Source organism: Strigops habroptila, chromosome Z (genome assembly GCF_004027225.2).
Source record: "Strigops habroptila isolate Jane chromosome Z, bStrHab1.2.pri, whole genome shotgun sequence".
Lineage (NCBI taxonomy): Eukaryota > Metazoa > Chordata > Aves > Psittaciformes > Psittacidae > Strigops > Strigops habroptila.
The window spans coordinates 51,558,579-51,846,936 of NC_044302.2; the positions used below are offsets into that span (position 1 = coordinate 51,558,579).

General features: G+C 41.3%; 5 protein-coding genes, 1 long non-coding RNA gene and 1 pseudogene across 12 annotated transcripts; 6 read left to right on the forward strand and 1 right to left on the reverse strand.

Moving 5' to 3' along the window:
• Positions 1 to 69,431: 69,431 nt before the first annotated feature.
• On the forward strand, positions 69,432 to 139,420 carry SLC44A1 (solute carrier family 44 member 1). 3 transcript variants are annotated; one of them, XM_030469982.1, is made up of 16 exons: positions 69,432 to 69,687; positions 88,111 to 88,200; positions 90,623 to 90,765; positions 98,416 to 98,552; positions 109,535 to 109,628; positions 113,947 to 114,116; positions 116,010 to 116,099; positions 118,212 to 118,339; positions 119,228 to 119,414; positions 122,262 to 122,427; positions 125,443 to 125,599; positions 126,059 to 126,142; positions 127,166 to 127,303; positions 128,674 to 128,910; positions 130,519 to 130,599; positions 132,794 to 139,420. In XM_030469982.1, exons 1-16 carry the CDS (start codon positions 69,661 to 69,663, stop codon positions 132,815 to 132,817), a joined length of 1,953 nt encoding a protein of 650 aa, XP_030325842.1. In that variant the 5' UTR covers positions 69,432 to 69,660; the 3' UTR covers positions 132,818 to 139,420. The 3 variants fall into 3 exon arrangements, with proteins under 3 accessions (XP_030325842.1, XP_030325841.1, XP_030325843.1); XM_030469981.1 differs by having other exon boundaries at positions 130,519 to 139,420; XM_030469983.1 differs by lacking the exons at positions 69,432 to 69,687; positions 113,947 to 114,116 and having other exon boundaries at positions 87,808 to 88,200; positions 130,519 to 139,420.
• An 18,801-nt stretch (positions 139,421 to 158,221) lies between these two features.
• FSD1L (fibronectin type III and SPRY domain containing 1 like) lies at positions 158,222 to 189,631 on the forward strand. 3 transcript variants are annotated; one of them, XM_030512836.1, is made up of 14 exons: positions 158,222 to 158,370; positions 162,650 to 162,745; positions 163,706 to 163,837; positions 167,146 to 167,247; positions 171,569 to 171,591; positions 173,612 to 173,733; positions 177,101 to 177,310; positions 177,637 to 177,735; positions 179,518 to 179,644; positions 182,118 to 182,150; positions 185,702 to 185,793; positions 186,235 to 186,486; positions 186,812 to 186,900; positions 188,702 to 189,631. In XM_030512836.1, exons 1-14 carry the CDS (start codon positions 158,356 to 158,358, stop codon positions 188,822 to 188,824), a joined length of 1,515 nt encoding a protein of 504 aa, XP_030368696.1. In that variant the 5' UTR covers positions 158,222 to 158,355; the 3' UTR covers positions 188,825 to 189,631. The 3 variants fall into 3 exon arrangements, with proteins under 3 accessions (XP_030368696.1, XP_030368697.1, XP_030368698.1); XM_030512837.1 differs by lacking the exon at positions 182,118 to 182,150; XM_030512838.1 differs by lacking the exon at positions 182,118 to 182,150 and having other exon boundaries at positions 185,705 to 185,793.
• A 3,726-nt stretch (positions 189,632 to 193,357) lies between these two features.
• Positions 193,358 to 211,714, forward strand: FKTN (fukutin). 2 transcript variants are annotated; one of them, XM_030512840.1, is made up of 10 exons: positions 193,358 to 193,744; positions 195,031 to 195,090; positions 198,445 to 198,648; positions 200,061 to 200,338; positions 201,774 to 201,906; positions 203,126 to 203,255; positions 204,350 to 204,483; positions 205,370 to 205,497; positions 208,573 to 208,808; positions 208,910 to 211,714. In XM_030512840.1, the coding sequence occupies exons 1-9, from the start codon at positions 193,640 to 193,642 to the stop codon at positions 208,784 to 208,786; spliced, it is 1,386 nt and encodes a 461-aa protein (XP_030368700.1). In that variant the 5' UTR covers positions 193,358 to 193,639; the 3' UTR covers positions 208,787 to 208,808; positions 208,910 to 211,714. The 2 variants fall into 2 exon arrangements, with proteins under 2 accessions (XP_030368700.1, XP_030368699.1); XM_030512839.1 differs by having other exon boundaries at positions 208,573 to 211,714.
• A 16,079-nt stretch (positions 211,715 to 227,793) lies between these two features.
• On the forward strand, positions 227,794 to 237,840 carry TAL2 (TAL bHLH transcription factor 2). Of its 2 annotated transcripts, none has more exons than XM_030512841.1 (2): positions 227,794 to 228,150; positions 236,653 to 237,840. In XM_030512841.1, the coding sequence occupies exon 2, from the start codon at positions 236,663 to 236,665 to the stop codon at positions 237,014 to 237,016; it is 354 nt and encodes a 117-aa protein (XP_030368701.1). In that variant the 5' UTR covers positions 227,794 to 228,150; positions 236,653 to 236,662; the 3' UTR covers positions 237,017 to 237,840. The 2 variants fall into 2 exon arrangements, with proteins under 2 accessions (XP_030368701.1, XP_030368702.1); XM_030512842.1 differs by lacking the exon at positions 227,794 to 228,150 and adding an exon at positions 235,492 to 235,544.
• A 5,848-nt stretch (positions 237,841 to 243,688) lies between these two features.
• LOC115600897 lies at positions 243,689 to 246,289 on the forward strand. The gene is made up of 3 exons (XR_003989194.1): positions 243,689 to 243,830; positions 244,839 to 244,912; positions 246,228 to 246,289. It is a non-coding gene; the product is annotated as an uncharacterized LOC115600897 (long non-coding RNA).
• Positions 246,290 to 254,216: 7,927 nt separating this feature from the next.
• On the forward strand, positions 254,217 to 274,774 carry TMEM38B (transmembrane protein 38B). The gene is made up of 6 exons (XM_030470351.1): positions 254,217 to 254,434; positions 260,920 to 261,076; positions 264,398 to 264,582; positions 266,823 to 266,910; positions 268,887 to 269,004; positions 270,614 to 274,774. Exons 1-6 carry the CDS (start codon positions 254,329 to 254,331, stop codon positions 270,818 to 270,820), a joined length of 861 nt encoding a protein of 286 aa, XP_030326211.1. The 5' UTR covers positions 254,217 to 254,328; the 3' UTR covers positions 270,821 to 274,774.
• A 3,980-nt stretch (positions 274,775 to 278,754) lies between these two features.
• Positions 278,755 to 278,933, reverse strand: LOC115601421 (annotated as a pseudogene).
• Positions 278,934 to 288,358: the final 9,425 nt, after the last annotated feature.

The window sequence follows — 288,358 nt, forward strand, 5'->3', positions numbered from 1 at the left end:
CTGAAACAGGGCTACAAAGCAAGCTACTCAGAGAAGGTGACCATTTCGAGGCATGCCAGCATACTCTGAAAATACCCTCTTGCAGTTGTAACTGTTACAGAGGAGTTTTCATTCTTACCCAGAGAAATGCACACAATGATAAGCCATGAATATGTTGATTTAACGTAAACTTTGGCATCACTTGTTTGGCCACGGCATACCCATCACAAGTGAATGGTCTAGGTTCCATGCCTAGCTAAGCTAACTGAGATGGTCAACCTGAAATAGGTAAAAGCCATTTATAGTTACATTAATCCTATTTTATACATATATATATGGGTCTCAATTACTACTTTTTAAAATAGAAGTTTGGAATCATGAGGACAATTGTCTGACAGCTTCAGAGTATGTAGACTCAGATTTCATAAACACATTGCACATGGGCCTGCCTTTCTAAGTGATCTGTAAGCAATAAAAGATACAGTTTGAACTCCCTTGCCAACACTAGCCTGTGACTAGTACAAATTCTTAAAGAGTCTCATGCTGAGCTCCTGTGATTTGGGGATTTTCAGGTGCATTTAGTTGCAAGACAGAAGAAACTGTCTGGTATAAATTACTATGAACATGTGACTTCTGCCAGGAAAGCCATGTACAGGTTGAGCTCCATGCATAGTGCTGATCCCTCAACGCTATGTAAAAGATGGCAGGTTTAGGCCTTTCCTTTACAAAGACCCTTACTCCTCTACACCCTTACTCTAGACCAAAAACACTCCGCCCAGCCTAAACAAAGAAAATAATGTGAAGACAAACTTCCAAATAACTTCTGGGAAGAAACGAAAGGACATATTTCCCTTTTACTTAATCTGCACATCCACTTTTAAGCCTTGGGCAAAGCCACTGTTTCTGAAGGTGAAGGAGATGCAGTTAAGAGTTTGGAGCTGTATGTCCATTTCACTTTGTCACAAGGATTTCATGTGCTGTTACACTACAATACCAATACCCCAAAGAGCAGCAGAGGCTCCACCATCCCAGGCAGTCGAAGACATTTTGGATCCTGCTGTTCTTGGATGGGATTTTTTTGGTTATTTTTAACAGTCTTTGTTGTTGTTGTTATTCTGACAGTGCCTGAGCAGAAATGAGTTGAATTCTCCCTAGGATGAGTAGAGACAATGCAAAGCAAAGTGAGTTAATTGGTTTTGTTTGGTGTATATATGGAACAAAAAATGTGGAGCTGCAAAATGCAAGTGCCACCAAAGGTTTGGGCATCACTTCATTCAAGATGCCCCTGTGGCATAAAACTGAAGAGAACTTCTCTTTCAAAGTGTGCATGGCTACTATCGAAACAGAAATAAAACCCTCTGGCAGTGAAAAATCATCCTGACAGATAACCGTGGTAACCAGGATTACCCATATCCCCAACCAGAAGTCAATATCCTTCTTTTTATGCAGGAATCGCAGAACAAGCATGAGTTTCCTCTTGCAGGCATGTGCAGATGAGGCACGTTTTACTCACCAAAAGACATCCACAAAACCCTTCCCTTTTTAGTCTTTTCAAGAAAAGGATTTTGCCCTGATTCTGCAACTTTCCAGGTGACCCTGAGGGGGACACAATTGTGAAAGCTGCTTGTGTACTTTACTGTAACTCTTCTTAGCATGTTAGAGGGCAGTTCAGAGAACTGCTTAGGTAATAAGTCAAGAATGCCAAAAGTTACTAATGATTAGAGCATCTCTACATTGCTGATTAAACAGGACCATGAGTGTGTGCAGTTCAGCTGCCAAACCCAGACTTCTTCTATCCATTGGCATTGGGGTTCAGATCTTCATTATTGTTAATATCAGGTTTGGAAAAATGTATATACTGCACCTTTCTTTTGATGGCATTGACATTACAATATAAAACAGTACTCCTAACCAAGACCCATGTCCTGCATTTGAACTATACCAGGCACCACACTCAGGACTCATATGCTGTACAATGAGGTAAGGTAAAGGCAAGAACAATGTGTATTTCCCCTCTACCCTATGACAAGAGTTGTGGAGAAAGAAAAAGAAGAAGGATAAAGTAAAACCCATAAATCTTAAAAATTCAAATGGTGTTTCTGTGGCATGGGCATTCTACCTCCATTTCACCTATCCAGTATTTCCTTTAGGGATAGCGGAACTAATACAACTGCTAGCAAGATATGACAAGCTGTGGTGACTTCACACCAGTACCGAAATGACTGAAATCAGGAAAACAAATGGAAGGGTTGAGACTGCTCAATTCTGTCTCTATTGTATTGCAGGCTCTGGGATGAATTCAAAGAACAGGGATTCAAACATACGATGAAGAGTTTTATTCAGTTCAACCCTAAAATGTCTAATCTATAATTTTTTAATGGCAATCAGAAGAATTATCCAGACACTATTATCCTTATAGGAAAGAAAATTCCCAGGTGTATCCCAAGTGTTTCTAACTCCCAGTTAGCTGCACTTACTGTCTGTGTACTAATCAATCTCTTCAACTAGCTGGCGTTGTAAAACCAGGTCTCAGACCCAGGTGGAGGCTTTAAGTTGTTGCTAACAGGTAATTACATATAAAAATAGGACAGTGCTTCTTTTACACAGAAAGAATTGTTATTTACATAGTGCCCTGAGCATGCTACAGGCTCTGAAGGGAAAATTAAATAACTAGCATACGATGTAAAGCAATAATCGTACTCTTACTGTAATAAAAACAAACGTGCTTGCTTCCCTAGGAAGAGGGCTGGGCTCCCCATTTGTTTCAATACTGAACGAACTATGTGGTTTTAAATTGCCATGCTGCAGATATTTTTTTGTTTTCTTTCAGTATTAAACCTCTCAGTTCCTCAGCTATAGAACAGGAAGAGATTATTGAGTTCAGCACAATTCTGGAAGTCAAAGAGAGTTACTTTTCCAATAGGAAGGCTTTTGTTCAGAACACAGGGCTGTTTAGACACAGTGTAGATCTGTAAGCTGTCAGGAACAGTTAATGCCAGAGAATTTAGCTTGTTCATTGTGCTCATCAGTGTGTGTTACCATTATGGCATGAAAAAGAAAAGCTGCACAGAATTATTAAAAAGGTAACTGAACTTTTTCATAGCCAAGCTTACACAGTCCACTGTTGTCTCAGACCTGTACAGTGCCCATGACCGTGCTGGCAAACCCCAAACAGTATCTGCACAGAACCACAACAGACTGTTTGAAAGCTCGGCTCTTGCAATCAGATGTAAGCTGATGGATGCTTGTCAGTCTCTCAGCCTGCAGCACCTATTTGTACACTCTGAACATTTAACTAACATTTAAATGGAGCTCAGCTGAGAAGAATGCCCAGATTTCTCACACATCCAGAGAAATATTCACCACTTAGTTTAATCATATGTTGGACATCTGTTCGAAAACAAAGAAACCAAGAACTCAATTTTTCCTGGAAAGCTTATGGTACAACAACAAACTTCCACCTACCTTCTTTCTGACTTTGCATTCCTAATGATATTTTGCTTTATGATTTTACCTCCAACTGATGCAAAAGCATTTATTATCATTATCGTTTATTACGCATGATAAAACCCACAATAAATTTTATTGTTTGTACTTCCGTAACGCACAAGGCTTCCAGCTAGTAATCAGATGTAAACACCAAATAAGAAGACAGCATGTAAACTTTTTTCATGCACCTGGAGCACTGTATTTGCAGACTGTGAACTTCTTATTAAAAAAAAATAAGACCCTTTAGTCCATACCTGGCCTCATTTATCACAAATACGATTTCATTAAATCATTTTAGAAACCTGCTTTAGAAATCCCAGTTACATGACAAAAATCTTTACCCAGGCCTATGGAGGCTAACGATGTTCTTGCTAATGAGGAAACAAATCTGACCAAAAAACTCCCACGTTTGAGATGAGAGTGTCATTCTAGTTCCTAATTCTAAATTCCAGATTCTAAAAGGGAAGCTGAAAATGAACACTTACAAAATCCTAACTGCTGTCTTTACCATCCAGGACTTTTGAGGGTGTCCCAACATGAGGTATAATTGGAGTTCTTGTGTTTGTAGGCCAGATAATGAATATTCCATTAAACAAGGTTCCAATTACACTTCCAAGGAAACTGAATTGGAAATCTGTGCTATTTTTAAAGACAATCCAGTTTACAATAAAATTCCAGCTTAACTGGCTTAGTTTCCAAGCAGGGCAGACATACCCAGTCTTGTTAGAACACAGCAGAAGCATGAGCTTTATATCCTTGGGTAAATACCCTTTTTAAGAACAGCTCTGTTACAATTTAAGCTGTCTAGATTAGAACATAAAACCATCTTAAAATACAGCAGGACAGGAATGCTGCTTGAAAATGCTGTATATGTGTCCATCTGCTTTTCAAACAGAATCGCTTTTGAGACCGATGAGGAAAGGTGCTCTCTCCTGAAGCACAGCATTTGCTGCTGCTGCAGTCTGAGACATCTGGCTGCCACTCTGAGACGCCATTAAAGTGACACAAGGAGGAACAAATGCCCAAAGAGCAAGGCCAGGTGACAAGGAAGAAGGCAAAGACAGCTCAGAAAGTGCAAGCACTCACAAGAACAGATCCAGAAGACAATCCATGGAAGGCAGGATCTTCCGGAAAGGACTGCAATACCAGCTCTGGTATGGTACTCTTCAAAACATTGTTTTATCTGGACTCATTTCAGCTCATAATTCTGTCCCCCTCAAGCATGCTGACACTTCTTTTATCTTCAAAGTATAAAACCCATTTCTTCACTGATATGTATGCAAGTCCAAAGCTACAACAATTCAGGAGACAATTAAATTGTGCAGATAAATGTAAATAAGATATTCTCCCTATCCCACTGAAGAAACAAAAATTACAGTTTTGGTAAACTTTGTTATTCATGAGGAAGTCAGAGGATTCACTGGTATGTGTAATGGGCCCCTAGACAGCTCTGTAATTAGTAAACAGTAATTGTGCAGTTTCCCTTAAATATCCCTGAAGTGAAAGATAACACATGCAGATGGAAAATCTCTATCAACAGGTGTGGGCAATGCAACAAGGGTGGTGATAGTGAAAGAACTTCAAAGGCTGACAAAGTGATGAAATGGGTTGTTTCCTACCACCCCCACCCCCATTTCCCATAGCAAATCCAAGTATTTCCCCTCAATTTATCTGTGTGTTTGTACAGCACTGGGATGACCAGTGAACAACTTCACTCAGCAACCTGGTACCAATAGAGCACTGAGATAGAAACCAATGGGTGCTTTGTAAGCAGAGAGAAGAAAGTCTGGAAGGGGGAAACGGGTGGGACTCCAGGGCAAAAAACACAAGGGAGAGGGAAAACAATGGGAACATTTAACTCTACAGCAAACCGCAAAGCTGCTTCTACAAAGATTCTTCCTAAATCCTTTACTGCTTAAGTTTACATGGCTGTGCAATATGGTGCAATTTGTGCAAGTGGATGCTACAGCTTAAGTAGCTAAATAGGAGCAATCTGTATCTCCTGAAAGAACAAAACGACAAAAGAAATCGTTCATCTCTTTTGTAGCTATTTAATGACAGTTCAGCTGTACTGCAGTTGCTTTTATGGAGCGGTACACAAAAACGGAGAGTGTGTATCACGTTTCAAATTCTTGCAGCATTAAATTTCCTTCGATTTTGGCCTCCTCTAGGCCATGGGAGGACTGCTTTGCTGTGCTTTGAGAGCATATCCTGCTGTTAAGGCAGTTAAAAAGAAAAAAGTGATTACAGTGTCAGGAAGATCTACAAACATTCCTGAGTTAAAAAAAAAAACATCCCAAAGATAATCCAAGCCTTGAGTTCACTGGCCGGTTAGGGTCATCTTCACCGTTCTTTACAGCCTTGTCCTTGAAACACAGGAACAGTGGTGCTATGGCTGTGTTGAACACCAAGGGACAAAATCCTCACACGATCTTCCTGGCTAAAGACCACAGGGCAAACTGCTGTAACAAATACAAGGGGCCAAATTGAGACAGGGTAAATAGCACCTACGTATTTAACCCCTCCAAGAACAGAATTCAACCCGGCTGCACGATTCATGTGTCTGGTCTGAGTAAACACATCTACAACATACTTACTTCAGCTGTTTTAAAAAGTGCTATGCATGCCTCACCACTGTGGTTTTAACACTGCAGAGATAGCCAGCTCTTCCGGAGTGAGCATTTCAGCTTGCTCCTGAAAGAGACTGCAGAAAACAGGGGGGTTTTCACTCTTCACCGCCACAACCACCAGCTCAGAAAGAACAGTGCGGTGTTGGTCTAGAGGTTTCTTAAGTCTCTTTTGAGCACTTATGTTTGATTCATGATCAAAATTATCACTAGAATCGTAGAATCATAGAATGGTTTGGGTTGGAAAGGACATTAAGATCATCTAGTTCCAACCCCCCTGCCATGGGCAGGGACACCTTTCACGCTGAAGCACTGTCGGAGCAAGCTTTGTGGGCAAGACAAGCCTCACCCGCGCAGCGCAGCGCTGGTGCTGCCGCACGTTACTTTGCGAGGTGCCCGTGCAGCAGCACGGGGCTGTGCGGCCGTTGTGCCGGCAGCGTTTGAAGGCGCAGCGCGAAGGACCGGGACCGAGGTCCCCCCGCCAAGTCCGCGGCGGGAGCGCGGCGACCGGCAATAACCCCGCGGGCAGCCGCGCTGCGCTGGGAGCGAAAACACGCTCCTTGCCTGCCAGCGCTGGGGATGAGCAAGCACTGGGGTATCCGGCAAGCGCATAACCTTTCGGCTGCAAAACGAGTGCTGGTGGGAGGGGAGGGCAGGGGGAGCGGGGTGGTAACTTTAGCACGCACCGGCGGGCGTTCGCGGCCCCGCGAAGTGACACGGCCACGTACCCGTCCCCGACTGCGGGACGGCGGGGGCTGCACTCGGGGGCTGGGAGGGGGGGCACTCGGGGAGCAGGCAGGCTTGTGGTCCGGTGCCTGTGTCAGCGGAGGGCGCCGCCAGCAGCTCCATCCCTGCTGCCGACCGCGGGTGCCGCCGCTTGACCGAGAGTAACCCCGCCGGGCCGCGCGGCGGCGAAGTGGGTGAAAAGTAACTCGGTGTCAGCGACCTCGGGAAACGCGACCGAGCGCGTGCGCGGGAAGCGTTCTCCCTCCCCCCTCCCGCTGCCTGCCCCAGGGCGGGGGGGGGAGGGCAGGAGGTGTAGGCAGGGAGGGGTGCGGGGCGGCGGGACGGGGTCGGTGCGTCCCCCCCCCTCGGCTGAATTTCACCCCCCCCCCCGCCCCGAAACGGCTCCGAAGTGGTTGGTGTCGTCCCCCCCGGTCCGCAGCTCATCCCGCACCCCCCCGTCCCTCCCCCCCCGCTGCGGTCCTTCCGCCCGACACGCCGGTTGTGCCGCGCGGCTGCGGCACCCGCCCTGCGGCAGCGCAAACCGAGCTGGGGCTGCGGCTGCAGGTCCCCCAAAACCCGGCCCGCCCGCTGCCGCCCGTGTACGAGTTCGTGTTTGTAGGCATTTATTGCTAGTAGTAAGGTTGTATTTAGTCGTTTTCACAGATGGATTTTAACAAGTTTTTCTTCTCGGAGGTGGGAGTGGGAAGAAGACAAATGGCTTTACTTTCCTTTTTATCTGTTTACGATCTCGTTTAAGGAGTTTGGGTAATTCACGCTGGTGCTTACCCAGACGGGCTCTGACCTTCGTGCTGTTGTTTCCAGCATGTGAAAAAGAGTCATCAACTCTCACATATATGTGTAATGTGTATTTATATGTGTGTGTATATATATATACACACACATCTAATCAGCATCGTTACGAGCTACAGTTCGTAGTCCTCAGCAGCTTACCGGTGGAGGGGGTTAAGGACCCGCAGCGGCGCTGCGAAGGCATCGGGCGCGCAGGCAGCAGAGGTGTGACTGCCTGACGGGCCGCTGCACCCTGCCCGGGCAGGACCGGAGCTCCGTCTGGGAGCTTCCTCTTCGGTGAGCAGCTGCTCCAGGAACCCGAAGTCTCCCGAGGGGAAGCCAAGAAATCTCGGTGTTCTTTTAGCTTTTTTCCTTGCGCAGCGCTGCAGGGAGCCTTTGTTTGGTGAAACGGGAGGAGGGTGGTTAGTGTCAAGAATGGCCCGGCACGTTTGCTGTAATAGAGGGAGGCTTGCAGCACCTCAGAATCCGCGTTCATCTCCTCTCTGTCCTCCGGAATTTAATTCCTTTAAACCGTGAATAATTCATTGCAGCTCTTGCAGTCTTCAAATTGTACAACAGCTTACAGAGCACCAGTGTATAATATTTTTTGAGCTTTGAGTGTATCCAGAGATAGGGGACAGGCTGCAAGTATATTTCAATAGAGAAGGAAAGATAAAACTGGTATAAACCTTCCAAGTGTGCTGGGAAGAATGTATTCTTTCAAAACCCTCTGTGTTTGTCCAGGCAGTCAGACAATACCATTCCTAAAAGCATACAATTTCTGTTTCACAGCACCCTCAGAAATGCTGCGTACCTCACAGTACAATTTGAAAATAAGTTCTGGCTTAAAGTGTTTACAGTCCGTTTTCCAAACACTGGAGCAGCTGATTCAGTCTGAAGTGGTAAACGACATCTTAGCATTTGATTTCAGGGCACTGATTCATTCAGTGCTGGGTTTGCACAAAAGATGTTCAGTCACTTCTCCAAGTGTTCACCTTTCTTTACTGCCTGAATCCATGGTTAAATTTCACCAAAGTCAGTAGGAGAGGAGTTGATCTGTCCCAAGTTACTGGTGAAAATGTCAAGTATTAGGAACTGAAGTTTACCAGTTGGATGCCAGTATAGTTGCACCCCAAATTTACTGTTTAGGACCTGTTATTCCTGTTACACAGCAAAAGGCTGACCTGGCCTCTCCCGTTAAAGTCAGACTCCTCATTAAATAAGCTTAGTTTAAACAGAGCTTTGTTTCTATGACCTTAGGCTGGATAATGCCTCACTGTAGCTTCTTAAGTGTCGTGCTGCTGGTTTTGCCTTCTGATAAACTTCTTCTTACAGTGGTTTTGCCCCCTTTCCACAAGCATTCAGACAGGGACAAAATTGAGTTAGCACACATCTTCCTCACTGCCTTGAGGGGCTGATGCAAGCAATATATTTGGAGAAATAACCACTTTCTCCGAGACTACATATTGCCATTCATTCTGCCTGCTCTTCATGCCTGAAAGAGGACAACAGGGCAATATCTGCAGTCAGCCATCTGAATCCTTCAAAAACTAGCTTTCCATTTGAGTGCACACACCCCTAGCTAGCCCATCCAGCCTAACCAAAAGAACCTGAAGGCCATTGTTTTCAGACATATCAGCTAATTCTGTGCCATTTCAAATAGGACCAAAGTTGAGGCAGCTGCAGGATGGTTTGCAAAGATTTTGAGCTTCAGCGGCTCTGTTCTTCAGGAGAGAAGCCTTGATCTGTAAGTTAGATCAGAAGCCTGCTCACTTTGGTACCTGGGGGAACTCCTGAAAACACTGGATTCATTAAGCATTATTTTATGTGCTTTTACTAGGCCTGTCATGGGCTGCCCATAGTTGTTGCAAGACCATGTGCCTCACAGGCTGCTAGTTTTTCCTGCTTTCTAGCCACGTAGACAAAGATGATCTGCTCCATTTAACACATCAAACCTGTAGTGCAGTTACCTTTAACAGGCCCTAATACTGCCTCATGCTGCTTCATGTGCACCCAGTGCCTTCAGTCGGAAGCTGTGTGTCTCAGCCTCGGAACATAAAGAATCTTCCACTGCCCTCCTGCTGCTCAGGAAACAGCCCTTCTTGCTTCTTCCTTCCTAGCAGTCAACCTTTCCTGCCAGCTGCAAGCAGCCTTTTGTAGCATCCAGCTAATTAGGCCTCCCAGGTACAGAGGGTCACCAGACTGCCTGTGTATCCTTGAGAGCTTTTCTTTGTCTCCCAATTTGCTCTTTCACAGTGCTTGCAGGTCTGTCATACCACAGGATTTTACTTGCACAAAAGCCTCTTTCCAAGTTCTGGTGCTTGGAAGGCCCCTGGAATATAAAAATTACCTACACCCACGTGCCTGTCCTTCATCTTGACAACTGAGACATGCAGTCACAGAATAATACTTGGAAGAGCGTGAGAAAGGAAGGTAAATGTGTAAGAGAATTCCTAATGGAAATGAAATTCAGGCCTCAGTTCCTACCTGGCAGCTTAAAAGTGCTAGACTTAAGGCATTGATCCTCTTCCCTGTTGAACTCTGCTCACTGCATCTTGAGAAGAGAGAGGAAGTAGAGGAAAGAGGGTGCAGCTCTTTTCATATCCCCCCAACTGTGCAGCTAACTGTTGCTCAGTGGGGATTGAGCTGCCTGGGGAATCTGGCAATTTCATTTCTCCGGAGCTCCTTAGTGCTGAGCTGTTAAAGAAAACTGTCCTACATAATGTAAATGTATTCCACAACACAGCACATTATTCTCGATGAAGTCATATGGATGCTAGGCTGAAAATTTGCCTCTAATTTACTCCGCTCACACAGCCTGCTTTCAAATGTAAGGTGAATGACTTATGGTAACCCCAGATTGGTTTCAACACCAAGTGATTAAGCCACGACATCCAAACCAAGTAAATTAAGGGAAGTGGTTTCACAGAACAGGCTGACACAAGACAGGCACAGAACTAATTCTGTAGCAAAAATGGGGTGAGTCATGCATCTGCTACATGTGCTTTGGTTAAGTTCTTGCAGATCAGTATCTCTTGTACATAGCGCAAACATGAGGAACGGGCTATAATCCCACACCATCCTTGTATATAACTATACTCCCGTAGTAGCATACTCCTTCAAACATTTCTCCCACTTAACCTACCAGATGAAAATTGAGCATCACTCTTACCTCCTCTCTACTGCTGCTCTCTCACCCAATCTCCCTTTTATTTAGGGAACTGTATCTCCAAAGTCATTACAAGTTTGCAGTGGCTCAGCACGCCAACACTTCTCTTCAATGGTCATCTGTCATATCCCAGAACTTACAAGGATTCCTTGTGTTTCACGGTTTCAAAAAATGTGAACCGGGTTCCAAACCCATTCCCTGGTCACCTCAACAGAGCTTATCAATAGTTTTTAGTTTTAACACACATCCCTACTGAACTGCTGGCAAAAGAAGAGAGATAGCCATTCTGGCTATAGTCAGAACCATTAAGTAGCTCAATAGCAATTTATTTAAAAGCAGATAGCATTGGGGGTTTTGCTAAGGGCAGATCAGAAGAGCCCAAGCTAAAGTTAGATGGCAGTGGAGATGGTAAAAAACTGTCTCTGTTGCCTACTCACTTTAGCATTACCCAGGAAAACAAGTAAAGGAAGCAAGCCTCTACCTTATCCCTGAAGTGTTTGTGCCATAATTACAGCTGCTCTGTTAGATTATCTTCAGTTTTTACCAGAAGGTCCTGTCAGACAGTCACAAAATGTGTTACACTAAGGATCACTGCACACTGAGAATTCTCCACTTCCCTGACCTTCATATGCTTGCTGCATTAGAAGCAGCTGTACTTTCATGCTGCTTCTCATCAATCTAACACGCAAGTATCTGCTCTACTGGAACTGCTCCTTGGGTTGTACTTCTCTGATCTTTCCAAGTTCTTCCCAAAAGACTGGGAGCTCTCATTTGCACTGAGAGTGGTTGTTGTTATTGAACTGCTTAGTATTTCCTCATCCTTCCTTAGCAACACCTCCAAATGCTATCTATTTTTAAATAAATTACCATTGAACTACCATTGGTTCTGGCTATAGCCATGGATGGCAGACTGTTACACAAAGCAAGTACTATCGTCATGCACACTTACGCTATTTCTCTTTTTAAACTTATACCTTCTGTTCTCAGGTATCCTCTGTGCTCCGCTGTTAGAACACTTCACCCATGTCAGCCTAGAAGTGGCTGCATTTTGCTGGGCACACTGCATTTGTGTAATGTCTCTGAACCGAAGTAACCCCAATGGAGAACTCTTGTCATTATTACAGGTGCTGGAAGAGGCCACACGGCAGAACCAGATCTTCCTGCCTTGAGTCACAGAAATAGGGAAATGCAAAATTCTGTTTTCAGCATTAGACAAGCACCAAAGGCATCGGGTTTGCAAGGTGATATATGCTAGAGAGACCAAGGGACAGTTGGGCTCTAAAACATGCTGGCATAATTTTGGAGCTCCAATTTAGTTGTTACGTGCAGTGGTAGGGAATTTTCCAGGGATGAAAGGGCCATATTTTAAAAGCTATTTTAGTGTTATGTAAAATCTCACTAAGAACTTACAGCCTCTTCAGTCTCCTAACCACTCTGTGCTTTCAGCTGGAGGCACACATGGTTCTCCAGCCTGGTATGCAGACACGCTGGAGAGCGTGTTCCTGTAGTTCTCCCTACTACATTAGCAGGATCATCTCATGATACACACCTTGAGAGTGCTTTCAGCAAGCTGCAGTGGGACCACTCAAGGAGTTTCGCAGTGGGTGAACCAACAGGACTTTACTGACACAGCCACTTTTAAGTTTTCAACTGCCTCTAAAGGCTGTCAGTATTTTAAAGAGTCTTCTCTATGAAATCCAAAACTAGTTTAGCAGCCCAGGGCTTTTAAAGTGCCTCCTTTGCAGTAGCAACACATTAGGCAGTGTGGAAACAGAGGGGCTTTTAAACCCCTCTGTTTACCTGATCGTGCCTTAGGCAAGATTTTGGCCCTAAATTTACAGCCTACATTTTCTAATAGCAACCGTGATGCAGTCAGAGACCTAACAAATCAAGGTAACAGCTGTTTCCTCTAGAGTTTTTTCTCACTGTGTGATCTTCCAAACAAATCAGAAGGACAGCCTTTTGAAATATAAACAGGATTCATGGACAGAACTGTTTATGGAAGGCTTAGTTGCTTTGCTGGGCAGAGTGATTGCAAAGATTGAAGGCACTTCTCAGAGCACCCTGCAGCCAGCTCCCTGACCCTCCTTTAGATACTAAAAGCTGTGTTCTCCAAGTTCAGGAGCGCCACACTCACAGGCATTGTCCCTTAAATATTTTGAGATTGAGGCTAAACTTTAGATCAAAGATTCTGAACTCAGTGTGGAAAGAGGAGTTAAATTCAAACAGCCATGGCACACCGTCTCCAGAAGCGGGTGAGACTGGTTATACCTGCTAAACTCATATGTGGCATCCCACAGTCACTTGACCTATGTCCTTGTCTCCATCTCAGCCAAACGCTATCCTTCAGGGTTACAAACCCCTTTGCTTTGAATGGTGCAAAAACCGTACCTGGTTGTCCAAACAGCCAAGTGCTTCCCCTAGTGTCTTCACAAAGCTGGCAAATGGCAGAAGGTTAAGAGTCATAAAGCTTTGCATGTATACAAAGGGTGTGTAGTGATGGTGTGTTGATGGAAACACAGCTATGAAGGACTCCCCTGTGCCCTTTGGCTTGTTACTGCAGTTGCATTTATACATCTGGCCATTGTGGCTGTTTTTTTAAATTAAACGAGCAATTGAATCAGTGGTAGGGAATTGGAGGCTGGAACAGAGAGATGGTACAAACACTACTTGTATTGCCTGGATGCTGATATGAGTAATTAGTCTCTTTTTTTATTCCAAACAAAAACTAAAAAAACCTGCTAGCAAAGGTAATGGGGAAGATTTGGCCATTGCTGCAGCTCCTTAATACCTTTCTATTTCACATGTTCATTGTGGGATTACCTGTACATAGTGTAACCTCCTTTTCTCCAATATAACCCTTCACAGCTGCCAGCACAGAAGCATGTCAAAACAGGGCCAGGGCCTCTGGCTGTGTATCAAGGTGGGCAGAAAAACAGTTGCTCAGCCAGAAACTCTGGAGTTCCCATGAGCAACTAGTTCCTATGAATTTGTGTTTTTCTTCTTTTCTATCCCATCATGTCTTGGCTTATTTCACAAGTCTCAAGCATATAAATAGGTTTGTCCTACACACAGGTAAGTCTTGGAATGTCTATGGATACTGAATAAAAACATAGATTATAATAATTTCCTTCTCCTAAATGAGTCAGTCCTCTAAAGCAAATTCCTATCACTCTTCATGTCCAGTTGCATTTAGCAAAATGTAATCCTTTCTCCAAAACAGGCATACCATTATTCAGAGAGTTCTGTTAGAAAAATCTCCATCTGTCAGTGTCAGCACCACTGACCTGGTGTATGTCTGTTGTGGCTCATTAATCATACATTAAGGATATGTGCAGGTGCGGTCAAGTTTAGTCTTGGAATGGGTTCTGCTTCAATGGGTTTGAATGTCACCCATTTCCAAGGGTTTATTGGAACCCTTATTTCCAAGGGAAAGTAACACCGTAGCTTTTCAGGAAATTTTATTATATTTCACATTTTGCCCTTCACTTCATCTAAGTTTCATTCATTCATTCTCCCAAGTACAACCGTGTTTCCCCTGAAGCTAGTTTCCAGTATCAACCAGGGGGAGCACTAGAGAACAGCTCACGCAGCTTTTTTGCTGTGTAACAGTATTGCTTCTGTAGCACTTAACAGGATTACGAACTCAGCTTCTGCACGTTTTCTATCATTAACCCTCAGAAGTCATTTTCATATTTCTAAGTTTTATTCTCCATCTAATGAATATATGGGGTGCATGGCCAAGGATTAATTTGACAAATAATTTATGTTTTCACGTTCATTGGAGTCACATACTGTAACTAAGCAACAAGAACATGTATCTCAGATGTTACATCTGAGTCTAAAACATGATGCACAGGTTTGCATTTATAATATTATAACAGATTCCTGAATTTATACACATACAGAGCATCGAAGAAGTTTGTCCATGTCTATCAGAAGTAAGCAGGCCCATTAATGTTCTATGAGAACGGTCTGGACTGCTTTCATGGTCAAGCTCTTAGTTTTCTGCTGTGGGAAATAAGTGAATCATAGATTTTCCATGTACTCACACTATGGAAATCTAAATATGAGGAAATTTCTGGGAAGTGATGAAAAAAAGGCTGTGAATGTGTTGAAAATTAGTTTTTCTTAGACTTTGAAGATACATTCCTGGAGTTCTCCTTTGGCCTGGCTATTCATTGAGCTCATATTTTAGGAGAAGAGATTTAGGATGGTGGGGTCTCTAAGGTAAGTCAATACATAAAGCACAGAACTGCCCGTCTTGAGAACCCAAAAGCTCCATTGTTATCACTTCAGTGCCTTATCTTTCACCACACATATCTTTGCTATCCAGCTCATCCCCTCTTAGCAGAACCGGGGCTATATTACTATTCTATATAGCAGGTAGCACCGTGAGGGCTTGATTTAATGGGCCTCTAAGTCCAACAGGAATATATATAATTGTACAGACAGTGATTTCCCAGGTTCTGTAGATACTGGTTTTTTACTATTTTTCATCAGCATCAGACTGGAAATACCATAAAGATAAACTTTGTTTAGATGTCCCACAGAAACAAATGCCATTAAGATAAGACCACAAGTATTAAAAGCATCTCTCTATTACTAGTAACCCATAAAGGAAACAGTGATACTCAATCTCTTTTTAGTTGTGTATAAAAACGTATTATAAAAATAAAAATGGAATGTTTAGGGTGACAGACATTTTCATTTTTTCGTATTTCGCATGAAGTGTTTTAGCCACACAACCAACATTAATTTTAATGGCAATCAAAGCACTAAATCCCTGTGTGGTGCTTCAAAAACTCATGCACAAACATGTAGTACCTGAAAAACAGAATTCAGAATTCACGGGCAACTAAATGAAGAACTGTGGAAACTCATATAGGTAGAGTCAGCGCCAAAGAGAAGCATACAGATATGTATTTGCATTCTGATTTGTACTTCATCTGTCACAGGAAGCCCTCCTGCATAAGACTCTATAGGAAAAAAGCTATAGGTGAAATCAGGCACAGTCACATGAGGGGTTACATTGCTATAATTTTGGACCAATGTAAAATTATCTATCTCCTCTGCTGTCACAACACGCAATTCAAAGTTGCATTTGTCAGCCATCAACAGACTGAGGATCTTCCCCTTGTATGTAAGAAGTTTATTTTGGAGTTCCATGCACAGGGAGTCTCTACATGGCTTCTCCTTGCCATGTAGATGAAGTCACCGATGGGTAACTCCAGGCAGAATGTGATAAATTCTGTTAAGCACCCACACTTAAGTCATGCTGTGCTCAAAATCTTATGTGAAAGAAGTAAATACACCTTACATGTAAAGGTAAGGATTTATGAATAGTATAAATGGAATCTTACTAGTCTAATCAAAGAATTACTATGAATCAGATCTAATTATTGCAAAAAGACAAAAAATGTTAAACACACAGTTCTTAGTTTCCAGCCTTTTTTCCTGGGTAGAGAAAATCATCAGCATCCAAATTCCTTTGCCAGGAGGCATCATATGATTTTGATATATCCTTTTGGTTTTTTTTTTTTTTTCTCATACATGTTTTATATTATGCTTTCACACCTTGCTCTTTCTTCAGTGTTCTGCAACTCCATGTTACATCTGAGTTTACTATACATTACTTGTTTTATGTATGTGGAATACTTGTACTTTCACTTTGCTACTCCCACAAAAAGCTTTGTCCACCTCCAGGTCTTTAACTGGTTTCTTTAACTGATCATTGGTGGGATCTTCAGAACCAACTTACGTCTCAGCTTTTATCATTCTGTGCCCATACCCCTCCACACTGCATCCTGTTTACCCCCTTCTCAAGGCCTCTGCTATCATACAAGGCCTGCTATTCCTCTATGTTAGATCACTATATAGAGGTTAGATCTTGCTTTGCACACAACAGCTATTTGTTAGTGCTACCAGTACTGAAACCATGGTTGCCCCACACAGTGATAAGCAAAACAAAACAAAAAATAATTAGACGTAGCTGTATGGTCATTAGAAAGATTGCTGTTACAGCTAAATAAAGTAAAAAACAAACTCCAGTCAGGTCAAGGAAATTTCCAGCAAAGCAACCCTGACGAGCTTCAGTCCTGAGGCCTTGCAAACTCTGTACAAAAACTGTGATGTGTTACTAGCAGTGGCACTACTGCATTATGTAATATATGAGCTTCCCCGCACCCAAGACATACTATATTTGGGTCTTCTTACAATTAAATCCAAGTTTTTAGCATGTCTTGAACTCTTCGTAGGGATGAGTCTGTCTTGAGAAGGTTGTTTGGGAAAATCCTGTAAGTTTAATCATTCCTCCTTGTGCCATTTTAAAAGTTGAGCTAATTTTACTTTGGTAGCTTGGTAAGAAGGAGAAAACCTGGGTCCCTCCTACACACAAAGCCTTTAAGCAAGGGGTGACCAACCTAAGCCCATGAAGAGATTGCATATTCTAGGTGCAGTTCTGGCACCACAGATCATAATATACTGCACAGGTGGGGACTGCTGGGTCCAAACAACAGTGCACATAACTCTGCACCACGTGAGCTGAAAGGCAGGAGCTAGATGCAGCTGGTCAGGATATACAGCCAAGAACTCTTCCCATTATCAACTGACTTGACACTTCATCAAGCTTATCTTAGTACCGAACTTGAGCAGTAACCTCAAATGCTTTTGTAATAAAGCCAGTGTAAAACCAAGGTATGTATTGTGCTGTAGCATCAGCTTGAAGAGGAAGTGAAAGTCTCAGACCACTTGAACTGTATCCTAGATAAGATAATATAAGGTCTTGCCACAATCCTATGCAGGAAAAAAGAAAGGGAACTTGGTCTCCAGTTTCATGCTGAGGCTTGTTTGCTGCAGCAAAGTGAAAGCAATAAGACGCAAAGGGCTTTTCTTATGAGTAACTTTTCTCTTGGTATGGTATTTCTACGTTTATCGAGGTGGTCAGTACTGAGATGCAGACCACAGCTGCTACTGTCAAGGTTTTTAGTATATATTCTCTGAGTCCTGGTAGCTTTTGCGCAGTGTGAAATCACCTAGTGTATTGGTCTGCATTTCTCATATAGAGGCGTAACCTCTTGGCTTCCAGTGACTTAAAATGCAGGGATGTCAGGATTTCTTTACGTTAAAAAAGAGGTAAAAAAAAAAAAAAGGGGGTGGGGAAAAAAGAGAAGAAAAAAAAAAGGGGGCAAAAGAAAAAGGAAAAAGAAAAGAAAAAGGAAAGGAAAAGGAAAAGTTTTAAATTAATGCTCTAAAACCAGAAGATCCTCATTGGCATGATGGCTGAGTTTGAAACCTGCCCAGGACTGTGCTAATTACAGCATACACTGCAGTAATAATTCCTACCAATCTACTTTGGCTCCTACAAGAGAAACTGGGTCTTCTTCTGCAGGATTTATGGATTACAGCTGTTAGCATTGAGAATAAGCTAACCTTGGAATGGAGTTTAGTGTTTACAAAAAGTGTTTGTAAAAGCCTATGTACATGAAGGTGAAAGAGTATGTCAGGTCTCGTTAGAACTAAAGGCCTGGGCTTCATAAAGGCTTTTTATCAGCTCTCTGATGACTCATTTGCAACATGGGAGGATGGTTTATATATGACTGCCTTCCAGGACTCTGGCTTGTGTGTTGGTCTACAATAAGGGGTGTGAAGGACATCTGTATGAAAATGAAAGTCTGGAGAGCCAGACCATGCCCTGAGGGGCAGGGTGACAGGATGAGATGTAACAGGCACAAGCTGCAACTTGAGAAACTCTAATACAGTATGAGGAAAAGCTTCTCACTGTGAGGGTGGTCAGACCCTGGAACAAGGGCCTGGAGAGGCCTGTTAGGGATCTTTATTCTTAAAAACTCAACAGGTAAGACCCTGAGCAACATGATGTAATAGACCTGTTTTAGTGAGCAATGAGACCAGACACCTGCAGAGCTTCTTTTCAACTTTAGTCGTTCTAGGAATCAATGATTCTTTCAAATCTGTGGAAACTTCAGTGGGAAAATGTGGTTCCCTGGAAAGAGAAGAACATTATTCTCTCTAGGTCAAACTAATTTGCATCAAAGACCAGGGGAAAAAATATTATTGCAGTTTGTCTGTGATTTATTTTCAGTTTTTTAAAGGATTATTAGCGAAGTAGCAATTAATAACACCAGCAGAGACACACCCAGGCAGACCGTAGCTATTGATGTGCACTTCATCAGTGCTTTTGGTTTCTGAGATTTTCAATTATATTTAGTTTATAGCTCTAAAGCCTTCTCCATGAGAAGAGTTAGAAATACCTTCAGAAAAAAGAGTGAAAACTCTGACTGCCAGTCACATGAATCCTATTCTACCTTTGATGATAACATGTAATCTAGCTCTCCTACAGTGTTCGTCATCCAGGTGTCTCAAAGCATTTTATGAAAGAGACTGTAAACATTGTTTTCATTTTATAAAAAGAGGCTTCCTTATATATGGAAAGAAGTGTTCAAGGTCACACTGAAAAGTACCGTCAGATGTAGGAACTGAGCCTGTCTCTCCTATGTCAGAGAAAACAAATGGTGAACTTTTTATTTGATGATCACACCAAAAAGGTGTGGAAATAGTCACTCTGGTTCAACCCCAACCAAAAGACATGTTGGTTATCAAATTAGTGGTGAAATGCAAAGTACAAGTTACAACATTTCCCATTGTTTTTCTACCTAAAACATTTCCTTGAACTCAATCCAGATTTGGAACCATTTTCCATTTTCTACTTAGTGACTGTAATGATTTGTATCAGTACTAGGTGAGAGCTCCAGGTCAGAGTTACTTGGCCACATACATCCCAAGCACAATACAAGTCGAACATCAGAGATAGATGCTTTTAGCACCTGAAGCCTGAACTTCTGTCTCTTTCAAAGGACAACCAGTAAAAAATTCTAGGTATTAAAATAGCCTGGTAAACAGAGCATTGTTTCCTTTTGCCTGGAATAGTTACAGAGGTACAAAGAGGAAGTGAACTAGCTCTTCCATCTGTGCAGCTTTCCTGGAAAGGTTAGAAGAACACGAAAGGTGCCAAAAGAGCACAATGCATTCAAAGGTGTCTAAAGAAACCATAATGAAAACAGCACCACTACAAGAGATGTAAGATGTCAACAAGAATCCAACTCTGTTGTATTAACATCTAGGTAATGATGTTACAAATATGATGTTACAAATATGAGATGTCCATTGATCCAGTATCTTGTCTCAGACAATAGCCAAAGACAAGGTTTTAGGGGTGGGGTGGGGGGGAAAGAATAAGATGATCATATAGAAATATTTTTGCTGATATACTGTCATTTTTCAGTAGTCTGAGGTTTAGGCAAAAGCTGTATCCTCACCTTTGTGTTTATTATCCCATGATGGACTTCCATTGATTCATCTGATGAAATTTAAACTAATTGCCATCAGTACTTAGAGGTGATAGACCTTGACGATCATGTGCAGCACACACTGCACTGGCAAGCATTCATATGGAGGAGGGCTAACACTACTATAACCCCATGTAAATCTGGACCTGGTGCTAGACACACCTTTACAAATAAAGGCATCAACCATTTTGCTGATAATGTTCCAAAGCTGGGCTTTGTCTGGTTGCCCTTGTTTTGGAAACAACTCACCAACACAGTGACTTACCTTTGTGACCTATGTTTTGAGTAACACATGAAGAGTATTGAAGGAGTATTATCATAAGGGGTGTTGGAAGCTACAGATCTGGCCTACAGCCTTTTACTTCGAATAGTTCCTCTCCCTCCTGCCCCCAGCCTGTCCCAGCAGAAGATGGCTGTCATCTCCTCAGTTCAACTGGGAAGACTAAATTATCACTACCCTTTGATGTGGGTGCTGCTTTAGTCATCTCTGGTGTTGAATCCATGCATTTACAATGAAGCTTCTACAGAAGGAAGAACAACCACCACCACCCCTCCCCAATTAAAGCAAGGAACAAATACTTACCATCTCAGTAATTCACTTCCATACAGTCAACATCTGCCCTGTCTACAATTGCAGGGACACTCACCTGTCCTTGGGCTATGCAAATGTTGGAAGAAAAGATTAGTCCAATCTCCTGTACACGAGACTCTTTTTTAATCCAGGATGTGGCTGATACCATTCACATTGAATTTACATAATACTGGAAACAAAGGATGAGCAAACCCAGCTGCTGTGTGTGCTTTCTCTCTCTTTCTTGTACCTAAATTATTACATGAGGTGACTGACAAAATTTTCAAACGCTTTAAAGGCCTTTAGGTGCCTGCTTTTTTTTTGTTATTGTTATGATTTTTAAGTGTAGGAGATTTCAAACAGCAAACGTTTTCACACAAATTGCACATGTTCCTAACTCTCCAACTTTGGATATTTTATTGGAGGTGAGGAGGAGGAAGAGGGAAGGATTTCAGCTGGATATACCACAAAGTTTAGATGCTGCTGACCCAGATATGATATTCAAAGTCACTGAAGGTTGCATGAACATATCTGATTTGTGTGCTTAAGGGCATGAATGTAGTGTAAAAAGAAAGTCTTTTTTAAAACTACAATTGTAGGACAGGTTTCCAGAGCTGATGATCACATGTAGCTGTCACTAGCCTCCTTGGGAAATGTACATACTCAGCATCTGAAATCAGGCTACTTCTGTTAATTATTTCAGCTTCAGGTCCCGCACACTTGAGTTTTGCTCATTGTTCTATATGTGTGAGGAACACAGAATGGTAAAGCTAAGAAAGAGAAAATAAACCAAAAAGCCAAGCTATCACTGTGGGTTTGGTTTTGTTTTTTAAACTCGAATAATTTCTCGTCAATCATTAAGTCCTTTTTATTTTTTTTTTGTTCAGCTTTAGTAACATCAGCTCTTAAATTTCCACAAAAACACAAAAAAATCTGTGTTAATTGAAATGTACCCAAATGAATTTGCCTCTTGCTGTCAAGAAGTACTTAATTAAAGTAAGAAAGCTGAGATTTTGAACAACATATTCATTATGATGAAAGGGACTGACATCCTGAAGGGGTGGAACGACACCAGAAAGAAGGCGTCTCTTTTGTCTGACAATTATTTGTTCAAAACAGGATGACTCAGGGCATGAGCCACAATAAAAGCTGACAATACAGAGGAAGATGTTCTGCTTCCTTATTGGCTACTGAGTTAATCTTTCAGTGCCTAGAAAAGGATGGAGCTTTTATCCTGTGCTACTTGCTGTTTTATCAATGTTGTCTTTGGAGAATGACTTACCACTGTCTATTACTGTTCCAGTCCCTGTAAAAACTCCATCCCACAATCAAAACGACCAGCAGCAATACTTGTTTCTTCCCTGCCAGCTAATTAACAAGCAGGTCTGAGTCAGCCTAACTTTGGACATAAACATCCATTTGGCATTCAATACTTTGTATTCAAAAATCAAGGTCAAGGGCTCTGTGCAAACTAGCAGCAGATATATGTTATACAAGGCTTGTCTTTCTCCTGTTGTGGATGAGATATGGGAGTTGTGCAGTCAGAGCTGTGTACCTGTGGTGGATCCTGCTTACCATGGTTAAACAGGGCTACCATCGGGCTGGGGTTGGTGGCTGTGGCCATATTCTGATTGTTGCTAATACTACAAGCCATAAGCACCTGTTGAACTGCAGTTCTGAAGCAGTTTGAACAAACCAAGAGGGAAATCCTGGCTCTTTCCAAGCAAAGAAAGGGAAGGAGGCCCTTTGGAACCTCTGGTATACAACCACAGCTTAATCTGTGTATTACAAGTTGGCACGTCTCAGCCGGGTATCCCATTGAATAATTTATATCTGCAGACATGACTCTTGAAGAAAGTTCTCCGCATCACTCTGCTCTCACCTAGCACCAACATACAATGTCCTCACAGAAGGTTTCTTCCGACAACCATCCAATTTCTGCTTGCAGACAGAGGTAATGTATAGGTTGCCTTTACTGCTACTTGTGGTCACTTTCCTTCTAGCCTTAGTCAAAGCTTGTCCACTCCATTTATAATTGGGTTTTGCTGCTGGAGTAGTTTTCTCTTTTTCTAATGAGCAAAGGCAGTTCATAAAAGATGTGTGGCTGCTTGTGTCAGCACAAGGGGAAACTGCAGGAGTGTGCAGTCAGCAGTAGGAAGAGGAAAGATGAGAAAGGGAAGTAATACTCCACTGTATTATTACCTACGTTTTCTAGAACTTTCTACTCTCCCCTAGTATTGCTCACCTTAAATAATACTGTTTAACTCAGCCGGTTTTGCTGCTTTAATGAGAAAGGGACTTTTATATTGTAACTAGTAACCAATTTTAATCCTTCTCAATGCTTTCTCAGCCTGTGGATTTCAGCCCTTTCTTAACAGCTTCTAACAAGGCAGGTAAAAAAAGCTGTTTCGAAAACTTCATTTCTTTATCGTGAATGGTTTATTTCATCCCTCCTTAGCCTATGCAGCTCAGCCTTACACCACTGAAACCAGGGACTCTGCTGTTTTATATCAGTTGGGAGCCTAGCAGCCAAGAATCTGCTTCACTAGTCTTGCTAAGAAATTTACTTCAGAAGCATGATTTGTAGAGGCAGGACTATTTCAACCCCTATTATACTGTTCATATCACAATGCTGTGTAATTCCATCTTCAATGATTTGCTTCAGAATATTTTCTTCTAACAGTTTTTCCTAGCAGAGTAGTATAACATGGGTGAGTCTCCAGCCAAGCAGCTGTTCTGAATGATAAAGAGCATAACTTTTGTCAGCAGCATAGTTATTTTATTCCTTGGTTTGTTAGGAACTCCCAGGCAAACGTCATCCAGTCCTGGCAAACACCAGTTCCTACAGGTTTTGTACCACATTTGTTCTTAATGCCTTTCCCTATGACAATGGTCCATCAGCATACAAACATCAGCATATCTTTTCCCTTCTTGTGAAGGCCACAGCAAAATGCTCATTTTGCCACTGCCTTTTGATGTTCTTCCTTTGACTGAAAATGTGTACTTTGGATTATATTTATTTTTCCTCAGAGGACAAAATAAGGAAATAACAAACATAATGTCCAGAGAAAGAGTCCCTCTCCCTGTTTCCATCCTGTGAGGACAGTGCCAAGGAGAGGGGGAACTGCAGCGCTGGCTATGGATATACAACAAATGCCAGCAGTTCAGATTATCATTTAATATCATTTATGATCAGGCAGCCCCTATGTGTTCCCACTCAGAATCAAAGCCTTATTATGCAAGGTGCTGCCAAACAATTAACCAAGAGAAGCAGATGCTTACACAGAGCCTATTCATACCTAGAGAGCTTATGTAATTTCTGGCATTTCCTGTTTCCAGCTGGACTATAAACAATGTTAAACATTTATATCTTCAAAGTTTTAATTGCTCTTGGTAGGAATCCCAATGAGATACGTGCTATACCTATTATTATCCATGTTTATGAGGAGCAGGAGACAGGAATGGTGAGTTGTATAAACACCAGTGAGAAGTTTCTGGCATCTACCCGTAAAAGAGGCCATTAGATCTTCCCTCAACTTATGCTTTCTCCCAGCTGCATCACCTATTCCACCTGAACTGTGAAATGAATGAAGGATGCAATCACATTTTGAGGGTGTAAATATTCATTCCCATGTGCGCTAAAGAGAGACCTTCCACCTACAGATTATCTGGAATCTCATTAGAACCAAATGCATTCAAGACGCCCTTCCCTTTCCTTACATTCTTGCCTGATATCTTTGACAGCATACCTGCTGCATGGGAATAATGACAACTTTGTAAGAAGTTTGCCTGTGGACTGAGTCTGGTGTGCCTGTTATGCTTGGAGATCTATACCTGCAGATATAGCGTTCGACACTGTCCCGCACGACATCCTTGTCTCTAAATTGGAGAGACATCAATTTGATAGATGGACCACTCGGTGGATAAAAAACTGGCTCGATGGCCGCACGCAAAGAGTTGTGGTAAATGGCTTGATGTCCAGTTGGAAACCTGTAACGAGTGGTGTCCCTCAGGGATCGGTGTTGGGACCGGTCCTATTCAACATCTTTGTTGGCGACATGGACAGTGGGATTGAGTGCGCCCTCAGCAAGTTTGCCGACGACACCAAGCTGTGTGGTTTGGTTGATACACTGGAGGGAAGGGATGCCATCCAGAGGGACCTTGGCACGCTTGTGAGGTGGGCCGATGCCAACCTTATGAAGTTTAACCAAGCCAAGTGTAAGGTCCTACACCTGGGTCGGGGCAATCCCAGGCACTGCTACAGGCTGGGCAGAGAAGAGATTCAGAGCAGCCCTGCAGAGAAGGACTTGGGGGTGTTGGTTGACGAGAAGCTTAACATGAGCCAGCTTCAGTGTGCGCTTGCAGGCCAGAAAGCCAACCGTATCCTGGGCTGCATCAAAAGAAGCGTGACCAGCAGGTCGAAGGAGGTGATCCTGCCCGTCTACTCTGCTCTTGTGAGACCTCACTTGGAGTACTGTGTACAGTTCTGGTGTCCTCAACATAAAAAGGACATGGAGCTGTTGGAGCGAGTCCAGAGGAGGGCCACGAGGATGATCAGGGGGCTGGAGCACCTCCCGTATGAAGACAGGCTGAGAGAGTTGGGGCTGTTCAGCCTGGAGAAGGCTGCGTGGTGACCTCATAGCAGCCTTCCAGTATCTGAAGGGGGTCTACAAGGATGCTGGGGAGGGACTCTTCCTTAGGGACTGTAGTGGTAGGACAAGGGGTAATGGGTTCAAACTTAAACAGGGGAAGTTTAGACTAGATATAAGGAAGAAGTTCTTTACAGTGAGGGTGGTGAAGCACTGGAATGGGTTGTCCAGGGAGGTTGTGGATGCTCCATCCCTGGCAGTGTTCAAGGCCAGGTTGGACAGAGCCTTGAACCACGTGGTTTAGGGGAAGGTGTCCCTGCCCATGGCAGGGGGGTTGGAACTAGATGATCTTAAGGTCCTTTCCAACCCTTACAATTCTATGACTCTATTCTATGATTCTATATCAAGCACTCCCAGGAGTTTTCCTTCTAGAAGCAGCAGCAGAGTTGTGACCAGAGAGACTGCAGGCAGGTATGCGAAGTGGTGGGGAAAGGATGGGTGAATTTTAACAACACTTATGTCAAGAGCACACCACTGAAGACAGATCAAAGGCATGGATCTGGGGCCCTGGGACGACAATGAAATCCTGGGCTGAAGTTGGGTGAGTGCCCAAATGCAAAGCATGCTACTTTACAGTAGAAAAGCCTGTTAGCCCATCTTTTGGTCTATGGATCCTGGTGGTGTCCTATGGGAAACCGAGTTCAAGAAGTCACATGCTGCAGATGAGTGTGTTTTCATTAATAACTTCTGAAGCCATAGTCCAATTACAGTCAAATTTGACAGAGAAAGAATTTACAAAGATATAGAGTTCCTTCACATTTTAGGAAAATAGGTGAATGGGTGGCAGAGTGACTCTATTAGCACACTCGCTAAGGGAAAGGCTGCACTAAACATTGATTAACAGCACAGGACACACATGGGACAGAGATACTACTGGTTCCCCAGCCACTGGAAAGCTCTAGGCAGAGCTACACTTTACAGACCAGAAAAACTCACTCTGCAGTTTGTTTACTGGTGTTTAATAAGGAGTGAGTTGGCAAAGCAGTTTTGATACAACTGTTAAAAAAAAAATCAAGCAACTATAAGATATCCATCCAAAGCAACTATAAGCACATCCAAAGAAACCAGGATTTATGAATTCTGCTACTTCTGGAACTAATTTATTTTGATTCAAGAAATAAGATCTAAAGGGGGCAGCAGCACATGTTCACATTATTATACCTGTTCAGAAAACCACCACAATTCAATGTGTACAAGCACAAGTTAACCCATCCTTGTTCACCTTCATATTCTTAAGAATAGGATCTTTAAAAAGACCTAAGCATCTTAGGAGCAGAAGCTACCGGAATGCCCTGAATTTCAGCACTTTTCAATCTTTGGTTTCCTGAGTACACCTAAAGGCATTTTTAAAAGTGTTTGAGACTTACGTGAACATAAAAAGGGCTGTGTTGTGTTCTTTGCATGGGGCCTTGGAAATCAAAGGGCTAAAATAAAATGTTATCCAAACACCATAATGTGACTCCAGAGTCTCTGATGAACTTTTCAGGAGATTATTTTTTTCTGATTATAATGAGACAATTAATGAGAAAAAGTAGTTGGGATTTGTGAGTCAGCACATGTTGGACATTCTAATCCATCCAATTCTGTGAAGCTTTTGCCATCCAACAGCTCTGCAGTATGATGAGAGAGAAAAAATGTGCAGGATAATTCAGGCCTTAAATAAGCTTTCCATATTTAAAGTTTGAGTTCCTAAGAAAACCTAGCTAATACTAAATCATTGGCTATCCATCTGCTTGTTTCTACTGGGATGAAACTCTAAAGATGAGCTGGTGGACTTATGGTCTGAGTCCCTAAATATAAAGTGTACAGAATGGCCTAAGTGGCAAGAAGAATAGTGCAGTCTGCCCATAAAATGTTCACACTGTTTTCTCAAAAAGCACACTTATTTAATACTTACACGTCCACAGTGAGGAAGGAGACGAGTGTGTGTATTCATTTGTCGTGCAGATGCTGACTCTACCAAATTGAAAATAGCTTGTGATGGGCCAGCATGCTGCACTGGAGGTCTTGAGCACCACGGAGGGTTATGGACCGGGTATGCAAGGCAGAGGCAGTGAAAATCGAGGGTCAGGGCTTGAGTGGCTGGCATTTCTGGACCTTCAGACTTACTACCTCAGACACAGGAAACTGCAACATCAGCAAATACATTTGCCTGCCTCTTGTTACACCTGAAGAAAGCCAAAAGGGAGGTGCAAACAAGAAGTCATATTGAGCAATACTTCTGACTCCCTCGAGTGCAGAGATAGCTCCTCTTCCGTAAGAGAACTGTGCTCTCTGACTATAACATGTTTACATTGCTTTTGCATTTCAAAAGTTGAGTTCCAGGCAGCCGAAACCTTCCAGTCTTTTACCAATTTGTGGGTGAGCTTTCCACATGTCAGGCAGGATGTAGTCATGAGGAAGCTGGAGGAGAGGGAGAGAACTTTCTCAGAAAGCTGACTTTTGCACTTTTTAGATTCAGCCTAAGCAGGGGGTGGAGGCTTTATTCTGTGCAGTGATGCTGACACTGCCAAACTGAAAATACCTCATGATAACTTGGCCAAAGTGCTGTCATGGAAGTTCTTGAGCATGATCTCATCCATGGCCTCTTCAGGTTTTTAATTTCCCAATGGAGGCATAAGAGGTATAAAAATATAACTTGTCCTGTGCACATCTAAGTAGTATAAAATTAATCCACAGAGAGAAGAAGCTTTACAAAGGAAGCTCTACAGTCCTAAACAGCCTCATAGGTACTCAATAAAGCATGTTCTCTAGTCTCTGAGCAACCTGAAAAAGTAAAAACTGCCAGCCAAGAGCTGCCAAACATCATCTGCCAGAGCATCAGCGATGGCCTGAACTACAGAGAGGACTAGTGAGGAAACGTTAACCTGTGTATGGGACTAGACAGCTTAGAAGGAGATTTTGCGCTCACTATAATGCTGCAGTTCAGACGCAAAATTTATTTCAGTTTCCTTACTTGGCCCTTAAAATTGACTGTTTAAATTGACTAAATTAACTGTTTAAATTGACTAAATTCTAGTGTGTGGTGTCCCTGCCCATAGCAGAGGGGTTGGAATTAGATAATCTTAAGGTCCTTTCCAACCGTAACCATTCTATGATTCTGTGATTCTAAGATTGCCTTTGGTAAAATACTGTAGTCAGGACTTTGGAGTCACTGGACTCTTCCTTGAATTCCTTCCTGGGATTTATATAGATTGATATGCTGTGTTCATAGAATAGCTTAACACTGGAGAGAATTTTTATCCCAAGACAGCACTGGTGTTAACCTGCTGACATGAGTTTGATTTGATAGTTCTATTACTTTAATCTTGAGTAAGCATTATCAAAAGGCCTGGAAGAAACGTTTTCTTGATTTTATAGTTAATCATTTGCACAAAATTGGTCCTTTTTTAATGTAAGCAATGTGAGTCAAGGCACAATAGGCACTTGTAGAGGACATTAGTGATTTCATGTAAAAGCCTCATCAGCACCCTTGAATAGTCTCAGGATCTTACTTTGTCTTTTAAAAAATGCTAGCTGTATCATTAATGCTTATGATTAAGGGGCAATATAACTCCAAAGAAATGATTTAATGTCTAAGAATAACACCTAGCTGTGCCATGAGATAAAATACACTTCAGCTCCCCGTGATTGCACCATTGGCAAAGGGTGGGGAAAAAAGACATATTCTTCCTAGGCAGATGCAAAGCTTCAAAGCTAATCTCAAGTGGTACCAGAACTGGAATTGCCAGGTAGCACTAAATACTTCCCCAATAACTGTTTTTCCTCAGTAGATATAATACCATTGAAAACACAGAATACCCCACATTAAAAAATAAACCAACCAAAACAATCTACTGCACTATTGTTCAGTACAATGTAAAGTGAACTCCAAGCTTGCCATCTCACTCTTTTACTTATGTTAGTAATTATATTCCACTTTACAGTGAGGACAGTAGGAAGATTATCTGTTAAAGCGTAATGACATCCTTCAGTCAGCATCACTTCATCATAGAATAACAGAAAATTCAGGTTGGAAGGGACCTCAGGAGCTCTTAAGTCCAACCTTGTATTCAGAACAGGGTTAACTAAGAAAGCAAACCAGAATATATGACAACAGGTGGGGAAACTGGCCCAAGTCGCTCTTGAGTTAATCTGCCTTTTAAAGTCAACAGAGCAGTACATTAAGCTGGAGTGATACCTAATAATGAGGCAAAGGGCTTTCTTTAGCTGTAGCAGAAGTATGTAGAAAGAGTTGTACCAGTCTTGTAGCAGCGGGTTACATGTAGAAGGCATCAGGAATGGGAAGTGGAAGAATAAGGAAGTATTCTCCTTCGCTTGATGGAAAGCAAGAGAGTTTGCTGGTTTGCATGGTGTGGCTTGTGAAAGGGCATGCGGTGGTCCAGTAAAACAGGAAGCAGTGAAATTTGCTGAGCTTTGGTTACCAAGGTGGTAAATTACAGAAAACGGGCAAAGAAATTTTGTGCCATTCTTGCCTCAGACTAAGTCAGTAAGAAAAGTTCGCTGAAGAAAGTCATGCTGCGATGAGTTATCCCAAAACCTCTCACGTGGGATATGTTTTTTTACCCAACTGAGAAGTTAAATTCAAGACAACATCTAAATTCTTATTTTTCTCCTCACCTCTTCCCAAAGAAAGATTTACAAAAATATAGCAAGGTTGGTATTAAGACAGGGTGACACAGAGAGTTAAAGTAAAGAGAGTTAAAGTAAAGGCCAAGTTGTTCTAAAAAACCAAACAAGTAGAACTACAGATAAACACAGGTGGGTGAGTCAAGCTGACACTTTTGTGGATGCCACAGTTTCATCATTATCTTCTCTGCCACATCTGTCATATTCCACCCCCACAAAAATTAGTAATGAAACCATGAAAGAAGCTGTCCAAGAATACACCAAATGAACATCTGATCCAGAAGTCAAATATTTGACGTCAACTTCGGTAAACTGTTGCTTTCCATCAGGTTGGATTTAGTGTTATTTATCCCTAGGAACACTCATCATAGAATAGGCTCAAGAAGAGGAGAGAAACCATGTCAGAATCTCAATCTCTGTGATTATTCTTACCATAAATAGAAAAGAAAGTTTAGGAGTAGAGAGCAATAGAGATCATGTGTACAACTTTGCAAACAGGATTTGGTTGGAATCAGAAGCCTTTAATTTATCTCAAAACAATTCCTGTATCAGTGAACCTAAATAATATGTGAACCTAAATACAGATTTTGGGTAAGGCCTCTGCCTTCTATAGAAATGGTGCCTGTGACTTTACGAAACCATCCTCTGGCCCCTATGTTGACAGCCTGTGTTTTATAACAACCAAAAGATGGCCGTTTCACGTGACAGGATGAACAGCCAGATAATCCTGTAAGGCAGAACACCTTCCATCTCACTTGGAAGGCATCCTCTAAATGCAGATAACAGCTATTTATCCTACAATGTTCTCCTGTTCATCTGGCAGCAAAAGCTCCGTGAGAATTGAGTAACCCATGCTTTCTGCAGGCCTTTGCTGAACTCTAGTAACCCTTCTGCCTGCCACTACTCACTTCTCACAGACCATACAGGCAGGTTCAGAAATTCCCTTGCGGGCTGGCATTGCTCAGAGCCACAATTTTGCAAACAGTTGTTGATCTGGGTGTCTTCCATTGCACTAGAATAACCCCAGGATCAGGACAAAAACACCCATTGACAAATGCCTTCCCAGAGAGGCCACATACACAACAATAGCATATGTTCTGCATTTAATTATGATTTTGCAAACATGCATTGGTAGTAAACACATCAGCTAAGCAAGCACAGGCAATGCAGGAGTCTTGTTAAAGAACATCTACTGAAAATTGCACCTACTGACTTAGGGCTTGCTTGCAGCTAATTACTTGCAGGAGATGTTGGGACATGTTAAATCAGTGATTCCTGTTTGTGTTTGGATTTTGGTTTTTGGGGTTTTTTTTTTAATTGCCATTATTCAAATACTATCTAAGTGAAATACCATCCCTTTTTTTTTGGTCAAATATGCAAACTGGGCACAGTGAGAGGCAAGAGGCGCTAACAGTGTAACTCAGATTCAACTCCGATACTTCCCTCAGTATTCCCTCAGTACAATTATAGTAAGAAACGGTTCAGCTAGATCTGCTGTTGAGGTTAGAGCAGCCAATACACCAAGCAGCTGAAAGACTTGTACTAGTGTGACCTTGTTAAAAATATGTAATATTATATGTATGAATATATATATGTATGTTTCTGCATATGTAACTGTGCTTTTGAACACAGAAATATCACCAAAATGTGGTAAAGACAGCCTAAAAGGAATTTTCATGAAAGTCATAGGATCGTGGCATAATCTAGGTTGCAAGTGACCAGCCCAACCTCCTGCTCAAAGACGGGTCAGCATCAGAGATCAGAGAGGGCGCTCAGTGCTTTGTCCAGTCACATTCTGAAATCCCCCAAGGATGGAGACAGCACAATCTCTCTGAACAGCTTGCTCCATTAGCTTGGCTGTGCTCATGGTAGTACAGTTTCTCCTTACATCAATCTAGACTTTTCCTGTTTCCACTTATGCTTGTGTCCCGCCTTTCTGCCATGTATTGCTGTCATCTCATTCAAAGTGCAAAAGTCAACCACTAGGATTCTGACATTAAACCTTTATTAGTTTGCAGACTCTTTTTCCAGTGAAAGTACAGATTTCTGTATGGTAAATTTAAGCCTTGTGAACAGGTAGTGATTTTCTACAGTCTCCTGACAAGTTGCTGAGGACCACGAGCTGGAAAGCAGTCAAGATACATTCACAGTTAGAGGAGCGGAAGGGTAGAGAACCAGTCTAAGTGGAAAAATGAGATTTGGCAGCAGATGTCTAGCACTGGAGAAACCTTAACATAGCCGATGCAGTAATTTTATTTAGCTGAAGAGGAAAAAGATATAGAGAACATCATCTCTATTCACTAATGAGAAAGAGCTGGCACCCAGACTTGCTGTAGATCAGTTGAGCTCCAGTTTATTCAGTGGAGATATGTGCCTCTCACTCCACCTCAGGATTAGGCCTGAAGTATCTTATTCCCTAAAGACTTATTCCTTGTCTCATTCTGTGTATCATCTTCCATGTGCTGGCACATTATACAGCAGCAGGGAGTTGCTTGTTATGTCTTTACAGTGCTGCACTGCATGGTAATTCATTGCTCAATGACATGTCAGAAATTTTTTTAATCATTATGTGTCTCTGTTGCTCCTAAATAGGGTGAAGTCTGAATATTAAGTTTTATTTACATTCAGCATTCATTTAGATCAAGTGGCAAATCCAACATCCTCATAGCATTGCTAAAACTTCTTTTGCCACATTCCTGATGTTTGAACAAAAAATCATTATTCATTTTTCCTTCTTCAGCACAAGTCAAAGGTAGAAAAGTTATTATGAACACAAATAGTTCTGACAAAAAGTTTGTAGGATGCTAGAAGAAGCACCAGCAGTCTACTTGTGCCACTGTTTAGTGAGGTTGAATGCTACGTTAAACAGCTCTTACTTGTCTGCAGAATGGAAGGAAAAAGTGGAAGGATCACGTTCAGGTTTAAAATAAGACCTATCCCAGGTCTTATTCTAAGTCAAGCTGAATTTGCAATCTGGTGCAATTCTGCTATCAGCCACTGAATGAAAGATGATTCCATGATATCGCTTTAGATCTTTAATTACATCCCCTGTCCAGGCAGGTACTTAAATACACGCTAAACTCTCACTTCAACAGGATCACTCACATGCATCCAAATTAAGACAGATGTTTGACGGTGTGTCTTGCTTCATCATAGCAGAGCTTGATTAGTTTCTAAGTCAAACTAAGTAAAGGTTGACACAGATTAAAAGGAATATAGGTGAAATATCCCATGTCAGGGCAGATAAGGCACAAGGGTTAAACAAAAACATGACACAATGTGAGTCACATCATATTGATTTTTAATGAGGCTGTTAGGTAGATCATTCATTGATGTAAATCGGTATAACACCATCAAAACAGACAATAAAATGCTGATATGCAATTGCTCAGATTTACAGCAGAACAGTAGGATGGCAAAGTGAGAAGCACAGAGGGCCAGTATCTCCAGGCTGCACATCAACTCTTAGCTCCGGCACCTCATGCCAATGCACTGCAATTGTAATACAATCTTCAATACTTCAATGACTATTCACAAATCCTGTGCATAACAAATGACAAGGATGAACTACATTTACTGTTGTGCTAGTGCTCCTGGTGTAGCCTTTCCTCATTCATCAGTTTAATATCCGATCAATCTGCTGGATGCAAATGAGATCCAAGTACCTAGTGATGTCTCAGTTAATATAGAGTCAAGGCATGCAATTTACATCTGTATGATCTGGCTAAACCAAACTGGAATTTTTTTTCCATTGAGTCTAATGGATTATCTGCATTTCAGATTTCGGGTTTCCAGTGTCTTCTTTTGAGGTGCTTTAGCCTACTCGTGAAAAAAAAAACCCCCAACTTTTTTTATAAATATAAAAGCTAGGAAGAAAATCTATTGATTGCACCCAGCTGTTTCTGCTCAAATTTCCTAAAATAATTCTCTTTCAAGCAGAGGCCAGGTTCAGAAAACCTCAGCTTTCTTTAAAAAATGAAGCAGTCATAATTTTTTTTTAAAGATCTTTAGATCAGAAACAATTAGCTTTAATTCTAACTCATTTTAGGTTTCAGCCATAACCATTTATAATACTGTAAATGTTAAAGCACTTCCACAGCATTATAAACCATTTGATAAAGCATTATCAACTGTTTTTTCATTATTTTACAACTAATCAAAAGAATGCATAACTAACGTCAATCAATAAAAGTAAGTAATAAATTAATTCCATGCTTACATTATTGGCTTTATCTCAAGTATTCCAATTCCACTGTAATTAGATTTGCAATGTGAAATTTTTTTTGAGGAAGCCAGTATCAAAAGGAAATAAAAATGCTTAGAGAAAATGCTAAGAAAAAAAAAATTAGAATGTTGCTGTAAGTGACAAACCTGATCCTTCTTTTATAAACTCTGTCTCTCCAACACTAAAAAAATATAAACCAGTTATAGGGCCTTGAGATGTATGCGAAACTTATCTGGTGAGCGATGCAAAAAATATATCAGTTTATATCAAGACTAAAAAGGGAAAAGCGAAGTTCATGCTAAAGCTACGTGATACATAGATAATATGCTTTAACCACCCTGCTCTTTTGTTGTAAACCACACTGCAATTGTTGTAAATAGGAGTCATCACTGACTGCAAAAGGAGTACAAAGGCAGGAACAGATAAAAATGCATTTTTAGTACAGCTGATGCTTGGTGCTTACATTCATGAAACATTCATAAAAACAAGGGCTTAAGAAAATCTCCCAGAAGACCATACCTTGACAAACTGGCATAGAGTTGCAAATATTTTAAATTACAAACTATAACCAACAGGAGTTAGGCTCTGAAGAAGGAGGTAATCTCCTGTTAACTCTTGGGTATATGGGCCTCCATACGAATTTTCTTAACTGACCATTCAAAAGAGGAGTTGCCCCAGAGAAGTAGCAAAGAGTCCTGAGTCATCCTAAAGAAGTGAAACCATTTTAACTTTCCTCCTGCTTAATCTGCCTGCTGTTACATCGTGTTCATCTTCCCACATGAACACAGAATCTCCATAGTTTTAACACCAAATTGAAAGCCTAATTGTACGGCATAGTTATTTTTAGGAAACATAAATATGTACAGTTAAACACAAACAAGAAAAGAGCATGTCCCTTGTCTCTAACAAAGGTGAAAAGTGATAGCCCAGTTTTCTTCTCCTTTCCACACCTGGTGTAGGAATTGTTAGAGAATAAACACGCAGTCTACTCTGCAGATTCAGATGAGACAGAAGCAGTTTATTTCTATAGCTATAGGTGAGAATGCAGAGCAACAGAGTTCAGCTTTCTATCTACATGAACTCTGACTTAAAAGAAAGTACTAAGGCTTATATACATATATTACATATATAAATTGCTCCATGAAGCGACATGATATGGCAGAGGAGCATCTGCAGAGAATGGAACTATGTTCAAGCAGAGGTACCCTTGTGGGCCTGATAACTCAGAATCTGCAGCCATGCAGCCTTGACATACCTCTGTTCAGCCAGTCTATCTCTTGCTTGTGATGCTGTTGTGCCGTTCACTAGGTTTCAGGCCTAGCAAGACTTCCATACAATTTATCTGAAAATAACAATGTTTAAAGGGCAAAAAGATATTTAACTTGCTCCTCCAGCTGCCAACTGGTTTATCAAGACTTACCAATAATTCAAGCCTTTCAGATTATTTTCCTGATGTGGTAGCCAAAGAAGTAGAGGATTTATAGCTTCAGATGATATTGATGGAGTACAATAGAACATTGTTCTTTACTAAATCCTACTTTATTTCTCTTCACTGGTTTTGAGTTTATATAAGCTATTCCCCATCTGACCTGCTCCAGAGACCACTCACCCCACTGCCATGAGTCCATAGCTTGGAGGCTAGCACAGTACCATCCTCTAGCACAGTACCATCCTCTTCCCATTTGGCAATAATTTCTGTCATCACCAATTATCTTCTCTCTGAACTGATTTTGTTAAATAACTTGCTAAACTAGCAAAGTTAAACTAAAAAGCACATGATCCTCCAGCCTGATCATCTGCTAAAAATACTTTCTCTGAAAGCAGATAAAAACATAATAAAAACGCTCTTCAGGGAGGCATTTTTTGCATCATTGTTAATTCAAGGTTTGTGGTAGTCTTAAAATATTTGACACTTTTAAATTGAGCTTTGGGGTACTAACAAAGCTTGTCATAATACTTATTGACCTAAAGCCATAATCTGCTCTTGTCTTTTACTTCACAATTAGGCAAAATTTAAAAGCTTCCAGGCCTAAGTCAGGGCTGCTATTCTTCCTGCACCCTGAAAGGACGGTTTAGTTCACAACAGCACCAAGAAAAAAAAGCTGTCAGTCTTTGAAATCACCTCTTTGGCACAGGACTACACTACAGATTTCCTTTCCCCTGTCTGAGCTACATGACATGTCTGTCCCTTTCCCCCCTACCCACTTCACCATGCAACATTCTGTGTTGGGATCCTTGATCTCACTAGATAGCAGCCCCTCTATGGGGCTTGGCTCTACATGAACACAAAAGAAGAACATCACTGAAGAGCTGGGATGGCACATGGGAGACTTTCTTTGCTTGACTCCAGATCAGAGCAGTTCCAAACTTGATAAGGAAACGGGTGAGGGGAAGAGGCAAGGGGACAGTGTTAACCTCACATACTGTTAAGCAAAGCCTGCAGAAGGGCTACATAGCCACCTGAAGTCAAGCTAAGGACTTTGTTTTATGAACTAAATCTGAGCTTGAAGGAAACCTAAAGTTCAGCCCACAAGTATGGTGTGGACAGAACCTAAAACATGCCAAAGCCAGTGGGGGAGGCTGAGCATCAGTGCAGGACTCACTGTCACACATGGATGACTTCACCTTTTAAAAGCATAAAGGTGGCAGTGTCTAGGTATTAAAGCTTGGAATGAAAACGTGTCTGTCAGAAGAAAGTTTCTCCTTGGCAGGCAGGAAACAGAACCAGCATATCCCAAGCAGTTCCCACCATCACACATTCACACGTTCGGATACCCCATTTTAACTTCAATAGCTGAGCAATGCCAGTTGCCTGACAGAGAGCTCAGCAACAACCCAAGGAGCAGCAGCTGGAAAGATGTACCAGTGCCATGCTGATTTACCTGCAAGGCGATGAGAGCAAAGAGTTAAAGATATCTGGCTTTGGGAATTAAAATGACTGTCTTACTGCTTCACCTCAGTGTGTGAAGACCAGCATATTGGGAAGCAGCAGATCCCAGTGAAGGAGGTGCTCAGCAAGCTTCCAGATGACAGCTTGAGCTGCAAACAGAGTAGCTGCAGCTTAGCAAGAGAACCATGCTGTCTTCATCTGCTTTTGGAGGCTACAACATCCTGCTGTATCTACAAAAATAGGAGGCAAACCCTCAACTGAGTTGCACCCTCAACTGGTGCAAATCTGCACAGTGTAAGTAACTCCAAAGCACTAGTGCAAGTTTATATAAAAGGAGTAATCTCAATTTTGGCAGATGCCCATAAAGGTGTTAGGGCAGTGTCAATCACTTTGTCTTCTATTTGTATGACTCTAACCACTATGGTACTTTGGCCTACATGTGGCCCCTAAGCTGCTAGGGCAACTAGTAGCAGTAGTAACAGTTGGTTCTCACAAAACACTACATAATGCCAAAACATGCAAAGGCAAATTAAATGAAAAATTACAGCTTTACCACTCTCTTTGTGCTATAAGACCTACATTACGTACTTCAGAGCAAGGAGTACTGGCAAAGCTACTAATGCTTCAGCCACAAAATGTTATACTGATACATTTACTCAGCTTTTACTTCATGTTACTTTTCCTTCTGCTTTACACCAGATGGCGATGTAGGTTAGATGGCCTCAATTGAGTTTTATGCTCTCTGGACATCTGAGTTCATTTAGAAAACTAAGAAAGATAACCCAGACTCTCTTTTATATGTTTTTAAATCAGCATGCAAAAGGTTAATGATCTCTTGAAATACATGTATGTATATGTGATTTCCATACGTTTTTTTCCTTAACTTTTACCCAGCGCAGATCTCTGATCTATTTAAGACGTTTATGCCAGCACAAGAGAGGGTCAGGCAGGAAACAGAAAACAGAGAGAGGAGGGAGAATACCAGAACTGGGGCCTGGGAAGCGGAAGGAAGCTTGCAGTAGCACAGAAGTCAAACTGCTTATGGAACAGGTTTGGGGCATCTTGCTGTCACCAGTCTCATAGTGTTTGTGCTATCTTAGCCTAAGACCCAGCATACCAAATTCTATACCATAAAAAGCCATCAAAATGCAGAAATACACTGCCATGCACAGAAAATTCTGATATTTCAGAATTATTTTCTTCCCAAATAGCAACAATATTACTAGTCTATTTTCTGGAAAAAAAATCCTTTCTGGAATTACCCATATCTGACCAGGTTGATGTCCTCTGTTTAATCTCCGTTGTCTGACATATTATACATTGCAGCATTGCTGTTAAACAATGTTTGAAATGTCAAAAAGTTAAATGAAAGAGTCTTACATTATCCACACCCCCCTAACATTTCATATCTTTCTGCCAATAACATTGATTAAATGTTTCTGACTTTGCTGAACTGAGACAAAATTGACATTAAAAATTCTCCGAACAAATTTTTATTCTGCTTTGCCTTCTACTTTTCCTAATCATTCTCAAATGCATAAAGGGGTGACAAACAGGTTTTATATGCTCTGAAACTGGAATGGAATAGTTTTATGCACTATTCACCCAGGTGTGAAGGACAGTACAAGGCAGAAGTAGAAGGCCCAGTGAGCCTGTTGTTAGAAGGGTCCAGGAGGCAGTACACTTTTGCAACATGCCTCCACTAAAGCAGCTGAAAATTGAAATGGCACAGTGGTAGAAAAAGCAAACTAGAAACATGCTCATGTACTGCGTTTTGACCCTCTGTTTTCAAGTCTGATTTAATAGAAGTTCGAAGTTTTTCTTGTATCTGGATAGGTTGCACTTACATTTTTAAGACAGGTGTAGAATTTACATTGTTCTGATTCTGAAGAGAGTCTCTCCTGGCAGGTAGGAAACAGAACCAGCACATCTTAAGCAGTTCACAGCTCTTAGCTAGTATTAATACTTGATAGCCTTTGATAGCTAAGGGCACATTTGGGCCTAGTTCTACGAGAAGCATTGTCAGTGCTGCGGACTGGACTCATGAAAAGAAGTGAATTAATTTTGTCATTGATTAAGTTTGTAATGTTACAGAAGTCAAACTGCTTATGCAACAGACTTGATCTGGGATACTTTCTGTGCATCTTTCATTATCATGCTGTTTTCCAAACTGAGTGAGTAGTCCAGCCTTCAGAATTGATGTTCAGCTTTAATTGCTCAGTGCTGTATCTTTTGCCTTATCACAAACAAATATCCCCATATTTCAGCCTTGAATTAGTTCAAGTTTCTTTTCATCTGCTGTTAATTCAAAAGCTTTGTTACAATAGTCACTTTAATTCTCTTTCTCTTTCATCACCTGTTGCTTCCACTGTCTCTCAGTGTCAGTTTTTATCCTATCTCCTAGCTGCAGGAAAAAAGAAAACCAACTTCCTCCATACCAGGGAAGAACACATTTTGCATGACCTACATATTTCCACCTTATCTTGCAATATCTGTTTCTACTGTGACTGTAATGAATACACACACAAATCAAGCAACCTCATTTTTATCACTTTTCTGTTTGCTGGAGGCAATGAATTTTAATGTCTCTGGCTCCAAGAGACCCACAACAACGTCAGGTCGCAGCATAGGATCAGGAGGGATGAATGCTATCCCAGCTTCTCTACTTACTGCAGTCCTTGCTGTACCAGAAGCTGAGCCTCAGAGACTGGAAGCAGTACTGACAAGGATTTGGGTGTTCCCACACATTGAAAGGTTTCAGTCCCAAACTCTGACAGCAGTTTTCTCTGTTATCTTGGGAAGTTACCAAACCTCTCCATGCCTTTGTAATGGGAAATAATATTTCTTGCCTGTCCACTGCAGGATCTTTGAGATGGCAATAATTTTTTATTATTAGTCTCTACAATGCCAAACACAACACAACACTTATCTACATCTGCAGGAATGACCGTATGACAAACACTGGGAATAAATAGGAATAGCCAGTAATACTGTTCGTGTCGTGGCTCATCTCAAGTAGTTTCTGCTACACAAAGATGGACCACATTGGGGTCAGAAAGCAGATATCCAAAGCTGTAAGCACAGCTCACAGCTGTGAGTCAGAAGATAGCTTCACCTAAATTCCTAGTGAGGGTTTTAATTTCTGAAAACATTAAGCATAAACAAAAGACCTGGAGTATGCAAGAGAGTGAGTTTATAGCGCATCCTATGCTTTGCTGTTAACAGTTCTTTGCCTGGAGCCATACCTACACATTGGAAATTAATACAGACAAGAGTGGGACTGTTGATTTACCAGACTAATAATTCTGCTGAGGGCAGCTGTGTAAATCAACTTAGCAGCTATTCAGCTGAGCTAAAGGAGCAAACTTCCCTATTAAAAATCCTGACCAGGTAGGGATGTGAGTCTTTCACAGCCTTGTAGTGTGGAGACAGGCTGTGTAGTGCAGGCTGTAGAGATTAAGAGGAAATTCCTCACTTAATCCCTCACAGCAGCCATCATATCATCAAAGATTAACCAGCAGCCATCTACATCTTCTAGCAGCTGTCTTTCTTTCAGAAGCAAATGACTGACTCAAAAAATTCTCACCAACAGTGGCTGATAGAAATATTGAGGCCTTTAAAGACAATTTAAAGGAAAAAAAAAAGCCAACAAACAAGCAGTCAGAAATACCACAACAGATATTTCATTAAGAGTGGGGGCACTTCCCACATGGAGGATCTAGTTCTTGAACTGCACTCATCCTGAAGTTCATGAAGTTCCAGTGGCAGATTATTAAAAGTGTTGGTCAGTTAATATGCTGGCAACAGCCTCCTTTCATCAATGCTGCATCCTGTGCGAATAAATCTACCACTCAGATCTCTGAAAGTTCAGCTGTCTTGAAAGAGCAGATGGCTCATGTTGGGGAAGACTAAGAAAGCTTGCGTAAGGAAGCACTTTGAATAATTCACCGTTCACCATCTCTTTCCTAGGGGGTTATATGATCTGTTATATGCTAGGGGATTATGTGCTCAGACTGTATATGCAGTCTGCCTGTTCCAGTGAAGCAGTGGCCGCAGACTGTGCCCAGTTTATCAGTTTATCTATCAAATATCAAGAAACAAGTGATTTGCTAATGTCACACAGTAAAGCTGGTACTTAACTAGCTGAATCCTTCCTCTTCCTAGCTATTGCAAAGTGTTCCTATGAGGTGCTCTCCCCTTTTGTTGAACAGCTGAGAGTTGCACTGTTTTTCTCGTTTCCTTACTCAAATGGCCATTCCCTGATGACTACCAAGAGGCCCCACCCATCCTGTCAGTCAGGATGAGCTACGCTGACCTGGCACTTTTGACTGGCAAGTCTAAATAGGATCAACTGTTATGCCTAAGTACAGAACAGATGCCCCTTGAAACAGTCACAGCTGGTTTACTACACAGCAGGCCATCTGCTCATGCAACACAGATGGCTAAGAACAGAACAACTCTGGGCTTTGCTCTTTTCCCTGGCTCCAGGTCAAAATAAGATGACAGTTTCGATCTTAGTATTGTCAGAGAGTTGACCTCTCTCTGACTGAGGAATGCTTCTGCAATGCGTAGGACAGTGTCACGATCAGCACAGAGAACAGGCAGAGCAGCTGCAGAACACTCCAGGGGGCTGCTCCAGCTACCTGGGATGCCCTCCCAGAGGAGATCAAGATGTCCACACAGCACACCATTCCTCTAAGCATACGCACAGATACAGAAACAGAGTGTCTGGGGAACCTAGTATCCATGGATGTAAAGAGAAAGAAGTCTTTTCATGGCCACACTTTACAAAACTGAAACATGCAGCAGTGTCTAAGAGGAGAAAGAGATTTTTTTAAAAAAGCAAGCTGTGGAAATAATAAAAAAAATACTGCTTGAAGGAGAGTGCAGACTAGGCCTAAAGCTAGGACTTACGGCTTTAGAGTCTCATACTTCTAACTCATCTGGAATGTATTTAGCTGACTGTGTTGCACTGTTTTATATTCTGAGGCTCCTATTCAGAAAACTAGAGAGTTTGAGCAAACTTGAAATCCAGTTTCGAGTATACATATAATCCAGCCGAAGTAAAAAAAGATTACTTACGTGCCTAAAGTGAAGTGCATCATAATTGCCTTGCTGAATAGGGATTAAAGTAATCAAGACAACTTCTACTGGTGAAAGATTTGCCACTGATGCAAATGGATAGTGTTCCAGAAGCACCCAGCAACATGTGAATTTTACTTCCAGCTTTCTAGAAAGACAGAAAGTAACAATGATACAGAAAATGGATATAAGCAAGATAACTGTTCAGTAGCTAGAAAAAACAGTGACATATGTGCCACATATTTAGGATTCTCATTTGAAATAACCTCACTGTTGCTGTGAGATAATCAGAGACAAATCTGAATGTGTACACTTCACTGAAATTCCTCCTATTAATGTATGAAGCCTCCTGAGATCCTATAAAGACCAAAAATTCAGGTACAGGCAGGAAAAAATGAGCTGTGTTTAAAAAAATGGTGTCTGACTTAGGCCTCAGTTGTAAATAGTTCCCCAGAGCTCTAGACGAACTGGGATAAAACTGCATGAATGGGAATTTTAAGGGAACAGGAAGAGCAAAGAACTATGCTCCCAATTCCTGTTGTAAATGATTAGCAACTCTGAGATTATTACTCATTTTCACTTGAAATCCATTTCCTATGATGACTTTAGTGTGCTCAAATGTCATTTCACTCAAATTGGTAAAGCAACATAACTTATCAGAAATTAATGACTTCATCGTATGCTTATCCAGAGAGTAAACTTGGAATTCACTCTCCGACACTGAATTCCTAAACCTCAGCCTGAGGCAGGGTTATGAGGCTGCAGACTGAGAGTTTGCCAGTACTTTTCAGGAGAATGTCCTTTCTCGTTCCATTCAGGTGAATCTGGGGCCTGGATTGTTTATTCTCAGCACCCTCCACATTCCACATATCTTCACAAGTGTCCCTCAGCTTACTCTCAATGAACTTTAATTTTCCACAGATGCCTGTCAACTTCTGACCTCAGCTGTAGTAAACCAAACAGTCTGGATTCAAAGCCAAAGCAACACTTCACGTGACTGGAATGAGTAGGAATGGTTCTGCACAGCATACACAGAGACAACTCCATTCCATCCATGAGGTTTTTTGTAGAGCTAGAGGAGCCCACTGCAAAAGCACAAAATGGCACTTCCCATCTCAGCCAAGACAAGAAGCTCCTTGAGAAATGGCTGAAAAAAATCTTCAATCCGGTAGTCTAGAAGGCATCTGCTTCTTTTTGTTACCACAGCACGTGTCCATGCCACTGCTTAGAAGGTGAGCATGGGTTCTGGAAATCGAGAATTTTCCTGGTACATAGGCATTTTGAAGCTTTAAAATCACTTGCAGCACTTTCATGCTTTGGATGATCCTTTCTCTCACTTCCTTGTCTGTTTCTGTGAAACAGATGTAAGTCCCTCCACTCTCTAACCATGCTCACAGGATCAGAGCAGAAAGTCACATGACTCAGGAACAGTGAGATGGACTAGTTGAGTAATCTCACTCCCTAATGGTCAACAAAGATCTTATTATTCATTCTGCACTTATCACACATAGCATTCTTATCAGTGTCAACTTATTCCACATCTAAACTTTCTTGGAAAAATGAATGGAATGTGGAACAGGAAAAGATAGAAAAATTAAGAGTCAAAGCACAGAAAGATTGGAGCCCAAAGGTGTTTACTCTTTTGCCATGGATCCAGTCTGGATTTGCCCCATATAATTAAGGGGAGTGTCTAGACAAATACAACAGAGACTAGAAAAAGTCCCAGCACAAGAAAACAAAAAACCAAAACCAAAAAAACCCCAACCAAAACCAAAACAATTTTAGCCCAATTTTCAAGTAACACTGTATAGTTGTTGCCTGTACACAACTGTAGTTCTAGATTCAACTTGACAGATGCACATGTTCTGTGAAACACTCTCCTGTGAAATTCTCTTATCTAATGAAATTGTCATTATAACGGTGTCCTGGGAACAAGGAGAAGGATAAATGAGATTTACAGTTCCCCAGTGTGATACTTAATAACATGACAAAAAGTTGATTGGCTAGTTGTTACTTTAGTTGCAGCTCTCCGCTGCTGGACATTCATTCTTTGGGCAACTTGGATTCATGGCATTTCCACTCATTGTGGTTTGTTCCATAGCTTGCAGCTCCCGAAAACAAGCTGCTCTCCAGCTTCCTTTGCTTTGGGCCTTTAACTGCATCTGCTTATACTTGCTCAAAGGCAAGAACTGATAAAACTGTGCAGTTGGTGATGCACCTGCCAGCCAGTGTTATATGTGTATAAATGTTGTCAGGTAAATGTTGCTCAGCGCACAAAGGCCCCCGTACAGATAAAACTGCTGGTTTTCAATGGCATTCCTCACTGTAGTCTAAGAATTTTATAGAGACTTCCCACCCAGATTCGTGAATTTGCTCTTCCTTAAAGATACAAATGTGAGTAGGTCTAAGATGATTTTATTTATTTTTTTTTTTTAAATAGGGTCTCAAAAAGGTTTCCTTTGCTGTCTTCTTGAGTTATTGTATATTGTTTTGAATAGGTTTTTTTGGGGGGGAAATTAGTGGAGATTAGTAACATAGTACTATTAGGAAATATTATGGTCCTATGAGAAATGCAGGGACAAGACTATAAGCTGAGTCTCAACTTGAGACAAAACTTCTGTTATATCTCAGATCAGTGACCTAAACAAAAGCAGTGAGATGTAACACTCTGGTGCCTTTCAATTCTGTTCTTCACAGAGGAGACAGTCCCCATTCCTCCTTCTCTGCTCCATGTTTGCTATGGCAAGAGGTAACAGTTGTTGCTGCTGTTGTGCTCTAACTGTTTTAATTGGGTACTCTGGTCCTGAACATACAGCTAATTCCTACTCTGTTAGGATGTTTCTAAAAGACTCTTTCTTCCAAAAGTTCAGAGTACTTCATGTACTAAATTGTTTGCTTCATCCAAATATTTAATGAAATCTCAAAGTTTAGGACATGAAGAAAAAAGTTCACATTCATCTCTAATGTGGTGGAATGAGAAAAAAAACCTATCAGACATTATGCATACAGTAACGTTTGACTAACTACTGACAAGTAGGATTGGCAGAATCCCACGGACATGCACATAGGAGGGAGGATGCATAATTCCAGTGAGCATTCACACTGCCTGAACTGGGACTGGCAAATAATACTGGATAAAATGTGAAACATTCAGTGGCAGACACATATCTGCATGATAAACTGGCAAGTGCTGCTAAAAAAACGTATGTTGTTTGGTTCATTTGAACAGGGCTACCTCCTGAGAATGGCTGCCTGCTGTGCCTGCTTTCCATTTGAGTCTACTGTTGGAAAGTCAAAGCTTTCTGAACAATGCTACATCAAGCGACACAGACAAACTGGGATTCAGAGCAGCCAACACTGCAATGGCTGGATTGCACCTCTGAAGACTACAAAAGAGAAGCTGCGTGTTGCAAGAGCTTGTTGACTGAGTGGGCAAGTGGACATATTTGGCACTAGCAGAAGCTTACAAGTGCTCATCAAAGTTAATTCTGAAGTAGAGTTTTATGTCTACAGCCAAAACTGGGCATAAATGAAAAGATGTAATAACTGTCATTTTCAGGTTATAGAAGAGGTTACAGCGAGGTGCTGTTACATACAAATCCCGACATGTGAGCTTCATAAGGTAGAATGACAGTCACTGTTTTTAAGGCTATGCCTTGCAGATATTACTACTAAATTCATAATGACGATACTTGGTACAGCCAAAGACTGTGGCAGAAGCATGTACAAATACGTAGAAGCAGGTAGAAAAAGGAAAAGTGGAAAGAGCCATCACAGGCATGGACATGTCACTTTTGGCCATCTGGAAAAAATGTTGCTCTCCTACTGTCTATCCAGCCTCCATCAAGCAATTGGTCAACAACAGGCATACATGGCTTTGCGAAAGACTGGGAAAGCAACTGGAGGTGAATGCTTTTAAAAATGAAATGCCTAGGTGGATGCTCTAATCCATTTCTCATACAGGTGTTAGTGGCTGCATTCTGTTCCCAGACACCCAATGTCTAATGGAAACTTTCATGTGCCTTGTTTCTTCACTTTTATGAAAGCACTGGGCAGGAAACAGAAGGCCTTCAGTTGTGTTATGCCACACTAATCTATGCAGAGAGTTACGACCAAGAAGAGCAAAGTAGTCAAGCATGCCTTAAGGAGGGGTGGGGAAGAGGGGGCAGTGTTAAATCTCTTTTTTTTTCTTTTTGTGGTACTTCCACTCTTTCTGCTGTCTGAACCCACAGAGCTAAAAACAATTGTAGCAATTCATATTTTCTTCGGTCTGTTCATCTGATATTGGTCACTCAAACCTAGCTGTTGCTCATACTCATTCCTTGACTTCATGGTGCGTAAGTAATTAATTTGCTACCTACCTGACACCAGAATTATACACTCAAAAGCAAGCCTAATTATAGCTTTAGTATTGCAATCCCAAGTCAAAGCAAATGCGCCTCTAGTGTCTCCTTGGGAATGGTTTGCAGTTCTTTCTTCACAGTGTTATGACAAGCTCTTTACATCTTCCTGTGTTTTTCCTCCTTCAGGTCTGCATGTCAGACTTTTCAGTAAAAGGCTTTACTGGCCTTCTTGTCTCATTGTTTCGGAAAGTATGCAGTGAGCAAGTTATGCTTCCATTTTAATAAAGTGAATATTTGGTCTTGGTCTAAGTGCCAGCAAAGTGAACTAGAGAAACGAACAATAAGCCGAACACCCAGAGACAGTAAAGTTAAAAGTAGGCTGTCACATTCAGATTCTTTGTTGCAGCCTTCTCTTCAAGAAGAACTTGGATCTTAAGCAGGGCAGGGGATGTTTCCAGCATTATTTTCATGGCACTGATGCATTAAGTCATTCAAGATGGGGGAAAGTAAACATTATGATGCTTGGCACTGGATCCTTACAGCTTTGATGTTCTTTGAAGTTTCATACTGCTTTCTAAGCAAGAGGAGTAGTTACTTGTGCTGTTCAGATTACAAAGGCCTGCCAAGAGGGGTGTAGCTCACATACTGGTCTGTCCAGGTCCTGAGTGGCGCTGTCATCTGGAACTGAAGATTCTGCTTCATTTGTTCTCATGCTCACACTAATAAAAAAGCACTATTGACACTTCTGGGATCTAGTTCATCCAGGGATTGCAAAACACTTTGCAAAAGGTCAGTAGAAGTATTGACAACATCCAGAAGTCATCCACAATTTAAAAGGCTTTCTCATAATACTTCAAGATATTCAATGAGCCCACTGAATGCTCATCAGTCAACTGTTATGGGCAATAGATCACTTTTCAATTGTTTCAATAATATGCTGACAGCTAGTTAGAATAGCCTAACTATAAAAATACCACCCTCAAAAAAATAAAAGTGAGTCACAGAATAGCCAGCATGACAATCTGAGACATTGCTATTTCACTCTCACTAGAGCTCTCCAGTGTCTACCGCAAAATTGCTTCTCCTTCTTAGTATTTTGTTGGCTTCTTAGTCCACCAGTGAACTTGCCATCTGTAAGGCAAGTCTTTGATTTGATCAGAGATATATTTATATAGCTAAAGCCATTGTCTGGTACTGAGCAAATCTTTATGGAATAACATATTTAATCGCAGGTGAATATTATGTAAGCAGCATTTCAGTGACAGGAAGGCAAGCTGATAAGATCTTTATCCTCACTGTACAAATGAATGTGGGTGTATGTGTACATACACCCAAATAGAAGAATAAGAAGGGGCTACAAAACCAGGAGAAATAAAGCTGGATTACTTAATAATAATTAATGCTTATTCATCTGAAACAAGCATCATAAAATATTAAGCAACGCTCTCAAAGAAAGTTTTTTAGAGAAAGAGAAAACATCTACCATGAACTGAAATACCACATTGTTGGTAAGAAAACAGCTTATGTGAAGATCTCTCCTAACTCCACACAGTTACCTCTTTAGTGAATCAAACTGAATTACAAGTTTTTGAAATCATAGAATCATAGAATAGTAAGGGTTGGAAAGGACCTTAAGATCATCTAGTTCCAACCCCCCTGCCATGGGCAGGGACACCTTGCCCTAAACCACATGGTTCAAGGCTCTGTCCAACCTGGCCTTGAACACTGCCAGGGATGGAGCATCCACAACCTCCCTGGGCAACCCACTGAGTGCTTCACCACCCTCACTGTAAAGAACTTCTTCCTTATATCTAATCTAAACTTCCCCTGTTTAAGTTTGAACCCATTACCCCTTGTCCTACAACTACAGTCCCTAAGGAAGAGTCCTTCCCCAGCATCCTTATAGACCCCCTTCAGATACTGGAAGGCTGCTATGAGGTCTCCACACAGCCTTCTCTTCTCCAGGCTGAATAGCCCCAACTCTCTCAGCCTGTCTTCATACGGGAGGTGCTCCAGCCCCCTGATCATCCTCGTGGCCCTCCTCCGGACTCGCTCCAACAGCTCCATGTCCTTTTTATGTTGAGGACACCAGAACTGTATGCAGTACTCCAAGTGAGGTCTCACAAGAGCAGAGTAGAGGGGCAGGATCACCTCCTTCGACCTGCTGGTCACGCTTCTTTTGATGCAGCCCAGGATACGGTTGGCTTTCTGGCCTGCAAGCGCACACTGCCGGCTCATGTTAAGCTTCTCGTCAACCAACACCCCCAAGTCCTTCTCTGCAGGGCTGCTCTGAATCTCTTCTCCACCCAACCTGTAGCAGTGCCTGGGATTGCCCCGACCCAGGTGTAGGACCTTACACTTGGCTTGGTTAAACTTCATAAGGTTGGCATCGGCCCACCTTACAAGCGTGCCAAGGTCCCTCTGGATGGCATCCCTTCCCTCCAGCATATCAACCGAACCACACAGCTTGGTGTCGTCGGCAAACTTGCTGAGGGCGCACTCAATCCCACTGTCCATGTCGCCAACAAAGATGTTGAATAGGACCGGTCCCAACACCGAACCCTGAGGGACACCACTCGTTACAGGTTTCCAACTGGACATCGAGCCATTTACCACAACTCTTTGCGTGCGGCCATCGAGCCAGTTTTTTATCCACCGAGTGGTCCATCTATCAAATTGATGTCTCTCCAATTTAGAGACAAGGATGTCGTGCGGGACAGCGTTGAACGCTTTGCACAAGTCCAGGTAGATGACGTCAACTGCTCTGCCCCTGTCCATCAGTTCCGTGGCTCCATCACAGAAGGCCACCAAATTGGTCAGGCAGGATTTCCCCTTAGTGAAGCCATGTTGGCTGTCACCAACCACCTCGTTGTTTTTCATGTGCCTTAGCATGTTTTCCAGGAGAAACTGTTCCAAGATTTTGCCAGGCACAGAGGTGAAACTGGCTGGTCTGTAGTTCCCTGGGTCTTCCATCTTCCCCTTCTTGAAAATGGGGGTTATATTACCCTTCTTCCAGTCATCGGGAACTTCATCTGACTGACATGATTTTTCAAATATGATGGACAGTGGTTTAGCAACTTCATTCGCCAGCTCCTTCAGGACCCGTGGATGGATTTCATCAGGTCCCATGGACTTGTGCACGTTCAGGTCTTAAGATGGTCTCGAACCTGATCCTCTCCTACAGTGGGCCTAAAGTCTTCATTTTCACAGTCCCTGCATTTGCTTTCCAAGACTTTGTGGTGTGGTCAGAGCATTTGCTGGTGAAGATGGAGGCAAAGAAGTCATTAAGAACATCAGCCTTCTCCAAATCCATGGTAGCCAGTTCTCCTGATAGCTTCCGGAGAGGGCCCACATTGTCCCTAGTCTGTCTTTTATTTGCTACATATCTATAGAATCCTTTCCTGTTATCTTTTACATCCCTTGCCAAACTTCATTCTAGCTGGGCCTTAGCTTTCCTACCCTGGTCCCTAGCTTCCCGGGCAATGCTCCTATATTCTTCCCAGGCTGCCTCTCCTCGCTTCCACCTTCTATAAGCCTCTTTTTTCCCTCTAACTTTCCTCAGCAGCTCCTTGTCCATCCACAGAGGTCTCCTGGACCTCCTGCTGCACTTTCTTCTAGTCGGGATGCAACACTCTTGAGCACGTAGCAGGTGATCCTTGAATATCGACCAGCAGTCTTGGGCCCCCCTGCCCTCTAGGACTGTATCCCATGAAACCTTACTAGGGAGGTTCCTGAAGAGGCCAAAGTCTGCTCTCTTGAAGTCCAGGGCAGTGAGCTTGCTGCATGCTCTTCTCACTGTCCTGAGGATCTCAAACTCAGCCATCTCGTGATCACTAGAGCCAATGCTGCCCTGGAGCGTCACATTTCCAACCAGTCCCTCCCTGTTGGTGAGCACGAGGTCAAGCATGGCACCTCTCCTCGTCGGCTCCTCTATTGCTTGAAAGAGGAAGTTGTCTTCCACACAATCGAGGAACCTCCTGGATTGCTTGTGCCGCGCCGTACCGTCCCTCCAACAGATGTCAGGATGGTTGAAGTCCCCCATGAGGACAAGGGCCTGCGAGCGTGAGGCTGCTCCTATCTGTCTGTAGAGCGCTTCATCCACAGAGTCCTCTTGATCAGGCGGCCTGTGCCTGATCAGTGTAGTAATAATGAAGTCAAACCTGACCCACTGAGTTTAACCTTAGCTGTCAACAGTGGAAATAAGAGATTAAAGTATGCAAAAAAATCTCAGAGCTGCTGAAATATATATCTTTCTGTTGCAACTGCCTCTGGACACCCTGTCTGAGCCCCTCAGTGCCAAGCATTATGCAAAAACGTTTCCTTTACTGTAGAGTTAACAATCAAAATCAAGGAAGAAAAAAGATTGGGAATGAAGAGAGGAGAAGTACATTTCTGAACTCCCAATCTTTTTCACAGCCACTATGCAGCAGTATTGTCGTCTTTGTGGATTGCTGTGTGATTACAATCAGATTTATCAGAAGACAGAAAATCCGGTAACAGATCATCTTCAGTCCAAAATAACACTACATGAAAAAGCCACAGTGTTGCCTGAAAGAAGAATCATATCCCCAGTCATCAGCTTTCTCTGATGAAATAATCTCTGACACAAGCTGCCAGAAATAATGGCATCTAATAAACTGAGTAAAAAGACAATGAAAGCTGTTATAATTGGGTCAGCTTAGACAATTTCAGTTTGGTCATTCTACGCAAATGATCCCTACATCCTGATCCACAAAACAAACTCTCCGAATCAGAATCTAAATGCAGTGTTTTGCTGGCAAATTTTCTCACTACTGAGAAAGACCAGTCACATACTGATGGATTGTAAATTGCACTCTGAGAAGTTGCAAGACTCAGGCTCACAGCCAGTGGCTAACCAAAAAAATGAGGAACCTTTTCCCACTTTTGGAATCCTTCCAACAACACCTCAGAGCTGGAAGTTATCACAAGTGCTGTCACAGGCATAGGGGCTGTATCAGCTGAACACACTAGGCAGCTAAGTGAATGGAGGGAGGAGAGAAATTGCCCCAAGCCTCTGTCTCAGTGAATTGTTGTCATAGCCTACAGGAGCACCACAAGCCCACATTTCTGCTCTGCAGAGGAGCACTGACGCTTTCAGAAGAGTACACACTGCCTACAGTATCCCCCACAGAAGGAAATAATGGAAAGATAAGGTGTGTCTGGTGCTCCCCTTTTTCACACAGTCTGCCCTCAATACCTCTCACCATTTCTGGATGAGGTAAATGCTACATGTACTGTGAAACAGGAGAATTGGGCCTAAAAAATGTCTGCAAGTTCTCCACACGACTAGCTACTGACATCAATCTAGCCAGCTCACTTCCAGAGTGACTTTCTCACCACTTCAAAAACAAAGACACAGAGAGTCTGTTGTGTACAGACAACCTGCTTTGTCACAGCATGACAGTATGTTGTCTATAGCCAATAATTTGGTCCATTTTTAATGGGCAGTATATAATCTGGTATCCTAAAATAATTCAAAAGTATGGCTGTAAAAATGGCAAAATTCAGCAAACCTACCGTGAAAGATTGATTTGCCTTTGAAATATGACCTTTCTTTTAAATTTCCCAGCTTTTACTTCTTGCATATTCTTCAGACTTTTTGAACATATTCACATTTGCTTTCAAATGTAACCATTTCCATGCCAAATAATACTTCAAGACAAAAACACAGAGCTTACTAATGGAAGTGGGTTGCAAGGTTAAAGGCAAGGAGGTTACTGTTTCTCCATTATGCTCTGCATAGGTACTTTTATAGTATTTATAATGGGAAGACTTCACAAATAGTCAGTATTTCCAATTCTAAATACAGAAAAATAAACTTGTCTCAAATATCACGACACTTGTAAAATGTTGGTTCTATTCATCTCCCTTGTGGTTTTAAGTTTGTAGGTGTTTTCTTTTTCTCACATTAAGGCCAGAAGTATTTTTACGTTCAAAACAGGTATTCACTCCAGAAAGTAACTTTTTCAACACTTAAGGGGAGCACATCCCAATTCAGAGAGGTTTTGTGAGCAGCAGTCTCCTTGTTTTCCTGGAAACACAGGTTTCAGGAAAGCAAGAAGTTTCCTTGACATTTCTGCTTTTTCTCCTATCTGCTGAGTCCTCTCAGTAGGATTTGGGGGATTATTTAAAAATATTACTGCGTCCTTGCTCTATTCTTAAAACTTCTCCCTAAACTCTGTGTTTTGGCTTATGTTGGAAACATAAACCTAGGTTCAGACAAAATATGACTCTTCTTATGGTCTTATATAGTAGGGCAGGGAGAAAAGAAATGCTGTGGTCCATCTTTGTGAAAAGGCAGACCAGTCACCGGTTTACAATACATACTTTTTGACCCACTTGCGCATATTTGTGTATTCATACAGGGGTATCAAGTGCTGCTTTCTTCTGCCATAATGCCTTGGAGACATATCTGCTTCCTTTAGCACACTGTGATCTCTTTAAATGGTTTGGTGAGTAGCTCAGCAATGCCACCACTGCAGATAAAGAGACTGCTTTGGAGAGAAGAGTCTCTTCATCGCTAACAGCATGCCAGCTCCTTGCCCTTCCAGCACTGCTCCAATTAACCAAACACATGCTAATGGTTTCTGTGTGCTGAGATGCAAAAGCATTGCAAAATGCAGGAAGGAGGGGACAGACAATATTATTTTGCTGACTGGGCAGAGAAGGAAAGCCATCAGTCCTGTCCATGACAGTTACACATGTGTAAAGCTAGTAGTTGTGGCAAATGGATCCCTACAATGCAGTAAAACTGCTCTTACTGAACTGCCCATCTTCCAGTCCTGCCATGTTAATGAGCATTATTTTCAGATAAAATAATGGCCACCAGCAGAAAGCAGGAGTCCTAACAAAGAGTTCAGTGGCTATCTGCCATAGGGTCCTTCCAAGCACAAATAAGCATAAATTCCCTCCTCAAGGAAGGCAGCCTTGAGTTGTCTCTTTCACTGTTATTTCAAGGTTAATACCATTTTTCCAGAGTGGTATCAAGCCTACTCATGCATTCTGAGATTATCTATTTGACAAGGTGCTCCAACTCAAAAAACCCCCATTGGGCCCAGAAGCCTGAGCTAAGAGCTGAGGTCCTTGAAGCACCAGGTCAGTCATGTACCAAGCAGTCAGTTAGCATTACACATATGCTTGAAGTTCATCATCATTCAGCCAAGCATTTAAGCACATGATTGAAATCAACTACCTGTGTAAAGTGTTTTGGTAGACCACATCCTTATATGCACCATGATACGACATTGAGTTCTCCTAGTAAGGTGCCAGGCAGGCCTATAGAAAGGTATAGTGGGAAGCCTTTCTCCTGAAGTTATTTGATTCCATATTAAAGTCTTTCCACCACCTGTGGAAAGAAAAAAAAAACACCCAACAAAAAACCAAACAAACCAAAACAAACCCAAACAACACCCCACATCTATCCCCCCCCCCCCCCCCAAAAAAAAAAGAAAAAAAAACACAAAAAGAAACCAAACCAACAACCAGCCAAACCAGAAAACACAACAGAAGCCTGTGGGCATTGATTTTTGGCAATGATCATCCCTGAAAAGTTGTCATCAAAAGTACTGAAGCATTCTGTTGTCTTCAGAAGCCCAGAAATCAAAAAAACCCCAAGTCTTGTATTACTAGATCCTAAACTGGAAAACTCCATGCCCTGCAAGAAGAGACGAAATATTGGGATATGAAAACTTTGTCATTGCAAAACTATTTTTAATACCGTAGGTAACAACATTTTTGCTGACATCAAAAGATGGATGCTAAAAATACTTTCTCTTCATTCTAGTGCAGAATTTTGGTATGCAAAAAGAAATAGCTGCTGTCTTCCTTGGACACTCAACAGGCCTGATTTCTAAGGCTAAACACTGAAAAGAAGCAGAATCCCAGGGCTGTGAGATTACTCTTTTATTCTCAATTAGATATACAGTTACTGCAGCTGTGTGGCAAATCAGGTCTTTGAACATAGAAAATGGCAAGATGGCCAGCTCACTGCCCTGGCCCCGCTGGCCACACTATTGCTGATACAGGTCAGGATGCTGTTGGCCTTTTTGGCTGCCTGGGCACAAACTGGCTCATGTTCAGCTGTCAGCCAACATGCCTAGATCTTTTTCTGCCAAGCAGCTTTCCAGCCACTCTTCCCCAAGCCTGTAGCATTGCATGGGGTTGTTGTGGCCCAAGTACAGGACCCAGCACTTTGCCTTATTGAACCTCATACGACTGGCATCAGCCCATTGACCCAGCCTGTCCAGATCCCTCTGCAGAGCCTTCCTACACTCCAGCAGATCAATACTCACACCCAACTTGGTGTCATCAGCAAATTTACTGAGAGTGCACTAGGTCCCCTTCTTTAGATCATTGATAAAGATAGCCCCAGTACTGGGTCCTGGGGAACACCACTTTTTGGGCTGCCAAATGGATTTAAGTCCATTCACCACCTCTCTTTGGGCCCAGCCATCCCGCCAGTTTACACCCAGTGAATGGTACACCCATTCAAGCCATGAGCATGCTGTGGGAAATGGTGTCAAAGGCTTTTCTAAAGACTAGGAAGACAACATCCACAGCCTTTCCCTCATTCACTAAGCAGGTCATCTTGTCATAGAAGGAGATCAGGTTGGTCAAGTAGGACCTGCCTTTCATAAGCCCATGCTGACTGGGCTGATCACCTGGTTGTCCTGTACATGCTGTGTGATGCACTCAAAATGATCCTGCTCCATAACCTTCCTCAGCACCAGGCTTAGACTCACAGGCTTGTAGTTCCCTGGATCCTCCTTCTGGACCTTCTTGTAGATGGGTGTCACATTTGCTAACCTCCAGTCAACTGGGACCTTCCTGGTTAGCCAGGACTGCTGATAAATGATGGGAAGTGGCTCTGTGAGCACTTCCACCAGCTCCCTCAGTGGATGCCATCCGGCCCCATAGACACATGTGTGTCTAAGTAGTGTAGCAGGTCACTGATCATTTCCCCTTGGATTACAGAGGCTTCATTCTGCTTCCCATTTCTGTCTTCCAGCTCAGAGGGCTGGGTACCCTAAGAACAACTGGTCTTACTATTAGAGACTGAGGCAATAAAGCCATTAAGTGCCTAAGTATTATACATTAACATATAATAAATCCCCTTTCTTTTTCCTAAGTAAGAAAAAAACCCCAAACTTCACTAGGGAAGAATAGCAACAACACATTTGAGTATCAAGACCCAAAGGAAGCAAAAAGAAAATATAAAATTACTTGAATCATCACAGCAAAACAATTTCCTTCAGAGCCTTCAATACTTCTAGCTAGGGGGAATACAGCTGATGAAGGTTAGGATTATTGAATTGTGCATGCAGAATAATTCCCAGTGGGCTCAAGGAAAGAGTTGGAATTGGGTTTCATGCCTGAAGACACTGAGATCTGGGAACACGGCTCAGAAGATTATGATGCCTGTGAAATGCAAAACTGGAGCTAGGTAGGGCCACAACTTTTTATTGCAATTGAATTCCCCCCAAGGTCTGAAGATTTTGGTTTAAAATCTTGAAATCTCACTCAACCTCTGTGAACACTTGAAAGGAGTTCTCATACTAGCAAGCTCTCCTCAAATGCTGCTACTAGATTGACAACCACTTATTTGGAATGAAATGCAAGGGGACACAGATATTCCTTCATCAATCCATATACTGAAATATCATGCTTCCTTGTGGACAGCCAGAAACTTAATTGAATGAGCAAGTTGCACTCATTCCTCCTCCGTTTTTCTGGGAGAATTACAGAAGAGTGACTCTCTCCAAAGTGTGGACAGCAAAATATGCTAATTACAGGATTAAAGAAGATGGCAAGAGTGTTTCTTTTTGCTGCATGATAGCCCTGGAGCAGAGAAATTCTTTACACTATCCTTCAACCATCCAGGTATTGCCAGATCTACCAGGATAGGAAACAACAGTCTTATTCCTGGAAGATCTTGTTCTCCCCATTTAATGCTCCTTTTGAACAAGACTTGCTATGGCCAAGCACAGAAGATACAGAAACTTTGAGATTAATTTATCAAACTAGAAGCTGATTTGATCTGGAGTTCTTTCATGTATCATTATGTTTATCTTTTTCTGCAACCTATCTAGATTTTGTAAGTTTAAGATCTTTCTGTAAAATCACATTCCTGTTATACATGTTTCCTGGACATTCTCCATTTATGAGAAAGGTGCTTGGAATGAAAAACATTATTTAAATGTCCTTTCTATATTGTGTGGCCCAAAGATTCAAACCAACACAAAACACTTTGGCAAAAAAAGGCTAAAATAAAAAAGCTTTCCACACCTGAATTTTCCAAGTGCTTTAGCTTAGCTCAAAAAATATATCCCCTATGATCCCCTGTGATGTAATGTGAGCTTAAATTTCCACTACCGTTAGCCAAAAGCACTACAGGATATGTCTCAGAGGCAGATTCCTCTTGATGAGAAGTGCAAATATTGTTCGGCAAATAGAAAAGTCCTCCCAGAGTCAGTGTTGAACCTCTGTTGACACCAGACCAGCAAATCAAACCCTGAAAGATTGCATTAACAGGAGAACCTGACATATTTGCCCATGTCTTGAATCCAGCGTAATGAAAAAGACGCATCAGCTGCAGGACAGATCGTATCCTTAAGATGGAGTCCTGCTTATTCCTTTCACACAGCTCCCTCTACCAGGATTTAGCAGTTCAATTACAGGGACAGAGCTGAAGTAGTCTGTAAGCATTGAAAAAAAAAAGATCTTGCATGGTTTAATAACGCCAATTCTGCCACCTAGTGACCAAGGAAAACTCACCTACAGTTTTATGAACGGGGCAAGGGCGGACCGGCACAAACAGCTATAACTGTGCCATAGCTGGCAGATGGGCACTGCCATAACACCATGGGTGCCAGTAGTTCACCCAGGCACTCTGCCTGCATGCTCACAGCGTAAAAGGCAGTGAGCGTCTGCTGCTTAGCAGTGCACGAAAAGGATGACCAAGCCACTATGTAGGAGCCCCATCTCCAAGTTCATCAGCACACACTGGAACTGCTGATGATGCTAGAACTTGTCTTTAGGGAGCTCAGTAAGTAGGTTCAGCTATTGCCTGCACAGAAGCACAACACTGGTAAGAGGTGAAGGCAGCAGACATTGAAGTTCTTTCCCAGTCCTTCGGCTTACTGGACAGTGAGCCTGATTTGGACCCCAAATCTCCAGCGTATGGGTGGTGTTTCAGCAGCACCTTCCTATGTCCAGAATTCACACAGGGAACACTTAGAGTACTCACCCAGAGTGAAGCTTCACTGTTGTCCAGATGAACTGCCAGCAGCCAGCACTCTCCGTCTCTGAAGCTGGCCACAGAGTGATTCAATGCAATTTCCTAAATGACAGATGGAGCCCTCTAACCTGAGCCACACATGAAAAAGACATCACCTGCATTCAGTGCAAATGTATGTGCTCTTTTCTGCCCAGGAACCTATGACCTTATTTCCATTGTCTTGTGCTATTTGCACAGGTTCTAAGAGAAGAGAAAGCAGTTAGGTGGAAAGGTTGCCATGCCTGCTGTTTTGAAGGGAAACAAACAACATGATGCTCAGAAATGTGTTTTCAGAGCAAAATCATGTACGTGAAAACAGCTAGCTTCTACACGTCTGCCTTGGAAGCATTCCTAGGCTAGATAGGCCTGAACTTATTGCTACCTGCTGCATTTCTCAGTGGTTACCTACAGCAAAACACTCTTCAAGCTTTTGTAAAGGGGATGGCAAAGGGATAGAAAACTGCAGTTGAAAGACTAAAGATGCAAAAAGCTGAGCTGCTTACAGGCCTGGATTACTAATTACTAAAGTCTGCAATTAATCATTAAAAACAAGGCCAGAGCTGGAAATAGAATCCAGGTTTGCCATCTCCAACTTCCTTGCTGTAATAATTTGAAAATCCTTTATCCGCAGGTAGTTGTGCATCTGGTTTACATCCTTAGTAACGCTGCTATAAAAACTGGCTACTGGAAGCAAAGCTAGCTACAGGGTTTTGGTTTCAGGTGGCTGGTTTGCTCCTTCTTACACATTTGTAACTCAGAAAATTTTAGCGGAAACTAAACTAGGTGAGAGGAGAGCCCAGTCCAGGGTCTTCATAATCCCGTATCTCATACAGCTATTCAACCTTGTCCAGGAAAATAAAGGTAGCTATTCAGGAAGGCATTTCTATTGCACTTCAGTATACATTTAGCTTTAGCTAGTTTCCTGGTTGAAGCTATAGCATTTAAGTAGAGCTTTTTTGACTGTGAGCTGGAAAAAGAAGGAAAGTAAAACAATAAGTATTTACACTCTCTGAGGAGTGACAGTCTTTGTGTCATGCAGTTATTCCTAAAATCTTTGGAAGGCATTCCCTCCTTTTGTACAGCATGTATTTATTACATGGAGTCAAAGGCACCTGGGATTATCACAGCTATACTGTAAAATACATATAAATCAACAGCCACTTTGTTTCTTTTCTTCTGCATACTGTTAGACAAAATAGAAGTGCTACATTCTTGGTGATTAAACATTGTATTAGAACAACTAAAGACAGCGAGATTCTGGTAGGAGAGAGTAGGATGCCAGATTCTTGTTCCACTGTATACATATTTTACCCTCCAGCTCCATCTGGTTTCTCTGCCTGTTCCGTTTTGTTCAGGGAATAGGAAATTCTAGCTACTATTTGAAAGCAGAATCACTAAGGCAGTGTTTGTTTCAATAACAAATTGGATTCGGAAAATAATGGGGAAAAGTGGAAAGCTACATGGATACAGGGGAGATCCAGAAAATGTTTTTCCTTCTAAGGAACTGAATGGTGCACACATTACTGAAGACAGCAGCTATTTCTTAGGGGCACAGTGAAGCAGGGTACAGAGATCTCTCAAGTGGTCCATCTAAAAGGTTCAACTCAGGTAAGATGTCCTACTATATGTCTCTACTGTTTACTAATATGAATGTGTATGCAGCTTTGGTTTTTAGAACCATACTGCCCTACACATGCAATGGAAGCATCAAAAATTCCACAGTTAGCCTGGATGAATATTCCTGGATCTATATTAGAGATGATCCCTAAATGACTCATGATTTTGATTCTCCATCCTGAGGTGCCATTAAGAGATCTGATTTTCAGAGCTAAAACTAGATCTTGCATGTATGTGCATGGTGGTGGTGGTCATTGAACATTTTAAATAGATGTGAACCAAACCACAGGTTCCCCTAGAAAGCATGCAGTGTCTTGCACACAGATAATCAGGTTGACACTCATTGTGCATCAGTACCACAGTTAAAGCTTTTGTAGCTCTTCACATGTCAGAAGAGTCACTGGGCCACAACTCAGAACTGGGTACAACTTTCTTACTCCATAGCAGTGAGGGACACTAGCATAGACAAAAACAGACATTGAGGAAAAATTATTTCCTCTCAGAATTCCTTTTTTTTTTTTTTCCCAGCTTACAGAAGGGGGTCAAAATACTCCTCTGCAGGTGTCATAGTCAGCTTTGCATAATGTTTCACTGAAACGGTGTCAGTACAAAACAATTATTACCCTAACAAACAAGTAACTGATACTTTATGCCCACCCACAAACTTAGAGAGAGGAACAACTGCTGCAAGAGGCATTCAGACAGACCCAGGAAAAAAACCCCACAAGAACAGTAGGAGCCACAATCCTCACTACTTAGAGTGAAGGTAGCTCACTGCCTATCACACACACAGTTTGACACCACCTTAGTGACTTCCATGGTGACTCACAGAACCAAACCCTCCTCACAACAGAACGAATCAGCACTATAAAATAAACATGGTCCCTCCCTCCTGCAAACTCAGTAGCTCAGGTGGAAGTTATTTATTTCTCCAAGCCTAAGAAGTTGTAGAACTGTAACAGGAAAATACTCCATGGGCAATCCACTACCACAGAACAGTTGTTCTAAAGAAAGAACAAATGCAGTCAGCTCTTCCAATTCTTTCATAGAGTAGCCTCCCCCATTGAAAAAGGTAGATCCACTCAGAGGGGTGGAAGAAGTCCTCTCTTCCCATACCCAGCCACCAGTGCTAAGCAGCAGAACACTTTGGAGATGACGTAGAATTGGTGGCTCTGATCAGAGAAAAGCTTTGCAGTAGGATGACATTTATTCTAGGAAAGTGTTTGAGGTTAAGCTCTTTGGCAAACATGATGAAATAAAAGCTGAAAAGGAGGGCAGGCCTCTTGCTTGTAACTTTGAGTCTTTAAGACTTTTACTTTACCATCACTTTTATTAAAATTCAGTTCTTTTGTTGTTTTAAGAAATATTTTGACTAAGCAGTTCCTCAATGAAAACTGCAAATTCTTTGAAACTGAAACTTCTTGTGGCAATGCATAAATCTTGCCCTAAATCTGTCAGAAATTAATTTTGATACCTGAAGTACAAGGTCTGATCTACACTAAGGGTCTGCCCTTGGTCATTAACCCAAACATAACCAACTGTTCAAGGAGTGAATCATTAACTTCAAAAACCAGAGAACAGAAGCACAATACTTGGAACAGCATCTCCAATATCTTTGTAATTAGCTTATGAACTCAAAAAGCAGCTTTTTTCTTTCTAAAAAAGAAAAAATGTGGAGTTGAATCCTCTTTTTCATACTGCAGAACAAACAGCTACTGAAATCTGGTTTTGTGGGATGGTCACCGTTTACCACTGATATGGAGGTTTTATTGTGTAAAGTCCAATGTCTAACGTAACTTGTCTGAGAGTCAAAGAACCTGTGTTTTCTCTGTCTACTCACAGATCTTCCTGTCTTTCAGTGCTTTCATTCATTAATTGCTCCTATTTTGCAAACACAGACTTGCCACACTCTCAATGTCTCAAATGCACAGTGCATCAGGAAGCACTGTGGCAGGCAGCTGCTCCACAGGGATCTAGCTGGGAGTCCTGTTATGGCTTCTGTGAGCTGTGACCTCAGTGACAAGGAGCTGAAATGCAGAATGCCAAGTGTAGGTCAGGATCAGGGACAGAGACAGTGATGTGTGTCAGACAGACCAGAGGCAAAGCAGTCTGATGTCAAGCCAGGCAGCCCAGCCAGTGGGTCTGGATTGAGGTGAAAACACATCTGCTTACACAGCTGTGACGTGGCATAGCAGTAAAATCTCAGCATAAGATCAGCTCCCAAGGCAAGGGAAGGGCAGGTCCTCTTCTCTACAACAGTTCTTACTAGTGAAGGAGCTCAGGCTTCTTAGCCAGCTAAACTCCTGGAAGGTGGATGAGCTCTGGGCCCTACATAATGATCTGAAGCAAGAAAGGAGAAGTTTTCTCACCCACTTATAAAACTTGCAAGAGGCTTACTGGTAATGAGCCATCACAAGCATCCACCTTGGATAGACTTGGAGGATAGACTCCACCTCTTAAAAGTATACAACATTCCCACAGCACTGTTAACCCTCCTCCCCCTTCTTCCTTATTTAAATGTTTTTCATCTTTCAGCTTGAAAACTGTCTCACCAAGACTTTTAAATTCCAAAGTGACACACTTTTCACTCTTCCCCAATCCCTCCTACCAGAAATTGCTACAAGAGAATCCCTACCAGACTCTGCATCCTGCCCTGGGGTTTTTCCATTGTGCTATGGAAGACGATAAAGCTGTACTCTTTGCACCCAGGATCTGCCAGAGGCTCTGTGGCCAATACCTAGCTACCTGCCTTGGTCACGTTTCTGGAATCTATTCAGGGAGGTAACAGGGACAGTGATAGAATAAAGAAAACCTATTCAGCCAGTACTCATCCCACCTTCCCTCCTTGACCTTGGTCTGCTGCCAGAATCCCTTTACCCCTATGTCTCAGTTTTGTGTCATTAATCACATGCTCATTACTCACGTGTACTCATTAGTCCTGCGACAGAAGTTAAACACTTCTGCTTGTCTGCCACAACTGTGATGATGTCACAGCAAAAGAGCTTTTCCTCAGTGAGACCTGCTCAACAGTGATGTATCTTTTCAGTGAAGCAACATGTTTGGCATGTCAGCCTATTATCTGCAGGCAAACTGTTTCTGCTTTTATTTTGAAAGTATTCTCCTACCTGGGAACTTGAAACAACTGTTGACAGAAGCATTAATAGGAGGAAAAACTGATGCAGGTGATTAGACGCTGGAGTTAGAATGGTGACGGGAAGGAGCAAAGAGCAACCAGAACATTCTACAGTACTGTTAAATTAATGGTTATGGGAAAAGCAGAGAAGCAAAATTCCCACAGACAAATACTGGCTTTCTAAACATTATAAAACAATTTACTTGGTGGATATTATTCTAGTGTTTAGGGGAGTACTTTGCCAAATGAAGCAGATGCAGCCAGAACAAACCAAACCAAACCTAAAAAACCCCATTGGCTGATTGTGTTCGTGTAAATACTTCCAAGTTTGGAAGAACAATCAGAAGCAACTTTATCTCTGCAATTTCTGCAAGTGAGCCATAGCCTCTAGGTACTCAAAGACCTAGTAATCAGAGATAAAGTGCTGAGAAGAAAAAATGCTTGAAGAAATCATAATGACTTGCTCTTCTCAAGAGTACAGTCAGCCAGTGTTTTTCCTTTGATGCTTATACCACAGTGAGCGTCGCAGATGTGCAAGGACTTTTTTTTCTCCACCCAAGCTTTTTGTGGCCTTAGACCCCATAGTTGTTAGTCTGAGGCTGTGTTAGCCAGGTTCAAGGGACACATGCATCCTGGTATCTGGTGCTGCTGAGCAGATGCAATCTACATCTACTGGACCGCAGGCGTTGCTTGCACTACCATCCAGCAGGAGCTTATGGATGCACAGAACTTCCAAAAGTCTCCATCTTTTCTGCAAGCTAGAAAAATTAACATAGCACCAGATTTTCCAACATTCTTATGATCACTGACAGGCTTTCACTAAGCAAAGCACTTGTTTTAAGTTTGAAGTTAAGCATGTCTGTATGTATAAGAAACATGTAAATTGAGATCCTCAATTTCAAATAAATCATGAGGCCTGTTTATATGTATGTGTACATGTACTTATTTTTGTAACTGGAGTGGTGGGCATTGTATAGAATAAAACTGCTTTTCAAATTTTTAATACCTCATTTTAAAGATGAATATGAATGACTCAAAGAACAACCAAAAGTGAGGCTGGGACCTTTAAAGCCCACCACAACCAGTGAAATTCATTGTGAAGTCACTCATATCTTCTCCCGTTAGCTGTCACTGCTGGCTGCATTGGTTGTATGTGTACTGCCAGCTGCAGTATGAAGCTGAATTATGCTGAGCCCTGTGGTAGTGCCATCTCTCTATCCACCTTGCTGGTTTAACTCACCCTCAAAGTTTCAAAAGAGTACTTTCAAGAACTCATGCACAGGATACCCATTAATATTTGGAGTTCCATTGGTGCCTGTTCAGCTACACTGAGTATACGAATGAGGGGTTGTCTGTGATAAATCACTGTCTTAAGCCTGCACCTGAGTTGAATGCCGATTCTGAGCTCACTGTAGGTGTTCTCCACAAACAATGGTCCAGACCTGTGTCAATCTAGCAATCTCTAGTTGGCCATTATTGTAACTAAGCTATAAAATACAAAACAGCCTAAGTCAGCCTCTCGAGAGTGATGTCTTTACTCCTCCTCTCTTGCATACAAAATCCTATACAGAAAGCCACAGCAACTCAACATATTGAATATTGCCATTGTCTTGTCTTACTCCGAGAAAAAGCTGAATCTTCCCTGATGAATGCTTCCTTGCATAACATTAAGGAGTGTAGAATGGAATAGTACCTCCCTCCATAGCCCCTCTGCCATCTTCCCTAAGAAAACAAATGGCAGGTTCCTTTAGCATACTGTTTTTTAGGCAATGACTTTTCTCCAAGAGATTTACTGCAGCAGCCTTACAAGAGATTTGTAGCATGCAGTCCTCCAGCTGTAGTCTTACATCCTCAGTGTGACAGCCATAATTCTCCTGAAGTAAAATGACAGAGGATCATAATGGGTAATCATGTATTATGATTATACTGGAAGGATTGTACTTGGCTTGCATGTCTCCTTGGGGCAATGCACAAGTTTCTGACAAAGCTGAAACAAATTACATTTTTGTGGTTGCTGCTGTGACGCTAGTTAGACACCCCACCCCTCCCACAAACAATGGCACTGACCCAGGTATTTTAAAGAACATTTTCTGAAAAGTGGAGTTTTCAGGGGTTTGGATACTGGATATGGAACATTTCAGATGCAAATTGCTAGCATGATTCTCAGGATACGGCTAAAAATAATGTAAATGTGTGACAGTGATCTATTTATATAGTTCATGCACAGGTGTCCAATATTAGAATGAAGCCCAACAGGTATTAAATGGTGCAAAGCAACATGTTTAAATACAGAAAAGATATCTATTTTACTTTCAATATGGCATGAATGGACTACCATAGGTACAAAGCATAGGCTTAGAAAGCCATTTTGCCAAAATGACAAAATATTATTCTTTTAATAAGCCTTGAACATTTTTGATAACTACCAATGGACCAGACCTCCACTGTACACCTATGTCGTCTCACCAGAAGGTTACATCTCTAAGAGTACACTGGACCAAAAGTTTGATTCAGAATTGCAGAAAGAAGATTTCACCTTCCTGATCAATTCAAAAAGCTCTCTGCTGCTTTCTCTTTCCTTGAAGTCTCCAGTTCTTAAATTGAAACAGACCTAACATGACCCATTTATGGGGCTGCAGTACAAGGTAGAATCGCAGCAGGTTTTCTGACTTTCCCAGTAAGTTCACTGAATTGACCTGTTCCTGTGTGGTCAGACATGCAGCAAGAAGATAATCTTAGCTTTAACTTTTGAGAGCTCGACTTAGTGAGCAATATGCAGCTTTTCTTAGTCAGAGATGAGAAAGTCTGCAAGAATCCTGCCATTCTAATTGCAAAGCAGGATCACTGGGATGCTTTTGTCATGCCTGACTAAAATTCATAACTGACAGGATCTTTGATGTACAAGCTGGAGTTTGTAAGATACAGAGTCAGTTCTCTGCTTTGTGACTGGTGTCCTCTGTGACTTGACATAAGCATCAATGCTGTAGTTCCCCAGCAGTAAAAAAGGTACAATGGCATGGCTGAACAGCTCGCAAAGACAATCAGTTTCATGGGTTCTGAGATATAAGACATATATGGCTCCCAAGACAATGGCGCCACAGTGCTCTCAGCGGGTCAGTGGGCTTTACCCACACATTGCATATAGGGATGGGCTGACAAACTATTTGCCATGTCTTCTGGAATGTCTTGTCGTGTTGTATTTTCATAAGTATTCTGCTGGTATCAGCAGAATCAGCTCCAATCCTGCACTGATAAACGTGTATGAAAGCTAAAAATTTGTTCACTGGACACATTATGGAGGGAATATGTGTGATTCTGCATTTAAATAGATTTCAAACAAACCAAACAACCAACCAACAATAAAACAATAAAACAATAAAACCAAACAGAAATATTGAAGCTAAGTACACAGGGTAGGATTTTAAAAATGCAGAGTGGTTGCCAAGCATTCATAGGTGTGGGTTTATTGGTAGGTGGAAAAAGTCAGCAGAATGATAATGAGCTGAGTTTGTCTATTAGAAGAGGGAGGCAAACACACGGACTGTGAAAATGCCTTGCTGGTGCAATATTCAATTTTTAGTCTGCATGATGCAACTCTTCCCTTTCATTAACACCAGGGCCAGGTTTGGACTGCCTCTTGATTGAACAGTTAGTCCAGTACTAAGCCTGTTTGAAAACTCAATCCCAAACCGTATACATACGAGCATACCCAAATGGTGTGAACTTATCTACTGCCATTTTAAAGGTATTTATCTCATTGATATGGAACAAAAGTTACAGATTGTTTTGCATGTTGGAAAATCCTTCAGTATTTAAATATGGGTGCCTAAATATGGATCAGGATCCTACACCTGGTGAGAAAAGGTAAACGTATCACACAATTTATGCTTTCTGGAATGTTTTCTTATCTTTTCTTATCAGCAGCCTGTGTACAATCTACAATTTAGTCAACTTAAGCACTGAAGCTGTTTTTGTCATTTTAAGGCCTTCTTTCTGTTGTTGTCTCCCTTTCTCACTCTCAGATGACACTTCAAAAACGCTTACCCACCATTCTGAGCCTTGCAATGAAATGAAAATATATATAAAGCTCATCCTTCTTGGCTGATGGGAGAAGGGCAGACTCAAATCTGTCACAGAAAAAAAGCTAGATTCTTACCCAACACTAAATCTGGGCAGTCAGATTTGCAGTTGAGCAGCTTGTGATGTAACCATGCCTTAGATCAGATTACGTTCAGCTTCAGAAAGGAATCTGTAAAGCGCAATTCAAAAAATGCACTTAGGCATATGCTTAATGTTCAACTTCTCTATTACTGAATGAAGATTCAGCACTTACCATTTCAATCCCTTCCAGTTTCTTCATGAAATACTGATCTGAATAAATACAAAAGCAAGCACAATCATGAATAAGCAAGAACCTTTCAACTTTTCCTCTCCTTTGTGTGACTGGCCAAACAAAGCACAGTTAAACTAATAAAGTCAGACATCTCCCTCTGCTGCTATTACTGCATCCCTGTCAAAAACTCAACTAATTTCCTCGAGCCAGAAGCAGAGATAAGGGCAATTACTCTGGTGATTATTTCTAACACTCAGATTCATCCAAATACTTTCTACAGTTGTCACATACTTACACCAAACCCCAGTTACCTATGCTACAGCTGGTATGTCTGTACAAACTTTTCTATAAAGGGTCCCCCAGCCAATGAAGGACTGGCATTTTAAAATCACTATAAAGCTACCTAGCCATTTCTTTTTCTTATTCTTTTTTTTTTTTTTAAAAAAAGAAGTCCACAGATTTGTAGGTGAAGACTGTGTTTTAATCCATTACTATCTTCCAATAATCATGCTGAACGTGCTTAGTTTACATGTAAAAAGTAGCAGGCAGTATTTAATTGCCATGACAACACTTTGAGGTCCTAAATGAAACTATCAAAAATCTTAAATGAAGGACTACTAAAAATAAAATTAAAAAAAAAATTGGTCTATTTAACAGACTGACTAAATCACATCTATGGCACAGACATCATGCTGTTGTTATGCAAGCAAATGAAAAAGACAAACATTGGGTCAAAAGTAAATTTTATAAATGGCAAAACTGATGAACAGACAAATTGAGAGAAAGTGACATGTGGAAAGTTACACAAGAATTGACTATGGATTTCTTGTTATCCTTGTGTCAATCACAAAAGAAACATGCCTCCTGGAGAGTGTTCCCACAAAACAGTTTTTTGATGGTCACACCTTTGAATACAACAGAAATATTTGGATAAAACAAGGTGGAACAATGAGAAATAATGGCAATGTACATGTAAGCAGTAAAAGGGTATTTTAATGAGGTGTTAGAAAATACGAAAATTGTGAGAAGTGATGTTACTTGCCCTTAAACTGAGAAGAGCTAAAAAAAATGTATGATTCACAATTCACCCACATGCCAGTTTTTGTTCTATTTTGGAAGACTAACAAGACTCCTTCTCTAGTCACAAGGCCTCTTTTGCCTCATTTTACCTCTCGAAAGATCATTTTAAACTTAAGTCATTGCAATGTTATTTCTAATCATAGATCTTCTACTATATTGACAGAATTAAACCTACAGAGTTAAGATTCAGCCAGTATTTTAACTTAGACTATTGCCTAATATGTTTAGGCCATGTTCAAACAGAACTGCTCGGCCAGTAAACTTACCTGAAAAGGGACTGCCGGTTTCCAAAGAGAACTCTCTCATTCTGAGAAAAACTGTTGCAAAATCATCTGTTGCCATGAATGACTACAAGATGCAGCTGTGTAGTGACCTGACGGGTTCAGAAGCTCTAAGGCATTTGTTGCTACCTGCATAGCTTAGCAACTTGGTCCAGCCTACGGTTCCGAGACTGAACTTGTACCAGGTAACTACACAGCAAGCATCATCCTGATGTAGTTCATGAAACCAGGTTTTAGCAGTTACTGAGGCATACACGTCAAAAGAATGACACCTGCATTTGTGTCTCTGGGAAGGCTACAAAGCTTGCTGAATCCAAGGGAGATTTAATTTCGTCATTCATTTCACCAGGCTACCATTTCAGATGATTGGGTACTCTGCGCGTTGCACCAATGGTAAGAGTTAGTCTAGAAAATAGGATAAACCACACTAAAGACAGTATAATAGAATCATGGCATCAACCAGATTGGCAAAGACCTTTAAGACCATCAGATCCAACCAGGATTTGACCTTTATGAGCACCAAATCACAGGACTGCCAAGTCCACCACTAAACTATGTCTCTAAGGGCCTCATCTGCACGGATTTTGAACACTTGGAGGATGGAGATTCCACCACTTGCCTGGGAAGCCTGTTCCGATGCCTGACTACCCATAAGACACAGGCCTGCTGGACCGTGGCTTTCTCAAGCATCTCCCAGCAGTAAGCAGAAGCACCTCTCGTACCTGCAAGTACAAGAGGGACGCGCAAGCAGCGCTTTTCTCCCTTGCTGAGCGCATCACCCGCTTGGAAACCACCCTGACGGGAGCCCAGCTTCTCCACACAGCTACTCCCCCACACACTGGGCAGTGCCCCTCCTCGGGGGGCTCCACAGGAACAAGAGGGACGAGCGGCTGGGAGCGTCCGGCTCTGGAAGGGCGGGTGCCAGGACCCCACAGCTTGGTCGCGACGGGCCAGGCCGGGCAGCACGGACGCTGCCCTCACCTCTGCGACCGGGCAAAAGCGGCTCCGGCCCCGGAAGCGTCCCGCGACGCGCGGGGCGGGGCGGGGCGATGCGGGGGGCGTGGCCGCCCGCCCGGGCAGGTACCCCCCGCGCTGCGGTGCCCTGGCCCCGCCCCCCGCAGGCCCCGCCCCTTCCCCTCAGCCGCGGCCGGCGCCGCCGCAGGGGGAGGATGAGGGGGCGCCGCGGCGGGGCTGGTGCCGCAGCCGCGCTCTTCGCCTGAGTATTCCCGGCCGTTCCCCGCGGCCCTCCGCATCGCACCCCGCCGCGCCGCGCCGCCGCCCCGGGGCGGGCCGCCGCGGAGAGTGAATGCCCAGCGCCTGCTTGTCGCCGCCGCCGCCGCCGCCTGGCGTCTAGTGGCCGCCGCCAGTGCAGAGACCCGCGGACGCCATGGGCTGCTGCAGCTCCGCCGCGCAGGTGAGCGGCCCGCGCCCGCCGCCGGACCCAGCTGCCCCTCTGTCGTCCCTTGCTCTCCCGTGTCCTGGCCCTGCTGTTCCGCGCTGCCGGGCTCTCTTACACCCGCAGGCCTGCTGTCCCCCACGGCTGTCCACTTGTCCCCCGTCCCCAGGACTGCCGCTTATGCTGTCCCATTGCCGTGCACCCGGTTCTGCCTCTATAGCCATGCTCTGTGGTGGCCGCGCATCCCGTTTACCCCTCGTAGCCACGCTCTCCCATGGCCGTGCACCACTTTGCTCTCTCCCACTACGGTAGCCCCTACCGTACCTCTCCTATGGCTGTGCATCCCCTTGCTACACCTGTAGCACCGCTCTCCCATGGCTGCGCACTCCTGTGCATCCCCTGTAACCATACTCTCCCCTGGCACTGAACCCGTTGCTTTCCCTTCCCCCTCACGCCCCGCCGTGAGCTCTGCTCTCCCGTGACTGTGGACCGGTTCCTCTCCACTCCTGTAGTTCTGCTCCTTGTGGCTGGCTGTGAGCCCCATGCCTTGGTGCCACGGCACCCCACCCCCCAAGCCTTGGTGCATGTAACTCTGCAGCGTTTTGCTCCCCTCTAAAGCTCTGCTCTTCCACCTTACGCCTATGCACCCCCTGGTTCAGCCCATATAGCCTTGGTCCCACCATGCTACGCACTTCCATCCTCTGCATTGCTCTGCATACTGCTCTGTGCTCTGCTTCCCTTGTGGATCTGCATCATTTTGCCCCTTTTTCCCTCAGCCCTGCTATGGCTTTGCAATCTTTGCCATACCCTGCTCCAATCCCCGGCCATGGCTGCAGCAGCTGCATACCTCTAGTTCTTCCCTGCCATCCCCATACTGCCTTACTACCCTGTCCTGTGCTCCCCACTGCCTCCTCCCCACTGTAGGGAGTGGGGAGCAAAGTCCTCTATGCACCCCCTATATCTCTGCAATTCCTCCCTCCCCCCATTCCTTGCAGCTTTTCCTTTGGGGCCCCTAGAAAGAGGGGCCATCTCATGGGAGGAAACTTGGCACGTCCAGGGCCTCCCCAGTACACTGCCTCTGGAAAGGGAGACAGTTCTAATCCCAACCCCCTTCCCCACTCCATGGCCAAGGGCTCAGGTATCTCCCTGCAACCTTTTTCTTGTGTGTGACCTGCCCCGTGCACATCTCTTATTTCCGAGCTCGGGTTTTCTGTCCTCCCCCTCCCGCACTGCACTACTTTGCCCTTACTGACTCCTCTTTTTTCCCCCAGAGCGGTGCTGCCAAGCAAGGCACAATTGGGAGCTCCACCCAGCGCTCCAGTTTGCGGCTCTGCTTCCTATTTTAACTTTCCTTTTGAACGGCACGACCAGGGCTATTCTGTTTTGGCTCCTTTCTGAAGGCTGTAGGATGAACGATCATGACTAATGCTGTGGCTATGCTTTGCTTGCTTGTAAATGTTAGTTTCTTTTGGCTGTGTCACTTGCGGTGGCTGAATCCAGCTTCCAGCAGACTGCTTATGTGGGAAAGTCCGTCTCTGCTGTCCCAGATGACTCATCACAGAGATGAGTTTTTGTAGCTCATCCGTTCAGGCAGACCCTTTTTTTTTTTTTCTTTTTTATGTAAGGGCTCTGTCCTTCCAATGCAAAACACTGCAGAGCTGTCCAGTTGCAATAGGGAACATCCTTTCCATACAGCAAATTTGCTGCAAAGAGGAAAGCAATCAGCTTTATGGTGCATGAAGAAATGGCTTGAATTTTAGAGAAGGACATATATACCAGATGTTAGGGGAAGATTTAAAAATTGTTTGGTCACTGCAGTAGACTATTGGGAAGATTGTGGAGCCTGTATTGCTTGAGGCTTGCTAAATATATATGTAATATATATATAAATGTTAGATAGGTTTCTGACGGGAATGGCTTAAGGAAAGCTGATACAGACTTGGAGCACTGAGAGTGAAGTTGATGTTTTGAAGTCTTTTCCAACCTTATTTTCTGTGATTCCTATCCACATGGCTTTTCATAACTGTTTAGCAGGCCCTTTGTAGCTCTTCTTTATGAATTTAAGTTGCTGCTCACCATTACATTCTTCCCTTAAATGAAAATGCAGGCACATTTGTGGGTAACATTAGACCAAAAGCAGAAGAAATAGGGGATGGGATGGTTTAAATATCTGGCTTGTTCATAGGTTTCAACTAACTGATTTTGTTGTTCAGTAGAATTTTGTGTTCCCCTGTCAGGGCGTGATGTTAATAGTACGCTACTGAACCTCTTTCATTTGTTTTCCTTAGGTGTGGCAAGATATGGTACAGTGAGCTTTGTATCCTGTGTATGTAACTGAAGTATAAAAAATGGGTGTTTATTTAATTCCCTAACCATAAGCAATTGTGGGTCTCCTCAGGAAATTCAAATCAAAGGCTAGTTGCTGAATATTTTATCAGCAACAGTTTTGTCAGGTATATTGATTGCAGAAACCTTGCTACCAAGAGTACAGCATTATGTGAGAGCCTAATGTCTGTCTTATCCTTCATTTTATCATTAACAATAAATGTTGTGTTCATCTACCATTGTCTTTCTACCTTCCCCTCTGTTATTTCCTCTTAAGGATCCCTTTTCTTGAGCAGGGATCTGTCAGATGTTCTTTCATGCTGCCTCACTTACTTCTTGCTTCTCCCTGCATACCTTCATCTTAGTCTTTGCCATACAGTCTCTCCTCTTATCGTGGACACCTCACCCTCATTCCTTATGACTTTATTTTTCAAGTTGATTTCTCATTAAATTTATTCTTCGGTCTCTGACCTATTTGAGCTTCATCTGCTAATCCCCATTTCTGTTTCTGAGAGAAATTATTACTTTTGTTTTGATTTTGCCAGCCATCTTATCTGATTGCTGCATCTCCATATCCCTTTCTCATGACTGCCACCTCCTCATCTCATTTATGATAATGCACCTACCTATGACTGGTTGTTGAGCATGGCAGATTTCTTTGATGTCTTCTTCCCAACTTGTATTTCATACTCAATAATCGTTTTGGTGTTTGGTTTTTTTTTTTTTTTTGCTTTTTCCCTGAATGCATTTCCCAGTTCCTTTGCTTTGCAGGCTGCCTAGAAATCTGCCTTAGGCTCTTTCCTGTATCTCTTCTGCAGAATCCAAAGGTTTCCAGAGAAAAACTGATTAGAATCGGCATGTTTACCTTTGCTCAGCACTCTTGCCTGCTACTTACAGAGACGGATCCTCATGTTTGCTCTCCGCTTTTATTTCCTTTAGTGGTTTAGTCTGACTTCAAAGCCCCATTCGTTCAATTTTTCTGTTTTAATTCCAAATTTCTGGGTTTTACCTCTTGCTGCCATCTTGCTCCCTTCCTAATTTTATTCTGAGTTATGATCCTCCATCCTTAAAGCTGACAGTTAACTATAGTCTGCTTCCCTTCTTTTCCAAAGTACCAAACTGAATAATTTACATTTGTGGTCATACATTCTCTCCTCTTTCATTGTACTATTCCAGTCCCGGTTCTGTGTGCTGCTGAAATTGCCTTCATTAAGATCTGTACAGGCTCCTTCTGGCCAAGTTGCAAGGATTCCTGTCCTTTCTTGCACTCTTTGATCTGTATTGCTTTCAATACTATCTGTAATCCTCTGCCACTTGATGTCTTATTCTTCCTGGACTTCTGTAGTAGTGTCCTCTTGTTTTTCACTGCCTTCTACTTTCCGATGATTGTTTCTTTTCCTCTACTGCTGTCTATGCTTGTACTTCCACTCTTCCCCCACTTTTGTTAACTTACCTCCTTTCATTACCAGATTTTTCGACTGTTAATTGTTTTGATTTGAACTGTTAAGAGTGATGTTAACTTAATACAACCATATTGGATTTTCTTCCAGGTGTGCACATTCTTTCCTGTTGTTCTGCTGCTTTGTTACTTGTTGAGGTGCTTCAATCTGGAATACTTCTTTCCAGTGTATTTCTTTTTTCCATTTCAGGCTTATTCCATGTTCACATGAAGTACTTCCACTTTTCCTGGTGTAGTATCTTCTGGGATTTGCACTTGTTCTTTATTGTCACAACTAGTGTTCTTGTTTACCTGTTGTTCTTTTTTGATGTTAACAACTGCGTCATTCTCTTTGTTTCTTCAGGGGCTTTTGCTGTTCTCTGCTTACTTAGGAGGACTTAGCTGTATCTTTTTGTGTCTCTGGACTCTCACCATCTTGAACCTTGAGCTTGTTGGGAAAACCATGTGCAATGTCAGCTTCATATTGCAGTTGTTGTTTCAGAGCAGTGTATGTACTCTTCATTAATTACCATGGCCAGATCCTCCTAAAACTTCTTTGAACTGTAGTTTGGCCAAAGTGTGCCGACCTATATGAGATTAAAACCTTGTAAAGGACGGAAGGAAAAAAAACCCCAAACCAACCCAAAACCAAAACCCGAACACCTCTGTGCATCTCCTGTCTTGCAGTGCTGTTGGTTATCAATACCTTCATGTGGTTTCAGTCAACTGTCCTCCCTTGCCATGTCTTTATCATGAGCTTCTCAAGATGGGTGCTTCTGTCTAGGTGCAAATCTTTTACCATGGATCTGCTATGCAACAAAGCTTAGAAAGTTTCTACCTGGTTTTGATACAGGTAGTTTTTTTTGTTGTGCCATTTTGGAAAGGATCTTCCCTTCCTGAGTGTTGGGATCTTTTGAGTGAACGGTGCTGTAGCTTCGAAATGATAGAATAATCAATTTTCTTTCAAATCTTTAGTTTCATTAAAGAAGAAAAATGAAATCTGCAGTTGAGTGGCAGTACTCTCTTCCATTTCTTTTCATTCTTTTCCTTCATCAGTGGTATTTTCTGCTATCACAGCATTAGTCCATTATAAAACTGGATTTGCAGGAGATAACTGTTGGAGTTAATCACTCCGATGTCACCATAAGTATTAGGCTATGCTATAAATCTGTTGGATTGAAGTAATTCATGTAGGGTTTGGGGGTTTTTTGTTGTTGGTTGGTTTGTTTGTTTTTTAAGCAAGCAAACTTACCGTTCAGTGTAACTCGGATTGCTCTACTGATTGAGTTTATAGCACCACTCCATAAATTTCATGTTACTCTATGTGAGGGGACAGAATTTCATAGTTCATGAAGGGGAACAAACTGGGGGGAGGAGTAGACCTTAAATTGCTTTCTGTTAGAGTAATTGTTATACAGAATCCATCCTTCCTTTCTGCTCTTACGCAGTTGAATTCAAGTGGCTGATTGTAGTTAAAAGGCCTTTGCTTTATCAAGATGTTACAGGAAGCAAGGCAACTTAGTGACATCTTTGTGTTGGGACAGTGAAATACTGTGCATGTTTGTTTTATCCTTACAGTTTTGTATGTTTGTGGCTTAATCTGAGATATGTGTGAGGCTTAAAATCTTGATGAAAATTAGAGACATGACTGGGATAAACAAAGCACATGTTCTTCTTGATCGTCTTACAGGTGGCCTTGGTTTTTACAAAACTAAAAGGACTTCCCATTATAAGAGGAGACGAAGACAGATCATCCATTAACTTTCCCTTGAGCGTCTGCTGTCAAAGCAACACAGAATAAATCTGGAATTCCTAACTTTAAAAAACAATTCATAGTTCTGATTAAATGTCTCTTCTGAACTGCTATGGACAATAAAGACCATTAATTGTACTTCAGCAATATCTTCAGTTGTCAGAGGTTCTTGCAGCCAAATGAATATAGGGGGTGTCAAAATATGCCTGTTTCATGGTGGGTGTGGGTATGATCATGTATGAAGAGCAGCTGAGTAATGGTGTTGATGGGCAGAAACAGAATGAGTTGTGAATTCTACTTCCAGGAGCTAGGAAGCTTGATTTCCTTTTCAACACACTGACAGTAGATGAAGCTTCCGTTCTAGCCTCTGGCAAGCAGATAGAGTATGAAGGATGAAGAGTATAAGCAGGATCCAAGAACAGTGTTAATGATTCAGGCATCTCATAAAGTTGTTGAGTACTTTTTGTATTTCTGGCCTGTGAGCTCTATTCATTTCCTGTGAAGCATGAGGTGTCCTTTTACAAATGCTGTCACAAGCAACTGCACAACCTGTGCAAATAATTCCTTTTGATCTTAATGTAGAAAGAAATGTTTCAACTACATAGATGCTTGTAAGTATTCTTTCAAACTCCTTGAGCTTTTCCCACTGAGGACTAGCTTCTTCTGAAGTTCAGGCTATCTTTCAGTTGTGACACATCTTAAAAGGTTTTAAGTAGCACATTATTTCCTTTACTTTGTCAGGTAACTCAAATATTGACTTTTTTTTTTTTTGGTTTGTTTTTTTAAGCACTTCAAGAAGTGGTAGTTTGGATTAAGAACCAACATGTGACATTGCATTCTTACAAGATTTGATTTTGATAAAGTGAGAACAGTTTTGGAAAAAATTGATTCTCTTTCATTGTTAATAGTGAATACTAAATCCAAAGCTTATGTTATTGTTACTGTATTATTATATATTACTGGAACTATTAGCAGCTAGAATGCTGTCAGCCGTCAGACTCTTAGGTTAGTAATTGTGAGAGTATATTCAGTATCATTCACCTGACTGCTCTTATTTTTCATTATGAAGAAATTACGATGGTTGTTACGCAGTGAAGTTGTCAACTGTCTTTATGCTGTTTACTCTAAAGACAAGCTTGCGCTAATTGTGTATGCCTTTTTCTCCTTTGGGCTGACTATTATTTTTGTTCCTTTGAACTTACTTCAGTGGTTTCTTTTGTGAAAATCAAAATTTGCAAACCAACTTGACAGAAACTGGGATTCTGCTTTAATATGATTTCAACACCCAGTGTGTTGTGCACTGCAAGAATAGGAGATGATTGCAGTATATAGGCAAGCTGAGATTCCATACTGCATTTTTACATGCTAGTTTCTATCTGTCGCTGTTTTAACCAGTGATGCTAGAATATGGTCGAACGTTATGTCAAGCAGAACACGGGCACTTGTGCCTGGATATCGTGTCATAATAAAGGTCATGTAGTTAAGCAGCTGCTTACAACAGAAATGAACTCTGGCCTAATGTATCCCCAGATACATTATTTGACTGAGGAAGAGATCTCTGAATGTCGTGTACAGATCTGTAGAAACAAAACAGGAAACCCATTAAAGTATTATGTTCAAGGTCATAATAGCCATCTCCTGGGAATGCTTTGTCAGACTCCCCCTAGCTTGCTATGAAAAACTGCAAAATCATAGAATGGTTAGGGTTGGAAAGGACCTTAAGATCAGCTAGTTCCAATCCCCCTGCCATGGGTTGGAACTAGATGATCTTAAGGTCCAATTGCCTACTTGTAAGAAAGTATGCTTACGTAATAAGCTAAGGGCTTGACACATCATTTACCTTTCCATTCTCCTCCCACCCTTTCTTTCATAAACCAGACAAAGCCTTCTTAGCTTTAGTTCCTCTTAATCTAATACGCTTTCAGGGTACTCAAGCACTGCCCTCTTTTTGTAATCCTGAGTGGTTTTCTTTTCGTGTTATGCCAGAATTTTTAACCTGTAAGTTGGGATTTTATATTTAAGAAGTGATGTAAGCTTTCCTCCTGAATATAAGCTGAAACTTTTCATCTTTGTTAGAGCAAATGGGGGGAAAAGGGTTCTGAGAAGTTTTTGTTGTGCTCATGACATCCTTTTAAATATAACTGAGTATGGCTATTGGCTTCTCAGTTTCCATCACAGCTCTTTTGACTTTTGTACACAGCGATACAGAAGAATGTACGCAGCCGATGAATGCAACAGTTAGTTCATAGTGTTCAGTGTAGTGCCGTAAGGACCATATTTGTGTTGACATGTGCAAATATGAGCCTCAAACCTTGCAGAACCCTCCATCAAATAAGCCTTCCTTTGCCTTTGAAAGGTAGGAACTTCTTCTGCAAGATTGTAGATGCAATAGAAAAAGACACGATTTTATGATTTTCAATTGACAAACCCATTTGAATGTAGGATGCATTGTGAAAGAATACTTAGCAAGCTGCTATGAATATCTCTAGTGTTATTTTTCACAGCAGTACTGTGCAGGCCGCAAGCTCTTAGAGAGCTGTGATGTTTTTGGTCTTGCATTCTGGCTTTAGACACTCGAAAAGGGTGAAAAGTTCTTTTAGAGAAAATTGCTCATCTCACATGAAGAGAGTGCAAAGAACAGGGGCAGCGCTTCCTATGGAATGTCCTTTATGTTTTGTGGAGACCATCAATGTCTTTTGTGGAGACCATCAATGGGTTGTCTTTTTTTTTCTTCTGATAATGTTAGATTGTGATAAAAGCTAATGCGTTTGGAAGCAAAGTGTCTATTGTACTTGGACAATATTTTACCAGTGCAAAGCTTTAAAATATTTTGTAATGTGGGACTTGCAGTCTCTTAGTAAGAATAAAATCTGAGAATCTGTTAAACAGGTTGGTACACAAGTAGAAAATACAGTGTGATAAAGTAACTTGGTAGGTGCAAAATATCTTTAGAAGGGAAATTTTTTTTTCTTTTTCGGTTGGTTTTTTTTCCTTGTTGGTTTTGGGTTTTTTTTTTGTTTGTTTGTTTTTTGTTTTTGTTTTGGGGCTTTTTGTTACCCCCCCTCCCCCGGTTGTTTTTTTTCCTTCCCCTTCCCCCACATGACTGCTTTTTACTAATGATTAAGAACCGTGGAAGTTCCAAACATGCATTGAAATTGGTATTTTAGTCCCCTGAAAAATATTGCTGTGCTATTTGTAGTGTCCTTCTTTACTGCTGCTTTCAGATAAGTACTTAACAATGGGTAATGAGAAAAAGAAACAATAGCTAAATACTTTGAGGGTTAAAAACTGGACTTTTGTGTGCAGATGGCTTTATTTTTAAACTTCAAAACATCAGCAGGTGTGCTGATCATGTCAGCTCTTTATTTAATCAGCTGTGTTATGTTTCAAGATAAATATTTAAGTTGTAGACTGAGGTGGAAGCATGTAATAACGGAGTTTTAAAAGCAATGTTTAAGTTGACTGAAAAGATGAGTAGAAGATGATATACAACACAACATATGTCAGATTCATAAGTGAAGTCTCCACCTCTGAGTTTTCAGGGTAAACATCTTTATATTACACAATCAGTAATGTTTGAAGTGCTGTCTTGTGTGCTCTTGTGTGCTTGTGTGGATAACTTTAAAGCAGCATTACACCATCAGAAAACTTTTCCTAGCAGGAACTCTGAGTTTCATACTTGCAAAGAATAGCTGCATCTTTTCAGTGGACAAGGGGTTGGAGAAATGGTGATGTAGAGCTATTAGGGAAATAAGCATGTGGGTGCTTGGATGTAAAGTGCTGGCATATGGCTTTCAGTAAAATCCAAAAGCGTGACTAATGTCTGCTTTGCAGTAGATTGAAAAATAAAGTGTTTTTGAATGAGATTGAAGCAGAAATTCCACAAAAATGGGTGTTAGACACCACTGTGATTTGCATGTTCTATAATGCAGTCGCTCTTGGAATTGCCCCATTGTTTGGGCTTGTTAACTAGAGGATAATGTCATCATGGAGAGTACTTGCAGGGAACAGTGTGTGATGTTTTCCTTCCTTTCTAGAGATGACTGCCACTTGTAGCTCTAATAGTATTAAAGTGACAAGCTCACTTGCCCCTGGAAGTGGAAGACATAGCTGTGGTTCTGTAAGTCGGGGGGAATTCAAACATCTGCCTCCCAGGAAAATGCTATCATTGGCAAGCTGCATGGGGTAGGAGCTATACTGCTCTTCCCCAGGGGTAGATCCAGGACAAGTGTACTCTAAGAATTTTTATTATGTGTTTATGGAGATAGTTTTATTGATATGGTGTAGTTCATCCTTTCAGTGAACTGGTACAGGTTAGTGAAGTAAAAATCTGGGTTTGCTGGTGTGTTTTCCTCCTCTAGTAATGGAGGCATACCAATAATTTGCTGTATAATAATCAGTTTTATTGTGAATCTGAGAGAATCATCTGAATTCATGATAAACTGCAGTAAGCTGCTGCTTGGTGCTGTGTCTGAACACCTGTATGTCATACACAGGAAGTCTGTAGGTAGTGACGAGCGTTTTAACTAGGGCAACTTTGCACAGTATTCTTAGGCTTCACCATGCTGTAAACTAAGGGTTTTCTATAAAGAATTGTAAGATAGCAGATGAAGTAATTAACTGAACATAGTTTTAACACTTCAGGACTTTGCTTTGTGCCCTTAGAGTGCATTCACCTCATGAAGATTTTATATGGAGAGCTAGTTTGAGTTGCGACTTTTGTCCTCAGAGATGTACTTGTGTGGGGAAGGGAGTGTGGTTTTGAGGGAGGTTTAGATTTTTGGGGCATTTTTTTAGCAACAGTGTCATCCAATCTTCAGAGTAACAGAAGATCCTAGAATAATTAGACTTCATTCTCCTTAGACGTAATAACAGAGATGTTCATGTTGACACTGTCAGGGACTCTAAGACTGTTTATTTGTGAAGGTATTAGAAAATGTGCAAGTATTTTCCCTCCCTCTCAGTGTGCATACTTTTCTGCAGTGTATGTAACACGTTAGAAGTTCCCTAATGCTTTTGTTTGAAAATGTGAACCAACTTGCTAGATTTTAATTGTATCTTCTGATGTTTTACGCACTTTTCAGTCATTACCTATTACGTTGACAGTGTATGCAGAGAAATGCTCTGTATTTCATGAATTAAGTTGCTGATTCATGTTTATAGTGAGACACATTTGAACTATACCTGTAATGGGTATCACGTATGTTTTAACCACTTTGTGGTTAAACCACTTTTTGAACACTTTTGTGGTCAAAATTCTTTTCAGGTGCAATATATTGGTCGTCTTACAATTGTCTGACATCCATAGCAAAAGAAGAGGAATGGCTAATAGCTTCATTTGATGTCAAAATGGTTGCAGCTGCTTATGGAATAGGGGACTTATGTCTTGTTTTTATGTCTTGCTTTGGGTTGGAGCAATCCAAAACCATCCGAAACTATTAGTGCTTGGGGTCAAGATTAATTTCCTCTTCCTCTTTAGGCTTTAGAATTAAGATCTGTTCAGAGGTTGAAGAAGTTTCATTAGGACAATATACAGTTGGTACTAGTGCTTCTCTTAAAACAGCTGAGTGGTATAGAAAGGTGTGCCATGTCTTGGACAGAAAAATGCGATGCTGTCTGGTAAACTGTAGAATTATGTTCTTATGATGGAAGCATTTTGGTAAACTAGTAAATTGTTCCTCTCTTTTATAGGTGGTATGCTTCATGCTAAAGGCTGGCATGTGATTGGGAGTGTTCTTTAGCTTGTAAAGATAGGTTAAATGAGTAAATGACAATTTCTAGAGTGGGTGACTTCTTGGTGACAACCTCTTTAACCTGGCTTTCCTGTTTCCCAAGGAGAACTCAAGAGTGGACCATGCCTTACATGTCATTTTGTGGTGTGCACAGTATGACAAATGGACCCACCAATTCTGAAGCATTGAACTTGCATTGTAGGTGTAAAGTGACTGCAGTATGTACTCACTGTGCTATTAGGATAAACTGAATGCTGTTTCTGCAGTCGAATCTGCACTTTTTCAGAACCAGCCTTCCTTTTAGGAAAGGTAGGTTCTGCAAGAATTCGTGACAGTTTCCAACAAAAGATCCAGTCAGGATGAGTATCCTTTTTTACCTCTAAGGACTGTTTATTAATGCTATGTGCATACTGTAGCTATTTGTCTGCTATGTAGATAGGTAGCTACACAGTCATTTCTGAATTCCTTGATTTACGCATACAAACAGCAGTCATTTCTGTTTACTCTGCAGTATTGAGCTGCCGTCACATATACTCTGAATCTAGATGTTACATCAAGGTGATAAAGGGAAACGAAAGGGAATATAGTTAGATGAATATGGTTCTTAAGATGGGTTTTTGTAAAAAATTATCTTAAACTGAGACATCAGTAGTAATATCCTTGAGGATTTATGAAAGTACAATAAAAACTATCCTTTCATTTAAAAAGAATAAAACCCTGAAATACTTGCAACCCCAAATTTTCTGTATCTTCTCATAATTGTCTCAACTGGTTAGAAATTAGAACAATCAATATTCCAAGTTTTTGTACCATGACTGCAGAGAGAAAAACCCCACCTAAATGAACTAAAGGTAATTGAAAAGTTAACTTACATAATCCTTTTGTAGTAGTTTAAACTACTGGTAATTTATGTTGGTTTTTTGGTGGGGTGTTTTTTTTTTGTTGTTGTTGGTTTTTTTTGTTGTGGTGGTTTTTTTTTTTTTTTTTTAGAAGTCCACCTTTTGCTTCTTCAGGAAACTACTTGTTCCCTTTTCCCAATAACTCTTAAAAATCATTGATCCAACTTAGCTAACTTGGCAGTGATAGCTAAGTCAGCAGTGATAGCTGATTCAAAGATTCAATTGTGTTCCAGTGAGCTTAGTGAAAGATTGAGGTTGAAACACTGTTTCAGAGAAAGGAGGTGTAACAAAGCTGAGTTACTCTTAAATACCAGAAAACCTCAATGAGAAGAAAAAAAAATAAAAATCAGGAATTGTTTCTGCTGCATGAAGGACTGTGATCAGAACTTTCCCTTTGTTAGATCAGAGGAATCTGATTGTACTGTGCAGAAAGACCAAAGGAAATCAATCTTAACTAGTTCCATGGCATTTAGAACTACTGATTTGTTTTCTAGCTGGGTTCTGTGCTTAAAAAACCAAAATAAACCCATATCCCACTGAAAACATTAGTCACAGACACCATTTTGAGGAATAAATGGGAGCACAGATACTCATGCGTAACAGTGTTTAACTGACAGCCTAACAGTAGTTCTGTGAAAGGAAGATGCATCTAAAATTTTCTTCAATTTTGTAGATGATCTTAGGGAGGAAATCTTGTAAAGGGCAAATTGCTGTCGTGATTGAGATATTAAAAACTGGAAAGGTAGATGTAATGTAGAAGGGAGACTAAGGGCTAGAAGCTGTTAAAAATTTGGTGTGTGTTGGTGAGGGGAGAGTAATGAATAGGTTTGTTTGTGAATTTATCCAGTCTTTAAGGAAAGGCCAGGTAACTAATGAAATGTAAATGGTGAAAGCAGTGGTGACGTTTTTGTACATGAGAGCTGTGTCTGGCAGTACTGTAACCCACCAGCTGAGCCAACATAAGTTTCAGAAATCGTAAATGGTCTGAGTCACATCCTTGAGCATGGTATGAGCTGCTAAGGGGGGAATGGGTCAAATGCTGAAGTGCCTGAGTACGCTAAGATCTGAAAAAACTTTGTAAATCTAGGCCTGATTGTTTAGATGGGTGAGTAACAATGCCATGTCTTGTATTCAGTATTCAATAGAAAAAAAGTGGCCATTTCTAAGCGTAGGAAGTACAAAAGCTTTTTCTCAATGTCTGCAAATGGAAAATTGGATATTTTGCAGCATCTTTGTCTTGTGTTAGAACCAGGCTGAAAGAAAAAGAAAACTAAACCAAAAGAACTTACTGCTTTTCAAGAGGGAATGCCAAAATGTGTACATTTCAACTTTCCTGTCGTACTCTGTTATTTTTGACTTGAAGTGGAATGAATTTAAATGAATGCTGAAGTAGAAGAATATTGGGTCACTATGTTTCATCTGCATGTAAGATTTTATCTAGTGTTACTTACAAGTAGAGGTAGTGAACAATTTGTCCTGTATGTGTACCTTCAAGGATTTTGGAGCACCTGCACTTGAAAGCCTTCTCCTGAGCCAGAAGAGCATAGCTCATGTAACTGGTATCTCATGAAGTTTAACTCTGTTTAGCTTTGCTGGCTGTGAATGTTTTTTAAAATGTTGTCTTCTCTGGGCTTTCTTAACAGTATGTCTGGTAGTCCTAGAGTTAGATTAGCAGTTTGCAAGGCTGCTCTTCCTTATGACTAGTGAATCTCCCTATAGGATTTTGATGGGACATACTTCATCATGGGTCTCTTCTGGAACTTGTTTTGGGCTGAAAAAATGTGAGAGTTATATTTGTCTGTTCTGGTTTGGTTTAATTTTTTGTCCTTAACTACCTGAATGAAACTATGACTGTATTCTTATGACTTCTGTGTTCATATGCAAATCATAATAGTCCCATACTCTCCAGTTGCTAGCTTAAACTCACTAGCTGAAATAAAGCCTAGCATCTAACCTCTCCCTGCCTCTCCTTTTCATACAGTGGATGTTATTGAGACCAGTTATTCACTGGGCTGTCCTTAATTAAGCCCATCTGTCTCAGTAGCAGCTTCATTTTCTTCTTCCCAAAGCATACGATCACCACAAGATTTCAGGATTTCTTTCTGCTGCCTTTCTCATGATGTTGCAACATCCTCTGCTGATGGCAAATTCCATCTTATCCTGATCTTACTCACATCTTTGCTACTTACCCACAGCTTGATTGTCCATATGTATGGTACTGCAGATGTTCTTTACTTGGCTTCTTGCTTCAATCACATCACTCCCAAATTTTACATTGCATGAGACATTTTGTGTTTAAAAAAAATTGGCTGTATCTCTTTGTGTCTCTAGTTTCCTGCTCACATGCTGTATTTTTGCACTTTTTTGTGCTCTTATGTGTGTGTTGCACTCTGGCTGGGGCAGGTGAGTGCTTATATGGTAGCATCCAGTACAAATATTACCAGTAACAGTGAAAGTGGTAACCATTGGTTTTGTGCTATGCTGATACCTGTAAAGAAGCATACTATAGTATGCAGAAGAGATGGAAATTCAGACTTGCTGTTTGATCCTGCAAAGGTATATTTTTAGAAGTGGCAGGGAGAATGAAATCTGGAGGGGGGTGGTTCTGTGTTTGTTTTGAAGTGGTTAGATGCAATGACCACCAAGAAAATAGCCCCTTTTTATTTTGTGTTTCCGTACAAGCACTTGCAGTCTTGAGAGCTACTCGGAGCTACTCCTGTGTAGCTCCAAGTTCAACTAGAAAAGCCAACATCTAATGTGCTAGCATTCTTCATGCTTCTCTTCTGCAAGAGAAAGTCTAACTTTAGACACCCAACTTTTTAGATGTGGTATTAAGACATAATTGTAAAACTGTGCCACACCCAACAGTTTTGATTTTTTTTTGAGAAGCTTTGAGTTTGCTAAGTCTTCTACAAAATGGACATGTGTAATCTTCTGAACACAATCATTTGGGTTCTTGAGTAAATAACTCTTAAAATCAGCACAGAAGAGCTATTATGGGCAGGAAAAGTGTTTCCAACCTGCAAGTTTGGAAACTTGCAGGTTTGGAAACTTGGAGACACAGGCTCTTTTGCCTGCTTTCCACTCTTGAATGATAGCGCTCCTGTTAATTTGTGGTGTCATTAACAGTGCACAGATATTCCTGTCCTTTATTAATGACAAAAATATCCATAGAGAGCATAGCATAAATTATGACATCTCTGTTTTAAGAGAAAACCTGAATAAAGTAATTTTCAAAAATTTTCTTTTCCTCTACGTTCTTTAGCTTTCTTGCATCAGCAAATACTGAATGCTTTTAGAGGAAAGGCTGAAATGGATAGAAGTGCTGATTTTGGATTGCAGGCAAGGCATGCCTGCTAAAATTTTACGGTATTTCAGTTAAAATGGAGGCAAAACATAGTTTCTGGGCTGCAAAACAAACATCTGTTAGACCTTATGTTGACCATAGATTAGCAACTTGTCTTGCCTAAGCATGAATATCATGGTCTAAGTAAACATCTAAGGGTATAAAGTGAACAGGGAGTAATCAGTAGAGAGATACAGACATCAGCAGGAAAGATGAGGATGAAAGGTGTGAAGCTATGGAAGAAGATTCAGTGGGAATCCAGAATACAAGGAAGCAACTGAGAAGAAAGCAGTAGATAGATAATGGCAGCCAGCTTGGGTTGTAGCAAGGTCTAGAGAGAAGAAAGATTGGACAGGATATTGGAGCAGGGTGTTTTCCAAAAGATGTATAATTTCCTACCCTGTTAGCATGCTAGGTGGTTCACTTGGAGCTCGGTAAGTATCTAGTGCCCTATGAGTTGCCGCCAAGAGTGCTTTTTGTTTAAAATAATTTCCCCCACCTTCTTAAAGTATGTTTTGGAGCAGAGTAAAGCCTATGGACACAGAATGAATTCTTCTGTGTAACCTTCTAATTATATGCTGCACTATGGCATTCAAGTTTCTTTTTGATGTACAAATTGCAGTCCACTTGGTAAATAAAATGGATTACTTATGGTAAGTGTTACCAGTCAGACAACCTACATCTTTGCAAGAGCTATTTCAGAGGATGCCCAGTGGCTTATAAAAATCCTATTAAAAGATTTTGTTTGCAGATGGTACAGAGGATGAAAACCTTACAAACCAAACCACATTATGTGGTGCATCTTACTGCTCTCTTGTTTGTCCAGGGCAGTTTGCTCATAAGGTGCAGCTATAGCAGAAATTGATCTCTGCTGTTTATAAATGAAAGTAAATCTCTAAAGAATCCAGAGTTGTTGGAGTGGATTTAGGAATAAGAAACATGAAGCTTTATATATTTTATGCAATTATGATTATGCTAATTATAACAATATAAATGTCACAATCTTGTTGTAAATGTTAAGTTTGAATAGTGTGTTAGTTTTAAGTGCGAACTACCAGGATCAGAGACAGTTTTGTTGAATGAGTGTAGTAGAATTGATAAGGTGATCTTTTAGCACCTCTCACTACCAATTATTGAATAAAATAAAAAGAAGTTTGACTATTCAGAACTCAGAGTGAATTTGCACAGTTTGAATTAAAAATATGAACATAGTATCTTCAGGTGGAATCTCCTTAATAAAATATTGTGAAAGTAGCATGGAATTCCCTAATGCAAAGCCAGACTACTTAGAAAACTGCATGTTTTGAAGTATGGTGTATGCAGGATTTCATTTGTATTATACCCAGTTTGTAGTTTTTTAATGGTAGTATTTGAAGAGGTTGCTTTGTGCCTGTGATATAACAAAAACTAAAGTAATGAATACAAAAAAACCACTCTGCTAATATCACATGAGTTATACGCTATTGCTTTTTTGGATAAAAATCTGCAAAAATACATACTGGAGATAAAAACTGTTGACATTTTACCCAACCATTCTGTTTTAATTCAGTACTGACATTTGCTACCTTGTCAACAAAGTGTTGGAGATGCTTCAGAGTCGTAAGAGGAAAAAGAAATAAAAAATTTGAATAGGTTACCTCTTTGCTTCTGTCTCTGAAGAGAACTGTTCTGTACTCTCCGTATATCAATCTCCATTTCTTTTTCCTCAAGTATGAAAATAATGTGTGTGGTTTTTGGGTCTTAGTAGAAGTATGTGAAGAGTTAGTATTTGGGAGCTAATAGAAAAAGCTTGTATATGTAACTATACACATACATAAAAATATAAAAGTAGCTACAATCAATATTTGTGTTACAGTAAACAAATTCTCATATGGTGGTTAGTTGTGTGCTACAGTCAGTGCTCCTTTTTTTTTTTTTTAATAAACATTGTTTTCTTAAATCCATTTCACCTAGATGGCAAAATGACTGTTTTTAACATATTTTAATTATCTTTGCAGTGTATACACACTTGAGAAATTTTACCTCAGGAGCAGCAAACTGAATTGCTTACAAGTGCTTCATTATACTCTGCAGTAGAACCTCTATCATTGAATATTTCAGCCTTTAAGTACACAACTTTCCTTTCTGGCACCTGGGCCATACTGACTAGGGATTTTTTTGCTGAAATATTAAGCTCAGCTGCCTCTTGGCAGGCAGAGAACTGTTCCTTTAACAGCAGTTTATTAACTCCTTTCTACATTTGCTGTATGCAAAACTTGTAAAACCTGCAAATAGTGTTTTAAAACTGAAGAGCTTTTGAGAAGTTCAACCTTTTATCCTTCTTGGAAAGCAGATTACTGGAAGGTACTTGTGGAAGACTGCAATAGCAGATATTGTTGATTCCATGCCATTAGCTTCTGTGGCTAATGGCATGGAATAATAATAAATAAGGGAAATAAAAATAAGGGAATAAAATAATAATAATAATAAATATATATATATATAAAAATATATATATATTTATATATAAAATTTATATATAAATATATATATATATATAAAATTTATATATATATATATAAAATTTATATATATATATATAAAATAAATATATATATATAAATAAATAAATAAATAAATAAATAATAAATAAAAATAATAATAAAAAAATAAGGGAAAGTAGCCTTGCTTGTGGATAAATACCTGTAAATTCCTGGGAAAATTACCAGTTTTTCTGGATAAATAATTATTTGTTGATCTAGCTTCCCATGGAGGTACTTCTTTTGAAGTGTCTTTCGTGAGTCTTATTTTTTAAGGTTTTTGACAAAGCTGCTTCAGCTATGTCAGAGTTTAAAGATAACTCCTGCTGTATGTTAATGTCCTGGATAATTGTTGTCTGGATTTTGCTGTTATGAATAGAAGACAATTTATAAAATGGTGTTAACCTCACCTCTCTCTTCTCAATCAAGAGCTCTAAGCGAGAATGGAAGCCTCTGGAGGACCACAGCTGCACAGATGTACCATGGCTACTCTTATTCATCCTTTTCTGTGTAGGAATGGTGAGTAAAACTCAAGGGATCCTGTGAATGTTATATAGTTAAAGAGAGTGCATTTGTCAGAAGTTTTAGAGCCCTTCAGTAACTTAGTCACTGGGTAAGTTGAGGATATACTGGCATGTGAACTATCAGATGTACAACAGAAGTGGGTAGCATGTATGTATCGAAGGCCTTTGGTAGGAATCCATAGTTTATTATTTGTGTCAGTTCTTGTTCCAGCTTCCCTTCCCCTGAAACTCCAGTTTCACTTGCAAGTGATTTTCAACATGGTGAGGTATCACTTGACTCATGTTCCTTATGGGACTGTGTGTATCCAGCTTTGAGTCTGGTAAACAGTTCTGTGAATCACGGTAAACTTTTGGTGAGAAACAGAGATTGGGAATATCAAAAAGTTGACTTGTTTTTTCTTGGATGCTGAAGAGAAGCACTTACTATTAATAACCATGTTACTAATAAGCAAGATCTTTCTTTCCAAGTTATCCAAGTTTTGTCCTGTGTGATGAAACCGCTATCTTTCTCAAGATAGCCTCACAACACTGTGTGCTTTATATTAAAAAAACAAACCTTAAAAAACTGCAGAGGAATGAAAATCAGAAATACAGTTCTTTTTATCTTCTTTTGTTTCATGGACCTTCCTAAACAGAGAATGTTTGTCAGTGTCTTATATTGCTGTGTTGCAAGCAGTAGCCCTTAGGAGTTTGGAACTTCTGTGCTGTCAGCTTTCTTTTCTACTGTCCCTTGGTGTCTGGTCTTTGGAATTATTCCACTGAAAAATTTCTTTTTCTTTTCCCAAAGTGTTTGTCATTTTCTGTGCTTCAAATGTAAAAATGTAATGTTTTGTTTAAATCATACGAATTATATTCTTACTGTAGTGTGAACATCTTAAGATGGTAAAAAGCACAGTACTTCCTGAAACAAGCAGCTCTCTTTTTGTGGTTGTGTTTTTTCTTGCCTTTGTTGATATTCTCTGGTTACTCAGTCTGTACTTACCTGTTTCCCCAATTATTTGTTAATCTGCTGTGTGTGAGTGTTCCAGATTTTCCTGTCTAAGCAATATGATATACAGAGCAATTTTCCTATTGGGTCAAATACCCTGTTAGTGTTCTAAGAGACTTTAGCTGAAAGATCAGGTACTATAATGGGTGAGGCGAGCATCCTTGCACTGTTATAAATTAGCTTAGATGGGGGTAGGAATTGCATTATTTCCCTTACCCTGTGTGTAGGGAAGAAATTCTGGAACCAGCCAAGAACCTGAGTACTAATGTATGTAAAATGCATGCTAGTATGTCCTTTACAGAGTAGTAAGGGATCGGAGAAATTGAAAGTGAGTGCTGGAAATAGCTTTAATTACTTATGATAGCCTTTCGCTCACTTTGCCCTTGTTTACACTTTGAGTATTAAGTCTATAAGTGCATTAGTGCATTGGCAAGAGAAAGATAATGACCAGCTTGCTGTCTGGAATTTCTCTATAGTGATAGCCTGGTCACTCTCCTGTATCTTGAGACCTTTAAAAACCACCCATTCTTCCATGTTGCTCCATGCCAACTTCATTATCTGTTGTCACCATCTCATCTGATCCTGTTGCTGCCATCTGTTGCTCCACACATTTGTGTCAGCTGTTTGCTTCCCCTTCTGAAATCTTAGCTTGCCTCATGTATAAAAACAGTTCATTGACGGTAGTGTCGTGAACTGATGGTTCACTTCTCTCTGTCAGCAGTGTTCCTAGAGAGCTAATTCTTCTTCTGCGACAGTCCTCTGTTTGTATAATCACTGCCTTCATCTTGGTTTTGCTAGTGAAATACCTCTGAAAATTCACAGCAAGACCTGCCTCATACTGAAACATTACTCTGAGCCTTTTTGCGTTCCCCTGCTCTGGGCCTGTTTCTTTCTTGCATTTGAACCCAGCATCTGGAACTACAGTGGCCTTGATATGATCACTTGCTTTGGAGGATTTCCTTAAAAGGAACTTATGTCAGATAGACTTCTAGATTCTAGGTCATCTTTGAAAGTACATAATTTGAAGGAAAACAAGAGGAAAAACTTAAAGCAAGAAAATCTGGACTGTCTGGAATCCTCCAAGATGCATACTAATCTCTGCTGCCTGCCCTTGGCAGTAGATCTCCACTGCCTGCCCTTGGCCTCCTCCCTTCTGCTTAATGCACCACTTGCTGACAGTATGACTCTCAATTACCTACAGGATTCTTAACTATGCTTGGATAATATGTAGCAGTAGATGTCTGAATCCTCTTTTGGATTGCTTTCAATTTTATAATTGCACAGCGGTTCTCTGGATGGTCCTTGTCTTTCCTTTTTCAGTCTGAAAGAATTTTTAAAGAACCTCCACTTAGAAACAAATGAATTAAACTGACTTTTCCCAGATGTCAGGAGTATTACTAAACTATGTTGTTATTTTTTTCTCCTCCAGGGTTTTATCTGTGGCTTTTCAATAGCTACAGGAGCAGCTGCAAGACTGCTTTCAGGATATGACAGTTATGGAAATATTTGTGGGCAGAAAAATGTGAAGGTGGAGGGAATAGTCAACAGTGGTCTGGACCTCACAAACAAGAAGTGAGTATGGGATTCCAATTGCTTCATTCTATAAACCAGGAAAGGCAAAACCTGTCTTCCTTTGAGAGTGGTTTTCAATAAACTGGGAAGAGGGATATGCTAACTCATTACTACTTGTCAATCTCCATTCCTGTCAGCTAGAGAACAACTATCTTTTGTAACAACCAGCAATACTACTTGGAGAGTATATGTTGACAGATGTGCAATATCAATACAGCTAAGACATTGAGAGAATTTCCCTTTCTTAGCATCCAATTTATATGGGAGACAGTGGCCTGTAGAATCTTGTTTGAGTTTTAGGTACAAGTATTCTCAGGTTTGGGAACAGGCCTTTGCTACCTGTGTAGAAATAGTTCACTTTTGATGTTGTATACTCAGTTTTTGTCATCGAGCTTAGAGGGAGATGGGATAACTCTGACACGTTAAAATGAGAGTTTAAACTGTAAGCAGAATATATGTAAGTGGCTTGTGGAGAAAATGCACAAAACTTTTAAGCAGCACAGAGCTCTTATTTAGCAATGTCATGTTAAAACACATACCTACAGGTCAGAACCAGCACAGGTATTTCTTATCTATTGTGCAGAAAAACATCATACTGCACTGGAGCTGAGTAACAAGAATTCTGGACTGATGGATAGAAAACCTGCAAATGCCTGTTGAGGTCTGTCTGCTAGTCAGTACTCTGAGTACATCTACACAACCTGTGTGACTTCAGAAAGTAAAGTAGTCTTACCTTAGAACAGTGGTATTAATTGTCAAAAAAACATGTTTCTTTCATTGATGATTATTTCAAAGATCTAAAAAAATCTTTGATTCCTGATTCCGATAGCATTTTACTTCACACTTCACTTCCAAATAAGCAGAAAATCCATTATTTGCATGAATTGTTTTGGGAGAATGCGTTTCTAAGATCTCCTTGTTTTGAGTTGCTATAATAAAGGTTTCTAAATATCTGATTTAAGATTTAATGTGGGTAGGTAACGGGGGTGTTACCAGAAGAATTTGATTTAAGTAAAATAGCCTGAAAATTTTTAGAGATTTTTTTCTCTCAAAAGAATAATTTCTTAATCTAATCACAGCTTCCAAGAGGATAGTTTTTCTACCTTTTTATATAAATTTTAACACTTTCTAAAATCCGGTGGATTCAGTACAAAATTGTAATTCCTGTGTTGTGAAAGAAAATAAAAATTTTAAAATTTTAAACTTATGTTTAGAAAGAAACGGTGTTTGAGGTGTGAAGATGGAGAAACTCAGATGCCTTATTGAAATGTAACAGTTCATAGTGTGTCTCCTACATGTGACAGAAATCAGGCCATCATGAGGAGAAACATCTATCACTACTAAGTGATTTCCTCTTGTAAAGATAAGATCTAAAGACAGCAAATAAAAATAGAGACTGTTTTAAACACAGTTAATAAAGCCTGTTGTTTGTCAAAGTCTTAAGGTTCTAAAGGATAACGTTTTTCTAATAAAGGTATTGTGGCTTGACGCATGACCTAAAAAAATTAATAAATACACCCATATGGGATATCATCATCTCTATTTAGTTAAAAGTGAGAGAAAACTTTCTACAATGGCAGATTATTATATAACTATTCACAGTGAAGTGCCTGGTACAGTCCAGGGTGCCTGTTTTGGAAGAGGCCAGTTCTTATGTGAGGGATCCTTCCCACTCTCACGCCCTATAGTTTTTTAACTTGCTTGGCAATTTTTCAGCAAAACCTATTTGTTTTGCATCTGTCTCTCGCAGAGGGAGTTCCTGCAGTGTCTGAGGTCCAGTTCATGGGAGTATTTAATGGTATTCTGTAGAAGTATTTTTCAGGCAGACTGTAAAAATAAACTCTTTTTCTTGCCTCTACATTTCAGTCTGTGTAGAGAAGGAAAGGGCTTTAAGATCTACATGTTCTGGAAACATGAAGTTATTCTCATTTCATTCTGCTTGCAGAGTAATTTTGTCTTTATTTCCAAGGCAGAAAAGCTAAATCATCTGTAAAAATAACATTTTCTTCCTTGTAAATGACAGCAACCCATAGGCACTGTAATGAGGAAGTGAAATGGATGTGGTCTGTGTGGATATGGAAATCTGGGTGGTGAGGGTGAAGAGCAGAGTCCTCATATGGATTTCATTTGATCCATGTGCATCAGTTATGCTGAAACCAGCGAGAAGAAATGTTGCAAAGGAGGATTTTACAGCCTGGTCTCGGGCATCTTTTTATTTTTACAAAGAAAACAAGGTACAGCTTTAGTAGGCTGTGCTCTGGAGAGAGACACAGGATTATAGTCTGACTCTGGCAGTGAATTCTCATTAAGCCTATTTGCTTCAAATAAGCTTCTTGCTTTTCAAGCTCTGGCAGTAATAAAGGGGTTAAAAATGACCTTTTATTTGCAAGTAGATGTTGACCGTGGCAGCCAAATATAAGTCCCTGAAATACAAATTCAGACTCAGTTTTTGATCATCAGTACATTTCTGCTTGGACAGAATTCAGTTTGTGCTGTTCACTCGAGTGTGAGAAGATGTGCATGTGCTGCTATAGGGAAGCGTTAAGGTGGAATTCCATCTTAATAAATGCCTTTGACTCAGGAGGATTTGTGGGATTTAGGTTGTGGCAAAATCCAGGAAGAGTTTGCAGTGTGCATACAAAGAACTTGAGTGAAACTCTATATGCCCTACCCATAATTTGTTTAAAGTGGGTGTGATCACTTAATTTACTTCTCCATTATTGCGATAAGATGCTTGTAGATTACAGCAAAGCTTATTCTGTAAAGTACTTGTTTGCCTATAAAGAGATGCCTTAAGAGCTGACAGAAAATCAATGACATTGGCAAATGCAAGTGCACAAAATACTTGAAGGTAAGATAGGCTTGTTCATATGATTTGCCACAGTGCTTCCAGAATCAAGGGGTAGTGTACAAAATGATGATGCTTTGTCTTCCTGTTTTTGCAAGGAAAAAGGAGACTTCTGTATTTCTCATGGGCATGAACAGGTAATAGGATGTTTGTCGAGTAAGCTACCAGGCAGAAGCCAAAATTGTTGATTTTATTTATTTATTTTAAAAAACCCTTTGGTCATTTTGAAATTACTGTTCCTGTATTTCAGAGGTTCTTTTAACAAACTTTGATTTTTCAAAAAAGTGAATTTTTAAAATCAGAGAGTTACAGAACCATAGAATGTTTCAGATTCAAAGGCACCTTTAAAGATTATCTAGTCCAACCCCCCTGCCATGGACAGGAACATGTTCAGCTAGACCAGGTTGCTTAAGGCCCTGTCCAACCTGACTTTGAACATGCCAGGGATGGGGCATCCACAGCTTTCCTGGACAGCCTCGTCTAGTGTTTCTCCACCCTGGTAGTAAAGAATTTATTCCTTGTATCTATTCTAAAGTGATCGTCCCCCTGTACCCTGTACTGGTGAGGCCACACCTTGAATACTGTGTTCAGTTCTGGGCTCCTCCCTACAAGAAAGACATTGAGGTGCTGGAGCAGGTCCAGAGAAGGGCAACAAAACCAGTGAAAGGCCTAGAGAACTGGTCCTATTAAGGTCAGCTAAGGGAACTGGGATTGTTTTGTTTGGAGAAGAGAAGGCTCAGGGAGGACCTTATCACTCTTTCCAACTGCCTGAAAGGAGGTTGTAGTGCGGTGGGTGTCAGATTCTTCTCCCAGGTAACAAATGATAGGATGAGAGGAAATGGCCTCAAGTTGTACCATGGGAGGGTTTAGAATGAGCAGAGGGTTTAGAGCAGAGTAGAGGGGAAGAATTCATCTCCCTCCCCTTGCTGGTCACACTTCTTGTGATGCAGCCCAGCATATGGTTGGCTTTATGGGCTGTGAAAGCACACTGCTGGATCATGTCCAGCTTTTCATCCACCAGTACCCCCAAGATCTTCTCTGCAGAGGGATCTTCTCTGCAGAAGGATCCTCTCTGGTACATCATAAACATGCATAAAGATGATTCCTAGGTTGTAAATCTGATATACTGAATTTCCTGTAGCAAACAATTTTTCATTTGCAGTGTGGAAACATGTCTAACAATATGATTACTTTATTTACTTCAGTCTTTGTATTGCTCATCCAAGTTACTTTCTTGTCAACAAATTAGTCTATTGTTAATTCTAAATAACTGAAATTGCAGCACAAAGCATGGAAGTACATTCTTCTAGTGGGAAATAAAACCTGTTTGGTGGAGACACAGTATAGAATTTTCTGCAGTAAAATCACTTACTTTCAGTGAGTAAGCTTTATAAACAGAAACTAAAAAAATGTTTCCCCTGTAATACTGGTGCCTAGCATTTTGATTCTTCTTTTAGCTGCTAGAAATTAAAAAAAATCTTACTTCTGTCTTCCTAGGCCATGGATTGAAGCCATGGATTTGGTAGCTTGGAGTTTGCTTTGCAGCTGCCTTATTGCTGTCAGACCTGTCTCTGAACCATATAATGCAGTGTTTGAATTACATGTGTTTGTGTAAGGGTATGCCAACACAGTACGATTCTGACAAAACTTCATATCGCACTGTAGTTGCATAGTATTCCTAACTTTCTAGCCTTGATTTAAAATTGTAGTGTTTATTTTACAAAATATTCTAAGTTCTTCTGGCCATTAAAATTATAGCGTGGCCCTTGAGTTTGAATCGCAGTAGAGGTGGGCTGGATTCTGGCTTGTTATTGGTTGACATTCCTGACTTGTTTAAGTTAATATGTGTTAAGAGACGTTTGGAGAAGCCTTCTGACCAGCCACTAGAGCCCAGCCTGACAGATTCTGGCACCCAGGGTCTCTGCCTGGGCTTGAAGGATGTGGATGGACAGACACATGGGACACTGATACGGCTGGTTACTAACCATGGCAACTGACAAAGCAGTGCTTCAGCAGCACCTGCAATACTTGCAATGTCCCCTCCTCCTTGTGGGCTGCCAGAGACAAGGTCACTAGTGCAGGCACACACACGACACTCTCCAGGTTCACAAACATGCCTACATTTATGGATCCCCCAACTACCACTGCAGCCCCTCTGCTCACCCTGCACCCCTGCCTGAATCTCAGGCTCCCTTACCCACCCCAGTGGATCCACCCTCCTTGGCAGCTGGTCCAGCTTGGTGCTTATTAGCAAACACTCATCCCACAGGCATCCCAATATACTAGTACAGACCCTCTGCCCACTTGACACCTCTGCCTGGACCCAGAGCCTCTTGCTCACCAGCTAGTACATCTTAGAGTTTGGTGGTGACTTACGCATGCATGCACTGCTTTGGGGAAGGTGCGGATGCTCAGCCCCTGCCAACAGGCAGCACTACATGGGCTGTGACCTATTGTCCTGCTCTGGCCACCTATGCTGAGCCCTTTGCCTCTGTGGCTGTTTTTTGGGGACACACATTGCTAGCTACCCAATGGCTGGTGGCCAAGACTCCTCCCTGCCCCAGTCACTGGCAGTGAGACCCTACTCACTTTGGTAGCAGACGCCATAGGTGTGGGACACCCAAACCCCTGGTCTGATTCCAGTTGCTGGCACCAAATTCATTATGCTGGTTCCTCCCGGTAGCTGGCACTTAGTCCTTGCAGTACTTGCAGCACCTATGCACATGGGCTAGTGGCTGGAATTACACAGAGTTAAGAAAGGATTTAGTAAAAAGATAGGGCAGACCAATAGAGCAACATCAGCTTACACACAACTGTCCCCTTTTGCACCCCTTTCTGTCTGCCCCATCCCCTGTGTTTCTCCCTGAGTCCTGTCCCATGCACATTCCCTCAGCACCTGGCACAGTCGCACTGATTTCTCTTGCTTCCTTCATCCTTGGGTTTGCATCCTTATCAGTTGCAAAGTCCTTGCCTGGAGTTTCTTGATAGCCCATCAGTTATTGTGATGGACTGGGTATGTTTCTGGTTATTTTTTATTAGCATTCAATGGTCAAGTTTTATGTTTTCAAGAGGTGTCCCCCTCTTTATCATCACGATTTGGCAAGGTGCTTAACCAGATAATCTTACTCAAAGATAAGAATTCTCAGACTCCACATATTCTTGCCAATTAGTTCTACTGACCCAGTTTGTTTCCATCACAACCTCCCTTACTACATGTCAGTGAAGTTTGATTCTGTAGGTTCTTATTTGTAGCTCCTTTGACCAGGTATCCTCAAAGGAGCAGATGCTCTCCTTCCATGTACCCTTACGGTATGGAATAGCAACTGCAGGAACTTGCCCTCATGAAGAGGAAGCTGTAACAGGAGTGTCTAGTTAACACAGGTATTGTATTTCTTGGTATTAACTCAGGAGTATTTTCCTTTAAATAAAGGAAAACTGTGGAATTAGTGGCTTATTGCTCACATTCAGTTACTTTGGCTGTGTCTGTGGACAGAAGTTTTTATGTTTGCATTTGCTTCTTTAGACTTCTATGATCTGTGGAGTCCTGAAGATGTGTAGTGTGTATTAAGTAAAAAAAAACCAGAAGTAGCACTGGATAGTTTTCATAGAGGTGTGGATGAGGAAAAAAATGTTTTAGGAATGAAAGTAGTCTATTACTACATTGCATTTGATAAGATGAAATGGGGTTTGATGGGCTTCCAAGAAGTAAGACTGTACTATGTACTAATAATTCTTGTTCCAGTGAACTGGGTAATAGAAGAGTCTTTCTCTGTGGGAAAGTTAGACAGCAATTAGCGTATAGACTGAAAGTGTTCAGGCAGGACCTAAATGCATTCTGGGAGCAGAAGGGATTTTTGCTCATTACCGAATGAATTCCCATCGTCTGCACTGCAAGAATAGAAATGGCATTTTATGTGTGGTTTAGTGTTTTTTCCTATAATGATGTTAGATAATATGAAAAAAGTATTTCAATGCATAGCGTATCACCATATTTTTAGGAATTTGAAAAATAATGAAGAACATTCTGCATCTGTCTTATACCATGAATGAACAATACTGTAAGGTTAGCATTTGTGATAACATGTGTATAGCTAGAAGAAGCTGTTAGCTAGGAAGCTATAATACCTACTTCATGCACTGGGTTTTTAAATGGCAGTGCCTCATCATGGGAAGTTAGCAAATAGAATCTGTTAAAAATAGTGCACGAGCATTATATAGTTCTACTTGAAATATCTGAACAATTTTTATTTCAAAATAAATATCAAAGTAGTCTGCTCAGCCATGTGGTCTAGTAGTGTGCAAAATCAATCTAAACAAAAAAGCTGTTTTTAATTACTGGTGAAATGTGTATTCATTAAAATAGCCATGAACTTTGTTCTTTTTGCAGTGTGAGTATAACCTTATGGGGTTTGTTGAGTCTTTTTGGAAAAAGTTGGAAATCTTGAAGTCAAGTTCAAGGTTGGAGTGGAGCTTGCTTTGTGAGTGTTTGGACTCGTATCTGTGAAGACCCATGGGAAGTGCTGTTGGTTTTATGAACAGCACCATTTGATTGGACTTGAATCTGGTAGAGTTAAACATCTCTTCTGTGTGATCTAGAAGCATATAAATATTCCTATATTTGAGGTGCATATGCAGAGTATGTGAATTCTTTTGACCCATGCAATTATGACATCAAATATCCTGTGTTTCTGGATAGACTGAAGGTTAGTCTTGGCTGAATCCTTTAGCTTGAAATGAAACTGATTTTGTTCAGTGTAATTGTTAATTAAAATGGAAGTAATTTACTTTTTTTTCTTCCCTAGGTATGTGTTCTTCTTGGATCCATGCAACATTGATCTAGTACACCAGAAGATCAAGTCTCTTGCTTTGTGTGTATCAGCTTGTCCAAGAAAAGAACTAAAAACTCTGGCCGATATTCAGAAATTTGCAGAAACTAATGGTATGCAAAAAGCATGTTTGTTTTTGTTCATGTACGAGATACTGTCATAGGATTAAAAAAGGCTGGTGCATTAGCTGAACTAAAAATGAAATATGTATTAAGAGATATCAATAGAAATAATGTGATATTTTTATTAAGCTATAACTTTAAGTCTCACAGTATAAATATGCTTCTGTTCGGTCATGTCTTGGGCAGTTTTGAAAACTCATTGTTAAAACAGGAGTACAATGTAACAAGAATTTGATGAGATGTCTGACTATACAGTATGTTCTCAACACCTACTGAAGTGTTCTGACATTGCTGCTTAACAGTAATGCTGTTGAAATGCCCTCATGTATATGGGGTTAGTGAGCAATGCTGCTATTGAACGGCACTTGCTGCACAGAGTATGGCTGTGTATATGAAAATATTCCTGTTTTCATTCAGTGCTACAGTGCAGTTTCTGTGGTTTGTTTTGTTTTCTTACACTTTTTTAAAGAAGCATAAAAGAAACTAAAGTTATTAAAAAATAAGATATTATATCTTATCTCCTCCAAACCAGTAGTTTTTCTCTGTGATAATAATACTGATATTACTATCTCAATTTACATTATAACACTGTATGAAATAAAATGCATGAGAGTTAACCAACTTTTGGGCATTCCAGAAGAAAGTAAAGATAAAAACCTAATTTGAGGAAATTTCAGGGGTTTTCAGCTATTTAAGTGAGAGTGTTTTGTCCTACGCTTGCCTCCTTAATCTTTTAAAATGCTGTGGTAAGATTTCATTGCAAGATAGTTACCTGATGATGAGTCAGTCTGGGTGACCAAGTTCGAAGCAGTGAAACTGATTACTTTTCATAGAAGGAAATGAAATCTTGATTTCTGTTCTGGTACAGGCTACGTGAGTACTTCTTGTTTGAAAGCAGAGCGAGTTGAAGTGGCCGTACGATACTGTTAGTGCCATTGGTTCTTCCACTGCATCGTGCCCTCACACCTGGGTGCCTGACAGCCTGAATCAGGGAGCTGAACTATCGTGTGGCATCACAGCATGTGTGGAGCTGCACAGACAGCTGTGCTGGCACAGTGCAGTGGGTGGTCTGAGAATGGGAGCTTCCTCACGTGATCCGTGTGCTGTTGTCAAATACAAGCCCACAGTGAAACTAGCCAGTACCTACAGTTTGTCTCTTTACCCCTTACATGAGCATGCTGTGTTTTTCTTAACTAATGAGACCAGTCATTTGTTGGTGTGAAGTCAAGGTCATTAGTAGTGAAGTTTCTTAAGTGCCCCTGGAAATAATGAAATGCAGTCGTGCCTTGTTTTGCCACAAACATTGTTTCTGTGTTTGCAAGTCAAGTCTGTTACTAACTGTGCCTGAAATATGTTCCCTATAAGCATCTTTTAAAATACAGCATACCCACTCTTCTTAAAGCATGCCCCCTGATTATCTGTCCTATCTGTATCTTCCTGTGTTTTAAGATAAAGGATATATATATTTTTTTATTAATATCACAGTTAATTGTTTCAGTTTACAGAAGCTTGGTCAAAAGTATGAAACCAGGTGTTACAGCAGATCAGAATTGTTGATGAGTTCGATTCCTAATTGTTATTATATGATGTTTGGCTTATCAAAAACAGGTTCTAAACTATATTGAACTCTGCTTTTGTAGATGAACTCTATGTAAGACTGGAATCACACAGTTCAGAGAAATAGTGTCATCATGGCTATATTTCTGGATGCAGGTTCCAAAAAGTGATGGTTTACAGCTAAGGAACAGCTTAAGTATTGATTATTTTAAATATTGAATATGTATAGTAAAAGTTCAAGCATGATTTAGTCTTGCAACAGTGCAAGAACTGTGCTTTAGCACCAAATCTATAGTACTCAGTAAACAGAATCATTTTTCTGAGAGCCACTTTGTAACTATGATAATGGGTTTAAATTAATTAATACTAGGATTATGTTTGGCAGTCTGCTTCAAGCGACCGTAGACTCCACTGTAAAAATAATAATGAGGAAATCTGAGGACTTTGAACGTGAGTGCACAGAGTTTAATTGCAATTTCAATGTTTGTGATGATATCTAGTTGGAATTCCGAGATCAGCTGTCAAATTCTGAAGAAGGAGGGCAAGACATACATATTTGTTTTCTTGTGATAATGCTGAATTTTCCCAGACTTGTAGCTTCTAACACTCAGCAAGAAAAACACCTTAGTATTTTAAATACATGGGGAGAGAATGCAGTCAAGTCTTAATTTTGCTCTGCTGAACCTTTCTGAAAACTTTAACCCTTCCTGCAGCCTGAAAATAGCAGTTGTGCTGGAGCTAGGCTCTATGCATGTGCATTTGAAGAGTTAGCCATTTTCACCTGGCTCACATGTTATACCTGAAATCACCTTACTTGTCCATGCATCTTGAAATTCTTTCGTAAATTACTGTTTAAGAACCCTTCCATCCCAAAGAAATCATCTGTTTTGCCTCATCCTGTCAAGAGGTAATATGGTAAGTTCAAATAATGTTTTTTTGGTGTTTGGGTTTGGGTTTTTTTTTTTTTTTTTGAAATCTAAACATCTTTATCAAAAGATGTAACATAATAAAATATACTACCATATCCTTATATTGATCAATGATTTTATCAATACCTGGTATGATCTTCCAGCTAGCTTAGTATTTATGGTATATTTTCCAAAGTGGGACAGGCACTTGATTGCCTCCACACAACATGTCAGAACTGAGAGCCCCTAAGGTTCAGAGCAATTATGGCAGAGCTCTTACTTATTGTGCAGTACAGCTTGTATTTTTCTGTAAGCAAGATTATAAATAAGCATTTAGGGCAGAAAAAATGCTTGCTTGAGGCATGAAGATCATTTCATGACAAAGCATCCTTTTGGCTTCCTGAATCTGTAATCATGTACTTGCTATCCTGCTGTAAATTGGGGAAAGGAGCTGATTTGGTGAATAACACAGCTGACATTTCAGGACAGTAACTTCACTCCCACCCCCACACCTCTTGCTCTCCCACAGTCAGGTCCTGCATTTGCAGAACCTTCCTGTCTAAAGAGGAGGAGAAGTCCATCCCTCACAAAGCCTGGCTGGTTTTAAGAACGCGTTTTAGTGTGCCCCTTTAACCTATTCAGAATAATTGGCACCCAGAAAGCTGGAAACCAAGTTGTAACCTTTTACAAAAGGAGGAAAAAGGGAAGGAAAAAGCTGTGCAGTTGACCACTCAGATCTTCAGCCTGTGCAAAAGTGCAAGTTCTCAAATACAGGAATGTTCTGGCAGCTTCTGGAGGAAGGAGCAGAAAGTAGCAGTATTGGCTGAGACCGTGTTCTAATGCTGTTCTCACACAGCCATGCTGATACATAAGTTTGTAGAGCTATGGATTAGACACAACTGAGAACACTGTATATTGTGAACTGGCTGTGGCTGCTCTCCCCAGGATTTTTTCATGCAGCAGAACACTTCAGGCAGGAAGTACTTGGGATTCAATGTTTTTGTTGGTCTTGGCACTTAAAAAAAATGTGTAATTTGAATAATGTGAACTGAAAGCTGCTTTTTCCAGAAATCTGACTGATGCTTCAAAATTTAATGTCCAGGACATATTGTGGTGCTGTTTTCAAGGACTTGCAAAAGCATTTTGAAATATCCTTGAAGATATAATTCATATATGACTGTGCCAAATGAATAACAAAATGTCATTATTAAAAAGAAACACTAAACAAGTGGCCATAACTTCCGTCATGTTTAATTCAGTGATAACTATAGTGAGTGGTTATTGTGGGAACTAATACTCCTATCTGTTGTGTAAATGACTGGATACAGATTTAGGAACCTAAAATGAATTTGCTATTTTACAGCATGTTAGCAGGCCTCTCAGTTGTCAGAATTCTGTAGCTGGGCTAGGCTATTTGAGGTCTGGGTGGACTTAGAGCCAGAGGTAAAGCTACATTAAGTCTGCCACAGAGTCTGACCTGAAATAAATCAGTAAAGGAAATCAGTCTGGCTAAGTCAGAGCAGGTCATCCCTGGCAGCTGTGGAAAGGAACCATGGGAAAACAAAAAGGATTTTTCTTTTACTTGAAGATAATGACTTCTTCATGTGCAGTAATCAGAGTACGTCTTTGCAGTTCCTGTTGGTACTCACCTTAGAAATAGTAGTTACATCAGCTGCTGCCAGCTTCTGTCGTTTTTCTTATGCTCTCATTTCCCCCACATACTTTGTGTTTAGTGAAGGTGTGCTGGTTAAAACTTACACCTTGGCTTGTGACTTTCCTTATGGTTAATGAGTTTCTGTGCCGCTAGTTCTTTGGGCACCTGGGTATGTTAATTTTGAGTGTCATTTTTTGAGTGGCTGGAATAGAAGTACGCTATAACTGGTTTTGAGATTCAGAGTCACCCACTGCTACTCTGCCTTGTTACCAGAATTGCCTGTCAGGGTCTTATGTTGGAAATGGATCCTGTAGTCAGAATGAAATCGTTTTTACAACTGAAATTGGCTGCATGTGGAGTCCTCCAGTAATATTGTGTTGTATTATTGATTACCTTAATAAGCCATTTGTAAAGGGGAAGAACAGTGAAGTAATGAATCTTGCTCAAGCTTATGAATTATTTAGAATTACATGAAAAAAAATCTGTTATCAATTGCAGTGGAATAAAATGTCATATGGAAAGGAATGCCCCCAGAACAAAGGTGTGGGAAACAACTACTGATATGCGTTTGGTGTTTTACTTTAAAATGGTTATTGCTACTTGGGAAACAGATTGTGGAGCTACTGAGGATACAGTGAGAGGTTTAAGTAGAAGCACAGCATTGTCTGAAAGTATGATGTTTCTGAATTCTGAAGATAAAAAAATAGGGACTTTGTTTTTGTGTAAACTTATGCTCTGTTGGCATCATAAAGGCTGTGTTGGCAAAGTGTTTTCTTAAACTTTTAAAACTTACACACATGCACACACATACATTGTGTATTCCCAGTATGTGTACACATACGCAGAAGGGAAACAAGAATGATCACAAGACAAGATTCTTCTGCTCAGGAAAAGTAAGGTCATTAAAAGCAGGAACAGCTTAGAGAAGGTTAAAAAATACTATTCCTTGATCTCATAACATTCATAACCTGACCAATGTGAAACCAGAGGTAAAAAATGAAATTACTAGGCATCAGAAGCCAGATTTTTTTTTTCCATGCAAGTTATGGTTAATTTATGAAACTTATTGCCATGAGGATATTTTAGATACTAAAAGATAAACTGATAGAATAGTAGTATTTGGCTGTTTAGTAGGAGGTTAGTACTCAAGGATATCCTTGATCTATAAGTGGTGGAGATGTAAAGATACAACAGGGGAAACATCTGCTACTGGACAAGATGGAGTTTTAATTTGATTCCAGAATTGCTGATTTTATTTAGCATTGGAAGAGATACAAGTGAAGTTATGGGTAGATTAGTATTTGTTTTCAGCTTTCTGTACTGTTCATAAGAATGGGGGTAGAGAGAGGATAGTGTGGTCTTTTTAATTACAACTCAAAATGCATGTATTTTAATTACAACTCAAAATGCAGTCCAGAATTCTGACTCTAGGACTTTTTTTTTTTTACATACGATCAGTTGTAACAAGCAGCACGCTTAGCAATCTCAATAGTTTTCTTTGTGGTCTTCAATTCTGGAGACAATTAAAGGTCTAAGTAGTGAGGTTTTGTGCTGGATCTTTCTTGGAACATTCTTTCAAGCTCTGGAGAATACTTACTTTCACTTCAGTTCCACTTTTATTTATAAATGCAAGTTGTAATTTCTCCTGCCCTGTGATGCTCACTCTTTGAAAGAAGTGATGGTCTCTCTCTCTGCAACAATTAGAAGTTCAGATATATTCAATCCTTACTTTCCTTTAAAATACACACCGTACTTCTTGAAGGCATCAGTGGATAGATCTAGAAAATGAAGCTTGCTTTCTTCGCTGAGAACAAATCTGTCATATTAATCTGAGAAGTCCTGACTGCAAAGTCATTCTGTGTAAGTAGTGCTTGGCATCCTACCTGTTCAGTGTTTTTGGCTCCGGAATTTGCAGCAGAATTCCCTACAAATACATGAGCCAGTGTGTTAAGCTTCCACTTTTCTATGTCACATTGCTAGTCCATAATATCCTAATATAATACACAATTATTAGTAGTGTACCAAGTTGTCTCATTGTATGAAACTTTTTGAGCAGATAAAGTCTGATAGGTAGATTTGAGGCAAGCTCTGGAGCAAGAAAGGTAGAAAAGTGTAAAGAATTTGATCCTTCTGAGAGTCTCGGAGCCTTGTCCTTCTGGAATGCCAGTGAACTCCACCCCTGTCAGTGTTCAGCAGTCAGTACCTCTGGCTGGTATCGTGTGGGTTGGTCAAGCATATAATCACCTGTGAGTCATGCATTCACAATGTCAGCTATGTTTTAATTGGTGAAACTTACTTACAAAACACCTAGAACCCAAGAGGAATTACTGCTGGGCTGTGAAAGTACAGAGGCCAGTAGTTGTGATTTAAACAGTCTCACTCCTGCTAGCATTTCTGCACATTTCTGTATCTGTGATTACCTGGAGTTCGATTCCTGTGTCAGAGGACTTACGTTACTGATGGACTAAGAGGATGTTGATTGAGAAGGAGAGAGAATGCTTAAAATTGAGATGTTGATTTGTGCGTTGGGGTTTTTTTTAACCATAATCTCTGCTTCATCCTATGGTCTTTTAGAATTCCATTATGTCACATACATGTACAATGCATACATTCTGTCAGCCAGACTCGGAACGGTGAGACCAAAAATGGAAAATCCTATTAATTACCATACCAAAACTGTGGTTTCTAGTCTCCCAGGCCGTCCTTTGCCACATGCCTGTGAAAAGGGGTATGTGGAGCTGCTTGGAGCCATGCCTAACTTCAGCAGAACGTGCTGCTGGTTCTGAAGCTATCCCAGGTATCTCTTCGTAGTTCCATATTTTTCTGCTTAAATCCTTGAGTCTGAATACGAGACCGTGTTTCTAGATCTGAAAGTCCTTGATTTAGTTTCTGCTAAGAGTGCCAACAGATGGGTAGGCACTGCTGAGCAGCTCAGAATGGGATCCAAACCCGCTGGTGTGCTTTCCACCCACTATCATTCAGACAGTATGAATGTCAGTGGTTTCCTCTGTCGGCTGGTCCTCCTAGTGGATGACTTAGGAAGTCTTACCCATTTTTCAAGCTGTAAACTTTGATATTGATAGTGATGCTGATGTAGCAAGGGTTTTGTGTGTTTGTTTACAACACAGCGAATACAGGAAGGAAAGACGTACTGGAGCTTTGGTCTCTAAAAGTAGTTTTATCTAACCAACTCAGGTTAATATGTATCTTCCCATTTACTGTACTGGTGTGGAAAGTCCTCTAAGCCCACAGGAATTTTAATGCCATGTCAGTTGGAGGGAGTCTGTGAATTAAGTGTTTGGAACCCCTTTGTCCTGGCTTTCTACCTAGCTTGTGCTATATGTAGCTAGTTTTAGGAATACCAGAGACAATGGCTGTTCGGCTCGTTACTAATCCAAGCCTAGCCAAAACAGAAAGAAGGCTTTTAAAGAAAATGGTGGCTGTATTTTCCTACGACTAAGTTAAGATTGAAAGGAAAATTTATCTTTTGAGATACTTTGCTCCAGTGGCTAAAGCGAAGCTATTCATGGAAATGAAACCATGTAACAGAAGCTGTTGTGTCTCCAGGATATTGCTTTGTAGGTGAAGCTCCAAATACAGCACTGAGGGACGAGTAAACTCTGTGTGCTCACCAGCAGCCTGCCAACTATTTCTTTGCATAGTTCAGAAGTATTTTGTTTTTAAGATTAGAATATCTTTGGGTCTTAAATCCAATCCCTGTAGGACAGTTTGATGTCATTTGCCTAATGATTTCCCCAGAAGAAATATGTGCATTGATGTAAGAAGCAAAGGATATATTACTTTAATGATTTTTTAGTTTATTCTCTGAATTCTACCCATAATGTTTTTGAAACATTTACGAGCTATAATGATTTAGGAATAATAGTAGTGTCTTTGGTAAACTAATTATCTCAGGAAGGTAGATGATTCACAGTCTTTAAACTTTTGGAGGCCTTGCAGGCTCAAACATCAAGAATAAGACTGGCTATGCTAACACAGTCTCTACTAACCCAGAATAACTAGTATGGGGTGGAAGGTTTAGCAAAGCAGTCCATTCTTCCCACTCTCACCTTACAAAATTCAAACTTTTATTTATTGATGCACAGGGACTCTTTTGCTAAGAAATCAGTTCAAGTTTGATATAAAGTGATACATTACTCAAGCACTCATTTGGCTTATAAAACTCTCCTACACAGTATTAGAGAAGTTGGAAGGTTTTCAAAATATAAAGAAATAAATATTTATGGGAATAGTAAAAATTTATTCTACCTAATTATGTAGGACATAAGGACAATTAAATCTCATGGGCATTACTTCAGTTATTGGATTGATAGTTTCTTTAGATGCAGGGTGAATAATGTTCCTTATCTGACAAGCCCTGTGAAAGTATTTTTCTGCTTGATTTGGGAGTCTAAAGAACCACATGGTGTGAAGTAGGCATCTGAAGGGAAGAGATCCAGAGGAGCCCCAAAAGTAGTTCCCAGACAGGAGATGATAGTGGCAGCCAGAGTCATCCAATGTTCCATTTTATGACAGGGGGGAATATGCCATTGTGTGCCAGGGGACCTGACAAGGTGTCTCCAGTTTCATCCACAGCCAGGGGCTTGTTGGGTTACTCTCGTCTGTGAGTCCTACTTGAATGGCTTGTGACCTGTGTGCAGATCAGGATCCGGCATTTGGTTTTGCTTGGCTTAGATTTGTGATCCAAACAGAAGGTCTTACGATACACATTCTTGCAAAGGGTCTGAAACTTCTTTCGTGGCGATAGCAAATCCTACCCTTTTGGTCTTAGAATCATAGAATGGTTTGGGTTGGAAAGGACCTTAAGATCATCTAGTTCCAACCCTGCCTGTCATCGGCAGGGACGCCTCACACTAGACCATGTGTCCACCACTCTGTCCAACCTGGCCTTGAACACTGCCAGGGATGGAGCATTTACCCCTTCTTTGGGCAACCCATTCCAGTGTTTCACCACCCTCACAGTAAAGAACTTCTTCCTTACATCTAACCTGAACTTCCCCTGTTTAAGTTTAAACCCATTACCCCTTGTCCTATCACTACACTCCTGGGCACAAGCTGGCTCATGTTCAGTTGGCTGTTGGCTATCCTTGTAACTTAGTTTTTGTCCTATATTCAAAGCAAAATAAACTTACATGTCTGCAATATTCTTTTTCCTTCTGTTTTAAAGGTAAACATGTGACTCTCTCTACTGCTGCCCCTCCATCAATTCTGGAGTTGTTCGTAAATGCACTTGATCCAGAAGTTTCCATATCAAAAAAATAGATTAAAAAATTTTGCAGCTGTATAGAGCCTATAGTCCAAAAAGAATAATACTTTTAGATACTACATTTACAACTACATTGTAAGAAAGGTAGTTTTGTCTGATGTTTGATGCCCTGTTTTTCCATGTAAGCATAAGGATTTATATAAACAGTATAATTGAAATTGGAGTTAACATGTTTTACCTGATACGTTCTTTGCAGGAAATCTAATTTTCTTCAGTGGAGTATTTGGTGGTTTTGACCCACCTCCAAAAAACTAACTCATAAAGTGGTATTTAAGTAATGTTCCAGAAACTGCATGAGATAGCTTGCATGGGACAGCCTGCTCAGCTGCTCTTCTCTTTCAGTCTGCAAATAGAAGATGTCTCTTCATAGAGATAGCAATGTGGCAATGGTAAACAAGATTTCTGCAATTAATATTCTACAGTTTCTACAAATAGTACTTCTATTGTTGTCACACAGGCCACAATAAGGCTGTGTGTCAAAAGTCTTGGTTTAATTTGGGTATAAGTGTGTAAGTATTATCCAGAGGCAGTTTGTAGAACTCTCTGCTACAAAGCATTTCTAGAAAGTAGACTTTCACAATGGAAAGAATTGCATATTTATAGAGATTATCAAGACGCCCTTAATTTAGTAGATAGGAGAAAAAAAAAAAAAAGACATTAAAGGCTATGTATCCAGAGCCTTTGCACTGGGGACTAAGCTATCTGTTAGCAAACAAGCTGGGAAGAAACTCATCTTTGGATAGGCAGCTTATACCATTGGAGGCTTTCTTTCTTCTTCAGTTTCTGAGAGACTGCAGCTCCAGTCTGGTTTGATGGTTGATGTATTCCTAGAAGCATTGTCTCAGATGTTCAGTATCTTGATTATAGACAAATAGAAAGAGATCTGTCTAGATAATGTACTTCCATTAGGCAAGTGTCAGGTACTAAGGAAGCCTTAAATTATGTTTGAACTTTGTTGTAGGCAACTTGATCTTTATTGTGCTGTATCAATTTGTTTGATGGGGACAGCTCAACTGCATTAAAAGGTCTGGACATCTACTGCAGAGCTTGTGTTATTTTTCAGCCAACTTTCTAACTTCAGCAGTTTGGTTCCTTTGTTCCTCTCCCTGAAATCTATAGAGCGGTTGTGTTTTGAAAACACACACACAAAAAAAACTCCAGCCCCCCAAAAACCTCAAACCCCTTGAATATTCTTTCTATAATGAATATTCATGCACTAAAAATGATCCAAAAAAAAGCATTGCAGAGTAGCAGAGGAGGGTGACTTCTAAGTGCTTTGTGTCCTTCTCTCTTACACTGCTTTATTAGTTAGCCTTTTCCACTTGAATACACAAATGTTGGAAGACGAAAGCTAGATGGAGAGCGTCATTCTGTTATAGTGAAGCCTGTGTTGGGCTTGATTCACTGTTCCATTACAGGAGAAACTGTAGCATGACTTTGTGGTAATAACATGAGGAGCTGCAGAATCAGGACCTGTATCAGTTGTAATACCATTTGCAAAAATTAGGAATATTTGATTTTTGTTTTTTCCCCATCTATTTTTATATTTTTTTTTTCCTCTTAACAGGGTCCACTCTGTGTAGCTATGAACTACAGCCATCAGAATACACTACAGACCCAGCGGCTGCCAAGTTATGCCCTAAATACCCTGTTCCAGAGAGGTAATGTTAACATCTTGTCTGATTGGGAGTGGACGGAGCAGAGATTTATTGTGTTTGTTATAGTTCTTCAGAAAATATGCAGCACAGATTTAATCCGACAGGTGGATGTTTTAGTGTATTATTGCCATATGTTTTTAACAGATTATGAAAGCAACTCTTAAAGGAAGACCCAAAGTAGCCATTCATTACTGAGAGTATTCAGCTGGTATCTTCAAGTTTTCTTTTATCTCATGTAACTGAGAGTTTCTGTGCTGAGTATCAGCTGTTTTACTGCCTTTCACCCTATAGCAAGCAATGTCAGCAATGCAGATCAGAGACAATTATGGTGCACTTTGGATCTTTGGGAGGAAAAGGGATACGTTGACATGCAGCCCTCTGCTGTGTTCGTTTCTTATACCTTACCTCAGCCAATCAAATTCAGCAAACTGCTTCATTTTTAATTCTTTCAGTCCCCAAATGACTGAGGATGGCCAAGTACCAAAAAGAGGACTGTATTTTATAAACAGATTGATTTGAATTTTATTGTTTAAAATATTATATTAGACTGGTGTTTGTGAAGTAGGATAGAAGAGTTTGTAGGCCCAGAAACTCTGCTAGCTGTGCTGGCTGAACTGTGGAGATGACCATTGCTGAGAAAAGAAGTGATCTGTTTGCTGTAGTGCATATCCTTCTGACAGTAATTCCACTCACTCAAGAGCAACCATATTGTATTTTGTCAAAGTTTAGCTTCTCAAACATATTCAGTAGTGGGTTGTAACTGCAGAGTCTTTTCCTGTGCAGTTTTCTGTTATGTTTTTAATAAATGTTACAGTTGTGTCAGTTCTAAAACCTGTGATTTTAAGTCTCTCTTGTATTCCTTCTAGCCTCTCTAGTGAATAATGTTTTTATATTGTAGTGACAATAAGTAGCAGCTGGAATATTAATTATTTTTTTTACTTTTCTCCACAGCAGATTAATATTCCATGCAGCTAACCAGCTGTTAGAGCTGTAATACAAAACCAAATGAAAACTTCAGTGCCAGCTTGCATACTGAAAAGGCTTGTCAGTCTTAATTTTTGCCAGAATTATAGTGACTTTTCTCACTGTGTGTTCCCATGTTATTCAATCTGAATGAATATAGCTTAGTAAGAAAACAGGATAGAACAGTGTGTCAGAGCTCTAATGACACTATGTAAATTCCTTACAAAAGCTACCTCAAGAGTTATTTTTTAAAAGCTATTGTGTAGGTGGAATATTTTCATTTTTTATTTGCTATGAATAAAATGTACAATGTGTTTTAATATTTTTGAGATTGAAAAGTCTGAGCTTAATGCCTTCAGACAAAAAAGGCCAACATTGTATCTGTAAACCACTCTGTTTCTCAGATTTTTATAGTTAAATTATTTGACTAAATTAGTGTAATTTGGAAGGGAAATTGGGTCTTGTGAAGTCAAACGAAACCCAACTCTCTGTAGGCTGAGGCATTCAGGAAGAACTTGCCTAACACTCAGGTTCTCAGATTTGATCTGTCAGAGGTAGGAACCATCTGATTCCCATTAGGGCCATGGGATGGAGGTAGGGTATTTTGTGAGGACTGTTCCTTGATGATTTCTGTTTGATGATCAGGCTTCTTCACACCCTTCATTTGAGGCTCCACCTTTCAGTGGGCTCTGATCCTCCAGCTTCAAGCATCATGTCCAACTTCGACAGAGCAGCACAATCTAGCAAACAGCCAGCCATACATGTTTCTTATGGGAACTGGCCCTACTATATCTCAGCCTCTGTAGAGCATGACTATTTAGAAGACTCTAAAGGAAAATGTCTCCAGCTTTTACCTGCAGCATTTTTCTATCAACCAGCTATGCTGAGCTATGCCAAGGGGCTGCCCTGTATAAAGAGGTTATAAAAAGCAGCTAGCAGTGGCATTCCAACACAATCCTCACACACAGGTTGCTGCAGATGCCCAGGTGTAGTAGTGAGAGGAAAGAGCTCTCCTCTGAAATCTAGTACTTGAACAATCAGATGGGTCTCTTAACATCACTTGAATATTGCTTTAAAAATACAATTTTTAACACCATCATCTCCTGGCTTGAACTTTACTAACTCTTGTCCATGATTAAGCGTCATGTTGTTATTCTCAGAAACTTGTTATTCCATTTGAGTATGTAATATACCGTTATAATCAAGAGGCCACGTGAAATAGTGCAGGTCTATTATTGTATTTTTTTATTAAACAAGACACCTTACCTCACCTACTCATTCACTCAGAACCACTGAAATAGCAGCAGATCTCAAAAGGTGGATTCTCAGCAGTCCCATTTATACAGGAAAGCTTGTAGGAATGACTAACCTCATTTTTTTAATTAATTATAGCCACGTTAGAAATTAATTACTGCACATGGACATAGGTAACAAAATGTGCAGTGAAATTGATTATAACTTAAGGGATGTTAAATGAGTAACATAAACCATGCAAAAACCATGGTTTCCTCTTTTGGGATGTATTTTGAAACGGTATTTTAAACCCGTTAGTTACCCTTTCTGAAATGGGTATTTTCATATTTGGATGTAGGAATGATAGTCGTTTGCCTACTCCCAGCTTAAAACTTAAGACTTGTTACTGGTGTTGACAACTTCTAAAGGGCCTAGGCTTTGTGTAAAGTTGGAGCAGTTAACAATTAAATAAACGTCTCAAATTTCAGTCTTTTCCAGTATAACTGCATATAATGAACGGCAGTATGCTGCATATTCCAAAATACGCTATGTTGTAAGAGGCTGAGAGGACACATGGACCACCTTTTAAATAGGGCAGCCATCATTACGGGTTTAATTTGTTTTTTAACAAGTGTGACTAATTCACAGTTACTTTGCTGTGTTTAACTGCTGTTTTCATTACTACCCAAAAGTATACTGTCAATATGAGCATCTCCCAATGCATTTACCTAGTCGGCACAGTAAGTTTAAAACCATATAATTTACAACTGTCAGTCACTTCAAACAAAAAACTAGGATCTACTAATTACCTAGGTATGGCAGGTGCTCATAAGTTCTCCCGAATTCTGGACAGAATAATTACACACTAATGCATTTCAGCATGCTGACTCTTTTTGGTTTTGTTTGTCGATTTTTTAACTTCCCCACAAAAAACAATGCATAAAAAGGGTGCATCTAAGGCAGCTGGTTACTATGTGCTTAGAATGACAGAGTTTCAGAAAGGCATGGGCTTAACAAATAGTTACTGAGTACAGAAAATTGCTGGTTTATAGGTCATTGCTGAATGAGGAAACCGCAAAAGATTATGTGCATTGCTGCTACAGTCCACTGAAATCTTTTTAGATTAGGATGATTGGGCAGGGTGAAACAAATACAGCAGTCAGAAGAGAAGTCTGACTTAACACGAAAGGTATTTCTTTCACTGGATCCGATTACAGGAAGGAACATGTAATTCATGGACCGTGTCTGAAGTGTAATCGGGAAGATTGATCAAAAGATGTCGTAGGCCACTTTGAGATCTGACATAGTTTATGAGGAAGAGAGGCAATTACTTAATGGGAAACATTTGGAAATCAAAATTACCCACTTTTCAAGGGAAGTTTTTGCTCTGTTGGAGTTGATAACAGGTTCTGCTGAGCATTCTACAAAGTTTAATGCACAGCATTGGTATTTTTGGAGAGGATGCTTCCAAAACACTTCAGAAATAATGAAACAATATAGGCATCTTTGCATGTATTGTAAAGAATGTAGTGCATAATTTTCATAAAGTTAATGAAAGTAAACCCTATGATTGTAATTTTCAACACAAGTGCAAGTTTAGAATGGGAAAAACTAAGAATGGGGAAAAACTAAGAATAAATACATAAGTTTTGCTTGGCAGCAGTTGTAAGTTCTGATGTATTTTAGCATAGAATGTATGCTTGCAAGAAGGGTATTGTCATTCTGGGATTCCTTTTGCTGCAAATATGGACTCGTATTCTATTCTAACATGAGTGAAAGGCATTGTTTCAGCTGCTGGTTCACCACCTGACACTTCAATGAGAGATGTTTAGGTGGAAATAGGAACATGTATTTTCTGAGCATTGCCGTTTAAGGGTGGGAGGGTAGTAATTTCCTATTGGACTGTGCACGCCAGCCTTTCAGGGTCACTTGTAAGAACTGCATCACTTCCCATTATGATCATCCTCATTCCAGCAGCACTTGTGCATTTGACACATGGTTTCTGGTTATGATGTTATGAGGGTGGAATGGTTGCATCTGTTCACCTTTCATTTGTGTGTTGATGTGGCATTTATATTAAGTAGGAGTAATTTTTTTTTCTGATTTTTTTTTCTTGTGTCACCAGTGCACCTATTCCATTCTTCCATCGCTGTGCTCCTGTGAACATTTCCTGCTATGCCAAGTTTGCAGAGGCCCTGATCACCTTTGTCAGTGACAGTAGTGTCTTACACAGGCTGATTAGTGGAGTTATGACCAACAAAGAGATTATAATGGGACTTTGCTTGTTATCACTAGGTAATTGTTTTTCTCATTACTAGCTATTTCTTAGTACTGCATTAGGAGATTGTTAACACCCTCTACCCACAATACGAGAAAAGAACATGGATTATAGCAATAAGCCCTTAGAAAATGGTTCAGAATGCTTTTTAAAAATTTTATTTGACAGCTTTGTAACTTACTCAGAAGCAATCTATGTATGCATTCCTATTTTTTCTCCTCTTGCACTGATTATGAGATAGAGGATGTGTGGCTGTTAGTTAGCCAACATTAGTTTTGGTACAGTTAACAAAGCATCCCCATTATCCCAATTTTTATTATAGTATTCCCCTTTCCCATTTCTAATGCTTATTTTCTGCCAACCCAAGTCCAAATAAACCCTTTCCAAATAAAAAGGACAGGGTGAGAAATGCAAAATAGCACTCTTTTCTAGAATGTAGGTGTTTTAGTTTGTTTCATTTAACGTATTTGTGCAGGGATATGAGAACTTTTGGGGGAAAACCAAAAAACTTAAGTGCTCATTTGTTTTATTGTATGTTACCTGCTTCTTCCCCTTCTTCCTAAATGAAAAGCGCCAGGCTTTTGAAAATCTCAGCAGTATAGGGGTGCTAACTCATTTCTACAGTTGCAAGATGTTTCTGGACTATAGAATGACAAATTGTACTAGACCAAAGTGCTGTTTTAAGTCTTGTGAATTAAGGTGGAATGCTACTCACCCACATAAATTACTAATGCCTCTATACTCCTAATAAATATAAAATTTGAAATCCTAAAATGGGAAGCTTCAGATACTAACCATGTATATATAAGCAGTGTGTGGTTTAGAAAGAAGTATGGCGAAGCTGTACCAGATAAAGAAGCTCTTTGTTTTCAGTCTGCCTTTGTGGTAACAAAAAAAGAAATGGAAAAAAAACCAAAACAAACAAACAAAAAAAAGATGCTAGATACCATTTAAAAAAAAAACCAACCCACCAACCAAAACCAAACCAAAACAAAAAACCCCAGAAACACAAAAGACCATTGAGTATCTTTTCAACTATGACTGGAAAGCTGTTTATTCTTATATTTTGACAGCAGCAGTAATTGATAGTAACGGTAGAAAGACTGTTCTGCATCTGAAAGCTAGCAGCTGGTTAGCAATGCTACTGTTAGGTTAGATTCAGAAGTTAGTGCAGACTGTTACGTACAGTTAATTTAAAAAATATTCTTCGTACCTTCACAATTAAACAGAATTTATTTATTTTTAAACAGTGGGTAAGATTGTGTGATTCAGAAAGCCAAGTTCCAGTCTAACTGCTGTACACAAATATATATATGCAGAAGTATGTGTGTGTGCTTACATATACCACTCACTAAATCTCAGTTGGCTGAGATTGTAGAGGGCTTTTTAACATGCAGTTCCTGAATGGCAGTGGAACTATATGAACAAAGCTTGTTAAAGAACTTATTTTGAATATTGAAAATAAAATTGCAATTTTTTCACATTTTACTGGCATGACATTTTGAAATACACAGCATCACATCATCTGCACTTGTTTAACAAGTGTATCTGAGTGCAAATTCTGCTCTGGTCCTCAGGAGGTGTGCTTACGGTACCAGACTTGGAGTACTATCATGTCTTGCTGTCTGTTTTGTCATTGTCTAAATACATCTCTGTTTTTATGTATGCATTACGTCTTGTATTTAATGTACCGTGTATATGTATTTATGATTTCTTTGTTTTAATCAACAGTATAAAAGCAGAAGTTGTAGAGGTGCCCAATATACTTAACTGTCTGTGCAGTGAGTTTGTAAGCCTCAGAAATCTGTCTAAAAATTCTGTTGGGAGGCAGTTATCTTAGTGCAGTGGAAGAATTAGGAATTTCTACTTGAAATAATTGCTCTGCTTATTTTATTTGTCTTCTTTTGCAGTGTTGTCCATGATTTTGATGGTTATTATCAGGTACATTTCAAGAGTACTTGTCTGGATATTAACAGTTCTTGTCATTCTGGGATCACTTGGTAAGTCTTGTTTGTCTCCCGTTTTCTGAGTGCCCAGTTCTAATCTTTGTGCTCTGTGTCCTCAGGCCAGCTACAATCCTGCACAGATCTTAGACCATGCATTTCCCTTCAGCTTTCCATTGAGTTTTGCAAGACGTTTTCATTTCGCTTGCAAGACGTTAATAAAGCCACCTTTGTAATTGCAGTCCTCTCCCAGAGAGTACATTGCTCCTTAGAGACTTGCTGCAAGCCCTGCTTTGCTGGCAAGCTTCCTGTCTGCCTAGCTCACTATAGCCCACATAGGCAATACGGGTTATTCCTCGCAGCACTTGTAGCACAGCCCTAAACATTTCCTACATCTTAACCTGCCTTCTGAACTTGTCAGCAATGCAGCTAGTGTGGGTGCATCTGATGGCATACCCACCCTCTGGGCATACTTAAGCATGCAGGAATCAAAGAGCAACTTACGCAGCCTCAGGGGATCTTGGGATGTAGATGTGTCCACACAACCCTGTCATGTTCATCAGTCCCTTCAGTCATCTGAATAACTCTGTAGGTGCATCTAAGACCTGTTCCTCAGGAGAGGAAGCAAAGATGCTTTTTTAGCATTTCTAATAAAATCTCTGTATTTCCATATGACTTGGAAAGTCCTGCATGACCTAAGTCATGTATGAAATGCAGCCAGCTGTGCTGTCTTGGGAATGGCTAAAGACTGACTCATCCAAAATGATATAACTTGCATGAAAATAGCCTTACTTTATCACATTAAGTTTTGCATTCTTAAAACTAGAGCTTTCTATTCTTGATACTCAGTAGCTAAGCCAAAATGTTTGGGCAGATAACTGTAGGGAAGAAACGAAAATAGAATAATCATATTAGGAAGCACTAGCAATTTAATTCTTGCAATTATGACTGCAAGAATAAAAAAAAGAGACCATCTATATTTTTTCAGGATCACTTGGTTTTTTTCTGCCTAATGGTCTTAGGATCTCTGACTACAGAAAGCTAAAAAAAAAAAAAAAAAGTAGATTTTTTTTTTTTCATTCTCTTTAGAAGCTTGAGTAAAAGAGTTGATTAAGTTATTGCCATCTGTTATTCTGTTCTAAAAATCACATCCATTTCACAAATTGAATAAGAACATGCCAGTTGTCAGACATACCGCTTATTTTGTATTCTCTGTTTGCTTAGGAGATGCCAAAAGGGCATCCTCCATTTTAGACATGCACAGAGTACCTTCAGCAATGACTTGTGATGTCTAGATAAGCTTATGCAGCTGAGTCAGAAATAACAACAGAACAAAGAAGAATACTCAAAAGCGAGGGGGAAAAAAAAAAATATCAGAGGGGAGAGCTTATCTCCCTGAGGGGCTGGAGTCCTCTATTTAAGAAATATTCTACCTTGGACAGGTAGCTAGAATAGGAGAATGATATTCTGGCCACAAGGCTTAGGATTTTTTAACAGGGGTTAGGAGAAAGTTATGCCGGCTTCCTGTGCCTTTCACTGATGTTTGTTCCAGTGCCCAAAAGACATTGCCTGATGAAGAGGTAGGTATGTGTTAGTAGTCCAAGGTGCTGTTTTCAGCATCAGGGCTGTTCCTTCTTATCTTGATTAGTCTTCCCTGGAGTTGTAGACTCCTTCTTTTGTTCCTTTTGTTATTTGCACCTAATCCAAAGGCCCCTCTCTGTTCCCGTTCCTAAATTCTTACTCCCAATCTTATTATACACATATAAATATATATCCTACCATATAACTCTTTGTTCTTATTTTTGTTCCTCTATTGCCTGTGTGATGGGAGGTGTGATCTTCATTGTTAGGGCTCCCCATGAAGTAGTGTTTTTATGCACTTCACCCTAAAACACAAAGTCAAAGAGCTGCAAGTCTCTTAAGCGGTCATAGTGGGGTGAGGCTGGGAAAGGATTATATCCACTTGAGAAGAGGGCAACAGAGGAGAACTAAGCAATTCGTCCTCTTTCAAAGATCCCATTCGGTTAAGCATCAGTGCCCCTGAGTATTTTTTACCAGACTAGACTTGAAAAGAAGAAACTGTTTAGTTCCTTTGCTGCTAGGTAGTTTGACAGTGTCGCACAGAAAGAGCATTTTTCATTTATCCTTTTTTTTTTCTCTAAAACATAGGTGGTGCAGGAGTCCTGTGGTGGCTCTATGCTAAGGAACGAATATCTGCCAGTGCTATTGAGACTCAAATAGCCAAAGACAATCTTCAGGCTCTCCTGATCTATGCCATTGCAGCTACAGTCTTCACGGTATGCTTTGCTAATGACTGTATTATTTTATTGTTCTGTATTCCTGGTCATCTGTTGTGTTTTTTATTGAGGTGAAAGGTTTATGTTGCACACATTTTTTAAGAGCTTATTTCTACTGCAAGCTCTGTTGCAGTGGGTTTTTTGTTTGTTTGCTTTTTACTTCCAGGCATTGTTCTTTAATACCTGGTTTTGAGTCAGGAGAGATTTCCTAACCCTGCAGCTACTTTCCTCTACTGCAAAATGTCCACAGGGACTTCCAAGAATAGTTACAATATTGGACTCCCAATCCAATTTCACTTACAAGATTTTTCTTAGGTTCCCCATTCAAGGGTACTTAGTCATTTCAGTTTATTTGAAAGTCCTTTAACCATTCCTACTTCTGAAATTGGTTGTTCCCAAACTTTTTTCATTAACAGAAACATCATTGTGAACTGAAATACTAACACTGGTTATTGAACCAATTTATCTTCTTTAGGCCTTGCTGTTTGTTTCAGAGTCACTGACTTTACTGCTAAGAGTTGACAATGTTTAACTAACTTATATGACAAGACTACCACACCATGCTCAAATATAAATGTTAAATTCTATTCTCAGTTACATCTTGCTGAGTTCACTGGTTTGTAAAACAACTGAGGATAGAATCTGGTCTAATCTGATCAGCCTGAGGCTGATGATGATTCCAAATTGATAATTATGAGATTGGTACTCTGCAAAAATATAAGTTGGAAAATAATTCATCACCAGAAGAAGCTGCCACAGGTTTTACATTTTGATCTTGTGATTCTATAGATAGAGCATGTGTTAATTTGCTGTGTTTAAATATCCTAGCTGTGAAAAATGATAGCTTACTTATTTTTCAATTTTCTAAAATGAAACTTCTCCCTCTAGGTTATCTTGTTCTTGATAATGTTAATTATGCGTAAACGAGTAGCTCTCACCATTGCCTTGTTCCACGTGGCCGGCAAGGTCTTCATTCACCTGCCGCTGCTAGTCTTCCAGCCATTTTGGACATTCTTTGTGCTTATCCTCTTCTGGACATACTGGATCACAGTCCTGCTTTTCCTTGGTACTACAGGTAAGCAGCTACCAGGCTTATTTTAACTCAATTGCACTTCATTTTTGTATGGTTTCAGGCAGAGTTGGTTAAAAAGCATGTGTGAACCTCTAGGAAAAAAACCTCAAAAAACATACTGTGCTTCTGTTCTTGTCTGCTTCGATGACTTCAAAACACTTGTTTCGAGAAAGTTGTGTGTTTGAGTTTGCATTCCCAGTATGTCACTTTGTGCCTTAGGATGGCTTTTTGAGCTGATGCAAGTTGGCATGTTGCAAACCAGAAGACTCCATTAATAAGAAGAGTATAACAATTTTTTAAATAATTCCCTTTAATTTTATATAAGCAGGTTAAAACCAGCCTAATCTTGCAGCTGATCTCATAAGGTATTGTATTGTAGCCAGTACTTATACAGATGAAGACATAGTAATGAAAGGGCTGTTGCACACAATTACTAACTCCCGAGATGTAAATATACTGGAAATAGTTTTCAGTTGTTCATAACTTACGTATCCAGTATTATTCCCGCATTTTACAGGATTATTAGGGAGATTTTTTGCTGTTTGTATTCTGAGAGCAGCCACTCTACTCTCAATTTCTGCCTGCTGTATCGAGCATAGAACATGAGAGCTTTTTGTTCAGGGTCTGACAAGAACTTCTAAAATTATTCGATTCTTTAGGTCCTAATCTTAGTCACTTCAGCAGAGAAACCCGGCAACTGCTTCTTAAAATGGGAGATGACTTATTTTGCAGTAAGTTGTAGGCAGTAGAGACCATCATTCATTACTAAAAACTTAAAATTTTTAAATTTATTGTTTACTGCCAATCCAATAGTAGTAGTGTTTCAAGACACAGAGCTTTTTCAAGGTAATACAAGCTAAGTATTTTTTAATTTCCTAGCCGCTTAGCAAGGGATGGAGGTAATAGAATTCACGTGTTCTTATTACTGTTGAAATTTTTAATTTTCATTACATGCTGTGCTATGTGCAGAAAATATTTGCCTCTGAAAGTGAGTAAAGTCTCAGTTCCGTGCTTTACTCTGTGAGTTAAAGACCACTGCACAGGGACTAAATTTGTGGCAGAATTTAGGCTGATGTTGTATTTTACTGACAGAACTCTTCAATTTGCCATGATTCTGCAAAGACTAATGTATGCGTTTAGCTTTATGTGCACTCAGTATCTTCACTGATACAGTTGAACAAAATCTTTGTACAAATATGGACAGATCTTTTCAATTCAAACCAGGAAAACTTAAATGTGTACATTATCTGTGTACGAGAAGAAGCCTACACTTAGGAAGAGCTTGTTCATTATAACCAAAACTATTTCAATAGTTCAATTTATTCACAAGAAAATACTAATCTTTTTATATAAGCGTAAAAGCATAGCTAAGAAGGTTGAGAAGATGCTATCAATGCTAATTTAAAACAGTGGTGCTCAAGGTAAGCATTTTACACACATGATGTTACTTCCAGTATTTTTCTGAATCTCATCAGCTGTTCACATGACTGTTGTATAAGATGAAACTCAATGTGGGTTAGCATACTGAAATAGAGCTTATCCTAGGAGGGTTCTAAGATGTGCTATTAGTCTAATGCATCATACTGCTATTCAGATTAGACAGAGTCAATGGATTTCTGAATCACAGAAAGGTTTGGGTTGGAAGAGACCTTAAAGCTCATCTAGTTCCAACGCTGCTGCCGTGGGCAGGGACACCTTCCACTATACCAGGTTGCTCAAAGCCCCATCCAGCCTGGCCTTGAACACTGCCAGGGATGGGGCAGCCACAGCATCTCTGGGCAACCTGTGCCAGTGCCTCACCACCCTCACAGTAAAGGATTTCTTCCTTATATCCAACCTAAATCTACCTTCTGCCAGTTTAAAGCCATTCCACCTTGTCTTATCTCTACGTGATGCTGTAAAAAATCCCTCTCCAGCTTTCTTGTAAGCCCCTTTCAGGTATTGGAAGACTGCTATAAGGTCTCCCTGGAGCCTTCTCCAGGCTCAACAACCCCAACTCTCTCAGCCTGTCTCCATAGGAGGAGTGCTTCTCTAATCATCTTCACGGCCTCCTCTGGACTCACTCCAACAGATCCACATCCTTTTTATGTCAGGGGCCCCAGAGCTAATGCAGTACTGCAGGTGGGCTCTCACAAGAGCAGAGTAGAGGGGGAGAATCACCTCCTTTGACCTGCTGGTCACGCTTCTTTTGATGCAGCCCAGGATACGGCTGGTTGGGCTGCGAGCACGCACTGCCAGGTCATGTTGAGCTTCACACCAACCAACAAGTCTTTCTCCTCAGGGCTAATCTCAGTCAATGTACGAAATCTTATGTTTAGAATTTCTAAAGCTGCTCCTCACATCTGTGAATACCTTGAAAGCTACAAATATTGTTGAAATACATGCACAAAGACCATAAGAGAAACAAAAAGTGATTGTTAATTTTGACATCTAGATGTAAGGAGCTATGAAGTTTAATTTTGATTCTCACTGTATGAATAATACCAACAGAGCAGCAGACTGAAATTAAGAATGACTGAAGCAGGCTTTTATTGTGTTTATAAGAATTTTTGCTACTTAATGGTGCTTAGTTTTGGAAATCTTCACCATGTGGCTAAAAATTAAAAAAAGCGTTGCGGGATTTTGAGTATGCTCAGAATACTTTTTTTAGTGCCTTTTTCAAATGCCATTATACTGATTGTCTCAAAAGCTGTATCTTTCTAATGAACAATCTTCCTAAATATGACATTTAGAGCTAATAGTAGAAGCTAAATGGGTTCTGCTGTAGCCAGTGATGAATTGCTAATGCCATATGCTTCCTTCTTTGTTGATGTAAGCACCGTTTCCTTTTTTACCCTCATTGATTTCTAGGTAGTCCTGTCCCAAATGAAGAAGGATTTGTTGAATTTCGAATGGTAGGTCCTTTGAAATACATGTGGTGGTACCATGTAGTGGGACTCATCTGGATCAGTGAGTTTATCCTAGCGTGTCAGCAGATGACGGTAGCAGGGGCTGTTGTAACATACTACTTTACAAGGTAAGGACAACTTAGCTCTACTGTGAGTAGCCTAGAAATTGATTTAGCAGGAATAATAAGGGACAGAGCTTTTGGGGAGAATACTTGTTTCCGTCCTGAAAGGTGGGGAGCAATTGAATTGTATCGACTTTTTAAAATTATGTCAAGTCGTAAAATAATTTGGTTTGCTGGTTATAGATAGTATTCTTGATATTTAGGATTTGAAGTCTTCTTTGCCTTGTAACCTATGCACTTTGTATGGACATGGGTGGTTGTTCACAAAGCAGGATGCACTGGAAGGTCATCTGTAATGCTAATAATTATTGCTGAGAAGCTCAGTAGAGATTAAGAAAACATTGAAAGCAATTGATTATTATTTGAATTGCAAACTAGTGCCCTTTTAAATTTACAGTACTTCATTAATCTTTTGTACAGACGATTACGTAAGGTCTTATTATAGTCATCATTTACATATAGATTCTGACAAGATCATGTACAAATAAAAACTGATACAAAATAATGTGCATTAAAGTTCTACATTTCATTGCTACATGTGGGTACTGAATTGTGTAGCAAGGCGTACTTTATGCTGGCCATTCTGCATGTATCTGCTAGCTGTTTCAGAAGGCAATACTAATTATTAAGCAATGGTTTTACCAAACTTCATGCACAAGAATTTTTCTTCACAGAGGTAAAAAACTAATTTTAGAATAGCAAATTTAGCTTTGGGGTTTTAGTCTCTAGTAAAGAAATTAAAAGATCTTATTTGAGTCGTTTAGGACTGAAATTTTTCAGAAAAAGTGGTATCTGACACTTTGTTAGTATTTCATGAGAATAAATGGTACTTCAGTGATATGAAGTATTATGGAAATACTTTTCGTAAATAAGAAGCAAGTACATTAATACCTGTTTCGTAAAAGTATGTTTCAATGAAGCTTCTCCACGTCAGCCTAGATCTTCGTAGTTCATGTGACCCTTCTTTAAAAAAAAAAACCAACCCAATCCCCAAAAACCCCCCACATTATTGTTCAAGAACTAGATAGGTTATTTTATTTTGGATATTCTCAAAGTCTTTTCCAAACAGTGTAAATACAAATCCTCTGGATAAAGAGCAGCATGAGTAGAGGACGTTCACGAAACGTTTAGCAATGGTGGTTTACTTAAGGAAAACCAAGGTGTTATCCCCAAGAAGAATGCATTAGAATCCCAAATACACATGTAGTTTAGCTAGTGGTTTTTCATACATGTTTTTAGCTTTTCATACGAAGAATATTGTATGTAAAAATTTCTAATAATATCCAGCAACTGCACTCTTATTCTTGCCATTTGCTTTTAAGTGTCTGGTATTTAAAATAATGGGGTTTTAAATAATGCACACAGATATTTTTCAAATGCGTGAGTCAGATCACAAATGTTTAATTGGTTTGTCTTTTTAATTGTGGCTGTTATATGAATTACATTTAACTCCTTATCTGCCCTAGTCTTCACAACAATATCAAAGGCAAGGAATTAATTTTTTGTGCTGACAGAAATTCTGTTATTAATGATGAAGTCCTCCAGTATACCAATGAAATACATCTGTGAAGTTATTACAAGATGTTACAGGGATGTAATCTCGTGAATAATTAAACTAGATTGAGTAATGAACTAGAAAAATACAGAAAAGAGACAATAACTTCATATTGAAATAGATCGCATAGCAATGTATACGCTTCTTTGGTAAGTTTATGTATTTTCTGTCACTTGCAGGTGAATTCTTCTTCTTTTAACTGTACCCTGTCATTCCATAACAGGAATTTTATTTTAAGTTAGTAAATACCCATTTCTCCCTACTGTTACCCTTTGGTGCTTTTTAAGACATAACGCTGATCTGAAAAGTGACTCAGTAAGAAAAGAAAGGGCATTAATTTGGACCTCCCCATTATTTTGCATATTAGCACCCTTCTACAGCAAATGAGATGAAGTTATCCATGGAGAAAAGTTTTATATGTGTCATTCACATATAAAATGTGATACTAATTCACAAAATGTGATATAAAATTCATGTCATCTGTTCATTCACCTTAGCTAGATGATTCCTCTCAACTCAGACAATAACAAACATCAGGATGTTCTGCATTACAGACTCTTCCCTCAGTTATATTTGCCTCAAAAGGAGGAAGTAGTTGGGTTGTCTGGGTGTAAGGCTCAGACCATTTATGATTTTGCCCAAGGGGGAATAGAATTTGGCTTCTCCTACCTGAACTTTAAAAGTTAATTGGAAGAAAACACAGGAATGTTAGCGCTTGTTCCTTTAATATAGTTGTTATTATGTTTGTATTTCCAATAAAGAAGAGCCATTCTTTAAATGTTGAATAGAGCTGTTCTTTGAGAGAAATGGAAGTGGTTTCCTTGGTAGGAAATAAAAACTTTAAGAGGGAGTTGCTTCAAAACTCTGAAAGTGAGTATTCATCTGACAGCTTAAAAATATTCTAGCCACATCGCAATAAAATAGCTTGTTTTAAGGCTTAATACTTGGCTCCTTCAGGGTATAACAGCTAAATCAGAAATGCAAAACATCAGAGAGAAGGGTTTACCTAATGAATAAAAATAGTAATATCCTCTTCAAAGTCTCCACAGAGATCTCCAACAGAACAGAAGGGGAAGACAAGTTTATCAGTAGTCCCACTGAAAAAAATATTAGCATTGTTTCTCACTGGTTTTGGAAGGTTTTGCATTGCACACCATGAAATGTAGTTTTATAGGAACTTCTAGTTGGCTATAGCGGTAATGCAGCCAAGTGCCAGGAAGTCTGCCCTTAAGACATACTGATTCCTTTTCCTATTCCTATTACTGCGTTAGAGCCAAAACTGTGACTTACACGGACTGACAGTGTGGAGTGAACAATACATCCTGAAACCTAATATAAGGACAACACATTCATTTTACATGTTATTTATGGAGAATTTGTAGCACTTCTAGATGATGTTACTTCTAGATGATGTAACTGATCTAGATGATGACATACTGATCATTCTACTTTATTCTTCTCAACAGGGAGAAAAGGAATCTGCCATTTACTCCTATTCTGGCATCTATTAATCGCCTTGTTTGTCACCACCTAGGAACAGTAGCAAAGGGGTCTTTCATTATCACACTAGTGAAGATACCACGAATGATCCTTATGTATATTCATACACAACTCAAAGGAAAGGTAAGAGAAAGAGGTTACATTTTCTTACTGAAACTCAAGGCCTGATGTTTTTCACACATTTGTTTAATCTGTGTGGGAGGATGGAAGTCTTCTTTTGATATAGGTTAGATACAAGTAAGAAATTTTTCACTATGAGGGTGGTGAGGCACTGGCACAGGTTGCCCAGAGAGGCTGTGGCTGCCCCATCCCTGGCAGTGTTCAAGGCCAGGTTGGATGGGGCTTTGAGCAAGCTGGCCCATGGCAGAGGGGTTGGAACTAGATGAACTTTTAAGGTCCCTTCCAACCCAAACCATTCTATGATTCTATGAATATCTGGTCTTTAAAGGACTGTGGAACTGAGAGGGACTGCTTAAATTGCCAAGCTGAGTATCAGTTACTGAAGCACAACGGGTTATTGTTTGCTTAAGATCTGTTGGGTTTCTTCTTTATCTTTGTTTTCCCACATTCTGTGCTTCCTAGGAAAATGCTTGTGCTCGCTGTATGCTTAAAGCCTGCATCTGCTGCCTTTGGTGTCTAGAAAAGTGCCTGACCTACTTAAATCAGGTAAGCTTTTTAATATTCAAAGTTTATCTAAGGGCTGCTAATATACAGATATATTCCCAGACTGCTGTTTTGAGGCTAAGACATAATGTACCGTACTTTGAATTATGGTAGTTCAGTCTTGTCTCCATTACTGAAATTACACTGCAAATCACTACATTAGTCTTTGTTTACATTGCAAGGGTGAAAAATAGCCAATATTCATCTTTGTGAATATGGTATCTCAACTTTATAACAATTTGTTTAGTGGTTGGAGATGCTCCCCCTTATGTCAGCCTTGTCAAACTGCATGTGAGTTTCAAAACATGTTTGCTGTGAAAGGGAGGGAAGCTTTTCTAGGTGCAATATTTAAGGCTCACAGAATTGAAAAACTGTATGTAACATCAAATTGTCATTATAATTTACAAAGTGGAAAAAGAGCCACAAGTTGCAACACACTAGCTGGTCAGACTCCTTTGTAAAAGAGGTTTTACTGGCCTGTGGTTCCACCTCTCTTAAGTATATCTAAAAATATCTCTAATATCTTTTTCCACTGTTCACTTTTTTGCTTGTGGAAATATAAAAAAATAAAATCAGGAGAAAGTATTTAAAAAACCCCAGTGTAATCCTTGAAAATTGTCCTGGCTAACCTTGAATGCAGTCAAGTGAAGTATCTAGAAATTATCTTGGTGGACTTGTATGACTCCCAAACTCTTGTATTTCCAGAATATTTTTCTAACTACTTAATTGCTGTAGTTATGCCACTGCTCACCTCCTCCTGCAGAGAAATTGCAAATTCTATTTAATTAGTTTTTTTGAATAAACTTGTTAATGCATAAATGATGAGCAAGAATAGTAATTCTCTACCTCGTATAGTCTACTGTCATCTGGTACATACTGCTTGGTTCAACAACTCTCAAGGGAATCTTTGTTCATTAGCATCATATGACTTACGTGACTTACTCAGAAGTCGTATCTTCCCCCTCCACCCTCCCGTCTGAAATATCTGATCATTCCATGAGTCAATCTTCAATCTCCTTTTCCCAGAACGCATATACAGCCACAGCTATCAACAGCACCAACTTCTGCACCTCAGCAAAAGATGCCTTTGTTATTCTAGTGGAAAATGCTTTGCGAGTGGCTGCCATAAACACTGTTGGGGATTTTATGCTGTTTCTAGGAAAGGTATGTATGTCTGCTGTATGCAATTGTTACAGACCTAAATATTAGCAAGCTTTCCTTAGCAACAGCTTGCACCCCAAATACAACATGCATTAAAATTCCCATTTCTTAGCATGCACTCTACTTGGAGAATTAAAAGGAGACTAGAAAAATTGCTGTGGTCAGTCACATTTTTGGGTCTCCAGCTGTTGGAGATATTCTTTATGGAACTTAGTCCAGCGAATTATTCCTATCCTTTGAAGGATGTTGTGTCATCATTTACTAAAAAAATTAATACTGATCAACTTAAATGCCTAAGCATTCGGACACTGGTTGGCCTCAGCTGTCTTCCTTATTACGTTCCTCTACTTTTTTTACGTCAGAGTACAGTGGTCTGATCTTTTAATCTAGTAATTAAGCCAATAAGATGTGAGAATAAATAAACACATAATGAAGGCATAGGTCCTTGAGAGGTAATGACATAACATGGTTTTATGGAGGGCTCTGAAAGGTGTTAAAGAACATCTCCCTGAAAAGATGTCTTTCAAATTGTTAGAGAAATGCACAGGTGACAGAAATGTTAAAATGAACAGTGCAGCATATAAAAAATAGTATCAGCTAAAACAGTGCTAGGCTGACAGCCTGCCTCCTCTACCAGTTCAACCTGATATTTTCATAATACAGTAAAACTGACCTATTTTACAATTCATAATATCAGGTTCTGAAATGTTCAGAATGTTGAGAAACCACAACAATTGTATTAGTCCTTTTATTATTCCCAAAGACCAAACTGGTACCCAGTGAAATACCTGTTAGGGTCTCACACAGTATAGTTCTCTGGAGACTGTTACATGAAGTGCCTCATGTGAGTTCTGATCTACTTTCCCTTGTATGCAGATGAGACAGAGAAAATCAAGCTTGGAAGTTGGTTCTATCAACAAAATGAAAAACATACCATCCTCCTAAGACCTCCTTCCCTCCCCTGTCCCCACACAAAAACCCCAACAATTGCACATTAGCTGATTGGTAGCATCAGGTTCTGGGGTTTTTATAATTGACTGTATAAAGTTCTTTTCTACAGGAATATTCTATAAGACTAGAACTATGACAGCAGTATATAAATGTAATCTGCTCTGAAAAATACCTTTTGTGTTGAAGGATGTGTTTGAAACTATTCTGATGTGCACATGCTGGACCAATGGATAAAATGTCATTTACATTCAGGGATGTGGAGAACCAAGGAGGTAAAGATGCATTACCACTGACATCTGCAACCTCTAGCCCTTTGCAGAGCAATAACCACACAGGTTTAAAAAAACCCAAACCATATCAGACCAAACTAAAAATATCAAAAGTCTTCTGCCATTAGGTTTCTCTACTATTTTCTTTTTCAGGTCCTGATTGTCTGCAGTACAGGTTTGGCCGGGATCATGTTGCTGAATTATCAACGAGATTACACCATCTGGGTGCTGCCACTCATCATTGTCTGCCTCTTTGCATTCCTGGTTGCTCACTGCTTCCTTTCCATTTACGAAATGGTTGTTGATGTCCTTTTCTTATGTTTTGCCATCGATACAAAATACAATGATGGGAGCCCTGGGAGGGAATTCTACATGGATAAAGTTCTTATGGTAAGTTTTGCCTTGCTCTCTAAGTCTACAGATATGGTTCCATAAAATAGATATTTTGACAGGGAAGTGAACTCACTATCTGACTGTAATATGTTTAGGTTTCGGGGGTTTTTTTTTCTGGTTACCATGCTGTCTTGTTCATGGCTTGATCAGCAAGCAGTGTGATCTGATGAGCCTCAGATAAGTAATGATGCTTCCTTCCCTTGGCATCACTGGTATTGGCTTCTATTTGCTGGCTGCTAGGTGAGTAGTCGTCTTACAGAATCTCACTCTTGAGTATAATTTCTTTTAGAATGATACCGTGCAGAATAGAAAGAAGCAAAACAAGTGGAAAAGGCTTGGATTTTATGCTTTCCTAAGAAGGACCTGTCTTGGGATGTGAAAGAGAAAAAATATCAGGGTATTCTACCCTACGCATGGATAGTGACCACACTGGAGTTTTTCTTCTTCAGATAGACAGCAATCAGAATTTGACTCTCTGTCACGTAGAGAAACAACAGGTTTTATGTTTTGTCCTGGAGCCTAGATGCTACATCAAGGCCCTTTGCACAATTCAGTTCTTATTTGTTTGTTCCATCTTACTCTGTGTTCATTCTAGCTAGAGACCAAGATGTAAAAATTCTACCTCTCAAGCCTTTCAGTTTGTTGTTGAGTAGGTAATTTTCCTGCCAGTATTTTGTGTCAACCGTAGAATATGTCACTGTAAAATGTACACCCATGTGTTGGCCACAGGAAGATTCTCATGAATTCTAGGCATAATTTCTTTTTCTGATTACTTGTTAGAAAACCATGCCAAGAATTTAACATTAAATTTTTGGTAAAACACTACAGAATCTAGTGTATATAGTAGCTGATGAGTTGCTTTTTAGCACAGAATAAGCATAAAGTGCAGCATGGTGTCCTGGAAGACAACACAGATAACTTATAAAAGCATTGTGGGTTTCTTTAGTCAGCAGTTGATATCACAAAACACCAGCAGCTAATGTTTGCTGAAATTTGCTACAGAATGCTTGCCTTTAAGAGAAAAAAAATTACTTAAAATTGAATTATAATCTTTGCTAATCTTCATGAATAGGTGATTTTGATCCAGTGAAAAATTTAAGAGTTTGAATTGAGGGAAGTTGGGGAAATCAACAAGATTTTGCAAGTAATTATCTCCAAGTGCTTAATGGAGTTCTAACATTATACACAGTTAAGAGGATGGGATGTAATAACTGGGATCTTTGGGGTTTTCTGTGGGATTTTTTTTGAGGTGTTTTTTTGTTGTGGGTTTTTTGGTTTTGGTTCTTTTTTTTATTTTTTTTTTTTTTTTTGGTGACAACCACCCTTTACTTTCGTGCCCCATAAAGAAGAGCGTTGTGTGGTAAATGTGAAAGTTGTAACAGCACACAAGTGATATACCTCTCTGGCTTCCAGAATTAAATGAGGGAGACCTTTGTGGTTATTTGGCAGGCTTTTTGATATTTTGTGGACATGTCTGAACAAGAGAAATGGGAGGAACAAGTTGTGTTGACATTTTGAGCAGTTACATCTTGATGTTTTGTCTTAAGATCTGATGTTTGGAGTCTGCTCTAAAAAAGCTCTTTTCACTTCATTACTGTTTTTCAGGAGTTTGTGGAGAATAGTAGGAAATCTATGAAAGAAGCTGGTCGGGGAGGTGGAGCTGAGGGCAGAGAGCTAAAACCCATGGTAGGTGCAGATGAGGAGGTGGCGATCCTCCAAGAGTTTCACTTTTACTTCTTCTCCCTCTTTGTCTTTACTGACTGCACTTCTTCAGGAGAAGTTTTTGTTCTCTGTATCACTCAAGATGTTCTGCTTTTTCTGTTTGTGAGCTTGCCTATCACCTGGATGGCAGAGTTTTTGTCACAGCTGAGACCATCTCCTGTAAAAGTAAGATGAAAGGAACTGTGTCATCTGAAACAAACGCATCATTTCATTAGGATTAGTAGCACATGCTCTGTGGTATGCGCAGACAGTCCCAGTTGCTAAATACTCTCAAAATAAGGTGGCTCTGGAACTCATTGGGCTATTCTGAATTTAATCATCTTTTCAGCCATGAGCTGAACAATTTTTATTCATCTTATGTTCACCATAAAAGCCTGAAGAACACTACTGAGCACATCCATTGTTGCAAAGTAGGACCAGGCATTTAAAGCTCTCACCAAATTATTTTATACAGTGCCATGGAATTGGATACAGTGATTCCTTTCAACCTGCTCAAATGACATTTCTCCCAGTTGTTTGTTTTTATTGCCAACTACTTACGTTGCTTGTCTCTTGTGTGCTCTTTCCATCTCACACTGTCAGATACACGGACAGTGAACAATGCATCATTTATGCTTCTGCAGCCTGTTTTACTTATGGTGTGCCTGTTAGGAAGGCATTGCATGTCTGAGTAGCCTGGAATAAGGAACAGCTATACAAGGTACAGATAACAGATAGGAGGATGAGTTTGGAAGGTGGAGAAGTGAGAACATATGATGGAGAGCCAGGCTGGGCAAGGTATGACTTGTCATCGTGCAATATGACTTTGTGAAATAAAATTTTTTCCATCATTACTTTCTCAGAGTATTTGGAACCTGACTCAGTTCCTTACCATGGGACAATTTTTTAACCTAATGGAATCTAAATAACTGTATGCTAACAGTAGAATTTTTTTTCCATGATGTATGTTAAGCCATGTTGCATGAGCACTTTTTGACCAAGCTGGAATGGGTTCCTGGTGTAAAGTGGATAGATGTGTAGCTTTGCGTGTTTTGCTATTTCATTATACCAATTTCTAGATTTGCTTATGCCTAATTGCTGCTGTGTTTATCTAAAAAAACTAATTCTATGCTCATTTACTGTTTTATTCTGGGAGTAATTCTAGCTGTTCAAACAGACACTAATGTTGGGATTTTCAGAGTGATCTAAATGCTGTAGATGTAAAGACGCCATTAAAATTATTGAGAATTGGGTGTGCAAACCCTCTAGTCACATGCAGAAAATATCCCGGTCCAAAATTTTGTTATGTTAAGCTCTAATTCAAACAACTGATTTACCTTAAGTGGTCTTCCACTTACGCTCTCATCAGTGCTAGCACAAACTGCTAGTTACGCTTTTTTACTTGTCTGCCTAAAGCTTGGATGTTAAAGCCTATTCACTGTGCCCCTCCTTGTAAAAGAGCAAACCAAGTACTTGCAAGTCAAAGATAGTCTTGTTCTTTTATGAATACAACTCTAAGTGCTTGAGCCTGGCACTGTGTCAAAGTCCTCCTAGGACTGCTGGTGAAGGTGCTGAGCCCTTGGGGCTCACCCTGAGTGTCACCTGCTGAATTACTCCCAGTTTTGCTGCTCATGTGATTGTCCTGTTTGGATCTGATAGCGCCATGTTCTCTCAAATGGTCTTCCATTTTTGGGCATTCAGCTCCAGTTGATCAGTTTCTGGAATACTAGGATCTCACTTTCTGACAAGGACAGGACACAGCAGTTACCTCCATGAAATTTCTGATACTTTTCCCCAAGTCATTGTTAAAGGCCTAGGTTACATCTGGAATAGGGTCACTCATAAGTCTGTTCTGTACTAGTAGTGCCTATAGTCCCAAAATTTGGTATCTGAAAATTAGATTCATTTTTCTTCTTTTTTTTTCCTTCTTTTTTTAGAAATAGTCTTTTCTGTTTTGCTTCAGTCTCCTTGAAATGCAGATATTTCTTACAAATGACAATTAGTTCTAAAACTGAAATGCCCTAAATGCTAGGACCTTCTGTTCTTGTATCAAGGCACAAGAAAAAAAAACCAACTTTTCACATTTCTTTCTTTGTGGTTTCCAGTGACCCCTTTTACTCAGTTTCTCCTTGTCCTTTGGCATTTGTCTAAGACTGTACTGTATGACTTTGTTTTCTAGGCCTCTGGAGCAAGTTCATCTTGAAACTAGCCAGCCATATTGGAACCCACTGACATTCCAAAATAGTATATATATACATATATACATGCATATATATATATATATATAAATAAACAGCCAAAATCAGAGAAAAGGAACAGGGATTTAATACTTTTTTTAACAATTATTTTTGTGAAACATGTACTCTTTTCATACGGGTGGCTTTTACAAGCAGCTTTATCATTGTTCCATTTTTTAAATTATTCATTGTGGTCATGGAAATGTTGATTCTTATCTGCCTGATATTTTGCAATCTGGAGGAGGTATCATTGTAAAGATAATCTGAAATGATGACTGGTGTAGAGACAGATTTCCCATGACACTGCTAATGTGCTGAGAGTTTTACTTGCTTAGTTTGTTTAAATTTGCATTAAATTCAGGACAGTTACATGTAAGGAAAACCTTCAAATCAAGAAAAGTCTCAAATTTAGTTTTTCAGAAGGTGGTTTCAGTGAGAGTTCATTCAATTTGAACAGGTTTATAAGCACTCATTTTACTTTTCAGCCCTGGCTGGGCATACATTTGTTTTGTCAGTATCAGATATCACAATAACCAACTCCTCAGGTATTCAGGTGTGTGGGAGCCCTTGCATCTCCTATTAAACAGAAACTACAAAATGGGGACAGATAATTTTTATATGCAATTAACTTCCTGTTTTACCCTACTTACCCCTCATACCCATTGCCCTCTACCCTCCCCTTGAGCTTAGTAGCCTCCTTTATACTTCAGCAGTGCTCCTTTGAAGGGTATGGATTCTCCATATCAAACAACTGAAATAACATTGTTAAAGCTCAGTCTCAGTCATACTCATGATTAATTCATGACTACAGATAAAAATGCTGAGGATGGAAAGAGAAATGGACTGTACACCTGTACAAAAAAGTACTGTATGCTTCATTTCATTTAATGCTGGAGAGCTCTGGGAGGAGGAAGGGAGGACCGTTCCTTACCTGTCATTTCATCCATATTTGCATGTACTGTAGCGGGTGGCTAAAACAGGAAAGGGAAGAGAAACATTTCTTTGGAAGTGTAACTGCCAGGATAGTTATCTAAAGTTATCAAATAATAACAAGAGAACATGCTTTTTTATTATTATTAGATACTTATACTTCTTTTCAGTCTGGAAGCTCACCAGATAAAATGCTAATATTCAATTGTTTGGCATATTGTAATGGTAAATGCTTAGAAGTGTATTTGCTAAGAATTCATGATTCTGTCTATGCTATATAATCCTTTTGTTACAATTTTTTTAAGAAAACTATTTTTGTTAATGTAAAATTAATATTTCAGAGCAGAATTTTTAAACTTATTGCACTAAATACAAGCTCTGTACAAATGAATAATGCCTCGATGGTTTGATCACTCCATTCAAGAAAATCTTTTGAAAGAGAAAAGCCCTTCTACAGAAGGTTTGTGATGGAGTGGTATGTCTAGCTAGAGACATGCACAACTCGTCTTACCAAGGTTTAATAAGTAAGCAGTTATCTGTGCTTCCTTTCAGAGGATCAGACTTTTAAATTGCTGGTTAAAAAAAATGTACAGTATCATGTAGCTAACCAGTGCTCTTACCTTTTGGCAATAGTGAAATATTTCACTTCTGCTTCTATAAATCATTTGATAAATTTGTTTAGTTTTCTTTTGGTAAGCCAATTCAAAGGATTTACTCTTTTCATATCACAGAGCCCAAACTGCATGAAAATAAAAATATATTTAGAAATGATAGCTGCTGAGGAGACAGGGAGACAGAATTATCCAATCCTGCAAGCTCTTAGGCACTTAAGTTAACTGAACCATATCGGTAGCTCCGCTGACATCAGGAGAAAGTTGTAAGTTACTCATCCATGTAAGCGCTAACTGAAGCTAGAGCTTCAACCTATGGATTCAAACTGGACCACTGGAGAGGCCTCTCACTTCAAGTTAGAGACCAGGCCATCTAGAAGAAGCACTGCAGCAGCCTTAAGTTCGTGGAGAGGAGACATTCTTGCTGTACCAATGTGTAAGACAGCAGTGGCACTGAACACCAATATTTGTGTATATCAGTGGGGGTTAGCAACAGAAATTTAAAAACTGGCTTAGATGATCCTTAGAAACTGAATTCCAAGGCCAAGAGACTTATCACATACCCAGTTGCTTCCAGAGAAACTAATTTCCATCTTGTTTGGAAATTATTGGAGGTGCTTTGATTGAAGCCTTGAATTTTGCTCGTTTTGACAACAAATTTCTGCCATGACCAGTTCCACAAGTTTGTGTTCTCTGCTCACTGGAAGTGCTAGGTGGGAGCTTTTCTCTGTAATTGCAACTAGGACTGCAGTTGGAAACAAATTTTGTATTTTTGTATTACTTGACTGTGCACCATTTTTATAGCAGTTTATCCTGTTTTAAAAATAAATTTGTTTTATTTACATGGTGTTTAAAAGATACAGGCAACACTTTTTTATGGGTAGTTGTAATGTTTAAGTGGCAAATCTATATCATTACCAAGTTCTTAATAAAATCTTGTGCACCATTCTTGAGTGTATATCCAGCATGCAGAGCTTTTCAGTCGTGCCAAAAAGGCATTCCATCCACATGCAGGCTTTCCAGTGGCCCTTTAGAGCTTTTTTGAGGTTCATTTGCAATCAGACTACAAACGGCCCTCTTCCAGCTCTGTCTTGAGCAAGGAGACAAGCAGAAGACTGACACCTGAAGAGACAACTTTTCGGGACAAGTTTAGACTCTGCTTTCCTTCCCTAGCAGGGATAGTGGAGTGGGAGAACACTTGACATGTAAATCCCTAGTTGGCAGTAGAGGCGCTGGGGTCTGCCAGTTGTGATGGATTAAATACTGTTTTTTGCCAGCTGGTTATTAAAGCCAGTATATGGACTGTTTTGTGGGAAGAAGTCTAGACTAACTAGACAGTGATGCTGCACTGGGAGTAAGAGGAGGAGGAGCGGAGGAGCAGATAAGACAGGTGAGACAGAGAAATCATTTCCTTGGAAAGTTCACTGAACCAAGTAGTGCTTGAGGACTGGAGATTCAGTTTGGACAATTTAGGTTTAAAAATGAAGCCAGTGGGATTGCTGGTTCCCAGCATTTGGTTCCTCCAAATGGTCTGCTTTGTAGCCTCTGATCAGATAGGTTTCGAAGGAAAAAAGCATACCATTCTTTAAATTGTTTAAAATTTTTTCCACATTATTTTACTCTCTTATTTGGAAGTTGAGCAGCAGTGTGTCATCTTTATTGCTTCTTCCAGCCCTAGAGAACTATGTTCTTTCGGGTCTCATTTCTGTACTGCTCTTCCAGCAAAGGAGTGCCAAGTGGCCGAGTGTCAGCTCTCCTTCGTTCCACTGATCTTAGCACATGCCTTCTCACCTTCCCGACGTAATGATTCAGGGTATCTCCTGGACTGAATGGGAGGGGTAGTAGGTGCTGACCTGAAGTTCTGAGGTGGATTTTTGTTTTGTACAATATCACTCCATCACTGTGCTTGCTGGCGTTAGGAGTGCAGCCCATCACTTCTGCAGTTTTGGTGCTGCTCTAGATTTAAACATATGGTATGGTCACCTTAGAATTGCTTATTCAACTTTTCTGTAGCTTGTGTTCACTGTCCTAGTGGCCAAAAACAGGATGGGGGTTTACATGTGGCCTTAGCTTGGCATAGTAACCCAAGGACTTTCTGCATTAGGAAAGCATGTCCTAGACAGAAGGAAGAACTTAAAAACCCAGCTGCATTGTGGTGGGTTGACCCTGGCTGGCAGCTAAGCCCCCTATTCTGTTGCTTGCTCAATACCCCCAGCAGGATGGGAGAGAGGACTGGAAGGATAAAAGTGTCTAGATAGTTAAAAAAAAAAAAAGAATGCCAAGCGATGCAAAGGCAATCACTCACCACTTCCCACCAGCAGACCAGTGCGCAGCCAATCTCCAAACAACAGCTACTTTGGAACCACACAAACACACACCAGTTTTATTGCTGAGTATGACATTATATGGTATGGAATATTTCTTCAGTCTGTTTAGGTCTGCTGTCCTGGCTGTGTGCCCTCACACCCTCTTGCCCAACCCCAGCCTGCTCTGCTGGGGTGGCAGAGTGAGAAACAGGCCTTGACCCTGTGCAAGCACTGCTCAGCAACAGGTTAAGCACTGTTGTATTAATCAACACTGTTCTGGTCAATAATCTAAACCACAGCACCATGCAGACTGCTGTGAAGAAAATGAACATCCCAGCCCAACCCAGTACACAGGTCCACTTACCCAAGAGTTAATCCAAGACTTGCTCCCTGCATTTCTGTATAGCACCTTCTCAGGGTGGTTACTTCTTTCTGAAAGGGCTTTTTTTGCAGCAGGCAAGTAGCCTGCTCCACAGTGCTCCCTTTCATGGAGGGAGCAGGGGATGCTAGCTCTTACTCTTTCAGCACAAAATGGGGATATAAAGCAAAAATGAGCCCTTTCTGTATCAGTGTTCTGGCAATTAAGCAGCCAGTGTTGGAGACAACATATTTAATGTGCCCTCGGGGCATGCACTTTAGTGGTTTGCTCTGAGTGGTTACGATGTATTCTATGAATGTATGTTATACAGTCAGAATAAAATGCATGTAGCAGACATATACTCATCATCACCATCCAGTGATCATTTGGTTCTGAGTGCACATTACATGCTGTATTGAACACGGCACAGTCATTCTAAGAAAGAATCTCAAGATTTAAAAGTAGATACCTAACAGCATTCCTGTTTTTAAATCATGGCTTTGCCTGTGCAGATACTACTTACTAAATCTAAACATCACTAGTCCATTGTTTCTTGAACAGCTTGTGTGACACATTATCACCACAGAAATCCTATTTCATCTTTGTGGGGAAAAAAAAAGCCCTTGTGTTTCCCAAAACAAAACCCAATAGGCTTATTTGAAGCATTTCTTGCACTCAGCTTGCTTGTTGGGATGATGGAAATTTACTCTAAATATTTCACTTTAAAACGCTCTTTCAACTACTTCATCTCTGCTGTTATTTCCATCACATAACAAAATATTATGGAGACTAGTAAAATTTGTATTTCTTGTGTTCTGTAGCAAATACTGTTCTCAAGGTATTTTTTTTCTTCTCTATTTGGAGAGATGAGAGATGAGATGAAACTTGTCTCTTGTGATGGGGGTCATGTATAAAAGGCAGAATTTCTGGTCTGGGATGGCGCTGTGATATGTCTTGCAGTGTTTGCAAGTTGATGCAATCAAGCCAAAGCTCTTCAGAGATATTGGAATTATGAAAATATTTCTAGGGACAATAGGTAGCATGAATCCATGTAAAAATACCTATTTGGAGGCTAAACTATCCGGCATTCATTTGACAGAGATCTGTTAAAACAGAACTAACAGAAAACCAGTAAACACCATCAAATTCTATTCCCCTGAGGTCAACTTATCGTACGTCAGTATATTGGGCACAAGTTGGTTTTTTAAGCATTTGGTACTTTTCTATAGAAGAAATATGGGACTCCCCTTAGAACCAAAGTTGCAAGAATTCAGAGCAAAAGTACCATCTGACTTAAGAAGAACTAGCCTAATTTCAGTAACACAGAGGGCTGGCTTCTCTGTGAATGTGATGGAAGACGCTGGCAGCATAGGTGGCTACCATTCCTCAAGAGAACCACCACTCCTCTCTTATTTGAGTGAAATAGGAGCAGCTAGGGAATATTTCAGAAAGGTTTTGTGAGATTAGGAAGCGGTTACTCCTGAAACCCAGCAGAAGTTGGGCCCTGACCGCACATCTAATTCTCAAATAAATACTGCATTTGCTCCAGTGTAAGTATTGGTTGGGTTCCTCTCTGCTCCAACTGAAAACAGAGAATACCTCTCATTAGAGAAACAGTGCCGCTGACAATGTCATAGTGTCTCACAGGGGAGTGAGAGAGAAGAAAAGAGAAAGGTGGTTTTGTTTCCAATGTAGGCCAGAAAGCAGCTGCCAGAGGTTAGGTGCAGCCATGGAGAGCAGGATTTCCACAGGATCTTCACAGTAGTTAAGAAAAATCACATTCCGATTCACAGACATCTCACAGCAACATCCCCTGTGCCCTGCTTTTATTTTGCTCTGGAGCTCTTCAGAGCAAGAAAGAAGGTGGAATCCTATACCTATAGAAAGGAGTTATTTCTATATGGTGGATGGTGTTGCTGATTATAGGAGATACTCTAAGGAAAATCTGAACAGATTTTAAAGGCTTGACAGTATGTGCATTGTCTATCAAAGCTTCATCTGGAAATAAACTTTTCATCCTCTTTCACTCATACTTCGAACAGGGCAGTCAAACCCCTGGACTGGCTTAGTGATTTACATTGAATCAAGATCAACTGACAGGTGCTCCTTTTTCCAGTGGAATGCCACCTCCTTTGGGAATGGGAAAAGTAAATGTGACACTTTATTGTTGTCTTGAGAATTTGAAATGTTTTATACTGCAAGCTGTGAATGCAGGAAGAGAAAGGAAATTAACAGTGCTGATCTAATCTTAGATTTTCTGTGTAAACTGACATTGTGCCAGGATACTGATGCAAAACTGTATTTTAGTCTAAGAAATGTATAGATTTTTTAATGTATCAAAATAAAGGTTTTCTTTTTAAGTAAGAGAGAAATTTCTGTTGTCTTCCTTGTGGGGTGCTAAGCCCTGCTTTTCTTCTTGGGAATATTGCCTCATGACCCTGGAAGCAAGCGGCGCCCCCCCAAATCTTTGCTCAAGATTAGCTTTGCCTTGTGCCTGCCCTTTAGCTGAGTAGCTGCGGTAGTGCTGGGCATGCCTTCTTGGCTCTCTCACTGTCCTGGTGCCTAGAAAAGCGTTGCTAATGCTAATGCTTATGCAGAGCTTGGGAGGGTTGAATGGGGTTTTGGAGAGCAAAGGGGGGGTTTTTTGCTGTCATTCTTCCCTCTAACCTTCTGTTCCTCAGCTTCTCTCCTGGGGATAGGAAACTGCCCCTTTAACTGTAATGCCAGCAGTGTCACCCACCACCAGGTTCCCTGGCCTCCCTGGTAGACAGGCTACAGGGTGTGCTGAACAGTCAGTCCCACACTGAAGAGGTTGCTGAAGTCTTCGCTGTGGAAATGGAGGTTGCGTTTACACATGTGCACAGAGTTCCTTGCTCTCACCTGGGTTGCAGGGCTCTCTGGACTGCTAATGCTATCTGTCTGGAGCAGACTGGCTAACAATGCATGCTTTGCCTTAGAGGCACAGCTTAGGGGGAAGGCAGAGTAGGGAGAGATGAAAGAAATCATGTTACAAGTTACGCAAACTGCACATCCCAGCGCTGCACCTCTTGTGGGGCCATCTCCTTGTTCTGCAAGGTCCTCCCAAAGCAGGATCCCTGTTCTGGAGAGCTGCTCTAACAAGCTTAGACAGCTGCAGATGGATGGTGAATAGAAGCAGTAACAGCACCTGTGTAATGTTACTCGCAAAGGCATGTGCAGTCACAAAGATTCCTTCTCTTCTCTCCCTCCCACGGGCACAGCAAATTTCTGCTTCCTTTAACCGCCAGGTTTTTTAATACAATAATCAGCCAAGATGAACCGTGTTTTCTTGCTTGTGTTACTCTTTACTGCAAACCATTTCAGCACTGCATTTGCATAAGATGGTTTGCTTTATCTGGGAACCACTGCCACTTCTGAACCTGAGGCTGAAGCCGTTGTGCCAAATCACTAAATAGTTATTAGGATGAAAAAGACCAGCCAGCCCACCAGGAAGGGACACTTGGGTCTCATGCTGTGGACCCAAATCCTTTGCTGCATGTCTCAGTGCTTTGCTGTTCCTCTGAAGTGCCCTTGGCTCTTCATAGTTTATTCAGGGTGGAGCTGCTTGGCTGGCTGGGATTAGTTGTACGGAGCAAAAGAGACTCCGGAGATGCACTTCTTGATTAGTAAAGGTTTTAGTGGCAGGAAGCACTTTACATACAGGTTATGAAACCTATGTCTGGTTTCCACCGGGTTTTGCCTGTTTCATAACTGCACAACAGGACCTCTTTGGCTTTCCTCACCCTCTCCAACAGTGGGGGACTGTAGCACTGACTGGGGAGAGCAGTGCTGATTCTCTGAGCTTGGAAACAAAAGTTGTGTGGCTTTTGGTGAGGGGAGAAGAAGGGGCTAAAGTTAGGCTGGTGAGGGTTAGTGAGAGAAGCACATGCAGGGAAAACATGGGACTTAGGGAAGGGAAAACCTGAGGGCACTGGGGTAGAGTGGGCAAGAAAACCCAGAAAGCTATTAGCAGGGACCTGGAGGCAGAGGAGTGGAGCTGCAAAAGCAGGATTTGTCCTTCAGCCACGCAGCAGTTCCCACTGCCAAGACACTCCATGCAGTGAGCACGTACCTCTGAATCCCAGCCTTGGGACCTGCTCCCTGCATCAGCAATTGCAGAACAGCATGGGCACATGCCTCCTCAGCTGCCTGCTCCCTGCGTTGCCCTGCTCTCCCACCACAGCTGAAACATAGACTTACAGAATCACAAAATGGTTTGGGTTGGAAGAGACCTTAAAGCTCATCCAGTTCCAACCCCCTGCCGTGGGCAGGGACACCTTCCACTAGAGCAGGTTGCTCAAAGCCCTGCCCAGCCTGGCCTTGAACACTGCCAGGGATGGGGCAGCCACAGCTTCTCTGGGCAACCTGTGCCAGCGCCTCACCACCCTCACAGCGAAGAGCTTCTTCCTTGCTTGCAGGGCAGCACAGCTCCGTGGCTGCTGTAGGAGCATTCCTGACTGCGTGGAGGATGGGGCCCTCTGTGTGCAGCCCTCAGCATGCAGCAAACTGCTCCTTCCCAGAGCCAGTGAGGCCAGATCCTGCACTGCTGCAGTCTGGCATGGCTCCTTCCTCCCACCGTGGGCCACTGAGGAGCTGACCTAGTTTTGGTTGCTGGTATTTAGATGTTTAATGAAGATTAGCTAGTGCCCAGGGAGAGGTTATTTAGAATTTCTAATTACTATTTAAATTATGAATGTGTGAAACGGATGGAGCCTGCACTCCCACACACATAGCACCTTAAAAAGCTGTTTTTCTAACACCTACTGCCATAATCTTTATCTAATGCTCAGCCTTTAAATACATTAAAGTGGAAGAAAATCCAGTGCCAGGGTATATTTTCGGAGACCCTTGCTAGAGCAGTCAAAGCTAGAAATAAAGCCTGTGACAGGAGCTACTGTATTGTTTTATCTAGCTACCTCAGCTGACTAACCAAGTGGGAGACAAATACATGCGTGAGCAGGTATTTCACACTGCAGTGCTCTGAAGAAGGAATGACAGGCCTCAACCCTGTGCCCTGCCACAAGAAAATTAAAACAGAGTAAGTCTGCCTCAGTCCCAGTGGTAGCGATAAGCTTATTTTAATTACTTTCTGACAGCTCTTAGCTGCATTATAGTTTTAACTATTAAGTCCTGGAGGAATACAAACTTTGGGACTGGAAAACATTCATTGGCAATGTCTAGCCACCTCTCCTGACTGTAGATGCTGTGAAGGTGAGTACATTAAAGATCAGTAGGCACTCAGGTACTGGAGGAGGAGGGACAGATGAACAGAATAGGGACAAGTAAGGCTCCTTGGGAAGTTAGGATATAAAAATGCCTCTCTTCAGCAGCAAGAAGAGGCAGTGAATTGGGCAGAAGTTGAAGGGAAATAATACAGACATGGACACCTGAGCCTCCTTCCTCTTCTGATGCTTAAATACCTAAAAACTCAATCCTCCACTATCAAACTCACTCCAGTCGTTTAGTGGGCCTTAGTAGTTCAATAGATACATGAAGTCATCCTGACTTCCTTTCACCATGTCATCTACTGATTTGCTTCTTACACTTCTGGTTTCAGTGAAAGCTTTCCTGGCACAGGATGTGATTCAGTATCCCATATTTTTCTGTATTGGGATTCATTGTCCCGACTTTTCATCAACAGAAGGATGGAGTGGCAAGAACAGTAACAATGTCAGTCCCACGGAAGCGGGAAGGGAGCGCTCAGAAGAGTATCTGGAGAGAACTCAGGGTTTTATTTTGTTGTTCAGGTCTCCGAAACTGGAAGCAAACCATGCACTGGTTTGATTCAGTCCAGTTGTCACTCTGTGAAACAAGATCTGTCAAATCCCAGGCCAGGAACACCATCCCAAGAGCACACTTTCTGGAAGAAGAAATACTCACTTATTGGAAGGCACTGCTGGGACCCTTCCAAACCCCTCCAAATTGCTCTACCCCTAATGACAACAGCAAAATTTGACTTTCATACCTAACATTGGAACATTGCTAGAGAAAGTAAAGGGACTTCAAAACGTGAGTTTGCTGCCTGTTTTATAAGGCCTGGTAGGGGGACTGCCTCTTTCTTATGACACAGAAGTCCTACTGCCTCCAGGCAAGGAGCACCGCAGCTTGTTTTTGAAAGCTCTGGTCTTGCATCCATTCATCGTGAGACAGCACACTGGCAAGAAACCTTAGAAAGGCCTGTATTGCATCGCAGCAGGAGAGCAGCCTTCCAGGAGAAGAGCAACTCAGGTTCATGCTGTTTATGACGAAGAGGAAGCTTAAAAGCTTTATCAAAATAGAATTTGCTTCCTAAAAAACCGAGCTCAAGAGTGTTCAGGTCTGGATTTCCCAGAAGATGCACAGCTTGAAAAGCTATTAAGCTTCAGAAAGAAATAATAAGGAAGCAAATCTTGAGTGAAGGATGTGGGAGAACTGTACACAAACCTGACATTTATACTCACAGAAATGTGTTTATGGGCCAGGGACCCCACAGTCTGGTCTTAGTTTAAGAATAGCGCATTTTCATAATCACATTCTGGTCTTACTTTAAAAATAGTACATAACAAGCAAAAAGTGCCCATTGTGGTTTTAAGCTATGAGAGCAACGTGGCTGTTGTTTGAAGCAAGCTGAGCATTTGATATGTGGCCACAAACCGTGCTTGCGCTCCAGCAGGGCCCCAGACATGACGCAGTGACTAAAATGGGAGGAAGGAGGAAATGACTCGTCAGACCAGAGCCAGGACATTAACTGGGGCAAGTCCCAGGAATGGCAAAGCCTTGCTCAGTGTCCAGGCTGCAGAGTACCTTGGATTTGCACATTGTAGCAGTGCCCACTCCCAGAGTTTTTGCAGGTGTTTTCCAGCTAACCCTTCTGAATGATCAGTCTGGAAAAGCAGTAAGTAGGGAAAAGGCAGTCAAAAAGCCAATAAATACAGAAAAGGCAATAAGCAGTAAATGAGATGCCAGAATGCAGACACCCTCCTCAGAAGTGGGCAGCAGGAAGGCTCAGAGGGGATGCAAGAGCATAGCCTGTGCCTCGCATATTGGAGGATTTGGCAGCAGCTCGTTTCTTTGCAGGGTGGGTGTTTATGCTTGCCTCTACCAATTACAGCTACACAACTGCTGCTGCTAGCAATTAAAAAGAATTAGGCTGTCTTTGGCTAGAATTAAGCATTTGCATTGTTACTGCAGAGGACGGTCAGAGAACCTCTTCAAGACTTGATCTGGAGTTTTAGAAAGCAGGCATTCCTTATTGCAGCGCTGGGGGCACACACGGGTCATTTCGCAAAGGTGAGCACTCCTGGTGAGCAGCATCCATATATCCCACAAACTTATGCATATTTACAGCCTTTCCAGGAAATGCTTTACCTATTCATTAGATTTCCTGGAACTAATTGTAATATCTGCATTTTAATCATGCATGCGCTTCCGTGCTGGGTGGTGGTCTCGAGGGGTCTCTGGTAGTCACCGATACTCTTCCTCACTGTGTCCGCTGATCGACCTCTGTGCTTGCGCGTGTGCAAAAGGCTCTTGTGAACTACTTAACAACTGTGTCCATGTTTTAGGTCAGTTTGTTCTGATTTGTTCCCTATCTTGCAGAACCCCATCTGTTGTGGTCACTCCTTTCTCATCTTCACACCAGGCTGACTACGGAGGGGTGAGCCAGCCCCATCTGTCTTGGTTAGTCCTTCCTTAACTTCAAAGGCTACCCTTGTTCTATGCATAGCTCAAGGCTGCACTGGCCCATCTTGCTCTCAACAAAGCGGTGCCAATTTACAACCTTAGCTTACAATTAAGAGAGCGGTTTTAATTTACAACTTAGCATTTTAGCTTACAGCATGGAGGTGTCTTGGAGGGAAATCTGTGTGAAGACAGATGAGCCCCTGCAGCCTGAGGATCATTGGATTTGCAGCAGAAAGAGCTTCAGGAGAGACTCTCCCTTGAGTGTCTTACATTTCCAAGGGGGCAAAGCTGCCCTTGGTGCCTGTTAAGAAGATCTGGTAAGAAATGATGCACTACTGCAGACCAGGACACACAGCATCTTGCTGTGATAGCAGTAACACAGCAGGCAAGTGGTACTCAGCATGTCAAACATACGGAGATCTACCTATGGTGGGCTTGTGCAGGTTACCTAGTGGAAACTATTACAAATGATAAGCACTTCACACTGAAGTAGTCTAACCTTTCCAAAAAAACAAACCAAACAACCAAACCCAACAAAAAGCAGCTGCTCCTGAGCCAAAGGGTGAATTTTTGTATTAAAACCCCTAGACAAATATAAAATTTGCATTTTCACTCCTGCAGATGAGTCCTGCCAACTTGCTCAGCCTAGGGGCACATCTCAGTACAAGGCATAGGCAGTATCATGAGCCTGAACAGCAACAGCTTCATCTGCTATTCTGTTCCTTCCTTTGCTGTCACAGTAATGAAATCTGGGGGGAATTAGAAAGTATTCTGTGTGCAGAGCCCATCAGCCACCCATTGTAATTTGGTCATGAAATACACAACCTCAGACTAGCAAGCACAATTAGCTAATAAGACTGCTTCATCATAACCCCATTTTAAATGGGCTGCTGATAGAGTAATTTGGGCACCAAAATAGCACAACAGGAAATGCATATTCCCTGCGTTTGGCTGTGTTTTCAATTAAGGTACGTTACAAAGGAGCCAGCAAGTGATCTCCCTGGCGGGAACGTCTCTGCAGAGCGCTGTGCTCTGACTGGGCTGAGAAGCAGATCTGCTTCTCCAGGCACAGCCAGGAATGCATGGTTACACATTCCAGGTGCGCAGGTTTGGGCTGCCCACAGCTCCCCTCAGGGACCTCAGCTGGGAGCGGCACTGCGGCCACCCAGCTGCGTGGAGCATCTCCATAAATAACTCCATTCAGCTCAGCTTGGCATGCCTTGAGCCGTATTTATCCCTCTGGGGCACGACAGGCCTGTCCTTTCCCCTCTGCGTGGAGATGAGGAAGCCAAGCCAGCCATGCCCGTTGCACTGCAGACTATTTTAGCAAGCTCCTAAAAAATGGAGGTTGCTGGGGCTGCCAGATCCCACTAGCAGCTCAGAGCTCATCAGGGAATTTAATTTAATACCCTGGCAATGCAGGAGTGCTTCTCACAGTATGCATGGATGCATGGCCCTTCCAGAATTTGGAAGCTCCCCAGCAATGGTGCTTCCGCTGTCCTGACTGGAGCCTGAGTGCAGCTCTCTGAAAGGAAATCGTAAAGTTTTTTTCTCTAGTTTCTCCCAAAAGAGCAAACTGCTTTTATATCCATTCTAGGCCTCTAGCAAACCAGCAGTTCGTCTCCTGAGAGCCTGTGGCATGAAATCTTTCACCACAAAAATAAGCCCGGTGCAATGAAGCCTCCGATGGTCAAAGCCACTTCCTGGACCAGCTCTAGCTCTGGACAGCCCTGCTCTGACATGAGCTGCTGCGCTGCACATGGGTGGTGTGGTTCCAAACAACCTTCCCTGTTGTAACAACCTGTTATCTTCCAAGCCTGCCCCCAGGGCGAGCTCCTTGCTGTGCCAGGATTGCTTTGCTGCCCTCTTAGCTAAAGGGCTGTTGCCATCTCGATGACTGGCAGATGCTAACAGGTGTCTCCCCTACCGCCCTCCTCCTCACCAGCATTTGCCCCCCGCAGGCTGTGGTCCAAGGACGTGGCGTGATTTCCGTGCTGGACGCACCAGCCTATGAGTGACGCGAGGAGTGTGACCAGATAAGAACCTCGGCTCTGGACTGGCCCAGCCCGGGGTCAGGAGATGGTGCACAAAGCACGGGCGCTGGTGGTACCCAACCTCCCTGGCTCCTGTCCTTGCCTCCTCCAGCTAAGTTATCAGCACGCGACCCCAGGCGATGCACCAGAGGTTATTGCTCTTCAAGGGGTAGCACAGAACTGGCCTTGGGGGCAAAGGTGATCTGCTCCCTTAGTGTTTCAGTCACAGTAAATGTAGGACAGGTTTAGAACACCCATTTCATGCTCCCCAGCTTCTTGTGCTTAAGGAGAGTTGCGACTCATCATGCTGACCTGTACTGGGTTTTTTTTCCTGCTCCAATCTTCTTTTGCTGTGCAGCCAGACTTCCCTGCAAGCTATGGGAAGTTAAGGGGTTAGATCCATCATCCACTGCTGCTCTCCTAGGGGGCACACAAACACATGCAACACTGCCTTCGCAGAGATGCAGAAATGTAACTTTCAACCCTTTTAGTTCTCTTCTTGTCATTGAGGCTCACATCCCCTGAATCTCCTTTTTTTACCTCACCTCAATCAGTGCAGTCCTGTTTTTTCATTTCTTTGAACAAACAGGAGATCTTCGTGGCACAAGTAGAACTCACTCTGTGCTTCTGCTGTCCATACGCTCAGCTGCTTTCCTTCTCCCTGTCTTCCTTATACTCCTCTTTTCCCACACACTCACCCAAGCATTGCCCTGGTTGTGCCTCCCTCTTGATTCCCTGCTGTCCTCTGTGATTTCCCAGATCAAGCCCTTGGCCCCAGACTTGAAAACCGTGTGTGACCCCCACCACTCCCCACCCAGACCTTCCTGCTATGACACCTCTCTGCTCTTCAGCTCAGACCTGAGGTGTCACAGAGCCATGGCTGCTCACCCCGACCCTTGCTCCTGCAATCTGGGACAATGTTCCTCATCTTTCCCTTGCTCTCTCTGTCCTTTGTCAAGCTAAATATCAAATTTGTCTCTCTCATAGTTTAAATATCCCTCGGGGAAAGAAAATGGAAGCTGTCTTCATTCTGCAACTCTGGCTTGCCCCGATAACTTCACTGGAGGCAGCCAGATAGACAACAGCTTCAAATCTCTGCCCTGCCTTTTCCTGGATCAGTTGATGACAGTGCAGTTCTGCTGCTATTTTAAGCTTTAATGTCCTTGCTTTATTGCTAAATGCTGGCAATAGAGAACACAGATCTGCTGCTACCTCATTGCACATCCAAGCTATGGTTCCTGTCTCCATGTAGGGGGGTTATATTGCGTAGTGCTTGGTAAACAGGGGTCCCACTCCAATACAAAATGTTACTGGTGGAATTTCAATTGAACTTAGCTCTGTCCCCCCCCTTAACTGCACTACAAGCAGAGTGAATAGAAATGAACTTTCAAATGCTTTTAAACATCTCACCCTAAAATTATTTGAACAAGGACCCAAAAGCCTTATGTGTGGTGATTTGCAACTTCATTCTTCAAGTAGCATTTAAGTGAAAATGCTAGGTGCAAGGTCACTCATTAGCACGGTACCCTGTGCATGGCAACACCACCATAAATACAGGCAGCAACTGTTTACATTTCACTCAGAGGAAGAGCCTAGACTCAGATCTGGACAACCCTAAAGCTTTGTTTTAGGGTGCGCTTTGCCTTGGGTCCAGTTATGATTTAAACACTATGATTTATTTGAAGTGCTCTCTTTGAGAAGACAGGAGGAAGTTGGGCACTGCAGCGTGGCTCCAGTTCACGTACCATGGGGAAACTCACTCTGATTCCCACAGCATTTCCCTGCACTTTTCAACCTAAAGTTGAAAACCTAAACCTAAGGGCACCCTAAAGTGACCAGTGGTTTTGGCACCTCGCATTTTTAGTTAAAACCTCCCTCAGTTAGTGACATTAGCAAAACATAGTGCCACATGTTGCTACCCACCTCTCCTCAGAGAGACCAGGGTGGTGGCTGGCAGACCCCCTGGTCCTGGGTACAAAGACCAACACACATGCAAGCTCTTCTAAAGGCAGGAGATCTGCAGTGGGCTCATGGTGCCCTCTTCTGCCCTCTGCCACCCTTGGCATCCTCGGGTGGGTGCTGGGAGGTGCCTGCAGGAGCAGGGACTGAGGGGGCCTGGGTGGAACAGGGAGCACAGCAATGGGTGCTGCCACACACAGCTCTGGGGCTGCTTGTGGGGGTGCAGCACAAGCCCCGGGTAATGCAGGTCGCTGCAAAGTCAGCAGAAGTGCTTGAAAATTCCTATCCCACCTTCCTCTGCCTTCTTTGCTCTTCACGTCTTTTACAAAGTTCTTCAGATGTCCTCAATAACTTTGGTAAAATATTTTCCTGAGCAAAACTGCAGCCACTTCAGAAGAGGACATGCTCCCAGAATCCAGTAAAAACCACTATTAACTATAAATGCCTGTCAGTGATCAGCAAGTTGCCCATTTGGCCGGCTGGCCAGCAAATGGCAGGGTCTTAAAGCCAGGCATACCCGAATGTCATTAGCATCGGGCAGCTGTTTCTGTGAAGAAGGGCGTGCACAACGCACAGCCGTTTTCTCCAGCACAACAACAGGCTGCTTTCCGCTGCAGGTCTCTGGCAACCCTTCTAAAGGAGCACATTGTACAGCTTTGCTCTGGAGCTTCCCTGATCTGGGCAGCCATCCCACCCTGCACAGGGAGCCACTCGGCCACGATGGGCACGGGGTGTCTCTGGCTGGTTGCAGCACAGATCATCCTGCACCAGAGAGCAGGCAGGCACCATGGGGAATGGAAACAGGTCTTGGCCACAGGTTGGAACTGGGAACTGGTGCACTGCTTCCTTTGCAGGGGTCGCTGGTGGTGTTGGGGTGGAGCTGGAACTGGGTGTCGCTGGGAGGAAAGTGTGGGGCTGCTGGCAGCTGCTGCTCCGGCTTTCAGACCACCCGCAGCCCCCAGGAGCGGAGCCAGGGTTGCCGTGCACGCCACAGCCCCCAGCTCCGCTGCGACCAAACGCTGGGCTCTGTGTGCGGAGGAGCTTCCTGCCCTGCAGGGACCTCAGAGCCCGCCGCCCTGCTCTGCAGACCAGCGGTCACCAGTGCCTAGAAGCGACGGGTCACGCACCACGGCTGGAGCTACCCCGTTCCGGCCAGACACGCATCAGAGGCCGGTATCCCACCGCCCGCCCTCGCCCAGGCAGACTGGCGAACGCACAGTGCCATCAGCTGGGCGTTTGCAGCCACCGGCCTGCCACCGCTGCCGGGCCGCTCTGCCCCGCGGGCAGGGGCTGCAGACAACCCCGTCATCTGCCCTCCGCAGCGGGCAGCGCTGCAGGCAGAGCGTGTGCCGCCCTGCTGAGGAGCGCAGTGTGCAGCAGAGGGACGGGATTAGGAGTCTTGAGCCCATTAGGAGGACAGCGGCTAATCCTCGCTGTGAAGCAGCTTTAGGGAGTCTTGTGTCCCCCATGGCGCGACCCCTCATCCGCCAGCACTGACTCGCTGCCTGAAGGCAGGCTCGGCGGCAGCGGAGCCCCTGGCGCTAACAACAGTCTGCCACGGGGACAAAAACCTTTGCCTGTGATTTGCTTTGGGAACCTCTTAAAAGGAAAGCGGAGGATCAGGTGGTAACTTGGAGAAGTGGTATTCCTTAACTGTTAACGGCCAGGGAAGTGCAGCCAGCCTTGAAAACCTTGTAATTATGCTCCCTTTCTTCTGAACTGCAAGTAGTCCCTCCACTGGGCTATGCCAGCACATCCCTCCCTGGACGTTAGAGCCGGTATTTCTTCCTCTCCTGTTACCTCCAGCTCCTTCATGCTCTACGGGAAGAATAGGCAGCATCAGACCCTTTTTCCCAGGTGTGCTTGCTTTAATGCCATGTGAAAAACTCCCTTTCTCTGCTCTTTCTCCTGCTGCTGCCTCTGCTCTTCCCTGGATTCTCTCCTTGCTTTGCCTATGTTCTTTCTGCTTCTGGCTGGCTGCAGGGCTGCTCAAAATCTGGTTTTAAGATGTGAAGTGACTGCTGGTCTGTGTGGCTCTGGGCCAAGCCTTCGTAGGCGGTGGCTAAGAAAATGTACTGTCTCACTGCTTTTCAACATGAGTCAAAGCTTATTCCAGTAGGTGCTTTGGCCTTAGAGGAGCAACTTCAGAAACTAACAAAATGATGTGATTTCAAGAACTCAGCCCTCATCTTCATGTATGGGTGACCCGTGAGCAATATACTTTGCTTTCACATAATGGGCCTTTCATTTCTTTCCGTCTGCTGTCCCTTGGCTCTGCTTTATTTAAGCAGTATATATGGGTATATCTTACATATATATATGTATATGTATATATTTTCTTCATGAGGCAGGGTCCCAGAGATGGCACAAGCTTTGTGCTGTGCTGAGGCACTGATATGCTACTAGACAGCTGGTACCATAACAGGGCAACGGCCTGACATTAACAGAAGTGATTTTACTAGGCTTGGATGCTCCCTTTCGTTACTCACACAGCTCATGTTTTTAATGTAAGGCCAGTTTCCTGTGATGGAGGATGGCTATTTTCCTTCAGTCCTAGTTATCATGAGCTCTGTGGCACTTTGTGGCACTGAAGGGGTATTTTCTGTAGGCTCTAGTGTACCCCACATGTGCACATCCCACCTCTGTTCATTTTCCTCTGCAGCCACATACAGTTTTTACTATCACCCTACTGGACTGAACAAGACTGTGACCCAGGGTACAGCTGCGAGCGCCAATGTGGTACTTCTGGCACCACGGCATGGGCTGGGAGCCAGTGGGTTTGGGAGTCTGCCTCAAGGGAAATACAATTCTTACAGTGATGGGCAGAGGAGCTGACTTAAAATATGGGTATGCAATGTTTTGTGGTATACATGGGAGGGACCCACAGGGTGGCAATATCAAGAGTATGAAACTTACAGATCTGGGAGTAAGAAGTGGGAGAGAAAATAAATGTGGAATTTGACAGTAAAAGGCACTCTGGAGAAGAACACAAAGTTGTCTGTCTGATTAGCTTAGGTATGATTTTCTCTTGTGTCTTCAGTGATTTTTTCAAGCAGGTTTTGGGGCATGTGCAGATAATAACTTTTGTAAGAACAAAAGCGTGTACAGGCCCTGTGTTAAACTATGTCATAATTTAACCTCAGCTGGCAACTGAGTAGCATGCAGCTGCTTGCTAACCACCCCCCGCAGTGGGATGGGGAGGAGAATAAGAAAAAGATAAAACCTATGACTTAAGAACAGTTTAATAATTAAAATAAGGTATAATACTACTAATAATAATGGAAAGGGAAATAACAAAGAGAGAGGGAGAGAGAGAGAAAACAAACAAAAAACCCCAATTATCACAAGTGATGCACAATACAATTGCTCACCACCCGGTGACCAATACCCAGCCCAACCTGAGTGATCTGCCCTTCTGGGTAACTCCCCCCAGTTTATATATGGGGCATGACGTGCTGTGGTACGGAATACCTCTTTGGCTGCTTTGGTTCGGGTGTTCTGTCTCTGCTCCCTCCCGGCTTCCCATGCCCCTCCTCACTGGCAGAACATGAGACTGAAAAGTCCTTTATCAGGGTAAGCACTGCTCAACAAGAACTAAAAACATCGCTATGTTATCAGCATTGTTCTCAGACTAAAGCCAAAGCACAGCACTGCACCAGCTAGAGTGCAGTGTCAATATTAACTTTACAGAGTTAATAGAAAATTAACTCTATCCCAGCTGAAACCAGGATATACGAAAACCACAAAATGAATCTGCCCAGGGCAGGATGTTTAGGTGTTCTGGAAGAGGTTGTGGTTCAGTGGCAGGCTGGCAATTCTTCCATTGTGAGCTGCTGGGCTCAGATCCCGGCCACCCCCTACTGGGAGCCCTGTTGTCCATCCATCACCTTCCCAGCTAACTGTACTCACAGAAGTCCAGTTTCCACAGGGGAAAACAGCAAATTCTCTGAACGCACATCCTGTGGCTGAACAAGGAGATGCTCTGTGCTGCATTTCTTCTTTTTCTTAGTTTCCCTCCCCCTCAGAAATGTCCAAGACTGCATGGAGAAAGGGAGAGGGAGCCAGCAGAGGCACCACGCACTCTGCTACCCGGTGCAGGATGTGTCCTTCAGGCTCCAACCTTTTCTGTAACACTGATGCTGTCAAGTTGGAGCTGGGATGAGAAAGATTTCATCCTGCCTATCCTGATTTATGTGGTACAAGTGGTGATGGTGGTTTTTTTACCAATCACACCGAACTCCTTTCTTTCTTTCTTGCGATTCAGTGCCATTAAAGACAGACTCACCACTGACTTATAGTGCTTTAAATGAAGAAAACAATATTTTAAAAGCTTCAAAACCTCATTTGGCACCTTATTTACACTGGCATGAAAGTATCATTAAGTGAAAAGCAATTAAAGTCTTTATTTGTTTTTAATTCTAGTATCTGGGGGGATTTTGTGGTATTTGGTGTTTTTGTTTGATTTTTTGTTTTGGTTTGGTGTGGTTTTGTTGGGTTTTTATTTAATGCCTTTGTGTGCATAAAACCAGCAATGCAGTAGATGTTTTAATGTTCATTCCAGGTGAGGAAAATCAGTTATTCAAGTCTCAGAACAGATTTTATTCTCCTCCATTTCTAATTGGAAAACTGATAATAAAACTCGTCAAAAATCAAAGCTCTACTGTCTTTACAGTACTGTGTATGAAACACACAGTTATTACCTCTAAGCATGTTTGTGTGTACATTTTAACTCTATGGATGCAGTGCCTGTTGAAACAATAAAGCAGATTTGATAGCCACAGCCTTCTCTGCATGCATAGAAATAAAACCTCTCTGTGTTTTCTTCAATGCAGTGATTCAAAGAACAGTGGGAAAGCCTGTTTTCCTCTGCTGACTGTCCTCTGTTCTTGATGTGAAGCAGAACACTCTGAGAGAGGCACACCTCTACCAGTTTGGAATACCAGGGGTATTTTAATCCAAATTTCTCAGTTCAGTTCTTTAACTGAAAAAGTTCAGAAATTGTTAGTGTGGAGGAGGAAATTGCGCAAATCTTATTTTCTTGAGTCGTGATGGAAACCCTGCAGTAATTATATTTCATTTAAGGAGCTGTCACTGGGCTGACTTCTGAGGCTTTGGTGTTCATCAAGGTAATGAAGCGATAATCAAGCACTGAAGGAGCAGCACTGTCACAATCTCTCAGTGACTCCCAGGAAGCCCTGGGCATGGACCATGAAAACCATGCTATCCAGCCCTGGTATTTACAGGTAGCTTGCTGAGAAGAAACCCAGGGGGTCTTTATTGTCCTTTGGGCAGACTAGGTCTTGTACACTGATGCATCCAGGTTTCTCTGCTGCTCCACCAATCTGGTTGTGCTGGTGGTTTCTGACTCTGATGTCTGCAGCAGCCATCACACGCTCCAGCTCTTCTCAAAGCCAGCACAAAGCAAATATCCTGTGTTATAAAGGCCATTGATGGCCATCTTCCTACCTTGTTATTTTGCTAGCTTGGTTTCTCAGGCAAAGGTTTTAGTATCAGTTTTAACTCCTTCCAAGCCTTCTTTCATACAGAAATGCAACAACCTGCTGCCTCCTCCTCACACTATATGTAGATATATCTGGCACTGCAAATAAATGTTAAGTACTGCCACCCAACTATTGTTTGAAGAAAATACAAAAATGGCATAATCTTATACTTGGAGCTGGAAGAAAACAATATTCATATTGTAATTCTCATGACTTTCAAGAATAATAAGTACTCTTAGGAGTGGCCAGGTAAGGCTAACTCTTGCTATATGCTTCAGGTGTTAAACTGTAAGGAAGCAGTGTGCTTGGTGCCAGAAGAAAGTTGCTCTGGGGCAAACTCCTTCCTTAAACTTCTAACCTCTGTTTTAAAGACAAATTTGATAAATTCATGTGTCTAATGTGCAGAGACAGATTAAATCCAACCTCTACTTGTATTATTCTGTGATTACCCAAGCTCGTCCATTCTTGTTTTAGGGAGCTCAAGTATTTCTTCCTCCTCCAACTTCTTACCATTTTTCCCTTTGAATCTTCTTCCTGTGATATCTCTTTTTATCCTAACATAGGCTAAGAGCCTTAACTTGGGAGATACTCCTGTCCTCTCTAGCATCCTGTCAGCAGTGCTTCTGCTCATATGTTAGCTTAGTGACCATCTGCTTGGCAGGCACACTTCCTAATAGGGTTTTTGTCCAGGACCTAGGTTCCCAGGGGCTGCCAAGGATCAGCACATGTTCCTGCCATGTTTCCCGATTTCCCGGTGTATAAAGCAGTAATATGTCATTACGGGCTCCGTTAGGACCAATTCTAATAATCTGAAATACTTCTCCTCACCTGTCCTTCCTCTATTAAAACTCTCCCATTCTGCAAAAAAAAAAAAGAACATGAACAACTCTAGAGAAAATCTTTTTAGTGTGTACTTTGTTGCTCAGTGTACATTCACAAGAGCGCTGAAGGAACCATTAAACCATGGAATTACTTCCTGAGTGACCCTTCCCTTGCATTTGCAGTTTGGAAATGAGAAAGCATATAGGAAGATGTATGGTTGAATTTTTCCACATAATCCGTACCCAGAATTAAGAAGTGGGCCCACAACTTCAGAAATCAACATAGCCACCCACCGCAACACACCCAACGCTGCAGAGGGTTTCGGAGACAAATGTGACCCTTCCTGAGGCTGGTGTTATTGGCTCCCTGGTATCTGACCACAGGTACTACTTCTGACCCAGCTGCCAACTTCTCCCTGTCCAAGACATTAAAAATCCTTTCGAATTTAGTAGCTTGTTGCTAAACTGCTCGCGGAAAACAGCATTGATGCCTCTTGTATTTGATTAATGGAATTATGGTCATGGTAAGCCTGCAGTCTCCCTAAGAAGTTGCGTTTAGAAATATAGGCACTAAGTTCATTTTAAGAGCTATAGCTGTCTTCTTGAAAAGCTCTAGCATGTTTATTACCCTCAGGAAGATATGATAAGTAAATTCTGTTCCGAAAGGATGTCATCACTAAGAAGATGAAACCACTCCCCATCTTTGAAGCCCCTTGCTGCCAGTCTGGTGTGAAACAGGATGTATATGAAGGCAGGAAGGACAGCTGGATGGGTTGCTATGAAGCAGTCCCAGTTATCATTTGGTCCTATAGCTTTTCCCTTTACCACCACCAGCCATGTCCCCCAGCAGCTGCAGGCTGCTGAATTCTATAGCAGTAGCCATGCCCTGTGCTCCTGTCCTGGTTTCAGCTGCAGTAGTGTTGATTTTCTTCCCAGTAGCTGGTGCAGTGCTGTGTTTTAGCTTTAGTGTGAGAACAGTGCTGGTAACATGGTGATACTTTATTTGTTGCTCCGTAGCACTTACTCTAAATCAAGGACTTTTCAGTCTCATGCTCTGCCAGTGAGGAGGGACACGGGAAGCCGGGAGGAAGCAGAGACAGAACACCCGAACCAAAGTAGCCAAAGAGGTATTCCATACCACAGCACGTCATGACCAGTATATAAACTGGGAAATTGGTGGGGAGCCACTGCTGCTTGGGGACAGGCTGGGCATCAAATCAGTGGTGGTGAGCAATTGTGCTGTGCATCACTTCTGTTTTGTGAACTTTTAGTTCCTTTTTCTTTTTTTTTTTTTTTTTTGGTTCGCTATTGTCAATATTGTTTTTGTTGTTGTTATTTCTATTATCACTATATTTTACTTTATTTTAGTTATTAAACTGTTCTTATCTCAACCAATAGGTTTTACCTTCTTCTGATTCTCCTCCCCATCCCACCTGGGGTGAAGAGAAGGGTGTGAGCACGTGGCAGGGTTGCCAGCTTGGGTTAAACCACAGCTTGGTTGCCAGCTTGGGTTAAACCACAACAGCTCCCCGTGGTCCAAAACCATTCCAAGAGATTTATGAGGTTTCCTCCAGCCAAAGGCTGCTGGGGCTTTCTATTCAGGACCAGCAAAATAATCAGGCATGCAAGGCAGAGCCAGACCTTCTGCCTTGCATAGCCAGCGGGTATGCACTGGTCCCAGCAGTGTTTTTCCTGCGGGTGCAAGACTTCCGCCTCTTGTCAGCCTGAGGTGTGGCATGGCTTTTCTTCCTCTTCTTTCAAATAGGAACCACTGCCATACAAGCTGTGGGTGTTAGCTGGAACAAATATGGTATCAGGTACCTGGAAGACATGATAAATGCTCAGAGTGCTCCCACAGCACAGCCCGTGCCAGGTCATGTAGCCCCAGGAGACCTCTGCATGGAGTGGGAAGACTGGAGGTATGTCCTTTTGGCAGGTCATACCACCTTGTGGTGTGTGCATTTCCTATTATTGCCCTGCATCTGTACAGCAAGGCGCATGGAGAAGTTAAAACCATGGCGAGGCAGGGTCCACACAGGCATAAATGCCTTCACTGGTGTGAGGCAAAATCTCCCCACTGCAATAAATTTCCTCACTAGAAGCGGGCTCCTGTTGCTGTGCACCTGGTGTGAAAAGCGTTGGGTTTTAGTATCAGCACATTGCTCAAAGCTGCTATAAAACCATACAGCTACACTTCAGCTCAGTGGCTGCTTAATGGCTGCGTCTCTGTAACACGTCATCATGATGAAGTTACTATTTCTTCCCAGTGCTGCGGTGAAACTTTTTTTCCTTTTATAAATTGGATTAGTGAGCTCTGACATAAAGCACAGCTGCCATACAGGATGCCTAACCAATATATATGTGCATAATAGATCATGATAATATAAGGTAACATAAGGTAACATAATGTAACAAGGTGTCCCTGCCCATGGCAGGGAGGTTGGAACTATATGATCGTTAAAGTCCCTTCCAACGCAAACCATTCTGTGATAACATATCGCAACATGACAAACACAATACGACATAACACAATACAACATAACACAACCTATATTACTGCAGTGTTTGCACTGTTGCGGCCCTGCATAATGCCCAGGTTAAGGGCGCAACAGGCTCGTGGCTGCACGGCATTGCGTGTGGCATGGTCGCTTCTCTGCAACGTGCACCGGGAGGCAAGGGCCAGGGTCTGCTGCGGCCCGGGGCTGCAGGCCCCCTCGGAGGCCACGGAGGGTTTTGGGGGACGAGCCCCGCGGAGCTCGGCACTGACCTCGAGGTGGGGGGCGGGAACCCTGCTCTCTCCTGCCGCCCGGCCCGCGGTGGCACGCCTGACAGACGCGGTGAGTCCCGTCCCACGGACGAAGGTACCGCCGTAGCCTCCCGCCAGCGCAGGCCGGACACCACTGCCCCACTCGGCGCCTCTCCGGCGGCGCCGGGACTCGAACCCGCGCACGCCGCGCTCGCGGCCTGTCCCCTTGCTTAGGCAGCGCGCTCGGGCTGCGCGTGCCCAGAGGCCCCTCCCCGGGGGGGGGTGGGGCTGGGGGAGGGCGGGGAGGCGAGGCGCACGTGCTGCCGGCGTGCGCGGAGGCAGGGAAGGGGCGGAGCGCGCGGGGCGGAGCGCGCGTGCGCAGGGGGCAGGGCCGGGCGGCGCGCGCACATATTCCGTGTCGGGGCGCGACGTGCTCTGAGCGCTGTTCCCCGCGGGCAGGCGTGAGCCGCGGTCGCGGCGTCCTCCTGCCTGCCTGCCTGCCTGCCTGCCTGCCTGCCTGCCTGCCTGCCTGCCTGCCTGCCTGCCTGCCTGCCTCACCATGGACGAGCAGAGGGTGAGTGCCGGCGGCGGCAGGGGCGGGGGACAGGGAAGAGAAAGCGGGCTGGCTCTCCCTTAGCCCGCTGTGCCGCCGGACTGCGGCGGGGCGGCAGGAAGGGTCTTTCCCCGCGGCGTCGGCGTTTCACCGGCGCTCGGGCTGGCTGCCTGAGGAGATCGGCGGCGGCTGTGGCAGGGCGGCAGGGCGCTTCCCCTGTCCCGGGCTGATGCCTCCTGCGGGCGGCCGGCAGGGGAGGAGCTCCTCCGCGGGCGCTGCGGCTGTTGTAGCGTAATGAGGCGCGGCTCTGCTGTAGAGCTCTTTCACACTGTGTATTCCTGTCATAAGTAATTATGGTGTGCACACAGGCCGCTCTGTTTCCCGTTGGTGGCATCCTGTATTGAAGGGAACTAATTAATAAAAGCGTTTTGTAGTTGGCTTGTTTCTTCCCCTGTAACTGCTGCCCTGTAATTCCCTCTTTCCCTTAGTTGCCATCTGCCCTCCCAGGGCAATCACTGAGGCGCAGGGATGTGCCTGGTCTAGGGCTGGGCTTTCTAAAAATGATACTCTGTTGGAAAAAGTTCTGGCTCAGCCTTTTGGCCTTCAGTCTAGCAGTGCAGAAGGGCTGCCGTTACTGTCTCTCTGAAGACTCTGCTTTCCTTATCTTGGCAACTGGCTTGTGTGTAGGGTCTCAGTAACTAATGGCTTGAAATTTACAGATCACAGATGTTTGCTATTTTGGTTAGGTGCTTATGTGCTTTGGAAAGTGAGATGTGAAAAGCCAAAAAAGTCTGCTTCTGGTAGATACTATGTGGATTTGAGTCTGTCTGCCTCTGCCTGCTTTATGCGAGATTAGTCTCTGCTGAGAAGGAGTAAATGAGGGCTGCATCTGTTGTGAGTGCTCTAGGTTGATGTTCCTGAGTGTTGTCATTGTTCTTATTTGAATTTCAGTGCTGCTTGGAGGTTCCTAATGCAGTAGTAAATTTGCAGTTGATCTTTTATTTTACAATACTTTGTTAATTTGCTATTGTCAGTTGTATTGTCTTAAGTATGTCTTCAAACTCTGGCAACTTCAATGTGTGGACAAGTGCAGAAGATTAAATTAATGGAGGCTAAGGAAGTTTGAAATCCAGTCTGCATGTGAAGGTTGGTATGACACAGGATTTTGTCCTAAGCCTTCAGAAACGCTAAATTCTGTCCTGCATCCAGTCGTGTCGTAAGACTTCAGTATGAACTTTGAACAAGTTGGTAACATGCTTCTTAAACAGAACTGATGTAAACCATTTAGTTTATCAAAGTTTATTCTAACTTTTATGAGGTGCCCATCTGCTTCAGCAGGTGCTATGTTTTGTTAGTTACTAGCTATTCAAAGGAGGGTATATTGTCTAGTTTTATGCTCTTGGCAAGATTACAAGCCACCACATGTTGGCTTGTAATGAAGAGCTTCCTATCCTTTTTCATACTGTTTCATGTTCTTCATCCCTTGCGCATCGACACTGTTGCTTTACAAATGCCATGCATGTTTTTTTCTGCCAAGAATGTATTAGATTCAGAGTGAAAATAGGATGTAAAAGTGAAAAGCAGCATGAAACTCTTTGATAGCACCAAAAATCACTTCTGTGATAAACATGCTATAATGTTTTAAAAGCTAATTTGAAACTGACCTCACTTAGCACATGCTAGCTAGAGTGAACTGGGAGGAAATTAGTTGTAATAGGATTCTGTGAAATACTACATCCATCAGTGGGCAATAGATGTAAATTTCCTTCAGTGTAGAAATACCAAGAAGCTTTTCAGAGCATGGAGCTATTGTAGTCCTTTTGTGAAGTAACTTTGAGTGCATGCATCAGCTGCTGCTCATGCTGGTAATTTTTCTAGTGCCCTTTTCAGTACATGTAATTGTAGTAACTTTTCAGAAATGCCTGTTACAGGAGGAAATGGCAACAGTGCAGTGTTTTGAATTTGGCATGTGTCTTTATTACTTACTGGTGATTAGAAAATTACACTAGAAGATGCTGTATGTTAGTTATTCCTAAAAGCTGACTTTCTGTGTATTGCTGTTTAAGAAATTCTGTCTGCTGCTGGTGGATATTTTTAGGCCTCTTACATCTGCATTTGTAGGTGGTGTCTAAACTTGTTCAAATTTGACCCAACCTGGTAAAGTTCCTGTTTGGAGAAATTGGTAGCTTATTTCAAAAGAGCCGTACTGATCCCTGTTTGGTCAGCTGACTTTAACTTTAGATGTAGTGGAGAACATTGTTTGGTGGCCATCTTCCAGTTGCTGCCATGCATTTCGCTGTGCAAAGGCTTTCTAAGCTCTCCTCCCATGTAGGTCTTTTCCTTTAATCGTATGAAGCTGTAAAGCCCCCAGACATAGTTCAGTAGTACTGTGTTCAAGAAGACTAATTTATTTTTTTCCATGCGGTGTAACTGAGTAAGCCCTAAAATCCTGGCTGAAAGAGGATTGAGAGTTTCCTTGTTCATCCAAATTGACAGTTATGTTTATAGGATATAAGGCTTAACTGCAGGCTGTCTGACATGGCGAAACAATTGCCTCTGGTCAGTCGTGACTGCAGAAGCAGCTGGTTGGACAATGATGTTTCATCTGCCATTCTGATGTGTACAGAATTGTCTTTAAATACATTCTGTTTAACCAGACAATAGAGAGATTCTGTAATGAAGTGATCAAGACCTGCTATACTCTTTGCTTCTGAAAGAAGCCAGTCTGGTCTTGTTTCTTTTCCTCGAAGTCCTAATTTCAGTCATTGCAGTCATAGCTGTTCCATTGTATTTTTACATAACACTATCACAGCATATGTGGTAAAAGCAGTAAATTTTCACTTCTGCTGGTGCTTTAACTTTGTGAGCATGGCAGTATGCAAACAGACAGTGGGCTGGAGTAACAATAAATACGTCATTGCAGATTTGTTCAAAACTGCTGAGGAAGCGGTGTGAGAACAAACAGATTTGGGCATGGTTTAGGACTAGAGGAGAGATTCCTCATATGGTATGTAGTGTTTGGGTTTGCTGTGGATGTTGTGTAAGGATAAAATACTTTTCTTTTCAGGAAACAAATGTGACCTAAGTAGTAAATGTTTATTAAAAAAAAACGCATATGGGAGGGACCTCTGCAACATCTCTTTGGTGGTCTGGCGGTTTTTAAGGTGTGCTTATTTGCTCCCTATGCCTCAATTTCCTAGATGTTGTTAAATAACAATGTTAAGCTGAGCAACTTGAAATCAGTTTTGTTTATAGAACTTACTATCAATGAGCCAGAATTGAATAACAAAATTCCTAGTTACTCCCTCTCATTGTCCTTTATTTTTACTTGCATATGCTGATGTGCTCTGAACTTATGCAATTATACAACCTGATGTAGTTTTAAGTACCAAGCGTTGATGTCAAATTCTTAGAAAGTGGTTGAGTACTCAACATAATTAAACTTGGTAGTCTTACTTAATTTAAAAATGCATTTTGATGTGCTTAACTTTTTTGTTTTTTCCTGCTTAGTAGATGTTCTGTAAGCTGAATCTACTGCTTTTTAGTAGCTGGAGTAGTACACCGCAGAAGTAACGTTGATTGTCTTTCTCAGCTATCAGTAAGCTTTCCTCTTTGAGGTCATGTTTAAGTGGAATATATAAATTATTCACCAAAATATTTTACCACTTGTAAAATAAATTTTCAAATCAACATTACATTTATGCTGTCTATAGAATAAACTGTCAGCTCAGTTATTAAACACTAGCTTCTTTTGACAGTAGGAAATACTAATTTTTCTCCTGTGTTGATTTTTACCAGCTTTTATTCTTTCCTCTATTGATTCTCTGTTTGGTTGCACAAGCATTAGTTTTCTCATCTGGAGAAGTTGTAGAGTGTGGTGCCAGTAGGTTCTCTGGTTTAGATGACTTGGGAGTTTCAGTAAAACATGTGAAATGATGTATTGTAAAACAGACTCATGATTTCTCCTGAACTAGCAACTGGAGATCTTTAGTTTGGTGGAATGCTGTTCAGACCTTTCTTACTCTTTCTTGAACAAACTCTTATTCTTGATCCCATCAGAATAAGAGTTGAATTCGCTACAACTGGAATATATATAATGAATTTCCATCTATGGTGAAATGGTGATGGTTAATAAAATTAGAACTTTTTTTGTTTTGTTTTTGTTGGTCTGTGGGATTTTTTTTTTTTTGTGTGGGGTGTTTGTGGGTTGTTGGTTTTTTTTGGGGTTTTGTTTTTTTTGGGTGTTTTGTTTTTTTTTTTTTTTTTTTACAACTTCTCTCACTTGTTTTTGTGATTCTAGGAAACTCTGCAAAGGATTGTCTCTACTCTAGCAAACAAGAATGATGAAATTCACAACTTCATTGACATCCTGAACCACACAATAAAGAATGTTCAGGTATGTGTGTGTGTATATACATGCGTTAAGGCTCATAAGTGGTAGTTGAGAGGGGAGCAGGTTTTTTTCCAGTTTTGTTAGTTTCAAACTGTTCGGGTAGTGTGTAAGGCTACAACAGTGAAGTTTAAAATATATATTCATCTTGGAACCAGATAGAAAAACATTTTGCCCTTTAAGTCTGTCTCTAGTAGAAAGACATGATGGTTTTGCTTTTCATGTGAAAAGCTATCGTAGGATTTGATCTATGTGGAAGAGACAATATGGATTTTGATGCAAGATCTCCATATCCTGTTATTTGGAAGTAGTCTATCTTTTTTTTTTTTTTGTTTTTCAGTCTGCTATGCAGACTGATAAATGAGACCATATACATGATACTCGTGAGAAAAATCTATGCTCTTTCTCTTTTCAGTAGCTGTAAATTTTGGGCTTAAGTTAGACCGAACTTTTAGAGCATCTACACTAGGATAAGGTTTTGCTTCATTTAGCCTATCAATAAACTGTAATTTGTTTTGTGTTTAAAGCTGAGCCAAGTTAATGGCAGAAATAGGAATCATCCAGCAGATCTTTAAGATGGCTTCTTGAGTGCAGTTTTTAGTATCGAATGAAGCCATTTTATGTGGAACTGTATAACTACCTCCTTAAAAACATCTAGCAATCTGTCTGTACGAGAGAGGGAAGTCAAGGCCTTTTGGCATGGAACAAAGTTGACAAGTCTGTTGGTTCTGTGCAAGTGTCATGGAATTTGCATGGATTCCAGTCTTCAGTGTCCTGATGTAAAGTTTGGTTAGTAGGTGTCCACCATTCCTAATATTTCTTCCCTCTTGATAAGGTGGGGAGCAGTGACAAACTGTCCACTGGTTATGGCAAAGCATGTTTAGGCAAACAATATGACTTACAGTCTAAAAGCTTAGCCTGCATTGTTTCCAATATAAATTGCATCAGTTTCAATTCTCTTCTCAGGTGAACTCTTCTAGTGCAATCAGTGAGTTGGATGAAGAATTTGATCGTCTGTATTCTGTATTGTATGAGATGAGTGGGACTATGGCCAACACTATTCGGCAAGAGGCGGCTCATAAAATTCAAGCTCTGCAGGTAACTGTATAACTACATCTGCAAATTTTTGCGGCTGAATAGAAGCAGTTTTAAAGTGCTATTTTAAACTTCAACTGAAAGTGAGATTTTGGTAGTGTTGCAAGAAATGCAGAAAGTGCAGTGTAAATGTTTTCTTTGATACAAGTATTTCTCTGGTCCCTTCTTCTAGGGTACTTAATGGTGCCTAGCGTGTTTATATTCTCCAGATTATTATATAGAAAAGAAGTGGTATTACCTGTAGAGCTTACAGGTGGAGAGTGGCTGCATAAGGGCAGGACTTAGGTTTGTGTTTACCTTCAAACCAAGGAACACCTTCTGGGCTGAAGCTGGTGTCTTTCTCCAGTTTGGAATACTAGCATCTGAACCTGTGTGCATGCCAGAGTGATTTACTCAGGCTTGAACTTGGAGAATCACATCAGGTATCCTAAGCACGAAGTCTGGTCTCCTGATGACAGAACTGGCCGCTCCACTATTTAACATGAAGGAAATTGTATATGCACACTGAAAGACGTATGGGAGTTGCTTGGGAAGAGGTTATACTGGTGCCCGCTACTAAACCTGCTACGTGAGTTTTGGCAGCTTGCAGTTTTATAATTTCATGAAGAAAAATCTTTGTGATGGGTTTCAGAGAGGAAAAAAAATTGTTAACTTTCTGAAACATGTATAAAGTCTGGTTTTTTTTTTTTCCAATAGCATGTAGCAAGCTGGCTCTAGCTTTCAGAAAGTCTGGTTGCATGGGGTCAAAGCACAGTTAAAACTTCTAAGCAGAAGTTGTTTCTCCAGCTTTTTTCTTTAAACGATCCTAGTTGCCGCATTCTGCTGCCTAGCTCTTTTTACTTATGCAGAGGAATAAGGAAGATATTTGTTCCTGAAAAACTTCATCTTCTCATGTCTAGTCAGTTTAAAGAAGTCCTAGGAGCAGTTTCCTGAAACAAATTCCACAGGCTTCTTTATATAAGGTCTGTTTATGTCTATACTTAAAAGGCTGGGTGTAAAACATTCCGGAACTTTGCAGGGCACAATTTAATTTAGGCTCTTAAGTGCACTTTTTAACTCCAATTTTGTCTTTCTCTCCATACGTTTATTCTAAGTCCTTCTGAAGTTTCTCAACAGAGGTCTACCCATATCCAGGCATGCTTAGGACTTAAATGCTTAAAGAATGAACAAAGAACAGCTCACAGGTGAAATTCTTCTGTGGCATGTGTCAATTTTTCTACCTTCTAGTGAAGAAAACCTAGAGTTAATCTTGCAAGCAGTTATTCTGGAACTGAAAACTGTTTGATAGTTACTCATCTGGCAGCCTGACTTGACCATTGTAGTTTTCTGTTAATATCTGAAATATAATCTAATGTGATCAAGCTCAGGTGTGTTTGAACCAAATTCTTCTGAAAGCTTGCTAGTGTAGTACAGCTGTATCAAGAATTGCTGCCCAGTATCTGTGTTGAACAGCTGAGCTGCTACTTAGGCAGAAGAGGATGAAGACAAGTGGAATGTTATGCGTCACTGACACAGTTGTTAAGTGCCTTGCCTGTTCTTCAGCTGAGGCTGTTCTCTAACTAGGGGCCTAGAGGACATTCTCTTCACTTCATGACAGACCAAGCTTCCTCTAACTAAGGCACTGCAAGAGTGCTTTTCCCAACAGTCAATCTACCAAACCAAACTAACATTGAATGTATTAATTCAAGCCGTTATCTTTGGCTGGATCTGAAAATTAACTTTGTATGAAGAAACCAACGAACTTCAATGAGATACAAACATCCTGTTTAAAGGAATGGACTTGCTTAGTTTATTGTCCTTGTGTCCTTAGTTTATTGTGCTTGTGCTGTAATTAGTCTTCTGTAGTTGACAAGATCTTCTTGTGAAGAATAAGCTGTAACTTACAATACTGGGGCTACATATGGTGGAAAAGGGTGAGGATTTAATATTTAGAGTGATCCCTCCAAAATAATTCCCTTGGAAGTAAGGCTGGAAACCAGAAATTTTCCTTAAGCCTTGCTTTGAAGATATTGTTATATTTTGGGGCAGTGTATTTTAATAACGCTAAAGTATTTATTTTTAACTCTGAAATGCAGATGCAGCTCAGTAAGATGCTAATGGAAGCATCCAGTTCCTGTGTCATTCCTGCAAATCTATTTGAAAATGCCTTTGGTATTTGCCTCTCTCCTTTGAGGTGTTTGGGATGTTTTGGGAGTATCATGGTGTATCTGAGTGTCGGCACTGGATATCCTTCAAAAAGGAGAGCAGCTGTAGTGGATGAATGACAGCTTGCATTAATGGCATGCTTCAGAAGTTATCTGAAAACCGTGTACTAACTTCTAGCTGTTGGACTGTTTCCTTGCTGCTATTTTATCTCTGAACAGTAAATCTGAGGGGCAACTGGCCCAAGTCAACTCACCACAATTGCCAAAACTAGTTACGCTTCTGAAGTGCTTGAGACAGGTCTATTCTTGAAGTTGATGCAACTGTTGGTTGCTTTTGAGCCAGTGATGACCTTAGAGCAAGCTGTGTTTCCTGAAGTGTTTTAAAGAAAAAGAATTACTTGCTATTGACTTGTTCTGAGATAATACAGTAAGTATCACATGAGTAGAAAACTAGCTATAGATTGAATGGTGATGCAAGAGCTGCTGCCAGTCTTAAAATGTGCGTCATCTAACCTATGGTGTGTTTAGGATCCTGCAGTGTATTCAAAACTAATCTTTTTAGGGATATACCTGTAGTATGTAATACTTGAAGTTCTCTGTGGACTGTTTTGTATACTGGGATTGGTAGTTTACTAAGGATAGAGTTTCAGATAATCCTGAAAGAAATTTCTCCTCTGTCCTTCTTTGTTCCCCTTCCTCTACTATCCCCATTTGTTATACAGCAGTATTGGTTTTGTGACAGTTGTAGATCTGATTGGGGATAAAATCATTGACTTTTTCAAGACTACTGCTACATTAAACAGTATCAGTTCATTGATGAAGTGCAGTTCTGGAAATAAAAATTGTGGTGCACATAAATGTAAACATTTCTTTGCTTCTAAAATCCTGATGTTGGGAGAAAAAGGCCTTAAAAGGAAATCTGACTTTTAAATCAGATTTCAGCACCTATCCAACTTTTTCCCCTTTGGATTTATAGGATGTGCCATATATCACTCTGCACTTGTCAAGCACAGTGAAGTTCTAGTTAATGTGATGTGTCAGATAGCCTTGATTAGATAAGGTATTAAGTTGTTACAAATGAATAGCAAAACCATGTACTGGTAGTTTATAAATGAGTTTTTTAATGTGAATACATCTAATTACTTTTGCTTTCTGTTTTTGCTTCAGGATCAGCTTAGCCAATGTCGTAATGCCCTAGAGAGTTCTGAAGAGCTGCTGGAGCTTGCTACTCAGTCACTGGACATAAAGGACCCTGTGGAGTTCTTAAAGGTAGAAAGCATTGAATGAATGTGTGTAAGGCAGATGTTGGTATTTGTCTCAGTCTGAAATATCCTTGCTTACTGTACTGGACCCTGCAAACTTACCAAGAATATGGAGAATAAGGATGGAGAACCACATGAAAATACAGTTAATGCTCTGTTGAGGAGGTAGAGTCAGGCATTATAGCCTTCAATCTTTATGCAGTCTCTAATAAGTGTGGTTTTTTTCTTGGAGTGATGGGAGAGGGAAAAGAATGACTTCTCATAGGCAACAGTCAGTGTTAAGCAAACTTTCATTGATGCTAGACCCCAGAAAGTGAGGGTAAAATTAATCTCTCAAACTGCACCAAGGTGTACAAAATGTGTGATGGCCAGAACTCAAAGCTGTGGCAGCTGACCCATCAGTTGCCTGGTACTGTTACATGACACTTGCAGAGAGTCACTTGCTTTTGCAGCTCTGCAGGGGACTAACAAGACAACTCTTCACAACAGAAGAAAAGCCAGTTGCCCCGTCACTAAAGAAGATAGTTACTGCTGCTTCCACGAGAAGGTGGTGGATGATATTAGTAGGTGACTCTGCTTTGAAAGGCACAGAGTCAGCCACCTGTCAGCCTGACTGAGGTGCCTCATGAGGGGGATGTGTGGTCTACTGGGAGCTCGGATTAGAGATGTTGTGGAGAGGCTGCCCAGTCTAGTTAGTCCCGCTATTACCCACTTCTAGTGGGTGCCAGTGATACAGCTAGCAGCAGTCTGGGGAACATTAAGAAAGACTACCGAACCCTAGAAAAGGTGGTGAGGGGCTCTGGAGCTCAGATAGTTTTCTCGTTGGTCCTCCAGGTCAAAGGAGAGGGCACTGAAAAGGCGAATCTGGCAGATTAACAGATAGTTAGAAGGGTGGCACCATAGTCAGGCTTTTGGTTACCTAGACCATGGGACTTGCTTTGGGAAGCTGGGTCTACTGAGGACTGATGGGGTCTACCTAACAAGGAGGAGAAGAGCATCTTTGGTAGGAGACTTGCCAGGCTGGTGAAGGCAGCTTTAAACTAGATTTGTTGGGGGAGGGGGGATTGATCCATCCCAAACCTAACAGTCAGATGCCAGCATGTGCAGTGAATGCTTGGAGTGATGCAGAGCTACTCCACCCACTTCAGCCAATGAGTCAGCTTTATTGGAGTTTGGCTCCGATGCTTCTATACACATGCCCATAGTATGGGGAATAAACAAGAGGAATTAGAGGTGTGTGCATGTCTATGGGGATATGATATCATTGGCATCATGGACACGTGGTGGCATGGCTCCTATGACTGGAGTGTTGGAATCGAAGGTTACAGGCTTCTTGGGAAAGACAGGCCAGGGGGTATAGCCCTTTATGTCAATGAGCAGATGGAGTGTATGGAACTCTGCTTGGGGATGGATTGATAAACCAGCTGAAAGCTTATGGGCCAAGATTAAAGGGAGGGCAGTGACAGGAGATATCACTGTGGAGGATAAGGGGGCTGGAGCACCTCCTATATGAATACAGGCTGAGAAAGTTGGGGCTGTTCAGCCTGGGGTAGAGAAGGCTCTGGGGAAACCTCACAGCAGCTTTCCAATATCCGAAGGGGGGCTTACAAGGATGCTGGAGAGGGACTCTTCATCAGGGACTGTAGCTATAGGACAAGAGGCAATGGATTCACACTTAAACAGGGGAGATTTAGGTAAGATATAAGGAAGAAGTCCTTTACTGTGAGAGTGGTGAGACACTGAAACAGCCTGCCAAGGAAGTTGTGAATGCTCCATCCCTGGCAGTGTTCAAGGCCAGTCTGGACAGGGCCTTGGCAATGTGGTCTAGTGGGGGATGTCCGTGCCCATGGCAGGTGGTTGGAACTAGATGATCTTAAGGTCCTTTCCAACCTAAAATGTTCTACGACTGTAGCTGCAACCATCTGTGGATGACAAGCTGTTTGTTTTGCAGACTTTTATGCAACCTGTGGGTCTTTAACTTGCAATCTTGAACTCTCTGGCCGTACTGAAAGACCCTATGAAACTGAATGCAGGGCAAGTCTTCCTCTATTCTGCAACCTTCTAATGCATTTGTATGTTGTATAGGTGAGAGCCTGATTTTGGCCTCACCTTGCAATTCCAATACAAATGTGTACTTTACCACAGTGGATTTGTAAACAAGGCAATTTGTATCTAACTGGAAGAATATACTTACAAATTAGTGAAACAGTTCTACAAATACACTGAGTCACTACCCTAGGCTTACTAGTGTAATCTTCTCATTAGTAGTGGGGCCAAATCCAAGACTCAGTTACTTTCATCTTCATTTTAATAGGAACAAGGACATAAGTTAATCTAAAAAAAGTGGGCAGGAAAGCTGTCTTAATGTGTCAGTCATACATTTTGGCAACATGTTTTTGTGCTATTGTGCTTCCTGAGTGTCACCTTCGATTTATTTGCCTGGAAGGGTGACAGTTCCAAAACTGAGTATTTTTGTTAGCACTTCAGTTTGAGTTGTCCTTTCTGTCATGTCATAGTGATGTGTAGAACTTAAGTTAGCCCTTGAGCACTAGGGAGAATGTAGCTTTGAATTTATTTGATGTTGTTTCTTTTCAGATGTATCTAATACTTTTTTAAATCAAATACATTTAGGAAAATTAGTTGAGTGCTTGCTGGGAGTTTCAAATTTGGTGTCTCATATTTAAGACACTGAAATCTGATTCATTTAACTCTAAGATTTGAAACTTGTCTTTCACTAGCTTGCATTTGTAAATATGCCTTTGGATATGGCATTTTAAGGTAATATTGCCTTAGCTATTAGCTAGGTAAATCTATTATTCTGCTAATAGGAATACCAAATGTTCCCGAAACACAGGACAGCTTCAGCCTTGACTATTTTTTTATTGGCAGAAGTCTTCTTTGGATCCTCCAGTAAATCAGTTCAGGAGAAAATAGCATAAGACTAAGATTACTTCAATTTTTTTTGTTAGTTTTTTGGTGACTTTATTTGCTTAATTGACTTACCTGAAAGTCAAAAGAACATGAATGCCAGCACACAGGAGGGTTTGGTGGTTAGACAGGATGTGATTTGACACTGCTGGGCAGCTCCTCTGAGATGGGCTGATACCCATCATTATCTGTAGCCTGGAAACAAACTAAATTCAAAGGAGTTAAGCCAGGCCTGTCTTGCAGAGGACTGTTGAGTCCTGGCTGCCACATATTCCACAAGGTGTAGAGGTTATGAAGAGGGCCTTTTATTTTTGGAACATCAGTCAGTAGTTCCTACAATAACATTGGTTCAGGATAAACCAAAGGTAACTCTTAACGCTAAATTATTTCTAAACACTTGGGGTTTTTTCTGCTTCTGACTTGGGAATATAAAGTTGGTTTTGTAGTAGGGACATAGCGACAATGCGATTTTTTTTTTTTTTTTTTTTTTTTTTTTTGAGTGTGCTTTGTATTTAATGAAAAAATTGGAATTCCTCCACTTTTGTTTGACTTTAAATTGGGAAGCTACCTGATGTTTCTTGTCTCCCCTTTGAAAGGGAATGGTTCAGCTGAATGGCAATTAGATCAAGTAGCAACTTCAACTCCAGGCATGGGTTCAACAGACCTAACTAAGCGAGCACTACTTCAACAGTAACATTTTATCTTAGGTTTGCAGTTCCTCTTGGTGAAGGACAGAGATTTTGTCTTTCCAAATGCCAGTTAATGTTTATCTTTGAAATATGCCATCACCACTTCTGCATCTCCTTCAGTGGTATGATTTAATAGTAGGAAAACTACATTGTGTGGTTTTGAATGGTGACATAAGGAGAGAGCCTTTTAGGAAGTATTTTTCAGAGGAAAAGTGAAAACAAGCCCTTTTTTTTTTTTTTTTTAAGTTTGTCAGAGGATGTGTACATACATCCTGTGATGTACACACAAACAAGTCAGGTATGGTTACATGCCACTAATAAGCACTTCATATTTTAAAGAAAATACCGAAGTAGTTAAATTTTACTGACTTTGTTGAGTGGGTCTTTCAAGATGTGTTGGAAAGCAACTTAACTGATTAAGAGAAATCTGAAGAGATAGTCACACCCAGAAAGTTGAGTCATTTGGAATTAGTTTGGTGTGGTTCTTGATATCAGGTTTTTTCCCTTGTGATACATCGTTGCAGTTCTAACCAATACTATTAATGTGCTTTATGGGAAAATTTATCTTAATGAAAATGTTAAACTCTTTTTGATCTTCAAATCTGAGCAATACAGCTGAGATTATTCTCAACCTTCTTGCATGTTACCCCCATTGATACATGCATGGAAATACTAACTACTTTCTCTCTCTTCTCCCTGACGTGCATCAAGGCTGGCAGAGAGATCAAAGATAGGTACGGTACAAAGTCTATCACTTTTGTGTCTTTGTATTAATCTTTTCCTTGAAAATGCATTTATTTTGAAAGGGTCATAGTCAGCTTAAATCAAGTTAATTGACTCTTTCCTAAGTGTTTGTTTTGATATTACAACTTTGAGAGAGCACTAGACTTCTATGCTTCTCATGTAAGTGTTTTTCTTTGCTGACTGTTGGCCTTAGTAAAGAAAAAGATGCTTTTAATATAGAGAAGTAGAGCTCTGCAGTAGTCATTATTATGTTACCATTATCATTATCATAATATATATCATTATTAATAATAAACTTCTAATTTGTTATTGATAGTTGATGGCTGAAATTTAATAATTTTTCAAGCTGACTCTGTCCCTTTAAATTATGAGAATCTTGTTGCTGTTTGGTTTTTAATTATTTATGGACTTTTCTAGCTAATATCTCTTCTGAATGTAAGAAGTCCTGTAGCTGCTGAAATATTTTGGGTGATGTCAGTGCCTCTTGTCAGGGAAATTGCTATTTCTACTAGTTTTAATTTGAACTGTGTCTTCAAACTGTTATTTAGGAAGCAAAACATTACTGTTTCAGAAAAAAAAAAAGCTAAGGCCATTTTTTCTTCATTTGGAAGAATGATAGTGACCTTGTGAGAGTCTTAAACAGAAGTTAAAAAACTGTCTGAAGCTGACTATTTGGTGTTCTCTTACTGCTACTGAGAGGATTGTGCTTTCTTAAGGTGATATTTACTCTACCTGTCTGACCAAGCAGTGGAATCTGCTAGACAGGTCATACTGAATTTCAGAATGTCAGCTCTGTCTTGGGAAATCAGTTGACCTGTTTTTCCTAAGATGTTTGGTTTAGTGTCATAATTGTCTTATATCCCAAAATTGTAATGCTTGTCAGTTGACATGCCCATATCTTTAACACTCAACTTCATATTTTCTTCCCCTTTTTCACTACCTGAATTTCTTGGTTTTCTGCATTCTTTAATATGCCTGTAGTTAGCACACAATCTCTTACATACTAGTGAAGTACTTAATGTGTGTTACTTCCTGTGAGTTATTAGGTGTTCTAAGGGTGCCACAGATCTGTGGGTGTAAATTTGAGAAAGTGCTTGCAGTTGACTTTGTTCAGTGGTGTGTATATTACTTTGTAGTTCAGAATATACCTTTTTAAAGCAGGAGTTAGGAGCTGTCTTCAGACTTGCTGTCTGAATCAGTGTTACTCAGATTCTTCTGCATGGCCTGATGTCTTCATTGTTATAGAACTATAAAAGAGACTTGTCCTTTTTTTTTTGTGTAATTGGTGGAGTGTAGGAGTGTCTTAGGAGCGTTCAGAGTAAGGACTGAGCTAATATTTGGGAAGTGGAAATGGAAGCTGTGCTTCAGTGTATCTTGTAAGACTTATCAGATACTTGCATGTTCCAGAGCAATATGGTGTCTGCAACTTAAGTGTTTCTTCATCCTCTGGTAAGGTCAGAGGTAGTTATGAAATTGGAATACTCAGCTTGTTCACTGCTATTTATAAACACCTTCTGAGCAACATTTAATATGTGAAAATGCACTTTTGGAGGTAATGAGTGCATCTTGTTCACCAGAAGTCTTTGGGCCTTCTTAAACTAAAGGTTTAAGTTTCAGTTTCTAAGTACATCAAATATGATCCTGATTCTGCACTGCTTTAGAATTCTTATACTTCTTGATTTTGTGTGAAGTACGAGTTTTGATTTGTCACTTTTCCAAGTTTTTTCACTAGTAAAAGAAGTTTTATGCTCTTCTTTAGTCACTTCTAGCATTTTCTTGTGTAGTAATACGGAAGATCTGGGAGCTTGTACCATATCCTGAGACAGTCACATTAGGAAAACTTTAAATTTTGGAGTCTGGGCTAAATAGTAAAGAGTTAAAATGTTCTGGTCTAGTTTTTTGGCTAACAGTTTGACATTAACAGTACAGATTATCTGACTGCTGTTTTTGAAAATGTTTGTAGGACTTAGTGTGAAATCCATTTTGCTAATGCTGCTTTCTTGACTTTAGAGTCACCGTGGCTTCAGCGTTCCGCATTTCTCTGAAACCAAAGGTCAGTGATAGTATGACTCACTTGATGGTGGACTTCTCTATGGAAAGGCACATGCTCAAGGCTATAAAGTTTTTGCCAGGTAAAAACTGTATGTAGTGAGTTTGATTTGTTACTGCAGGAATAACTTACCGTATTTAAACAGAAGAAAACCACACCTTTTGCACCCTAATGAGCAAATTTTTCAGAGTACCTAAACTCATTCTTACTCATTGGATGTTAAGCTGAATACCTTGAGAGTAAAAGTTTTCTAGTTTTATTGTGTTAATTTCTACATAATATAGAATTTCAGAATATAACTGATCTCAGAAGTGAGAATGAGTCTTCCAGGCTCTGTTTTTTCTGGAGTTGCCAGTTCCTCTGTACTTCCTGAAGTTCTTAAGTTTCTCAGGACTGTACCTGCTAGCCTGATGGTTAGTGACACTCTAAAGTCCTAGTCATCTGCAGTAGTGTTATTCGTGGAACTGTAAGCTAATACATCCCTTAAAGAGTGGTGATATGGTCTGAAATGCAAGCGAGGGACAATCTACTAGGGCAATGATATTACAATAATACAAAATGTGTATTGGTGCATCTATTTGTTACTGCTTGAAAGTAAACTTTGGTGCAGTATACCACAATATATCTTTCATGTCTTTTTATTCATACTGCTTTCCCATTTAAACCACTTTGCCCTTGACTGTTACCAAGAATATATTGACAAGAATACTGCTGGCAGGGATATAAATTGTTTCATCTCTAGGTCACTAATCCAAATCTGTTAAGGACTTGGCAGCTTCAGTTTACATTTCTGCACACTTATCTTGTATGCTGCAGATACAGTATGTGGTAGCAGGTGTAGTGGATGACCAGCATCATTCCTAGTGGTCGGCTAGTAGTCTCTAGGCAGAAATTCACCTTTTAGTCCCAGAGCAATGATTGCCTTCCAGACTCTCTATTTCATAGATAAGGGAACAAGGTAGGTAAGCCGATCACAGTGCACCTGTTTAACAGGAATGGGAGTGTAAAGATTTTAACAGCAAACATGAACAAAGTCTTGTATATAGATGGAGATATTTAGTATAACCCTCTTACAAATGCATTTTCCTTATCAAATATGTAGGAGTCCATATTGCTTGGGCCTTTGATTTGTAAACAGGAAAATTAACTGTCTGGTTATCAGTCTTGCTTTCTTGTACTGTAGTGCCAAGCTATCAAATTACTCTGACATTGAATACCAACAGCTCACTGTTGCAGGCAAAATTGCACCAAGCACTTCATAAATCAGGAAATACTAATGTACTAGTTTGGGAAGTTGGAAACAGGTTTGGTGGTGTGGTAATGCAGGTATTTGAACATCGCTTGCCAGAATTATGCTGAAGACTTTGTCACTCCAAACACGTGGAAGGCTCTTTATCTGGTATCTTATACCATGACAAAAATAGTTGGGGTAGTTAGTTAAATTTCCAGGTATATGCTCTGAAATACTTCTCTTAACTTTGATTTTGCCTAAGAAGGAGTCTTAGTAATATTCTCAAATTAGTTTTGGATGACTTTGAAATTTGATGGTGAAGGCATGTGATTAACATTTAACAATTTGTCATGGTTTAGCCATGGCAGGCTGCTAAGCAACACAGACAACTGCTTGCTCACTCCCCCCTGCTGTGGTGGGGTGGGGAAGAGAATAAGAAGGGTAGAAGTGAGAAAACTTGTGGGTTGAGATTTGCCGCTTGCCATTGGCAGGCAGGTGTTCAGCCATCTCCAGGAAAACAGGGCTCTGTCATGTGTAACAGTTACCTTGGAAGACAAAATGCTGTAACTCTGAAGGTTCTTCCCATTCTTGTTCCCCCAGCTTTATATGCTGAGCATGATGTCATATGGTATGGAATATCCCTTTGGTTATTTGGAGTCAGCTGCCCCAGTTGTGTCCCCTTACAGTATCTATGCAGCCCTAGCCTATTGGCTGGTGGACAGTGTGAGAAGCAGAAAAGGCCTTGGTGCTGCTTGGCAATAACTAAAATACCGGTGTTATCAAAACTGTAAAAAAGCATAGCATCATGCAACCTCTATGAAGAAATGTAACTTTGTCCCAACCAAAACCAATATGGATTTGAATATGTTGTCTTTCAGTCTCTTCAGTGCTGTGTCTTTGTCCCAAGGCTTTTTAAACCTATACCACCAGTTTCAGGGTAATCCCTGCTTGGCTTAAATTGCAGGGATGTGAGGGGTAAAAAGGTGCATTTCAGTAGTGCTGCATTAAAATATGTGAACAGGTCATGAAGGAAAGGTGTGGAAAGGTGTGAAATGGTATGCAGAAAGTGAAGTACACTTCCTGCTTCTAGTGGACATGCTATAGCTGGAAGGTGTTGGTATCTGAGTGGTAAAATTACACATCTCTAGAAGACTCAACCATAATGTGATGCTGATTGTCATCAGTCATTGTGGAGGGGAATGATGACTGACAATCTGTTCAAGAAGTAGTTGTTTCAGCTGCATAAAGGCAGTTGTAATTAGGACTTGGTCACTGGGACGTAACTGCAGAAAACACAGTTAAGGGTTTGTGTGTTATGAAAAAGAATGATTTTTGACAACTTGCAGGTCTATCAGTTGCACAGATGCATCAGTATTATACTTTTTTGATGTTCCTGCTTGAGACATTGATTTGCAAGTCACTGTTGTATCTATTCCAAGCTTTTGTGAGTGCTGAAATGAAGTAAAAGCTTTTTCAGAGCCTTCATCCAAAACCTGCAAGCAATAAAACATCTTTTTCATTTCCTCCAGCAAAAGTCTTCCTTGACTGTACCTGGGACAATACAGAGTACCTAAATGCCTTCTTTTGAAAAACATTTTCCAGTGACTTGGGTGCTCTTTCATTTCATGGAAATAGACTTGTCTATGAATAAAACTTTGGTCTTCAGTCAGTCTTAGGAATTCTTTCCCCTTCTTTCAAGGCAAAGGATGAAAAGGAAAGAAAACTAGGTGACTGCTGACTGGCTAGGTGAAACTATTACACTGCGGTGGAAGTAACCTTAAGTGATAAAGTTTGAGGGCTGCAGCTGTGTGTTCCTTCCAAAGACTCAGAAATAAAAGCTGTAAAAGCTTGCTGCTTACTGTTCTTACTGTGTAGTGTTAATTCTGAATGTGGGTTCATAATTGTAAGTCCCCTCTAGCATGTCCGTCCTCCTGCTTATAGAAGGGCATCAAGCCCAACTTATTGACAAAACATCTGGAAAATGTGATGCAAATGTTCACTGTAGAGCTAATGCATATTTCTTGTTTTGTAAACTGCATGTTGAGTGAAAGTGATACACTGTCTTCTATGGTGCTTTGCTAATGGAATGAATCCTCTAAAAGGAATGAGTGTTACTTGGTCCAAGGGCAACTTCTGAACTCTATAAATCCAAGGAGAAAAAACTAATATTCAGTCCGTTCTCTTCTTTAAACTGATCTGTATATTTGTCTTTCTGCAGTCCCTAGAGCTCCAGAGATAGACATGGAAGCCTGTGTGGTTGCTGATAATTGCATAACAGTATCATGGAGAATGCCTGAAGAAGACTGCAGAATTGATCATTTTGTACTGGAGTATAGGAAAACCAACTTTGATGGCCTTCCTCGAGTAAAAGATGAACAGCATTGGGAAGTGATAGACAATATTAAAGCTACTGAATATACTATATCAGGTAAATGTTTGGTTTACATTTAAAAATGAAGAATGTTGATATAATTCTTTATGCTTGGAAGTTTTGCAAAGTGTCCATTTTCCTGTATATAATGAAGCTTTCATTGTTTCACATTATTCTTGGGTGTTTTGTACAGTAATAGCTCTTCCTTTTAATTTGGTACTGAGATCTTGTAAAAAAAGTGTAAAGTGATGTTCCCACTGATATTTAAGTTTATTTTTTGCAGTTTGAGATAAATGGAAAACAGCTACATGGAATAGATCTTCATCTTCTAAAAATTGTCAGTTATTATCATCAATTCAAGTTTCTTAACATTCACTTTTTAGGTCTGAAATTTGATAAGAAATACGTGAATGTTAGAGTAAAAGCTTGCAACAAAGCTGTGGCTGGGGAATACTCTGATCCAGCGACTCTGGAAACCAAAGGTAAAATTTGAGAAACTCTAACCTTAGATGTAGTGAAATCTTATACTTACTATTGTGTCTTCATATATGAACGTGTATGCTAAGTCTGTTTCTGAATGAGCACTGCTGAAACATATGTCTTAAGTGAAAAGGAAAACAACCATTTTTAAAGGATTAAGAAACTTATTGGCACAAAGCTGGCTTCTTAGTGTTCAGATACTAAAAATGAGGTAGTGATGTAACTTTCTCCAGCAGCTTGACATTGGTAGTTTTGAACTGTGGATTGACAGTACTATGTGCTTCCACATCATGATACAGCAAAAGAAGAGGAACTTTGTGGCTGAGCATTGGTAGGACTCTCAGGGCATCTAAACAGTTGGTGTAGTTGGCTGGTTATTTGTACTTAACCTGTGATGGGTAATAGCTTCCTGTAAATAGAAGGTGCTGAAAAGCGTTTTTTTGTTTTGTGGTTTTGTTTTTGGTTTTTTTACTTTATAGCTGTAAATTCTGATTGCTGCCAATATTAGAATAGGCAGCTCCAAATTGCTTAAGTTTATTAAGTCATTTTGTTAGAAATCAGTTGGTCTGAGGGTGGTGGCTTCCTAACATAGTTTTGTAAATTAAATGAGAAATATCTTGGAAGTGGTATTTTGTGACAGAACATATCTTAACTATTATGATGGAGATAATGATCTTGAGGCTTTAATTATAGCCAAAGCTATAGTGTAAAGGGAAAATGAATGATACAAAATACATAAAATATAAATTCTGAGTGTGAATGTTACTTCATAAAAAACAAAGCTGTATGCAATTTAAATGAATTGATGGGGCATTTTCGTAACTCTCTAAAATGCTTTTAATACTCTGAAGCAACAGTAATTGTCAGATTTATAGTATCCATTTAATAGCCATTTACATTCCTTACACCAGTACCAGAAAAATAATCCTGATTTTAATTTTTTGGGCAGTTATGCTTTCCAAATTTTCATTATTTCTGTTTGAGCATTTAGTTCATCACCTTTAATAATCAGCCCGTAGGAATTCAGTATTCTTGTCTATGAGCTTACCTTACTGTTTTTCAGACGTGGGTACTGTTGAGTTCTAACTCTTAAACTCTAAAGAGTTTAAGAGTTTTAAACTCTTAAAATCTCAAGTATACTTTCTTTCAGAATCAGAGTATAATATCTGATGGTATTAGGACACTTACAGAATAGTCTATAAATATCTGTACGGAACTTGGCATGTTGTATTAGTTTTGTTTTCTTGGATGAAGGACTTGGCTGCAATGAATACAAGGTCTCTTCTAGCTGCATGCATCCTCTACTGTCTTGCGTCTGCAGTTGACTTCACAGTTCAGCTCTGTCTGTGTGTATGTGCTACACTGTCAATTTAGTATTCTCCGAGTTTGCAGTCCTTATTAATCATAAACACCTTGTTGGAGAATCAGTGCTGCAGAGTATGGAAAATAAGCATACAACTTTAAATAATTCATGATTGCAAGAATGTAGGGAGTAGGCTGTAACTAGCAGAAAGCACTAGCTGAATGTAACTTCTGATATTGCAGCATTATAAAAATGAGAAAACCTTACTTTGATGTAACCTGTGCACTGAAGGTAGGTAGTTGAGCTTCATTTGAAGAGCTCCTTACCTTGATTACAAGTATCAGATTAAAAAGCTAATGTTTCTATTAAGTCGAACAGTACTCTGCTACAGCTTTACTACTGCTTTGACATTTTCTATGAGTAGCCATGGGTTGGGAGAGAGCATTATACCATTTCACTGTCTTATATTTTCTCTTACCAGCATTTGTGTTCAGTTTGGACAGTACTTCATCTCATTTAAACTTGAAAGTTGAAGATACCTATGTTGAATGGGACCCTACTGGAGGCAAAGGCCAATTAAAAATAAAAGGGAAGGAAAATAAAAGCAGGTGAGAACTGTTTTGTAAATGTTTACGTTGTCTGGGGTGTAATGTCTGGCAGTTGAAGTGGGCGGGAGGAATTAAAGCACTTGAGGACAGTGGAACACCAAAGGAATTTTCATTCAGAAATCTTTATCTGGAAGAAATTTTTATTTCCCTGTTCTTGTCAGAGAAATGCAGAGGCTGTTTATGGAAGCTATTAGGAATGTGTCTTAATCATGAAATCTATTTTAAAAATAACTAAATTCTATTTGTAGCAGATTGACCTTGGCTAGTCACCAGGTGCCCACCAAACTGTCCCTCCTCAACTAGACAGTGGGAGAGAAAACACGATGAATGGTTTATGGGTTGAGATAAGGACAGAGATCACTCTGCCATTACTGTCATGGGCAAAACGGGCTCGAGTTGGGGGAATTTAAATTATTGCCCATCAAAAATCAGAGTAGGATAATGAGAAATAAGAACAAATCTTAAAATACCTTCCCCCTACACTTTCCCTTGTTCCCAGGCTCCATTTCATTCCCAACTTTTCTACCTCCTCCTCCCAAGCAGTGCAGGGGGATGAGGTGTGGGGGTTGCAGTGAGTTCATCACACATTCTCTGCTTCATCTTCCTCCTCACACTCTTCCACTGCTCCAGTGTGGAGTCCTGCCCAAGGGAGACAGTCCTTCACAAACTGCTCCAGCATTGTGCCCTTTCCATGTGGTGCAGTTCTAAAAGACCAGACTGCTCAACTGTAGGTCCCCTATGGGGGCACAGGTCATGCCAGCAAGCCTGCCCCAGTGTGGGCTCTGTCCATGGGCTGCAGCTTCCTTCAGGGCACATCTGCCTGCTCTGGCATTGTCCATGAGCTGGCTATAGCAAGGTTGGCTATATTCTCACTCTTCTCTCCCAGCTGCTCTTGCACAGCAGTTTTTACCCTTCCCTAAATGTTATCACAGAGGTGCTACTGCTGTCACTGGTTCTACCTTTGGCCAGGGGTGGGTCTGTCTTGGATCTGGCTGGCACTGACTCTATCTCACATGGAGGCAGCTTAGGGCACCCCTGCAGGCTTCCTACTACCAAAACCTTGCCCCATAAATGCAATACAGTAGATAAGGTAAGTGCTAGCAGGCGACTGATGTATTCCTGTGGTTAGTAGTGTTGCAGGTAGTTACTGGTGGATAAACATTTTCTACTATAAAAAATAAGGAAAGGGCTGGCTACTTTGTCCTTTTGAAAAAGCTAGGGTTAAATAAAATTGGTACTACAGGTGAATTTGCTATCTCATAACCCTCATTAGTGAGAAAAATGTACTAATAAAACAAGCCAGTTAGCAAAAGTTAACTGATAATGGAATATAACTCTTGTAAAAGTAACTTCAGCAGAATTCTTAGTAGGTTAATGAGTATTAGGCACTTGAATGTGTGCTATTCTGAACTGATGAATAAATATGACTGGAAGAACATCACTAGATCAGTCTGCTCTGTCTGAGCCTTGAATAATCCAAGGATGAGGAATGTGTCAACTCACTGGGCCTCTATTCCAGGCCATCTTCATGGAAGGGGACGAATATCCTGATACATGACTGATATTTCCTGTGGTACAATGAGTACCAGGTGCCTCTCAGCTATCAGTGTGCACCCCTCTGAGAAAAGCTTGGCTTGATCATCTTTATACCTTCCTGTTATATTGTTAAAGACAGCAATTAGCTCTCTTCTTTCTGACCCAGAGCAAACCCAGTTGTCTTCCTGTGCTCCAGTCCTATAATCATGTTGTTGGCTCTCTGCTGGACTTGCTCTAGTATATTAGTATATGGTCCTGAGGAGCCCAGACCTGGATAGAGGACTTCAGACTCTGTAAATGCAGAGGCTCATTGCCGAATGGAGAGGGACAGTCACTTCCCTTGGCCTCCCGGTTGCTGTCTTCTTGCTACAGCCCAGAACATCGTTGGTCACCTCTGCCACAAGGGCACAGTGCAGTGTAGTGTTGACTGTTTTCCACCTGTTGTCAGTTCCTGTTGTCCACCAAGACTCTCAGCTGCCTTTCTGTAGAATTGTTCTTCCCTCAGCTGTCCCCCAGCCTGTCCTGTTGCGTGGGGTTCTGTCATTTGGAGAACACTCTCCACAGCTGTGAGTCTGGTGTTCAGCTGGTTCTGTACACAGCTTATGGCCCACTACACAGTCTGTATCTCAACTCCTGAGGTTTGGGGATACTGTGTTGGAATGGGTCAAAAGCCTTGCCAAAAGTCAAGATGTGAACAGTGTCCATTCCTCTTGCCTTGTCCACTGAGCTGGCTACTTCTTTCTCAAAGACAATTAATTGACTTTCAACATGCACTTTGGGGTATAAAGAGTACTGCTTGAGATAATTTATGAACAAATACCTTCCCTGTAGGCATATGCTGTCAGAAGCAGGGTAGAGTAAGTTTTAGTTGCATCTTAAAAATTGCATAATTTGGTAATAGAGCAGTTGTTTAATGGCTATTTATTTCTGTCGACAGTGGCCAGAATCTTCTGCTGAAGAGCAATAGAAGGTGATAATATACCTCTTACTTGTAGGATCTAGCACCTGATTTTGTTGGGAGTCCATTCTACTTTCTTTTGCTTGATGAAATCTAATTGAGAAATCTAATAGCCTTTATCAGTAATAAATACACATATATGCTTTTAAAAATTATTTTGAAGTCTGATTTGGATTCACATAAATTATGTATATATTTTTCAGTGACTGGAAAACAGTATTCCTGGAAGGATGGTTCCTACCTAGTGTGTAGAAGACCTGATCTGCAATGGTTGAAAAGAGCATTATGTATTCTAGTGTCGATACAAAGATCCCTGTTAGTTACAGACCTATTAATGCTTATTTAACCTTATGGCACACTTAAATTTTACAAACACAATAAAGAATTCTTTTGAGAACTTGAAATTTTTTTTGCTACCTTTTTGCCTCTGAACTTGTGCTATAACTGTTATTAGACATCAGATGAAAAGAAATCACTGTTTTTACACTTTCAAAGAGAAGGAAATGTAGCCTAATGGCATGTGTGAAAAGCTTCATGGCAATTCTACTTGTGGAACCAGTTGTTCAAATGAGAGCATCTCTTTTTGATATGTAAAAGCAGCTAAAATACTCTCCTGTTTGTTGTGCAATTGTAGTTTTTAGTGGGATTTTTCCCTTAATTTTTCTAATGGAACTCCCGACAGAGAAATTACTTCTCGTGGTTTTGCTCTCTTGCATTTTCACTGGTTTAGAAGTTGTGTGACCAAAACAAGGGCTCAGGTTCCTAATTTCTAGGAGATTTTACTTCTTTCTATTCATCTATCAGACAGATCTATCTTTTGACTTGGTATCAGCAGTAAAGCTCCACTGCTGAGAGCTCTGCTATGCAAAATGTATCAATTTCATGGAATCACAGAATGGTTTGGGTTGGAAGGGACCTTAAAGCTTATCTAATTCCAACCCCCCTGCCATGGGCCGTGACACCTTCCACTAGACCAGGTTGCTCAAAGCTCCGTCCAACCTGGCCTTGAACACTTGACAGGGATGGGGCAGCCACAGCTTCTCTGGCCGACCTGTTTCAGTGTCTCACCACCCTCACAGTGAAGTTTTTTCCTACTGTCTGATCTAAATCTACCCTCTGACAGCTTAAAGCCATTCTCCCTTGTCCTGTCACTACATGCCCTTATAAAAAGTCCCTGTTCAGCTTTCTTGTAGGCCCCCTTTACGTTATAGCTCCTGAAAGGCTGCTATAAGGTCTCCCTGGAGCCTTCTCCAGGCTGAACAAGCCCAACTCTTGCAGCCTGTCTCTCAGGTGTTCCAGCCCTGTAAGCAACTTCGTGGCCCTCCTCTGGACTCAGTCCAACAGGTCCACATCCTTCTTATGTTGGAGGCCCAAGAGCTAATGCAGTACTGCAGGTGGGGCCTCACGAGAGCAGAGTAAAGGGACAGGATCACCTCCTTTGACCTGCTCATCACACTTCTTTTATGCAGCGCAGCATATGGTTGGCTTTTTGGGGTGTGAGTGCACACTGCCGGCTCATGTTGAGCTTCTCATCAGTCAACACCCCCAAGTCCTTCTCCTCAGAGCTGCTCTCAATCCCTTCTCTGCCCAGCCTGTATTTGTGCTTGGGATTGCTATAAAATTCCCTTAGATTTCTTAAAGTGTCAGAAATAAAAAAACAAAACTCAAAACAAAACAACAAAAAAACAACAAACAAACCCAAAAAAACTGGTGTGTGTTTGTTTGTTTGTTTTTGGGTTTTTTTTTTTTTCAAACCTTTATGCCAAATATTTGATGTCATTGTCTAAACTGTTAAAGGTTATTAGATTTGGATTAGACAAAGCACATGCAGTGGCTGTTTACAGAAGACTTGAACAAAGTAAATGATATTGAGGATGTTCTAATGTCTCGCTAATCTTGAGAAGATACTAGCGAAGCACAGGCATTTTTTCTTATGGTGATTCTTTAAATGGCCACGTTGCTTTCTGCATAACTCATACTGAATCTAATAGAAAAATTTCAGCAACTTTTGTTGGGAGTATGAGTGAATGATCTCTGATGAACTTGAAGCAGGATGGATTCTGCAAAGAGTTATGTTTCCCCCTGAAATTATGCTTTAATTCTTGGCTTTGCTGTTTTGCTTCTTTCATGCTGTCACTTTTTAACTTTTGGTAAGTAAACTACAGCTTCCTCCATGCTCACAAAATTCAAAAGCATGATGTGGTGCACCTGCAGTATATATACTTACCCCCTTCATGTAACTTGTAGGCAATTTAGAAGCTTCTGATCAGTGCTGGCAAATTTATATGGTAAATGGTGATGCTAAAGTACACAACCTTTTCATCAGCGATTTCTTGTAGACTGTGTAAACTGCGTAACTATGTCTGAGAAGTTAACATTCTTTGCTACTAAGTGCCTTTAAAATAATAACCAGATGTAATTCCCTGGCTACTGAGGTGTAATATTTGCTGTAATTTGCAAATAGCCTTCATTTTCTTTAACGGTTAAATTGCTAGGAATTATTTTTGAGGACATAACTGAGGTAAAACAGAATGTTTTAAAACCTCATTATGTTAAAATTACTCTTTTATGCATCTGATTACTCATTAGAATATTCTCCAGAGTGAAGTGTGTCTCTATTTATTTTGCTATTGCTTCCTGAGAATGCTTTTGAAAAGTACGATTAGAAAATCTAAGCCTTTCTTGATTGGGATTAAACTCTTAAATTTTATAATATCTCTTGAGGAGTTGCTGTGTGCTTCCCAGCATGATGTGTTGTGACACAGTCTTATTTTCTGTAGTCTTTGATAGAGTTAATATAATCAAATAAAACCCCCACCCTTTTGGTGTTTGAGTGGTTTTGGGTTTTTTTTGTTGGGTTTTTTTTTTTTTTTTTTTTTTTAAGAGTTCTGATGCATTATACTCTGGAAGTCTCACTTCATTTTTTTTCTTTTTTTTTTTTAAATGTAAATTGTGCTTAGCTTCAACACCCTTGAGTGTGTGTATTTTGAAATTAAATTATCACAATTTTATTCATTTGTCTTCACTGGGTTACACTTTTCTCTGGGATTTCATTCATTGCGTATACAAGCCATACATGCTCTGAAAAACCTACCTTTAATGCAAATGATGCTTTTCTCATTCACTGCTATTAAAATTCCAGTGATAGGCATTTTGGCCTGGTGTGTTCATACTTACCTGATTGTAGCTGGTCTACAAGACTTTTTCAGAAATCTTATGTGGAAAGCCAGAAGCGTGTGTTCTCCAAGGTTCTGTGTAGCACAGGCAAAACACTCTTATACAGGTGTTCATTCAAACCATGTGCCCCACATCTGCTTTTTTTTTTCCTCCTAATGTTTCCTTTCTCAGCTGCCTCCAAACTTGTTTGTTACGATGTCTTGTATATTTTCTGGCTGTCTTCTCTCTCAGGTCTTGTGCATGCATACTATTAGAGGTGTTAAGTGGCTGAACTAATGTGTCATTTCAATAGCTTATGTGTGTTTATTGCCCCCTAATAGACTGGGGAAAATTTGAGTGTGCATTTCTGTAATGGCGTCAATCACGAACAATTAATTTCTTCTTAGAAGTGGTGCACTGTCTCCAAAGAGGACATCTGTTGGACCCTCATCGAGGGGCAGCAGAGATCGTTTTGTTGGTGAATCATACACAGTGTTAGGTAAGGAACTTTTTACTACTTAGAGGTAATCAGGATATATGATTGATTGTTCAAGGCTGTGTACTTGATGCTGTCAGTAGGTAGTTTTGCCTACAAAACACCAGAATCTTGTGCTACAGCAAGTGTCTTCAAGTCTGTTGAAGCTCTCTCTATTACAAAGCTCTTAGTGACTGACATTCACTGCTATTAAATGTGGAATTGATGTTAAGTGTATCTTGTCTTAATGAGTGTAAGTAAAACTGTCTCATTCTACTTCATATTTCCATTCTATTGTCTTTTACATTACTTTTTTTGTTCCTTGTAGCTCAGATTTTTGTATTTCATCTTAAAGTAAAACAGAGGAGGCATCACTGGTGTCTATAAGGGAGCAAGCATTGTAAGGTGCACTTAATTGTAGCAACTACTTTTTTTTTTTTTTTTTTTTTTTTTTTTTTTTGGTAGGAGACACCGCTATTGAAAGTGGACAGCATTACTGGGAAGTGAAAGCCCAAAAGGACTGCAAGTCATACAGCATGGGAGTATCCTATAGAAACCTGGGGAAATTTGATCAGCTGGGAAAGACTAGTTCAAGCTGGTGTATCCATATCAACAACTGGCTGCAAACTACACTTTCAGCAAAACATAGTAATAAAACCAAGACTCTAGATATACCTGTTCCAGATAGGGTAGGAGTATACTGCGACTTTGATGGAGGTAAATTATAATCTTAATCTAAAAATTTAGCTATCTATGTGAAGTTAAAGCAGTACAAGGCAAAAGTAGTACATTACTTCCAGATTTGATACAGTCTTTTACGAAAATAAGGCCTTGAGCTGATTGTATAATAGTGCTTGTAATGTCAAATGACCTGAGTTCATCCATGTAACAGAGCTACTAACTGAGAACTTTTCAGTCATGTAGATTGTATTTAGTGTGTTCTGGAAACCTTTTCCTGTGAAGCAATCAATTTTATAACAAATTATACAGTAAGACATAGTAACTTAAGCATGTATTTCAGTTTGTTTTCTGTCTCTTTTAGGTCAGCTGTCATTTTATAATGCAAACTCAAAGGAGCTGTTATACACCTTCAGAACGAAGTTTACCCAGCCATTATTACCAGGCTTCATGGTCAGTATCTATAAAATTTTCTTCAGTTTCTAGCACTAAATTTAGTTTACTGAAGACTTAATTGTTTGGGTTTTTCTTTTTAAAAAGGAGGAAACTGGGAGCACTGGTTTTGGCTGACTAATAATTTTTTTAAATGTTTAACTGTTTTCAATTTGATTTCATGTGGTGCTTATAATAGCACTCCAGTAGGAGAACTCTGCACCTGGATGTCTCAGCTACGTAAATAAAAGTCATTAAATTTTTGTAGGGTAAATTAATAGCACATTCTGGTAGCTGATGAGCCTGCTACAATAACTGATCCAGACTGATGCAGGTGGGAGTCCAAGATGCTGTGAGCTGTCAGAATAGGTGTCCTGAGATAGAACAACACTAGATGCTTCCCTCTGAGATACAAGACTCAGCTTTCAAATCTTTAAAAGCTCAGTTGTTTCACTGGTCTGCATAACTTTTTTGTGGCTCTAAGCTTATCAGTGAAAACTTGCTGCAATTCTATGGGGAAAAAAAAAGAAAGGCAGAGAAGCAGCATTAATTACTGTATTTTGGCTTTCCTTTAATGATTTCAGTAACTTAACTAAATTTGGAGTTGCGTTATAAGCTGCCACCAAGTACGTCATACTTTGGGTGCAGAATATAGGCCTAGGAAAACTTAGGAATCTGGAGGAGGCTGGCATACTAGTTCATACTAACAACTCAGCTGCCTAGATACTGATGTCTAGCTTCTTGTAATTCAGCCCATAGAAAACACAGCATGGTAATTCTGAAGTGTGATTAGGCCAGTTAATAAAGTTATTTTTCTTTTGGGCATGGAGGAGGAATGGAAGAGTAATAACTTGCCCCAGCAGCCTTTTTATATAGCACTTCAAAACACCTGATTTTTCCTTCTATTAGACAGAATTCTTCTCACGATTTCTACTGTTAGTTAGATGTACTGACAATAGGAGTCTAGACTTTTAATAGCTATTTATTTGGAGATGGTTAAGCAAGTTGCTTTACTGATCCCTTCCAACATATGGGGAACTTAATAGCTTCAGGACTGTTGGGATACATGTATTAGTCATCCCTCTAGCATTGCGAAGGCAGGCTCTTTGAGTCAGTTCCTAAGGCATCCAAGCACACACCTGTTTACCACGCTTCAGCCTATTGGTCTGCATCTCCTGCAGCCCCTAGTACTTAGTGATCGCAGTCTTACAGACATTACTTGGGTTAGCCTGAATAGTTAAAATAAAAATAACAAGCTAATTACAGTTCTTAAATTCATTTGTAAACATGGAGATATATTCTTTCATGTAACTCAGTTGTAGAATAAAGGTCACTGGCACCTGTGCCCCTGAAGCTTCTCACAACTTAATGTAAACACAGTACACAAGTCGGCATAATCCTGCTGTGTTATATTAAAACTAAGCATATAGAAACCTGGGGAAATTTGATCAGCTTTCAGACACTGGAGCATAGTAAGAGTATAGCTTTTCATTGTCATTCTAACTACTTGCTGCTAGCACACTGGTCTTCAAAGAACTTTTCTTATTAGGAAAGCTTTTTGTATTACATCTTACACTTGTTTATGAACTCAGAGCAACAAAGCATGATATGTGAAGCACCTTAGACTTTATGGTCTTAAAAGTTAGCTTCTATGATTAGAATGTTTTAGAGAGTGCTATGACTAGTGAACAAGAGAGAAGACAGATGCAGCTCCAGGATAAGTTTTGTGTTAGTTCCACTATGGGATGGGAGAAGAGAGATGTAGATGTTTCATAATGTTCAGAGTACTGATTTTTATTTTTATTTTTTTCCTTCTCCTTAGACCTGGTGTGGTGGGCTTACAGTGAGTACTGGATTGCAGGTGCCAAGTGCTGTGAGCATGGTCCAGAAAAGTGAAAATAGATTGAGTGGTTCAACAAACAGCCTAAACAATATTGCCTGCTAATGTCTGATAAATGCTTCTGTTGCTGAATGTTTTTTTTGTTTTGGTTTGGTTTTTTTTTCCTGTGTAGCTGGTACTCAGAGAAGTTTGTGAGCACTGGATTACACTGGGTTTGCTACCTACTGTTGTTTAAGGCCTGGGTACTGACAGTGCAAAGGTTTGGGGCTAAAGTATTAGTAAGCTACTGTGAATCAAGACAGAAATGTCAGAAAACTGAACTGTTGCCTATTTGAAAAAAATAAGTGAGAAATCAAAAGCTGTAACTTGTGTACTTTTCTAATACTGTATTTAAACATTTTGTTATGGACTTGAATATTATTTTTGTTATATTTTTCTATGAAGAATGTAATACCATTTTGTTAGCTCTCCTAACATGAATTACTTCACTATATTTTTTATTATTACTGGGCTTCCTATTAGAACTTGTGATATGAAACATGCATTTCAAAAGGATATTTATTTGAGCCCAGGCACACAATTTTGCTAGCTGCTTTGACTAGCCAGCCTAGTGAGGATTCCTGGAACTTTCTGAATAACCAGATAACTCCGAAAATTGCATGACGTTTTTTACCCAGCAGAAACATGGAATCTCACACATAACTTGCTAGCCTTGTTTATAGGCCGTGTATATGTGGCTATAAGACTGTCTTTGTGCATAAAGAATTGGCTTTGGTGGATAAAGAATTGGCTGGATGGCCACATGCAAGGAGTTGTGATCAACAGCTCAGTGTCCACTTGGAGACCAGTAATGAGTGGTGTCCCTCAGGGGTCGGTGTTGGGACTGATCCTGTTCAACATCTTTGTTGGTGACATGGATAGTGGGATTGAGTGCACCCTCACCAAGTTTGCTGACGACACCAGGCTATGTGGTTCGGTTGATACGCTGGAGGGAAGGGATGCCATCCAGAGGGACCTTGACACGCTTGTGAGGTGGGCCGATGCCAACCTTATGAAGTTTAACCAAGCTAAGGGCAATCCCAGGCACAGCTACAGGCTGGGCGGAGAAGAGATTCGGAGCAGCCCTGCGGAGAAGGACTTGGGGGTGTTGGTTGATGAGAAACTGAACATGAGCTGGCTTCATTGTGCGCTTGCAGCTCAGAAACCAACCATATCCTGGTCTGCCTCAAAAGGAGCGTGACCAGCAGGCGACCAGGAGCTGTTGGGGCAAGTCCAGAGGAGGACCGCAAGGATAAGAGGGCTGGAGCACCTCCCGTATGAAGACAGGCTGAGAAAGTTGGGGCTATTCAGGGTGGAGAAGAGAAGGCTGCGTGGAGACCTCACAGCAGCCTTCCAGTATCTGAAGGGGGCCTAGAAGGATGCCAGAGAGGGACTCTTCATCAGAGATGGTAGTGATAGGACAAGGGGTAATGGGTTTAAACTTAAACAGGGGAAGTTCAGGGTAGATGTAAGGAAGAAGTTCTTTACTGTGAGGGTGGTGAGGCACTGGAACAGGTTGCCCAAGGAAGTGGTAAATGCTCCATCCCTGGCAGTGTTCAAGGCCGGGTTGGACAGAGCCTTGAGTGACATAATCTAGTGTGAGGTGTCCCTGCCCATGGCAGGGAGGTTGGAACTAGATTTTCTTAAGGTCCTTTCCGACCCTAACCATTCTGTGATTCTATGATCATATTCTAAAGGATCTCTTTATAGCTTCCAACTTAAGGCATTTTCCTTTTTTAAGGGCAAGGAAAAAGTAGAAAGTGAGCAAATGCTTTCCCAGCTAACGTAATCTGCTGCTGGATCTGCAGGTTTACATTTTCTTTCGCAATCAAATGAAATGTTGAGCCTTAGAGTTCCATCATCTCAATTTCTAGTTGGAAGCTTAGTAAACACAGTCAAATGACTTGTAATAGTGGGAGAGCTGAAAAAAAAAAAAAATCATGTTATATTCTTCATGGAAAATCTCAGCTTTTCTATGAGAATAACTTGTGTATTATAGACTGTTTAAATTTGGTTTCTTCCCTCTAATCAAGTCCAGGAGCAATTTTCGGAAACACAGTTGAATTGACTGTTTCCTAACTGAAGATTTTTTTTTTCCTAGTACCACCTGAAAGCTGTTTCTAATTCATGCTGATAGGGTCCATAATGAATTGGCTCCTTTCCTACAGGTCCAAAGTAGGAAAGGGGTCAATTTTTTTTTTTCTTTTGTGTATCTCTCAGTCCATAAAAAACCATGACCACCTAATTGTGTTAAATTTTGTTAGTATCAATGGGTCCTCTGCATCCATCAGGATTTCTCAAGAGGAGGAGAAATTCCTTAAGAGTAATAAACTGGTTGTGATGTTCAGTGGAAAACTTAATTTTTTTCCTAATACCTGCTCCAGGTGGTTTTATTTCCCTTGAGAAATCATGAAGTTGACAGGACAGTTGAGCCCCTAATGTTCATTTCATATCTGGAACTTGAGCCATCTCTAAATATTTGCATTTTGAACCAAGTTAGCTGTGATCTTTCTTGCAGAGGAAAGTGCAAAACTATTCCCAGTTTAACTGTACCTTCCTCTACCAGTTTAGTGTTTTGGGTCTCGAAACAAAAATATTGGAAGGCGACATGGTTTTTAAATCAACAGTGTCTGAATCTTTCACACATCATCTACAGATGTTGTTGCTCACATAGTCTGTGTAGTAATCTTAAATATTTCTTCCTCACTTCTTTCCTTTTTACTGCAATGAACACCTGACTGGATGTTTAGGGGCTCATCTGCTATCAACTCAGTGGTATGTGAGGGGCTGAGGATTGCTGGACCCTGGTGGTGTTTAGACTGAGGATGCTTAAGATGGATGCTTCTTGTTTTGAGACTTGTTCTGCTGAATGACTGGTAAACAGACATCGAAACAGGCTACTACTTATTCACACTGCCCCATTGTTTGCTTCATTTGGATGTTCATCAGTTAAATAGGATGTTCCTATTTAAATTTCCCTTCTTGAAAAGAAAGGGGATGTTCAGTAAGTTAATGTGTGGTGAGAAAGAACCATGAGTAATCTCCAGCCGTTCATAAGAGCATTTAAATGATGAAGTTTTTCTAGCAAGATGTTGTGCAGCCTGCAAGGTAAATTTGATATGCACACGTAAAAATGTAATTTAACACTTAGAAGAAAGCCTGAAGTATTTAATACTGTGACTTGTGACTTGCAAATTTTAACTGATGTCCTAGATGAACTTAATATGTGACTTTTTACCCTTAAAAGATAAATTTGTTATATAATAGTTTGCACAGATGTCAAATTTTTGCTGCTAACAGCTAGTTCAATTGTTTCTAGTAAATGGGGATATGAAGAATTGCCTTAAGCACTTTAGGGTTTTTTTTGACTCTTCTTTTTTTTCTGAGCTAGTGTCTGTCCAGTACCAATATATTGGTGATGCTTTGTTGCAGTTGGTGCACTGTTTGTACCTGCAGCTAGAGAGGGATGTGGCTGGTGAAGCTGTTATTTTTTTCTAGGGGTCGTAGGGGTTGTTCTTTGGCAATGGATTAGACCTTTGAATGTCTGTAGTTTTGCCCCGCAGTTAATGCTAAATATGATATACCTGGTGACTTTAATACTCCATGAGCCTCTCTTCTCTGGAGTTGATGCTGTCTGGTGGCTAGGCAGTAGTTTTCTGCTCTATGACCAAAATGAATTTAAAACAAGTTCAGAATGACTTGTGAGGAACTGAAGGTTTCCCTGGAGTTTTTAATACATCAGAAAAGTGTAACTTTAATTGTTTATGTATAAAGCTGTATGGACTGCAGCAATGCCACTTCCAGAAAGCATTTAAAAGCATCTAGGTGATAGGTGCTCCTCCAGATACCAAATCTAGATGGCAGAGGGTAACGGGTTTATTTCTTTAGCCATCCTCTTAAGCAGATAAAGTAGAGGCTAATGTACAAATCCTGTTTCCTCCTGCTTTGCACCCTCCCATGTTACTGGGGTGGTGCAGTTATATGAAATGCAGTTTCGTATTAGGGTTGGGGCAACCAGTTCCCTCAGAAGGAAGATCTGGCTCAGCAGTATCTTAGTCTGATGACAGTCACAGGTTATGAATGACGCCTAGTCTGAGCGACGACGGCAGCGAGTTGTGCTGATCGCTGCCCGCCCAGCCTCAGCGGAACTCGGATGCTCTAGATGCCCTGTGGAAAGGGAAGGCTGGATGTGTTTTTTCCTTCCGCACCAGGCCGAGCAGCGGCATCCTCCATTGCCTCCTCCTGCGGCGCCTGCCCCTGCGGCCGGCGCGGGGTTTACCCAGCCCTCCCTTGGCTCTACCTCAGGTCTTCTCCACCAGTGCTTCACCGCGGCCCTGCGCAGCGCGGCCGGGTAGGGCAGGAAGGCGGCCCCGGGCGTGGCCTGGCGGCCCGCGCGGTGTTTCGGTATCTGTGACTTGTGTGAACGCGAGCTTTTTCCATTAAAAGAGACACCTGAACTTGACGTGCCCGCGTCCTCCTTTCGTTCTCCTCCGCGGCAGCGGACGCTGCTTGGGGGGGCGGTCGCCAACCCCCGCTGCGCTGCCGGCGGGCCCCGGGCCCAGCGGCCGGCGCGCTCGGCCCCCCCGCGCATGCGCGGCTGCCGCGGGCGGCGCTCTGCAGCGAGGGTTAGCACGGCGGGTGAGGGGGGCCGCGGCCCGGTGCGGGGAGCAGGCAGGGCCGGGCGGGGCGGGCGGCAGTTCTGGGGGCCCCGCCGCGGCTCTGCGGTGCGGCCGGCTTGGGCCTGCGGGTTGCGGCCTGCTCCGGGCCCCCACTCAGCGCCCCGCTTGCCTCTGGCGGCGCGCAGAGAGGAGCTGGGAAGCCGGAGAAGATGAGCGACGCGGCGCGGCTTCCAGGCGGTGATCGGCAGCGCCCCGAAGACTAATGCAGAAAATCAACAAGAACGTGGTTCTGGCGCTGCTCTCTCTGACCAGCCTGGTTTTCCTCCTCTTCCAGTTGTACTATTACAAGTTCTATCTGTCGCAGAAGGTAGGGGAGCTGTGCTGCACGGGCTCGCTGTTGTGGAATAACGGGGTATAATGCCTGCTCTCTTCAGAGTCCTTCAGCAGCGCCAGCGCCACCTCCAAACTGCTCCCGTGTGGCTGGCAGTTCCTGCAGTGTTGACGTGGAGAAGGGAGGTAGCCCTAGCAAGGTACTGGTGGCAGGGGCACAATCAGGTGAAGTTGTCACCCTGATATTCAAGTCATTATGTCAGCCAGAGGCATCCCATTAATTCTAAAATGGGATGTCGTTCGCTGCATAATCTTCACAAGCCGCCTTTACTCTTGTTAAGTGACACTTGTGGAGAGTAAAGGCAAACCAAGTGCTATCTTGGGGTTTTTCTGAAGAAACAAGGCAGCATTTATTGGCTGAAACTTTTTCAGCAGTGGTGTTTTTAAAAGAAAACCCAGCTTTTTCTGCAGTTGTTTTAGTGCTTTGTGATTCAGGGTTCATAATTATCTAGGTGACATAGATTAAATCCTGCATTTAAGCCACCGGTGGAACGTTTAGGTGAGCCTGATTTTCTATAACGGAAAAAGAGGTTCAGTGTTACTATAAATGAAATACTATGGGGTTTTTTATGGCTTCATAGTTTACAGTTGCAGTGCAGATTGAACAAAGTAACTAATTTCATTTTTATGGAAGAACTGCATAGGTATCATACTTCCTGAATTTGTTTTCTTTTGGTAAGGACTTTCTTAACAAACGCAGGCAGTCTTAGTGCTGGATGGTACCACAGCCTTTGACTTTCTTATCGTTTCTGATTGTGAACAACAAGGCTGTGAATGAGAAATTCTTTATGCTTTTGAAAAGCTAAAAGCTGAGCCACAAACCATCTTGGCTTTATCATATTAATATATTCTCTTTCAAATTTAACTCTCTGGGATTACATCTGGAAAGATGGAGGCGTGATCCTGTTGTCTTTCCCCCAGTGGTATTTGCCTAACAGCGTTTGTGTTTGTCATCTTCCTATTTTACGTCTATTGACTTAGAAACCTGAGGTCTGATCATGCAATCCTTGTATGTCTGGAAGTCGTCAAGGCTTGTGTTGTCCTTCTAAATATACTAAGCCAGAGCAGTTGTTTATGATTTCGTTTTCAGTACTGTAGTTGAGTGACCGGAGGCATAAATAACCACAGCTGTAACTATAAAATGCTGACTGAATAAATGCCCCTGAATGTCCTGTTAAGAAATCCTAAGCAGAAATTCAACTGAAACTTACTTTTTTTCCCGTTTTCTTTCTTCCTCCCTCTCCCCTTCCTTGGTTTTGATAGAATGGAGCAGTGTTTTCCAAAGTCACAGGAGGCCAGTCAGGCCAAGACAGCACTAGATGGGTATGTACAATGTCATTGGTTCTTACAGTTCTGCCAGTCTCATGCAATTCCAGAATTCTCATGGAATTGCACAGTTCTGTTTCAAATTCACGGGGGGCTTTCTAGTATTAAGGAGTAAGAGATACTTTCTTCACTGAGTGAAGTTATGAAGTGTTTCAAAACATCAGTTTAAAAAAGAACTGAGAAGCAGTTACAGGCTAGCAGCCTTTTCTGTGCAGTCCTTAGTAGTGTTGTTAAAGTTCTAAGCAGCAGCAAAACTTGTTCTTTCTGGTATAGAAGTTTTGATCCAGGCTTTTGTATTCTTTCAGACTGAGTATTGAAAAGATTGGCTTATTTGGCATGCAGCTTGTTGATAGTCAGTAGCATGGTAAAAAAATCGGCTGCAGGTCTCAGGTCACAGAATACCTCTTTGCTCACTCACCCCAGCAGTTGGTTAACCTGCTGCTCAGTGTTTTGTGTTACTTGCTTATGCTGGGTCATAAAGCTCTTCAGAAGCAGGAAGATGTTACTTTTCAGCATTCACCAGTTGCTGTATTCCAGGGTTCAGGAGCAGTGTTAGCAGTGCCATTAGATATTTGAAATGGGGTATTTTTTATTGTGTCGTGTTTAAGGTTTGCAGGATTGAGTGCAATCAAAACATCATGTTGGCCTCAGGGAATCAGAAGCTCAGTATGATTTCATAGTTAGCATTTGTTTGGAAACACTTTATAGAAGTTTTTTGTTTATCAGATCTCCCAGAGGAAAACCAGCACAGATGGTTAAAGAATGATGCACTGGAAGCTGGCTGCCTTTTGCTTTGGATGCTACTGTTGCTAGCAGCAAAAGAACCATTTAAACACCTTATTTCTGCTGAGCAAGAGGAAAGGTACACTAGTTAAGAACTGTTCTTGGGAGTAATCCCCATCAACTGCCCTGTGGACTGCTGGATTGTGCCTGGAATACCTCGCTATTCTTGGAGATAGCACCTCTAGGAACTACCTACTAGGTGTTAGGTGACATGGTCATAGCAGGCTTCCAGTCTGTGGGCAGAATTCTCATTAAGCTTTAACTTGCTCATACAAGATCATCAATAACAAAGCAGAATGTTGCGCCCCCAACTTTCTTGAGAGTCCCTGCGTGATGAGTCCAGAATGGTCTGTTTGAATGCTGCTTGACACGATCACCATCTCTTTCTACCAATTATTTGTTTCAACTAAAAGCATTTGCTTCCCTGGAGAAGTGAAGGACTCTTAGCTGCTTGACACGATCACCATCTCTTTCTACCAATTATTTGTTTCAACTAAAAGCATTTGCTTCCCTGGAGAAGTGAAGGACGGGTTGGGGGGGTTGTAGGTATTTTTGCGTAGATTTGCATCCTGTTCGTCAGTCTGATCTGCTAGTTTTACTTGCAGAAATAACGCTAGCACATCATTCAGCTTTCAGCTCCAGGTAGGTGAAATCACTAAGAGGGTGGTCTGTCTTCTTCCTGTACAGCATGGATTCGTAGAACTCGCCAAGAAAGTTTTAAGTTGAGAAGCAGGTATTCTTTATTGCGGCACTGGGGAACACGGGGGATAGCTCCTCCTAGCGTGTCCCGTCCGAGCATCAAACAAACTTAATGTGATTAATGTGATTTTATCATTGTTAATCATACATATTCATTACATTACATGCATATTTATGAAGTTACTTATACATGACATCATATTTTGAGATTATTCTTCCTGCATGCACACTCTATTATGGTAGTGGTCTTTGGGAGCCCTGGTGGTCCTTTCTTCATCATCTTCCTCTTCATCACCTTGTCCTTTGGCTGAACTTCAAGTTTGGAAAGTCCCATCATCAGGCCAACTACCATCAGTCCAGTTCTGGCTGGTTATTGTGCACCTCGTTTCTGTTACTTTCTCCTTTGTATTGTTCAAAACCACCAAGCTCAACATCCTGTTACCACGAAACAAAGCTGAGTTTACTTATTTACAAAAGATCATTCTTCATTTGGTACTTTCCTGTCTCAAGTACATGTAGTGCTGCTGCCTGAATTCTGTTTGTCGATCCACATTCTGTCTTCACGTTTTCACATCCCTCTGAAGCCAAAGCACTGTGCCAGAATGGGAGGTTGGCCTATGGAGTCTGAACAGATTCAGCAGCTGGACAGGAAGAAGGTTAGAGCTTCAGTTAGAAAAGCCAGGGTTATCTTGCTGGGTAGGTAGCTTGGGTTTATCACACCTCTTCTAGAAACCTTGAGATGTAACAGACATAAAGCCTGACAGTGCTGTTCAAAGCAAATGTTTGGGGTTTTTTTTATTAGAGTAGTACTTCAAGTAAATTTATCTGTTACAGATAAATACATTACATTTTTAATAGCACCGTGGCTATGACTGTTGTAAATGTCTTCTGTGCACCAGGGACATTTAAATGTACTTAATTAAAATCCTCCACTGAGTCAAGTTAATAAATCCTCTCGTCAGGCGCAGAATCTTCTTGCTACAGCTTTTAACCCCTTATGCAGTGTTGCCGTGGTTGAGTGCCCTGAGTACACAGGTATTCAAAGACTGGATAGCACTCAGTTCCTACCTCCTCATTGTGTCACCCATCATATACAGTGAGCATCACACCTAAGGTTTGGGGAGTGGGTCAGGAACCTTACTGAAGTCAAGGTATGAACAGTGTCCATTGCTCTCACCTTGCCCACAAACTTCTTCAAGGGCAATCGGTGTGATTAGCTGCAGTTTTCCTTTGGCTGGTTTTCGCAATCACATCCTTGTCCTTTACATGCTTGGATGTGACTTCCCAGGGCCTTTTGTTCCAGTAGCTTCATAGGGACTGAGAATAAGGTGACCAGAGTTCTACAGATCCTCCTTTTTGAAGATAGCAATAGATTTACCTCTTCTCAGACTTGAGAAACAGCTCCTGACCACCATAGCCCTTCAAGATGTTGCAGAGCAGCCTCAGAATGGCATCACCCAGCTCCCTCAGCACCTGCATATGTATCGCATCTCATCTTACAATCTCTGGTTTATTCAAGTGCTTTCCAACTCAGTCTAGAGCTGCAAAGGATCTAGAGTTTAGCCTAGAGTCTGTTCTCAAGTCTAGCACTCTGCAGTTCAAGTACTTTAACTTGTAGAAAGTTTTTTACTTTAGTCTGAGAGACCTGGAAAGCCCGAGAGCAGCCTGTTTTTCTGAAAGAGAAAATTTCCATTTCCACAATTGTTCATGGAAGTAAAGTGCATTCTCGGAAAAGGTATTGGGAGATAAAATTTCCTTCTGTCAGTGGGTTGTTTTTCTTTTTCCTTATATCAAAGAGTTTTAATGTATTAACCTTTGTATGCTTAAAGATGGTGTTTCTAACTTAAAATTTCATCCTCTGTCAAACAGCACGTGGTTAGGAAGTTCTTGAGCTTAATATCCAGTCACAATATACCAGTGTATTTGATCGATCCTTTGATTCTGGGACTGGTTGATAAAGATATTGAACAGATCAGAAGTTCTCCTGATGGCCCTAGTCCAGAATGCAAATACTTTTGTGCTCCAAGAGACTTTACTACATTTGCACTGCTGGACAAAACATGGAAACATGAAGTAAGTGCCTTTTCTTCAGTTCACATTTGTGTATTTTAATGCATTTAATTTTTTGATACAATGCTTTCATGTTTGTATTAAGGCCTCTTAATTCATTGTGTGGCAATCTTGTAAAGGTATTGCTTAGAGGAAACTTGTTTTTAATGGCAAAAGATATCATCCAGGCACTACCTTAGATACATTAAGAGTGATTTACAGATAACTAAAAGTTTTTGGAAGCCGTCTGCAATATTCATAAACACTTGTAGTAAGAGGCTGTGCCAGAAAGAAAAAAGAAAGTGGTCTGTTAGGAAGGAAGAAGGAAAACTTTAAGTCTGTATTCTAGCTGTAATAAATCTTGAGTTTGGGGATCTATCAAGGAGGAATGCAGGTGTTGATGTGACAAGGCTGGAAAGATTATCTTAGTCTTAGAAGACATTTAAACCATAGTCTTATGGTTTACATTTCTCTTAGTACATCCTTGTACTTAACACCACTTTATTTTCTCAGTGTATTGTTTTCTCTACTTTTCTTTGGTGTTCTGAGATTTTTAAATGGAGATGTTAAAAATAGAAGTGTAGCATGTGATGAAGAACAAAAAGGAATCCAAGATTATTTCATCAATTAAGCATCAGCTGGAAATATTTATTAATCTATACAGACTAAACATACCAGTGACAAACAGGAAAAAGCAGGAGACCTTAAAATGGTCTGCGGCTATTTTTACTGCATAGCTGTAAAGGAATTAAAGAAACTGAGAATAAGGTTGTGTGGCAGCACACTAATTTAAATTCATCTCCCCATTCCTTTGTGGCTCATTGATAATATCTGTAGCATCCAGAGGAGAAGCTGATATGCCTGTATAAAACAGTTCAAGGAGGGTAATTGAAAGGGTGTTCAGATGCTGATTGGTTCTTTTCTCATCAGCCAGAATTTAGTTCCCTTTTTGTATGGAAATATGAAAGCGTGTTACCTCATACCACATTTGGTGACATTTAGACAAATATTTATGAACATCATAGAAGATGATTTTGCACAAATTTTTTTTTTTTTTTTTTGCCTTAGGGATATCATTCAGGGACTTTCAAAGCCCAAGTTTGGCACAAGAATAGCTTTAGAGAACAGTTTGAGAATGCAGAGAAGGGTGCTATGGTGGCAAGGAGCAAACCTAGTCCAAGCATGGCTTACAACGTTTATTTGTTGTTTTATTGAATAACTTGAGGGACAAAACTTAAGGAAACACAGTGGTTGGGATTGTGGTTGCTGATGTATATGTCTTACATATTTTTGAGTAGTTTGTGCTTAAGTCTGATTAGAAAGTGAAAATGGCGAATAATGTCACTTACTAATAAGCAATAAGCTTTTAATTTTGGTTTCTCTAACCTTTAGCCCCTCTTTCTCTCTCTCTCTCTCTCTCTCTCTCTCATTTTTAGCTGGGCCTTTTTAGAACTGCTGAGAAAATGGGGTTCCAATGGCTAAAAATTATAAACAAGGACCCCCGCTTGGATGGGATGGATGACCTGTCTGGGATTGAAATTCCTTTGCACTACATATTTAAACTGGCATCTCATGCCATTCACCTGGTGGTCTTCTATGAGAGGAGTGGTAATTATCTCTGGCATGGCCCCCTGAGGCTCAAGCAACATATGGACAGAAAGTTTGTGCCTTTCCGGAAACTCCACTTTGGTCGCTACCCTGGAGCATATGAAAAGTGAGTTCAAAACAGAGAAGAGAAAAAGCCATAATGGCACTTCCAAAATAAGTTTTCTCCTGTATATAAAATTACTCTCTTTCCTAAAGTCAAGTTGTAGAATTTAGCTTAAGTGTGATTCAGCCCTCAAGGTGCATGTAAATTAAGACATGAAGGTAAATCCAGTTCTGTTTGCTTGACAGCAAGAGCTTTCTGCCATTTGTAAATGAAGAAGTGCATTTTAGAGGAAGTTGCTATTTAGCCAGGTCGAAGCAAGCAGAAAGATGTGAGAAGTCAAAGAAGTCATGACTGAGGTTGAATGTACCATCGGATCTTCTGCTTGAGTCAGCAGTTTACCATTAATATATTCAGAAGTTTGAAATCTATTGATAGCCATGTGCTATCAATGCAGGGGTAAAGTAGAAGTGGCAAGAGATTTAGTACTAGCTGATAGATATTTGGTGTTCTTTCTGTAGTGGGATGTATCCAAAAGTTGAATACAGGTAGAGAACATTAAATGAAAAGGGGAAGCAACAGAAATCCATTCCATAACAGTACAAATAATCAGTGTTAAAGAACATGAATAAAGAGAGGTGACGCTAATACCATAAAGACATGTGCCAACCATCACATCTAGACTATGCTCTCAACATGCTGAGGGGACTCCTTTCTTGCATAAATGTTTGAACTGGTGTTTTTATTTGTCCATAGTCTTATGCTTAAACTTTGCATTGCATTGGTAAAGTTACTGTAAATGTCTGCCTTTTCTTAAAATGCTTTCAATACCAGTATTTGAGGAAATACAGATCTTGTCACTGTTTTTAAATCCAAGCACATACCACTAGGCTTTGAGAGCAGTGTTCCTATAGGATGTGTGTATGTGCCATAAATTAGAGAAAAACAGCCAACAGGTCAAACTTAAATCTGTTAAACTTTCTCCTTAAAATTGACAGCATTCTTCCTTTTAAAACGTGCAATCTGTGCTGGTTATGTGCCTAAACATTTGAAGTCAACTGTGTAAGCTGTTAGATAGCACATTTCATTCATTGTGAAGGCTGATAATTTTTTAGATTTTAAATGCAAATAACCTCAAAGTACAGAGTAAAACTTCATTCTTAAGTGCATCCCATATTTAGACAACTAAATAAACAGCACTGAATAACAGCTCTGAACAAATTCAGTGTGAATCATGAGTGAATAGAGGAATCAGTGGTCTGACAAAGTAACTTTGTGGGCTTTTAGGCATAGAATTTCTTTTTAAACAAAATTTTGAATTGCTTGGGAATTTGTTGAAGCTCATATTGGTCTCCTTTTATAATCGGGTTTGGGTGTATTTGGACAGAGGTGTCACTGCCAGTAGTATGCATTAAGAGTTTGACCTAAGCTAGAGGGAAAAGTGGTGTGTGGTTTGTAAAGCAATTGAATGGGGTAATAAATCATTTTTCTCTCTCTGCAGGCCAGAACTTCTGCTTGTTTCAATTGATGACTTAAAAGTTCAAATTCCCAAAAACACATCCAGTTTTCTAGAAGAGATGTCACACTCTAGATTTCTTGAATGTAGGTACAGAGAAGCTCGGGCTTTCTTTCAGGTTAGTGGTAATCAGGTAGTGTCTCTGGGATGTAATGTATGTTTTCATTGCTTGACACAAACCTACACACAGTTCACTGTTTTTTACCTTGATGGGACTGTATGCATACTTAATGCTAAATATAGCCTCTGGGAATAAATCCACAGTTTAGTAAGTGGTAATAAAACTAAAACTTTAACTGAAAATCATGGGTTTTTTAACATGTGAGCACATTTTTTTCCATTTTCCAAAACTTTTCAAAAGAAGAGGTGACCAACACGTTCATAGTTCTCACACATTGTTACTGTTAAATAGATTTCATGTAAATAAGACTAAGATCTTTTGTATCTTTGTGGTTGAAAATTTTCCTTACGGCAATTCTCAAAGTTCTGAGTAATATACTAAAAGAATGGTTAGGGCAGGAAAGGACCTTAAGATCATCTAGTTCTGACCCCCATGCCATGGGCAGGGACACCTTCCACTAGATCAGGTTGCTACCTCAGCTCGAAAATCGCCAGGCAGTAATCACCACAGGCAGAGAAAATGTGCCTTAGAAGGTATATTGAACTTTGCTGGAGCTTTAATACTGAAATAAGCAACTGGCATCTGTTTTGAAGAGTAGTCATTTCAGCTGTTTGTTGCACAAGAGCTCTTAATCAGTCATGAAGCTGAGTGGTGCGTTGTGCCTGTGTTTGATTTGGTAATGTTTGCCCAGACTGCCGTGTTGTTTTGGGCTTTGCATTAACAGAAGATCTGGGCACGGTTGTAGCTGGAAGATGGGCATGATTTTCTGTTCACGTTGTTTTATTCTGTGGCAGAAGTTGTCAACATCCAGTTGTAACACCTGGTGGCGCCAAATAAACTAATGTGCTGCGAGTCGCTGATCCTGTCCCAGCTTCTCCCTGGACTCTGGGTATTGACTGCCGTGTGTGCAGAAGTAGGGTTCGTCTGTGTGTGTTGCCAAATGCTGAGAATCAGTGTCTAATACATATATTATGATTCTATTTTACTGTGACTTTACATTCTGTTAGTTTGAAAAACTTAAGATTGATGTCTCAGGCTTGAATTTTAACTTATCATTCTAGTGCAGGTTCTCAAACTGGGCTGTATATGTGAAAACAGATACTGTCCAGATATTAGTAAAGTAAATTTTTAAAGGTAATTTTTTCTTAGGACGCTGAAAAATGAATGGACAAGTTTGCTCTCTTAATAGCTTGCTTACTCTTCCTTTGCCTTCCAGTTGTATCCTGATGATGCTTCTCTTGATGCAGTGGAGTTCAGAAAAAAAGCAAAATCTTTGCTCCATCTGGCTGCCCTGACACTAAATAAGTTAGGGGTAAAGTTCTGGCTGAGCAGTGGAACGTGCCTTGGTAAAACATTTGTGTTGTGTTGTGTTTTTAAACTCATCTGAAATTTTAAACATTTTATCTTCTATTGCTTGTGATGTTAGCTGAGGTTAAATGGTACCATGTTGGAAGGTAATATGTGGCATTAGCTGTGTTGAAATAGGCCTTTTTGCTCCTGACAAAATGCTTTTTCTTTAGAAACCTGAGCCTTGGAGATGCTGAGCAAATTTTCAGTGAAGCATTTAGTGTGGTTAACATTTTTCTGTGCTGTATTCACTGCGATCACTGCTTAGGAAGTAATCAGCTGTTCCCTAAATTGTGTGACTTTTAATTTACTAAAATGCTAGTTGGAAAACAGAGTGATGGATACACTGCTGTCCATGTAGGCTCTCATCTGGTTTTTCTTCCCATGCAATTTGGTGCTTATCACTGACTTGTAAAATATTTATTTATTGTAAAACACATCTTTTTAATAAAATGTCAGCCTGTTAGTGTAGGTTTTAAATTCTGCTGAAGATGGAAGTAGTGTCTTATCACTGGTGAAGAGTCTTTTATTACTGAAATAAGTTGTGAAAACTCATGTGTGTGCACATTTGACTTGTATTTGTTTAGTCCTAGGGAATATAATTTTCTGACTGGACAGTTACTAAAAGCTTCTTTAATCAAACAGACAAAAGGATGTCCCATTTCTTGTCTTACTGTTTTGTAGTAGTGACTGAAAGATGGTTAGTGTCTCAAATACTACTTAAAATAATAGTTTTAAATTAAAATCACAGCTGTAGCCCTATTAGACTAGGGCCAAGATATATAATGTTTTTTCCTTAAAGACATTTAGATTGGAAAACTGAAGATATTTTATCTTTGAAAGAGTTAAGTGTTTTGTCTCTCCTTCTTGACTTTCTGGAGGAAAGAGCTGGGTGTAAGTGCAGTAATACTTGTTTCTTCAATGTGGTTCATTTCGTGCTAGAGAAAGAAAGAAATATTGTTGATGGCCTCAAAGATCTCTGGCCTGGTGATTTTCTGGCAGTTCATTTTTATGTTGCCTTTGTTCTATTGATGTATTTCTCATGTTCCTGAATTAGCTAGTTTCGTTTTGTCCTTTTTTCTTTTTCCCTTAGGTTGGTATAGACAGTGCAACGTCATTCCGCACAGCAAAGATGTGGATTTGGGAATCTTTATAAGGGACTACAAAACAGATATCATTCCAGCCTTTCAGAAAGCAGGCTTACCACTGAAGCACAAATTTGGCAAGGTACCCAAACCATTTGCTTCATATGTCTTTCTGTACATTTGTAAGTTTGAGTACAGCTGCAGATCAGTTATGTAGAAGTGGGATCTGAAGTCTCCTTGGCAGACATATTTACTCATTAGGGTTTTACCTAAACATATAATCATGTTGATTTAGTGTGTTCTCTTGGACAGAGAAAATACTCTTCTTAATAGCATCAGCCCTGTTCAGGGTGTCTGAATTCCACCTCGTATTAATTTTTTACTAGGCTTCAAAGTGGTCTGATATGTGTTCAGTGGTTTCAGGGAAACTTGAGAATCAGGGTAGAATTTAGTCTTTGAGATTGGATGGGCCTCAATATACAGGATGATTGGTGATAGCTCTGAGATTATCTGTAGCCCTGTAAGTAAAGTTATCAGAAAAGGAAAGGATGGCTTGAGATGGGCACTGGGCTTGTTCATTATTAGCTAATGTGGATCTTTATGTAACTTTTTCAGAGTGTAGGCTGCAGAATGGTGAAGAGAGAGAATTGCACAGTCACAGTTCAAGTGATACAGTGTTACTGGTGCTAGTGAGTGTTTTATTGTAGAGGAAGTGTGTTAAATGAAGACACTAATTATGTGTTTATTCACTGAGATTATTTTGCTTGTGGCAGAGGACAGAGAGACATTGCTAAAGCTTTTGGGGCTAAAGGGAGGCAAGAGAAGGTAGTCCCAACTGAAGGGCAGAAAATTTCCAATGTTCTCAAGGCATTAAAAAAAATAAAAAATTGCAGAGTTAGTGTATTTTCTTCAGTTAGGATAGGAGTCATTCTTCATACCTGACAAAATAAATTTGTTCTATGACACCTGCTGACATAAATAGCCTGGTATTTTTATGAGTATATACAGTGCGTATTTTTGTCTTGCAGGTAGAAGACAGCCTAGAGCTCTCTTTCCAGGGAGAAGATGAAGTGAAACTTGATATTTTTTTCTTCTATGAAGAGGATGACCACATATGGAATGGAGGAACTCAGGCCAAATCGGGCAAGAAATTTAAGTATGAATAGGATTTATACCTCTAATCAGAAAGAAATTGAACCGATTAGTGTTTAGTGTTGGCATTTTGTGTGTTGTGTGTTGTTGCCTGGCAAAGTCTGTGCTTTTTGTGAGAAAGGCAGTTATCAGAGGAGAATCACTGGAGATTTTGCACTTTGATGCCAGAGAAGTAGGAATAGAGCAGTACTATGCCTTAATAGAGAGGTGCTTGGCTTGTCGCATGTCAGTTCTCTCCTGAAACTGAAAGCAATGCTGGCATGTTGTATATCAAGCAAATGTTATCTGGACTGTGACAAGCTCTGAGTAACATAAACTGCTAAGATAGAAAAAAAGTTTCTAAAACTGTGTTTGTTGACAACAGCTATAAAGCTATTTGATGATCATAGATCCACTAATAACGTTTGTTTAGCTTGTCTTCCCTTTGGTAGCTGGCATTTTTTTTGCTTTTTGGTTTAGTTTAGAGCTAATCAGTAATCTCTGGATATACATCTGAAAGTGCTTGATTACTTTTTTCTCTCCCTCCATTTAAGGCATAAAAGCAAGGTTGTTTTATTTTCTGATACTCTTTGCTCAGTGCTTAGAAGTAAAATTAACTTTATGCTTAGAGGAACATGCGGGTGTTTTAATTAATGCAAATGCACAAATCTTTTAGCCGCCGCCTTCAAAAAGTCTAAGTGCTTATGGTTTTATTTTAATCTGTGAAAAGGAATTTTAAGATCTCTTTTTTTTCCTGTGGAAGACTTCGCAGATTCAGAAGTGGGAGTAGTCCTCTGCAGGAATAGTACATAGGCTTAACTTGTTTAACAAATTGACTCTGACACTGTGATCCTGCAGGATGTCATTCTGATCAGACTGTGAAATTTACCTGTGAGCTTCAATAGGTGTAAACATACCTATAGGTAGGGCTTACGTTGGCCCTTCTGCAGAAATCACAGGTCAGATTGGTAGAATAATTTATTTTCGGGTTTTGGTTTGGGTTTTTGTTTTTTTTTTTTGGGGTTTTTTTTTTTTTAACAATTTAAATGGGCTGAGGAGGTTTCAGAAAGTACAGGGTAGCAGCTGTATTTTAATGCTTCACAGCTGCTCCAAGTCTGGCACACCATGTTTAAACGTGGGTGCTGAAGGAGAATTGCATGCTTTGTTTGGTAAGATTGAAGAAAGGTAAAGTTTGGTTTTAAAAAAGGCCTGATTCATAATAAAGTATTTAATGCCACTTTTATCTAAGTCTCCCCTACCAAATAACATAGATCATCCTCTTGACGCCCTTCTAAAGGAGGTAACTGTTAAATCCAGTTTGTAAATGAAAAAAGTAGAGACAGGGTCTAAGTGATTTCCTACAGGTGCCAGAATGATATGGAAATAAGCTGCGAAAGAATTAGAAATGCTCCTTCCTAGGACCACGTGGCAGATGTTAACCAGTTACTGTTGATAATAACACCCTGTGGCGGTTTAACCGCAGCCAGCAACCAAGTATCAAGAGCACTCGCTCACTCTCTTCCTTCCTCCCCAGTGGGTGGGGAGGAGAATCACAAACAGGTTAAAACACATGGGTTAAGAGTTTAATAATTGAAATAAAGTAAAATATGATGATTATAATAATAATTACTAATACTAATAATGAAAAGAGAGAGGAATAAAACCCAGGAAACACAAGTGATGCACAATGCCAATGCTCACCACCCACCGACTGATACCCAGCCCAACCTGAGCAGTGATCTGGGCCTTCTGGGTGACTTGCCCCAATTTATGTATGGGGCATGATGTGCTGTGTTATGGAATACCCCTTTGGCTAGTTTGGGTCAGGTGTCCTGTCTCTGCTCCCTTCCAGCTTCCCATGCCCCTCCTCACTGGCAGAGCATGAGAGACGGAAAAGTCCTTTATTTATTTGTTGCTCAGTAGCACTTACTCTAAAGTATCAGTGTGTTATCAGCATTGTTCTTGCACTAAATCCAGAATACAGCACTGTACCAGCTACTAGGAAGAAAAATAACTCTGTCCCAGCTGAAACCAGGACAGTATCCACCCCTTATTCCCTGTCATTTATGTCATGCCAGATCCCACACTTCTTATACACCATCACCTTTCCTGGTTTTTGGTATATACATACAGGTATCATTCCCTTAGTCTGTGGACCCCCCCTATAAAAGTTTGTTGAGTTCATGTAGTCCACAACTTTGGGTTCCATAACAGTCTTTTCGGACAAGAAAGATGGCATGTGGTGTTCTGATTCCATCACTGTCGTGCTTGTCTGGTTTCATCAAAGTTCATTCTTCATTAATGTGGCAATCAAAAGAGGGTCAGGTTCAGATTTCCAAATGCACAGCGATAGAGACAGGTGCAGCAAGGCACCCTGTGTGGTGATGGGCATATAGCTGCTATAGAAGTGATAGTATATAGTGTTATATAGCAGTTAGCATACAATTCAGTTCATTGGCTGTTCTCACCCAACATCAGATCCCATTAAGGTATACACTGGACTTCACCATCCTCCTGCATTACCCACCACGTACACGCAGGTACTTGAGCAAAAGCAATCCCATGAATGGATTTGCCTTTGCCTGAAGCAGGAGCAACCCAAACTCTTTTCCCTACCACATTCTTTATGTGCACCATCGGAACTTTATCCCCCTCTGCAGTACGTAAGAGTTTCTGTTGGGCTGGGACACCCTGTTGGCAGATCCTGTAGTGTCGACCAACCAGGTGGCCTTTGCTAAATGTGTTCCCGGTGTTGCTCTCAGTGTAGTTTTTAACTGTCCATTGTACTGTTCGATTTTCCTAGAGGCTGGTGCATGATAGGGGATGTGATGTACCCACTTAATGCTGTGCTCTTTGGCCCAGGTGTCTGTGAGGTTGTTCCGGAAATGAGTCCCGTTGTCTGATGCAATTCTTTCTGGGGTGCCATGTCGCCATAAGACTGTCCAGTATGTAAATAATATTTCATAGATAGGAAGGTGTGAAATAAGAAAAAACAAATTATGAATAACCAGTTGCTGCAGTTGCTTGCTTTCTCCATGAACTTATTTAGAGGTGTGTTTCAGTCTTCTGCCGGTGACCATGTTCTTTTGTTGTGACACAGGTATCTCTTTCCAAAGTTTACTCTGTGTTGGACTGAATTTGTAGAACTCAGGGTATACGTGCCCTGTGAAACCCTTCAGTATATTGAAGCCAACTATGGCCCAGACTGGAAGGTTCCTGTGAAGACATGGGACTGGAAGAGCTCACCATCCAACGTGCAGTACAACGGTATCTGGCCTGTCGATGAATGGGATGACGTCATTCAGATCTACTGACCATCTGACTATCCTTGGAACCGTCAGTTTGTAATTTCCCATTTCCCAAAGGCATTTACTTTTTTTTTTTTTTTTTTTTTTTAGTAGTAGGCATCTTTTTCTCCTTTATCATGCATTTTTCAGGAAAAGATTGAAGGCAACTGAAAGAAAGAGGATCTGAAAGAAAAGCTGCTCAAAGGGAACAGAGAGAAATGTTGCAGTAAACTTACGGGCTGTTTAACTGACTATTTAATTGACATCTAATTCACTATTTAAATGTAAACAGTGGCCAGGTGGCTTAGACTTTCTTTGGATCATCAAAACCATGGGACTGTTCACTTCTCAAGCACAAGAGAGGGACAGGATGGAAGAATCACAGCGAAGTTCGTTTCTTTCAGAGGAGATCTCCTAAATATTCAACTTTTAAACACCAGAGTTACGAGTATCTCAGATGTGCTTGATTTGAGACTCATACATCCCTATGATATGCAACAGGTTGCTCTTGTCAGTTGAGTGTTTCTATTACACAGAACCCATGTGACTCACCTGCTTTAATGTAGGAGGTATTGGGTAGTGGTGTGATACTAAATGAATGGAAGGAGAATTTATCCACATTGGACATCTTCCAATAATAGCTGCTTTTTTTTTTTTTTTTTTTTAAGTGTGAATTAACTATTGCATGCAATTATGACAGGGAATGTTATTTGCTTTTTTTATTTCTTTTTCAAGGACATGAAGGTGTATGCTGCAGGGGTGTCTGCCCATGAAAAAATAAATATTCTGGGTTTAGTGTCCCAATTAGTTTGTTCTCCCTGTAAAAGTTTTCACTAGATTTTAGAGAATTGTAGCTATCTCTGCTTTCTTACAAGTAGATGGAAATGGGGTATTCATAGTTTTCTGTTTAACATGGGCCCACAGAACAGAGATGTTGGAGAACTGTAGCTCTTCAGGCAGAAGTGTGTAAAGATGCCAACTGTTCCATCAAATTTGCAGTAGCATAATTACACTAACATCCCACTTGCAACATTAGGCTTTGGATGAAAATAAAGTGGAAGCCTGACAACTCTTCTCCTGCTTCTGCTTGTGCTTTTGGTCAATGAAGTAAGCTTGCTTCTTCAGCATTTTGGAGTGGAATAATAACTTTCATATGAGCATATGTGTCCAAATTTATTTCAGTCCTGCTGTGTGGGGAAGACAAGGGCAGTAGAGCTGCTAGTGAGTTATGACTGGAATGTATAGTATAGACCCAGGAGTACTTGTGAATCAAGGGACTGAATGGAGCTCACGTTTACTTGCACCAAACCTGTATCCATTCTTTCCTTGTTAAAGCAGAAAGGTTATCTATGGGTTGCAGCTTTTCCACCTTTCATTGGGAAGAGGTGGGTTGAGTCTGTGTTTTGTGTTCTGTTGATTTGCAGTTCTCTGCTGTGTATTCAAATGTGTACAGTTCTGGCGAGATTAAATAGCTACTGCTGTGCGGCTGTGTTACTACTGTATCGTTCCAGCTGCAGTCTGGGCTTCCCTGCTGTTTTCATCCTGGAGTGTGCTGCATGCTTTTTCCTGCCAGCACTCTCAGTTCCAGCAGTCAGGAGGCTCAGTGCCACTGAAGCACTCGAGTAAATTATTCAGCTTCTGGCAACAACTTGTCATGTTGTCTCTTCAATTGGTGTGGTAACTTTGTTGGCTTTGTCTGATTGAGAAGGGAGAGATGTAAAATCCTGCTAATGCCATTTACTCAGTAAAGTAAACACTATATCATAAGGGATAATTTCTCAAAAGTTTTTGTAGTTTTTCCCTTGAAATGAAAAAAAGCCAATGTCTTTATGGTTTTTTGTGTTCAGAACTCTGTTTTCACGAACTTTTGTTTAATAATGTACAATAAGCTTGCAAGTTTTTCAAATGTGATAGATGTTTAAGAGTGGGAAAAGAAGAAAGAAAAAAGATACTATCAGAAAATTATAAGCCTGTCAATTTTTCTTTACTTTTTAGATGGAAAGACAAATGTTAAAAAATGCATGTCCCTGAAAGGGATGATGTCTTAAACAGTTGATTATACCTGTAAGTTATTCTTCAGGTTAAAATACTTTCTCTTCACAAGACGCAAGTGTAATTAACACTGATTAAAAGGAGAAGTTTAATTTGCAACTCGGGATGTTATTTCATCCTCTGTTTTGTCATCTCGGGCAGCATTTAACACACTTCATCACAGTTACCCTAACATAACGCACCGAGAAAAATTTTGAGCTCTTTCTTACACTGTCTTATCTTGAACTTTAATTTTTAAATAAAGATACTTAAACACAACAAAGATACTTGGAATAAAGCAGGTGCCCATATGTAAAAAAAAGGATCCCTCAATTGCACACACACATTTACCCTGACGGCAGATTGTCTGCTTTTAGCATTGTATCCCAAGGAATGGTGTGAACATGGTAGAACTGGTGCTCTTTGAAGGCGCACCATGAGGCTGAAGCCTTGCCATGCCCATGGAAACACACAGATGTAGGCATTTGTTTCCTGTTAAGTTCTCCTGGATTGCCTCATCTGAAATGAATTCTTAATTCTGTGTTACCTTCCTAACTTACTAACTAGGTTGATTTTGAAAGTTCTCTGAAGACATGGGCAATTTTTGAATTCTTTTAATGGCATGCATTTAAAGTCTTCAGCAACGACATGCGAAGTACCTTGACTTCATGTAGTAAAGAAAGCACATTACGTATGTGTAACTGTTAAAGATAGCAGAGCCTATTCAAGGAATGCCCATGAGCTGAGAAGAAGGTAGCAAGGTGTTCAAAGCTCCAGAGTAACTGCAAAGTAAGATTGAAGAAATAGGGTTCCCTGAAGAGAAGGGACCATAAAAAGCCATATTCAAAAGATGGTTGCAGAATGGGCATATGTACTCCCTTGCCGTGATTGGTAGGAAATGGAAGTAAATGGAAGGAACGTGAATTGAGGTCGCCTCCGTAGTAGAATCCTGGAGTACTGTACATGTGCTGAGGATGCACTCAATCCTTCTGTCCTTGCCACCAACAAAGATGTTAACCACTGCCTTTGATTTTGAGGGTCTCTGAGAACACATCAGACAAATGTGTACCAAGACTGATTGTAGTTTGCTTTTGATCTGTCCAGAAGGAATCTTGCCATAGAAGAAAGGCCTGTGTATGTTCCACCCTACTCTTATTTTAAAGTCAGAAGTAGAAGGTAGTCGAAACTGTCATGATATAGGTAGGAGAGAGTCCTGAAAATATGGTTGAATCTTCTACTGCTGTCCAAATGAAAAGAATTAGCAGATTTTGCTATGCCCTGTCCCTTGAAACAGTCTGGCACATGCTGGTTCCCAACAAACAGTTGCATCCTTTGCTGCTTTAGAATTCTCTCCCTTCATCATAAGTCTTAAAGTCTGTCAACTCAAGAGAAAAACAGTCTCTGCTTTGCACTGTCAGTTGAATTGTTTTGTGCAGGTAAATTGAGATGTTAAAGGAGTAACATCTGTGTAATAGTACAGATACCAAAGGAGTAACATCTGTGTAATAATACAGATACATTCCTTCCAAGGACTGGCTTGTCATGGTGCAGTGACTTCCAGGAACTTAATTCTGTCTTTTATTACCCATCGGCAGAATTCTCTGAATTCACATAGCAGTTCAAGAAATTTGGGGGCAGCTACCTCACTGTGTAGGCCTGCTTTTTGCTCTTCATGTAATTCTATCATGCTGTGTATTGCAGAACTAAATGTGGGAACTTGGGAAACTGCGTGCAAGCACATAGAAGACTATCTAGCACTTGCATTTAATGATCTACATTGCTCTGTTTTGGTAAATAGGCACCAGCAGCTGATTTACATCAGCTGATAACCTTGCTTAATAGCATTAGATTGTCTAATGGTGAGTTCTCTACTGAGGCTAGTTTTATACCTAAATGTCCTGTTGATTTAGACTGCAGCAGAGCACGTGAATTATGAGCTGAATGAGTCTTATCAAATGCAAGCCACTGCTGTAATTAAGGGGTGTGAATGAGAGCTTTCCCCTTGAAAAAGAGGAACAGACAATGAAAGTTTTGTTCTTAAAGAAGGGAAGCTAACACTGTTGTGGTTGTGCCTGTTTTCCTGAAATAAATCTTTCCTGCAGCTTAACAGAGAAATCACATGTTTTATCCAGAATTTACTAGGTGAAGTGTCATGCTTGGAGCTTTGCAGATCGTACTGTGTGCTCATAACTTTCCTCTTCCAGCCTTAAAACTGCTGAGTACCTTGTTTTATCACCAGAGTAATCAGCTTGAATGTTAGTGGGTACAATGTACCCGCATTTTAGACTGCAGGGGTGCAGGGCATTGGTATCGCTCAAGGCAGTAATATGTCTGCCACAGTACTATGCTGTGCAAAGATATTCAAGTTAGTTCTGAAAGCCATTTAGCGTGATGGTTGATAGCAAGCTGAATACGTAGTAGCATAGGATGATGTTGTGACCAAAGGAAATCAAGTGTGATGTAGAAAGAGTGCTAGCATCTGCAGAAGGAATGACATGAAACTTAGAATCACAGAATGGTTTGGGTTGGAAAGGACCTTAAGATCATCTAGTTCCAACCCCCTGCCATGGACAGGGACACCTTCCACTAGACCAGGTCCCTGCAAGCCCTGTCCAACCTGGCCTTGAACACTGCCAGGGATGGGGCATCCACAACTTCTCAGGGCAACCTATGCCAGCACCTCACCATCCTCATGGTAAAGAATTTATTCCAAATATTTAATCCACCCTCTTTCACTTTAAAGATATTATGTCTTGTCCTATCACTATACTCCTTGGTAAAATGTCCCTCCACATCTTTCCTGGAGCCTCCTTTTAGGTACGGAAAGGCTGCTAGAAGATCTCCCCAAAGCCTTCTCTTCTCCAGGCTGGACAAGCCCAACTCTGTAGGCCTGTCTTCATAGGAGAGGTGCTCCAGCCCTTTGAGCTTCTTCGTGGCCTCCTCTGGACTCACTCCAACAGCTCCATGTCATCCTTATGTTGAGGACACATAAGGAACTGCACACAGTACTCCAAGTGGGATCTCACAAGAGAGAGTAGAGGGTCAGGATCACCTCCTTTGACCTGCTGGTCACGCTCCTTTTGATGCAGCCCAGGATACGGTTGGCTTTCTGGGATGCAAGCGCACACTGCTGGCTCATGTCCAGCTTTTCAATCCACCAGCAGCCCCAAGTCCTTCTCCTCAGGGCTGCTTTCTATCCATTCTCCACCCACCTTGTAGTTGTGCTTGGGATTGCCCTGATCCTGTTCACGTGGTCCCGCCTCTCAAGCATGTCAAGGCCCTTCTACATGGCATCCCTTCCTTCTAGAGTATCAACCACGACAAGCTTAGTGTTATCTGCAAACTTGCTGAGGATGCACTCAATCCTTCTGTCCTTGCCACCAACAAAGATGTTAACCACTGCCAGTCCCAATACTGACCCCTGAGGAACACCACTCATCACTGGTCTCCACCCAGATACCAAACCATTGACTGCAACAATATGAGTGCGACCATCCAGCCAGTTCATTATCCACTGAGTGGTCCATCTGTCAAATCCGTGGCTTGCCAGTTTAGAGACAAGGATGTTGTGCAGGACAGTGTCAAATGCTTTGCACAAGTCCAGGTAGATGGCATCAGTTGCTCTTCCCTTATCCACCAATGCTGTCACCCCATCATAGAAGGCCACTGAATTTGTCAGGCACAGCTTGCCCTTAGCGAAGCCATGTTCAGGACTTGTGTCAGTCCGGGACTGGTGTCAACATCAGGATTCTGGAGTTTTTCACCATCGGTCAGTCCATACGGCACCAGGCCTGCTGGCAGCAGATGGGGTACGCCTGTCCCAAAGCGGGAAAAGGATCCTAAGGCAGGAGCTAGCGAGGCTCATTGAGAGGGCTTTAAACTACGTTTGAAGAGGGAGGGAAGCAAAACCAGGCTCGCTAGAAATGAGACAGGGGGTGGTGTGCCAGTGGTGGAGGTCAGACCCACAGAGCAACTTAAATGAATCTATGCCAATGCCTGCAGCAGGGCAACAAACAGGAGGAGCTGGAAGCCATTGTGCAGCAGAGAAATCATAACATAATTACTATCACAGAAATGTGGTGGAATGATTCACATGATTGGAGTGCTGCAATGGATGGCTACAGCCTCTTCAGAAGGGATAAGCAAGGAACAAGAGGTGGTGGGGTTGCGTTGTATGTCAGGGAACTCAATCAACTGCCTGGAACTCAATGTTGTGAGTGAGAAGGCTGAATGTTTGTGGTGAAGATGAGGGGGAAGGCCAACCACGCACATATCCTGGTAGGAGTCTTGTTACGGACCACCCAGCCAGGATGAAGCTATGGATGAAGTGTTCTTCAAATAAGTGAGAGAAGTTTCACTATTGCTTGCCCTTGTTCTCGTAGGAGACTTCAACCTATCAGATGTCTGCTGGAAGTACAACACAGCAGAGAGGAAACAATCCAGGAGGTTCTTGGAGGATATGGAAGATCACTTCCTGATCCAGCTGGTTAGTGAGCCAACTAGGGTAGATGGCTGTGTTCCCCATGGGCTGTGGTGTTCTGTGGGGAGCTGGGGATGTGGAGCTGCTCCTTCTCGTTGCTGCTGCAGCAGCAGGTATCACACTAGAAAGGGAAGAGAGACCCACAGTCCTTGGCTGGCCCAGGGAGGGTTGGTGAACAGTTGTGGTGCTTCAGTCTCTTTGCTTTCTGCCAGCTCAGCCATTTCTGTTCATACCACTTCAAAATGAAAATAAACCAAGTGGCCCTCTTTGACAGCAAGCAACTAATTTGAGTGCCTTTTATGCCGTCACCTTCTGTTAGAAAAGTCAAAACTCTTGAGTTTAGCAGCTTCCACAAGGAACTACTATTGAACTCTGTGGCTTCTCCTCTCGAGTTGATATTAGCCCTTTTTATCACTGTTGCTGTCCTGAGTGGTATCTCAGAAGCCTGTCAGGGCAGCAGGAGAATCTTCTGTTGAAAAATCTGCATGTTTGCTCTTTAAGCGCTTGCAATCATCTCACATTGTCAGCATTCAGGCTTGGCCGCCCATTAGTAGCAACCTTTCCAGCTGCACTGAAAAAGAGAGATTTCTGAACAAACATGGAAAGGGAGAGATTAAATAGGTGACAGCCGGTGAAGACAGGAGCCAGGCCAGAGCTGCTTTTTATAATTGATTATTTTATTTTGGGAAGCCAAGATACATATGTGGCATAGGGGAAATTGGAGGGTGCCTCCATGACTGACCAGACATATGGTGCCTTATCCCTGGGAAAACTGTTTATCTATACACATGGATGCTTGCAAACTTATTTTTACATGTTCCTTTCCAGGCATATTCATAGAGTAAATGCATAGAAAACACAAGGTCTTGTCTATGCATGAAAAGACAACTGCCTGAAATGAGCAACAGTGTTCCCAAGCACACCCATTATGACTGTATAGTTACACTGGCATGCAGGCTTTTGGTCCAGAGCAGATAGGCTTTAGCAGGAGAGGGAGTAAACCAAGCACACACCTGCAATCTGAACTCACATTCTGGCCTAGAAAGGAGGGGTTATACCAGTACAGATTATACTCTTGTATTGCCTAGGTAAGGAGATGCAGTGGGTTCTCACGCAATATTTGGAAGAAAAGAAGGCATTTTGCTTGGTACATGCCTTCTCAGCCCTGGTGGCTGACTCCTTCTGCAGCTGTATAATGTACCCTCTACACCTCTGCAGCTACGGTGTCCTGCTCTGCACTTGGAAATAAAAGGCACATTGCTGTGACTTGTGGCCCTAGCCCAGAGGGGGAAAAGGATATCAGTACATCTTTTAGGTGGGAATTGGAGGTGACTTTGCGGTGCTCTTGGGTGTTGGTGTTTTGCTCTGTGAGCCTAATAAAGACATGTACCATACCTAGGAACATAGGAACACCACCAGTGAAGGAGCTTGGGGACCATCTGTGATGACTTACCTGCATTGCCGGTGCCTTTCTCACCCTGAGGCTACTTGCTGTAGGAACTTCTCAGGGTTAATGATGCCTCTGCAGTGCATTCATTGTTTGTTCAGAAAATGAACTTGTTTCGTCCTGCTGAGATCAAACTGTTGCTAAGGGACAATGTGCTGAGACCTTTGTTAGCCTCATCCATTACTGGTCTTTTACAGCCACTTCATTGCATTACTCCATGATGTTAACAAGATAAGGTAGAAATGTTAAGCCCTACCAGAGTACTTTCTGTCTTGCTAAGATCTTTCTGCCAACAAATCCTAATAAAAGTGTGTTCAGCAATGGCAGCTGGAAACAGCAGATTACACGCTTTAAGAGACTTTGTAATTGTGCTGGCTGTCAAAACGTAGAAGACCTTATGTTGTTAATAGTTATTATTGTGTGGCTTGCCCTCCCCTGGGACTCACGATCCAAGGTGGGTGGACAGGGACTTAAATCTGAATTGCTGTGTGATACCTGAAGAATGCCCAGGTTTCTGGGCAGAAATGGGCCATCTACCTCCTGGACTGCCCTGCACTGTCTAAACAGAACAGTCCTAGTCTGGTACGTTCCCTGCTAACGCTGATGTTGCTGAGAAGAAAAGGGGGAAAGGGGAGCAGAGGAGCCATTCTTGTAGTTTTCCATTATCCAGCAAGGCTGTTTTACAGCAAAATGGCTGGCTAAAGGACAGCCTGTAGAGGGAAGAGAGAAAACTGACGGGGGGTTGGGAGTCCCTAGGACTTTGCAAGTTTGGGGCCACTTTTTTCTATACGTGAGGAAAGGGGAAAACATGAAAGAGAGGGAAATATCAGCTCCTCCTTCGTGACCTCCCCTGTCGCTGATACAAAGCCGGAAGGCTGCTGATGCCAGCCCAGCTGCCCTGGTTTACACCAGAAAGGTCAGATCCAAACCACCCACCAGGCGGGCATTACTACCCTCACGTAGTGCAGATCAGGACCATGGCTCTAACAGTGACCAGTTGCAGCTGGGAGGTTTCGAGCTATTCTTCCTTGTCCTCCCAAAGCCTCCCCCACTGCCTCTCATCCTTGGTCTGTGCTCCATCACAGAGAGCTGGGACACAAGCAGGGAGCTTTATTTATAGGGAAGAAAAACTGTCAGCAGGGGCAGGCAGAGAGGTGTGAGTGGAAATGAGTTGTGCTGATAAGCCTTCTAACTGTATTTTATTTTACTGAGGTTCTTAACAAATGATCTTTATGAAATGCAAACCTGGCTTATCAGGCTAATGCAGATTGTCTGAAATCCTTATCTCCACGGGCCAGTTAGCTGGAGTGATCCCCTTTTCACAATGAATAGAGAATGAAGAGCTGCACACAAGCCTACCCCTCCCTCCTTCCAATCATTGCCATTTACTGGCAGTGAACCAAATGGCTCTGATTTCCAAACTCATAAATAACACAGAGGCTTCGGAGCTGAGCTGTCCTGTGTTTTGAAACAGTTGTTCAGCTGTGCAGGGAGCCTGAGCTGGCCGTGAGGGACAGGGGGGCAGGGAATGGGAAAAAGGGCAAGTCCCTGATTTGCTACACCTTTCTGAGAACAGTCTATGTTTAAGCCAGCTTCTAATGCCAGATACAGCATGATCTCACACACACAGATGCGTGCCTTCCTCTAACCGTTGTCAGTGGACCCGGCCCTTGACATTTGAATGTGTTTCCTTGGCATGCTTTTTGCTCCACAGCTTTGCCTGCTGTCTGCCAAGGAGAAGCTGCTGCTATTTGTAAGTTGAAGATTTATGGTGAGAAACTTGCCCACTGCTCAGGAGAAGGCTTTTTCTTCATTCTCTTCATGCCATATACGTATTTTCTGTACCTCCTGTCGGTCAAGTTTGTGTTCCTGGGGAATGAATAGCAGCTAAATAGCTCTGCTGCCTTTTCTGGGGGCAGAAGCATGGAAAGAAGGAATAGCAGCTGTGGGAAAGTTTTATTGTTAAGGCTGCTGAACTCTGGGGAATATACATAAAAGTCCACCTCTGGGAACACACAATGGAGCAAACAGATGCTGCTGTTGTCTCTATGTGACTGTGATGTGTGGTGATGTCCTCCATTCCTGGGGCACCATGAGATGCAAGATGATCTGCACCAGGTCCTAGCTCTTTAATTCCAAAATACAGAACAGGCCTATACTTAAGTGACAAAACGTGGCGAAGAAGAGGCCTGATTTTTATCCATCAACATGTGCAACCTCCCTCACTCCTATTTTGCCCCTTTTGAATGTTTTTCTGCTCAAGAGTCAAGGGCCTAGATTCAGCATTCTGTGCAAGGGGACCTCACAAAGCCACAGTTGTACAGAGAAATAGGGCTCTGTAGGAAGCAGGTTTCCCACAGCATGTGGCACAGAGAAATGCTAGTGGAGTTGCTGTCAGTTCCTCATTCTTCTTGACATCTGGGCAGATGCCAGTATGAAGGATTAGTTCAGCAACAGAGATGAACTTCCTCAAAGCAGGAGAGCTTTTGTGCCCCAGGATGCAGTTTATCCCTTTGTATTGATACTAGAGTTAACTGCTAAATCCAGGAATATGAATTATACCACAGCATGGAAATATCTTGGTGATATCTCTACCATGGAGATATCAATCTATCATATGGTAGATTGGGCACCTTGCATGACATGCTACATCACAGAGGTGCAATTGCTGTCCAGCTTTGCACATTATGCGAGACAAATCCTATCAGCCAGCAGCTGGGAAGAGTTATTTTTTCCAGGTAGCACTGAGGCTTGAGCCCTGGTCTCTCTGTAACACAGAGCAAAAGGGCAACTCTCTGTGTTGCAGCTCCTTGGAAAAAACAAACCCAAAACCACTCAATGGAGATGACTGTAGGTGTGCTGTCAGTACACACCAAGTTTCATCTGGTGGCTTCTTCCCAGCTTTTGTCCTTGTGCTTTCTTTCTGAAAGTCAAAAGTTTTTTCCCCTTCTTGCTTCAGAAGGGGAGGAAAAAATGGAGAAACAAACAAGCAGGATGGCTTCATGATACTCCACTATCTCCATATTTAAATAGAGCACTATGTAGCATTAGCCATTCATGCTGCTATTGGTAAGCATAAGGAAGATACATTTCACTGCGAATCTGTTTGGGTGGTATCTGTGAACTGCAGCTGTCATGCAGGTCTTCAGAGACCCCCAGACAAATTCAGCAGACATAAGTGAAGATATAAAGCAACACCAGCATCTCCAGAGTTAGCTCTGGAGGGGATGGAGTCTGCTCCTGGAAAAAAAGACTCACAATTAGTCTTTGGTGATTATATTGCAGCATTTCTACTGGAGGATTAAGTTTTATTGTATCTCTTTTCTTCTAGGAAGTCCAGTTTTCATTTCCTTGTAATGCTCAAAAACATGTTATAGTTGCCTGGCCTTACAGATGTCTCTCTGTACAACGGAAAAATGTCCAATTTCTTCCTCCTTTCCTGCCTTGATGTGAATGTGTGTGGGAGAGTCCGGCTTCTGTTACGTATTATTTCTCCTAATCTGGAGACTGTGTCCCCAGTTCTTTCTATTCCACGGTTAACACATTTCTTAGTTCAGCGTTTCACCCCTTCATCATGGGTGGACATTTGGGTTGCAGACCTGGTTCTGTCAAAACCAGCAGCTGAACTTGTCTTGCCAGGATCTGAACTTCATCCATCTCCTCCTCCTCCTGGGAGAGCTTGGCTCAGCCCCAGTTGATTCCCTTAAGCACTGCTGAGGTTTGTAGTATGTCCAAGCAGCTATGGCGTTCACCTTCTCTCCATTACTTTTTTTCTCTAGCCTGCCTGCTGAGTTGCTATGGCAGAGTTAGGTGCTCTTGTGTATGGGAGGTCTGGGGCTGTGCTTGCAGGAGAGCTGTTTTGCAGACTTACTCCTCCCCTCAGCATGCAGCTGGGCTGCTCTGTTGGGTTCTGCTGCCCTTCCCACAGTTAACAGCTGAGCCAAGGCCCTCAATAACTGTGGCAGCTTGTGGGCAATAAAAAAATAACATGTTGGGTGTGAGGCTTTGGGAGCCCTGAGCATACTTATCCCCCTGTCACTATATTGTCTCTGGGGGAAGAGGTATGGGCTACAGCCTGAGAAGCTCTCTGGTGATGTTATAGCAAGGATCAGGTCTGGTTTGCTCCCAGCTGAGCAGGGTACTGGTGAGAGCAGGGAAAACTATGTTTTTGGTTCCTGCATGTGCAGGACCCTTCTACCCAGCTCCTTTCTACGGCAGGGTCCTGCTGAACTACCCACAGGGAACGCAGGAGGAGCCACACAAGCTGGCCTTTCTCAAAGGTGATGGCTGTTCCTGATAATGCCAACTGGCTCAGCTTTCATTTCAGCTTCCTGAAGACTAATGCAGACAGATCAATTAGGGACAGCACACAAGAGGCTGCAGCTCCTCAACCCTCCCCCACATAATAATAAAAATATGCCCCTGCTTTTTTCCTTCCTTGAAGTCCCCAGGAGAGAATTAACTGGTGCTGCAGGTGCAGCCATCCTGCAGGGTGGTGAGAGCAATGAATAGTAAGGTTTTTAGCTCAAGCACACTAAGGCTGTTCAGCAGCCATTGGATAATCTTCTGTTAATCAGATTATGTAAATTACTACTTCAGCATCCCTATCCCGTCTCTCATCCCCCTGCTCTCCAAGCTGGAAATAAAAGGCACTCTAAAAAGAAACATTTGAACTGCAAAAAGGCAGCACTGCTGAAAGGGGTGGGCAGAGGAGCAGGGCTGGGACGAGGAGCAGGGCTTTGTTTCTGTGCAGAGGGGTGTTCCTGCTTGGTAAAGCAGCAGGAGACACCAGCAAATTAAAGGTCAGGAGTGGGCACTGCCTGTGTATTAACAGAATCTCAGCACTGGGTTGAGGAGGGCAATGCTGGAGGCCAGCACTTTGCCCTGGGATGCTACTTTTGGTGCACTGAAAGAGCATTCTCTGACCTCTTTGGAGTCCAGCGGCTTCCTGCCCTTTCCTTTGTGCTCGTAAATTCATTTATTCATAGTGTAAAGCCCAAACAACCCAGACAAGGTTTGGATTGAGAGGTGCTGTCAGCAGTCTGGGCTTAGTCACTGAACACACTGACCAAACTGAGTGAAGGGACGGATTATCGGAAATGGCCTCTGAAGCCGTGCCTGCACAGCCTTGCACTGTATCACCTAATACCTGTGTTTGTGCTTTAGAGCATGCAGGGTAATCAAATCCTCTGGCTCTGGGTTTCACAGTGGGTTATGTCTTCCTGAAACACTTGTTGAGCAATCACAACAGCGTCTTACCCAGTACTCAAAACATGGCTTATGACACTTGATCTCTGGGGCTGTCACATTTATCCAGGTAGGTGCAGTTGGCAGTTTTTTTACAAACTGGAGTAGAAAGCTGAGGAAGGCAAGAGAGGTCAGCTGCAACTAAAGCAGAGCTTATTTATTCTTTGTGCAGCCACTGAAAGCCACCCAGAAAGCTGAGCTGACCTACATTTGCTGTATAATACTCCTGGCTGAAAGCAATTCCTTTTGTTTGTGACAAAGATGAGGCTGCCTCTCTCATGGCAGATGCCAAACACTGGAGGTGAGGTTTTCCACCCCACACAGGGTTTTCCACAGGGCTTCTGGTCCTTACAGATGACCAAGAGAATTTGTTCCCCCATCTTTCTCCACACTGTTGAACGCACATCCTGATTCTTATATCTTGTTAACAGTGGACAGGCAAAGCTGTCTGAAGGGCTACTTGTGGGCTATTAAAAATATTGCATATACAGGGTTCAGACACTCCTGCCTTGATGGGTCAAGCTGATCACAGGACATGTCTTGGTTTCATGGGTTCAGGTGACACAGTTGAGATGAAAACATGCAAATATCTACAGAAAGGACTTTATTGGTGTTAATGGAGCTGCTTCCCTGTGCTGTGTTTTAAGACTGCTCTGCAAGAGTGATACTCATGGTCGGATGGGGAATTGACACCCTGGTCCAAACTATTAGGAGCTTCTGCCTGGCCTTGCACAATAATTTTGGCAATGCAGGTGGTCAGATATACACATTGCACAATTCTCATCTTGAGGAATTTCTTCAAAAATTAGTCTTCCTGCTGTTGGCTTTTGTAAGGTCAGTGGAAAGTAAAGAGACACATAGCAAATCATACAATGAAATACAGGTAAAAGGAAAGAGTAATGGTGTGATTTCTGCATGCTGCAGATCAGCCCTGTTCTATATTGACTGATGAAAGCATATCTGTTGACACCAGCTGAGCATCTGAAAAACAGAAATGTATTTAAAAACAATGGAAATAAAGCAACGGAAAATGAAATTTGAAATTAATTGTTCCATCTCTCCATCATCAAGGCAGCAGTAAGGACATACATTCATAACAGAGAAAAAATAGGATGGCAAAACTTTAAAAGCAAAGGAAGAAAGCTACCTTTCAGTCAGAATAGTGAGCAGGTCTCGGTTTCCCATGTGAAATGGACTGCCTAACCATAACGAACTCCTGAGAGGCCGGGTTTCTTAGAGTTTCCATTTGCACTGCTGGTCCTGCAAGAGGAACAGTCTCAAGCACCAAATATAGGACCTCTTCTTCAAAGATTTCAATCTCAGCTATTCCCAAGCATCAACCTGTGCTAAGAAGAAATAGGAAATTTCAGAGCAAATTCGCTTGTTCTTTGCAAGAGCTTACCTCAAACAGCAAGCCATGTGGTTTCAAAGACTTGCACATGAATATAGAGAACTTGCCAGACTCTGTGAAAGCCTGGCGACTCCCAACACATTGAATAGACATAGCTGGGATGGCTGGGGCTGGAGTGTTTTGCTTGAAGTCATACTTGACATTAAATCTCCACATCCCTACTTCGTGACATTAGTTGAAAGACTATTGTTGAAGGTGCAAACATATCTATTGCAAAGATCCTTCAGAGCTTATAATCTGGCTGGGAAGTTTTTCTTATATTCAATTACATGTTTGTTTGAATCCTTGCTTGGAGTGATGCTTATGTGGTAGCCTTATTGCTGCATGCCACCTAACTGAGCTCAGCATTGTGTGCCAGTGAAAATGGCAGTGGCTGATTCTCTGATATGACTGCCTTATTTTTCTCTATTTTAGGTGATTTCCAAAGAACTTTAAAGTCTAGGTATGTCTGTGTCAAAGGGAGAATGAGCTGCTTGTCTCTTCTCTCTTGCTCCCAGTGGAAGGTTTAGAGAAACATTAGGTTTTCAGTCTCTTTCTTTTGTGGCTAAACACTTTCTTCAAGACTATCAGCATTAATAATTTCAGCATTAAAAAGAAGACGACTTCTGGCTTCTGGAATTAAGCCGAAAAGTGTGGCCAGAATTTAAAGCACCCCCTGATGTGCGTGTTTTGTTAACACTAATAAGAGATTCAAAACATTACAAAAAGCTTCAGATGATGGAAGTTTAATATTTCAGCAGTCTGCATGCAGCTGCTGTTCTGAACCTCAAGCAGCCTCTTCCAGCTCGCTGTATCCAAAACCTATTGATCTAAATTTTGATTTTAAAGGCCAAGAACCCAGATGTGTATAATTGCTTCTTATTGTTCCCATCTGTAGAGCATGGCTCTGAGCTCACAGCGATCATGTGTCTTTGTGTTTGCAGCCTCTTGCTATCCTTTTTCTGCCCATCACTTTGTGTGTGCTGCTTTCATCAGACTTAAAGGGGTCACACCACAAATGGGAAAAAATAATGTGAACTCAGGCCCACCTTCTCTGAAATCTTTGCCTATATTTAGACATGATTCTCTTTGATTTCCTGCTCATCTGCAGTAAGAGTTTTGTTGGAGAAAAACAGGGTTTGAGGTCTGGCCCAGTGTGAAAAACAAACATATTTTTTCTCCATCTAACCATTACTCTATCTTGGAAAGGCTTCTGTTGGCTCTGGAAGCTGTGTAGCAGCAGGATAAAGCTTTTTGCTCCTGCTTGCATACCACACAGTCACATATGCCACGAACAGCTTTTCTTCCTTTTAGGAAGAAAAATAACCAGGGTTACTCCCCTAAGATATTTCAGGGGCTGGAATGTAAATGCTGGCATGAGTTTCAAAAATGGACATAAGAAACCTGTTTTTGAGGATGTTCACACTTTTCAACCACCCACATGTTCTTAACTTCTTTCAAGTGGCCAATTCTCACATCTTTTGCTTTGCAGAGCCGCATGTAAATGTTGTTGCATAAATGGCTGGCAATGCAGGCAGTCTGTTGCTTCATCCAGGCCAAACTGTTACTGGTGTATGTGGTGATGAGGCAAGATGACGAGCTGACTGAAGTGTGGCTTTTCAGAAAGAAGGTGCACTGAATGTGAGTTCAGCACAGCCTCTGAGGGGAGGATGTGCTGGGCATGATAGCAGAAATGGGGAAGGAGCGTTCTTTGGATGGGGTCTGTATCTGTTCTTACCCACGAGAGGGCTGAGACTACATTTTCTTTTCTCTCCCAACTTTTGTTTCATCAGACTTGCCAAGGAATGTCTCTCTGCTGGGAAGAATGTGTACCTGCCTGGCCGAATGGCTCTGTGTTTCAGCAATGGGCAGCCAGCACAGCTGCAATAGATCAGCGGTTTCTGCATCTCAGACACAACAGCTCTATGTCCCCAGTTACCCCATTTACACACGCAGTGTTCCCCACCCTCCTTTCCTTGCCAGTGCTGTAAGGGCAACTGAGACTCTGCTTCCTGAGAGAAGTATCTGAGGAGGAAAAATGTGTTCATGACACCAGCAAACATGCTAATATTAACTGTAGTCTGGAATCAGAGTGCAAGTTACAAACCATATTGTTTCCCCCTGACTTTTCATGGAACTGGTAATGGGTGGCTGCTAAAAACCAGACCCATTGCAGGTGAAGAATTACCCCAGACTCCAAGGAAACTGCCAGGATGGATCCTGGCAGCAATTTTTGTAAGGAAGAACATGCCCTGGGTGCAATATTGGTTTCACTGGTCTTGTTCTCCTCTTCTTGCCCCTGTTTGAGCTATGCTATCCTGGCAACTATGGATTGCTCTAGGGAAAAGTAATCCCAGAGATGCGTTCATAATGTATTCCCCCTACTGCCATGTCACTGCCTAGTATGGAGAGAAAGCCGAATGAGACTGGTAATGGTTCATCGGTGCCGAGTAATAGGAAACTTCATAAAAAAAATGGTGAAATGGACCCTCATGCTTGACCCCTTCAAAAGCAATCTGACAGGGTGCAAAAGACCCTTAAAGTTGGTGTAGAAGTCAGCATCCCTGTGCCACCTCAGATCACATCACAGATGTGGTGTTGGCTTTTCTGAAGTACATGGGATGGGGCTAGGATGTCCCTTCTTCTCTGTGTTTTCCCAGTGAGCCAGGTTTCTCACCATAAGCCTGCTGCTGGAGGGGCATGCATCTGACAGCAACAGGAGCAGAATCCTGCGCTCTTGCATAGATAAGTGAATGACAATGAATAGCAGGCCATGCAGACCCAGTTCCTGCAAGGACAGACACTTTTCTGGCTGTGTATTTTACAATGCTTCATCTGGCCAGGTTTTGAAAGCCCTAGGCAATGAAGTATCCAAGCAGTTAAAGAGCTCTCTCACTTTCCTAAACTGGCAAGCCCTCTTCCCTACCGCTGTATGCTGGCTGGAGATTCTCAGGCAGATTTTGGGTAAATAATGGTTTGGAGGATGTAACAGAGTGGAGGGGCTCTCTGCAACTTTCCAATGTAAATTACATGGAAATTAGGCTTCTGTGAGGCCAAAGGCCCCTCTGGAATAGGGCCTTTAGTTAACATAACACTTGTGCTAAATGAAGCGGTTGACACAGCTTTCAGGCTGTAGTGCCGCTGTTAATTTACTGTGTGAAAGGGCTGAACCTTCAGTCGAGCTCTGCGGGGAATGACTTGCCCCAGCAGGAATCTGGGGCTCGTTCTCTCCGGAGAGCAACCACATCATTCCACCGCTGCATTGCTAATAATTATAGGGGCAATCATGTTAACTGAAACATTTGCAGTGCCTTTGAAAACCCAGTAGGTGAGTGCTACCTAGCCAGCTTGCAGTTTTGAGGTGAGGTGGTCTGGGTGAGAGCTGAGCTTTCTTTAGGCATGGCAGAGGAAAGCAGTGGAGTGTGCTTAAAGCTCCCTTATCTGTCCTAGATGCAGGTGTTTTCCTGCCCCATGACTGTAGTGGAGTAATTAATTGGTGTTTCTCCTTCCCCATCCCTTGTTCCCCTGTAGTAGCCTGTTGCTTCCAGTGCCTAAGTAGGTATCTTGCTCTTGTTCTCCCTATTTACTCTCACCTCCACCCAAAGTAAACTCCCATCACCTAATGGAGAAGTGGATGTAAATGCAGATGAGGTCACATGGGTCCCAAAGGCTTTGTATGTTTGTAGCAAGGCTATGTCCTCATTCACTTGTGCCTGGGGCAATTTTGCGACCATTTTCATAAATACATAGAATACCTTGGGTTGGAAGGGACTACTAAAGATCATCCAGTCCAACTCCCCTGGAATGAACAGGAACATCTTCAACTAGATCGGGTTGCTCAGAACCCCATCCAACCTGACCTTGAATATTTCCAGGGATGGGGTATCTACCACCACTCTGGGCAACCAGAGAGCATGGGCCCCAAAGTGAAGGGCAAGCTGGCCCACATGCAAATTCATACCTGCAGCCTCCTGCTGTAACACAGAGTCAGGCCAGCACAAGGCTTGGGAAAGCACTGAGACTGCAGCTGCAGAAGGTGCCATCTGTGTCCCTAAGTGAAAAGGAGCTTTCACCAAAAAGTGAGGATTGATTCACCAAAAAGGCAGGATTGATTTGCCTGCACATGGTCACCCCCACAGCCTCACCGCACTTGCTGTCAGAGCAGAGAGGGAATCCTCTGCTTAGGAATACAATAAATACAACCAGCCTCTTCCTCAGTGCTGAGTCATGTTGAAACTGGCTTTTGAATAAGCACTGCATCTCTGTTTCTGGAAACATTTACATGCTTAGAGCTGACTAAATTTAATTTTACCTTAAAAAAAAAAAAAAAAAAAGCCAAACTACAAAAATACCAAAAACAAAAACAAAAAAACCCCCAAACCCAGGAAAAACCCAAAGGAAAAAAAAAAAAAAAGGAAAGAGAAAAATTAGATCCTTGCCACAAGCAGTTTCCATCCTTTCCTTATCCAGAGTCCCTCTAAGGCTAGTAAGAACTACCAGCCCCAGGAAAGGGCAGAGGGTGAGGAGAGAAAAGGCAGGATAGAGAGAATCTCCTGGGAGATGCAAAACAAGCTCCCTGGATTGCCAGGACTAGTGGTGACACGCGCCAGACAAAGGACCTGCTACTCTATAAATGAGGCAGCCAGGACCCGCGCTAGGCTGACTCCAGCGACAACAGGCTCTGCGGCCAGGATCTGTGAGAACCACCAGGAAAGAAAAATAGGAAGTGTCCGATCTTGCTGTCTGTTTGCCTGGTGACCAGGTCTCAAGAGGCACAAGCACCTGTGACCAGAAAAGTAAGTGACAATGGTCTCTTCTCTTTACAGTGTTGCCTCCCCTGTTTTGGGCTTACCTTGCAACTTTCTTAGGAATGCCAGAGTTTCCTCTTGGGGCAGGGAATATCTTTAAAGGAAGGAATTTCTGCAATAGCCTTTTACCATCTGCTGGATTTTTAACTCTTATCATGACACCTCTAGATCTTGTCATTAAAAAGCCAAGAGTAAGGCACCTGGTCTGACAAACAGAATAGTTGCAGAAATCGCCACTGTGGGTGACTGTGTTTAATCAAGCAAAGTAAACTTGTTGTCTGTTTTTGTGCCTGGACTTGTCAAATTCTTAGCATCCCCACAGAGACTCAGTGAATCGGACATCACGCTGAGAGAAATGATTAGTTGGTTTTACTGCTTTGGAAAGAAATGTTGACGCTCAGATGTGGAGCAAACTAATGTGATATTAAATCACTGTTCCTACTACTCCTAAATTTTCTTACATCATAACTGTGCAATTACACACAAGGCAAACTCATTTATACCACCACAAAGTGCTGTAAATTAGAGTTATTGCACTGGTGCAGAATGGTTACATAAAGTATCATAGACTTTCTGAGTTTAGAACTAAAACTTAACAGAATTCTCCAATGGTGTTTGATAATTAGAACAAATCATTCACAAAAGCATAGATAATTATGCATTTGTTAGACTTTACTGTATGCTTATGCACTAGAGTGTGTAGAAATCCTATGACAGTGTCAACAGGTAAAGATGTAAAGAAATAGGTTTAAATTCCAATCCTCACATTTAAAAATATTCCCATTACTTCATTGGTTGTCTTACAGCTGATGTGTATGTAAAATACATAGATATTTGAATTTTCCTCAGTTCAACAGTTCACTTAGGAGGAAAAGCTTAGGAATTTCATTTCTGCTGGCAAATATTAATAACTCTCAGATTTGTAAAAAATCCCACCTTTTGAAACTGCCAGTCTAGAACATGTTTATATTTCCAGGACTAGCCTTCTACATAAAACTGTATTTGCCTGAGAAAGTTAATAAAACAAGCATTTTTTCTGAAGTAGCTATCTCTAGCATTCATGACTTCCATATAAGAGTATAGGATGATATTTGATTTTAAAACCTTTTCCCACCATCCATTTCTATATAATTTCACAAAAAGTAACTAAAATAAATGCAGCTTGATTTTACTGCCTGTTTACATAAATCATTAGTAGCTGTGATATGAGCAAGAAATTCAGTGCTTACAGAGTCAGCATGCCAGGTAGGAGGCTTGGGGATCAAATGCAGGTGCCCAAGAAAATGTGGTTGAGGCAGAGATAATCTTCATTTTGATCTTTCTATCAGCTGTAGTCTCATGGAGGTGAGCAGCATGATATTTAGGGGAAAACGGGATTGTGGTCCTTGTCTTGCAGTGGTTCGTATCACACTTTTGGAAGTTACAATTTGCTGTGGTGGTTTTGTTTCTCTGTGTTTATGGTGACTTCTAGTCTTAGGCACAGTAGACCCAGTTAGTTCCTGGGGTGATGGCATGGTGGTCAGTAGACTGGTTTTAACTTGTGTTTGATAGGAAAACAGGGCATTGCACGCCACTATCAGGATGCTATCAGACTTTCAGCCTTGCTTCGGGTGAAGTCAGAGAGATTTGGTGTCAGCCTCAGAGCAGGCCTGGATAAAATGCAAAAGCAAACGTTCTCTGGGGGTCATATCCAAATATAGTATGAGATATATCTTCCCCCCGATGCAATGTCCCTTGCAGCACGGAATTTTCCCTTTTCTGCCCCTAACAGCTCCTGTAACAGCATGAGCTGCTGCAGACTAGTGTTTGCCAAGTCGTAAGACACACAGCATCTGTTCCCCCCTCCTTCTTTACATGACAAGCTTTCAGTAAGGAGGATGTGAGCTTTTCTACATATGCAGGCAAGGCAAGAGAGTCAAAGCAAATGGACATTTTTCTGCTATTAACAGCTACCTTACTGCCTCACAGTGGCAGGTGCATAGAGGAGTGTGCAGGAATGAGTGCTGTAACAAGGTGTGGGAGAGAATAAACATCCGTGTAGAACAAGGTTTTGCACACAGGGTCTGGAAAAAAGGGAGTCCCTGAAGAACTCCCTGAAGACCACCAAGCTGATTTTCTTCTCTGCATTAACCTGAAGCACAGGGATAGTGTCTGTGTGAAGTATTTGGGAAGTTAATTTGGCAGAGAATGTTCTTAAAGGAAACCAACTGGAACTGTAGCTGAGACTTTGACACAAGACAGCCTTACTGGAGGAGGCACCAGGAGGACAGTGAAGCACTTTTCCAAGGAAGACTCTTGGATATCCTAGAACAGAAAATAGCACAAGTGCAAGTTTAGCAAATAAAGGCTAAACCTCCTGGCAGAGTGTTCTTCTCTCGGCTTTGCAAGCTGCCATGTCCATGCCAATACACTAGGCCTCCATCTAGCAAAAGCTATTGTAGCCCATGGGTGGGTTCTTTGTTTTGCATGGAACAGTGGTATAATTTGACTTTATTGCAAAGGAACATAGAAAGTATTGACAAGAGAGGGGCCACAGGGAAACCAACCAACAAACAAAACCGGTCCCATGTGCAGAGTAAACCATTCTTTGAGTAAACATCTTCATCAGTATTGGTAAGTTCTTAACCACACATTTTGTGCTCTCCCAAATGCCTGCTGGGTGGCAGCCCATTGCTTTACAGACCTACCTTTCCCGAGGCAGCCCTGCAGGGTACGATGCCAGGGTGTTTGAGTTATGAAGCGTGCAGGCTAGGCTGATTTCTCAAGCAGCAGCAAGCTCTCTCCCCCAGTAGGGTGAAGATCTGCACCCTCTAGAAGCGCAACCAGATTGCAAAGCTAAGCAACCCAGGGGCAACACTGGGTCAGGTGAAAGACTTGCCTTCTGAAACTGTGATCACATATAGACTAGTATCCCCAAACATGAAGACTGACTTGAGCCTGAGACCTTCACACAGTCGCTTTTGAAGACTCTAGTGATTTCTTTTTTTTAAAAGTTCAACAAGAGTACTGTGTAGCTGTGAGTTTCTCTAAACGCTGCCCTTAGGCAGGAGGGCTCCCAGAAGCAGAGATTCCTCTATGTGCATTTTGTCCCAGATTTACAGACTCTGAAAAAAATAAATCACTGTGTCAGTGCTGACTGGTTTTTATAGCACTTTTGCTGCTCTGCTATGCTTTGTACTGTGGTTTGATTGTCAGGTAACACTCCCAACAGAGGCATGAGGCAGTGAAAGGAGCCCTTGTTTACTCCCAAAGTAGTTCCTCTTCCCACATCTTATTTGAAATGAAATGAAGCTCACTGCTGTTGTTAGGAATTGTCCTGCGAGAGCTGGGAGAGGCTCTTCTCTTTCCTTACACAAACGCAGCACCTAGCAAACATGCAGACACAGGCGCACACACACGCAGACAGACACAGACACACAGAGACACACACACACACACACACACACACACACACACACACACACACACACACACACTTTCCACAAACCTCGCAACTGAAACAAACTAATTACAGGCAGAAGGGATACTGAGGTGCCACAGAGGAAAGGAATTTGCCTGAGGCAAAGGAATAGCAGAAATGAGGACAGAAGTTAAATTCCCTGGTTGCCAGCCCACTGTTCGGCTCACTGCACTGTGCTCTCTGTGTCCTTGTCCACCAGCACACCCGTGGGATTTCAGGCGGGAGACACCTGGGAGAGCTATAGTGCTGAGGTACAGGGAGGCAGCGGTGGAGAAAGGGGGCTGAGGAAAGCTGGGAGGGAAGAGCCTGTACCTAGAGGTGTACTGCTCCTCTTGTAACCTGTCAAGCTGAGATGCATTGTCCCCTCTCCTCTTATCTCTCTTCCCAACCCAAAGGAAGTCCTTGCAATCCAAGCAACCGTGCAGCAAAACAAAGTATGGTTCAGCTGCGAAGAGTTTCAGTTTATTCCTCCTAGGTGGTGGGGAAAAAGAAAAGTCACAAGTTACGGATAGGCAGTGAAATGCATTGTGACATCCATGCTCAGTCTCGCCCTCTGCGTGGAGCGGAGTCCCATGCTCCCATGAAACTGAAGAGGGAAACAGTGAGCTTCCTCTTTCTCCTCTTCTCCAGATCATGCTGATGTAAAGCGAACAAAGCACAGCAGAGAGGATTGATAGCTGGGGAATCTTTGCTCCCCGTGGTAGACCAGGCTCACAAGCACCTGCCTGATACAGGGAACAGACACCATCTGCTCTTCTGTTGCCATTTACTTAAGGGCTGAGGGGACTGCACAAAATCCAATGCAATGTGTTAAATAACCAATATTAGTGGCCACTGGGTTTCCCCTGTGGAGTGACAGTGTGGCACTGCAGGTTTACTAGAAGCACTCCAATTCTTGCTAGCAGCAGGCATCTGCTGTTTGATTAAGATTTGCAGAAGTAGGTCTCCAGTGGCCAGTTTCAACATGGATTTAACTTCACCGAGGTCAAAGGTATAACTTGAGGGAGGAACTTTCTCATCCAAGATCTTTAGTTAATAGCAGCCTGCTAATTATGACTGAGTGCTGGGCTCCTGGAGAGTCCCTTGCCAGCCCTCAGACATTAACCGCTGGCTCAGGGGCCATTTGCTGGGGAATGTCCTAGCAGAGATGGTGCTTTGTGCCGAAGCTGCTCGGCTGCTGCTGCCTGAACTGCCTGAATGGCTTTCACATAGAGAGGCTGTGAGAACTGCTGCTACTGAAGGAGAGATCTTCATGTTTTCTATTGTTTAGCCTTTTGTCTGGTGACACTTGTGGCCACATTAACCACAGGCAGTATTTTTCTCTCCCCTATTCTTATATTGTTCAAATGGGTAGGCAGGGGGGTGGCAAGAGCTTCACTTAACTGGTGGGGGGTGGTGGTTTGTTTTTTCTCTTTCTGGCTGTTGGAGCAGATTTGCTGCTGGGCTGGATTATTTGTTTGCACAATTCTCTTTACACACTGCAGGTGTGGATCTCAGCTCATGAAACTGCACTTACCTACTCCTTCTGGACGCGGTATCTTCTTGATCTGTGTTAAATCCTGTCCATTTTGCCCTGCAGAGTAATTCTTCCGGTGAAAATGGTGTAACCTTCCAGATCCACATTCCTGAGAGCAGAATTAATCCTCTTGAATTTAAGCTGCTGTCTTCCTGGGATTCTTTATTGCCAGCTAAATGTGGGGCTGTTAACCTGCGGTAAGAAAGCTGACCAGAAAGCAGAGAATCCAGGCTTACAGATTACTGCAATTTGTCTTGTCCATGATATGTACAAACACGTGATTTCTGCACAAATTTAAAATGGACCAGAGGGATATAAGCTGCATGCAGCCACTAGACAATACATATTTTATACAGTGCACCAGAGAAAGCTAAAGAATACATTGCTCAGATGTGCAACATCAGCAAAGACCTGAAGCTGCAAGTAATATCATAATGAAAGCCAAGCCTGGTGGGGAGTGTTGGAGAGAAGGCGGGAAGAGGAGGAAGGGAATGAGACAAAGGGAATGGAAATCAGATCCCCTGTCAGCAAACTGACTGCATTTTAACTGGAAGGCGTTGTGTTTACAGAAAACTCGAGGGATGTGTTGGTGACTATATGAGAAAAGAAGCTGTGCTGAAACATTGCAATTACCGCAGGACTGGACAAAGCTTGCTTTTCTGTTATGTTTCTAGCTGAAACTGAGCACAACAACAGGAAATCTGCACCAGTAAAGGGGGAAAGGAGAGAGGAATGTAAGGTGGAGAGATGTACAGAGGTGGATTACACGTGAAATGAAGCTAGCTGTAGAGCTATCAGGGCAGGGGGGGGCACTGGGAGAGGGAAGGAGCTGTTGTTTACTGAGCTTGAATGAATGTCAGAAATACAAACACACGTTTTTAAAGTGTAAAGCATGAGCTGGTCTCACAAAGGCATATGTTTGCTGACAAGGCTTGTGACCACAAATGCAGTATTGTCCTTTCCAAAGGGAGGAGAAGAGAGACAAAGAAAGTGTGATGTGAAGTAGTAGGCTGGGGTTATTTTTCCATCAATAATACTACTAACAGGTCAAGATGACATGTTCACAGCACCAGGGCTGGATGCTAACCAGCTTTCCTGGAGTGCTGTGCTGGGGACTGTGTGCAGGAGGAGAAAGAGAAGAAGCAGACCCTCTTGGTATTTGTAGCTGAGGCGTAAAGAGGTATCCAGCAACCTGGACCCACATAACAGAATTATAGTGCAGAGACTGAAAAGCCTGGCAAAATACAATCCACCTGACCCATTAGAAGAAATAAGGAAGCCCAAATAACTTTCCCTATGTTATAAGAAAAACCTGCCTTTGCACTCGGATAAATTTGTCTTAAAAAAAAGAAACAAACACCAAAAACAGAAGAGGGAGAGAAACAGGTGGCACACTGAATTTTGCATGGATCCAAGCAGCTGCTTGGAAGAATAAAGCTGTAAAAGTAAAAGTTTTACCTTCAGGAGTGAACATGCCACAGTACAGGGGAGCACTGGAAGACACTGCTTAAAATCCATACCACCAATATGGCAGTGTTCTTGTAAAAAAGGGTACATGCTAGCTGTTCCAGGTAGGTGCAAAGCACCAAGGAGATTTGTTCCCATAGCACAAACTAAAAGTAATACATGGAGTAGGAGAATAAACAAAAAAAAAAAACCAAAACCAAACAAACAACAAAACAATCCCCCTTTGGATCAAGCAATGAGTCTCAATGTAAGTCTACAAAAAACATTAAAAACTTTCAGCAACCTGAAATATGAGTGTTTGTGTTTTAAATGAGCCACTCATGAAGCAGGGCATTTTGATGGGACAATTTTCTCAACTCCTGAGGGCAGAGTAGACAACTGGGCATGGCAGTGATTTCAGACTTCTATCAAAATATAAATGTGTTAGTTCTGTAAGGTCTGCAGCCTAGAAGAGCCTGCAAAGTATGGGCAGCATGAGCATAGCCGTATATAGTACACATGGGTGCATCTGTATTAGCAGCATCTCTGACCAAGGTCTCTGGACATGGCTCTGACATAATTTACAACACTGTAATTGTGTTTCCCTGGTGATTTGTAATCAGTGCTGGACTGGGTCTTGAAGGACCTGGGATAGAAATTCCCTGCCTGCCATGCATGTCTTGTCTCTCTGCAAAAGCACCCCAATTAACCTCTGAGTCACAGTGGGATTTCTTTATTCACCCGGACTACTAACATGTGTTTTGGTGAAGCCTGAGCGTCCTGCATGGTGTGAGGCTGCTTCACATGGACATGGGATCACAGCTGTGCTGTCACCCAAAGCTTCCTCTTTCTGAGGGTGAAGAGTGCTATCCCCTCTGCTCCTTAGTCCCCTGTGGGACTGCTGCGAGGATGGGTTTGCCAATGAATATAAAAAGCTGAGGTTTTCACATGCTTAAGAGGGTAAGTGGAAACATTTGTCCTTTAGTCTCTTGGCTGCAGCTACTTTTTCCATACCCCAACTGTCTCTGTGCCATTGGCATAAAAAGCAGCTTCAGAAATGGAGAAGTGAGTGTCTCCTGCAGAGCTGTGGGAGAGAAGGGAAGATTTTTCAGTGGCGGTGGGAATAGGGTTAGGGCAACCCCAAGCACTTTTGATAACCTTTCTGGTAAATGGCTTGTAAAATTACTGCGCACCCCTTGCACAGTGCTCTTCTGTTGCCAGGTCTGCTCTGGGCACTGTGTTCCTTTTGCTGCTTGTCTCTGTGGGCGGGATGGACAGGTAACACCTTATGTAGGAATTTTGGCTGGGATGACTGTAAGTTTTGTAGGAATCGCAGTTTCCCTCTGCAGCCTGCACTCATGGCACTTGTGGCTTAGTCCTGACAGCTCTCAGGGGCTAAAACAGAAGCCTGAATGGATCAGACCATAGACCTCTGCCACAAGCAGTGAGCAGTCAGTGTGGGATGGGCAAGGAACCACACTGTTCCTTCCCTGGATAATTCTCCTGAGATAACTATAATCGCACGTGACTGTAGTGTTGGCTGTCTGCTCACGGAAGGCCCATGATGAATCTCCAGTCAGGAGTCACCAAGTGAGGGCCAGCTGGGAGTATTCCCCAAGGTGTGAGCTGGGGCTGAGAAAGCATGGATGTGTTCTGCCCTGGGCCTGCCTGCCTTCCCCCATAAAAAGCATCTGGGTGTCCCTCATGCAGCCTAAATAGGATGACTAATGCATTGGCATTGGAAATTCTGCTGCAAGGGAACTCTCAACCAGTCCTAAATGGTTGTTTAATGGAAATTAAACTCTATTTACTCCTTTGTGAAGTCCTTACTGGACTCTGGCATCTGTTTGCAGTGGCAATGATTATGATTATGGCTGTGAATGGGGAGATGACTTTAGGAATTAGGGTGAATCTGTACAGGACATGTAGGACAAGGGAATCAGCCACAGAGGGCAAAAATTAGAAATGCCTAGCAACACCACTGTGTGCTTGCTGCTGGCCCAGAGCAGCAGCCTGTGTGAAAGCCAGGGCTATCTAGCATTCACTCACCATCTCCTTTGCTTTGCAGGACATTAAGAATGACAAGAAAGATCTTCACCAACACCAGGGAGCGATGGAGGCAGCAAAATGTCAACAGTGCCTTTGCCAAGTTGAGGAAGCTCATTCCCACCCACCCGCCAGACAAAAAACTGAGCAAGAATGACACACTCCGGTTAGCTATGAGATACATCAACTTCCTTGTCAAAGTTCTGGGAGAGCCAGGCCTGCAACAGACAGCAGTGGCAGCACGGGGCAGCATCCTGGGCTTCTTCCAGCAAGCCCCACACTTGCAAAACGCGGAGGAGCTGACACTGATTGAAAACTGTGGTGTCTCCTCTCCTGCCACGAGCAGCAATAGAGCAGGGTGTTGGTCAGAGACGCCATCTCTCTAGCAGACAATGAGATGTGCAGTCTTTATATTAGTCTGATAGTCCCCCTCTTTTTGCAGAATCTGTGTGTTGCTCCTCTATGGATTGTGATTATTTATTTATATTTATTACTGGCTTATTTGGTATACATTTTTATTTAATAGGAAAGGAAAACCTTGGTCAGCCAACAACTTGGAGGACCAGACAGACAACTTGCAGCCCCTGGCAATTTGGAAGGACTCACTGAAGCAGAGACCAAGACAGAAGGGCTTTGTGCCCTGATCAAATCCATAAATCAGACCATAGAAATTCATCTGGTGTTTCTGGGAGGGAAAGAGATTATTCTATTCTGCCATGCTATTTCAAGAAAACACTAATGAGTTCACGAATTACAACTGCATTGCAAAATTTGTCCAGGACAGACATCTGGCTTAGGTAGTGCAAAATTTTGAGAGGTGTGATACTTGCCACAATCCTCCACCAGTGATTCTAGGGGATAATTGCACTCACTCTTGAGCCTGTGAATCTTTTTTCCGGTTTCATTCTTCTTTTTTGTAAATGTAAGTCCTAGCCCTTAAGCCTGGCTACATCTTCCTCTATTAGACTGGTATGATCCCTAGTGCCAGAGCAACATGCTATTAAACTAAATTAAAAGCAGAATTAAAAAGCAAAAATAAAATTTTTGTTTTAAATAAGACGACAAAGTCATAGATGAGTTCCAGTGGGCTCAATAGGCAGAGTAAACCTCCTCCATATCAGTGACAATGTGCATGTGAAGGAAGCTGGTCAGCTCCACTCCAGCTGCCTTAAAAGCCCATCAAACAGTTTGATGGCTAAATGTCTTTGATCTTCAAAAGCTGTAGCAATGGGGGAGGTCCTGCTTTGGGAGGGAGGTCCCAGGAGAAAGGCCTCAATGATGCACTGTGAAAGCCTTCATGGAAAAGCCACTGAGCAGTGTCCCTTCCTGTGACAGGCTGCAGAAGCAGCTGGAGCAAGTCCAGGCCTCTCAGAAGGTGCTGGGCATGCACTACTGGTACATTGTGGTGCCCCTTTGGCACAGGGCCGTGTGCCATGGGTCTTGGGCATCGAGTTCCTGAACCAGCCCTGCTTTTGCTGCCATGGGAGGCAGAACCAAACCACACGCATCCTTGCTGTCATCTGTAAGACCCCTGGTGCTATGGTTCTGGGCTGCATGAGGTTGGTTTGATGTCTGCCCCAGGTGAGGTACCAAGACCATGGACAAGACTAGGGGCATGCTGCCTGCGTACCCACTTGGCTGCCTTTAAGCTCCCTGCTTTCACCTACTGTAATTGAGGTTCTTCCATCCGGGCACTATCCCAATTGGGTTGATGGAGCAAGGACAAAGAAATTGGTGCAAGCGTCTTCCACTTGATTCAGTGGGTCAGTTCCCTGTAGGGAACAACAACCACTATGCTGTAGGTGTTTAGATGATAAGCAGGATGCAAACAGGTTTCATGAAGGTGACTATTGTGGGTTGTTGCCCACATATCAATTTAATTTCCTGATTGAGTTATAACCTGTGCCAGCAAAGGCCTGGACTGCTCATGCAAGTTGTAAAGCTTCCTAGAGCAACAGAAAAATGACACCAGGTTCAAGTAGAACTGCTTCCTGGTCAGATCCTGCTCCCACTGACACAGGTCCTTTTGATTTCCATGTGGACCAAGGTACCTGTCAATGTCAGAAAAGATAACTATTCACCACTGGTGAGGAAATGGAGCTCACGTGTGCCTTGCCATGCTCCTGCACTGTTTCTGTTTATTCAGTAATACCTTCAGGAATACCTTCAGAAAGCAGAGATAGGGTTTATGCATGCAATATGTACAGCCCTTCTGCATGAGGGGATTTGGCACCTAACCCTGAGCTGCCTTTTAAAGTCTCACCAACCAGCAGGTGCACCAAAGAAGCCAGGGCTGACTTCTGCTAGGTGCGTATTGGACTGTCCTGTGCATTGACAAAGACTGAGGTCTGACAGGAGCACAGCTCACCCCATCCAGGTCTGGTGCTGTAAGGTACGGGCATGCCAGTGGACAGATTCTGACCAAAGAAAAGGAAAAGAAAAAAGGCTGAGAGGGTTCATAATGATTTCATTTTGTTCCTGAACACTGCTCATCTTGAGTTTGCTTATCCCTGCCTTTCTCAGCTGTCAGGGCTGAGGACTGCACTGGCAAGCAGCTGAGTGAAAACACACTAAGAGTCTTGCACAGTTCGCGAAATCAGTACTGCTTTCTCTCCACCTCTGCTCACTTTCATGTTGATGAATGGAATCTGCACAGCTCCTCAAAGGTAATGAGCCAAGTCCTCCTCCTAGCTTTCAGTTGGTTTGCTGGATGTTACAGCAGGATAAATTAGTCCAAGTAAATCAGAGCACTTACTGGTGTGGTGTGGTGGTGCTATATTTGGTCTATCAGTCACTTGCTGTCCCAGGAAACACAGGTCTCCAAGGCAAGCTAAACCATCCACTGAGCAGAGTTATTGTCCAGGGAAGGGGAAAGAACACCTGGGAATTTTGTAATGTTATATGCTTGTCATATTTTCTATCCTAAAAAGCTTCCCTTCTTGTTATTGCTTTTGTTCATACCAGCACTTTCTTTATTCTTTCAATTTAGGAGTTCCCTACTTTAATGTTCAGCATGTATTTCACTAGATCTACCAAAGACTTTTTCTTGGTCAAGTTTCTTCTGCATGTTTTGTGGATTTCTTGTCTGTATGATCATGAACAAATAAGAGTGCAACTGATCACATTTTGTGCTATATGATGTTATTTAACATCTAATATATTCCAAATAAATTATTTAAGCAACTAATATTTGTCTTTTTAAACTTCTCTAAAACTTGACTTTATGTTTGCATACCACTTGGTAGAGGATACCAAAAACATTACAATGTAATTTCCAGTAGAGGATCGTTCTACTGGTCAGTACTTACGCAGTAGTCTTGATGTCAGAAGCAACATTATCAGATGATGAAGAATGACAGGAATTCTTTGCTTACTATGATTTCTTACACTTTTTAGTTAAATTGTATTTCAATCTACGTTCTTGGGAGATTTTGACCAGCTCTTGAAAAAGACAGATAAATACAATTTCATTGTGCAATATTGTTCGGTTTGTCTTCCAAATATTCACAATTCAAAAGATTTTAACCAACTCCATTTTAAAAAGCAGAAGTCACCCTGAAGAATTAATTTGGACTCTGATTTGCGTCTATCATTGTCTGGAGATATTCAGATAGGCACAACCTACAGATTCAGACCGGAGTCCAGGTTCAGATATAAAAACTCATCCAAAGTTGAGGGGAGTTCAGGATGTAAAGCTGCACTTTCTGGCTAACACTGGTGGGAAAAACCTAATCTCCAACTGAATATGAGGCTGGGAGAGGAAACACTAGGACAACAGATGCAAAAGCTGGGAGGAAAAGATGGGAAATCACTGGGACACATGGCCAATTTCAGTTTCATGCTTAACTGGTTGTCTCACAGCCCTGACTCTGATCTATGAGACAATAAAAGAGGGTTTTCAACACAATATGTGCCTGAGAAAGGTATCATCTCAAGAAATTATATATAAATGTAATGAAATCAGATGCGAAGTTCAAAATATGTGTTTATACTAAGTAAGATGATGCCACCTTAGAGAGGACTCTCTGCTTACAACAGGTAATGCCGAATTAGTTAGTATGCTCAGGATTATGTGTCTGTGCCTCCTCTGGAAATGGGCATGGTATAGACATGTTAACATCGTGCTGTGCTGTGAGATAATGTGGTCTGTGGCCCAGAGATGTACCAAGTTATTTGGAGCTGGCTGGAAAAATCTCACATGTGTTGTAGCAGTGGCAAAATCTTAGTAAAAATCACAAAAAATGCCCGTAGTCTTAAGGCTCCTACTGAGTAACTAGTTGTAACTAGCAGTGTTAAATAGAGTTGTGTCAATAGCACTTTATCTCCTTTTACATGGGTTTTTTTTGGTTTTTTTTTTTTTTTTTTTGTGATGTTATGGCTGTTAGTATCACAAGGAAGATGAGCTAAGGTGGTATCTTCTAGAAGCATCTTTGGTATCTCCTGATACAGAAAGGCATGATGTGAAGTGAAAAGAGTCATGGCTTCCCCCAACCCATAGTACTCCTAACCTGCACAGAGGGTGTGAGGTGTCTTCCCATGCCTTCGTGATGCAGAAATCCCAATAAGACATTCCATTTACTTGGAATTTCCAACAGGATCAATGGAAGAATACACATCCACATTTCAGGTCAGATGAGGATTACTTTCTTCAGAGACTGGGTGCTAGGAGCTGAGTACACTCTTCAGCTACCACAACCTAACAAAACTGATGCCAGGAGATGTGCAATGTATACTGTCCTTAAAAGTAATCCATGCATCACCAGAAACAAGCCTGCTGTGCAGACTGCTGTTCATCATGTCCTCTTTCTCAATATCTCCTTTGTGGTTACGTTGTGTAACTGAAGTTGGATATTTGTGTTGGGTAAGGAAAGAAATATGTTGCAGCTGTGTCTTGCAAGGACGCTGTAGTCTTGGGCATGAATCTTACTGATGGCCAGCTTGTGGTTAAAGGAAGGGCAGGTCTGCAATCAGGGTTTTGGCATGAGACTCAGTGGATTCTAATCCTGGCTGATGTGAACATACTGTGCCTAGCACTGGAACTCGCACAGTGGAATCCTAGAGCTGCATGCTGCCCTGTTTATTCCTGGAGTGTGGCCCATGCTGAGGAAGACTTTGTGGTAAGGCATGTACTCAGCAGCCCTGTTAGTTGCACAGAGTCTGAATCAGGGAGGAGGAGGATGCAATGAGCACAGTGGAGGAATCCCGTGAGCCAGCCAAATTAAATGGCAAAACAGAGTTGTTTTAGCAAACTAAGACTCTGAGCAAGAAGTTAAAGCTGCATATCTTCCAGTATCTAACTGGCTCCCACAAATTTCTTTGCTGCTAGCGAATGATATGCAGTGACCATGGCTAGAGTGAGCAAGGCAGATCTGACTTTTGTTCTTTGAAGGCTGGGTGATGAAAGGAGGTGGAGAGAATGGGGGACTTAACTACTGACCTGTGGGGCAGGGGTCATTTGGGAGCCAGTCTTAAATCTAAAGGTCATTGACAAAGTGACAGAGTCTAAATCCATCACTTTTCAGGGATGTAATTGTATTTTTAATACAGCAGGTGCTGAGAGAATCAGAGAGGAGAAGGTGGGTGGAGGAATCAGCTCAAACAAGTATTTGGGTTACAGAGGTAGACTGCCCTGTGTCTGGTTGATCCATGTATCTGGCTGAATCTATTAATTATTTTTCTGTCCATAAGCCATGGGTAGCGTTTTCATTGCACTCTGAGTTGGTCCAGCTCTCTCTAAAAGAAAAAGAGTTAGTCTCATCCCATTGTATTTTCCCCGCCAGCACTTTTCCATGTGTGCAAACAAATGCACATCCCATCCCTCCACGGTTTGTTTTGCTGCCGTGGATTGCAAACCCAACAGTGCACAAATGAGGATCCTCGATAAGCTTCTTTTGGGAACGTCTTTTGGAAAGTGCCCCTCCCCCAAGGCACTGAAAGACAAAAAGAGAGGCAAAGAACAACCAACTTTTCTGTGGGTACCTCTTCCCTGCTGAGCATCAATGCCATAAAATAGCACAAAAGTGGCGCAGGATGAAGGGCAAAAAGAAGTTAGTAAGACTCCTGTGGATCTCAGCACGGACTGCACTGGGCCTCACATAAAGTCTCCAACTTTTATTGGAAAGTGATGCAAAGAGGTATTCACAAGCACAGGGCAGGAGACGCTTCCCATGCACCCACTGTTCTGTCCCACTACAGACTGAGGGCACAATGAACAACACTGAGTATCTCAGAGCTGGGGAAGATCCCTCACTTTTTTTGAAATTCCCTTCTCTGCACCTTGAAAGACACTCTTTCTTAGGTAGACTAAAACCTTAATAGAAAGCTAAAGGATGATGGTCCACAGTCAGCAAGTCTCCAGGGAGGTGTTCCACCTCCAACTGTAGGTGTAGACAACATCTAGCATTGATTTTCTCCTGGTGACTCTATTTGGCAAAAGCTGGTAGACAGCAGTAGTCAGTCCTGGAGCTGAGAAAAGCTAAGAGCAGCCAATATTAAATCTCCCTTCAAATCACAGGAGAATTACTGTGCTCAGATATATAGATGTACAACCAACCAAAACATAACCTGTAGATTCCCCCAACTCAAGACTATGCAGTATTAAATTCCAGCTTTAAAAAGCTTTACACTTACTAGAAAGACCTGAAGATTCTCAAGAGGAAACTACAGTGCCTAAAAGCACCTCACGTGAAGGCTATTAGACATAGTTAACCACAGAAGCTCAGGCCAGCTGAATGTGACCAGAAGCGTTTTGCTGCCTGTAGGTTAAAAGGAGTTTTGGAAGGAAATGTCTGGCCCTGCTGAGAGGCTCTACAGTGATCTCTATCAGACTGAATGGCAAAAAGTCTGTTGCTAGTTGAGAGTTCCTGTCAGAGCAAGTGAGCCTGGCAGTTGGACTTGCCAAAAGCTCTTGGTGCTGGCACAGCGTGCTTGGGTGGGAAACGATCACACCACTTGAATGCGTGCTGAAATAACTCAGTGCTGAAGGGATTGAGCTGCCCATTCTGGCTCTTCCTCCTGAGCTATGCTGCAAATGTTTTCCCTACATTTTTAGGCACAGAAGAGCAGACAGCTGCAGTCTGGTGAACATGCCCAGCCACTGTGTTTGGCACAGTCTCAAAGGCCACATTTCTGCATAGACATGTGGAATGCGAATGGGTGTTCCCCAGCTCCCAGATTTGGAATCAAGGGGAGAAATTCACGGTAGGTAACTTCAACAGCATAATTTTACCTGTCAATTTTGAACTGAAGAGCAGAGCAGTTTAGAAAACACATGTACACACATACGCACATATCAGTCTGTCTATCTATCTATCTATCTAGTTAGCTATCTGTCCTACCCTTATCATCAATTTGTAGTCCATGTTGAAGTTCACATAAAATCACATGCAAATGGAAAACCACTAGTTTTGCCTTTAAAATTGAAATTATTCTTCTTTCAGACTAAGAAAAAAAGAAAAATGACAAAAATGAAAACAAGTTGACAGTAAAAGTGGGAGAAAGCATGTAGGATGGTTCTTCCATGTCTGACTTGGCTGGATAGACATTACTGTTGTTGTAGGGGATAGAATTCTTCTATATTACTTTTACATGTATCATCTACAGAGCACCACCACCTTGTTTCTGTTACATCTAACAAAAAAGTCAAACTGCCAGTTAGGTAATTCTCAAAGCCCTGATATACTGACTGCTATTACTTTTGAACATTTCTGAAGACTAGAGGCTGCTGAACCAATACGGATAATCACTGACTGATCGTATGTTTTTGATTATCTAAATATGTTTTATATTTCCCTTAATGATATAGTTGTAAGTTAATTGCTTATTTCTAAAGTCAAAGGAATGAAAATGCTGTTAAAATAATAGTAAAAAAAGTTTCTTTACTTTTTATCAGATCTTCACCAGCTAAGTACTTGTAGCAGTTCTCTGCCATGTGCAGTTAAGGTAAATCAAGCCAAAGACAGTATTTCTTCTTGAAAACTGCAGGTTCAAGTTAGCCAGGGGCTTGTCATAAATACTGCCTCAAAGCTTGACTTATCCTGACATTTATGTTTGCTTTTATCTTGACTCTGTGAAGTACGGAAAAAGTCTAGGGCTAGGGCTAGTCAGTAAGACTCTTGATCTTGAGGGCTCAACTTAAAACATTTTAGGGTTGTCATGACATGTCATGGGGTGCTTTTCTTGTAACCTTTGTCTTTGCATGCTTTTAAGATACCTCAGAACTGACGGTGACTGGTCAGGGGATTCAGCTGGATGAGCTGGTGGTGTGGAAGCAGCCTTGCAAGGTATCTGAAAGTATTTTTTAAAAAACAGCACCTTCAAGTCATTTCATCTCATGTTCCTTAAAAAATTAGCATATAAAGCCCCCAGGTGCCTTTAAAACCTGTGACTATGGGTTTGAAACTTGAGTCCTCTGGGAGGGTTCTTCTCCCAGTGAGGGCAAAAAGCAGAAAATTAGGGGAGGCACTAAGGCAATCAAGCAGACTTTTTACTACTCTTAGCAATGCAAGCCCACCACAGAAAATGACCAGGAAAAAACCCCAAATCCCCAAACCCACAACCAACTCACCCCCCTGCCTCTAGCCAGTTTGCTTTTTTCCTACCATGAATCTTATCAGTCTCCTGCAGAGACTCTAAAACTCTTATCTTGATAGGCCAGATTACCAAACTGATGATAGGCCAGATTACCAAGATGATCTACTCTCCATGATGAATAGGAATCAAGCAATGTTTTCCATTGTCAGCAACCGCACATTCCTAGTCCAGTTAATTAATAAAAAATTCCCCTCTCCTCACCTTTCCTTTTTTTCTCCTCTCCTCTCCCCTCCTTTCTATTCCAGCTCTCCTGTCACTCTTTCTCTGCCTCCTTACCCTCTCCCCAATTAATTCCTATGCTTTAATACCATCTAAGAGTCCTTAGTGAGAAGAGGATCTGCTTGCTATGCAGGTGCAAGTTTTCAGCGCCACAGCACAACAGCAATACCACCCCCTTCTGCCCTCCTCAGGGCTTCTCTTTGTGAACCACTTTTTCTTCCTTTTCAGCTCCATGCTGAACAACCTCAAGCAGCTAATCTGATTATGCTAATTTGTACTTCATGAACCCAAAGACTGTAAGGGGATCTGCGGAGGGTGAGCTGGGCTGGGGATGAGGGTGGTGAGGACAGGAGAGAGAGTATGGGGGGGGGGCACAGACAATGGGTTCAAGTCAGTTAACAAAAAAAGCTGTCTGTATTGCCAAACAAAGCACACTCCGGGTAACCCCTTGCTGCTCTTGACAATTTAGAGTGTCCCAAACTGGCCTGCGCTACTGAGCAGAAATGGGAGCACGGAGAATATACAATGAAGGGGCACAATGAGAAGTCTGTTTCCTGTTGAATGTTGCTTTTCTTTCTCCTTAACTAATCCTTCCCAGAATCTAGTAGTTGAAGTATGGTCCACAAATTGTTAGTCCGATGGTAGCTATGGCACTAGATGGCTTCTGAGTACATACAACCGCATCTGTCCAACTAGACTGACACTGCACTTGAAATTTATTGAATAATGGGCAGTGACTTTGAAGAGACAGGCTCACAACTCTAAATATGCACCCTCTCTCTGCAGGAGCTTACGGTGTCCCCAACCTGGTTTTACCAGCATTACCTTTGCTACAGCTAGAACTCATCAGGAAACAGTCTTGAGAGGAAACATAAGAAGGAAGCATGCAAAATTTGTTTTCAAGATTAAAAGAACCCTATGACAGAGGTGGTTTTTTTTTTGCACTTTCAGGAGCCCCCTGGGATCATCTGGTTCAACCCCTCTGCTCAAACTATGTCATCTAGAGCTGGCTGCCCAGGATTTTGCCCAGTCAAATTTTTGATATCTCCACACATGGAGAGTCCAGAACCTCCCTGGGAAATACATTCCTGTGTTTGACCACCCTCACAATAAAAAAGTGTTTGGATGGATTTACATGTTTTTCAATTTGTGTCTATTGCCTCTTGTCCGATCAGATCTTGTCTGATCTTCCATTGGGAAGAGTCTTGCTCCCCATAAGTCATTCCCTCTCAACACATACTGGTACACATTGAGAAGCTTTCCTTCAACCATGTCTTCTCCAGGGTGAACAGGCCCATCTCTCTCAGCCTCTCCTTCTATGCAAGATGTTCCAGTCCCTTAATCATCCTTGTGGCCCTCTACTGCACTTGCTCCAGTTAGTTCATGTCTCTCTTGGACTCGAAAGCCCAGAAATGGACACGGAACTCCGGATGTGGCCTCACCACTGCTGAAGAGAGGGAATGGATCAACTCCCTCGACCCGCTTGCAGGACCCTGATTGCTCCTTGGAATACTGGTATGGGTGCAGGATCAAGACTGTATGTTAGTCTGAGCTAGTTCCAAGGATGGTGTGACCAAGCACAACTCTACCACTGCCTCTGCTGAGTATATTTGTCACAAACCAGAAATATATTTTGTCTTTGAAACCGGAAATTGTTGGAGGGAGATATCTTGTTTCCATACATAATAAAAGCACTGTCTATATGTACATGCCTGTAGAGATGACAAGGCAGAGAAGGGGGCATTACAACACTTCCAGAAAGAGATGGGCCTGAACTTGCTGTCCATAAAACAATGGTGTATATTGTTTGCTAGCGAAAGGCATACAGGGAATATTAACTGTTTCCTTAATGACCATTTTTGGTTTTGTGCTCCTTTCAGGCAGAAATTCAGAAGGTTAATTTCTGAGAGACAATTCCTGCCTCTGGTGAATATAAATAATTTGCTATTGAGAGGAAAAAGGGAAGATGGAAAGAAGACACTTTCCATCTCTGCACTCTGCATCTCTGCACTCCACCTTAAATAGGACAAGCCCCCTTTCTTATCCAGAGCAGACTATCTGTTCAGTCCTGCAGCCCTAAGCAGAATATTTCAGGACACCATTTTATGAAAGCAAATGGAGGAGGAAAAATTACTGCCTTAAAGCTGTTGTCTCAGGTCCAGTCTTGGGTTCAGCTGCATTTGTATTACGTTTCAGACAGGGGATTACATGTAGTTTATTTGATAGGGTAGAAAATATGCAGTATCTTTCCAGCATTACTTTTTTATATCAGAGATCTCAGCTGCTGAATGTGTACTGCATTATAATGTATATATCAGTATTTAACAAAACTAGCTCAAAATAACACTGAATGGAGCAACTAAGCAAAAGAGCAGAAAAAAATATCAGAAACATAAGATTAACATCTTAAATCCAGATAGAAATAGTATGCTTTTTGAAATTACCACATGCTGATTGGAGCCTCTATGTTCATAATATGCATGGAAATGTCGCTTGCTTCTCTTCTTCTCCCTGCAAAGCAAGGAAGCTTATGAGATGCGAGCCAAACCAAACAGTATTTTTATGAACTGTTATATTATACATAAATACATCTGATTAAACAAATAGCTTGAAATCTGAGACAACCGGTATTCACACATTCTAAGCTCTCTAAAGGCTAGTTTTCTGAAGGTATTGGAACACCTAAAATCCACAGATATATGATGAACATTAAACACCTGGGCTTTTGCCCTATTGATGCATCTAACAGTGAAAAGTCAGTGCATGCAGCAGGACTCACTGAACAGGAGTAGTCTGAGGCATGGTGATTTGTACTGTATGAGGTCTTACTGTGTCCTTTATTCCCTTCTACAGCAGGTCTTGGATGAGATCAGACTGGTGAAGATTTGACAAAGGAGATAAACAGAGTAAGTAGCATAATCTAGAGGAGTAGGTCTTGCTCTGTCATCTTGTCTTTCTCCTGACCTGAGGAACCTGAAGGACCTTGCTTAGACCACTGCTTTTCCCCACTTTTTGTTTATGGAGACAGCGAGTTATACCAACAAGGATATTCCTCTTGCTGTGTATATATAGGGAGTTTAATGCAATGGGCTCTGGTCTCATTTTAAACTCCTAAGTAATATTTTTACATATAATACTAATACAATAACAGTTATAGTAACAAGAATATATAAGGAATGTATTGTCAACCATTGTTGACAGTAAGCTTGCAACCAGCTAGCAGTTATTATTAACGACTGCATTTTTCCAGAAGAAAAACCTGAGAAGTTGATTGAAGTAGGCCCACAACTTTCAGACCCAGAACAGACTCTCATGTGGATAGAGTGGGAATGGTCAATTAACTACAATGACAGTTGTATAGAGATGAAAGGTACAGAAGATGTATTGAGCACATACCTTCAGGAATCATGTATGTAATGAGAGAAAAGAGAGGCAGTCTAATGCTTCAGGGCTGAACCACAAGTCAATAAAATGGCTAAACGTTCAACCAGGGAACAGTGACATTGCAGCACTCCTGTGTGCCATTGCCTCAGCCCATGTGTATGCTGAAGGCAAGTCATGACTGTAAGGAAAGAAATCTTTGAACCTTGATTTGATCAACAGAGTACTGGAACTTGTTTAAGTCCTGTGAACTAAGCATCTTGTGATACACCTAATGATGCAGCTGGGAGATAATAAGAGTTCAAGCCCGCTCTCGAAATCAATTTTGTTCAAAGAGTGTACTGTTAAGGAACAAGATGCTAAGAAGTGGTTTAACCCAACCGCAAAACCTAAGCAAACATGAAAAGAACTGAGCACTCAGGAGTCCAGTGGGCATTTCTAGAAGAGCTACATCCCTGCAGCCAAGATTGTAACTTTTGTGCAGGATACCTCTACCACATGAACTAAACGGTGGTATCCACCTGAGCTCTATGCGAAATTGTGACTGAGTTCACTGCAGCAATGAAGATACAAAATACATGGAGTGTGTAACTCAAGAACCTGAAGCACATGGTTTGCCTGATTGTGTGGACATAACCTAAGGTATCTGCTAGGGAGCTCCTAGATAGAGCCAGCAGCCCTGGCTACAAGCTGCTCCAGTCCCCAGTCCCAGGCTTCACCTAGGAATCAACACAATGCTGCTTTAAAGGTTGTAGAAGAGAAATTTTAAATGGATTTTTAAATATTTGTGAGAATTTAATTTGGTGTGAAGGAGGAGGGGTCTGAGGTGGATGTAAGTCTAACTGATGCTACTTAAGAAACACTTCTATTTCTCCTTTTTGCAATCTAGATTATAAAAATAAACTGAGGTAATATCGTGTTAGGAGATAAACGGATGTGTGAACTTCCTATTACTTATTTTCTCAGCTATGTTTTCAAAGCACTTCAGCAAAGAAGTTCATAGAAAAACCAGAAAGAAGACAGGAGAAGGTGACCTGCTGGAGGAAGATTGTGGAAAAGAGGGAGTAACAGTAGTGAAACACGAAGTTGGAAGGTATGCAGAGGTAAAGGTGAGGCCTGAGTATATGATTGTTCACTGAAACAATGAATTCAATGTATGAATAAGGTGACAAAGATGGGATGAACAGGCAGATTCTCAGAGAGAGATGGGAGACTGAGGGGTGTACTAAGCCATGAGTAAAAGCTAAGGTTGGCATGGAGAAAGCAAGGAAGTCAGGGAAACTGGGAATGTGACAATAACTGTGAGAAGTGACACTGAAAGAAACAGGCAAGGTTGGTAAATATATGGTGCTAAAGAGAGAGGGGAGAGAAGAAAATCTACTAGAAGATCAAAGTAATCAGGTTGAATGGGATAAGAGGGTGTTGGAAAATGGGGAAATATGAATGAGGCAGAAAATTAAGAAGCACAGTGGGAACTGGATTAGAAGAAGATAAATAAATAGCAGTGTGGCAGATGACAACAAATCATAAACATGGCAGGATGAGAGCAATGGGAATGTCCATTTTCATTTGTTGCAAAGATTACTATTTCACCTGTCTAGATTCTGATGCATAGAAGTGAGTTTGAGAGATCTTCTAAGAAACATTAATAAATTTAATAACCCATAAAATAGGAATATTTCTCATTTCCTAATTTGGCAAGTGGAATATAGATGTATGAGTTTTGAGGCATAGTGATGACTAAAGAATTCCTTCTTTTTTTCCCTAAGGCACCATGTTTAAACTCCAGCTCAATGTGTGTGGGATCCCAGACATTATGAAATAAAGTACTAAATAGACATATCCTACACTTAGCAGCAACTTCACCAGCCATGCATCTATGCTAGTTACACAGACCTTGTTTTCAAACACTAAACTAGCATAATTGCCATATGAGATGAACACAACAAATGGACCAGGTACAACAGCTCTAGTTCATGTTATCCGCAGGTTCTGTAAGATTGAAGAAGTAATGGATTATTGATGTCATGCTCTGTGGAGATTAAATATGTGGACATGCACCCACTTGGACACCAACTCTCTTCATTACTTCTCTGTTACTGTCAGGTGTTATGTGGTGGTTTCAGCTTTGCCTAGAATGGACCAAGAACAACTACTTTCCCAGGATCAGTTAAGACACGCAGCAAGGCAGCTGTCAGGAATAGCTGACAGGCATGTAACATCCTAGACTTTCACAGCTGCTTCAGAAGTACAAATGTAGCAATTTCATGAACAGCTGGAATGTTTTCTGAAGCAAATTGTATTCATTTATCAGCATCCTCTTGGAAAGAACAACTAATCCTGCCAAAAAGTACTCTGGTGCATGTGGAAGTTGCTTAGCTAATCAGCATGTGCCTACAGAGGGTTTTTTTAAGGTCATGCTAACATTCCTTTGGCAAGAGAGTCATTCAAGCTTCTGCCTTGTTTTCATGTTGAGCTTTATGTTCATACAAGACAGCAGAATAATAATCAGTCTATCTTTAAATTTCTTATAAGCATAATGTGCTCAGCTCATTCTATTAGCCTACCCCCAAGAAATGAAGAAAGGGGTATCTGTTCTTCCAGTTTGAAATCAGCAAAACACAAAAACTGTGTCACACATAAATAATATGCCTAGCTTACACATTAATACCAGTCTCTCACACTGCAACAGTTCTCAGCATCAGCATATTTGGTCCAAAGATGAACAGGATTATTTCTGAGGTGCTCATATCCTTTGTTACCTTTAAATTATTCCTGAAATACCTAGGACAGCTGGAAAATCAATGGTCGATTTTAAGTTTTCTTATTTGTTACTCTGCTGTACAGAGTAGAGTACACAGATTGTGTTCCTTGATCTGATTTCTCTTTGCTGGGTTCCTCTGTCCTACACTCTGCTAAGACGCTACCCTGAGTGCTGATCTCACGAATCTCTCCTTGGTTATCAGCAAATTTTGAGAAACTGCTATTCTTATTACCTGCTGGAAGTAGAAAACCCACCAGACCTTCCTCCTAGTTTAGCTGTGCCAGTTTACATACATTTCCCACCTAACTGCTGTGAAGATAGCTTGTGGAGATCCAGTTTCACACTAGCTATCTATGCTTTGGAAAGCAATGCTTCGGAAAGCAATGCTTCAGGTGCATTAAGGACACCTTGGAAGAGGATGCAGTATGTATTTGAGAACTGACTAAAGATTCAGATAGCTATTGCCAATATGCTACATGATAGCGCCGGTAGTGGCATCAATGCTGGCATTTTAGAGAACTTGGGTGTACCTACATGAGTTGTAGGCATGGCGGTAGCTGCAGTGCAGACATTGCCATCAGGCGCAACACGTTGCTGGCCCAAATTGATTTTCTTTTGTATCAGTATCGATTCGTTGTGCTTACTGCCAGTTTTATTTCTCTCATTGTCCTTCTATGATCACACACAAGGTAGTCTGAATCACGTTCACCTTCTAGCAATGAACATGATGCCACTCAGTGGGAATAAAACAGTACTGCAAGGAGTAGAAACGGTTAGCATTTTTACGTCTACGAGAGGATCACTACATTATATAAAACTCTGTAGTAACTCTCCTGTTGTTGCAGTTGCATAGACACATATCACTGTTCAGTGGGAAACAAAACGATGCTAAATTTATTTCTGCCAGAGAACGTAGCTTACTCTTTTATTATGTCTCACCATCTGTCAACTGTGGCAAAGCAGTATTCTGCTCTGGAAAACAAACTGTGGTTTCCATGTCTGCGCATAAGCACAATAGAAAATAAGAATGAGAAATGTTAGTAATAAGACTAGTAATAAGAGATCACTTTGGCTAGATCCTGACCTCTTCATGTAGGTGAAATGCAGGATGGAAGTGTCTGGAAAATAGAAACTGGGCGTAAGCGTACGGCACAAGTGTTAGGGAGAAAACAAGTCACTGGACAAACAGAAAGGAAGAGGCATTGAGAATAAGCAGAACTTATTCTGTGAATATGGTACTGATAAGAAGAAAATAAATTAAAAGAATGGCTTACTCTTCATGGCAAGGTAAAGTTATCCTGGGAAAAGTTCAGGTGTTTTCTATATTTCCCTGCATAAGCCTGTTAAAAAAAAAACGATCCTCCAGTTATTCCAGTTATCCCCTGAAATTAGTTCTTAGTAAGCAAAGAACAAGTTTTAAAAACTTACAGAAGTTGTATGTTTTCAGACTGCTTAGTTTGATTAATTTCACCACACAGTGTGCAAATCTTGAAGCCATTAACAGCTCTTTTCACCACCTTGTGGAAACTGAACGGAAAAGGCAAAAAATGGTGCCTTTCTCTAGCAGAAAAAACAGCCTAAGACTTACAAACTTAACTTGCATCCCCCGGGGGAAGAAAAAAAAAACCAAGTTAGTATGCTGAAAAAATGAGATCAGCAAACCTCTAACATGGGTCCCTCAAGAACAGTGTCGCGTCAATGTAATTTGCTTCTGTCACCAGTCTGGTGGGTAAAGAAAACGCAGGTGTCACGTATCTCAGAGTTACTAGGTATCTGATAAAAGTTCCACTTGGGAAGCTCATGAGCAAACTAGTTTTGCTGAAAATACTGTAGGAGTGATGCAAAACTGATTAGAGAGCTACTTGTAGAAAATAAAACTAAACAATGGCCTTCACCGTCAAAATGGGTGTCCTCAACATAAGAAGGACATGGAGCTGTTGGAGCAAGTCCAGAGGAGGGCCACGAGGATGATCAGGGGCTGGAGCACCTCCTGTATGAAGAAAGAGGCTGAGAAAGTTGGGGCTGTTCAGCCTGGAGAAGAGAAGGCTGCGTGGAGACCTCATAGCAGCCTTCCAGTATCTGAAGGGGGCCTACAAGGATGCTGGGGAGGGACTCTTCATTGCGGAGTGTAGTGATAGGACAAGGGGTAATGGGTTCAAACTTAAACAGGGGAAGTTCAGGTTAGATGTAAGGAAGAAGTTCTTTACTGTGAGGGTGGTGAGGCACTGGAACGGGTTGCCCAGAGAAGTGCTAGTTGCTCCACCCCCGGCAGTGCTCGAGGCCAGGTTGGACAGAGCCTTGGGTGACATGGTCTAGTGCGAGATGTCCCTGCCCATGGCAGGGGGGCTGGAACTAGATGATCTTAAGGTCCTTTCCAACCCTAACTATTGTAAGGTTCTATGTAAAGATGTATTAAAAGGGTTTCTGCTGACATCTGACCAGGGTCTAGTACACATTAATACCCCAGAAATTATTAGGCAGGTGATAAACATATGACATCAGCCCGGGAAAGACCACACCATCCACACGCTGGAGCACCCCCTCAGTGATCCCAAACACTCTTGGCGCACTACGCAAACACCCCCCTGATACCGGCCCGCCCCGCCCCCAGCGCCGCAGACCGCCCCGCCCCGCCCCGCCGACGGCGGCGGCCGATGGGGGCCAAGCTTCCGCTGGGGCGGCCGGCGCTGCCGCCGCGCTGTGCAGGCGTTTCGAGGTCCTCTGTCGCGCTGCCGGCCGGCCATGGAGCTATGGCAGGTGCCGCTGCTCTTCTCGCGTCTGCCCATGTTCCCATTCTTCGACCTGGCGCACTATGTGGCCTCCGTCATGGCGCTGAAGGAGCAGCGAGGTGAGCAGCGGCGGTCGGCGTGGCGGGACGGGACGGGGCCGCCCCCGATCCCCAGTGTTCCCCTGTCGTCCTCCCGTGTTTCCCCGTGTCTCCCGCTGTGCCCTCCGGCTGGCCCAGACCAGAGGCTGGGGAGCTCCTTGCCGTCCCAGCCCCAGGTGGGCAAGGGTGGCCGCCGCGCAAGATGGTGGGGGGTACCTGTGGGAGGCCGGGGTGCCGGGAGCGGGTCTGGGCGGGGGGGACGGGGCGGGGACCGGCGTTTGCCGCTGGGTCTCTGCGGGAGCCGCAGGTGTCTCCGCCGAGCACCTCCGGGGTCTTTAGCCTGCAAGATGCTGGAGAGGTTTGGGCTTTTTTTTCCTCACAACTTTCGAGTTGTATTTGGTTTTAATGAGGGCGAATGACTAAACCTGTTACTGTGCGTACACCCACAAAATCTCGGGTGGCTTGTTGCGTTTGATGTAGCGATAGGTTTGTCAGCGCTCCTCGTGGCCTCCGCAGTGACAGCCCTGTGTGAGTTTCAGCTCTCAACGCAGACCTCCGGCCGGGGCTCAGCGGGTGCCTCTCCCCGCTCTGCCCCGCCCGGGTGCTGCCGGGCACCAGAGCCCGGGTGTCCTCCGTCCCTAAGCGTGCGAACAGGATTGTCTGCAGTCTTCATGAGTCCAGCTGTCCATAAATAATGTCTAACAGGCTGTAGAAGCCACGTAGGAAGCCCTCTGCCGAACTTTCCTTGCTTTCTCAGGACTAGAGGCACTGGTGAAATCGGCCGAGAGTTTTGCTGGAAACCTTTTTGCAGTTTAAAGTTTTAAAAGTCACGAGAATAAAAGGGCTGTCCCCCCTCCTCCTCCGGAAGTTAGGATTATGCAAACAGAGAATAAATGCAGATCACAGGCCAATAACTTGTTCTCAGGTGTTACATCTGAGAAGTGAGAGGAGAGCTTCTCAACTAATAGGTTTATATAATTCACATGCCCTGGATATGCAGGAAGCTCTTAAGGCAGTTCTGTCTCCTAGGAAACATAGCTTGGAAGTCTAATGGGCAGGCTGTGTGTTAGCAACTTTTCACATTGTGAAATTAAATTAGGAAAGCTTTTCACTCCCAGTAATAGGATTTTGGATTTTGTATGAGTGCACATAATGACACTTCAATCTCTACATCATCTTTTCTAGAAAATCTTTTGCATTGTGGTTGTTAACCCCAAGCCTGTTTTTTGTGGTCATAAAGGTAGAGACTAGCCTTGTTTTAATATTTAGAATAGCTGCTGTGGTGTGGTTTTGGACAGTTACAGTAACTCTGCATCCCAGCTGATAAATGTGTAGGAAACCAAGCTGGCTTTCAGGATTATAATGCAGATTTGGGAGCTTCTGCTTGCTTTAGCTTTTTAAGGCTCTGTGCTGTTTGTTTAGCAAGAACATGTTCTGTCCCTTCCTACAATTGTCAAGGTGAATTTATACTTCCTGCTAAGTGCGCTTGGCAGATGTGAAGACTGATACAAAATGCTTATGTATGCTAGTATCTTCACCAATTTTGTTACTAGTGCTAAAATTGTTTCTGGGTGCTGACTTGTAGCATTGTGTAATATAACTGTTCCAGTCAAAAAGGGACTTCCTGTCTAAGCGTATTGACATTATCATGCATTTCCTTTAAGCTTTCTTCTGGAATGGACACACTTAAAGACCAGGATGAGAGGAGTCTCTCTGCTTTGCTAGATTCAGGATAGCTTTATTGAAGCAGCATTTCTGGACAGTAGGATTGCTGTCAGAAGTCTGGTCAGATCCGTGCCGGCAATTCTTTTTGTTTCTTGACTGAATAGCTGGAAAGTTCAGAACTCTTGAGTAGCCTCTAACACTTCGAATTAATAACTGTGATTCAGGTGACTGCATGCTGGTCTGCTGCTCACTTGCAAGCAGCTTGAACTGAATATTAAATTGTAACTGAAATACCAGTCATTATGAAACACTCAGGACGGATATATTATCATTGATTATTTTCTCTAGGCATTATTGTGCCTTCTTTCTGGAAACTTATAACAGTAGCTATTTTTCACAGAGTAGTAACTGTGTAACCTTAATTGGTTGGTGATACAAGAAGTATGTGTTCAAGTCAGAGCCATGTTTGTTTTATCCCAGATTACTGGTCTCATTAAAATACCAACCCCCACCCACCCCGCTTAAAATTTGATTCAGTGTGGGTATTTGTATCATGGATGGACACACACTAACTGGGACTTTCCCAGTCCTTTTAGCTGGATTTTCCTGCTCACTTGGGAGTGGTGGCGAACTACAGCAGTGACAATCAATATAGGGTCGTATCATAGAATCATCTAGAATCATAGAATGTTTAGGGTTGGAAAGATCTAGATTATCTAGTTCCACCTCCCCTGCCATGGGAAAAGAGCTTCAAGATCATCAAGTCCAACCATTACTCCAGGACTGCCATGGCCACCACTAAACCATGTCATTGAGGGCCTCATCTACATGGTTTTTGAACAGTTTCAGGGACGGTGATTCCAGCACTGCCCTGGGCAGCCTCTTCCAATGCCTGAGCGCCCTCTCTGTGAAGAATTTTTTCCTGATATCCAATCTAAACCTTCCCTGGCGCAGCTTGAGGCCATTACTGCTTGTCCTATTGCTTGTTACTAGAGAGAAGAGACCGACCCCACCTCACTACAACCTCTTTTCAGGCAGTTGTAGAGAGCGATAAGGTCCCCCCTGAGCCTTCTCTTCTCCAGATTGAACACCCCCAGTTCTCTCAGCTGATCCTCATCACACTTGTGCTCCAGACCCTTCACCAGCTCCATTGCCCTTCTCTGGCCCCGCTCCAGCATCTCAATGTCTGTCATGTAGTGAGGGGCCCAGCACTGAACACAGGATTCGAGGTGTGGCCTCACCAGTGCTGAGTACAGGGGGATGATCCCTGCCCTGGCCCTGCTGCCATGCTATTGCTGATACAGGCCAGGATGCCCTTGGCCTTCTTGGCTGCCTGGGCACAAGCTGCTCATGTTCAACTCCATCAGTCAGCACCCCTAGGTCCCTTTCTGCCAAGCAGCTTTCCAGCCACTCTTCCCCAAGCCTGTAACATTGCATGGGGTTGTTGTGGCCCAAGTGCAGGACCCGGCACTTTGCCTTGTTGCTTTTCCACATGTTTTCACATGTTGTTTTCCACATGTTTTAAACGATGTGTTTTGGTTAGCTCATTTGGGATTGCTTAGGAGTTGCTCATCTGTAACTCTGACCAGTTGTAGGACTGGCAATTTTTGGCAATTTCATTTTTGTTGGGGCGGAGAAACAGCAAAAGGTGTTGAGGGTTGAGGATGTGTCATATTTGCAAGGAATGTGCTGGTTTTGTTCTTGCAAGTTTTCTATTAAATGATTCTGATGATTTGAAGAGAACTGTTTTTGGTTTGGTTTTGGTTTTTGTTTTTTTTCTGGCATAGTTTTGCTAAATTAAATCTGACTGTAAATCCTTTAGCTTAATGGATGTTATTATAGTTCAGTAGGGATGCTAGAAAAAACTTCTATACGTCCTTCTGTTTTGCTGTTTGGATGTGTATGTGTATGTGTTCCTGATTGCCTATTTGGAACCTGTTGGAAATGTTAAAGCAGATCTTATCCTACTGACAGAAATAGTTTGCTGGCAAGGGTTTGGGTTGGTTTTTTTTTTACTGTTGTGTAGAAACAATGTTTAAAACTGTATTCAACAACAGTCCTTGCATTTGAAACCTTATCTTTCCTTTGTAAAGTATACCATTTGCGGGCTGGTGGCCTTTTGGCAGATCGTGTTTAACATGGTTGTGTGATGCCTCACTAGTTTTACAGGATGCATCAGAGGACAAATATAAATGACCACTTGTTTAAAAATATGTGACCCACTTAAAATTGAGTTTGTTTTCTGAAAGGTTACATCCCAGTCATAATTTAGTTACCAACACTAAGATCAGCTTTAAATTGGGTTCAGCATTTTTTGTCTCATTGCCTTCTAAGTTGGGTATGTTCCTTGTTGGAAAGAAGGTATGAGTTGTTAAATACTGGTATTTGAACCAAGAAAATTCTAACATTGACCAACAGAAAGATCTTGGAAGTCCAGTAGAGTTTCCAGTCTCTTGTTCTTTTACACGTAATAGCTTAATGAATAAATTTACGTGCTTTGTTGTGGAGCTTGCTCATAGAGAGCAATCTGTAATAATGATAATAATTCCTATCTGTGTCCTCAGAACTGGAACCATTTGCTGCTAGTTGTGGGGAAAAGGAAGAGTGGAAAAGTGGTGATTGTTGAAGGGCAGGGGAATGGATTTGAAAAGAGAACAGATAGCTAACTAATTTTAGAACAACTGCAACATTTCATTGATTTTTTTTTTTTTTTTTTTTTTTATTTTCATCTGGCCTTTAGTATAGGAAGTGAAAAATCACATAAATATTTGAAAAAAGGATGTAGGAGAGAAGCAAAGTTGTTTGTCCAGAGTTAAAGCTTGCACATAGCACAACAACTGATCTGTTGGCAGTACTCCCCAGTTCTAGCCCATGTTACCTTGTGATTTACAGTCACTGCCTTTGCTAGCCAGGTCTTTTCATTGTCCTGTAAAGTTTGGTATATTTCTTCTCAATGTGGTCACTTTATGCTATAATGCCACAGCAGCATTTAGTGGCATTACTCAACAGAGAAGAGTACTGACAAACGTGGGGGTTGGATATTCTCTTGTCATTGTAACAAATGGAATTTAGTCCTTTCTTTCATGCTAAAGAAGGTATAGAGTAGTGCTTGTGTCCATGTCATCAAATAAGAGAATTATTACGCGTGAGAAGGAAGCTACTGTAGTTCCTTTTCACCAGTGAGTCTCTCCTTGATATAATTTTGCCCTTTTTTTTTTTTTTGTTTGTCTGAGTGCAATGGCTGTCAGCTTTTTTTTTACTTGTTTTTTTGGGGGACACCTCCATGTAGTAAGCACAAACTGTTACTCTACTGCAAGTTTCTTACCCTTTTCAAATATGTTGGTGAAAATAGGTCCACATTCAGTTCTATTGGATCTGGGTGTAATGGCCCGCTTTATATTTTTACTTTTGCAGTTAAGTAACATTAGTGTGCTTTAAAATTTTCTCCTGTTAATGTTATGCATGCAAACATAGTTGGTAGCTACTTTGGAGAAGGGGTAGTACGCAACAACAAAGATCAGCGTAAGCGACCTGGAGCACCTGGTACTGCAGTATGGAAAATAAATTACACAATAGTAAAAAAAAATTAGATGTTATTATTAGATGTTATTTTATATTCAGATATTCTGTAGTACTTGTGAGTGCTCATTTTTATAAATTAGCTGTTACATAGGAATTTCGATAGTGCTAGAATACATGATAGCTGTGCCACCACTAAAACTGGAACAATCTTGTTAATACTCTTGTATGAAGTGAACTGTATTTAGAGTGCTGTATTTTCTTTGATACGTTTGAGCTTTCATCTTGGGTTAGAAGCTTTTTTCCCCACAGAAATGCCTGAAGAACCAAAAGCTTCTCCTCTGAATTGGGAACATAATGTCAAACTGCATTTTGGGGAAGACACTAGGTTTCACCTCTGCTTTTGTGAACTTCAGCCTTTGGACTATGGAGACTAGTTCAGGCAGAGCTCTGCACCTGTGTAAAGGTGAAATTTTGGCAACATTGCACTTCTGAAGTAGAAGGGAATAATCAAAACAACTTCTTGAGGATCTTTCTGGCTTTCATTAAGTGTTGTTTTCCCCTGAAACTGGTTAATATTTCTGATTACCCTCAGCATAATCTTTTAATATAGAATACTCTTTTGGCATAATTCAGTTGTAATTTGAAAGAATAATTCATTCCAAAGGTAACAAACCAAACTGTGAGGCTTTTAGTAACAAAGGAAACTTAGATGTGTTATTATGGCTTCAGGTGACCTTTTTCTCTGTTCAGGGTAGCCAGAGAAACTATTTAATAATTGTTTTGGATGCTGCTTTCATTTTGGTCAGCAAACACAGTTAGCGGGATGTCATGGCAAAAAAGGAAAACAGTGACCTTGGACTCAAAAGCAGGAATGGAATTTGTAGAATAACCACCCAAAAGTAATCAATACTAATCCAATCTAGCTCAGCAAAGCCACTTACGTATTTTTAATACAAATTTGAAAGCAACTGTATATCTGTGCCAAATTATTAACAATGAGACCTCTTACCCATGCTCTGAAAGCTTTTTATTCTTGATAGCCAGTTAAAATAAACCAACCCACAAAAGACGTTCATAGAACACAATGTCAGTCTTTCACTTTTATTTCACTTAAACATATGCTTAAGTCAGTGTACTCTGAAGTTTGTATTTCTGAAGACTTTTCCTATGAAAACCTACAGATTTCTTCAGGATTTTTCATTACCTAAAGGAACCATATTGGACTGAATGATTTGAAAAATACCGATTTTTAAAACATGGTGTGATTCTCAATTGTTTTTATGCAATTTCTATTTATGCATCTTTTACCTTTGTTTCAGGAGCTGTGGAAGTGTCAGTCCAAAGTCCAATTGCCTGCTGGTTTAGTGCTATGCTTCACTGCTTTGGTGGTTCAGTTTTGTCTTCGCTGATGCTTGCAGAACCTCCTGTAGGATTTATGGCAAAGGGCACAAACATTCTGCTGGCATCTTCAGTCTGGTAAGCAGCCACAATTGAGTTAGATGAGTAGTATTGGTTCTGAGGAAGCTATACTTTGTAAACTGATATTATACCATCCAGCTTCCATGTAAATCAGAAGATTAACTTAAAAATATTATGGATTTGGTTGCTGTCTCTTCATGCAGAAAGTCAGTGCAGCAGAATAGCTATTATGCTCTTGTTCTATAGGAATAAAATGCTCATGAGAGAACAACTCTTATGGGCTGTGTATAATGAGATGCTCAGTTACTAGACTAGCCTTTTTGTAGTATTCCTGGTCCAACATCTGAATAATGTTGGAATAACGTGGACTTCTGTGGATATAGGTAAGTCATAAACGCAGTCTAGTTTTCCAGCAGTAGCTCTTGAAGACCAGAACCTGGCTGATGTAAAAATTTTGAACTTCTCTGTAACTGGGGGTCTGAGACACAGATCTTCTTTCCTCTTCTCTAGTTTCTGCTTCCTCTGCTTCCTGACATCTTTTTCAATTTGTTTTTTTTTTTTCTCTACTCTATATTTTGCCCTTTCACAAGTGGATGGGCCTTTTAGTGGAAGACAGTAGGTATCTGAATGGGAAGTCAGTTATGTGAACTAGGCAGCAATTTGGAATTCAAAAAAAGCATTGGAGGTTCATATAAACGTTGCCTTCCAGTGGAGTTCATTTGTTACAGAAAGTGATCTTTGAAGAAACCCTCAAACTTAACAAAATTGCAGTGGCTTTTTGAATTCAAAAAACTCAATTCCTGTGTTTGAAGAGTGTTATCTGCTGGAAATCCTTTAGTATCTGTCCTTCGTAGGCCCTTAGGTTTTATAATTGCAAATTTATTTAAAATGAAATTAAGTCTTTCTATTTGTCTGTGTGTATCTAGTCTTCTGGTCTTCATGTTGCAATGGAAGATGACAGATTTCATTTAGGCAAATTGGTGGCATGAATAATGTGTAATAAATGGTATGGTATTAATAAAGCTTACAAAATCTGCTTATGGTTCATATTAGTCTGATGCGGGCAATGCTGCTCCTTATTTTAAGCAGTGACATGAGTTAGGGGTACATGTAAACAGAACATGGTTTCCGTTGAACTGAACTTTGCCAAATGTGATCTGCTGAGCAAAAATAAACCTCATGGATTATTTTGTGCACTGCTGTGAATGAGGAATTATGAATGTTATGAAACCTTTTAAGCTTTTAGTTTTACTCTTCATGAGTATAATGACTTTCATTCTCTGTCCCAAATCACATGAAATGAAATTCCCAGGAAAATAAAAGGGGTCGTGCTATGCTTGAGAAACGCTCCTAAATAGTCTGTAGGACAGCGGCATCTGCTGTTAGCAAGTGTTTCTAGCAGAAATTACAGGAAAAAATGCCGTGGTGAGACTGCAATGCTGGGTTCAATCGTTACCTGTGGTTCGCGGTCCTAAACCCACATTATGCAATTAATTCTGGGTAGTGTTGTGTGTTGAGTACTGGCTTAAGTGATTATTTGCAGTGGCCATTAAAATATGTGCTGTCTATACATAGAATCATAGAATCGTAGAATGGTTTGGGTTGGAAAGGACCTTAAGATCCCCTAGTTCCAACCCCCCTGTCATGGACAGGGATGCCTTACCCTAGACTGTGTCACCCAAGGTTCTGTCCAACCTGGCCTTGAACACTGCCAGGGATGGAGAATTTACCGCTTCCTTGGGCAACCTGTTCCAGTGCCTCACCACCTTCACAGTAAAGAACTTCTTCCTTATAATCTTTGACTTCATACCAACTGAAGCTTAGTTACCTACAAAAGCAATTAGCTTTACAAAAAGAAAAAGGAAGAATATAAGTAGTTCAAAATTAAAGGTAAAACTTAACATCAGAGCAGTATTTAGCTATTATGTAAATTCCAATAAGTTTCTTGTATGTGAGGCTTTTGCATGCTCTAGTCTGGGGGGTCTTGAGGAAGCTTTAGAAGTTTGCAGTGGCAAGGTACTGTATCCACTGCAAAAATAAAAAATACATATCTAGGACAGGACTTCAACTAAACTTTGCCTTTCTGGGGAGGAAGCTTCCTGGCATTCTGCTGTAAAGGATAAGCATTTCAAACCAAACCAAAAACCCAAACCCTGTCCTGGTTTCTAATCTGCAACCATGAGGTGTAACTCTTCTTAGTTGTGGTGTCTGCTAGTAGTTCTAATGAAGTAAATTAGATATGAGAGGAGCATCTCTGATCGCACCTGAGTAGACAAGAGAAGGATACAGCCTTGGAAATTCTTTGTAGACAGGATTGAGCCCAGAAGCCTAAGCCATTAGGTAACTATGTTTTTGTGGGTTTGGGTTTTGGTTTTTTGTTGGTTTTCTTGTATTTTTTTTAAATATTTTTTTTTTTTTTTTTTTTTTTTTTTTTTTTTTTTTAGAAAATGAAACGTACCCTTCCCATTTTTTAAAGCCTTTCTCTATTTTTAATTAATTTTTACTCTCTTATTCCTGTGCTGAAATGATCTATATACTTAATCTTGAACATTTTTTGAGACCTTGAATGTTTCTGTAAGAACTGCATTTTGTTTATAATTGAAAAGATAAAATACACCACCACATAATCTAATCTTTTAAAATTTACTGTCATCTTAGGATTTCATTGTTAGTCATCTTTACTTTGTTTTAAAAGTAAGTTGATAAAAGATATTATTACATTTTGTGTACTGGGCTTTCAGTGCTTCGAAAAAAGAAATACGCTTGTAATTGGCAAGCTGGAAAAGCTAGAATTGGTGGTTACTAAGATGTGAAATGTGTTTGAAAATAGATGTACATTTCATCTAGTATGACATTAACTAGTGGAGGCATTCTTGCTGAAATTATGTAATTTCCTGTACTTGTATCAGTATGAAAGCAGGGTGTCAGATGTAATTTACCACCCTCTTGTAATCCTATTAAAAATAAACCCCAAACCAACCAAACAAGAAACCTCAACCAAACAAAAATCAACCCACAAAAACCCAAACCACACAAAGTCAGTCAGGCACTAATTTAATAATTTGAATTATAAAACATTATATGTAAGCTATAGAAGTATGTAAAATTTAAAGCTGTTTCTCATGTACTTTAATGGATTTTTCTCTGGGACAATAGGGCAGCAAGAACAATTTCAAATAATGTATGATGATTTTGGTACAAGAGCTCAAGCATGCTCAAAAGCATTTCAAATTTGTTCTGTCTACCACACATGAAAGTAAGTTATCAGTAGAATATCATGCATTGCTAATCATATTCCAAAAAATAAGGGTTATTAGAAATGGAAATCCTTAGCAAAAGCATTTGAATGCCACTAATGGGTTTTCTCATGATTTGCAGGTATTTTGTGTTTTACTGCCCACAAGACTTGTTCTGTCGGTGCTTTGCCTTTCTGCCTCTTCGGCTTGTGGTTGCAGGAATGAAAGAAGTGACAAGGACTTGGAAGATAACAGGTGGCATTGCACATGCAGACAGTCACTTCAAAGATGCCTGGCTTGTCATGGTAGCTGTAGGCTGGGCCAGAGGTAACATGCAGAACATTTTGTTTTGATGGACTGTGGTGTTTTGGAGTGGTATTTAAATGGCTAGCCCTTCAGCGTAACTGTAACATTATTCCTTGCTGTAGTGGATACGGTAGTCCTCATACAGTCTGTTATCCCCTCAAGGCAAAAGCCTGTACAGCAGTTTTTCTGCCTGGATTAAGGGTGACATTGAATGCTTTGAGGGAGTTTCATCTTATCGCCCCAGAAGGTCTTGTGAGGACTTGTAGGATGAGCAATTGATAGTAATAAAGAAAGAGATAGCCCATGTAGCTTCAGAGCTATTACTAAACTTTCCAACAGCATATTTCCTCAGAGCTTGCATGTTTTCCTTGCATGTGGCTGAAGGAGAGAACTTGTTACCTTAGCTTCTTAAGTTGTAACCATTAGTTGATTTTAAACATAGGGCTGAACCTTCTTAGAATCATAGAATCATAGAATGAGTTGGGTTGGAAAGGACCTTAAGATCATGAAGTTCCAACCCCCCTGCCATGGGCAGGGACGCCTCACACTAGATCATGTCGCTCAAGGCTCTGTCCAACCTGATCTTGAACACTGCCAGGGATGGAGCATTCACAACTTCCTTGGGCAGCCTGTTCCAGTGCCTCGCCACCCTCACAGTAAAGAACTTTTTCCTTATATCTAACCTGAACTTCCCCTGTTTAAGTTTGAACCCATTACCCCTTGTCCTATCACTACATTCCCCAATGAAGAGTCCCTCTCCAGCACCCTTGTAAGGCCCCCTTCAAATACTGGAAGGCTGCTATGAGGTCTCCACGCAGCCTTCTCTTCTCCAGGCTGAACAGCCCCAACTTTCCCAGCCTGTTTTCATATGGGAGGTGCTCCAGCCCCCTGATCATCCTTGTGGCCTCCTCTGAACTTGCTCCAACAGCTCCATGTTGAGGACACCAGAACTGCACACAGTACTCCAAGCGGGGTCTCACGAGAGCAGAGGAGAGGGGCAGGATCACCTCCTTCGACCTGCTGGTCACGCTTCTTTTGATGCAGCCCAGGACATGGTTGGTTTCTGGGCTGCAAGCACACACTGAAGCTGCCTCATGTTCAGTTTCTCATAAACCAACACCCCCACGTCCTTCTGTGCAAGGCTGCTCTGAATCACTTCTCTGCCCAACTTGCTGAGGGCACACTCAATCCCACTGTCCATGTCACCGACAAAGATGATGAACAGGATCGGTCCCAACACCGACCCCTGAGGTACACCACTTGTTAACCCGTCTCCAATTGGACGTTGAGCCATTGACCACAACTCTTTGCGTGCGGCCATCCAGCCAATTCCTTATCCACCAAGTGGTCCCTCCATCAAATTTGTGCCCCTCCAGTTTAGAGACAAGGATGTCGTGTGGGACAGTGTCGAACACTTTGCACAAGTACAGGTAGATGACATCAACTGCTCTGACCCTGTCCATCAGTTCTGTAGCCCCACCATAGAAGGCCACCAAATTGGTCAGGCAGGATTTGCCCTTCGTGAAGCCATGTTGGCTGTCACCAACCTACCTCTTTGTTTTTCATGTGCCCTAGCATGATTTCCAGGAGAATCTGCTCCATGATCCTGCCATGATTCTTGCCTGCCTGCTGTTTGAAATATGAATCTGGAAGCTACCCTCCTAGCAGCTGTATTTGTTGTCACGTTAGAACCATTTCAGGAAGTAGTAGTGCAGATCTTGTTTCTATTTGCTTGGCTCTGTTCTTGTTTTGAGAAACAACAGATGTTAATGTGATGATCTAACATTTTCTTTTCCCAGGTTATAATACAGATGAATCTTATTGGCGAGAGTGTCCAACACATCCTCATGTTTTTTATTCTTCTAATGTAAAAATACGTATCCACTTTTCTCACAGAGGGTCTTTGTAGTTTATAGAGACACTCTGTGTGCTTACATGATGATGTGAAGAAGGGAATGATATAAGCGTCTCTGGAGATTTACTTTGGCAATTCAGGCATTTGCTTCTAGTGACGAGTGCATCAGTTCAGATGCTATCACCTAAAGGTAAACCTGAGGTTCTTCCTAAGTAGCTAAACCTCTGAGGTTTCATGTCAGTCGCTCAGGTCATGCATGTGTAAAAAATTGGATTAGTCTCTTTAAGTCTGAGCTTTGGTTGCCACATTTGGCACGTGGTGTAACAAGTTTTGCTAGGTGCAATAGTAGGTCGTGCAGTAGTGGTAGCAGTCAGAGGAGGCTTATTGCAAATCTCTGCAATTTCAGGAGCTGGTGGTGGCTTAATTTCCAACTTTGAGCAGCTAGTGAGAGGAGTATGGAAGCCTGAAACCAATGAACTACTGAAGATGTCCTAGTAAGTTTTTTGAAAAGTCTGCAACACTTTAATTCTTGTTTTGCTAACTCCTTGTGTTGACACTTGCTTTTAGTGGTTCAGATCAAAAGACATGTTCCTATTCGATGTTTTGGTGTGTATCTTGAGAGAGATTGGTTGGTGATCTTCGTCAGTTTTATTAGATGTTTTAATAATTTTAGGTTTACAGCACAAGAACACCAAATGGGAAGACAAGTCAACAAAAATTATTTAGCAAAAAGCAGTATTGAGTCAGTAGGACTGACTGGAAAGCAGTTTTGACTCAATTTGTTTTACAGGGACATGGTCTTCTATCCAGAATGAAAGAACAGTGGTATCAGAAGTATCCAAATGAAGTCTGCATTTTTGGTGCATGTTCTGAGCATCAGTAAGATGGCTTTCTTTAAGCATTGTCACTCTTACTTTCTCTGCCAGCACTGTTTCCTCCATAGATATCAGTTACTTGAGAAGTTGCACATTGGTTGGTCAATATAGCAAAAATGTACTGCAAAATAGAAAATGTTACTTGTAGAAGCAAAGAATGGGAATACTACATGTCTCCCAGTTCAGTTGGTACACTAAAATGATAATTGAGGCAGGCTAGAAAGCCACAAGCTATTATTGTAAGTCAAGATAAGCTCACTGTGGTAATTTCCTAAAATTCATTTGATCTTTCCTATGTTACTCTCAGTAATTTAAAAATTATTTATTTATTTTTTAAAGTTATCTTGCTTTTCTGCAGCCACTCTTAGTAACAGAATAACAGAAGAGATATTTATAACCTTTCCTTTGGCAATATTTCAAGTTCTTACGGTTTCTGTTGGTTGTTGGCTTTTTCTGAAATTCCAGATATTTATAATTTCTCTCCCTTTGTCAGTGCCTAAGTAGCAGTCTTGAAAGCAAAATTCCAACAGGAAGAAGACACTGTCAGTAATGGTGCTGTAAACCCAAATAATACAGGTGCAACACTGGAGCAATGCTTACTGACTGTGGCGCTGTTTGCATATATTGTCCTTTTCCATGGTGGGTGTGGTTCAAAGTAACTCAAAAAGGATTTTTAAAATTTTGTTTAATATGTGAAACTTAAGAGGATTAAACAGAAGTAAGTTACAAAGTTGAGTGGATAAAACACTCTGCAAATGGATGAGATGCCTGTATACACAGAGTTGGGGTTTTTTTTACTTTCTGAGCAGGAAGTAGATGCAGTAAATCTTGGAGTTACTGAAAAGACAGTGAAGAATGTGTCTACACTAAGATGTTCTGTGATAACAGGAATGTCACCTGTAAATGTCACATGTAGATGCAGATTAAGAAAGTACAGAATTTTTCTTCCAGTATATTAATGCTCTCTCTTCAGATGACTTCACATAACTGATGAAAGTTCTCCTGTTTTCTGACTGTATAGCTTGCAAGGGATTTACCACCACAGTGAAGATAGCTAGAAGATGTAAATCTTTGCATGCTCACGTCAACACAACTGTGCTGGCAAAACCTGGTAACATAGGCCTGGCTCAGGTCAAGTATAAGCTGACTACAACCCTGTAACTGCCAGACTGCCCAGTTATTTTAAGCAACCCCTTGGAATAGGGCTGTTTAGGAGAGGAACCTATTTTTAAGTCTGAGTACTGCAAACTTTGTGATTTAACTCTTCAGTAAAATATGTTGGGAGAGGAAGAAAGGGAGGAAACTGATGTATAGAATCTGAATAGAGGCACTGATTTGAGGAGAATTTATCAAATGTGTGTTTGCTGGGTGTGTAAAGTAGTGCTGAATTTGATGCTTGTCCATATTATGGCCAGAAAGCATAGTAATACTATGTATAAAGTAAGTCTTAGTTTAGTCATAGCTAGGTTTTGGACCTAGTCACTGTTACCAAAAGTTTTCATTAGTTCTATTTAGAAATAATTTTTTTGCACACAAAGAACATTATTGTTTTCACTGTGGAGAAGAGAAATTAACATTGTTTGTTTGATTTCCAGCCCTGTGAAGGTAACTTTGATAGGAGCAGTTCTTTTCACCCTGCAACACAGCCAGTACTTGCCAATAGCAAGGCACAACCTCATGTTTTTATACACCATCTTTCTTGTTGTCTCCAAGGTAAGAATGTGAAAGTGTTGCAAATAACTGAAGAACAGAAAATGTTTTATTTCGCTATTTCATACAAAAAACATGCCCTCAAACATTCTACTGCAAGTTAGAATGCATGCTTCTGGGTGGGAAGGCCAGCTCCTACTGAAGTATGAAACGTGTGTTTAATCTTCAGTATATGAGCAGAACAGAAGATCTGTTACTGATACTGTTGGCAATGTGACAGAGCAGGGAGGGAAAGAAGAGAAAAAATCAGGAATTTTGGAACCCAGCAGTTGATATGTCAGGCTTGTATGTCCATAAATCTCAAGCTACAAGCTTATGCTTGTGGTAAGAAACTCTCCTATTCTCTGTCTTCTGCTAGCTGCGTAATGCCTTCCTTGTATCTGTGCAGTTGTCTCTGCTTTTGCAAAATAAGCCAACTAGGCTCGCATCTAGTTTAAGTGTTTGCAACTAAGTGTTTAGGTGGGAAGAGAAAGTGTATCAAAACCACTTTGAAGTAGCTGTAACTACTTTTACAATAACATAGATGCTAGTTCTCTATGGAATCCTTCAATCCTTCCAGTTTGTTCATTTCCAAGATGATGCCTATCTTCAGAATTACTAGTTAATAAGAGAGTGTAATCTCTGTGTTAGTAGAAATCTGGCAATTTTAAGAGCTTCACGATTGGTGTTGAAGAGACTAGAGACTGTCTTAAAGTGGTGGTTGCCAGTCTGCTTTCTGCGAAGTAGCTGACAAGTTCAATTCTGGAGAAGTTAGGGTTCAGGGAGCCAAGGCTTCAAGCTGATGCTCATGATTCTCCACCTAAACCAATAAAGGAGATGCTGGGAATAGAGAAGGAAAAGAATATTTTTTTGGAAGTGAGAAATTACAGCTGTCTTCAGAAGCTGGCTGTCAGACTGCACTGAAGGGAGTAAGTTCTTCAACTGGTGGTCATACTGACAAACAGGAACTTGAGCATCCACTTAACTAATAAAGCAGCAGTTGTGGACCTTGCATAGTCCTGTAGTAGTATCTTGTTTTAGAAACTTTTCATGTCTTTGAAAACTGTAGAAGCAGTCGCCATATAAACTTGTCCAGTACCTGAATCTACAAAACAGATTTTTCTATCCTGATTCTAAGTTATGTATTCTAAGGAATTTCCACCTAAATCTCTCAACTTTATGGAATGAGAATGGCTGTCTGGAATTTTAACTGAAGTCTGGCTGTGCATATATATTTAGCTGCTTACACATTGCATTCTTTCAATTTAAATTGAAATAGCCACTCTGTTTACAGTTTTTCAGTTTGAACAAGGTACAAAACTGACACATAAAAGTTGTTCTTCACCTTAGTTGTATGACATTAAGTGTGATTTACTCTTAGGATGATTTCAGTAAACTGACATAGAAAGTTTTTTGTGTGCATTGTTTGTATATAGCTTTCTGAAGAGAGTAGGTCAGAAGGAAAAGCATTCTTTGATCAATTCAAGCTAAAGTGAACATGTTTCTGTTCTTGGTGGCATGGCCTCATGCTTGCGGAGGAAGTTAGAAATGCCATACATCTATCCAGCTTTGAACTTGTTTTCAATCGATGTGGAGTCATTAAAACTTGTAACTTGCTCCTTGTTCTTCGTAGGTAACAGTGATGCTGACAAGATCTGCAGCTTCTCCATTTGCTCCCCTTGAGGCTGCATTAGGCCATATGTTCTTTGGCTTGCAAAAGGCACCATGCAAAGTGAAGGGTGAAGGTGCTGCATCTTCCAATGGCTCTTCAGTCTGTGACCGATTTTCTGAACAGAACGATAATGGTGTTAAGAAAAGACAGGCAAAGAAAACAGAATAAGTGGCTTAAAATCGTTGATGGTCATAACCTTTGAAGATGCTTGCATTTCAGATAAGGCTGGCTGAGAAATTTGTGTAAAGAAATGCATGTGAGGAGAGGATAGGGCTGTATACTACTATGTTGTTGTTTGCCTTTGGAACATGTTTTGTAAGCTACTGTTCAGATGTCTAAATGCACACGTTGGATTTGTAAGTTAAAAACAATGAATTTTTATAGTGGTTATAAGTTTACTACATTACTACATTTGGTATTTATGGTAACTTTAAATGCTTACATGCTAAAAAGATAGTTTCAAAATGCAACAGTCAGCTTTGTTATTTTTTCTGATCTATCTCTCATTTCACCTCTTCCCCTCACTCTTACCCTTCACCCTTCAATTCTTATGTTTCATTTGGATAGTGTGGATTTGCACTGCCAGGTGTTCACAACAGCACGTACCAAATAAGAAGGACATCATCCGAGTAAGGCTTAATCACATTGTGCTGTAAAACCATGAAAATGTACTGAACTAATGCCTTTAGAAAAATAACTGAATTACTGTTGTAATTCACATTGCACTGGTCTAGATTTCTATATTTACTTAAGTAAATAATTTTCATATTTTTATATTTTTTAAATAAGAGTAAATTATCTGACACTTTTAAAAATCTTTACAGTTAACCAAGTGTTTTTGTTGTTGGCTTACTTTGACACTTTATTTGCAAACATTTGATATATAGCTGTTTTTCATGTTACATAAGGGATATACATGTGGTTTGTGGTTATCTTTCAGTTTGACTGGGACTAGACATCTCCACCTGCACTTTTATCCAAGCATATGAATTCTTTTTCTTTTTGAAGCCAAACTTCCTTTTAAAAAAGAATACCGAACAGTACATTTGCCTTGTTTCTCATGAGTTCAGACATATTATGCCTGATATTAATAAATACCAGCGCTAGTTTATAGCAACTACCTCTCGTGCAAATGGGGAAGAAGCCTGGTGTCACTGGCAGAATTTTGGGGTTTTTGACCATGGGTTGGTTTACACGACACTAGGCCTGCTGGTGTCAGATGGGGTACCCCTGTCTCAAAGGAGGGAAAGGAGCTTTGCACAGGAGATTGCAGGGCTCATAGAAAGAGCTTTAAATTAGATTTGAAGGGGGAGAAGGATAAAACCAAGCTCGCTAGAGATAAACCTGTGGGCAGCATGTCAGTGTTAGAGGGACAGTGTACTAGTGACGTCCTTCAGTCTGCTGTCTCAGTGGAAGTAGGGGATGGAGATACATGCAACAGCAAAGACACTGGGGTTATGGATGTGTTAGAAATCACAGAAGTGCCTGAGAATGGTTGCATGGGGCCATCCCCATATGCTGAAAGATGAGCCAGCAGGGAAGAAAAAAGGATTGTCAAGCATTAGAACAGGCTGCCCACAGAAGTGGTGGAGTCACCATTCCTGGAGGTACTTAAAAGACATGTAGATACGGTATTTAGGGACAGCGTTTAGTGGTGGACTTGGCAGTGTCAGGTTTATGGTTGGACTTGATCTTAAAGGTACTTTCCAACTTATATGATTCTATGGTTCTGTAATATCAGAGGCACTGAAACTATTTATTTGCTGAAATCTGCTGCTTCTTGCTTATTGCATCTTTTTTCACATGATGTGGAGCAATCTTCAGTGGCATACACTTCAGAACTGAGAACTTGGACATTTTAGAGATATTACATTTCATAAGAAGAGAATCTTTTCAGAGGGATCTTTCATAGATGTGCCAAGTTTTAGAATAAATTAAACTATTTTTAGAGAATTGGAGTATTTTTCTTCAGAGAATACTGCTTTGAAGTGTATACTTCAGCAAGAGGAGGTAGTTTAATCTTTGTACAGGCATGCCAAAGAGAATGTGGAGGGAGATCTGATATGAAAAGACAAAGTTCTAGTTCCACGTACATATCTAAATTTAGAAAAGCTGTCACCAGTGCTGTGCTTAGAGGGGAAAAAAAAAAAGTACCCAAGAAATTTCATGTGCCTGTCTAGTCATGTTTCCATGATAGTGACCAAAAGCATTGAACATCCTCAGCCTGGAATCCAGTTGTATGGCAAAAGTGCTCTACCTTGAAAGCTAAAATGCATATTTTCTTCAACAGAAAATAAAAGAACCAAAAAACCAAATTAATCAACCAAAAAACCCCCAATTCTTTGGACAAAATAGCAATCATATTCCTGACATTTTACACTGAAATTTGGTGTACAGATATAAATGCTTGGAACAGTTGCTTGTGGAGTGTCTCAGTTTTCGTAGCTTTGTATCATGGATGTATGGATGAGCTTGAAGCTGCCAACTAACTAGTGATGATGATCAACTAGTTATTCAGCAAAACCAACAAAAGTTGTCTGTTCACAATTTCTAAAACTCTTTTGGATGTTTTTTTTTAAAGCTGTAATTGTGTATATTAGATCTCAAGAACCATACAGAATTGGATTGTGGTATGGAACTATGTGGCACAACTGTGAAATACTGGCTTATAACTTGCTACTCTTAGCCCAAATAAATGTGAAAATATGCTTATAGTAATTCTAAGTTTACAATTTGAAGGAAAATACATGGGTTTATATAAATTTTAGACTTAAAGACAACAACATTAAAAAAATAATTGTTTTTCTTGACTGAACACTTTAAGAGAAATACACATCACGCTAAATCTGTATTGTTGAGAGACAGAATGTAAGTCATGCTGAAAGAAATCCTATTGTAAGAACCATGAAAACAAAACTTCATGTTTAAAGATCTCACAGGCTTCTGAAGGATGGGCGCTCAAAAGAACTCCATAGTGAATAGTTACATGCAAGTGTTCTAAAAACTGTTTTTTATAACACTAAAAAGATACCTAGTTGCTCAAGGTTTAACTTGAATTCTGTAGGAGACTTTAATACAGGCTGTCCAGGATGCCTTAAATAAACAATTACTTCCTAGCTTTTGTCCTAATAGTTCTGTATCTCAGCTAAACTTCTCTGTGTGAGATTGGTAAGAATTTCTTGTAACTGTTCTATTTGGTAAAGCATGTCGGATTCAGCAGAACTGCATATGTGAACTAGTTGGCACTATCTGATTATATCATCAGCCTGGTAAAATAAAAAGTAGTGCTCTTGTGCTAATATAAACTAAGGGTTGAAGGAGTTGTTTTATCAGCTCAGATCTCAGGCTGGAAGGGCCTATTCGTAATTAATCCTATTGCTGTTCTGGGTCTTCATTTCCATTAAGTATGCCAAATTTCTGTGAAAAGAAATACCTTAAAAAGTGATTAATGAACAGAACCAAAGTTGCTGTAGATGACAAATGCATTTTGCTTTGCTCTTCTTTATTGTCTCCATTTCATTTTATTCAAAATAAGTGGAGACAGGAGGATATCATACAGACAGTGCCTTCATTTCCAGCTTGATTCGTCAGTGTTTTATTACACAAGACACAGTTGTTCAAGAATTCCAAGCATCTTTCTTCTGTAGGAATCTAAATTTGCTCAGTCTAAGGGCTGTGCTGAAATCTAACATCTTTGAATCTGCACAGTAAATGTTAGCTTTACTTGGAATGCACACTCTTAATTTATAAGGTGAACCCTCATTTCTAAGGTCTAAGTGAAGTTTACAAAGAGTAGCAACAGAGAAGAAGCATTTGACACTAAGATAAGAATCAAAAATGTGTTGTAAATAGTAATTTGCATTTGTTCTGATGAAACTGCCCTGTTAAGCAGTCAAATGCCTTTCGTGAAATGTGCAAAAATGTCCAGCAAGGAACAGATAGCGATATGAACACTGACAGAGAAATACATTAATATTCTCAGGCAAGAACAGCCGATTGCACACTGATGTGCAAGTGAGTTTTGTCTACAATCAAGAAGTAGAATACGATGATAAAATGTTACAATCAAGAAGTAGAATATGATGATTAAATGTCATACCAAATAAAAACTGCTGCAACCAAGTTTGGTAAACTAGTGCATGCATATGTCCAACAACTTCTGTGAAGGAGGAACAGAATTGGTTGTTGGATGGAGATCAGTGACAAGTGGTGTCCCTTAGGGGTCCATGTTTTGTATTGGGACCAGTGCTGTTTAATATCTTAATCAATGACATAATGGGAGGGCGTTCTCAGCAAATTTGCAGATGACATCAAGCCGAGTGGTCTGGTTGACACACCTGAGAGAAGGGATGCCATCAGAGGGACCTGGACAAGATTGAGAAGTTGCCCCATGTTAACCTCATGAGTTTCAACAAGGCCAAGTACAAGATCGCCTCTTGGGTCAGGGCAATCCCTGGTATCAATACAGGCTGGAGAGGAAGGGATTGAGAGGGAGGGTTGGTCTCTGCCCTGTGGAGAAGGACTTGGGGATGCTGGTGGATGAAAAGGTGGACATGACCCCGCAATGTGCACTTGCAGCCCAGAAAGCCAACTGCATCCTGGGCTGCATCCAAAGGAGCTTTGCCAGCAGGTTGAGGGAGGTGATTCTGCCCTTCCACTCTGCTCTGGTGAGACCCCACTTGCAGTACTGTGTCCAGCTCTGGAGTCCTCAGCACAAGAAAGACATGGACCTGTTGGAGCAGGTCCAGAAGAGGGCCACCGAAATGCTCAGAGGGCTGGAGCGCCTTTGCTATGGAGACAGGCTGAGAGTTGTGCTTGTTCAGTCTGGAGATGAGAAGGCTCAGGTGAGAAATTATTGCAGCTTTTCGATACGTAAAGGGGGCTTATAGAAAGCTGAAGAGAGACTTTTTAGTAAGGGTAATGGTTTTAAACTAAAAGAAGGTAGACTCAGATGAGATATAAGGAAGAATTTTTTAGGATAAGGGTGGTGAAACACTGGAACAGGTTGCCCAAGGAGGTGGTATACCTTCCCTGCAAACATTCAAGGTCAGATTGGATGGGACTCTGAGCAACCTGTTCTAGTTGAAGATGCTCCTGCTTACCACAGGGGGGTTGAACTAGATGACCTTTATATGTCCCTTCCAACCCAAACTATTCTATGATACTTTGATTCTATGAAAAAAAGTTTCTTCATGCTGTCAAGGTGGTTGAGACAGCCTTACTGACCCTGGCAGCGTGCCAGTGCCATGTAGCTTTTATGAAAGGACCCTAAAAGCAAGAAACATGTATCTGCTGTGTTGTCTTTGGCTGAAAGTTTAACAAGATTTCTGGCATAGCTTTCCATGATAAATCGTATAAAAATTGCTCCTTGTGATAGTCACTTCAAGCAGAGCCACCTTTAATTTCATCAGATTTTTATCCTCCCTTAAGAGAAGACAACTATCAACCTATAGAATATGAAGGCTGGATTAGATAGCCTTGTGGATTTTTTTTTTTTTTGGTTGGGCTTTTTGGGATGAATTTGAAATAAAATCCCTGAAAGATATTTTTGATCCAAAGCTCTTTGTCATGTGTTCTGTTTTCTGAAAAGTACATTCTTCTAGGTCCTGGGATGCTTATGGAATTATATGGAAGTATTTTTGAGTGTCTCAGTGGAATTTGAGTACACCTTTAAGACACTTAACAAGAATGTTAATGCTTAGTAAGTTGAAGATGTGAATTTATATGGCTCTTCTACTGTCATAGCAGAATGTCTGAAAAATTCAAGGTGAAGGAATGAGTTTTGTATTGGAAAGAGTATAGTTTCATGGCAACTTCTCTCAAATGAGTGAGTTCTGTCGTTCAAATGTTTGTATGAAAATTTTCCTATCTTTACTTATCAGTCACTCGTCATGCACCAAAGCTTGGTTTTGACTCTCCCAAAGTGAGGTGTTGTCCTGCAAAGGAGGTGATTTTTCTGTGTTGTTTGCTTTCTAGCTCATGAAAGCTTAAAATGACAGGACAGGGGCTTAACGCTTTACTTGATATTTTGAAATTGAGCCAAAGGAAAGAATGGAGCATGGGAGAAAGACCCATCCTTCTGAGCAGCTGTATTAGTTGGGGCATGTTCTTTGGCTTCAATCCAATTTTCCAGTATATTTTTAGGCCCCTTTAATTCAGTATTGAAGCTGAAAACAAGGAAAGGTACCTTATGAGGTATGGCACTGAAAACCAGCAAGCATGTCAGGAAGAGGATCACATGCTTCTTTTAATTGCCCTTTTAACAACAGCCTTTTCTATAGGATTTGTGGATTTTTAAAATCATTTTAGCCGTCAGAGTCTGATATTATGCAAAGGAGAGCTGGTGACCTTATCACCAGACTTGAATCTGAGTTTGAAGCAATGTTACATGTTTCTGAAGATTTACATTCTGATAATTTGGGTATCCTCTCCTGTAACTAGTACACACATGCTTTATTTTTATACTGGACCTTCTGGATTAAAATGTTCAGGATCAGGTTGGATTCTTCTGAATCCATCTCTTCCAAGTGTAATCCAGATGTTTCGTAGCTGGCTTTGGTTTAGAACTGTCTTGCCAATTCAGTAGGTCCCTAGAAATCAAATTTGTTGACGATTTTTTTCATTCCCTTATCTTTACCTATATGTCCTGCTTTTTTCAGACTGAAGCTTTATGTCAGTAAGTTTGGCGGGAACTGGAACAAAACTGAGTGTAGAAGCAGCTGAAACATAAAGTCTTTAAAAAAAGAATTAAATGTTGCAATGTTGATATCTATTAAGTAAGAAGATACAGATGCCAAATGCTTAAGAGTTTACCAAAACTTAACAAAAAATCAGTGCTAAACAGATATAGTTAAGAAAAGCAGAGAAATTTCAGGAAACAAACCCATGCGTTGCTTTTGAGAGAAGTCACTGTACACTGTGAGAAGTCACTGGGCACAGGAAACAAGTTTCAAATCATGCATTGTTATGTATGTGTTCTTGTCCTCAAATGCAAACTGGATGGATAACACAGTTAATGAACTTCAGACCAAGCTGAAGCAAACACAGAAAGAGTTAGGACAAAGTGAAGTAGTTCCTGGAAATGCTATACAGTGTGCTATTACAGCAAGAGAAGGAAACCCAGACTGCTGTCAGAAATGACCTAGGAGTATGGTTCTAACACTAGTACAGCCTTATTGTTGCTGACCTAAGAGGTGACATGCTGAGTTTCTGAGACTGTAGCTGGTCTATATGGATGTCTATGAAATTAAAGCATCAATGCTGTAAGGAAAAGCAATGATTAAGAAGGTCAAGCTGTGTCAGACCCCTAGAGATGTGTTTGAAGTATGAACTACAAGTACGCGCTCAGGCATTTCAGCCATTAATGAGATGTGCTTCTGATATCTTTAAACAGTGCTGATGTTTTTATTTTTTATTTTTTTTTTTACCCAAGCTGAAAAGATGTGAAGAGTGGGATTATGTCTGAACACTTCATTAACGTCAGAAAAAAATAAATTAGGGTATTGAACAAGATATTCCTAGTAAAATGCATCCATGCTTCTTGGTACACTGTAAAATAGTCATATTAGGCAACACAGAATTTAACCACCCTAGTGTGGGCAATATGGAGCTTTTCTTTGCTGTTCCAGGGGCATCAGACTGGCACAGCTACGAGATCTTATTTACAGTGAAAGAGCAAGAAAACTTATAAAAATAATAATAAATATAATAATAAATAAAGACTGCTAGAGGAGAGAGAGGAGAACACTGACTGTCACAAAGGTCTGTAAAATCAAAACTGAACCTGATGCCCAGGGAATGATTTTCGGATAATACAGCAACTTCAAGTGAAACTGGTAGGTAATGGACCCTGAGTGAACCAAGAAAGAGCTGCTTCTTTAAGTTGCACAATATATAATTAAGCTGTGGAACTCATTGCCTCAGGTAGAAATGCTAGAAGTGGAAAGCAATTAGATAACAGTTCTGACTCAAGAAGGCCTCATAGTGTTTTGTCAGATGGTGGAAGAGTATTATTGGTACATTATATAGTACATGTTTGACCTATTCTCAGATTTTCACTGGTCATTTACTTTTGGCATCTACTCTTGACAGACCCTGTTAGCCAAGAAAAGGTGCAGACAGTCTCTTCCTATCAAAAATCACGCAGCTGAGGTCCCTGGGAAAATACAGGGATCAGCATCTGGGAAGTTACAGGGGTCAGCACATCTGGAGTGCAAAGGATTGGCTTCAGCCTAGAAAATCCACCTTCCATGACATGGAGCCTCCCATACCAGGCAAACAAAAGGCTGCTGGGCTAGAGAGACCAGTGTCTGATCCCGTATTGCATTATTAATGTTTATATTTGCTTCTGAAAAGTGGGCCCTTGCTTTTTTAGTGTTTCCTCTCATAAAACAGAAGTAATTTTTTTGCCTCTCTGCAGTTCATTCTGTTATTTGCAGAATGCTTTCAGGAGCCCAGGTGAAAGAGTATTCTAGACACATGAATTATTACTGTTAGCACTGAGCACACTTGTTTTGTTGAGGGATTTTTTTGAGCTGAAAATGGGTTTGGCTGATAGGAAACATATTTTTGCAAGAAAACTATACTGGTGGAAATTGTTTTTAACTCTGGGTAACAAAGAAAGCCAACAAAGCTATTTTTTGTCTAAAAAATCTATTTTGTTTTGTGAAAATTATTTTCCTCTTTAATCAGAAGTAGTATTGTATATGGAATACTGATGTCACAGAAAATGGTGAAAATGTTAAATAAACTGAATAGGTTTTGGGGATAAGTGATTTCCTCACTTGCATTCTATCCATTTGCTTAGGTATAGACAGAAAATTTTCTTGGAAGCTGTCATTCAGAAAGCAGACTTGAGGTTAATGAAAATTTTCAGCAAATATCTCATCTGTGTGTAAAGTGCAGCCATCATTTTTTTTTTTTTTCAAGCTGAATACAATTTTGAAAGAATCATCATACTGCAGCTGGAAATTACCTGTGATAATACAGTATTCTGAAATCTTAGGTAGGAGGGAGAAAAACTCTTACCTTTTCAGGTGGTCATGTGGTAATACTACTGGTGACTTGCCTGGATTGTTTAGGTTGCAGACAAGAGTTTTATTTCAAGACTGGTCATAAAAGAGGGGATTTTTTTTAATTTTCTGATGTAAGCCTCATTAAAATAAGCATTGCTGTCATGTTGGAGGGCCTCAAATAGTTTCAGGCTGAAAAAAACCTCCAAAAACCTAACAAAAGAAGAATGTCCTGTCTCTTTTCCCTTCATAGAATCAAAGAATCAGCTAGGTTGGAAAAGACCTTTTAGATCATCAAGTCAACCCTTACCTCGGGACTGCCAAGGCCACCACTAAACCATGTCACTGAGGACCTCATCTACACGGTTTTTGAACACTTCCAGGAACGGCATAAATGCATATAAGTTGCTCTGTGGGTCTAACCTCCAACACTGGCACAACACCCCCTGCCTCATTTCTAGAGTGCCTGGTTTTACCTCCCTCCCTCTTCCAACGTAGTTTAAAGCCCTCTCAATAAGCCCTGCTAGCTCCTGAGCTCCTTACAATGTTGAGCTGGTGCTAAAAGCACCTGTTTAGGTCTGTCACATAGCGCTATTAGTAGTGAGAGGGTATTGATTTTTTTATCTTGTATGAACTCATGCATTCTACTTCTCTCTTTAAAAGAACAGAGCATCTCAAGCAAGTGGGAAAAGCGTTTTTTTACCTGCCTTGTGGTTGATGTTATGGAAACATAAACCCTCTTGAAAGACAAAGCAAAATGGGAAAAATGTTGAAACTGCCATGGATGCAGTGCTAAGCTTCTGCCTTGGTAGTGAAACCTCAGCAACCAGAAGGAACATCTGCAGCAGAATAAGGTGAGTTTTCTTATTCTTTGGTCCGTGGTGCCCCACTCAAGGGTATTACCTGATGGTTGTCAGGACTGTTACTTCTGCGAACAGCTATAAAATCTGGGAACCATCTTCCCAGGGAGTCAGGGTTGGGAGCTGTGTTTAGCATTAGCTGAACATGAAGATTGGCCTGGATATGAATGGTGAAAAGCCATGGGTCACCCTCCATGGCTTTCTGGGTCTAGTTGGAGTACCTCACCTCTTATTATATTTATCTTGTTATGTTTACTGAATCTTGTCCTGGGTTGGACTATATGGTTGGACTTGATGGTCTTAACGGTCTTTTCCAACCTAAATGATTCTACGATTCTAAGAGTCCTACAAACTCCTTTTGAAAGTTTGCTCCTTTATGTGCCTGGTGTTATTTTGCCTCATATTATTATGACTGGCTAGTGAGTGTGCCGAAGTTTTGCTGCTTAGTGTGCTCCTTTTCACACAAAATTATGTTCTTTCATACACCCAAAAAATGCAGGACTGTTCAGCATGAAACAGGTGGGTCAGGCACCTCCAAGTGTAACCTGTGTAATAGCCTGAATGCTGTTGTTGAATTGTCTGGAGATTCTGACATGAACAGTTTTGCTGTTATTCCCAAAGCTCTCTGCCAAAGGAATTACAGATAAACCATGAGAACACCTGAGTTAAAACCTCCTTTGGTATCTCCAACTGTGATGACATTCCCATGGCAAAAAAAATGAAGGACAGTTCTCTGGAGCCATTACAGTCTCCTCTATACATGCATGTTTGGGCACATTTTAAAGTCTATTTCCTCAGCCATGAAATCTTCTTTGAGTGGCTGCATTCTGTCTTGTAAGCACTCTATTTAGGGCTTTTCCAACATGTGTTTACAAGCCCATATGGATGTGCTGAGGATCCAGCTGGAGCATAGGCCTTGCTGTAGCAATTCCTGGCTCCACTTTACTGCGAACATCTTGCTACTCATGGGGATTTGGAGAGGGAAGGAGCACAGTGGGAAATGACATCCACAGTTCTCAGTGGCATGGACCAAAGCTGGATGCCTAAGTGTCCTTTAGAAAGTCTTCCTCTTTCTATGGAACGGGCATTTTTCTCTGCTAGTAATAAAGCCATGCTACTTTCATCTACACATACAATTGTTCTTATTTTAGCTTTTTTCTCTGCTCGTTGTTTTCGTCTAGGACGGTATTTAACCAAAAATAGATTAAAGTAACCTACTCTGCATTTGCAGTCTGCCTAGTTAAATGTATTTCAACCAATGAGCTGTAGCTTGTTAAGCTATGTCAACCTTTTGTCCACACTATGACTGCTAGATTTTTAATTGCCTGCTAAATTAAACTGTTCTTTCCACCTTCTCAGCATTCTTTTCCTTTATTTCCTTTGACATTCACATTAAAAAGTAACAATATTGTAATTATTTTTAAAGAGAGTGAAATTACTTTTCTAACAACATAGAACATTGTTTGGTGGCATGTGATAGTCTCATACTGCAAAATATGGGAGAGAGGTACAAAAGGAATGTGAAAGTAAAGCCATGAGCCTGTAAACACACACAACATGTTGTTTTAAGAAGGGAGGTATCTTCTTGTTGTTAACTGAGACAAATGTGAACCTGAAGATCAATGTGTGGAGTAAGAGTATATAGGTTTTGTGTGTCTTGGCTAAGACTCTGATGAAAGAGACCAAGTAGTCAATTACGCAGCATGGAAAGTATTACCCTAGCACAGGTACACTTATAGTCCTTAATTAGGACAGCATGGACTAGAACATGGGAAGTGTTATCCATGGAGTAATACTCCACCTGTGGTGATAAATACTTGCCTTCCAGTGCTCACCTCCACAGTCAAGCATTCCTACCCCTCAGAAGTTGAGGTTATGATTGCCAACGTGTGGATTTTGCTGAGAAGCGTGAGAGATGGTACGCATGCCCGCTGAACTAAGACCTGTGTAGGGGAGACACTGAGCTTGAGGCGGTGGAGTACACCTCTTAGCTGCTCTCTTCAGTTACGGAGGTCTCCAGTCTTGTCTCTGCAGTTCTGGTAGTCCCAGTATCCTGATGCTCAAGGGGAGGAAGAGTCTGCAACTTGGTTCCTTGCTGGAGCAAAGTGTTTTTCCTTACTAGCTCTGCATCATTGTGCTCTCTGCACACACATCCTTGATGATGTCTTTTAACTTTTGTATTTGAAAATATATTAGAAAAAGCCCTACTGTCTGGATTGTTTCTAGATTCTCATCTGTTCTGCCTTATTATTATTTTCTGCAGCCATCTGGGGTCTTCCTATTGCACTCCCATGGCTCTGAAAATAAATGTATTAGTCTAGGCATTTCCAGCCTTGCCTGGCCAGTGGGCAGTAGTACTGATAAAAGCAATGTACTCTGAGCAACACTGAGGTATCCCTGTCAGCTCTGAAAACAGACGCAGAGAGCTTGGTTTAGTTTTTTAACTTGTCTGGCCACAAACAACTGTGGAGGATGTTGCAAACAAGTGGTGATGGCTAGTCATGGAGCAAGGGAACCCTTACGCTAAACAGTGAAAGGCGTTAAAGATATAGTGTAAAGCATGAGAGGCATTGAACTAGGCTTTGCCCTAATACTTTTCATATGCAGCAGTTGTGCTGCTGAAGCACTTTTATTAAGATTTCCGTATGTCACATCCTGGAATTGTAACAGGGTTTGTAGCTGCTCAGTTTCCTTACTGTCTGAGCACACATGCACAGCCTGAGAGACATCTGCTGGTGGAAGCTATCGTAGCTTTTCGCACGAATACTGAATTTGAAACGCAGGCAGTCTAGACAGTAATGACAGAGATGGCAGTAATATCACACATGGCAAGCAATTCAGGGAGTAGAAGATTAACAGAAAACTAGTAAGTACAGAGACAGATAACCAGTCCCACTTAACCAGCTGCCTAATTGTGTAAATGCACTTTTTGCATTTACAGACACCTTCTGCCCGAGTTTGAAAGAAAATGGGTATGTTCAAGCTCATGTTTATGCAATTAAAAGGTGCTCGTTGGCCCATATGAAAGGGTCATAGGATCTATCAATATATTTTCGGATTTATTGTTTCTTTTGGTAAAAGGAGGGACTGATTTTTAACTTTTTTTCCCCAAAACAAAGAAACAGTATTCGCTTTTAAAGAAGCTGTGATAGTCCAAATTGCCAGATTACCTAGTCCAAAAGGTGTCAGATTTTTTTTTTTAACTTTTCCAAGAGTAGGAAAATATGATAGAAAAATAGTACGGAGGTCCTATTTTGAGGAACAAAACCCTTGCATTTCACCTCCTGCATTTAAGTGGTTTGTTACATCCATACAAAATAGGCAAGGTGAAAACCATCAACAGTAACATAGATATAGTACTTGATTTGCATGCTTGTTTAACTGTTACTCCAAAGGAAGAGGTTTGCATTAGAATAGAGACTTAAACTACAGTCAACTTGTCTCCAGTCATATATGCATGCAAAAGTACTGTTTCTTTCATTGAAATTTGATTGAGGATAGAAATCTGCACTATCAGAACTAGCCGAAGCATCGCCAGAAATTAAAGATGTTCTGGAGGAAAAGCATCAGGTCTTTGGAATGTTTCCCTCACAGCACATTTTCAAAACAAGTCTCCTCCTGACAATGAGTATCTGGATGTAAAAATGGCCTGTGAAAGTCTGTCTCCAGCAGCCGTTGTCCGTCCCTGAAACTGGCAATGTTATACAAGTAACCACCACCTTCTCTGTGCCTTCCTGTATGTACGGGAAATTTGCCATGGTTGAAGCCTGTCTTTTGGGAAGTTCCAGAGATAATTGTCTGGAGTTGACTTATGGTGCTTCTGTCAAAACAAATTAGTATTTCAGCAACTTCTTGGCCAGTTCCATGACAGTACTAAAATAGTTGACTGTCTTACACATCATCTGGCCTTACTTAGGAGGAACAACTCAAAGGTTTTTAGAAGCAAAATAGTTATTATTCTTCCATTGCTTCCTGCCAGAAACTTCTTCCGGCCCAAAAGGTTTTAAGGGAATGAGTGTCTTTATTTTTCTCTCCATCAGGCTCCATTTATAGCTTATGAATATTGGAAAGTATGTGACAAGGAACGGGGAGAGGAATGGATTTTAGGACTTTAAGCTCAAATATTTTGTTCAAGGGAAGCCTGAATTGTTCTTGATTAAAAGGACAGTCTGATGGCAAAGCCTTGAGAGGGAGGCGTGTGCTGTGCTTAAGGTATACAGCTGAAGAGAGAAAGTGATTAGTTTCAGGAATAAATCTTCAGTGGACACAGAGGGTTCCCCATCACTTCCAAGTGTTCATCTGGAGTCCAGAAGCCTTTCTGGAAGCTCTCTTTCAGATATGATGAAATTCAGCAGCCTGTGCTTGTGGCCAGATCCAGTGCTTTTTTTCCTCATTGCTCATGACAGTAGTTGCAGTGTGAGAAAATATTACTCAGCATCAGTAAGAAATAAACAAGATAATTAAATACAATTAAAACTGTGTTCCATCATGAGTTTATTTCCTCACAACACATTTTCCCATAGTCATTCTATCCACTGATGACTGAATCCTCAGCTGGAGCAGGCTGGCAAAATTAATCCAAAGTCCTTGAAGTCAAGGTGGTTTAAATGGCCTTGGATCTTTTTCCAAGGTTATCAGTTTAAAGATATCTGTCACTTGGCCTTCAAACTCTGTGTTGTATAATCCTTATCTTGGTAAAGTCAGCCGCAATGTCTTCACTGACTTCAGCAGAAGTGGACCTTACGTCATTACTTCTCGGCTGTGGTCCTTTGAAGCATTTCACCCTCTACAGCATACAGCTATGTGTCAGATGTGATTATTCGATTGCTTGTTACCGAGGGTTTCTCTCATTTCCTTCTGCTTTTCTACTGCAAATGATATTTCACCTTCACTGTTTTATATTCTACCAGAATCTAATTTGAAATGCATTGGTCCTATCTACAGTTTTTAACGCTACTTATTCCTCCTGCTCCTTGTAATTTTCAGTTCCACAGTCTGGGGCAGAATGTAAAAACATCTTTCCTAAAAGCATGGTAGGTAGTACTTCATCTGAGAACTCAGCGGAGGCAATGTCCAGTCACAAAATCACAGTCTAGGTCCAAGGTTACTCAGAAATGATACCTGGGAGCTTGATTCCATATGGATTTTTATTAATAAAAGAGGTAAAAAGGAGCAAAATATGTAAGTTTGGATTATGTTCTACAAATTTTCCTACCGATTTACAAGTTTGGGAGTTTGTTTTGAAATCATCCCTCTTCTTGCTAAAAATAATAAAGTAAATCAAGGTAAACAAACTTAAAACGTGTCTGTGTCACAAGACTCACTTACAACGCAGCTGACAGGGCTGGCTGATCCCAAAGAAGACAGAGAATGGTGAAAGTAACTTTCTACTGCTGTTATGTCACTTTGATTTGCATGTGTTCGTGAATGCATTCACTTTATGTACCGGTTATGCTTCCTTGTTAACTTTAATTAGAGAAGGCTTTGGCTCTGCGTCATCCTCTCTGGAATGGTTGTTCATGTTGTATCATTCGAGAGTAAAGTGTGATTGTGTAATGTATAATATGCACATATGCAAAGACTACTTCACTTAAAAATCAAGAGATACCCTGTATTTTGTGAAATATTTAAAATAGAGAACCAAATGGTGGTTTCAGCTGTAGTCTGCTGGGTAGATGGTGTCAGTAACAGATAAATTTGGCCTAATGCCAAAACAATATATCAAGTATATTGTGATACTTGATATTTTTGGCAAGCCACATAAACAAATATTGTGGTATTATTCTTGGCAAAAAACATGAATACCACTCTTGCTTTATTCTCTTTGTCTCCACAAACACTTTATGGCAAGTATTCATCACCAAATTAAATATGAGACCATGTACACTGCAAAACCCATTAGGTCATGTATTCTGGCACTCTGCTAGGCTGCAAGGTCTACCACAAACTTGAGCTGCACAAACTTGGCTGAGCTGCACATTATGCTGACAGTATTTCCCATGCAATGTAAGTCAGATACCCTTTTCCCTTTGTACAGAGGTGTATATTTGAGTGGGTAGTGGTGGTGTGGTACACTAGTCCTAGACTTCTTTACTTAAGCAAGACCCATGTGTAAAATTGAGTAAAATTCACGTTAAAATATGCCTTTGTTAGATTTTTTTATGAGCATTTACACCACTGTTGCATTCCTGTGCTTTTATCCAGTTCTTCCCTTGCCCACCAGCCAATGCTTTCTACCTTTTGCATGGCAGACCCCTAACACCCAAGCACCTCAAGGACCTAATGACCTCTGCTGTTACAGCTACACTAGAAGTTAACTGTAACAATGCCTCTTCTACCAACCCTTCCTCTCCCACTGTCTCCTTCTGCCCCACTGCTACTGCTGGCTCTCATCAGTTTAAAGTATCATCAATTGCCACAAGTAACAGTCTCTTCTTGGAAGATCTTCCTGAGAAGCCTGAGACTTGGTTTCTCCGTCAGTATCTTATTCTGCAGATGACGGCTCTGGCATGTGTCCTTTAGTTATCAGAGCAGAAGTCAAGGATTTTTGTGCATGCTGAAGCTCCTTTTCCAGCAATGCCCTGGGGATGTGAATAGGAATCTGCCTGCAAGCCTCTTTTCATCCTGAAACTCCCACTAACCAACTGATAAATGGGAGGTAGTCACGTTAATATCTCTGTGGATATGACACTCGATTATTAGAAATAACTGTGTACTGGCATTTCAGATGGGCTGCACACGCAATGTACCTTAGCCTTGGCCTTCTAAGTATCAAGCTTAACGAACCTTTAGTGACCCAGATGATTATTATACTCCGCACACGCGCTTGGTTGTTTTTCAACGTTTCTCGGCAGTGCTTAGATGTCAAGTTTTCTGGAATCCATCCAGTGGAAGGAATCCATCTAGCAGCATGTACCCTACGTCTGTGATGAAGCCAGGAAGTGCCTACAGACAACCTGATGGCCAGATCAATTCTGCAGTAGATAACTAACGTGATCTTGAGGGCACTGCTAGCAGACCGAAATACTGTTCAAAAGAAGTGAAAAAAGGTACTGCCAGAAGTACTCTGATTACATTTTCTGTTATTAAAATCTTTCTTTTAATTCACTTTTCTCTATGCTTTCCATATGAAAAATGAGCATTTACACCTTGGTAAATGGTAAGTCTGAGAAAATGAACTCTATTTAAGGTAGAGCGTGAAATATTTATGGAGGGAACTATAAGATGCAATTACCTACAATAATAGGTATTCTCTTTGAGAACTGAGTGTTCTTCTTCCTGTGTTTCCAAGACACTGCTGTGTGGATGCCATAAGAATGCAAAAGATAAAAATATGCATGTATCTGACACAGTACTTTCGTGTACTCATAATGTTATTCTAGAGTAACAGCAAGACCGATAAACTTTTCTAATTTATGATGGGTCTTGGCTGCACCTACCCATACATTTTCCCCAGGAATCTTGGAGGCTATGGAAGATGGAGGACAATATTGGAATGTCTTGCCTATGCTACTGCCGTCCTTAGGTAATCACCTGGAACTGAGCATCGAGGGAACCCATCTGTTCTGCCGTGGCTGGAGGGGAATCGAGTACAGGTGGGTTTTCAGCTCTTTCAGTGCAGGTGGTAATGTGACAGAATTGTTTAGACAAATCTTTCTGCACTTGGATGTATTATGACATGGTACAGAATTTAAAAAAGAACGCACGTAATAAAGATCCCAAAAGATGGCTACTATCCAAAATTATTTCCCTATTATCTCTTGATATTAAGGCTGTGCTCTAATATGGCGGTTTATTATCAATAGATGCAAGTGTTGTTTGTATTTAAAACAAGT

Excerpts from the sequence above, each read along its gene's own strand:
- TAL2 (XM_030512841.1), top strand. The coding sequence starts at position 236,663 with ATGACAAGAAAGATCTTCACCAACACCAGGGAGCGATGGAGGCAGCAA.
- FSD1L (XM_030512836.1), top strand. Across the intron at positions 163,838-167,145 it reads ATAAAATTCAAGCTCTGCAG|GATCAGCTTAGCCAATGTCG; the intron begins GTAACTGTATAA and ends TTTTTGCTTCAG. Across the intron at positions 173,734-177,100 it reads GGCTATAAAGTTTTTGCCAG|TCCCTAGAGCTCCAGAGATA; the intron begins GTAAAAACTGTA and ends GTCTTTCTGCAG.
- FKTN (XM_030512839.1), top strand. The coding sequence starts at position 193,640 with ATGCAGAAAATCAACAAGAACGTGGTTCTGGCGCTGCTCTCTCTGACC. Across the intron at positions 200,339-201,773 it reads TACCCTGGAGCATATGAAAA|GCCAGAACTTCTGCTTGTTT; the intron begins GTGAGTTCAAAA and ends CTCTCTCTGCAG. Across the intron at positions 204,484-205,369 it reads TGAAGCACAAATTTGGCAAG|GTAGAAGACAGCCTAGAGCT; the intron begins GTACCCAAACCA and ends TTTGTCTTGCAG.
- SLC44A1 (XM_030469981.1), top strand. The coding sequence starts at position 69,661 with ATGGGCTGCTGCAGCTCCGCCGCGCAG. Across the intron at positions 88,201-90,622 it reads TCCTTTTCTGTGTAGGAATG|GGTTTTATCTGTGGCTTTTC; the intron begins GTGAGTAAAACT and ends TTTCTCCTCCAG. Across the intron at positions 122,428-125,442 it reads GTAACATACTACTTTACAAG|GGAGAAAAGGAATCTGCCAT; the intron begins GTAAGGACAACT and ends TCTTCTCAACAG.
- TMEM38B (XM_030470351.1), top strand. The coding sequence starts at position 254,329 with ATGGAGCTATGGCAGGTGCCGCTGCTCTTCTCGCGTCTGCCCATGTTC. Across the intron at positions 254,435-260,919 it reads GGCGCTGAAGGAGCAGCGAG|GAGCTGTGGAAGTGTCAGTC; the intron begins GTGAGCAGCGGC and ends CCTTTGTTTCAG. Across the intron at positions 264,583-266,822 it reads AGCTGTAGGCTGGGCCAGAG|GAGCTGGTGGTGGCTTAATT; the intron begins GTAACATGCAGA and ends CTGCAATTTCAG.